This window comes from Phocoena phocoena, chromosome 11 (assembly GCF_963924675.1).
Source record: "Phocoena phocoena chromosome 11, mPhoPho1.1, whole genome shotgun sequence".
Lineage (NCBI taxonomy): Eukaryota > Metazoa > Chordata > Mammalia > Artiodactyla > Phocoenidae > Phocoena > Phocoena phocoena.
Genome location: NC_089229.1, coordinates 90,265,343 through 90,553,700, shown reverse-complemented (window position 1 = coordinate 90,553,700; position 288,358 = coordinate 90,265,343). Strand labels below are relative to the sequence as shown.

Genomic DNA, 288,358 nt, shown 5'->3' with positions numbered 1-288,358 from the left:
CAGCAGAACAGCAGAGTGAATTAAGAAACACAAAATTTAGAAGCTTTTTTTGACAAGAAGCTAAATACGTCAGTGGTTTGATATGATTCACAAAAAAAAATGTGACTCATACTATGTAAGTAAAAGCATTCATGGTTCAAAACCTTAGTTTGACACAATAAAAAATAATTCAGGTGGACTTAAGGCTCTTTGCAAACAAATGCCATCAGTGTTCATTTAAAGTTTCTTTAAACAGAGGTTGAAGGATTTGCACTGACATAATGTTCATTTTACCAGTTTTACTAAAACTCCAAGAGTTCCTTTTATGACAGAATTTGTAACCTCATAGATACTTGGTGGCATCAGAATTTTATGCACATGAAAAATTTAACATATACACAGACAAAAATCAGTAATACAAGTTGCAGCAAAAATGAGATTATAGTGGAGAACTATCCATTCAACTTATGTCTCACTTGTTAAATCTACATTTTCATAATTCTGGCAAATACCACAACTGACCATTGTACAACATAGAAGGAAAAATATGATCTACATAAAAATCACAAGAGGATCTGGGAATATGACATATAAGACATTTTTGAGGCTTCACTCTGGAGCATCAAGAGTGCAACTTGACACACGTGCCAGGAGATAAGATAAACCTCTAAGCGTATGTAAAAAAGAGAGGTCATTAGTACCTTTGTGAATATTCATTATCACAGAATTGGTACATTCCCCAGTATGTTTACCAAAACAGCAAAACTGTTTTCCTAGCTTCTCACTCTACAAATAAATTACTATAGTAAAAACTCTCAAAGGAGTGTCAAGTGGGTTTTCTGGAAGTATTTACCATAATTGATTTCTGTGGGCTCCTAAATGCTTTAGTCCAAAACCTCATTTATCAATGTTCTGTCTATTTCATTGTAATTGCAGGGTTTTCTATTAATATATCATGGCAGCTCAAAGCAGTGCTGTGACAAGGAGCCCCTGTGTTAGGAGAGAGGCACATTCCACACACCAGCCCATCAATCTAAGTTCCTGACTGTAATTAAACTTACAGGGGAGTTATCCTTGTTTGACAGGGAAGGAGGTGGGATGATTTGCAGGACTTATTAAGTCTTAGCAGCGATGCCAGGTACCTGCCCCCAAACCTTCTTTGAATTTTTGCAGCATCCATACACATTTGGCTGAATAAGAAAAGAAAGACTGGATAATTTTGTTCTGCAATAGAGCAGTGCATATTGATATAGCTGAGCCATACACTTGAACCCTAGAATCACTGGCCCCATTAATTGAACAATATGAACATGCCCTTTGAAGAAATTGATAAACCAAATTTTGCTATTTTAATACCAATTCATTGCAGTTAGAGTTTCTGGCCTGGAATCCAGAAACAATGCCATTTTTAATGGGTTGATTGCTAAATCTCTTTTTTTTTTTTTTTTTTTTTTTTTTGCGGTACACGGGCCTCTCACTGTTGTGGCCTCTCCCACTGCGGAGCACAGGCTCCGGACACACGGGCTCAGCGGCCATGGCTCACGGGCCCAGCCACTCCGCGGCATGTGGGATCTTCCCGGACCAGGGCACGAACCCGTGTCCCCTGCATCGGCAGGCGGACTCTCAACCACTGCGCCACCAGGGAAGCCCTGCTAAATCTCTTAATACTGCATTCTGACCTGTTCTGTTCTTCTTCTGGACTTGACTCATTTTCCTTTTTACAATTAAGCTTTGTCCTCACTCTGCCTCACTTCTCCAGCTTTGACCATCGACTTCTGTCTTTGCCAAGAAACCAGAATCTCATTTTGACTCTACTGCTTTTTCTACACTGAACACGACCATTCAATGGTGGTCTTGAGGAACCTTAGATTCTGGAAGCCTTGGTCTCTTCTCCTTCTTCCATCCAAGATCCCCTTCTCCGAAATGTGGCCAATCCACATGACTATTCAGTTTATGTTCGTGAGTTTCAAACAAAGGTGTAGCAAGCTTAGTTTTCAAAAAGTAAAAATAATTCCGACTTTTGTATGTTCCTGTTTGAAATGTGCTCAGGTCCTCTGGGTTTCAAAAATTTGCTCATTGCCACATGGTTTTCCTTTTGCTTAAAGGGAAGAGGGAATGGTTTTAAAATAACTGAAAAGCTATTTTAATATATATCTTCTAAAATAGCAAGATTTTATCTTAGGTAAATGGGAGCAGATAAGTTGTTTTACCTAAATAATACATTTACAGTAAAGGGAAAGAACCTTTAAGAGAAAAACATTAAGCTAAACTAGATACAACCCAGAATAGCTTGGAGTAGCTGAGCAAATCCCTAGCTAGACAGTCAGGGTCACTTCAAGCTCATCCTCACGAGCCCAAGGGCCACCAGATAAGAGGCAACCACACAAGCTCCGTTTGCTAACTAGTACTTCCCACTCGCTCAAGCTTGCATGGCTGCTACAGAAAGTAAAAAGCCTTCCCTATGGAAAATAGCAAGCACTGATCCTGCCGCCAAATCCTGCTTTTGGCTATTGGGTGTGTCATTGCTCATTTTTATCCTCTGGGGAAAGGAAATGGAAAGCTTTCAACAGAGTCAAAGTTTGAGACAAAGTTGGGAGAAGTGTTAACGAAAAGAAACAGGGTTCCCAGAGTGAGATTTAAAAGGAATGAGACTCGTGCTGTCTTTCCTATGTCTGTGTTGCATCCTTGTGCTGCTTACAGCAATCTGACTCTCTGTCCCTTCTAACATCTTCTGTACTATTTCTTGTGTCTTATTTACTGCAATTCAAAAAGCATGTTTTAAATTCCTAAATTAGATCTTTATTATTATCCTCATTTTAGGGAAGCAAGGTCACACAGTGACCCACAAGCTAATTAGGAGATGGTATAAACTAACAAATGTCCACGTTAGATCAGGTATTAAAGTACATACTTGTTTCAGATAGTGCCATTTGAATATTTTATTTATGTATGTATCTAACATTTATTTCAAGCTAACAAAAGATTTTACAATTAAAAAATTAAGGAGATCAAGGAAAAAATGAAAAGTTATTCATTAGCGACAAAATTGAGTGAAGGAGATAATAAATTAACTCCACCCTAGAATACATACAAGGTAAACACCATCACTGAAAGCAGGAGAAGGAAGTTGTGATGATTCATTTCTTCGTCCCAGCTAAATTAAGTCAGTACATATTTTCTGAGCGTCCACTATAGGAAAGCAATTTTCTACGCTCCTCAAGAATGCAGATATGCACAGCCTTTGGTATCATACCTCCAACAATAAAACTTATAAAGAAACATTTGGGAAGCAGGAATCAAATCACAGTGCAAGACAATAACAAGCACTGCCGCAACGCACTAAATAAATGGTACAAACCACCTGTCCATAGAAGGGCAGAGTTGGTAGAAGTCTGATGGATAGAAAGAAGAGGGAAGAATTTCCAGAATAATGTGAGCAAAATTTTGTTTTATTTTATTTATTCATTGAGGTATAATTGACATATACCATTTATATTAGTTTCAGGTGTACAGCAAAACAGTTCGATATTTGAATGTACCGAGAAAAGATCACCACCGTTAAGTCTAGTTACCATCTGTCACCATACATAGTTATGAACAAAATTTTGGATGCAGCAAAACAGTCTCAAAAATAGTAAATAAAGCAATTGGACTATTAGACCCACATTGGGGGTAATATCTTTTTTCTTTTGAAGCCCTATGGGGAATTTCCCAAGCTATTGGGGGAAGGAAGTTCAACAGTTGTTTTAAATGGCTTTCCATAAACCATTCCACTGCATTATAATTGAGCACAATTAGTTCTGTTGGCAATCCATAATGAGCAAACCTAGTTAAGAGTGAATAGGTCTTGTGGTTAACAATACCAGTCTGCAGAATGCTAAGGTAATAACTCAGGTCTGGGTCTCCCTAGGAACACCAGATTCACATGTATACTTGGATGTCTAATAGGCATCTCAGATTTAATATGCCCCAGACCGGGCTTCTCATACTCTCCCACCAGCCCTGTTCGTTGGTAGTATTCCCCATCTCAATCGGTGACAATTCCATCCTCCCAGTAGCTCAGGTCAAACATGCTGAATTATGCTTGATACATTGCATCCTCTCACACCCTACAATGCCCAATCTCATCTTGAATGAGATGAAGTGGACAGAGTGTTCCTTGGATCCGGTGGGCTGTTGTGGATATAGCTACCATGCTCCAACCCCACCCTGCTCTGAGCCCTGCCTTCAGTGGAGAAAGCTGTAACTCTACTCTCCCTGGGCAATAGTGCCTGCCCTTCCTCCCTTTCTGGGTCTAAGGGTAATGGAGGAGATAATAAAGACTGCTTGCTTGACCCATTTAATCAATCAATCAATGGATCAATCATCTGAACATTTCTCAGTAAAATACTTCAGTAGTTTCAGTTCTCATTCAGAAGCCAAGTGCTTACAATGAGCTACCAGTCCCTTCATGACCCTTTTTCAGCACCCCTCTTACCTTTCTGACCCCGTGTGCTTCTACTCTACACTTGGTGCACTCTGTTCCAGCCGCAGCTTTTTGCTGTTCCCCCAAAGTGCCAAAGTGTATGCTTCCACACAGAGTTTTGCCCTGGCGCTTCTATCTGCAATGTACCCTTTGCACCTCCTCTCTGCCCAGTATTGCTCCCTTACCATATTTGGCTGTTTATTCAAATGTACCTTCTCAGTACATCTGTACTGGCCACTTTATATAACGGTTTAATTTAACCATCTCCTCATCATCTGCAAGCGCCCTTCCTTGCTTTACTTTCCTCCTTAGCACTTCTGCCGCCGAAACACTTTGTAACCTATTTATTGGTCATGTTAATTGATTGTCTTCATTTCTACAAGGTAGAAAGGGGTTTGCCTGCTTTAGAAACCACTGCATCCTCAGCCCCTAGAATAATATGTAGCCCAGAGAGAATTCAAAAAATATTGTTGAATGAATGCGTTGTGGGAAATGAATGAATAAATATCAAGAAGTGTAGATAAATATGACATTTATTGATGAGCCTGGATTTATCTTCTAGGTAAATTTCTCCAGAATGTTGACCTTCTGCTTCTCTTATCTGTTTCTCTTTAAAAGTGTCTCCCAAACTGTCCTACTAGATTAAGCACTGAGAATAAGTCATATAATTCTTGTTTATTGCTGCATCTTTAATTCTTGGAAGTAGTTAAGTGGGCCTGGTATATTGAATATTTCTGAGATGAGAAAGAAGGTTGTCCCTTGGTTGATAATATAGTGTCCCTTGGTTGATAATATAGTATGTCTACTATGGCAGGGGTGGGTGGGGAGTGAGGAAGGACAGAGATAACAACCTTACATTCGTCTTCATGGGAAACTCTCATGCGGGCTGTGAAATCCTGCAGTGGAGAACCACTGAGATGGCGGATTCTGTCTCACTAAGGAAGACGGTCACATGGAAGGAGTTTAGTCTGCCAATGTGCTGCTTCATTAATTCTCTAACCACCCAAGGGGGGTGAAGGGGACGCCATAGATTTTGAAAGAAGTTTTAATTGGCCTTTCAGTCAATATAGTTTCCTAAAACTAAAATTAAAAGAAGAAATCCCTCATTGGAAGGGTTCAGTGAACACATAATCTACAATAGGAAAGAGAGGTTTCTTTGAGTTAATGTTATTAAGGCAACACATCCTATAATTAAAAACAGCTCTCAGTTGAAAATGTATAAAATGTGAAGAAAGTAGTCATTTTTTCTCTCCTTGACCTTGAAGTCTTCAACCTCAACTTTCTCATTTACCTGCTCTTACAGATATACCAACAATCAAAGGTGCAGAGCTTAGTATAAACCTACCGAGAAAGATATGAAATCTTCTCAGTAATATTCCTATGATTTATTTAAAGAATCCATCCAATTTTACCTCCTCTGCAAGCCCTCCCAAATTTTAAATACATGGTGGTTAATTAACTAAAATATTCCATTAGAATTGCTAGATTATAAATTTGATATCTAACATAGACTTTAAGCTCTGCATTATATTAGATCATGTCTCTTTCCTCATTAGCTTACTGGTTGCGACAGAGCTACTAATGAAATTAAAAGTGATTTCCAGCCTCTAAAGTTTCCTTCAATATGTATTCATAATATAACCTAGAATAACTACACAGAGTCTGGAAAACCCTGACAACTGAAAATTCTGACAATTGAGGAAAATCAATCAAAAATTTTAAATTTGTTTATTTCCTCCTCAAAGATTAATATAAGTATATATGTTATTTCAATTGTGTGACATACTTTAACAGAGGTTAAAATTTGAGTAAACTTCTTATAGACAAAGCCTTTGTATAAATTTAAGATCTTCACAAAAACTAGTATAAGCATTTACGATATTTTAAAGAAAATCTGGAAAGTTTTCCTGCCTGTTGCTCTGCATTTCTAAAATCTCAGCCCCTTTATGTTAAAATCCATCAATGAGTTAAATAAATTAATTAATTAAAAGATCGTAAACAACTCTCTGAATAGCAGCTTCAAGTCTGTCATAACCAGTTCGATGAAAAAAAATCTTTAATACCACAATAAATTCCAAAATGATTAAAGAATTGAATTCAAATTAAAACTGTAAAATAATTTTCAAAAATATGTGAATAGTAATTTAGGTACACCATGTGGAAGACTTCTCAAAGCATAATTCTACAGGCATACAAATTTAAACCTCTGTATGTCAAATTTCATTATAAATAAATTTAAAAGCTGAGAAAAATTAAGGGAAAAGGACAATTGCTATGTATGCATGACAGGTGTCCTAATTTTTTATATTTCTGATACTCTTAATATAGTAAGCATTTTTGCACATCAGTACAAAAGATGAATATTTCAATAGAAAAATAGGCAAAGGAATTAATGAGTGACTCCAAAACAGAAAGTAAAAATGGCCAAGAGCCATGAAAAATATTAGTGAATACTATAAAAATTTACAAAGATATTCCTTCTTTGCCTTTTTTTCACAAAAATTATCATAATTCTCTTTGTTGGCAGTGATAAAGGAAAACTTCTATAAATGTCTCAAGAGCAAGTGACATTAAAAATCCAAAGCCTTGGGCTTCCCTGTTGGCGCAGTTGTTGGGAATCTGCCTGCTAAAGCAGGGGACACGGGTTCAAACCCTGGTCGGGGAGGATCCCACATGCCGCAGAGCAAATAGGCCCGTGAGCCACAACTACTGAGCCTGCGCGTCTGGAGCCTGTGCTCCGCAACAAGAGAGGCCACGACAGTGAGAGGCCCGTGCACCGCAATGAAGAGTGGCCCCCGCTTGCCACAACTAGAGAAAGCCCACGCACAGAAACGAAGACCCAACACAGCAAAAATAAATAAATTAATTAATAAACTCCTACCCCCAACATCTTCTTAAAAACAATCCAAAGCCTTGTAAATATGAATACTTTAAACCCAGTAATCCTACTTACAAGTCTATCCTAAGGGGTTAGTGAAAGATGATACAAAGCCTTTGTCAAAGATGACTGCAATGATACATACAAAGAATGTTCATTGCAACAGTACTTAGATTACTAACAAAATTAAGCAACCTAAATTTCCAACAAGCAGAGATTATAAATTAAGGCATATTTATACATAGCAAACAAGAACATTAATGTTACATAAGATACCAGCAACATGGAAAATGTTCAGGAAGTATTTGCTAAATGAAAAAATAAATGAACTGCAATTACCATAAAGCAGATAATAATATGGAAGGATCTTCACCAAACTATTTATATTAGCTTCTTCAAGTAGGTGAGATCATGATTTTCCAAATTTTCTGCAATGAGCAAGTATTATAGTTAGAAGAAAGCTTCTAACTCGCGACAGTTGAAATACTTTACAACCAGCAAGGTCAGTTAATGTTAAAATAAGTAGCAAAATCTCAAGCTCACATTTTGACTTTAACCACTGATTACATGAAAATGAAAATCCTTAGGCATTTACTAAATCAGCCATATATTGTATGTATGTGTGTGTTTGTAATTTCATTCCATATATGTGTAGGATTTTTATTTTTTGCAAAACAAAATTGTCTTTTAAAGTAGTTTCACTTTGCAAAATTCTTAAATTATGAACTCCCCTAAAAGATATTCTGTTCATTAGATGTTCCTTAAGCATTCTTCTGTATGCCAAGTATTTGTGGTATATTAATGGTGGTATATATTCCTAATGTATCACTCGTTCACATGTGCTGAGAATGTTTTCTGCCTTCTTAGCACATTGGGATGCAATTTAAGAATTGAGATAATTGCTTAATATGGAAGATCTTCACTCTTTACTGTCTGTAGCAAGAGCCATTTGCCCAATAATAGAGTGTTCAAGTTCCATAATGCCTTTTATCGGCATAAAAGCATAATGCCTTCTATTCCGAAGTCTGTTATGGAACCAGTTAGGAGATTCCTACCTATTGTAAAACCCAGTACCTCTGGTTGACCACAGCTGCTATGTGGCAGTAGAAGTTCAATTTGATAGTTTCTCGTTTGTCTTAAGAGAGGAAGTAAAGAATAACTTCTGTGATTAAAACCCCTATGATTTCGTGGGATTTTATTTTTCTTTAAGAGAGAGGACAGTGTAATTCCACAGATTGGAATTCAGTCAAAACACTAAAGCTAAATACTTAAAAGTATTTACGCAAGAGCAGTACCAAGCAAGAACTTACCAACATTAATAAGTTGTTGGAGGTGGCGGGATGGGCATGGGAAGGATACACAGGATTCTCCCTACCGACTTGTGAATTGAACGAATCGCTAAAGATAAGCTAGACATTGATTTTGAAGTATAATGAGAATACTCAGTTTTCCTCTATAATTTAGCCTGAGAAATAAATAGGCTGTCTTATCAGTGCCCAGAATTTTCACAGGCAATGCTGCCTAGGATATTATTTTGTGCTGGATTCAGACTAAAACTGGTTCAGGCAGGTGGACCATCTATATTTGTCAGTTGATTAAGTAGAGTTAGTTCTGAATCAGTTAATGACAATACTGTCACAGGGGCAAATTGGAGCGTAAGTTTATAGGACAGGCAGTAATTAATGTCTCCAGATGTTTTACATGGAATCTAGTTAAAATACGAGGAAAAATTAAATACAAGTAACAGCAGTACCTATGGGAAGCTGTTATAATATTCAGATACATATGTAAAGTGGGCACAGGGGTTTGGTAGAAACAAACATAATTATGTAGTTACAAAGTTGAACATAGGCTTTGCTGCCTTGGACCATTAATCTAGCATGGTGGCTAGTGTTGTCACTTGTGAGAGATTTTCCTGTGAGAGACACACAATAGGACAGGAGAAGAAATTAATTTGGGCCCTTAGATTGGCATCGCATTTGAGACCCCTGAGAGCAATCTTCATCAGTTCTTTTATATTGTTTCATACTGAAGAATCTTTTGGAGAGACAGATCTTAGGATTGGTAGAAATTGAGAGATTTCTAAAGTTTTCCAGAGTTTATTTTGAATCTATTCTCGATATCAGCCGAACTTTTTCATCTGTTTTTCCTCCACCCACTCTGCTGTTTCTTGAGTGTAACATATTATCAAACTATTCTAGTTTTTTTATTTAGAACAGTGTTTATCTGTCAAAAGTTGAGGGAACAGAGAGGCTGAAATAATATAGGTAAAGTAGTATTTATGCAAAATATAATTATTAGGTACCTAATATACACAAACCATTTTACATTACATGATGACTGATATTTAATCAGCACTCAATAAATGTTGATTTTATCTTTCTTTTTTACTACAAATGATAAATCTTTTCAGAGACAAAGATGGTAGAAAATATAGGAACAATGATTATAAACAAATGTAGCATAAAATGCTAAGAGAGAAATTCTTAATCTGTATTCCAGAGACATCTTAGGGATTCAGGACCATGAACACATTTTTAAAAGTGTATTTTTTTCACTCACGTGTGTATATTGGGAGTGAGAGTTCATACCATTCATTATATTTTTTCAAAGATTCTACCACTCCCCAAAGCCAAAGAACAACGATTGAAGAAAAGGAGTGAGGATATTGAATACATTAGAAAATATGCTGACTAGTACAGATATTTATTAATGCTATTGCTTTAGAAATATTTAAACACAGTATATTTATTACCTAGTTTGGGAATGGCTCAGAACAATTCCACAGTAAGACTAATATCCATAGGAAAGAACTTCTCCAATATAGAAACTGGGTCATTGAAATACTGGAAAGGGAGTAAGGTAAAAATAAGAGTCAAATAAAGGGAATTGGAGCTTCTGGGTGAGAACTTATCAGAGTGAGAAATTCTGCAAATCTACTCTATAAAAGAATGAAAACAGAGCCTCCTAGACTTGAGAAAAAAGAAAGAAAACAGAAAAAATTATCATTTTTCTCAGAGCTCTAGAAATTAACCAAAGCCTTGCAACAATCTGAGAAGGGTTTATTCAAGAAAAGTTGCTGAACCTCAGTAAGAACAACATTTATGGCTTTTAAACTTGACCTACATTCATCCCCTGCTCCCCAGTTCTCAAGTAGACTTGAAAACCACCAGACTTGGTTTTCAGCCTCCATGGAGGAGGCAGACCAAGTTTGGAACTCCTCAAATAGTCTCATCCTTAAAGCATCATCATTATGGGATTTGTCTCAAAGCTTCCCGGAAAATCTCTGTTCACAAGTCATTGTCATTATCTGACCTGATTCAGAGCTCAAGAGCCCTACCTCCAGGTCATTTGTTGAAAACAATCAGGAGAAATTGTTTAATATCACAGTGGCCTACATTAACCGTTGTGGCAAACAAAAGACTGGACAAAATGTAAAAGGAAGACATGGTAATGAGATGTTCATAGGGGTCTTTGAAAAGCTCTGACGTATTGTTGAGAATTTAGATGGTCATACACATAAGTAGGGCTGTGTGCGTGCTGAGTAAAGACCGAAGAATGCCCCAAACTCTCATCTCTGGATGAGGCCCTGTACAAGCAGGAAGCGATGGCCAAGGCAGTATTATAAATTGCCTGAATAGTACTAGAGTTTTCTAATACACATGAAGTTCCTTGGCAAAGGGTAGAAGGCTTACTGGTTCAGGCCATTTAAGAAAATCTTTGACCACTCATTTACCGACCATTTAGCTCATCAAACAGAGACTTCAGTAGTGCCCACTTTAGGAAAGACAGACTTTGCAGAATTAGTCCCAGGAAATCACTAAACAATAAAACAGCAGCAACAACAACAACAAAAACCAACAACAACAAACTCTGGGGAGGAGATCTGAATTCTAGATTTGCAGTATTACATAATCTGAAATGTCCAGATTCCAACAGGAGACTTGCTCAAACACAGGGAAAAAGTTATCAGTTTAAACTATCCCTATGGGATTCAGATTTTAGACTTACTAAACAAAGACTTTAAATCAGCTATTATGAATGTGTTCAAAGAACTAAAGGAACTCCTGTCTAAAATATTAAAGGAAATTATGACAATGATGCTTCACCAAATGAAGTATATCAATAAAGAGATAGAATTTATTACTTTAAAAAATTAAAAAGAGCTAAATAGAAATTCTAGAGTTGAAACGTACAAAAACTGAAATAAAAAATTAGCTAGAGGGGATCTACAGCAGATTTAAGCTTTTAGAAGAAAGAATTGGCAAACTTGAATCTAGGTCAACTGAGATTACCCAGTCTGAGAAGTGGAGAAAAAAGAGTGGGGGGTGGAATAAACAGGGTCTCAGGGAACTGTGGGACATCAGCAAGCATATCAAAATCTACACAATGGGGCTCCCAGAAGCAAAGAAGAGAGAGAAAAGGGCAGAGAAAATATTTCAAAAATTATAGTCATAAACTTCCCAAATTTAATGAGAAACATCAATCTATAAATCCAAGAAGCTCAAAAAATTCTGAGTAAGGTAAAGTCAAGGAAGGCCACACCTACACAAACTGTCAAAAGACAAAGAAAGAATCTTGAAACTGATAAGAGAAAAATAGCACATCAAGTATAGGAGATCCTCATAAGGTTAATGGCTGGCTTCTCATCAGAAACCAGGGAGGCCAGAAGACAGTGGGATGAAAAATCAAAATGAAAGAGATCGTCAACTGAGAATTCTACATCCAGCATAATTATCTTTCAAACATGAGGGAGAAATTGAAATATTCTCAGGTAAACAAAAACTGAGAGAATTTGTTACCAGCTCTACAAGATTTACTAAAAGGAGTCTTTCAAACTGAAATGAAAGTGCACGAGACAGTAACTAAAATCTGCACAAAGAGATAAAAAGTATCCATAAATGTAACTCTACAGGTAAATATAAAAATCAGCTTAAATTTAATTTTTTGAAAATCTTTTTTACTTCGATATGATTTAAAAGATAACTACATAAAGCAATAGCTATAAAAACTGTGTTGGTGGACTTATATAAAGATATAATTTGCATGAAAATAATAGTACAAAGAGAGTGTAGAGAACAGAGCTATATTGGAACAATTTTTTGATATACTATTAAATTATTGTTAATCTGAACTAGATTGTTTTAAATTAAGATGTTAAAAATAGTCTTGGGGCAACCACTAAGAAAATAACTTAAAAAGTTTTACAGTAAAAGAAATAGCAAAGTAATTAAAATGGTGCACTAGACAGTATAGACAGTATCTACTTAACACAAAAGAAGGTAACAATGGAAGAATACAGGAACAAAGATGTAAAAAAATGTAGGGAAAAATTAGCATTATTGAAGATGTAAATCCTACCTTAAACTCTCTCATAAAAAGGCAGTTATTAACACAATAAATTTCATAAATCGTACAGCTGTATTCCATCTACAAGAAAGACACTTTAGACTCAAAGCCATAAATAGATTGAAAGTTTAAACGATGAAAGAAAAATACCATACAAACAGTAACCAAAAGCAAAGCTGGATGGAATTCCTAAGCAGAAGATCAACAAAGAAATAGAAGACTTGGACAATGCTATAAACCAACTAGACCTAACAAACATCTATAGAATACTTCATCTAACAATAGCAAAATACACATTCTTCTCAAGAGCACATAGAATATTCTATAGGATAAACAATGTGCTAGGTCATTGAACAAACCTCAGTAAATGTAAAAGAATTGAAATCATCAAAGTATGTTCTCCAACCACGGTAGAATTAAATCAGAAATCAATAATAAAGGGAAATTTGAAGAATCACAAAAATGTGAAAATTAAACAACACATGTCTGAATAATCAATGGTTCAAAGAAAAAATGACAAGTAAAAATTTAAATGCTTTAAAATGAATGAAAGTGAAAACACAACTTACTAAAACTTGTGGGATGCAGCTAAAATAGTGTTAACCAGGAAATTTATAGCTGTGAACATCTATATTAAAAAAGAAGAAAAATCTTAAATCAGTAGCCTAATCTTCCTTTTTAAAAACCTGGAAAAAGAAGAGCAATCTAAACCTAAAGCAAGCAAAGGAAGGAAATCACTTAAAAAGTTAGAGCATAAATAAATGAAATAAATAATAGAAAAACAATAGAGAAAATCAATGAAGCCAAAGTTGGTTCTTTGATCAAGAAAATCAACAAAACTTTGCTAAACTGATCAAGAAATAATAATCAAATTACTAAAATCAGGAATAAAAAAAGGAAGACATCACTATTGACTTTACAGTGTTAGGATAAAAAGGATTATAAGGGAATACTATAAATAAGGACATGCCAACAAATTAGATAACTTATATGAAATTGATAAATTTTTAGAAAAACACAAAATACCAAAAGTGATTCAAGAAGAAATAGAAAATCTGAACATACCTATAATAAGAAAAGAGATTGAATTTGTAATTTAAGAACTTCTAGTAATTAAAATATCCTAGGCCCAAGTACTTCTACCAAATAAATAGAAGTTTTGGTGAATTTTACCAAACATTTAAAGAAGAAATAATACCAATTTTACACATACTCTTTACACACACACACACACACACACACACACACACACACACCCAAAAAATAGAAGAAGAGGAACTTTCTAGCTCTTTCTTGAGGCCAGTATTATTGTGCTACCAAAACCAGGCAAAGACCTCACAAGAAAAGACCACAGAAGGAGAGAAAATATTTACAAATCATATGAAAGGACCTGTATCCTGAATATGTAAAGGATGTTTAACAACTCAATAACAAGTAACCCAACTAAAAATGAACAAAGAATTTGAATGGACATTTCTCTAAAGAGGATATAAAAATTATTAATAGGCATATAAAAGGATGCTCAAATTCCATTGTCATTAGAGAAATACAAATCAAAATCATAGAATAAAAAGATATTAATTCATACCCACTAGGATGGTTATGATCAAAAGACAAACAATAATGAGTATTGGCAATAACGTGGAGAATTTGGAACACTCATACATTACTGGTGGGAATGTAAACTAGTATAGCCATTTGGAAAACAATATGACAGTACCTCAACATGTTAAATTACACTGATAGGTATATGCCTAAGAGAAATCAAAATATATGTTCACACAAAAACATATACAGAATGTTCATAGCATAGTATTCAAAATGGTCAAAAAGTGGAACCAATCAAAATTTTCATCAAGATAAATGGAGAAACATAACTTGGTACACGCATACCATGGAATAATGACAATGACAATAAAAAGGAATGAATTATTGATGCGTGCTACAATATGGATAAACCTTGAAAATATTATGCTAACTGAAAGAAATAAGTCACAAAAGAACACATATTATATGATTTCTTTCATGTATAATAGGCAAATCTATGAAGAGCAAAAATAGATTACTGGTTGCCTGGATCTGAGAGGGTGGGAAAATGAAGCATGACTGCTAATGTATATAGGGTTGCTTTTGCGGGGGGGTGATAAAAATATTCTAAAATTAGGTTGTGGTGATGGTTGCAGACCTCTGTTAATATATTAAAACCACTGAATTATACACTTTAAATGGATGAATTTATGTCTGTGAATTATATCTCAAAACAGCTGTTAAAAAGAAGTTAATGAGGACCAGTTTATATGTAGTTTATTGCTTCCATGGGAAAATTTTTCTTTTAGAGTAACATTATAAAATGTGGTGAGTAGCAAACTCCAGCCTCACATCTATTAATTACGTGACTTTGGACAAGTTACTTGAATTTTGGAAATCTGGTCTTTCCATCTGAAAATGGAGGACATAATACCTCACAGGGATTTTGAGAGAATATATTAGATAATGGCACATTTTAGATCCCTAATAAATGCTATTTCCCGTCTTTCCTTCCATCAGGGGCCATAGGCTCAAGAGAAAATTAATAATGCCATGTTCTGTTTTTTAAACTATAAACAGGGAATTCAATAAATAAATGCAAAAAATCAAAGTTTGTACATAAGTTTTATGTTTTTGCCAATAGAGGAGGAAAATAAATAAATATGACAAGGAGATATAATAAGAGATAGATTGAGAAATCTACACAAAAGTAGAGACAGAAAAGTGAGATGAACAAACACAAGGAGACAAAGAATCAGTACTTCATGCATATTTTTGAAAGGCACATTTGGCAAAATTAAATGCGATCTTGGATATGTCAATTAAAATTAAAATTATGTTGCCTTTTACTGGTTTAGAGAAATTCATCTAAAGGTGGAATTTGACCAGAGGGCCAGAGAATTCTTTATCTCAGTTTGGCCTGGAATTTGATGAGGTGATTAAGTAGAGAAATGGTAGAAAAATAAAATTTACCAATAGAACTATATAAACAAGTAACCTCTAATACACAGTCTAATTTTTTCTTGTTTTAAACCTCATGGTTTTTGACCTTTCAGTTGTATTCTAAAGAAGTTTGGGCCGGAGTAGTTATGCTCACATAGGTAACAATTTCATTTAAGTGGGTTTCAATCAACTGGTCCTGGAAAAAAGTCATTCAGTAATATTTGATAGGGTTTCACTCCTCTGAATAGATTTTAAAGGTGCAGACACACTATACTGAATGATATTATAGAAGGCAGGATAATCATTGAAGGACCAGTTTGTAGTTTTGAAGATAAAGCATAATCAAATCCTAATAATATGATAAGCTAAAGATAGGACAGAATAGGCTGAATATTGTGCTCTTATGAGATTTATCTTTGATCGAGAGTAAGTCATCTAGCTTCTACAATTGATCAATGGGGTGTTCTTCCAGTTCACGCAATCGAAATGTTTTTAGAATACGATCTTTCAAGATTTTAGTTATATTTGCTTTACAAACTATAAACTTTAATTTTTGCAATTCCATTTGCGTTATTCTTTAAATATGGGATAGATAGGATATTTAAGATAAATTCTTGCTATTTAGCATTAATGTTAAACTTAACAATGCTTTTCTCTTCATGTCCTACTCAGATCAATTTAAGTAGCATAATCCCTACAAAAAACCTGTCACCATGGCTGTTTTCTATATCCCTAGCACTAGTGCTAAAGCCATTAATGTGATCATGTTGTATGTTTTCAGGCAACAGTGGTCAAGTGATTTTTTCTAAGGCTATGTATCAATTTGTTCTTACCATTAATCCCCTGACAGTTTCAAACATCAATTTTTGCTTTACAAATAACCAAGAGACAAGAAGGCAACAATAACCTCTCATGAACTCTGCTGATACTTCATGATAGAAAATGATCATATTTATTGGCACATGTTTTCCCCTGTGTTTACTGGCACATACTTCCTCTTTCCCTAAATTCCCATAGAAAATTTGATAACAGACACATTTGCCTTTGCTAATGGCAAAAGTAGACTTAAAACTTTTAATTCCCTTCTCCCTTTCCTTTCCCTAAATGGAAAAGATCTCTCAGGCAGTGTTTATGTTTAAGCTTCAGACTCTTAGTTGGAAGAATATTTGTCCACATCTAATGAACGTTTTGTGGCTTTCTAACATTAGGTGATTTTTAAACTATGAGTTTAAAATTCCCTCATCTCTAAAATGGAGTTATTACAGCTAATAATAGCCTTTTGTGGAAGATTAACTGAGCAAAATAAATTAGGAAAATCTAAAAATATTTCTTACTATTTCTACAACCATCTTTCTAAGCCCAGATTCTCAAGCAAACAGAGCCTGGATGAAAACTCGTGTGCTATCCTTTTATTAGACAGGGCAATCTCAAGAAAGGAGGAGGAAGAAAAAGGGGAGACAGCATAGAAGTGAGTATAATATATGTGTGATTATGAAGCCTGCCACTTGGTACCAAGCAAACTGTACATATTTTGACAATCTTTCAAGAGGCTGGATGAATCATTGCATCTCACCATGGCCCACTTGGGGAGAGGAACAGAGGAGAATTTATCTGCTAGCTCCCATCTCCCAAAGCTCCAGGATTTACCCCAAGGGACATTAACTTCCCCACATTATCAAGTAAGGGTGCATGGGCTCTGAGCAGACCCTGATATCACATGACTCACCCCCAACAGGAAAGCCCTGGGATCGGAGGAAAGAATCCAAAAGCACAGGCTGTGTACAAAGAGGCAGTCAGAGCAGACCATCATGAAGTCCATTAGAGCCCATGCAGAGTGGGTGGTGGCAGCAGCAGGGGGTCTCAGAGACAGGTGACCCAAAGAAGGAATGAGACAGGGCATCAAAGGGTCTGATTCATCGTCCAATCAAAGTCTCCAAATAGAAACTAGGCAGTATATTCAAGTTCAAGTGACAGATAGGAAGCCCTTTGAATGAATATGTTATTGTTCTGTTCTTGGGAAAAAGGCAGTATCCAAAGGCTTGATTATAACCACTTCAAAAGGACCATAAAAATCAGAAATTTTTTAGGACATTGCAACTTTTGGCTTTCCTTATAAATCTTTATATGTACTCTAATTCTTGTTGATCAGCTCACTGTATTAGTCACCTTGGGCTGACAAAAGAAAATACCATGAACTGGGTGGCTTAAACAACAGAAATTTATTTTCTCACAGTTCTGGAGGTTGAGAAGTCCCGTTCTGTTTCTGGCGAGCACTGTCTTCCTGAGGTTATCAGTAGTTGCCTTTTCACTACGACCGCACATAGCAGAGAAAGAAAGAGATCTCTTTCTTTCTCTTCTTATAAGGCCACCAATCCTATTGAATTAGAACCCCACCTTTATGACCTCATTTAGTCTCAATTACTGCCTAAAAGTCCTATCTCCAAATACAGTCACATTGGAGGTTAAGGTTTCAACATATGAGATTTGAGGAGACACAGTTTAGTCCATAGCACTCACATATCACAAAGAATAAATCCATTGAAATGTTAAAATAATATAGAATTTGAGTAATCCAAAACATTTGCATGTTTTGTAAATGCTACAATGAATATATCTCTGGGTGCCAACAACTTTGAGCTTTCCCCATATATGACAAAATTTTCTTCCCTTAAAAATGACCTGTGAAAAAAATAGAAAATATTACTGTAACTCTGAAAGCACTGCTTCCTTGTCAATTTTCAGATAAGAATATTTTAGATAGTGCTACTAAATTGATACATATATGATCCAGCAAATGTATCCACACAGATTTATTTGAGCCTAAACATAGTTTCATAACTTTAAACTGAATACATTTGATTAAATTATTTTTACTAGAAATTTCTATGGCTGATTTCCATGCAATCATTCATGTAGTAAATTCAACAATTTATAGGCTGAAAATACGAATTGCAACTTTGAAATCCATTTTATTATGGACATTATGGCTGACTAAGGTTCCCAGAATCCTCCAGACACAAAGTACATTAAAATGTAATTTTGAATAGTTGAGCTGAAGAAAAGAGAGAGAAATCCCTGGACTTGAGGAAGAAGAAAGAGCAGAGGACCAAGGAGAAGGATAATGCTGAAGCTTCCTCACAACTTGAGGGCAACTATGGGTGCAGTGTTCTAGAATGTGATGCCAGCAGTGTGGGGAACCAGATTGGAGACCAAGCCATACACAACCAGATCCAGAAAGGTCTACACTTTGTTCTGGAGAGAAAGGAGGGTCAAGGGTCATGCAGGGGGAAGGGGGTGACCTATAAGAGAACTTGACCAGCAGTGACAACAAAGACTATATACATATATAATATATATACACATATATAATATATATACACATATATAATATATATATAATATATATACAAATATATATACATTTTTTTTGTCTTTGAGTTTAAAAAAAAATCCTTCCTTGAGATCTTGTAAATACAAGCTAACTCATTTAGTTTGCAACCACATATCATACTAACTGTAGGACCCCAAAACTGCAAGGAGTATTTTGTTTATGGTGAATCTACCTCTGTGGTTCTCTCAAGAACTGGAGAAACATCAATATATCCTCTACTCAAGCCTATCAGAACTCAGAAATATGAGCACACACTCAAGTTGCAAAAACACCTAAGGAACTTAGCTGGTGTAAGCTGAAGACTACAGAAACAACTGACAAAATAAGCAAATGTTTCAGATACTTGCCTAATAAGATTCAGAATTTACAGTAAAAATAGATGGTACATTTAAATAAATTAATGTAGGAATAAAATACAATCGGGAGTATTAAAATCAGCCACTCATATTTGAAAAAGAATGAAAATAACATATAGATGGTCAATTTTAATGAATAATATTAAAATTAACTGGAGAAGTTAGCAGAATACATTCAACTGACAGAAAGATTATAAAATAGATCTGAACAAGCTACAAAGAATGTAGCATAAGGAACACAGATACGGGAAACCTAAAAGAAAGTATAGAGTGAGAAGGGAAAGGTCCAATATATACCTCATTAAACTTACATAAGGAGTCAATTTTGAAGTAGAGTATTTTTCATCATATAAACATACCTTCCTTCCACTATTCTTAAAATAGAATAATCATTTTATTAGGAGTTACAAATACCTAATAATTATTATTCTGGTTTTATTATTCTAAAACACATTTGATTCTTTAAAAAAATATTGTCACAATAAATAGTCAAGCCAATTTTTAGTGCTTCTTATCTGTTTCTGTCTCTCTGTCTGTGTATATATACAAAGATTAAGATAGATAATCTGATTATATAAGCTGATAAGCATGTATAATTGATATAGATCACCTTATGTGTGTGTGCGTATGTATTGTTTTGAACCACATGAAACTGTCTATTTGCATGTCAAAAACAACTGCATTCAGGCAATTTCATATGGTTAAGCCTATATATATATATATATATATATATATATATATATATATGTATATATATATATATATATATATATATATATACACACCTTAGATTGAAGATGCACTATATATTATGGGTTTTCCATATAAAGGCAAAAAAAACCCTCTTTTCCTCTAAATTCAGAGTCCTGTCTCATAGTCAGTAGTCTACATAATAGTAACATTTTTTCAGGATTGTAGAACCCACACACAAGATTGTGTTGCTTAGTTAGCTCCACTCATGATAAGGATGCTCAGTATTTAACAGGCTTTGTCAGAGACTCACCTATATGTCCACATCTTCCTCCCTAACAGACAAGTAGCTAGACCTAAGGTTCTTAGTTCCCCTGGAAACTGCTTGTATAAATAGCTATGCCACCCTTGCCATTTATTTTCGGCTGCCAGGTGTTAGTAACACCTGATATTAGATTCATCTCAGATGAAGATTGGAGATTCGCTCGAAGTACCAGTTAGAAAGCTTTTCTATTTTCAGATTACATGACCCATGAAAATTCTCGTGAGCCATATCTGTCTCAAAACTAAAATAACATGAGCAACCTAAATAAAAAATGTTGCTTTCCTTGTAGAGTATGACGTTATTGCCCCCAGGAAAAAAATCCTAACTTCTTTACATGCTGGTAATAAAAAGTGGGGGGAAGGGGCTGTCGTTTCCCACACATGTTCACTTCCTCCAGAGCCTCCCGCCTTTCCTCATGTTTTCCTGTGCCCATAAATTGTTCTTACCCACCTGGTGATACCTACTCCTCTTCTTCAAGTGTTATCTCCTCAGTGAAGCCCTTCCTGATGTCCTCAGCAGAGCTGGTGCTTTTTCCTTTACGCTCCCCTAGTATTTTATTCCTATCTCTGCCTGCCTCCCTCACTTGACCATACATTCACTTTTGGCAGGGGTCATGCCATCTGTGTATATGTGTGTCTAGAATATACCTGGTACTGTACTTCTCCACTGAATGAATGAATGAACTAGCAAATGTATTAAAGGCCAATAATGCAAGTTATTTAAATAAAAGAAATAATGCTGAAACACTAATATTTTACTTCATAACAAACCAGAAAAATCTTAAACAGTGGTTTTCAAACTCAGAAGCATATCTTTCTGATGATACTAGTCTGAGAATGGTTTCTCTGTTATTATTGTTATGCCAGAATTCAAAGGGTTTTTCTGGTTCTTCCAGAGACTATAGCTGTACATCTATAGGACTGGTTATTCCCCTGATTCCACAATTTGGTTTATGTGAATTGCAGTACTCTACAAGGGAAGCAAAAAGAGATCCACTTAGCTGTAAACCGTGCTCATTATAGACCTACCTTTAGCCAAGCCATTACAGAAGGCCTCAGGGAATACTAAGAGAGAGAGTGGATTTTTTCCTTGCAAGCACAAATTATTCTTTAACAGTAAAATGCAATGTGCAGGTTTGTCCCCTAATTTCCATCGGGTGAAAAAATAATATATAAATTACCCTGGAAAGTTTTAATTTTTAAAACAAATTCAAGGAAAAATTATGTAAATTCAAGAGCAAATATTATATATAAAATTTCTATATCTCTTTTAGATACTATAGAAGAGCTATCCACCCACCCACATGCCAGTTTTATTATAAAATTCTGTTTTTTAATTAAAAAGACATTGAGGCTTTTTTTCTTCCCATACTTTAAACTGCTTAGAAATTATAAGATTTGAAAGATCTTTGGTAATAGCCAGAGAGTCCTGCCATTAACAAATGCCAAAAGAATAATAAAACACCTAAAATGATAAGGTACTAGCGTCTGAACTGAATAGCCCTTTAATTGGAAAAAGTTCATGTGTTAATATTAAACATTGAGCAGTGATTAATAGATGCACCATGTGCTTTTTTTAGTAGTGTAGATAACAACTTGTCTAATTTTAATGTAAATTGAGTGGAAATTTTAATGTGCTCCTCTAAAATGCTCTGATTAGTTTCAGAGGAATTAAAAAGAAAAGTCTTTATCAGTGAGCACACCCATAAGGTTTTAACAATAAAGTTCCTTAAAAAATTTTACTCTCTGAAATTGTTGCCATAACTTGCAAGATTTTCATGTTTAATAAGTACATATTTTATCCCTTTTTTAAAAAAGGAAATCCAAAGAAGGTGTTCATTCTTGTCTTCATCCTAGAAAAACTGTGTGAATTCTTTCCTTGCTCTCACTGGCAGATAAAAAAAGGCCTATTATTTTTTTCTGTCTTCTTCAAGAAAGATCTATTTTGACAGTATTTTTTCCTCCAGGGAGTAACAAGAATTCACAGAGCAAATGGTACAGTGAATGTGAAAGTAAAGAATGACATTCAGGACAACTTTTACTCAGTTTCATGTTCAGGGAGCTCATTTTATTAATGAAGATATTTGGTCTAACCATGTTCCCCAAATATTGCTGTCACATTCAGCAATTTGCTGTTATTTAATCTGATAAGCTCATCCTTTCTCACAGCTTTATCTATCATTCAATTCCTTCCTTTCACCTTAAATCAAGTCTTATAATGCCAAAAGATTTCTGGGTGAAGTCCCTATTCAGTTACACCATCTGAAAGTAAACTGTGAATCTCCCCAATCCAACAAGTAGCTCCCCTCTCAACACTGCTTGTTTTCAATTGACACAACTAGTTGCATATCCAGGTTTGAGAAATTGGCAGACAGGATCTAGCTGCCCTTTCACTTCATACTTCTAGAGAGTCTCCAAAAAAAAAGTTTCCTTCAAAAACTTTTTCAAGTCCTGTGTTAACCTCAGTTTCCCTCCAAAGCAAGCCAGGGATCACTGCTTATACAAAGATAGTTTATTTTATTTGTGAGTATAATCTTAGAGATCAACCTTGACGGGCAATGGTTTTGAACAGGGAAAGAAGAAAAACCAATTTGAAGATGTGTTATGGGTAAGATGCCACAAGAGCAACCATTGTTCAGTCACACAGAATCTTCTAGGAGTCCTTATGTTTCAGAATTGATGGCTTGGGGGCAATAGGAGGAAGCATTTATCCATTTATCCACATCTCTGTTACTTAAGGTTGGAACTTAAGTGATGCCCTACTGGTTGTACATACGTTAGGGCCAAACATGGTCCCATGGGTATCCCACACCATCGTGCCAAGCAGTCTCATGGCAGGAAATAAGAGTTCCTGGTCTAGGTGTGAAATGAGGTACTATATGGCTGAACCAGGGTGAGGATTGTTGAGGCATTTAATGGAACTAGTCATCACAGCAGTGGTTGGGGTAAGAGACGGGCTGAGAGGATATGAAATGGTCAATCTAGCCCATCTCTTGCACCACTCAGATCCACCATGCCCTGCATTAAGTGCAGTCTGTCAGAGTCCCCTTCTAGGTAGTAATCAACATTAGTCTGTGAGAAGACTTACTTCCAGGATTTATTGGAACAAACTCCAGTCCCCACTTTTGCAGCCAGTACCAAGTTCATTATTGATATTCATCATCTCCCTTCTTTATTATTCATTCTATTCATTTCCTATACCCTCAGCCAACACTTTGACTGGCTTAGGTTTCTTGTTGCTGAGATGACCTTGATTTTCATACTTGAGAGATGCGAGCCCTTAGTTGCTTTTCATTTGAGGGTATATTTGCTGTAATTGCCCATTCACATTATCCCCTGGCATAGAAACACAAATATTTACCCCTCATGAATGCTTTAGTTCCACGCATACTCCTTCCTGTTCCCGTTACGTATCACCAATCCTAGCACCGCATAGAAAGTAGAGTCAATTACCGCCACCAGCCTACTAATCCCCACCTTGACTGCTGCAATGGGCAACCCAAGTGACCGAGCGGTAGCTATAGTTTCAAGTTAAAGTGGAAAATAGGAATATAGTTCCACTCTGTCCTCTGGTAAAAGCAATCCCTTTCCAGAAACCAAGGCCACTAATCCTGCAGAATTTATGTTTGTGGCAATGGGGAGCACCCATTCCACAAGTGAGTCCCTGTAAAGGATGGTCAGATGAACCAATCCTACTCTTACTCCTTGGTTCTGGGACCCATATGTTCTAGCTGCTGGAGACAGTGCCATATATTAGAGCCACTGATTTAGTGCATATACCACATCCTAGAGGACAGCACCTCTGCCTAAAGAGTTTATAACTAAGTTTGTGCCCTCACTGGGACTCTAACTGACCATTCCATTATTCTGCTCCTAGGTGATGACATATATGGTGAGACGAGTGAGTTGTATATTTCTGTGCCCATTCTTCAATCTCCTGCATCATAAAAATGAGAAAACTTAGTGTGTGAAACCATGAAAATATATATCAGACATCATATAAGCCCCAGGAACATGAAACATTGGTGCTAGTCCTAGCCCTAGAGGCAGAGAAGGCAACTCCATACGCAGAGAAGGTGTCAATTCATAAAAGGATGAATTTCTGCTTCTTTTGGGGGATTGAGTTTGATAAAATCCATCTACTACCAAGTGGCTGACTAGTTTCCTTGAGGAATGATGCCATAATGAGGACTCAGTTTTGCTCTCTGTTCCTGACTGGTTGGCAGTAGGTAGATACAGGGAGACCTCTTGTTGAGCCTGCAGAGCTATATCCCTGCCACTAAATCCCTGTGGTCATTCTGTTCATGGTCATATTCTACTAGCACTGGGGTTGCCAAAGAAAGAGGCTAACTGACATCCACAGACATCTACTTGAAGTTTATTGAGTGCCTCTTCTGAGGTTAATGCTCCCTGGTGGCCTTTAACATAAGATAAAGACAAATGCACACCTTGTGCCCACTCCCAGAGATCCAATCACATGCATCTTCCTAAGATTTCATTGTGTCTTATCTTCTAATTGTCTTTCTCCTGAGTCCTGACTGAATAGCCAAACCATTCACTCTGCCCAGGAGCCCAAAGCCCAGTCCACTTTTCCTTCCATGCAAAGGGAACTTCCAAATGTTATTTTTGAAGGGTTACTCCCTTCACCATGTCCTTTAGAGCTATCCTTAAATGAACCTAACCTGTAACAATTGTCCAGTAAAGCTAACATGAACAAATCACGCCAATTTATCTGTGAATGAGGCCCCGATTGTTGTCCCCTCTGTCATTTAATCATAGGGAGCCCCATGATCCCACAGCTATGCGTGGTGGGAGAGGGATTGGTACCATACAAATGACTTGGGTGTTTCACCACGTGTTTATGTAATTTACTTGTGTCTTTTAGAACTTCTCAGGCTTAATCTTGAACGGTACTTTCATAGTATATCACTGCTCTTTCTGCCCAAACTTGTGGATTAGATAATATATAGCTCTAGTCCCATAGGCAACTGGTGTTCCAAGGTTGGGCATTCAGCCTCTACTAGTATCCACTATCATGCCAGGAATTGTTTTTCAAATGTTGCAAAATTCTCTGCTACTGAAAGAATAGCCTTGCTCTAATACCCTAGGGTTTTTGCTATGAGCTTTTTTCTGCTGAGGTTTGCCCTCTGGTACATAGGCAACTTTTTTTTTTTTTAACATCTTTATTGGGGTATAATTGCTTTACAGTGGTGTGTCAGTTTCTGCTTTATAACAAAGTGAATCAGTTATACATATACATATGTTCCCATATCTCCTCCCTCTTGCGTCTCCCTCCCTCCCACCCTCCCTATCCCACCCCTCCAGGTGGTCACAAAGCAGCGAGCTGATCTCCCTGTGCTATGCGGCTGCTTCCCACTAGCTATCTACCTTACGTTTGGTAGTGTGTATCTGTCCATGCCTCTCTCTCGCTTTGTCACAGCTCACCCTTCCCCCTCCCCATATCCTCACGTCCGTTCTCTAGTAGGCCTGTGTCTTTATTCCTAAAATACTGGCCAATTACTGCTAGTCATGTCCAATTGCTATTTATGTCAGCAATATAGTAAACCAACATGGGGTGTTGCAGCACATATAATGATCAAGGTCGGTGCAGACTATATAGTGACAGAGAGCAGGAGATTTAGTGTAGCCCTGAGGCAAGAAAATAAAGGTATTGATATATTGTCCTTCCCATGTAAAAGTGACCTGGTTTCGACTTCTATTACCAAAGAGGGTTGAGGAGAACACATCCACCGGATCACTAGTAGCCACAAGCTTCCAAGCATGAACATAAGAGGCTGAGTCAATCTGTTCTCCCCAAAGTACCATCTCCAGCATGTGGTAATTAGGATTACCACTAATTAATTAATTTTTTTTTTTTTTTTTGCGGTATGTGGGCCTCTCACTGTTGTGGCCTCTCCCGTTGCGGAGCACAGGCTCCGGATGCGCAGGCTCAGCGGCCATGGCTCGCGGGCCCAGCCGCTCCGCGGCATGTGGGATCTTCCCGGACCGGGGCACGAACCCGTGTCCCCTGCATCGGCAGGCGGACTCTCAACCACTGCGCCACCAGGGAAGCCCACTAATTAAGTTTTGATAGTTCACTGTCATATGCCCTGATACATCTGGTTTATTGAAAGACCAGACAAATTAATTCCATGATATTATAAGAGGAATCTCTACTTTTGCAATTCTTAGGATGTTAATGGTGGTATTAATGTCTGAAACTCTTTTTGGCATGAAGTACAATTTCTGACTGCTGTCTTTGCTGGAGGTGGTGAGGAGGTATGAAATTTCAAGGACTTTTCTTGGCCTTTCCTACCACAGAGGCTGGCGCTCCCTAATCAGGTAGGGTTCTCCCACCTACAGGGTATAGCTATCCAAATTATACATTCAGGAGTCTGGGGAAATAACTGCAGGGTGTGTCCATGTTCCAATTAGATGTATTTGAGATGGACTTGAACGCAGATTCTACCTATCACCCGGAGAGGACACCACAGAAGTGGAAGAAATCACACAGAATAGAATAGGTGAGATGTCTGGTAATACGAGTATTTAAGAGGGAGGCAGAGGGAAAACTCCCAATAAAAAACAGAGAAAGAGGAATCAGAAAGGAGAATAAAGTGAGAGCAATAATCAACAAATGTAGGGAGGAAAATATTTTAAGAGAGAAGTGATAATCAATGTGAAATAAAACTATCACAACTGAATTTAGGATGAAATGAGGCCAATGGGTATAGAAAATAGGAAGACATTTTTCCTTTGTTTGAACAATTAAAGCACACTTGCAGAGCCAAGTGTCAGATTGCAAGGGGCTGAGAATTGTGGAGAAACCGAGGAAATTCAGGCAATGAGTTTAAACTATTTTAATAAGTTGGCCCTTAAAAAAATAATAGTGGGCTTCCCTGGTGGCGCAGTGGTTGAGAGTCCGCCTGCCGATGCAGGGGACGCGGGTTCGTGCCCCGGTCCGGGAAGATCCCACATGCCGCGAAGCGGCTAGGCCCGTGAGCCATGGCCGCTGAGCCTGCGCGTCCGGAGCCTGTGCTCCGCAACGGGAGAGGCCACAGCAGTGAGAGGCCCGCGTACCTCAAAAAAAAAGAGGCCCGCGTACCGCAAAAAAAAAAAAAAAAAAAAAAAAAAAAAAAAAAATAATAGTGACAGGATGATGCTTTGAAGGGGAGGAAGAACCAGAGCAAAGTAGTGGCTGTTGCTGTTTTTATTTAGTATTGAAACAGTATGAATGAGTTTTAGTCAGATGATGGAGAAAACTCAAAGATTTAAGAAGGTGAAAAAAGATTCCTCTCTCCCCTAAATGCCTTTATTCTTCCAATACTAATGTGAATAATAAGAAATCTTCCCATAGCCCCCTCTTGGAATCAAATCTTTAGTCTCTTATATTGGCTAATTTTATGACCAGCATCTTTTTTAATTTTTGAATTTTATTTAATTTATTTTTTTATACAGCAGGTTCTTATTAGTTACCCATTTTATACATATTAGTGTATATGACCAACATCTTAATTTTATTTTCTTATTGCTTGTAGCTTAGTGCAGGGAGATTTGCAAAATTATGAAATGTTAGACTGCAGCATGAGAAAAGGGAGGCATAATTCCACAATTACCTTGCCCAAATTGAAGCTGTCCAAATTTGAATTAAGTGCTTTTTAAGAGATAATAACCTATTTCATTTTATTGTCTCTTAATATATGACAGCACTGTAGAATTAAAGATCACATATACTAATGTTGAAAGCCCTTGTATTGGAAAATGGGATATTCTGGTGTGTCTGAAAAGATTGATTAAGCAATGAACCAAGACAAGCACATGATTGTTTCAAAGTAATCAGGCCTTTGGGACTACATAAGGCTATAAACAGAAGCAGGTGTCTAATTCTTCATGAGTCCTTTTTACCATTGAGAACACAGATCACCAATGCGTGTGTGTGTGTGTGTGTGTGTGTGTGTGTTTGTGTGTGTAGCATATTATTTCTGGAAGGTACTGTATGCTATAGAAGTTCGTTTCCTTTATTTATTTTTACAAGTGGGGTCCTTCTTTGGATGTGTTCTCATGGAAATGTATCTGAATATATGTGATGTGGGATGTACAAATGTAGGTGTGAATTTGCACATAAATACACAGGTTCATATATATAAAGGTATATATTTTGGTGTATGTATTTGTATGTCTGCATGTGCAAATTAAAGTTTAATCATTGTTACCAGACTCATTTCAATCACACTTGTGCCTTCAGTTACAATTTTAAAATTTCCTTTAAACCGTGGGAAAATAATTCAGTTAGGTGTGTATGCTTAGTTTTGAGAAAAACTAAGATATTAGTTTTATATAATTAGATATATAATTATATCTAAATAATATAATTATATCTATTAAAATATAATTAGATTTGTAAGTAATACTGTAGCCTTAAATGTTACTAAATTACTATGTTTTATTGAGAAATAATTGACACACATCACTGTATAAGTTTAAGGTACACAGCATGAAGGTTTGATTTACATATATTGTGAAACTATTATTGCAGTAGGCTCAGTAAGCATCCATCATCTCACAAAGATACAATAAAAAGAAAATAAAATTATCATGTTGTACATCACATCCCTAGTACTTATTTATCTTATAGCCGGAAATTTGTACCTTTGACCACCTTCCTCTAATTCTCTGTCCCCCGACCCTCTGCCACTGGTAACCACATATCTGATCTCTCTTTCTGTAAATTTGGTTGGTTGGTCTGTTCATTTAGATTCCACATATAAGTGAGATCACACAGTATTTGCCTTTTCCTGTCTGACTTATTTCACTTAGTATAATACCTTTAAGTTTCATCCCATGTTGTCACAAATGGTAAACTTTCCTCAATTTTTTATGGCTGAATAACTTTCCCTTGTGTATATATATATGTATATACATATATATGTATATGTGTATATATATGTATACACATATATATATTCTTTTTCAGATTTTTTTCCATTATAGTTTATTACAAGATATTGAGTGTAGTTCACTGTACTATACAGTAGGACCTTGTTGTTTATCTATTTTATATATCGTAGTTTGATGATACCTTTTATATTCTTGCCTGATTGCTCTATGTAAGTCTTTCAGTACCATGATGAATAGGAATGGTGAGAGTGGGCACCCTTGTCTTGTTCCTGATCTTAGAGGAAAAGCTTTCAACCTTTTACCATTGAGTATGATATTAACATGGATTTGTCACATATGGTCTTTATTATGATGAGAAATGTTTCTTCTATGCCTACTTTGTTAAGAGTTTTTAATCATGAATGGATGCTGAATTTTGTCAAGAACTTTTTCTGTGTCAGTTGAGATGATTGTGATCATATGATTATTTTCTTTCATTCTATTAATGTGATGTATCACATTGATTGATTTGCAAATGTTGAACCACCCCAGGGATAAATCCTACTTGATCGTGGTGAATGATTCTTTAATATGCTGCTGAATTTAGCTTGCTAGTATTTCATTGTGAACTTTTGCATTTATATACATCACTCGTAGTTTTCTTTTCTACCAGTGTCCTTTTCTGGCTTTGGTATCAGGATAATGTTAGCCTTGTAAAATGAGTTTGGGAGTGTTCCCACCTCTTCAATTTTTGGAGAAAGTTTGAGAAGGATTGGTGTTAATACTTCTTTAAATGTTTGGTAAAATTCACCAGTGAAGCCATCTGGCCCTGAGCTTTTCTTCACTGGAAATTTTTTATTACTGTCTCAACCTTCTCACCAGTAATTGGCCTATTCAAATGTTCTATTTCTTCCTGATTCAATCCCGGTAAGTTGTATGTTTCTAAGAGTGTTCCCATTTCTTCTAGCTTGTCTAGGTTGTTATTGTATAGTTGTTCATAATAGCATCTTATGATCCTTTGTATTTCTGTGATACCTGTTGTAATGTCTCCTTTTTCACTTACAATTTTATTGATTTGGGTCCTCTCTTTTTTCCTTGCTTAGTCTAGCTAAGGGTTTTTCACTTTTGTTTATCTTTTCAAAGAACCAACTCTTAGTTTGGTTAATCTTTTCTATCGTTTTTCTGTGTTCTAGCTTACTTATTTCTGATCTAATCTTTATTATTTCCTTTCTTCTTTCAAGTTTTGGCTCAATTTGTTCTTTTTTTTCTAGTTCCATAAGGCTTAGAGTTAGGTTGCTTATTTGGAATTTGGAATCTTTCTTGCTTCTTCTTTATTATAATTATTGGAGTAAAATTGCTTTACAATGTTGTGTTAGCTTCTGCTGTACAATGAAGTGAATCAGCTATATGTATACTTATATCCCCTCCCTCTTGGACCTCCCTCTCACCCCCCCATCCCACCTATCTAGGTCATCACAGAGCACCGGGCTCAGCTCCCTGTGCTACATAGCAGGTTCCCACTAGCTATCTATTTTACATATGGTAGTATATTTATGTCAAACCTAATCTCCCAATTCATCCCACCCTCTCCTTCCCCCCCGTGTCCACATGTCCATTCTCTATGTCTACATCTCTATTCTTGCCCTACAAATAGGTTCATCTGTACCATTTTTCTAGATTCCACATATATGCGTTAATATATGATATTTGTTTTTCTCTTTCTGGCGTACCTCACTCTGTATGACAGACTCTAGGTCCATCCACATCTCTACAAATGACCCAATTTTATTCCTTTTTATGGCTGAGTAATATTCCATTGTATATATGTACCATATCTTCTTTATCCATTTACTGGCCCCAAAACAGAAATATAGATCAATGGTACAGGATAGAAAGCCCAGAGATAAACCCATGCACATATGGTCACCTAATTTATAACAAAGGAGGCAAGAACATACCATGGAGAAAAGACAGCCTCTTCAATAAGTGGTGCTGGGAAAACTTGACAACTACATGTAAAAGAATGAAATTAAAACATTACCTAACTCCATACACAAAAATAAACTACAAATGGATTAAAGACCTAAATGTAAGACCAGACACTATAAAACTCTTAGAGGAAAACATAGGAAAAACACTCTTTGACATAAACCACGGCAAAATCTGTTTTGACCCACCTCCTAGAGTAATGAAAATAAAAACAAAAATTTTAAAATGGGACCGAATTAAACTTAAAATCTTTTTCACAGCAAAGGAAACCATAAACAAGACGAAAAGACAACCCTCAGAATGGGAGAGAATATTTGCAAATGAAGCAATGGACAAAGGATTAATCTCCAAAATATTTGAGTTTGGTTCAACCCTAGAAAAGCTTTCTAACCATTAGAGCTACTGCACAATGGAATGGATTGGATTGGATTTTTCAGGAGTAGGCTCCAAATTTCTGAAACGCTAACAAAGAGGCTGAATGGGCGTCCATCAGGAAAGTGGTAGAGATTTCTAAATTAGTTGGAAATTGTCCGAGATGATTCCCAAGGTCTCTTCTCTCTCAATGATCTCATAACTCTAAATAGCATATAGTGCTTCATTTAGAAGCAAGTAAGAAAAAAGAAGCTTTGATTTCCCATTGTGTCTTTCACAGGGACACTTGAAGCGTTATTCCACCTCAAATTCTCTTTATAGGTAATAATACTAGCGAGCAATAATATAAGCCTGCCAGGCACTATTCTGAGTTCTTTATGTGCGTTCACTCATTTAATCTTTACAACAATCCTAGGACGTAGGTACTACTAGCATTCCTGTTTTACACATGAGGAAAGTAGGTATAAAAAAGTCAAATACCTTGCCCAAGGTCAAGTCAGTAAGTGATGGAGCTGGGACTCAAACCCAGGTGGTCAAACTCTAAATCCTACAGTATGCAGTACAGGAGCATCATACGATACAATCCTGTTTCTCACAGACCCATAGTTTGTCCCACTAAACTAGAAGTTCATGAAGACACACACCATATCTGTTTATACTCACCGTTGAACCTATGGCACCTGACACATTATAGGTAACCAATGAATGACTTTCTTAACATATTAAGATTAATCAGGCTCCTATTGTTCATGTCTTTTAAAAGGTATATCGTAGAAAAATGTATTGTTTAGCTCTTATACCAAGATTATTATTTACCTGATTAGAGGCAAGAAGTGGTTCAGAAACGCTTGTTTTTACATACTCAGTACCAAAAGACCTTTAAGATGACTTAGGATGAATATAGAAAACACGGTAGGATGACCTAAATTAGAAGTAGGTAAGAACAAAAAGCAACACCAAAGGCAGAATCATACCAAGGAGACAGTTTAGTATATATACACGTGCTGTCCCATACGGTTCCTTCAAGTGGGACACACATTTGTCCTGAGCTTTTCAAAACACAGCCACAGGAAAAGGGAATTTGATCAGTTTCAAATTTTAGCTGTCCTCAAAATATAAAAAGAATATTTCTTAAGTGAAGCAAATCTATTCTTAGTGTCAAACTAGAAAGAAATCTCTTCCAAAGATCTACAAAAGAGACTTCAAAAGGAAACGAACAATGTCTTCCAGAACATTCTGTGAGCACTCTCCCTGCACTGCCTTTTCATATGAGACTAAGGTCTTATACCAAATCTTGTTATCAGGGAGGGCACTGTGCAGACAGCAGGTTCCTCCTCTGTAACAGGTTAGTGCTTAGTTTCAGTCAGAAGGTTGAGGTAAATTGCTACGCTCCCAATCACTGTTTAATTCTGAGTTAGAGGTAGCAATAAATTGAACTGATACCCTGCGTAAACTCCTGTTTTTAAAAAATCTTTCCAGTCTATTTTCCTCACAGCAACCTGAATATAACAATCCCTTCAAATGCTGTCTCCCATTTTCTTAGCCAAAACTTACAATCCTTAACAAGAGCCACAAGGTTCCCCAGAAGCTGCACCCACCACACCTTGTACCACTGTGCCTCTTGTTCCCTGTCCTTAAGCTAAATCACCAATCACCATCATTTCTCCTTCATGCCAGTGTCATTCCATGTTAGCGGCTCTGCACGCACCATTCTATTTGCCTAGAACACGCTCTCCCTTCCCAGTCTGCTGCCCCTCACCTATTTCATTCCTGCTTCTCAAAAGCCACTCTGATGAAGATGTTGCCTCTACTTCCCTTAGGTGGACTGGGCACCTTGTATCATTACGGAATGTCTTCACACTCTGAACTTTTCCACAGTGAAAAGTATCAATATTTTATGAGCTCATTCACTTTATCCTTCATTTGTTCAACAGTTACTCACAGATGAGCATCTACTTGGCAGCACTAGGTACTTTTCTAGCCCTAAGATACAGCTGTGAACAAAATATACAGAAATCTCTATGTTCATGTAGCTTCCATTCTAGCGCGTGGAACTGTATCTTCACTAAAATACAAGCGTTGTGTGGTCAGTCGCTGTTTCTGTCTTGTTCACTGACGCATCCTCAGCACCAAGTACAATGTGTTGCATATAGTTTATATCAGAATAGCCTGGGTAATGATGTGAAAACAAACGACCCTAAAATTGTAGTGGCTTAAAGCAATACAGGTTTGTTTTCTGATCATTTTATATGACTGGAATCTCTTTCCATCTTCCCATCACAGTCATTCAGGGACATAGCTCAGTAGAATAGCCATCACCTCAAATACTGCTGGTCATTACACCAGGGGACACTCTCCAGAATTTTAACCAGGAGTAAATGACTCTACAAGATTTTAACCAAGAGTGAAATACTTCACCACCCCAGAAGTGCTGCACAAAACATTTTCCACTTACAACTCACTGGTTAAAATTAGTCACCTGGCCATATCCAACTACAAGGGGCCAAAGGGAAGAATCGTAAGTTTTTGGCAGATGTCACTATTGAGTATAATAGAGAGAAGTTAATAAATCTTTGAGGAAAAGATGACTGAATCACAATGAGAAGTAGTCGTGACAAAGGCAAGAGCTCTGTCTCTTTCTCTGTGTGAATTTTTCTGTGAAATATGTGTGCTCATGCATATGTAGTATCTATAGATTAGGCTAATGATAAAATGAGGATGCATTGCCTCAGCTCACATCATCTACTCATAGTTTGATTAAACGGAACCAGGGATGACAAAATTGCTATCCACAAAATATAAAGTAGATATCCTTCGGGCAGATAACTAAAAATTCACTACATATTAAAGCGATTATTCAAATGAACTATAAAATATTTCATAGGTCGGATTTCATTAGACTGGTTCACGTATTTTTTTTTTGCACCGCCTTGCAAATCAGACTTAGACACATTCTGCAGGGTTGATTGCAAAGCAAGCTCTATTACACATTTTATTCTCCTTACCAACTCTAATTTTGTATTTTGCCTGAACATTCGATTTTCTATATTTAATTAAAAATTAATTAAAATTCATTAGAGTATAAATTGTATCTCATCATTTCATTGAATCCTAACTATGGGTCACGCTTCTTAAACACAGAAATGGCCTAGCATTTTATTTCAATATAAGTGGAAGAATTGTCAGGATTATTTTGGTGCCCAGATGGGGATTTGGTATTTGTGTGACTGAATTCTGTCTTTAATTTAGGACATGAAAGGAGCTTTGGGGACTTAAGTTAGAAGGTTTAGCCAGAGCAATAAGAAAACCCAGTAGGAAATTCTCCTTGAGACTTGGGGTATTTTGTGAAATTTTTTTTTGCCTCTGCTTAGTTGGATTTTTAACTACAGAATTCTGACAATTATGAGCCCCTGTCTGAAGGAATATTCCACAGTACTATGCCTCAGAGCTGTGCTTCCCACCTGAGGTCTTTGGACATACTCTTGGGGATCTGAAAGCTTCCTAAGTGCTCCGTTTCTGATAACGATTCAAATGCATACAAGTAAATATATATACATGTAAATATTCTAGATAATCAAGATGATAAATGCTGACATTCCTTGTATGTCTGATTTTAGTTTGTCTGCATTATATTTATTTTATTAAGAACATAACATGAGATTTATCCTCTTACAATAGCCTATTGTTGACTCTAGGTATAAGTTGTACAGCAGACCTCTAGAGCTTATTCATCTCACTTAACTTTATGCCTAACTGATTAATAATGTGCCGTTTCACCCTCCCCCCAGCCTATGGTAGCCATCATTTCAGTTTTCTCATATAAGTGGAATCAAGCAGCACTTGTCTTTCTGTGGCTTATTTCACCCAGCATAATGTCCTCAAGGTCCATACATGTTGTTCCATATCGCAGAATTTCCTTCTTTTTCAAGGTTGGAATATATCACATTTTCTTTATCCATTCATTTGTCGTTGGACATTTAGATTATTTTCATGTCTTATCTATTGTGAATAGCTCTGCAATGAACAGGGGAATCGTATTATCTCTTTGAGATCCTATGTCTGTTAGTCTGTTTTACTAACACCAAGCAGTACTACTTTAGCTATTCTAACTATTGAATATATAGAATGCAATAGGAAAATAGAGGATTTAAGCAAAGTGAAAAATCAATGATAAGGTAAGTAAAGAGTAGTTGCAAAATAACTAAAATAAGATTGGTGTTAATATAAGTACATGTAACTAAGAAGAACATATACAGTCACAGTTGGTACTAAATCCAGGCATCAAATGCAATGCAGGGTCGGCAAAGATCATCTGCCACATTATGTCAATGTTGACAATTTAAATTTTATCAGTTGCATAGCTTTATTTCTATTTGATTGGTAAATTTTTATTTTATATTCTATGTGCATAGTAAACGTTTGATTTCTTATTCATTTGAGAGTTTGTATCTGTTTGACATTACACTAAGAGTAAAATTCAAACCCCTTACCATGATCTGTAAGGCCCTGATCAACATGGTCTTTTCCTACCTGGTCCCTTCCCATCTTGCTACACTGCCTTGGGCCACTATGCTCCAAATCCATTGGCTTTTCTGACAATTCTTAAAGCACACCCAGCCCTCTCATAATTCAACACCTTTGCACTTGGTGTTTCCTCTGCCTGGAAACATTTTCAGGTTCTTAACAGAGCTAGTTACTTCTCATCTCTCCAATTTTAGCTTAATATACCCTTTAAATAGAGGCTTTCCCTGACCTCCATGTCCCCTCTACCATTATTTTCTATCAGAGTCCCCTCTTCATTTCCTTCCTGGTACTTAGCTCAATTTATAAACTTTGTTTATTTTATTTACCAGATTATTGTTTGACTCCCCTAAACACCAAACACACACACACACACACACACACACACACACACACACACAGTCCAGAATATAAAGTCCATGAGTACTATGATCCCATTGTCTTATTCTTCCTTTTATCCTCATTTCTTAAAAGAGTGCTTGGTCCGTACAATAAATAATATTGGCTGAATAACAACATGCATCCCTCGCTAGTCTCCAGCACTATCTTTCTAAAAGTCTTTGCTAATTTCAACAGTGAAGACTGGCATGTTATTGTTTCATGTATTATTTATTATTTGTCTCTGATTACTCATGGCACTGAATATTTTCATATGCTTATTGGGCACATATATTTTTGCTGGTTAATTTCATGTTCTTTGCCTACTTTTCATTCAGGGGAACCATTGCATTTATTTGTAAGCATTATTTATATAGTCAAGACATTGATCTCTTAACCATTTTGTCCATTACAAACATGTGGCTTGCAATATTTTATATTTTTTATACCCAATACTTTCTCTTTTTGATATGAAAGTTGTCAGTGTTTTTCAGGTAGATGTTATTAATCATATTTTACAGGTAAATAAACTGAGACTAAGAGAGAAAAGACAACGAACTTATGGCTACCAGTGGGGAAGGGCGGTGGGGCGGGATAGTCAAGGAGTTTGGGGTTGACATATACACACTGCTATATATAAAATGGATAACCAACAAGGATCTACTGTATAGCACAGGAAACTCTGCTTAACATTATGTAACAACCTAATTACGAAAAGAATTTGAAAAAGAATAGATATATGTATTAAAAAAAAGAAAAAAATTTACAAATGACTCAGGTTTAATAAGAACTCTCTAACTCAAAATTCACATTCTTTCCATTCTCCGTGTCAGCTGACTTCTGTACACTTAGAGACACAATATGTCTCAGTTAGCTAAATCTACATTTCTGTGCATATCTTTAAGGGAAGAGGTAAGTCTGATTGCCTTATTGTCACATTCACATGAATATATCACGATGCCATCTATTAAAAGATCTAGGGCTCTGGGGGGAATAAATTAGGAATTTAGAATTAACATTTGCACACTACTATACATAAAATAGATAAACAACAAGGACCTGCTGTATAGCTCAGGGAACTATATTCAATATCTTGTAATAATCTATACTGAAAAGAATCTGAAAAAGGTGTACAGCAAAGTGATTCAGTTATACAGATATATATATATATATATATATAATCTGAAACTAACACAACATTGTATTTACTTATTAAAGTAAATAAGTAAATCAATAAATGAATAAATAAATGAATCCAGGGAATCTCAATTTGAGAAAGGCTGTTCAGGTGTTTCTAATGGAAATTGTTTGTTTGCCTGCCTGAAGACCCTGTGGGCCAACTGAAACTTTATATTTCCAAACTTTGAGCTAGCTTATTTTTTTAATCACCTTAGCATGGTATCAGTGGTATCTTATCCTAATCAGACCCTCTAATTGATAGTCCTATATATCTTTGGCTAACACAAGTTACAAAAGGTAATTATTTCCTAATTACCTATAAGGTAGACAAAAATGTTTAATAATATAGAATCCATGTGGGGAGAAGAAGATCAATGGTATTCTTCTTGGGGTAAAATACAGAAACCATTTTCCAAGATTATCTTTATTTTCACTTGACTCTACAGAGCATTGCCCTTTAAGAAAAAGAATTTTTCTAAAGTGACTGTTACTCATTTTTTTAAATTATTTTTATTTATTTATTTTTGGCTGCATTGGGTCTTCGTTGCTGCATGTGGGCTTTCTCTAGTTGCAGCGAGCAGGGGCTACTCTTCGTTGCAGTGCACGGGCTTCTCACTGCAGTACCTTCTCTTGTTGCAGAGCATGGGCTCTAGGCACGCAGGCTTCAGTAGTTGTGGCGTGTGGGCTCAGTAGTTGTGGCTCGCGGGCTTAGTTGCTCCACGGCATGTGGGATCTTCCCGGACCAGGGCTCAAACCTGTGTCCCCTGCATTGGCAGGCAGATTCCTAGCCACTGCGCCACCAGGGAAGCCCAAAATATTGTCATTTTTGAAAGTGATTTAGGTACCGATTTTTAATCTTCATTTTTTGGTATTACATACAGGCTTTTGTTTGCTCGTTTTCTGATTAAGCTGCTTTATATGCATTTTTCCTCCAGTAAACGTCATTGGTTAAACAAAGGTGATAATGACATGGTCTTAGATTAAGTTTAGTTATGACTGTCTCCTCAAGGGTTTGAAATCAGGTCACAGTAAAAAAAATAAATGCTGTGTCCTGATATAATTGCACTAATAGAGAGTGCACACAAAGGCACATAAATGTTGAGGCTCAGGAAGAATTATTGTAATATTTTGTTAACTTTCTCTCAGTTTACACTTGACATAAGGATAAGGACTAAAAAATCATACAAAGAGAATAATTTTGCACCAACATAAAGTGACATAGCACAATATTTTGCTTTTCTTGATTTTTGTTTTTACTAGTCACTAAAGTGCTATGGACTTGGAGACTAAATGGTATTATCCCGATTAAAAAATAAACTAAAACAAAGATGTGGAAATAGTCAGTGATTTGGGTACATAAAGGATTTTACAGCCGTTTGTTATTTGCACTGTTTAATTCGGTCACAATCTGAGTGATTTTCCCGAGCTTTAGATCACAGGAATAAGAAGGCTCTATTCTCCTCATCATTTACCTTAAGATAAGCTTCATCTCTGAGTTATGGATAACATTATATTCTGACCAATCTAGTGCTTTTATGGACTCAGCATTATTTAGAAAAATGTAAGAACGAATGTCGGTCTAGACCCTCTATTCATAATCCAATTTATTTAAAGGTTCATGGAAACTCATTATGTACATAAACACAGAGTTACCAGCTTCTTTTCTCAATTCAATTGATCACCAAATCAACCTGAAAGTATTGATTGAATCCCTGGAATTTAGTACAGTGTCTAATCCAAAAGGCACTCAAGGGCTTCCCTGGTGGCGCAGTGGTTGAGAGTCCGCCTGCCGATGCAGGGAACACAGGTTCGTGCACCGGTCCGTGAAGATCCCACGTGCCGCGGAGCGGCTGGGCCCGTGAGCCATGGCCACTGAGCCTGCGCGTCCGGAGCCTGTGCTCCGCAACGGGAGAGGCCACAACAGTGAGAGGCCCGCGTACCGCAAAAAAAAAACAAACAGAAACAAAAGGCACTCAAAAATATCAGTCTTTGGGCAATTCTGGATTCTGTGAGGGAAACAGAAAAAGTAGAAGATTCATTTCTCCTCTTCAGGTAGCTTACTATCTACTTGGAGTGCCAATGCGGAACAACGGAAGAACAAAACTATATGCATACCGTACTTATTATAAGCTTCTGTACTACAACCCATGACCAACTTCCAATCCTGCAATTACAACTGTGATGTTTAACTTTCTCTTACCATAACTCCAAACATCTTTACTTTCTCTTCCTCTTTATTATGTTCATCAAATATGAAAATTAGACCTCATAGGATTTCAGAGAAGGAGAAAATGAAAACTAAAAAGGAAAAGCATATCGATTCCTTCAAATTTTTCTGTGATCTTTGTGTAGAAGACTTGAAACCACCTATTTATTTATCAGGCTCATTCAGTTTGCCTTTCTAGCAATTTCAAAGTTGACTGCTTCTTCAAGGTAAGGAAATTAAATGATGAGAGAGTAGGCGTGGATGGGATGGGATGCAGGATTTCATCTAAAGGGTTGATTTGATTTCTTTAAAATCCCAGACTGTAGCTTAAGATTATTTCCTTAAGTATTATCCCTTATCATTATTTAATTTTGGTCTCTAGGACTGAGATACTGTTGTTCCAAGAAAGAATACATATTTTATATTAACCATTTGAATATTTACTGCCTTTGGATATATGCCTGAATGTCCCTCTATGTTGGGGGGGGGGTATTTTTAATGATGTTAGTCATTATTGATCTCTGCTAGAATCAGCAAGTGTCTGTATTATCAAGTATCTCTCCCAAAATAAGATCAGTGACATCCTACGTTTGATAAAAATGGCCATAGCTGTGCAGAGTAGGTCAGTCCTGTGAGGTTCCATTCTCTCTTTAGATTATTTGAAAAAGTTTTTCAAGTTTGATGAAAGTCAAATTTCCTACATAGATTATTTTCACAAATGTTATCTCTGAGGTGTGAAAATAAAAGAAAATGCACCTTATTTTCCACTTTAAAGGTGACAGAGCATACTGTGATTTCCCTTAGCCTCCGTTTTTTTTTTTCCCTGTAAAATGGCAATACTAATATCAATATTTTTGAGTTGTCAAGAGCATTAGATATTTATAAAGAACTAAATCTGACACATAATCATCCAATAAATGGTACTTGCTATTATTTATAACATATTAAGTCTACTTTTTCTTCAAGGTTGAATTTAAGTCCTAGTTCCCTTTAGAAAATCTTCCCTGAAAATGTAACCCTTTGTGATCATTACCTATTCTAAACACGTCTCTGTATTTGTCATATGTCTTTTGGCATATGCTACTTTGTACTTATGTTTGCCTTTTTCATGTGTTTGTCCAATCTCCCCAGATAGATTGTAAACCTTAAGAAATAACAGATAATAAATAATGCCACTTTGTATCTCTAGGACCCACCTAACAGAGTGCCCTGTGACTAGTTGACTCTCAATAAAAGTTGAGGATAATTCAATTATATTTCCACTTCCTTACTTTCATGAATAAATGGGATTTCTATATTAACCTCTTAGAGTTACTATTTTTAAATAGGATTTTATAATAATAACTCACTTTGGTGATCTAAGTCAAACAGTCCTCGGAATCCACTGAAGATAAAAAGGATCTGGTGGAAGTCAGCCAGTAAATATCACACCTGTGTCAAAACATTGCAGCTGATTTCAAAGCCTGGCCTTGTCTCTCACGGCGCCAAATTACTTTCCCCAAGGTGTTCCAACTATAAGGGGCCGGACAACAAAGGGCTCAGAGGTATGGCCAATTTACATAGACCCATGGCGTGTCGGTTGCCTCTGCTGAGAAACATGCAGGACTTTTTCTCTCACACTTAGAGTTGGGAAACTGCACGAGCCAAAGAGTATTTGCTTTCATCTGTCAACGCAACATCAATACTTCTTATAAGCGGTAGACAAGAGTGTAAAAGTAATGATTATTGTAGTAACAATCCATGGGAAGTATCCTTCCATCAGCTTATAAGGTTCTGTTCCTCTCCCTCTTACTCTCAGTGTAGGGACCACCAGACTCAACAAGCTGAGGGAAATGTAGTAGAATAGAGAGCCTCATGGTAATGAGGCCTGCCTGAATAAGGTATACCAAAGAGTTACTGAGTAAAGGATCATGGGAAAAAAAGAGACAGACAGACAGATAGAAAAAAGAATGGGAAAAAAGATTTACAGATGTAAGATAAAGAAATAAAAGACTGCATGAAACTGACACTGGAAGTATCAAATCAGTGAAACATTCATAACGAAAATAGTTCCCTACATGCAACAGGATCTTTGGTCTTTGTTTGATGTGAGAGCAAATGTTAATCAGAATTGGCACAAAATAGTTAACATCCAGGACCAATTTGTTTTTCTTCACAGGTGCATAATTATATCAATAGGATTATTGTTGCATACATTACCACTGAAAATCAGTGTGGCAGAGGGAAAGAACAAAGTATGCAAAGACTGATGGTCTTGAATTTGAATCAAGTTTGTGTCATTCATTTTCTTAATGTGTAGCCATGGCAAATGAGTCTCAGAATCTGAGTCTCAGAATCCTAACCTAATAATGGAGGGTTTTTTTCTTGCCTATGATTCAGAGTACTTTAAAACGAATATGCATTCAATATGGTGGCTCCTGTTGTGTTCTATTTGTATAGAAGTTTTGGACTTAGAGAATGATAATCAAATTTAGCATTGTGAGTATTTAGCATTTGATTATTATTTGAGGGATGGCAAATATAGCTGATGGGGTTGTGAGCTGGGCTAGTGCTTTGAGGGAAAACCAGAGAGCTGGAAGAGCTATGAAGGGGACCGACTTTGGGAGGGAGTAAGAAGGATGAATCTTGAAAAGGGAAGAAAGGAAGAAGGCCAGGTATTGGGTACAATGAGTGTGAAGGGCTTGCTGATGGGATATCCCAGGGGCAAGGCAAGAGGTTGCTGGGGCAGAGGTGGATGGTGCAGTGTTGCCAGGGTCAGGGAGTGGGAGGGGAAGGGTAATGCTGATGCTTTTGAAATAGTTAACAAGGGAAGTTCATAAATAACATTGCATTATTAGAGATTCTTTAAGGTAATCATGCTTGCTGACTTTCATTGCCAATGTAAACACCAGGTATCAGTGTCTATCTATTAATTAAACTAAAATTATCAAAATAATAATAATATGTACTAGTTACTATTTATATCATATGGGTTTATGGATTTTCTGTAAGTAGTCAATGTGTTTTCATGACCCAAACATACAAAAATGATTCTGTGTAAATCACTGCTTTATAGCTTGTAAGGACAGGTATTTTTAGATTCTTTTTACCAAAAGAAAAAGAATTGAAAATGAAAGAAGCAAGAAAACACGCTAGAAAACCAAGTAGAAGTTAAATATAATCCTACATATTCTATATTAAGTTACATATACTTCTGGTGAAAATGGATTTCATTGATAATTTCCAGGAATAATTGCAAAGACAAATTTAAGTTATTCTATGCAAATAGTTTAATCTATAAATTAGATTCCAATCTGCTTGTCATCATCAGCTAATAGAAAGTCCTGCCAACTGTAAAAATATGATTGCATCCTAATAGAAATGTAAGCATTGTGATAGAGAATACTGTAGTCAGGAGAGTGAAATTTAGAATCGTTCCTAATCAGGAAACCACAGGTTCCTTATTGAAGGAGTGATTTATTATTGATTTCCACATCTAATATAGCTCCCATATCTGACAGTAAAATTGGAAGGATAGTGGTTTAAATCTTGGCAAGAAGAAATTATGTGGCCCTGACAGCTAATTTTCCAAGCTGAGATCAGGATGCCATGCAATTAACTTCCTAAAGGAATTACATGGACAATTACGCAATATTTTTGATAATGAGGAAATGTTAGCTCACTAAATTAAAGTCTGAGGAAGTGAACTGCTATGAGAAATGTGAAGCTGATGATTACAAAAAATGATATTCAAACTGTATCTTAAAGATAATGAATGCCCTTTAGGTCCTTCAGTAATTTGAAAAATTACTTAATTAAAAAAAAGTAAGAGGGCTTCCCTGGTGGAGCAGTGGTTGAGAGTCTGCCTGCCGATGCAGGGGACACGGGTTCGTGCCCCGGTCTGGGAAGATCCCACATCCCACATGCCGCGGAGCGGCTGAGCCTGCGCATCCGGAGCCTGTGCTCCGCAACAGTGAGAGGCCCGTGTACGGCAAAAAAAAAAAAAAAGTAAGAAAAAAAACTTAGACTGTATCTTTTCTTCCAGAGTCAATTAAAGCAATTATTCAAATCTTTGATGCCATCACCTCCTAATTGGTATATTCAGAGAACTATATATGGTCCAAGTTAGTTATTTGCTTAAATTTTTCTGAATATTTGCTTCCACTGCCTACATGTAAAATGTAAACTATTGTTTCATGTAAAAATAAAACAGAGACTTATGTGCAGGGCTTTTTCCTGGTGATAGAGCTGGTTTGCTTCAGAGGAAGCAGTCCTATTTTTAACTTCTTTAAATAATCTACTTTTCTTGCTTCTCCTGGGCTTATGGCTTACCCTCGGAAAGGGAACAGAAAAGGTGAGAATTATCTGTGGAGAAGCTGAGAGCAAAGTAGTGGGGTTCTAGGATCTCAGCGTAATCACCAGTGACTGTGTATTGATACAGAATGTTCTACTATGTGCAACTCACTACCATTCTAAAGTCTGAACATGACACTTGACCACATTCAACCCTGATCTAAGAGTTCGGTGGATGCTTTTTTTTAAATTTAATTTTGATTTTATATTGGGGTATAATGGACACTTTTGATATTTAAGATAGAAAGTTTAAAGGACCACACTAAATACTACCATGATGTCTAAATTAGACAATCAGAATACAATCTACTTGGAAACTGATTTCATGTTACTCAATTTTTTTAAAGAGCTTAATCCTCACATAACCTAAGATTTACCATAAAGACTTAACATGATTTGGGGTCATGTTACTCTATTTAACCTAGCCCTATCACAATTCGTGGGAAAAACAGTTATATTGGCCAAGCTGCATGCTTCAAGTGGTCTAAAAATAATCTAAATAATTATCACTGAATAAGAAAAGAGAGAACCATCAAGCCTCCATGAGAGGGGCACGTGGTATATTCTGCCAAGATCAGTTACTACCCTGTTTATTGTCTTCACTCACCGGGCTCAGACCTCCTACATGTCAGCAAAATTGCAGAATGTCTTTGGGGTCACTCACATATGGCTGAAACTATGAAACTTTAATCTGGAAATGCCAGATTTTCTGGTGAGGATAACATGTGAAAGACGCCTTACACTATTTTAAGACACATGGTGTTATTATTTCCTGCCCTAAGGGATACTGTTCCTTTTAAAAACCAATTTTTAGGAATTAGATTTTTTTCAATATTTTGTATGTCCTTAAACCAAGGTACAATGTCAGCTATAACATCTTATATACATTTCAAGAGAAGTTAGGCTTTCTCTATTAACATTTCTAAAATCTGGCTGTTAAAATGCTGCAAAATAAAATGTGTTACTGTAAGAAAGGCTATCATGGGGTCATTGGGTAAATCACCAAAAATGTTAGGTTTTTTTTTTCTGCTGTTAAGATATAAGTTTAGCCGCTGCTGCTTTGGGGATGAAGAAAACCCTTAATTAACATTCCTGTAAATTCTATTTTTTTTGTCATCTTATTTATCACTAGTTGAGTCATTATAGGAAAGCAGCTTAATAAACAAACCTAAGTAATTGTTTTGAATAGTGTTTATTTTATATCTTCTTATAAATGTATGTTTGACCATCTTTATATTCTCCTGAAAGATTTACCTTCAAGTGCTCACCATTCATTACTGGAAACAGTATTACCTTTTATAATACATCTTAAGTGGAACCTCCAGTTTGGTGAACACGTGGAAATTTGGGGAGAAAGTCACACTCGGACACAGCACGAACACTCCATATGCCTTCTCCATACCTTTTCCTCTGCATCTCTTCCATCTGGCTGTTCTGAGTTACATCCTTTTATAATAAGCTGGTGATCTAGTGTCCTTATAAGGAGACAGAGAGATTTGACTGCAGAACAAAGGAAGAAGGCAATGTGACAGCCGATGCAACATGGCTTTGAAGATGGAGGAAAGGGCCTCCAGCCAGGGATGCATGGAATGAAGCTCTAGAAGCTGGAATAGGCAAAGAAACAGGTGTTCCCTAGAGCCTCCAGAAGAAGTATGGCCCCACGAACACCTTGATGCTGGCCCAGTGAAACTGACTTAATCTCTGACTTTCAGAACTCTAGGACAGTAAATGTGTTGCTTTAAGCCAAAACAAAATAAAATCTCCCTTTCTGTACTTACAGAAAAATACAGGCCAGTGAATAGATGTTCTCATTACAGTTAATTAGGTATGATTTTTATAGCGGATGACTCTATGCTTTGACTAAAAATATACTGATCGATTTTTAACTCATCACCTTTTTCTTAAATATTTTAAATAATTAAAGGATTTTTTAAGTGGGAAAAATATTTCATTTGAGCAAAGTGTTCCACATCTAAAGAGAAACTTTAAAAGGACTGACTTGGCATCAAGTAACACGTTGAAAATTAAAGTTTGTGTCAATATGCCTAATAAGTATTCCCATTTATCTAATAAGTACAAAACAAATTGCACAGTAATTAGAAGAGAAACAATTGATCTTTACCCCATCGGGTTTTGTACAGTTATTTATCTAGATCAATGTTTACCAGACTTGTTTAATCATAAGAATCTCCTGGGTCCCTTGTTAAAATACCGATTCCCAGAAGTAACGGAACACATCCTGACATACGTTTAGGAAACGTTGGTCTCCTGTTTGCATTAGAGGTGGGTGCCTCCCTTTACATATGAATGATATTTGTAAGATTTAGGAATCTTATTAAAATGCAGATTTAGATACATTTATCACAAGCTCCCAAAAGATACAAACAGTGCTGTTCTGTAGGCCAGCGGTCCCCAAACCTTTTTGGCACCAGGGACGGGTTTCGTGGAAGACAATTTTTCCACGGACCGGGGTCCGGGCGTGGGGTGGCACGGTTCAGGCGGTAATGCGAGCGACGGGGAGCGAGCTGCAGACGAAGCTTCGCTCACTCGCCTGCCACTCAACCTCCTGCTGCGCGCCAGGCTCCTAACAGGCTGCCGACCGGCGCTTGTCCACAGCCTGGGGATTGGGGACCCCTGCTGTAGGCCACACGTTGAGTTAGCAAAGCATTCTAAAAGCAGGCAAACCCCCAGCACAGTGTCTCCTGTCTAGCAGGTTCTCAGCAAAGATTGACATGTACACACTGCTATATTTAAAATAGATAACCAACAAGGACCTACTGTATAGCACAGGGAACTCTGCTCGGTAGTCTGTAATAACCTAAATGGGCAAAGAATCTGAAAAAGAACAGAAACTTGTATATGTATAACTGAATCACTTTGCTATAAACCTGAAACAACATTGTTAATGATACTCCAATATAAAATAAAAAATTAAAAAAAAAGAATCTAGCTAGATACATTGGTATAAAACATCTCCTTTTCTTTTCTTCTCTATTCTCTCTTTTCTTAAGTCAATCCTCTGCAAGAAACTGTTTTATCCTGGTAAACTGAGCACTTATGCTTATTCTGCTGGAGCTGTGCCCTTTCTGTGAAGTAGCCTTCTAAAGATCTGATTCACACTTTTGACAGCATTTATTTCAAATTCTAATTTATTTAGCTGCTTCAATCATAATCATAAATTACCTTTTAGGAGGGATTCTTTTCCTCACCATTACCTTGATCAGAAATTCAATTATCTGAACACCTGTAAGAGAAGGAGAGTGTCAGCTAACGTCTTATTTTTAAAAGCACAAAAGAAAAGGAGGAAATGGATGTGATTATTTTTTCTTGAAAAAGGAAATTTAGTCATCTAATATAGCCATTTAGAAAAGTACCATTCTTGAATCTGTACTTGATTTTCTATGTTAAATTAGTCTAAATCTATCCAATTATTTTTTAAGCCTATAATGTTACCATGGAGAGTGTGAGGCCATTATTGCCCATTAATTTCTTCAAAAACAAGCTCAAACGCTAACTCCAGGGCTCCCCTGGTGGCGCAGTTGTTGAGAGTCCGCCTGCCCATGCAGGGGACACGGGTCCGTGCCCCGGTCCGGGAAGATCCCACGGGCCGCGGAGCGGCTGGGTCCGTGAGCCATGGCCGCTGAGCCCGTGCGTCCGGAGCCTGTGCTCCGCAACGGGAGAGGCCACAACAGTGAGAGGCCCATATACCGCAAAAAAAAAAGATAACTCCACCAAGATGGTGTGGAATCTCATTTCATTCATGAGAAATACTAATAAGAAAACTAGTGACATAGCTCAGATGGAGAGGCTACGAAAGAGCAGGCAGGATGCAGAAACAGCTGCCATGCCCACTTCACAGGAAAATACTCAGATTTTGGAAAATCCATAAATAATCTAAATTGTTTTCCTTGCTGCCCCAACCAGCTGCCCAAAGGCAAAATGCCCTAAATGGCCTCTTTGCAGCCTCCCAGATAATCATCAGCTTGCTCAGGAAAAGGTAGGAGAAATTTGCTGTTCAAATTGTCCCCAGCGTTTCCTTTTTCTTTCTCTCCACTTTCTCTTCTATAAGCCAGGGTTTTTGTTAGATGTAACGAATGTATGATACATTCTATTGATTATATAAGCAAAATAATGTGCTAAGAATTAACTATATGTCTTTCTATTATTCTTTGGAAAAGGAAATAAGTGTTAGTTTGAAGAAGCATCGAAATATAATTATGATAGCCACCTCAATTATTAAAAGGCTGTCATGAAGAAGACAGCGGAAGTTTCCTCTTTGCTATAGAAAAAGAAAATTATATCAACAAGTGTCAATCATATGATATAAAGAGCTTTATTATAATCAGAATCAGAACAAAAGTTCAAGGATTATATAACTCAGACATGGGACAAATAACATTTTATCATATATTTTAATTTCTAATTTGTTTTTCCATCAGTCCCGTAAGCAGTGGACCACTTGAGGCCAAGGACTATTTCCTAATCATCTTTGTATTTCTTTCCTGCATTGTACAGTATCTAGCTCACATTCCCTGAACACATTTTACCGAACAGTACTAAAAGGCACAAATTCAAGACTTTGGAAGCTTTGCCAATACCATGTCCCTGTCACAATGAATGAATGGATGAGCCATGAGTCTCAAGTGTCCTTAATGTTTCCCACTTGCCATCATTCATGGTGAAACGAAATCTCAGCTCTTCTCAGTTAATCCAATTTCCCAGGCTCTTTATTGCCAACCCTCTGTTAGGAAGTGAGCAGTTTCTGTATATCCTGGTAGTGGTTTTACCACTTTCTTTTTTCTTGGCAACTTGACATGCTAGTCTCTGTGACTAAGTGGAGTTGGTATTTTCTCTAAGTTGTAAACAGCAACACTTGCATTCTCTGGCTTTCTCTTCATTACCTTTACGAATGTGCCCTTGTGTCAGTGGTTGGCCAAAGACAAATAGTGATAGAAAAATCAATATACCATATGAGGAGAAGTGGGAAAGTGACTGGGATATAAATTTTATGTTAAGTTTCTGTCTATACATACTTATACTATACATACTTATATATAGTTGCAAGATTCTCTATTTCTCATTTACTGTATCCCTATCCGTACCTGCTGAGAGCCGTGGGGCTCTAGACTTAGGTGCTTTATGGAAATTTCTGAAGAAATTTATGGGAATGGTCAGGTCCTTTATTCCTACACAGTCCAACCATATGCAAAGGAACCCAGCACAAGGTTAAAAAATTAATTAATAATACCTGTGCAAGTACAGATATCAAGAGAAAAATGAGTGAATTCTACGCATATTACTTAATGAGTTTTTAATAACCCTGAATATAATAGACAGAGGATCTTTCATTCATGTCTTCATTAAAACAGAAAAAGAATATATTGAGAATGACTGACCCAGTTTACTGTAATAACATATGCAGTGAACTGTAAATACCACAAACACCAAGCTTCATGGACTCAACGTGACCCAGTATCCGGCAGCATATTCGAATTGTCTGGAAACTTGTTAAAACTGTAGAAACTAGGGCCTGTCCAGACTGACTAAACGAAAATCGAATTCTTAACAAGGTCCCCAGGAGATTTGCACGCACATTATGTTTGAGAAGCTACTCTAACGAGGGCGTAGTAAGTATTGATCACACTCCAATTCCTTCTCACAAAGGAGCTGATAGTAGGGTCTTAACCAGAGTGATGAAAGGAATGTAACTGAAGGACAGGAACATGGGTCTGTTCGAAATTCTCTTTTGTGTCTGTGCTGCCTCCAAAGTCTACTCTGAACTAGGATTCTTTGGGGCCTTTAACACTAGGATTTAATCTTTCCTTAAGCATGCTCTCAGATCACAGCTTCTGTGGACTGAGTTCACAGTGGGTAACTCTCAGCAAGGTGGGAATGCAGTCTAGAGCAATGCCTGCCAAACTGAGGTCAGAAGACTGTTGCCCACCTGCAGATTGTTTCTTACTAGTCTGCAGCCAGATAAGGCCCTTGGTAGAATGTGCAGGATGACATCGGGAGCTTGTGCCAGAATATGAATTACCTGCATCCCTAGGCACACTCTTAATTTCAGCTACTATTTTTTCTGTGCAAGACTTTTCAATGAAGACGGCAGTGTGTTGATTTCCATCCAAGTACGAGCCCGTGGTCCTCGTCATGGACAAGAACTCTGAGTGGCACAGGCAGAGATTACACACAGAAGGTTTCTGTATTCACTGCAATGTGAACATGCTTAATCATTCCAGACTCTTCATACTATAACACAAATTAATTGCTCATGTACAATAATTTCTCCATAAACTGTATCATTTTCAATGCGTATTCACAGCTGGATTCCTGGGACCTAGTACAGAGACGGACTTCAAAGAATGTCTGTTGAACAGATAAACCACCTAACTCAATTCCTGCTGTTGTTGTTTTCCTCTTTTCTGGCTTGGATTATGAGCTTCTTGAGGTGTAGATATAGTTGGTCTTCCTTAAAGGGCCTTCAGCAGAAGTGATTGTAGGCACCAATCACACTGTACATGCACGCAGACACAATATTGTAACAGAAGTAGACAACTGTAATAGTTCTGAAAGCTTTAGGAGTAAGATCTTGTATGGCAGATGACACATTTTCTACAATGTAAAATTTAGAGCATCATTAATGCATATTTAACCAGTTAGACTTTCAAGTTAAAGTACACCAAAGATCAAAATAGATACAATTTTGAAAGAACAAAGATGAGTTTGAAACACAGACCAAATAGGCAGAGCTGAGCTATGATTTTGGGCAGACATTCATGTTCTCATTGAGCAAAGCTTCCTTTCCCTTCGTTTGTGCCCATTAGTTCATTTATCATTTTAAGATGTTCCCGCAATGATAAGAGGGGGGCTAATTGACTGATCTAATTTTTCACACTCAGTTTTGGAGAAAGGTCAAGGTAGCCATAAAGCTCCCCGTTAAAAATAACATCTATAAAAGTGTTGGAAAAGAGTACATGCCAGAGGATGAAGCAATTCAGAGTGCTTCTCTCCTTTTTCAAGATCCCTGGAAATAAGTATTTTCATTACACATGAAAAGTGTTTCCAAATACTTCACTGAAGCTAAAGCAAAAGCATTTTTTCTATCAGGTCAGGAGAATTTCAAGCCAACCAAACTACAGGATAAAGAGTAGTGATCTCAGAATTTGATTTATGGCAATTTTTTTCTAATTAATAAACAAACTACAGGGGGACTTCCCTAGTGGTGCAGTGGATAAGACTCCACACTCCCAATGCAGGGGGACCAGGTTCGATCCCTTGTCAGGGAACTAGATCCCACATGCATGCCGCAACTAAGAGTTTGCCTGCCACAACTAAGGAGCCCACCTGCTGCAACTAAGGAGCCTTGGAGCCGCGACTAAGGAGCACATGTGCCTCAGCTAAGGAGCCCACGAGTCGCAACTAAGGAGCCCACCTGCTGCAACTAAGACCCAGGGAAACCAAATAAATAAATAAATATCAAAAAAATAAAAACAGACTATGGTAAGAAAATTACTTGGTGCACCACATTTATTTAATGCCCTTTGAGAGCATATCATTTAAGTAGGCACCATGTGCATGAGGGCACAAGCAAAAGTGAAATCTAACGTGGTTTGTTTTGTTTTTGTTTCTGTTTTCGTGTTCAGAGAAAAAAGAAGTAATCCAACATTGCACAGAATTTATCAAGATTAATAAATGTGCATTCAAAGCATCCATTCAACAAGCCAATTGAGTCAGTTACATATTGGACATTGGCCCCTCCATTAAAATATACAATATACTACAATTAGTGCCTGATTGGCAGTAAGGACCAAACACTATGGTCCTAGAGAGATGACTCAGAAACCTATGAATAGCAAGGTTTAATTTGTGGGCAGGTTGTTGTTTCATTGCCTGGGCCAGGTGGGAAAGAAGCAAAGAAATAAAACTGTGTGATTCTCTATCATCATGGTGTCAGAGTGTTTATCTTGGAGTCTGTATCTCTACCCCATTCCCAATAATGTATGATATTATTTATCATTACTAAATGACTCCTATTTTTAAGACTGTGTGACAAGTAGTGTGACACAAAAGAATGTACAAAGCTCAAACATCAGATTGCCTAGGATCCGGTTCTAGCTTGACCTTTACTAGCTCTGTGACCTTGGGCAAATCACCCTGTACTACAGCTCTTCATTTTCAAAGTGGGACAGTATTAGCACCTACCTCATTACACTGTTGAGAATACGTGACATGATTAAAAATAAATTTTTAATTTTGTCTATTAATGTTAAAATCTACTTATAAGAGAGCAATGAAATAAATGTCTTGCCTAAACCACACAGCTGCAAAGTGACAGCCTGGGGATGTGGGTCCAGGTTTGGGGGCTCATCTCATTAGTGGCTAATTGCTACATTCTTCACATATTTCCTGGTCATGTAAATAACACAAGACGTAATCAATGTTTGCTATAGTAAATGAGAGACTGGGCAATAAGACATAAAATATTTAAAAGAAGGTAATTGTGTAGTGATTAATCAAAGACAGCACAAAGCATGCTGCTGCTTTAGCAGAAAATATGGATTAAAGATGGTAGTCGAGGGCTTCCCTGGTGTTGCAGTGCTTAAGAATCCCTTGTCAGTAAATGGAAAGTGCCCCTCCCCTCCCCTTCCCCAGTAGGGAAGAAAGCTTAGCTCCTGACCTACTCCGAACTAACTGCTGTGAACTTTGGGAAAATCCCTTACCTTCCCGGGGCCTCCAATTCCTCTTGTATAAAGTAAGGTGGCTGAACCATGTTCTTCTCCAGATATATGCCCATAAGTGGGATTGAGGGATCATATGGTAGCTCTATTTTTAGTTTCTTAAGGAAGCTCTATACTGTTCTCCATAATGGCTGTACCAATTTACATTCCCACCAACAGTGTAGGAGGGTTCCCTTTTCTCCACAACCTCTCCAGCATTTATTGTTTGTAGATTTTTTGATGATGGCCGCTCTGATTTGAGTGAGGTGATAGCTCATTGTAATTTTGATTTGCATTTATCTAATAGCAGTGTTGAGCATCTTTTCATATGCCTCTTGGCCACCTGTATGTCTTCTTTGGAGAAATGTCTGTTTAAGTCTTCTGACCATTTTCTGATTGGGTTATTTGTTTTATTGATTATTGAGCTGTATGAGCTGTTTATAAATTTTGAAGACTAATCCCTTGTCAGTCGCATCATTTGCAAATATTTTCTCTCATTCTGTGGGCTGTCTTTTCATTTTGTTTATGGTTTCCTTTGCTGTGCAAAAGCTTTTGAGTTTAATTAGGTCCCATTTGTTTACCAGGACCTATTGTGTAGCACAGGGAATGCTGCTCAATATTCTGTAATAACCTAAATGGGAAAAGAATTGGAAAAAGAATAGATACACATGTATATGTATAACTGAATCACTTTGCTGTACACCTGAAACTAACACAACATTGTTCATCAGCTATGCTCCAATATCAAACTTAAAAAATTTAAAAAGTAAAGTAAGGTAGCTGAACTAGATGCTCTCTGAGGTTTCTTAGAGTTTTTATAATTTATTGATCTTGTAAAATTAGACCATTAATTATCTTTGAAATGTATGCTTTGCAAAATACTAAGATGTAAGAAATAAACTGGTAAAACGTGAATTAGCTTGTAATTGGAAATATTCTCTGTATTTAATTATAGCTTCTTTCTTTTTTCTTTTTTTTTTTTTTCCCTTGTTCATTTTTTTATTGGCCCCAGGTCAACTCTGGGAAGTTTTTTCCTTGCACCTTGGCCGCATCTTCCTATTATCCTCCTTGGAGACTGTATAGCCTTTGTGATCCACTTCCAGACAAAGCCAGGTTATTTTACTTTTAAACATTCAATTAAATCAAGGTTCATGGTTTCTTTGGCAATGAAATTCTCTAAAATACTTGGTAGAGGTTTTAATCTATTTTCTTCCAATCCTACATGCCAATAACCACATTCAAAGTTCTTTTTTGTACATAGCTTTAAAATCTCTGTTATATCCTCACTTTTTTACCCCCTGACTTAGTCTCTCAATAGTAAGTGCCTTTAGGTCATCTGAAACAATGACCTGGGTTGGGAAAAACATATCCTTAATCAGCTTTTTGTCTGGTTTGCAAGCAGAAATGAAAGAGCATAGAGAGGTACCAAGTATTTGGGTCCTTGGTTTTGAGCAAATATCTACTAAGACTTATCATTGTATAGTTTATTTCTTGTAGAAATGTAAACTGAGATGTGTTATAATTAAACCAATATTGGACCAAAGTGTGAAATAAATAGCTCAGTGCACTTAAATATTTTTGAATAATTGGGAATCATTGACTATTTTGTCCATAAACTCAACTTTACTAACTGCTTAAGCCTTAAGGTAAATGCAACCATTTTGATTCATTCAGATCTATCACATAATTTGGGGGATGTAGAAGTTGTTTTGTTTTTACATTTCTTCAATGACAGCTCAGGTTTATTTGGTTTTAAGAGTTGCTTCTTGGCTTTTAATATCATGCTGATATGGCAAGAAATAGGATAATCATAGGTTCACTGACATCCATTGCTTCTGCCTATCAGTATCCCAATTACTTCTCTATGTCATTTAGGTGACTCAGACTCAATGCCAGGAATACTGATATGAGAGATGCTGCTAGGGATAACTTACTGTAGTTCCATCCTGTACCTGCTTTTACCCTTCCTCCAGCTGAGACTTTAAGCCCACAAGTGTGAGAAGAGTCTGGTCATCAAAAGGGAATTCATTAGCCTTTTAAAATATGACAGGCTGATAGGACAGGCAACCTACACGGAGAAGCACCTCTGACTTGCTGGACAGCATTTCTAATTATCAGCATTTTTCTGGCATTTTAAGTTGTAACTGAATAGTCTTAAATAAATACTGTAAGAAAATGAAAAGTAGCATATGCATTACCTTTTCAGTGAAATATATTCTTATTTATTTACAGAGAACACATGCTATTTTATATTTTATTTATATTTTTAACATCTTTATTGGAGTATAATTGCTTTACAATATTCTATTAGTTTCTGCTGTATAACAAAGTGAATCAGCTATACGTATACATATATCCACATAACCCCTCCCTCTTGAGTCTGCCTCCCACCCTCCCTATCCCACCCCTCCAGGTAGTCACAAAGCACCAAACTGATCTCCCTGTGATATGCAGCTGCTTCCCACTAGCTATCTATTTTACATTTGGTAGTGGATATATGTCCATGCCATGCTCTCATTTCTTCCCAGCTTACCCTTCCCCCTCCCACATCCTCGAGTCCATTCTCTACGTCTGCATCTTTATTCCTGTCCTGCCCCTAGGTTCTTCAGAACAAATTTTTTCTTTCTAGATTCCATATATATGTGTTAGCAGACGGTATTTGTTTTTCTCTTTCTGACTTACTTCACTCTGTATGACGGACTCTAGGTCCATCCACCTCACTACAAATAACTCAATTTCGTTTCTTTTTATGGCTGAGTAATATTCCATTGTATATATGTGCCACATCTTCTTTATCCATTCATCTGTCGATGGACACTTAGGTGGCTTCCATGTCCTGGCTATTGTAAATTGTCCTGCAATGAACATTGTGGTACATGACTCTTTTTGAATTATGGTTTTCTAAGGGTATATGCCCAGTGTGGGATTGCTGGGTCGTATGGTAGTTCTATTTTTAGTTTTTTAAGGAGCCTCCATACTGTTCTCCATAGTGGCTGTATCAATTTACATTCCCACAAACAGTGCAAGAGGATTCCCTTTTTTCCACACCCTCTCTAGCATTTATTGTTTGTACAATTTTTGATGATGGCCATTCTGACTGGTGTGAGGTGATACCTCATTGTAATTTTGATTTGAATTTTTCTAATGATTAGTGATGTTGAGCATCCTTTTATGAGTTTGTTGGCAATCTGTATATCTTCTTTGGAGAAATGTCTATTTAGCTCTTCTGCCCATTTTTGGATTGGGTTGTTTATTTTTTTGATATTGGGATGCATGAGCTGCTTGTATATTTTGGAGATTAATCCTTTGTCAGTTGCTTAGTTTACAAATCTTTTCTCCCATTCTGAGGGTTGCCTTTTTGTCTTGTTTATGATTTCCTTTGCTATGCAAAAGTTTTAAGTTTCATTAGGTCCCATTTGTTTATTTTTGTTTTTATTTCCAATTCTCTAGGAGGTGGGCCAAAAAAGACCTTGCTGTGATTTATGTCATAGAGTATTCTGCCTAGGTTTTCCTCTAAGAGGTTTATAGTGTCTGGTCTTACATTTAGGTCTCTAATCCATTTTGAGTTTTTTTGTGTGTATGGTGTTACAGAGTATTCTAATTTCATTTTTTTACATGTAGCTGTCCAGTTTTCCCAACACCACTTATTAAAGAAGCTGTCTTTTCTCCATTGTATATTCTTGCCTCCTTTACCAAAGATAAGGTGACCATATGTACATGGGATTATCTCTGGCTTTCTATCTTGTTCCATTGATCTATATTTCTGTTTTTGTGCCAGTACCATACTGTCCTGATTACTGTAGCTTTGTAGTATAGTCTGAAGTCTGGGCGCCTGATTCTGCCAGCTCAGTTTTTCTTTCTAAAGATTGCTTTGGTTATTCGGGGTCTTTTGTGTTTCCATACAAATTGTGAAATTTTTTGTTCTAGTTCTGTGGAAAATGCCATTGGTAGTTTGATAGGGATTGCACTGAATCTGTAGATTGCTTTGGGTAGTATAGTCATTTTCCCAATGTTGATTCTTCCAATCTAAGAACATGGTATATCTCTCCATCTCTTTGTATCATCTTTAATTTCTTTCATCAGTGTCTTATAATTTTCTGCATACAGGTCTTTTGTCTTCTTTGGTAGGTTTATTCCTAGGCATTTTATTCTTTTTGTTGCAATAGTAAATGGGAGTGTTTCCATAATTTCTCTTTCAGATTTTTCATCATTATTGTATAGGAATGCAAGAGATTTCTGTGCATCACTTTTGTATCATGCTGCTTTACCAAATTCATTGATTAGTTCTAGTAGTTTTCTGGTAGCATCTATAGGATTCTCTATGTATAGTATCATGTCATCTGCAAACAGTGACAGTTTTACTTCTTCTTTTCCAATTTGGATTCCTTTTATTTCTTCTTCTTCTCTGATTTCTGTGACTAAAGCTTCCAAAACTATGTTGAATAATAGTGGTGAGAGTGGGCAACCTTGGCTTGGTCCTGATCTTACTGGAACTGGTTTCAGTTTTTCACCATTGAGAACAATGTTGGCTGTGGGTTTGTCATATATGGCCTTTACTATGCTGTAAGTTCACTCTATGCCTACTTTCTGGAGGGTTTTTATCATAAATGCGTGTTGAAGTTTGTCGAAAGCTTTTTCTGTATCTATTGAGATGATCATATGGTTTTTATCCTTCAATTTGTTAATATGGTGTACCACATTGATTGATTTGCGTATATTGAAGGATCCTTGCATCTGGGATAAATCCCACTTGATCACGGTGTATGATCCTTTTAATGTGCTGTTGGATTCTGTTTACTAGTATTTTGTTGAGGATTTTTGCATCTATGTTCATCAGTGATATTGGCCTGTAGTTTTCTTTTCCTGTGACATCTTTGTCTGGTTTTGGTATCAGGGTGATGGTGGCCTCGTAGAATGAGTTTGGGAGTGTTCCTCCCTCTGCTATATTTTGGAAGAGTTTGAGAAGGATAGGTGTTAGCTTCTTCAGAGAAGAAGTTTGATGCCAATATAAGAGTCATTCCATTGTGGTCACATGTTATGGTTCTCCACTCCTTTCCTTGTTCATTTATAGAATTGTCTTCATCCTTGGAGTTCAAAGATTTCTTCTCAATTTCATCTAAATGTACATAGATTTGGAGTTAGGGTGGCTAGACAAAATACCAGATACCCTTAAATTTAATTTCAGATATACAATGAATAAAAATTATGTCTCAATTGTATGTATTGTTATTTGTTAAATCTGACAATCCTTACAGGCTATTTACAGTTGTTGTTATTATTATAATTACTTTATTAATTTAACACTTAGTGGGCCTTTTTAAACTATAGTCTTTTTTTCAGCTCAGAGAAATATTTTTTTATTATTCCTTTGACACTTTGTACTAGGTCAGAACTGATTCTTGAAATCATTGTGTATATTGAATATTGTGCCACCTTTATCCCCTAGGCAAGCTGTTCTTAATTTGGTTATCTGCCTTTGGCTCTTAGATGCTCACATCACAGAACATGAATAAAAATTGTGGGTTTTATTTTCTCCTTTATTCTCTCCATTGTTGTTTTCTGGAAAGACTGATACTGGAAATCCTGATCTATCCTCTATTTCTCATAACTTACTTATTAAGTTTTTATATTTTTGTCTTTTAGGACATGTTTGGGAAGACTCCAGCCAAATTAATTTTATTATTTATACCTTTTGTTAAATTTTTAAATTTTAACAACCATGGTTTTAAGTTGTAGGAATTTTTCTTGATCTCTATCTCAATTTGTCATTGCTCTATGACTTTTTAAGTTCTTTTCTTTTTTTTTAATGAAGAATTATTTATTTATTTATTTATTTATTTATTTTTAACATCTTTATTGGAGTATAATTGCTTTACAATGGTGTGTTAGTTTCTGCTTTACAACAAAATGAATCAGTTATATATATACATATGTTCCCATATCTCTTCCCTCTTGCATCTCCCTCCCTCCCACCCTCCCTATCTCACCCCTCCAGGCGATCACAAGACATCGAGCTGATCTCCCTGTGCTATGTGGCTGCTTCCCACTAGCTATCTACCTTACGTTTGGTAGTGTATATATGTCCATGCCTCTCTCTCGCTTTGTCACAGCTTACCCTTCCCCCTCCCCATATCCTCAAGTCCATTCTCTAGTGTGTCTGTGCCTTTATTCCTGTCTTACCCCTAGGTTCTTCATGACATTTTTTTTCTTAAATTCCATATTTAAGTTCTTTTCTGTTGTTGCATTATCTTGGGTTCCTCTACAGTTAGTTCTGTTTGATCAGCATTCTCCTTTGACATGAAAGTGTTGATTTTCTCAAAAGCAAGGTGTGATGACCTTTGGTTGCCCATTCTTATTTACATACTTTCATGTGTATAAATGAAGGATTGGGCTTATCAATAGTAACAACAGTGGTCTTCTCAATAGTTGTAAAAGTCTGTTTTTGCGATAGTCCTCTCCCTGAAGAGTAGAGGAAACTTGAGGTCTCCGGAATAAGGTCTGGGCATCCTGACCTTCCTTTGTTATGCAAGCAGGTGGAGGCAGAAAGCTGGACATCTTCACAATTGTCAAAGCAGAAGATGTGGTATATATATACACAATGGAATACTACTCAGTCATAAAAAAGAATGAAATTTTGCCATTTGCAGCAACATAGATGGACTTGGAGGGTATTATGCTAAGTGAACTAAGTCAGACAGAGAAAGACTTTCTGTATGGTATCACTTTTATGTGGAATCTAAAATATACAACAAACTAGTGAACATAACAAAAAAGAAACAGACTCAATGATACAGAGAACAAACTATTGGTTACTAGTGGGGGGGACAATGTAAGGTTGGGTAAATGGGAGATACAGACTATTGGGTGTAAGATAGGCTCAAGGATGTGTTGTACAACACGGGAAACATAGCCAATACTTTGTAATAACTCTAAATGGAAAACAACCTTTAAAAAAATTTTAATTAAAAATAACAGCAACAAAAACATATAGGAGGGCTTGAGGCAGAGAGCAACATGACCAGTTTTATATATTGAAAAGTCTGTCAGAATGCAATGTAGAGAAAAACTGAAAGGGTATAAGAAGAAAATACAGAAATTTCAGTACTCCAGACATCCAGGCAAACTAAGAGAGAGGGAAATGCAGGTGGAATTGAGAGCTAAAAAGAATAGGACTTGAGAATTTTGATATGACAAGAGAGAGTGAGGGTGAGAGAGGAGTTGGAGGTGACTCCCATGTTACATTTCCAGACTGTGCAAAGGATGGTTGGAGGACCATCTTCTGAAACAGGGGAATACCAAATAAAGGTTAGGTTTAGGAGCAAGGTTTAGTTTGTTTTAAAAACCTTGAGTTTGAAGTGTCTTTCAGACATTCAAGTAGGTATTTCAAGAAGGCAGTTAAATACACAGGTCTGGAGCTCAGAGGAAATACCAAGGCTAGAGAAACAGATTTGAGAGTTTTCAGCACAGATGGTTGGTAACTAAACCACAACCCTGGATGAGATCACCAGCAAAGACAGTAGAGAAGAGAAAAAATAAGAATCTAGGACATGGGGGAATTTTTGGTGGTCCATTGGTTAGAAGTCTGTTCTTTCACTGCCGAGGGCTTGGGTTCAATCCCTGGTCGGGGAACTAAAATCCCACAGGCCAAAGATGCAGCCAAAAAAAAAGAATCTAGGACATGAATATAAAAAACTGGCAGAAGGAGGATGGCAGAGGGAGGCAAAGGAAACTGAGGAGGGGCTGGGCAGGTAGAGGCTACGTGAGGAGTTTGTGGTGAGATAGAAGCCCATCAGGGAGCCCTCAAGAGCACTAAACAGAGTCGGGTTCTATAGCAGAGTCAAAGAAGATAAGGACAGGAAGTGAAATTTCAGGCTATAAAAGGGATCTGAAATGTTACTGCGAGGATAAGCTGTAACAAATACCTCTTCAAGTCAGTGATATGTGTGTTGTGCATTAATATCTGGGCCACTCTGAAGCCAAACAAATGATCCTAGTAAAGATTAAGCTTTGTTGAGACCAGCATTTCCATAGAATATATGCAAATGGAAGAGTCATTAGTTTCTTTAAACTGTACCCAATACTTTGATGTTGACCTCAATTAAAAAATGTTTATTCAATTTGTGAACTTCCAGTCACTCAAGGGACAAAATGGTTACTTACCGTTTCCAGTCCTAGGGTCAGTTGCCCCGGATACTTGGTCCAGGAGTCCGTAGTTGGTCCTTGATTAAAAAAAAAAAAAAAGTGGGTATTGCCCTCAGGGGCACTGCAGGATATCACAATATTAGACTCTAAAAACCAGAATTGTGGCCAAATGAGGCTTTCTTTAGTTTCCAAAAGAATGGAGTTGGGTTTGAGAGAGGAGTACATTGACTGGCATCCCTCATCCTCTCAGATGGGATTCATTCATTACTTTACTCACATTGGAAGAATGTGCCTTCAAAAATTGTACCTTTTGGAAAGCCACCCACTTAATCATTTCTCTCCACCCAAAATATCATGAAGTATTTCATTTTTCTCTCATTTCAGTTCTTCAAAGCTCTTACAATAAGGTGCTGGGTGAAATTATCTCTTTTTGTAATTAAAATATTTTACTGGGTGAGCAACCTAACTGCCAAACTACAAGGGACCTATGGTTATTTTAAGAGGCAATTATCAATTTAATGGTTCTAATCATTATTGTAGTTCAATGAAATAGGTTTTTTTTTTTTTCTTTGTGGTATGCGGGCCTCTCACTGTTGTGGCCTCTCCCGCTGCGGAGCACAGGCTCCGGACGCGCAGGCTCACTGGCCATGGCTCACGGGCCCACTCGCTCTGCGGCATGTGTGATCTTCCCCGACCAGGGCACGAACCCGTGTACCCTGCATCGGCAGGCGGACTCTCAACCACTGTGCCACCAGGGAAGCCCTGAAATAGGTTTTATATGCATGCAACTATAAAAGCAAATTAAAAATTTTCAGATACTTTTCAAAGGGATTATTTACTCTTGTATTTAGCTTTTTAGTTTAGAAAAAATATTAATATTAGAAAAACTTTGTGCCAGGTTTTGGAATTATAACAAAAAGGATCATATATTATTTCAAAAACTAGTTACTAATGTTTAATAATTTGTTTTACTGTATAGCACAGGGAATTATATTCAATATCTTATAATCACCTATAATTGAATATAATCTGAAAAGAAAACTGAATCACTTTGCTGTACACCTGAAACTAACACAATATTTTAAATCAACTATATTTCAATTTTTTTAAATTTCTTTTAGGGCTTCCCTGGTGGCGCAGTGTTTGAGAGTCCACCTGCCGATGCAGGGGACACGGGTTCGTGCCCCGGTCTGGGAAGATCCCACATGCCGCGGAGCGGCTGGGCCCGTGAGCCATGGTCGCTGAGCCTGCGCGACCGGAGCCTGTGCTCCGCAACGGGAGAGGCCACAACAGTGAGAGGCCTGCGTACTGCAAAAAAAATAATAATAATTTCTTTTAAACCTGCATTCGCATCCTAGAGGAACATGCCTCATCTCTCTCCATACATATGCTGCATTTTACCACATGGCAATCTTAGTTAATATTCCCTGACCACTGAAGCATCTTTAGTTTGTTTAAATTAATGTTCATTGTGATCTTCAGCTCAGTAGCTTAGTTTTTCTTTTTTCAGGACAAAATGTTATCCTGTATCTTATCTAAAGCTCTCTGCCCATTTGCTGAATATATACTTGGTCTCTGGGTCACAGGGCAGCCATTGAATTTCCTTTGTGTGCCTGATCACAGGTCCTTTTTACCCAGTATGCACAAAAATTGCATATTTGAAAATGAGTAGTCCAGTAAAATGTCCCTCACAGAATTATTTCCATTATTTCTATTACAAATCTTATTAAATTTGCACAACTACAAGAGACTTCAAACCATTTTCAAATTATTGCTTTATCAAATGAAAGCAGATATAGACTCAGATGAAATATCTTACATTCAAACACATCCATTTCTCATTTGACATCAAATTTCAAAATACATGTGGGTCTCCATTTAACCTTTTGGTTTTTATCCACAAGCAAAAAAGTCATTTAATTTGGGTGGCATGTCTCTCATATAAGTAAAGATAAAGAAACTGAGGGCAGGTGCTTTACTTTCTCTCAAGGTGAATAGTAAAGTAGCAAAGATCAGTATTTCCTGGAAAAGGGGAAAATCTAATGCTTGTGCCAGGGGCCTGCAAATCCGTTTGAATATCAAGCACTGTTCTCAGAAAACAGGAAAAGTAGGACAGGAAAAGTAGAACTCACACGTGATGCATGGGAACTTTTTCCAATTTTTATAGGTGTTATTATGATTAATAAAACACGCAATTTATAGTAACCTTTTGACAAACTGACCAAACTGAGTTGATTTCTCTCAACAACCACTAAAATTTCAATCAGGTGAGTGTCTGAGGAATTCTTTGACATTTAAAAGAGCTTTTGAATGTGTGCAAAGATTTAGCTATAGGGATGTTCAGTGTATCACTAATTATAGCAAAAAATGTGAAACAACTTAAATACATGAAAGTAGGAGTTTGATTAAATAAATTATTACATCTATAATTTTGTCCCTTTAGGTTGTCAGAACCACAGACACGGCCAATTTCAAAATAATAGGAGTTACTGCAAAGAAGCTTTAGCAGCTGTGCTATAGGACACAGCTCCTGCTCTCATACTTCTCCTCTCAAGTGGCTCTGTTGGCATAGCTCCTGAAGATACCGATGTCCCTAATTTCTCTCTAACTTAACTTGTATAAGCATAGAAGATCTGATCAGATTATTCAGTCACTATCATATATGGAACATCTCCCATAATCATAATAAGTGGGCAGGAAGCTGAGATGGGATAATAGAACTTCCCACCTATCAGAGGATAAAAGTAACTGTAACTATCAAGATTGTGACATACTTTCCAAAAGTATGTGAAATTAGCCATTCAAATAATGATTTATAAGGCATGGTTCTGTTTGATTTAGGATATTTTTACAAAACACAGTTTTCACCTATCTTGAAAACTAAAGCAAAGAAACTCCATAAAAATTTTTGTGTAACTGACATAACATATGAGTCATGCAGTCTCCGCTTGCTTAGTAATTTGTCATTCTTTCAAAAATAATTTATTTCCTACTGTCAATCCTGATGCAGCTTTGCAACACATGGGATATAAATACGTCGATCTTTTAGCATTTTGGCTAAGATTGACAGTAGCTTTTCAGTAAATGAATTCATAAAACATCTCCTTTCTCCTTGGCAATCTTCTAAAATGCCTCTTTACCTCTATCAGTTTTTCTCTTTCTCTATATTTCCCACTCTATATCACCACTTTTTCTTCTTTCTCCTGATGCTAAATATCTGAGAAAAGTTGGTACAGAGTAATCAGCTATCCAAAGTTAGAAGAAATAACCAGGCTCTAGTGATAAATGAATGGTTCAGTACCATGGAGAGCAGAGCACGTGCTTTCCAAAATACTAACCTATTCTCCCCCAAATTTTAGTGGCTATATTATTAAAAACATTCTTATTAGCCAGCCATTGGCTCAGACTGTGATTCCACGCTGAGAAGTTCTAGTGCATCTAGCAAAATTGGTTTCACCTTTGAACTATCTATGTTAAAGGAACAAGTTCCCTTCCCCCAATCTACATGGACCAATACGTCCATCAAAAACAAATGTATGAAAAGTTAAATTAAGTTAAAGCAGATATATAAAATACAAGCTCCAATTTGTTTTTTATTATTGTTACATTCTGTAACAAATTGTGATAAATGATTTCTATGCTTACCCTTAACTGATGTGCCTACTTTGTCCCAGATGATTAATAAATAGTTATTACACTGGCATTGTCCCACAGACTAACCTTTGATTAGTAATTACCGAGGAGCATAGGACTTCTTGTCTCCTTATGGGCTGTGCAGTTGGCAAACCCTATAAAGTTTCAAGCGCCCCAAAGTGGACTACTATACAGCCACTTAAATAAAAGCAGAGAATGCTTATTGATGTACAGAGACTTTCTCTCATGCTAACTTGTAAAAGCATGTTATAAAGAAGCATAATCCCATTTTTATTAAAGAATAGTAACATGGTGAAAGAGTCAGGAAATATGACAGTGGTTACCTCTGGGTGATGGATTTATGAGGGATTTTTTCCCCTTTGTTGTTAACATTTTCTTTCCTGTATATCCTTAATTTTTATACCATGATTATATATTTCCTTTATGAAAATAATGGGACTCATGGAAATTAATTGTTATTTTTAAGTTGATCGTTCACTCAATATTTTTGTATTTCAATTCACGGTCTATCACTGTGTCTCTATGTGCTTTGATAAGTGGCTGGTTTAGAGCCCACATAAATAAAGTATACAGCCTTAGAATGTGAAAAAAAATGTAGGTATCCAGGAAGCACTTATTGTATGGAAGTGGAAGGGCTGACGTTATTTGGTTTTTATTTTCAAAGCATCCAGTTTCAAAGACGTATTTTGTTAAATATCATAAATTTCATATGGCTTAACCTAACATTAAATCAAGTTATAGCTAAGTAAGATTTCCTCCCCCCTTTTCTAACGAACAATTAATTATGTGCCCATAACAAATGGATAATCTTTACTCTTATCTATTTTACAAAATATATCTTGGTATCTCCATTCAGAAAAAAAAAAAATGCTCCACTAAAATGCTCCAATCTGAACTGACATGAACAAGTTCTGCAAATTTCTGCCTGGTTTCTGCACTGTAAGTTATCTTCAATTAATTAATCCTTATCTCCCTAGGGTAGGCCTTTGACAGGTCTGGAACAAAACGCAGCCAAATGTCAAAATAGGAGGGACAGAAACAGCTCAACGGAAACACATCTGCCAAATCCAACTTAGATAAATTTATTGCTTCTGGGACAGACAGCATTTATGAACTTGATATTTGCAAAGTAGAATTTGTAGCATATTAATAAAAAGTGCTAAATGCATAGGTTTTTAAAATAGTGAATCACTTAGGACTCTAATGCGTCATTAATATGGCATTAATCTATTTAGAACAATGCATAATAGAGCCTACTTCCTCAGTAGATTATTCTAGTGTTCAATTTGTAAAGGAATAAATAATCCCAAACTTTTTTCTTAAACTTTTGGGTTTTGTATTTGAAACCATATAAATTTTATGTTACTTGAGGTTTAAATTTTACTAATATGCCCACACCTCTGTAATTAAAGTCTCCGGGTCAGGGTAAAGGGAATTGTTAGAAGAAGCATAGCGAGAAAAACATGCTTTTTAAAACCTTCTAGTTCCCTCCAAAGAGATGGGGGCTAGAGGCCCCACAGAGCAGTAGCTGCTGAAACAGCTAAAATAATGGGAGAATCAGACAGCCTTCTCTTATTTACCTGGAGCTCAAAGGCAAAGTAGGAATAGATCCCTTTAGGTGCCACCAAGATCCATCTCCTTCCTCCAGCAAGGAGAGTTTAAGAAAGACTCTCCTGTGTAAGCAAACTTGGAAAGAGCAGGCCAAGTTTTCCTTCCCTCTTTTCTTGTTATCGCCAGAAGACAGAAAAAAAAAAAAAAAAAAAGCAACACCTGCAAGGATCCTACATTACTCATGCTTGGGATAATTACCATGCATCATTTGTGCCACCCCCCTTCCTGGCATGTTGGCTCACAGCGAGTGGCCCAACCTCCAGTGACTCCTTTGGTATTTGCTTCTTGCAGCCTACATACAGCATATGAATCATCAAGCCCCCCAGCAGAGGGCTGCCTGGAAAATATAAGGTTTCAGTTAGAGAACCAGCCATATGGATGCATGGTTGACTCTTACCACGCAACTCTTACAGCAAGTGAAACAGGATAACAACCAATGGCCATGCTTTTCTCTTTGCCAATGGATGTCTGGGGGGAAAGGCAGGAGAAAGTGTGAATGTCAATGTCAAAGAGTGAATATTCAGTTCCAAAATTGTGCATAAGTAAATCTGAAAAAAAAAGAATCACAGCAGCGTCTTATTGCTCAATTCCAGCCCATGTACAGAGAATTAAAAAGGCAACGCAAAAAAAAAAAAAAAAAAAAGGCAAAGCAACGTGAGTGAAAAGCAAGATATCAGACTCAGCAGGACTCTGCCACCTTGGCTTTGAATGCTGCCACATTTATGAGTTTAACTGTTTTACCACCAGCCTTCTCTGATCTCACTTGATCAAGAAAGATGGCAAAGGTTTGGATGACCAAGGCAGCGCTGACACAAAATTAGCTCTAGGAATAAGATAACGCGCTCCGTGAGGAAGGAATTACTAAACTTAAAGCCAGCTAATGAATTCCTGGTAGAATTCCTGATGGATGCATCCAAAAGCTGATTCTTGAATAAGCCACAAACCTATGGCTCGTAACTGTTATTTGCCACACACAGAAAAAGGATCCAGGACGCAGTTTTTGAGAGCTAAACTGCCGGCAACATAAGTGGGTTGCATCTTATTCTCTTCAAACAAAAGAGAACAATATAGGTATGTTGGATTGCTGGTTCTTTTGAAACTAAGGATTCAGTGTCTTATGCCATGTTCATTTCAAAAGGACTGTCACTGATAAAAGAGAAATTGTGGATTTCATATGTCTTCTCAGAAAATATTTATTTCATTTTGAAGTATAATTCCAGTTGAGTAAACATTACTTCTGTTATTGAGATCATGATTTCAGTTTTCAAAAACTCTAAATTGTGTTTACTTGTGGTGACCATAACAATAGAGTCACAAATCTGCAGCAATTTTATAGCAATGTGGAACTAATCTGAAACATATGATGTATAGCTCATTTCTTTAGCCTATAAGATAATGAAATGCCAACCATTACCTACATATGCACTTCCTCTGCCTAGCACATCCCAATGTAAATTGGTTACAGTTCATGTTTAAAATAGGATGTTTTTTCTAATACTAGGAATTTTCCTTACGGAATCTTATCTTTTTAAATTGAAGTATAGTTGATATACAACGTTGTGTTAATTTCTGCTGTACAACAAAGTGATTCAGTTATATATACATATATATTCTTTTTCATGTTCTTTTCCATTATGGTTTATTACAGAGTATTAAATATAGTTCCCTGTGCTATACAGTAGGACCTTGTTGTTTATCCATCCTATATATAATAGTTTGCATCTGCTAATCCCAAACTTCCAATCCAACCCTCTGCCGTCCCCCACCCCCTGCTTCCTTCCCCTTGGCAACCACAAGTCTGTTCTCTATGTCTGTGAGTCTGTTTCCGTTTCGTAATGTCATTTGTGTCATATTGTAGATTCCATATGTAAGCGATATCATATGGTATTTGTCTTTCTCTTTCTGACTTACTTAGTATGATAATCTCTAGGTCCATCCATGTAGCTGCAAATGGCATCATTTCATTTATTTTTATAGCTGAGTAATATGGAATCTTATTTAAAAGAATCCATCCAGGGTTATAGTTTTGCCTATTCTATTTTCCCCTGTCTAGCAAAATGCACTGATTATAAAGAAAGGGTGGCAAAGAATAGGGAATTGACATAACCTGTCTGGGCTTATAGGAAGGCCTTATACAGTAGGTTCTATAAAACACTTGTTGAATGGTTTCCTGATCACAGTATTCAAATTCTTAGCCTGGCATTCAAGACTTTTCTTCATTTGCTTTAATCTAGCCTTTTTCCTTGTCTCTCATTGCTTCTTCTCATGTGCCACGTGCTACCACTGAGTAAAACTTTTGAACTTAATTGGGTTCTGTACTCAATACTGTCTACCTCTAACAAATTTTCCGCACCATTTTCACTAGCCCAAGGGATCAGACTCATTATTTCCAAGATCCCTTTAAATTTTGAATTTAATGACTTATGATTCAAGGAAATACCACTTCCTATGTGAAACATTCTTTGATTGCCCCACCTGAATATTATCTCTCCTTTTGTTCCCCGCTCTTATTGATCATGTCTTCTTCCCAATGTTGTATATCTGTGTCCATGTCTTATGTCCCCTGCTGTTTTTGCAAATTCTCTGAGCAATGCTGCATGGCAGTATTCTGCATTCAGGAAATTTCCTCTAATTACATATTGAATTACAGTGAATTACTAAGCAGCAGCCCTGACAATGCAGGAGTTTTATACTGTAGTTTATTTATTAGTTTTGTCTCTCCTGGGTGTTGGAAACCCTCAGCTAGACGTAGCTGAGCTTTTTCCCCAAGGTAATTAAGATTCTCTCCTGCCTTTGCCATCTCAGTTTCATCCTGTGATTATTTGGCCATAATGATGTGACTGCTTTACAGAAAACTTGATGTTATATCAAGTGCACAAATTTTGTCTTTTTGTCTATAATTGTTCAATTTCATTCTTAAAGTCCAAGCTTTCTGCCTTTGCTACATGGAGTTCATCACCTCTGCCTGCTGCTCTTTCTAGATTTAAACCTGATGTGACACAACCCGTACAAACCCAGAAATATACAGATGCAACACTCTTTTCTAACTCTTTCACAGACCATTTCCATGCGAAAAGAATCACATTGAACTGCCTGATATGAAAGTTGCTTCATGAATTTTGCAGACCTGGGGTGAGAAAAAGAATATTTAGATCCAAGGCTTGAACGATTCACCCACACAATTTTCAAAGGCACATTCCTTCAATTCTTTTGAACACCTACTGTGTAACATACAATTTCCGGGCGTATTACGTCATTATCATCTCTGAGTTATTCTAAACATAAAGTTGACAAAAACCGAAGCTTAAAAATAAAATTGAGTGAAACCAAGGCCCGTAATCTTTAGTAGGTTAACCTAGATCATAAAGCTAAGTAACAGGATTTCAACTCAGGTACCTAATGCAGAGTTCAGTGCTCCCAGGGGGACACCCAGGGTGTCAAGCAGACGTGTCAACTGGGGTAGCGTATGGCTAGCGCTTCTCCTGGTTCATTTAAAGCCTCTGAGCCTCATCTTTGTGTTACCCCAGTGGTAAAAGCCACCTCTTCTGAAGACGGCTTCACAATGGTTTATCAGCAAATTATCTTATCCACTGGGTCACCTGTTTTCACACTGCAAACGCCTCCTGGTTATCCTACATGGCTCGGGACCTTGCTGATTAACCCATTCATGCCTGCAACCTGCGAGTAAAAACTTTGAAAAGTAAGGCTTTGCTACTCAAAGTGTGTTCTATGAACCAAGAGCATTACTACCACCTGGGAGCTTCTTAGAAATGCAGACGCTTGGGGTCCATTCCAGACCATCTGAATTCATACGCCTTTTAATTTTGAGAAGCCCTACCAAAGCACTATATTCATTGAAGCTATTTCTCTCACGATATAATAATTTTTGGTATGTTTGTGACTAAATGCAGTGAAAAAATTCTCAATTTTTTGTTTTTAATTTGTTCATTCGTTAGCAAAAAATGATAAGCTCTGCAGGCAGTCTCCATTTCCCCTTGGAAAGTAATCACTTGTATACAACAATTGTCTCCACTCTGCCCACTCATCTATGAGCCAACTTTGCCTTGTATCTCTACAGAAAGTCCACTTAAGGAAGCTTTATTTCTTATGGCAGAAATGGGAAAAAAATTAATTGATTTGGTAGGTTTGGGAGGACAAAATATCATCATGGAAATATCACTGGAGTGGGTTCAAGAAGATCTGCATTTAATAGAAGTCTTCCTCCAACCAGGCAGTTACCCCTGGGCAGGCCCCTTCCCACTTCCTGGCCTTGGGTTTCCTCATCTGTATTAAGGAGTTTGGACAACATAATCTCCAAGGCTCCTTCGTACTCCGACAGCTTGTTGGGACTTTACTGATACTTCCTTAACAGATTTCTCACTGCCACCCTAGTCTCTTTCTCCACTGCCAAGTCCGGATAGTCTTGCTTATTGCCACAGCCTTCTAATTGGTCTCTTGCTTCATTTTGCCCTCTCCCCATCCGAGCTCCATACCACTGCTAGTTCTTTTGTTCTCTAATCATGGCCCTCTGATGCTTAGAACACTTCAATGGTCCCAAACACCTGGACATGACCTGCAAGTCCCTTCCTGTTCCTTGAAGATGCTGTGCTGTCCTCTGTCCCTAAACACACTGCTGCTCCCAGCCCCTCTCGCCTGAAACGTCCCCTACACTCCAGCCTGTTGACCACTGACTCCTGATAATCTTTCAAGCATCAACTTCATCATCGCTAGGTAAGGTGTTCTTGCTATCAGAGTACATTGTGCATCTCATCATAATATTTGATGCTTCTTACTGTATCGCTCATTTAGAATTAATCTTTGTGAGGGCTGAACAAGTCTCCCTTGCTCATAATCGTGCTCTCGTAACCAACACCAAGTAAGCATTACAAATTATTATTTGAATTCCATCCTCTGCTTCCTAGTTATTGATAAACTAATAATAGTAAACTCTAAATATTGCTTTAAGGATTAGGCATAATTAATCTAAAATGCCTAGAACAAACCCTGGCATATATTAGGTATTTAATATATGCTAGCTATTACTACTGTTACTATTCTTTTCTCTCTTTAATTATAGCTGTTAGTACAGGTTTAATTGTAATTACCTGGTAAGTAAAAATCTCTTTGTCACTTTGAATGCTAAAGGGAATACACAAAGAAGTAGGTACATTCACCTAAACAAATGCATCGTTAGTGGTTTTCCTTATTCCAATGAAACAGAAAATCATACTGTTATGTACTAAATATATATAATTAATCATATTCATTGTAAATTACGCAGCAATGTATTTGGAAAATACAGTATTGAATTATCACAAAGTATTATTAAATTCTTCCAGTAAATGTTCCATGATTTGTTCCCTTGAAGCTTAAGCTAATGGAAAAGGCTTGAGAGAGATTATCATTTTGAAGAAAACAGATCCTGGATACTTATGACCTAAAAGGAAATCTGGCATGCATCTCTTAATATTCTTAGAAATTACTCATAGGTTCAGCTTTCATTAATTCATAACTCTTTGAAGTTATGAATTGAAAGGGGTCTTGAAGTCCAATCTCCCATCCAATATTTGAATCACTGTGGCACCATCTTAGCCAAGTGGACGGGCAGCCTCTGCATGGGCAGTTAGATGATTAAATCTCTATTAGTTTCCATAGCAACATATGATTTATTAATGACGCATCCATGAGTCTTTAAAAATATATTATCTGTAAGTCAGAAACAAATTATAACACAGTCATAGGAGAAAAAAAACAAAGTGGAAGGTAGATAAGGAAACAATTGAGATATTAACCAAACTTTAGTTTGATTTTTTTTCTCTATCAGATATTAAATAATAACACAGATAGTCATGACCAGCAAACATACAAAATGTCAGTCTTATTCTGCCACTGTGTTATTGTTCATTATTACTTATTCCCAGTTTACACCTTTTCTTCATTATCTCTCACCCATTCTTTCTTTATATTCCTTTAGTCTTACCTCTGTGTCTAATTCCTGCTTTCTCACCACTTACTTCCTTGCCTCTCTCCTTAATATCTTTCTTAGTTTGGCCAAGTATTCTTTTAATTCTAAAATACGGTAACGTGACTTTGCCATAATAATACAGAAACTGAGCTGTAATAAGAAATAATCTGACACATAAGAATAGGTTGAAGAGACAGTAAGAATATGTTGTTAAAGGCTCAGTAAAAATAAGATAGGTGGATGAATGGATAAATGGATGGATTTCAGCTTATAAATATTTATTAAGTTCCAAATAGCAAAGTACTCTGTTAGATTCTGTGATAGATAATAAGTGTGGTCCGATTCTCTGTCTTTAGGAGCTTAAAATCTACAGGAAATTTATACACAGAACTAACCAAACACAGCACAAGACAGACCATGAGCAGTAATATGAAGGGAGAAAAAAAAGGGGGGAAAGAAGAGAGAGAGAAGAAGGGAGAAGTGGAATATCATTCAAGGAAGAGGAAATAGAAATAGAGTAGTTAGCAGATGGAAAATTAATATCGATTATAAGTATTATATTTCAGGGTATTCAAGAAAGGAAAGGTGTGTTTCAGAACTTAAAGCACATGATACTAATTTTTAAAAAATCATATGGATCTCACATTCAGCCATGGCCTGGTAGAAGTATTGCATGCTACGACTTCATTAAGACTTTATTATGAATCAGATAAAAGCTTTGTAACTAAAGATCTTTTGTTTCACATAAATTGTGTAGATTTATGCAGATTGGCGTGAGGTACTTGTATCGGGCCACCGATAATAGCTGCTGCCTTTAAGAACAGAAACTAAAATAGTAAGAAAAGATACAGAAAGAGGTTTAAACATTTCTGTACAGAATCCTATTAAAAAAAATTCACAGATTCTGTACCATCAAAATGTTCTAATGGTAAAAACCACCTTTTAAAATTATTTCAAGCATTTCTGTTTTTCACCTTTTAAATTACATCTTGTACAGGGCAACAAGAAACTCTTTAATGACGAAATGCCAATTAACAACAAGTTCAGTATGTCAAGTAAAAGTAATGATATTTCCTCACCGAATACCACAGCATGATTTATAGAAATGCCATCCTTTCCCAAAGAATGGAATGCTTTCATTTGGTGCAGTAAACTACATACTGTCTTTTTACAGCTGTTCCCAAAGACAAAGATATTTTTGAGCTTCATTTATAAAACATAAATATCAGATTGTTGTTCCAGCCTTCTTGCAATTCAACATAGCATCAGTGCTGGCTGAACATTATTCACGCAGTGGAAAGTAAGAAATGGTGACAATTTCAAGTTAACACTGTGAAATGAAGATGAATATGTAAAATGTTAACCTCAAATGGTTTAAGTAGATGTTATGAATACTTAAAATGAGGAGAGCAGGATCTTGATAAAAGAGCCTTTTTAAATTATTTCCACTTCCTACTGTAAGGGCAATCTGCCTGTTTCTAGACTCGTATGATCCCACGTACAGAGTGATGTGTTCTGGGAGAGATTTAGATAGAGGGCTGTGGATTACAGGAAGAGACTGATTCTGTCTGAGGTGGTCACAAAGATGTCTCAAAGAAGGTGGTATTTGATAGAGATACAGTGTCAGAATTGGATATTCGAAGTGAGGGAAGGGATATTTCAGGCAGAAGGAATACATCAATAGGACAAAAGAGGCAAGAAAGCCCCTAGGCAAATGGAATGGGGAGTTTGACTAGTCTGTGAGGTTCATGGAGTTCTCTACAGAGAAACAGTGACAGATCAGATGAGATGGTAAATTAGGGACAGATTATGAAAGGCTTTAAGGGTCACGCTAAAGAATCTGGATTTTATTGGCTAGTGAATAATAAGCTCAGTGGTATTTTTCCCCAAGGTTTTAAACCCAGAACATTCACACCAGAACTCTGCTGTTTATTGGGCATTCACAATGCACTCAGCTGTGCCAGGTAATTTATAAACGTTATCCAATATGGTCATCACAAAAATATAGTTAAAGGAAGTAGTAACCCCACTTTACAGATGAGAAAACTGCCTCAGAGAGGCTATATAACTTGCCTTTGTTCAACAATCTAATAAGACAAATTTTTACCCTAAATTATATGCTCCTTACTTTTCATAATCCTATTGTTTTTTCAAGACTGTAATTTTGTAATTCTCTTACTCTTAATAATTCAGTATTTTGAAGAAAGGAGAAATAAGAGAGAGTTAGGCTTGTTTAGAAGCTATTTTACTATGACAAGAAAAAATAATATTTCTAATTGAATTATATCTATAACTAGTTCAAGTAACAGCAAATCTGAGCTACCACTGTTCCTGAAAAATACACGTTGAAAAATTGCATGATTATCATTTTAGAGTTTTATTATGAGGTTGAGGGTTCTTACACAAGTGAAAACTTAAATTTCTTTTATTATCTATTCAGTTTCTAATGATATTCAGAAAGCTTTGCAATGCAGCTAACAAGAGCTTCCTTAGCCAGATTCATTAAGTGTAATTGCCATTTTTTAAACCATCAAAATTAAGCGCTTAGGGCTTCCCTGGTGGCGCAGTGGTTGAGAGTGCGCCTGCCGATGCAGGGGACGCGGGTTCTTGCCCCGGTCCGGGAAGATCCCACGTACCGCAGAACGGCTGGGCCCGTGAGCCATGGCCGCTGAGCCTGTGCTCCGCAACGGAAGAGGCCACAGCAGTGAGAAGCCCGCGTACCGCAAAAAAAGAAAAAAAAAAATTAAGCGCTTAGTATGTGCAAGACATAAAATATGGCAAGTATCTTAATTCCATTTTTTTCATTTTAATCACAACAACATTGTAAGATAGGCATTCTTTTCCCATTTTCTAGACAAGGATACTAAGGTTCCCTGAGGTCTCTACAGGGTAGTCCATACGTAATGGAACTGGTATTCATGTTGAGCTCTTTTTAAGTCACTATTCTTTCCACTACACCTGAATGTCCTGTAACCGCCCACTCCATGTAATAAAGATGAGTGATCTTGAAGTGATGTTCATGCCACATGGTTGCAGAGGAATGAAGTAAAAGACAGTCTGTGGCACAGACTTGAAGTGGAGTGTCATGGTTATTGGACAGACATTGAAATCAGAGAAACATGGATTTAACTCTCATGCCCACCACGTAAAAGCATGTGACCTTAGGCATGTTACTGAAGCTTTCTGAGGCTCAATTACAAACTGGGAAAATGCAAATAATAATATCTATCTTAGAGGGTTGTTAAAAGGATTAAGCAAAGTAATGCCTAAAAAGTTCTTAACACAAAGTAGATTCTTAATAAAAGTAAGCACTGTTAATAGTAGTAGATACGCTGCCGTATCTCCTCGATTCCCAGGGCTTCAGCTACCATCTCTTCTGCGATCTCTTCCAAGTATTAGATCCAGACCTCTCTTCTGAATTCTGGATACATATAGCTTATCAGCCACTTGGCATTTGCACTTGGATATCCCACATGCATCTTATACTCGTTGTGTATCAAACTGAACTGAACTAATTATACACATCACCTTCTTCCCACCCTGCTAATCTCTGCTTGCCTGCAGTCGTTTTCATATATGATAATGGTAATGTGTGAGTTTGTGTGTAAAATCAACCCCACAAGCAACCTACAACCAATCAAATTTCAAGTCACTAAGTTCTGCATTTCTATTTTTGCTCTACTTTTGTAGAACAAAAGTTCTACATTTCTCCTGACATCATGCTGTTCCTAGCTGCCATCATTTCTCTCCTAGAATACTACCATCACACCCTACATCTGCCTGTCCTTACCAACCAGCTCTCTGTACTGTAACCAGAAGGACCCTCCTACCCACCCTGAGACCTAATTGAAATTGGCTTTAAATCCTTTCCCATTTCCAGTGTTCAAATCCCCTTGGGATTTTTGTCAATTTGGAGGAGGTTTTCATTCTCACAATTTCCTCTTCCCTCAGGCATCCACCAACTTCTATGATGACCATTTCTGTGTCCTAACACATGGATGTGAAACTCAGCCCCTTCATCAAGTCACACTAATGAGCCACTCACACAAAACACGTGTGAATGTCACAAACATTAGTAAAGATTGGGGTTTGGGAAGATGGAGAAATGTTTAGCATTCAAAATGCTAACTTCAAATGAAATATTAGGCTTTCCCAGTTTTAAAATGCTCTTTGACCCCCTCATCATCTGGATATTTCTGTTAGCTCATTGCCCCTCCTATATCCCAATATCACACCATCATGCTGGCTCTTCTCTCCATGTTTTCTTTTTTTTGCAGTACGCAGGCCTCTCACTGTTGTGGCCTCTCCCGTTGCAGAGCACAGGCTCTGGACGCGCAGGCTCAGCGGCCATGGCTCACGGGCCCAGCCGCTCCGCGGCATGTGGGATCTTCCCGGACCGGGGCACGAACCCGCGTCCCCTGCATCGGCAGGCGGACTCTCAACCACTGCACCACCAGGGAAGCCCTCTCCATGTTTTTTTTTTCCAGCTCCTCCTCTCTTATCTCTCTCCCTTACTTTCTGGAATAAGGCCATTCTTTTCTTTGTAACTTGAATACTAGTTTGACTGTCTTTTTTTGTTTGTTTTTGTTCATTTGCCTAGATTCCTCTGCTCATACCTTCATGTCCTTCTATCCCAAGTGGTTCGTTATCAAGTATTTTTTCATTAAAAGTTCCCCTAATAGGAATTTGGGAGCCAGCAGTTAACATAATAAATGTTTTGCTTCTATTGCAGAATGCAAATCTGTTCCACTCCCCTGCTTAATAAGCTGTAAGTGGCTTCCCATTGCCTTGAGCAATAAACCTCAACTTTTTTAGAAGGACTTAGAAAGTATCCTATGATCTAGTTTCCACTATTGACCATTCTGATGTTGTTCTGGATTCTCAAATACATTGTGCTTTCTCCAGCCCCCAAATCTTCATATACACTGTTCTTCACACATCATATTTTTTCTCTAAATCTTCAGCAGGCCAACTCTTACTGTAGCCTGTACTTACCTATACAGACTCTCACTCTACGTTAGATCCTGTTGCTAGGTCCTCTTTTATCATCATTCACTTCTTTACAATGCCTCTTTCACTTGTAATTATTTAAAATGGTATATTTCTTCTCTTCTGTTGTAGACTCCACACACCACTGGAACCAGGACCAAATTTCTTTTCTTCACCATCATATCTTCAGCACCAAGCATACAGCAGGCACTCAATTTTTTTTTAATTTTTTAAAAATTTATTTATTTAATTTATTTTTGGCTGCGTTGGGTCTTTGTTGCTGAGCGCGGGCTTTCTCTAGTTGCGGCGAGCGGGGGCTACTCTTCCTTGTGGTGCGCGGGATTCTCATTGCGGTGGCTTCTCTTGTTGCAGAGCATGGGCTCTAGGCACACGGGCTTCAGTAGTTGTGGCACGTGGGCTTCAGTAGTTGTGGCGCACGGGCTTATTTGCTCTGTGGCATGTGGGATCTTCCCGGACCAGGGCTCGAACCCGTGCCCCTGCATTGCCAGGTGGATTCTTAACCACTGTGCCACCAATTTTTTTAAAACTACATGAAAGTACACATTGAGCAAAGCATGTGTGTAAAGTACAGCACTTCATCTCCCTTGACTTCTGGGCTTTAATTTATCCGGCATGGAGGGATCAGTCCTCCAGGAAAATCATAAAATCCCAGTGATGGTGGAGGATCCAGGAAACAGGAAACAATTTGCTTTAAAGATCTGAAAGTTCTGTTGTTGACAATGCTAACTCAACGAGGAAGGGAGTTAAAGGGCAGTGCTTACAAAAGGTCACAAGAAGGTCACAAGGATGCACCTAAATAGGCTGTGAACTATGTGTTTCGTAAGCAGAAGGCACTCTTTGTTAACTATCCTCAGGATTTAATTAACTGGTATCACAGTTGGAGAGACACTTCATGCCTGTGGGGAAATTCAACTGAACTCATCAATTCTAAAATAACTGATTAGCGCCATTATCTTTCACATTATCTTTCTATAAGTGGGACAGCTACATTTTTACAAGCATCTTTCTGAGGTAAAACCACTTAAAAACTATCAATACTGTTAGGGATAAAGAAGCAGGGTAGAGAATTTAAAAATTCAGGCAAAATAATGTTTGTCAGTGTTGCATGTTGAAGTAACACTTGTATTGAAAATAACACTTGTTTCACAGAATTGACCTGTCAGAGACCCCTATTTTTCATAACATATTAAGCCAGAAGAATGTCACACATTTTCAGAACTTGCCTGATCATTGGACTGTCAAGAACAGATGTATGTGATGGCTTTCTGGATGGTGGACCCACCTCCTCCCGAGTCTATCATCAACCAGGCAGCTTCACAGGTCTCTAAACTCGTCACCATAGTAGGTCCCAGAAACTGTTCCCATGGTAACCTTCAGTCAAGCAGGTTAGCTCAGGCTGTCTCACACAGGTGTAATAATAGAAAAAGAAACTCTTTCATGATGCCACAAAAAAGGGTAATATTGATTATTGAATAAGTAGACTGAAAGTCAGAGTGGTTATGGAACCATTTATGAACCATGGTGTTAGTGCCCTAAAATGATACATCTTCTAAAATTTACATGTCCCAAAGAGAATCAAGGAGAAAAATAGGTCATAAATACTGTAGAAATAATTAGCTATTGTTTTTGGAGGCTCTACTAAATATCATGTACTCAACTGGGTAATGTACACATATAATCTCACTTCCCTCCCCCCAAAACCTGGTCATAATAGGTTTTAGCTTTTCCATAATTTACCTGAAGCAAAGGAGGCTCAAAGAATTAAAATGAGAGACTATCACTCAAGTGAGATTTGAACCCACGTTGGCCTACCTCCAAAATTTCTTTTTATCTCCAAAACTGCTTTTTTTCATGATATCACACTTTTTGAGCATCTCTCGAGCATAATGTAGAGGAATAAATCATAGTTTGTGCTGAGAGAGTTCACCACCAATCAAGGACAGGTATGAAAGGTAGCATTTGGGCTACCTTTGTGCCTCAGTGTTTTCATCTGTGAAGTGAGATAATAACTTAATGGGAGGTTCTGAGGATGAAATGAAAAAATGTATTTTAAAACATTTTATAAAATGTGATATGTGGCTATTGTTATTATCCTACCTATCACATAAAATCTTGGCATATCTCCTCAGCCTAAGTTTCTTTCCACTTTAAAAATGCCAGGTTGGATTCTTTCCTCAAGCTTGTTTTCTTTGATCTCCAAAATTAAGAGCTCCATAGAGCTTCTACCCCAGGTCCATGTTGACAGTTGGGAAATAATTACTGCATTCATATATACAATAAAATGCTATTTTACACACACTTATGCACACACACGGCAACTTGCTAAGGAAATATTATTAGTATTTATTTTAAATTAATGCTTAATGGGTAAAAATTGACATCATTCTGCACTCTGGTTGGGCAGAGCAGAGTAAGATTGAAAGCTGAAGGTGCAAAGATAATCTATTTAATCAAGGAGATGGCAAATGCAACAAATTCAAGGGCTGTGACCCAGTAACCTACGGGCTGAGACTGGCCTGCAAATGTGTTTTCTTTTTTTTTTTTTTTTTGGTATGGCATGTTTTATTTATCTGTAACTAAACTATTTACAATATAATCAATGCCCATGAATCTATTATGACCCCAAAACAAAGCTAATATGAACATTCTTCGACATGTTTTTTGGAGCACATACACATTCATTTCTGCTGAGCCTATATCTAGAACTAGAATTGCTAGGTCACGTGTTATGTAAATATTCAGCTTTAGTAGATATTGCCAGTTTTCCAAAATGCTTAAGCTAATTTACACTACCACCAGCAGTGAATGAAAATGCCACTTGTTCTACATTGTTGTCAATACTTTGTCTTTGTTGTCTTTTTCATTTTAACCACCCTATGGGTATGTAGCTTGTTTTACTCTTTAACTCCTTAAAAGTTGCCTTGTGGGCTTCCCTGGTGGCGCAGTGGTTGAGAGTCCGCCTGCCGATGCGGGGGACGCGGGTTCGTGCCCCGGTCCGGGAAGATCCCTCATGCCGCGGAGCGGCTGGGCCCGTGAGCCATGGCCGCTGAGCCTGTGCGTCCGGAGCCTGTGCTCCGCAACGGGAGAGGCCACAGCAGTGAGAGGCCCGCGTACCGCAAAAAAAAAAAAAAAAAAAAAAAAAAAAAAAAGTTGCCTTGTGCTCTCATCACTTTATACTAGTAAAGGACGTGCTCTTAAAGGTGTTACTATTAACTTCCTGATGACCAAGTCTAATGACTTTTCTTCAATCCTTGCCCTTTACTTCTTAGCAACAGGTGACGCCACTGACCCCCACTTTCTTCTTGAAACCATATTCCATTGACTTCCATGATATTACCTTATCCTAGAAGGTACATCTTTATCCATAGTCCCAAAATCCAGGATACCCTTTATTTTATGTTTGCCTAGAGACAAACAAATGTGTTTTCTTTGGCCAGATTTTAATGATGCTTGTAGACGATGCCTGTACCCTCCCATTTGCTAACTAATCCATCATTCAATCCTCTTAAACTTGACTGTTTCACACATTTATATTACCTGCCAGACATTTCCCTTTACCAAGTAAGAGGCAAAAGAGATGAGGGCTCTGTCTCATGAAATCATAAAGACAGAAATGGATGTATCTGAGCATGTAAAACATGAAAGGCAGTGTTGGCGTGAATGTGGACTCAGGCACCAAGAGAGAACTGACGTACTCCACCTGAAAAGGTACATTTAAGACCCACATAAAGAAGTCTGGCAGTACACAGCAGCTGGTAAGCACATTCACTCGGCAAGCAGCTTTCAAGAACCTGCTGTATGAGCTTCAGAGATGTTTCTGGCACCACACAATAAGCATGATGTAAGTTGATGTTCTTTTACATAATATTGTCATCATTGAAATCATTATCATTGCTGTGATTATGGGTCAGACACAATTCTAGGAAGGACAGAGTCACACAAGGCCTGTCTTTCTCTTTACTCCCAAATAGAATATATCCCCAATGTCCTGCACCATTCCTGATACACGCTGGTTGCTCAAAATTTTCTGAAGAATGATAGAATAAATAATGGGAGATTAGGGGGAGGCCATCCTTAGTCTTCGAAATCCACATCCAAATTCTGCTCTGACAGTTTCTGAAAGAAAGAAAGTATCAGGGCTGCTCTGGGACTTTAATCTTCCTGAAGGAACTGAAAGGACAGACTGTCTTGCTGGAAAAGGTTTCCCAGGAGCTGGACAGGAGGCTAAGTGGATGAATTACATAACGTCTGCAGAGAATTATGGCCATTAAGTGCTATATAAGCACCAGACACCATTAATACTACTATCTAAAAGAATTGAGCATCCCATCACTTCTTATGTGGTAACCTTAGCACAGCAGAATTTTCTAAGTGTTCCCTCTAACATGCCCTCTCTAATAATACTAATCATTGATTGGTTTGCCAGCTGAAGCACTGATAATGTTCTAGAAGCATGTCACACCGGCAGGTCACACGGGCAGATCTGGTGCAGCCAGCCCTTGTTTGAACTCTGGTCCGGTCTTATGTGAACTGTTACAACATCCTTACTGTCTGCTGACCTTAGATGGGCTCAGTCAGCCAATTCCTAACTACACTAGGCCCATCCTTCTAACTATATTGGCCTTTCTAAACTGTGATCTGTCTAATCGTGCCACTTTCCTGCATTCAAACAGTGCATGATTTCTTTTGGCCTAAAAATACCCAGATTCCTTAATAAGGCATAACTTGCACTGGGCTATTTGCTCTCTCCTCTGAGCATCCTAGCACTGTCTACCCACTCCAGAGCAACCTGGAGTCTCTTCCTACTTCTCCAGATGACTTTCCTCACTTTTGTTTCCCTGGGAAACTCCTGAGTATCTTTCAAGCATCCCTTCTACCCTGAAACCTTCCCTCATATCCATCTGCAGAAGCAGAATGAATTGCTATCTTCTCTACATGTCTATAACACTGAACTATTTTCTTGTATCAACCAGGACCTTTGGCTGCAAATTTTGGAAGTCCGACTTAAACAATTTAAGCTATAAATTGGGATTTATTCAGTATGTATCTGTGGCTAGTTCTCTTCCTTGACCCACATCGCAGGGACTCATCCTGCATTTTTCTCCTCTTTAATGCTGTCCACTCTGTCTCCAATAGCTTTTCTGTCCCAGGACTGGCTTTAGAACAGGTGACAGGCTCCTGGGCTCCCGCTTCCTTGCTGAAGCCAAACGCCTAGGCCCCTTCTTCTGTCTCAAGCAACTTACCTCTAGTTCAGGAAAGAGAAATACCAAGGGGCATCAGAACGTGTGGATCCTAGACCTTATTCTGACATCAATTAGCTGTGTGACATTTGTACCATTGTTCTCTCAAGTGTGAAATGAGGGTGTTGGACCAGAGAAATTTCTATATTAAACTTCGTTATGCAAAGGACATTTCAGTGAAAATATTTTTACTGCAGAGTTGAGCAATACCTTTACCAGTCTCAGAAAAAGAAAAAGTTTTAAATAGTTTTCTATCCACCAAATAAATCAGCATTGGCCTTACCTCAGTTTACCAGATCCATTTTGATTACTTTTAATACTTCCTTTTTGCTCTGCTTCTCAGCAGGGATGACATGCCTGCAACATACATTCAGAATTTTCTCCCAAATGTAGATTCTAGGAAAAGCTGAAGTGAAGGGGACAGAGAAGAAAAAAATAACACAGATGACATTTCTTTTAGGCTCACTGCCTAGATTGCACTTAGCCTGCTGCCTTATTCTCATTAGTGCCACTGACTGAATCTGATTAGCCCACCCTGATTTATTTTTGGCAACCTGGGAACACACGGGCCAATGCTTATTTTAATGGCTGATAACAATCATCCCCAAAGCTGTTGTTAGCATTTGGAAGATTAGTTCCTTTTCCTGGAGGCTTTAACTGTCTACAAGGCATCATGACACATGAGACATAGATTTCTTAAACACTTTACGAAATTGAGTTTATTTTTTCCTCTTTTCATTATCATAAACACTTCCAGTTTATTGGCTGTTAAAACGTAGAGCAAAAAATTCTTAGTAATTGTGTATCTGATGCCTGTAAACTTAGTATTTTCTGAGTTAGTGAATCAACTTCTATAATCAATAATGAATAAAAACCAGATTTCAGTGCTATTGGATACTCAACACTTGGTTTAGCCTCACGTTCCGCCTGATCGCTGGCAATGGAGAAAGGGTCACATTTTATGTTTGGTCCCCAAAGTACAGAACTCTGTTTTAGAAATCTGCCCATGTGTCTGAGGATGAGAGACAAATGTGGATAAAGGACATTTAAAGAGTCAATCTGTACTGACAATCCCGGGTTACATAAATCTTCCCAGGCCTGCCCAGATCACAAACCACCTGGCATATGCCAGGCATTGGTCCTGGAGCTGGAGACACAGCTAGAAATAAGATGCAATCTCTGCCCTAGAGGACTTACAGTCTAGTGTAATAGGAAGAGCGTGAACACAATTAAGTCTATTAAATGTTAACATAGAATTAAACTTCTCTTAATGCCCAGATAGTCTTTATAGGTACTAGGACCTTTAAAAACCAGACTTCTTAAAAAATGAAATAAGAAGGAAAAAAAGTCAGTATGTTTTTAGGTCTATACAGTATCTTTTAAAGGATTGATGCATTGCACACGTGATTTGGTTGCTGACAATATGTGAGGTACCAAAATCAATAAGTAGATTAATCCTAAGAGGAGAATGCTCACATATAATTAATGCAATCGGCAATCCTTTCATTCATTTAACAAATATTTATCAGCTATATCCTGTCTGTCAGACTCGATGTTAGGAAAATAAGTCAAGAGGACAAGGCAAAGACATGTAGAACAACAGTGGAGCTCAGTCTTGGTACTTGTGTATGGTGGTTAAAAGTCCAAACTACATGTGTGACCTGGAGCAAGTGACTTAATCTTTCTGGCTCTCAGTTTGCACAGTGACAAACTGAGATGGAAATAATAATATCTACCTCGTGAGATAACTCTGAATATTAAATGAGATGATCGTGTTTACAGCCTGCCTAGCTTGGTACCTGGATCCTTGTAAGTCCTTGACAAGTTTCAGCAATTTTCCTGTCCCACTTTTGTAGAAAAGAAACCTGAGGCTCAGAACAATGAAATAACTTGTCCTGGACACTACATACCCAGAAGGTAAATTAAAAACAGAACGGCAAATGTTAGAAAGTCTGAGTCTTGTCAAGACCAGAGAACAGAAGAGGACGGATTCTGCCTGTGGAGTGTGGGAAAAAATCAGGAAGGAATATTTAAACCAACTACACAAATGACTTTTCAAATACTGTTCAAGAGCATTTATCTGGAGACTCGGAGCAAAGTTTTCAGTCCACTAACTGCTGATTTTTCCATCAACGCCCGCGGTTCCTGAGTCTGGTCCTTTCCTCAAAGAGCATCTTAGTTTCTCATATTAAGGACTGGCTAACCTTTAATGAGGATTATCACAGGTTTCTCAGCCCAGACTATTTTAGTTTCCAGAACTGACAGGAGAGACATCAGAGAGGAAATCACTCCCTTGAAACATTCTTCTAGAATTTTCCTAGGACTATGGCAGGACTACTCCCTCCAAAGTAAAATAGTGCTTCTTCAAACCATACAGCTTCTTCAACATAGGTGAAACAAAGTCCTTCCATAGGACTTCTCTGGAAGTCGAGTGCCAAGATGATTTTCATTCATTTATAATTACGCATTTCCATGGTGTTTATTTTGTGTTTATTACATGGCACAATCCATGAACCGGAAGCAGCTTTTCAATCAAGAAGAATGCTAAAAGTAAAAAATCCTGAGAAGATCAATTGCCGCAATAGGGTTAATCTCCCTCTTTCTGCTTTTCCTCGTACGCTAAAATACCTCTGTAACTCTATTTCACAAAGCAATGCTTATCACAACACTAGTTTTGGGGAAATTATGTCAGTATAATTTTATTGCAAAATAATCTGAAATTTGACCTCCATTTCCTTTTTCTCTCTTTCCTTAAACAGAATGCTACAACATTCCATGTAACTGTCCAAGATGATAATAGCATCGCTGTCTCTTTAGAAGCTTCAGATGTCATGAGTCCATCATCCGTGTATGTGGTGAAGATAACTGGTGAATCAAAAAATTACTTCTTCGAATTTGAGGAATTCAACAGTACTTTGCCTCCTCCCATTATCTTTAAGGCCAGTTATCACGGCCTGTATTATGTAATCACTCTGGTAGTGGTAAATGGAAATGTGGTTACCAAGCCATCCAGATCAATCACTGTGTTAACAAGTAAGCATCGTGTGCAATATTGTTCTCTGTGTCTCTTTGTTGGGCATATTCCCCTGGGGGTTCTCATGAAAACAGAGCCCAGAATGGCAAGATCAATTGCCTTGAAATCGAGTGACAAGATTCAAAGTTCTGCTTTACCTTAAGAATACATCCCTTGCTGAAGCTGGATCACGTTTTACTGTAACCTTTTGTTAATCAAAATGTGTTTAAACCAAAAAAAGTCAACCTATTTTGAGATTGAATGACAATTTTAGATTCATGATTGGATGATGTAATTTGCTGCTATATAATTTAATAGTATGATTATAACTAAGTTTTTTTTCTAGAACACATATTCTCACATTAAGCAAATTGCTTTTTGAGGCAATGAATTTATGCTAATATTTAGCTGGCTCAAAATCAAAATTACGGGCTTCCCTGCTGGCGCAGTGGTTGAGAGTCCGCCTGCCGATGCAGGGGACACGGGTTCGTGCGTGGCCCAGTCCGGGAAGATCCCACATGCCGCGGAGCGGCTGGGCCCGTGAGCCATGGCCGCTGAGCCTGCGCGTCGGTCCGGAGCCCGTGCTCCGCAACGGGAGAGGCCACAACAGTGAGAGGCCCGCGTACCGCAAAACAAAAACAAAAAAAATCAAAATTACATATTTTTAGTTGAGAGAGAGTAAAATGTATCGTTATTTATCAGTTGCTATTCCTCACCTCACCCTCAAACTAGCCTAGGCTTGCCCAAGAAAAATGCCAAGAAAAAAAAGTCATTAACATTTTAACCTTTAGTAGCACATGTCTTAAGAGGTCATGCTGATATGAGAAATTTTTTAGAGTGGTTTTAACTACATATGATTTTCACTTTTCTCTCTGCCTTTAATACATAATCTCAAAGTAAAATTCGGCTCTACTGTATATGTTGATGTATGGAAGAAAAACTGTTATCTATAAGATGGTAGAGTTTATCACTAGAGCAATGAAATGTCTCAGCAAAGTTCTTTTTGCTCTTTGTTCCAGTGGTTGCAATCTTTTTTTTTTTTTTTTTTTTTGCGATACACGGGCCTCTCACTGTTGTGGCCTCTCCCGTTGATGAGCACAGGCTCCGGACACGCAGGCTCAGCGGCCATGGCTCATGGGCCCAGCCGCTCCGCGGCACGTGGGATCTTACCAGGGCCGGGGCACGAAGCCATGTCCCCTGCATTGGCAGGCAGACTCTCAACCACTGCGCCACCAGGGAAGCCCCGGTTGCAATCTTTTAATTGCCATCTATACGTGATCTTTCTGGCCACAATTAAGGAAAAGGACATAGTGCTATTTTCTGTTGGGATAAAAGGAAAGAGAAACACCAAGAAGCAAGAACTCAGAATCAAGCTAGAGGACATATTTTTAACATGTCTGTCAAAAATTAATTAAAGTTTCCCTTGGCAGAGTTCCAGGATCCGTACTGAGTTCTAAAAACTAGGCATGGCACAGACCCAAGACCTTCAAGGTTTATACATATAATGAACAAATCTAGGACCGAGCTGAATTAAAGGAAGGGACTTGCCTGGTAAAATCCTGTCTTAAACAAGCTCCAGGAATGGCGAATTAGGAGCTAATAGAACCAGGCAGCAGATCTAGGCATATAATGCCTATAATGTAACACTTGGAATCAGAAGCTCTGCCTTACTCATCTTCATAATTTCATAAGCATGACCTAGCATGACCCTTATGCTTAAATGGTGATCAGTAAATATTAGTTCAATTTAGCTGAGCAAGTAACAAGAAAAGGAACCAGGAAAAAAAGGCTAAGACACAGAGCAAAATAAAACTAGTGACTGTTGCTGACCCAACACTCATTAGCAGGCACTCAGCCACTCTGGATCAAAGCTGGAGGAGTCGGCCCTTTAGTTAATGGTTCACAAAGAAATGTGTTAAGTAAGTAGATGGTGAAAGATTTCTGGAATATCTTGTTGATATTTTAGCATGTGCAGTAAGTTCTACTCAACATGTTTTCAATTTTCTTTTGTGATTTCTTCTTTGATATGTGGGCTAGGAATTGTGTTGTTGAATGTCCAAAGCTTTGACGATTTTGCAGAGATCTTCTTATTGATTTCTAGGTAACTGTCGTTGTGATCAGAGAACATGCTCTGCAATTTCAATGCCCAGAAAGTTGTTGAGATTTGTCTTATGGTCTCTCTTGTGCTTTCTGTGAGCACTTGGTGGGTGAAGTTTCAATAAATGCCAATTAGGTCAGGTTGGCTGTTCAAGTCTTCTCTACCCTAACGATTTGCTGTCAGTTTGTTCTAACAATGACTGACAGAGGGAATGGATTTGTCTATTTCTCCTTTCACTTCTTTTAGCTTATGCTTTAGTTCGAAGTTCTGTTGTTACCTTGTTAGGTGCAAATACAATACTTTTAGGTTTACCATGTCTTTTTGATGAGCTGACCTTTTTATCTATACAATGTCACCCTTTATACCAAATAATATGCCTTGTGTTGAGGTTTATCTTGGCTGATATTAATATAGACATTTTAGTTTTCTTTTGTTAAGTATTTTCATGGTATACCTGTTTCATCTTTTTAATTTTAACCTACTTATATCTTTATATGTAAATGGGTTTCTTGTAAACAGCATAGAGTTGGATCTTGCTTTTTTCCCCAATCTGAAAATCTCTGCCTTTTAATTGGAGTGTTTAGACTAGAACTAGCCAATAAAAATAGAATGTTAACCACATATGTAATATTAAATTTTCTGCTAGACACATTAAGAAACTTTCTGAAAAGGTGAAATTAATTTTAATAACATAGTTTACTTAACCCATTACATTCAAAATATTATTGTTTCAGTATGTCGACTAAAAAAAAATATGCACAACCTAAAAGTTGAGTGTTATGTTTTCTTCGGTGGACTTACTGAGGACTTCAAGCCCGGGAGGCAGCGTCTCAAGTAACCCTGAGAAAACTGCTCCAAGGAGGTGAGGGGGGAGCTAGGATATATAGGAGTTTTGCAACAAAAGGCAGGTAGTAGGAACAAAAGATTATTATTAATAAAAGAAAACTAGTTAAGGAATTTAACGTTTTTCTATGTGTGGGAAGATGCAAGGGTCTGGGCTCACTGAAATCATTCCTTTGATACGCACTTCAGCTATCTGGGGCCTGTATCCTCTGTTTTCACATCCTGAGTTTCCTCAGGGCTCACCAGCTCACCTTTGGCGGTGGCTGCAATCGCTGATGACTGTGACATCCTTTGTTTACTGATAAGGCAGGCAATATTTTATTTCTCAAGTATATAATCAGGATATAAAAATTTACACATTTTTTACTCTTAAATATAATTAAAATAAATAAAATTAAAAATTCAGTGTCTCGGTGACACTAGCCTTATTTTAAGCGCTCAATAGCCATATGTGGCTAGTGGCTACCAATTTAAACAGTACAAGCTTAGATCATTTATTTTTAGATCATGAATTTAACTTAAATCTTCCATATTGCTAGGCTGTTCGTGTGAGGAGTTGGGTCACTCTAGTCAATAGTTGAGCTCAGTTTAAAGTACTATTAACCTACAGTTCAACACAGACTTCAAATTCTTCTGGTCAATGGTAGGTTGCCAGCAGTGACAGAAGGTGTTTCTCAGTGTTCCAGTTCTACCCTCAATGTTCAGCAAGTCCTGAACACATGCACCACAGAAGGGATCCATGATTTTGCCTCTCCCTTACCAATGGACTTTCTACTAGTGCTAACTTTTGGGGGGATGGGGGAGGATCTTGGTTCTCCTCGTTCAGCCTCAGGCTTAGGCAGATGTTGTGATGCTAAGTGGGGCATTCTCAGCATTCCTACCCCTTGCTATACACTCACAGACAAAGTCTACCTTAAACCTGTAGATGGTCTTGGGTTGGAGAGTCTCCTGCCTCTTCCCCATAGTAGCAGAACTCTACCTTCTATCAGTGCGTGAAGATCATGGGTCCAAGACTGTTTCTGCCCTTGACTCAGGAATATACATCCTTTACTTCTACCTGTCCCCCAGAAGGAGGAAGATCTTTGCCAGAGAACTGAGAGGGAAAGAACTTCTACCTCTCGCTTAAGCGTTTTGCTTTGTATTTTTAAAAAGTCCAGGGAATTAAGTTTTCTCCTTGATGTCTTAATGGTGCTAATTATCACTTGCATCCCTGTGCCCTGGAGGGTAGGAGGGTAGCTCTCCTGCCATCAGTATTTCTCCTGAGCACCTGACGGAGGCCCATGTAAAGGGCTAGAGAGAAGTGGGCTCCACTTGTGCCTGGGAGCCCCACTCATTTTAAACCAGCTCTGTCCTATACTTTTGGACAGAACTTTTGGATGATGGAAATGTTCTATATCTGCATTGTCCAGTACAGTAGCCCCTCATTTTTAATTTTATTTTGATTCATTCTAAGTTGAATTTAAATAGCCACAGGTGGCTGGTAACTACCTTCTTGGACAGAGCAGTCTCAACTCTTACTTAGAACACACTCCACCTTTCTGGATCAGGGAAATTTTAGTTGCTTTCTTCTTTCCTGCTTTAATGGTGCCCCTTCTTTCTGCCATGCCCTACTAAAGGTAAAACAGTTAATGTGTCCCTTTTCTCCTCAGAGGGGCTTGTCTTTAGAATTTAGTTCATTTGGTTGCCTTGCAATCTTATTTCTCTGATAGACACAAGATAAATTGTGTCTCATGGATTATTCGGCTTTTTCTTCTCACTGTTGGATGTTGGGGTGCTGCAGGAAGGGGGACCCTTTCCAGGGCCTGAGAGTGGGCTCTTGTCTAACACTAGGAAGTGAATTGTCCGAGGAAACACATGTGCTGACAAAGCAAGAGATGTGATTGGGAAGGGGCACCTGGGTGGAGAGTAGAAGGGTAAGGGAACCCAGGAGAACTGCTCTGCCACGTAGCTCGCAGTCTCGGGTTTTATGGTGATGATTCACGGTCCTTCCTGGCATCACTCAGCCAAGATGGATTCCAGCGAGGAGGATTCTGGGAGGTTGGTAGGACATATGGACTGGCATCCCCTCCCTCCTTTTGACCTTCCCTGAATTCTTCCGTTTGTGGTAGCTTGTTAGTTCCACATTCCTTACTGGGACTTCCTGTTTAAGATAACTCATGCAAGTGGCTACTATGGTGCCTGGCCAGGGCGGGCGGTTTTAGTCAGTGTTTCCCCTAACAGGAGGATAACATTGGCTTGCAGTTTTCTACATCTTAAGCAGAAGAGGAAATTTGCATTGATATCTAAAGAGTAAAAATTGATTAATGATGGTTTATTGTCTCTCACCCTCTACTCTATTTTTAAATACTCAATTACACCATCCCAGATTCTTAAAGCCACAATAGGTTGGGAATATAAAAACTGGGGGTTAATGCACAAATATTTCTGTGACATTAGGCATGAGGTGATGGGTTTCAGCTTCCTTCTTTAAAAAAAGAGAGTATTAAAATACATGATGACTAAGATTACTTTTGAGCTGTAAAATTAGCATTATTTATCAGTTAATGATGTATTTTTGCCATCTTTATTTTTCTAAGGGGAAGCTTTTCTTGGAAGTTTAGGAAACATTTGTAGGATCTGCTCCCAGAGTTGACACATTGAGGCTAAAAGGGTACATTTGCTACAGTCATTTATTCTGTGTTAGATCTTTGTCTTCAAGAAATAAGCAATGACAAAGCAATTGGCCCTGGGGCAGTCCTTTGATATTTCTCTACAGTTGTTCTGAGTCTGGCGCTCTCAGAGAAAGCTGAGGAACATGGCAAAGAATAAATGCAGCACAAACAAGTCATTTGGCCAGTTCAAAAGGGTTTCATAACGCTTAGGCTCTGACTTCTGATTAATATTTAATTGATTGAGAACCTTCAGTATATAAAGTGCACATTAGAGAGAAGGAGTAGTTTCTCAATAGATAAAATAATACATGAAAACAATTGCTTAGAAATTTGGGAAATGCTATTTACACACTACTGTCTCCTGTGTTTGCAAAGTCCTAGATATAGTGGCTGTAAACATGGCAGAACACACATGGGGACACTCTACAAATATAATATTCCATACAAATTCATTCATGATAATAAAAATAATGCATGAGTTTTTATTTTATGTATTACCTACATTCTTTACACCATGTCCTAGGTGGCAGAGAAATAAAAATAAAATACCCACACTCAGAGATTGTATATAGTAGTGGAAAAGACAAACAAAACATTACAAATATATAAGTGCTGTAAAAGAATTATGTAAGAGACTGCCCAGCCTTCTTAGGGAGCACTGGGAAGAAGAAACAATTATTTAAAAATTATTGAAAACTTGCCAAATGAATAAAGAGTGGAAGATGTCACAATCAGAGTTAAAGGGAATCATGGGTAAAAAGAATGGGGGCATATGTGCATAGCATGGCACACCTGTGAACTTCAAGAGTGAAGGTGGCAAGAACCTGTAATTACAGAAAATAAAGGGAAAGGTGGCTAGAAAATGTGGGAGGAGCCTTGAATACTTTACAAAAGAGTTTAGACCTTAACCTCTAAGAGCCGAGGAATGAGGACACATCTTAATGCAAAGAAATGACATAATACGATTTGATTGGGGAAATCTCCTTCTTGTAACAGAACTGCAAGCCACAGGATCCTGAATCCTGCATTGGAATGGACAAATTATCACACAGATATTTTGAATAGTGGATCAAAGCATGAACTTTAGAGCCAAAGAAAACTGGAAACCATAATGTATACATTGGCAGATTATTACATTCTCTTAGTTTTCTAATTTATAATCTATTCCAGAGGTTAGCAAAGTTTTTCTGTAAAGGCCTAGGTATGCTTTATGCTTTGTGGACCATATAATCTATGTTGCAATCATTCAACTCCACTATTTCCGCAGAAAGGCAGCCATAGATAATATGTAAACAAATAAGCATGGCTGTGTTCTTAGGAAACTTTAAAGACACCAGAATTTGAATTTCATATAATTTTCATATGTCATGAAATAGTATTCTTCTGTCGATATTTATCAACCATTTTAAACTGTAAATACCATTCTGAGCTCATAAATCATACAAAAACAAGTGGCAGACCAGATTTGGTTTGCGGGCTATAGATTACTGATTTGGTAGAGGGTGTTATTAAATAATGTAAATTTTTTTGTAATAAAACATTTTAAAATAAACTCCTTAACAAAGTGTGTAGCACCTGGTATAAGATCAATAAATATAATTAATACCGATGGCATTAAATAGAAAAGTACTCAACGGGTTGGGAGCAAAAGAGAACCAAAAGAGATCAGGAGGGGAAAAGTCAGTGAGGTGAAGGTGACAGGTGTAAGTCAGAGACTCTGACAAAAGTGAGAGTATCAAGTAGCCTGCAGGCTTAAAAGTTTTGAACAGAAGTAAATAAGAAAAATTAAGATGAGATTGGAGGCAGGAAGAATAATTCAGAAAGCTATTTAAATATTCCAGGAAAGTATCATAGAGGAAGAATTTTCCTCTACCCTTCTAGGTTCTTCTGGCTGGCCTAAGAATTAAATTGATGTGAGACAGATTAGTAAGAGAAAATCAAAACTAAAATGTAATAACATGTATACATGGGAGAGGCCCAGGAAAACTGATAACTCATCAAAATGGCCAAAACCTTCACCTTAAAGACCATCTTCAGCTAAAGACAAAAGAGGATGTCAGGGTAGTGGTTTGGGACTACAAAGGGGAGGAAGGCAATTGACCTGGAGATGGAAAAGTAAACATTTGGTGAACAAATGTTTGCTGAGCCATGCAGAGACAATGGGACACAGAGTGGATTCTGATCTCCAGGCCCTGCTGAGTTTCCCCTGCCACTTCCAGCCCATTTTCTGTGCAAATACCTCTGGTGATAGCTCTATTCCAGGAACAGGCCCTCTACCTAAATTCTTTTAGGCAGTTATGGGGAAGATTAAGGGTTCTTCCTGAGTCATCTTTTTCTTAAAAATACTCAGCCTAAGTTACTCTTCATGCCAAAGAGATACATTTTGGGGTGGCAAATTTTGCTCTCCTGCTAAAGAAATGATGGAGACTCAAACTAAGTTAGTGGGTGTAATGGTGACCATCCTCCTGGACCATGGGTGGCTGCTGCAGCCAGCTCACCTCAGTGGCCTGCTTGGATATAGCTGAACCATCAGGTCAGGTCTCAAATTATCATCAATACATATTACAAGAGCTCTGGCCTGGGACCTGGACTGGTCCCTTTTCCCTACTCCTGCCATCAGAAGTGAGGGACTAATCCCATGTTCATCTCCCTCAAGAGGGCTATGTCAGAAGACACATGTTCTTAGGTTGGTCACATTGAGAGCAAAGGATACTGATCACTGACTCAACAGCTTTTTTAGTTTTAGTTCCTCAAAACAGAACAATCGCAGAAAGAAGCACCTCTTAGCACTTAGCAGATCCTAGTAAGTACAAGGCTACCTCTGCTTTCTTGAAACAGTATTTGCTCCACATTTGCTTTTGTTTTTTCATCTTCTAAGATAGCCACATCCAGAACTTTAAAAATCTTCCTATTTATGATCTGTATGAATGATTCAAAGGTAATGAAGGAACAGAAAATATTCTTCCATTTGAACATCAGTTTTTATTATATGGAATGCCTAATGAGGAAATAATAATGATATTAAATGTCATTTTTAAATTTTTTATTAAAAGAAAACATGGGAACTTCATGGTAGGATTTTTAGTAAAAATAATGCAGTAAAGTCCTGCTTTGTCATACACTCTGTGCTCCCACCAAAAAGTGAAAAGAAAAACAGAAGTATATTTCCAGGCTCAAAAATAAGATAGGCGTCTCCATTAATCAGAAACTCCAAGTAGGGAAGTAGGCTGAAGTCATGGGGCCCCTGGGCTCTGGGTCTGAAAGGAGACAGTACTGAATCTGGGCCCCTGTAGAGGAGGAAGGCTTGAGTTGCTCTACTTTAGATATGGCCCAGAGCCAGACTCTTTGCTTGGAGTAAAGATTCTTCCTGCTGGTGAAGAAAAAGCACATATGGAGGCCTAAGGATACAGGCAAGGGACACACATTCTTACTATCAAGGACCAAGCTTAGTTACCCTCTGACTCAGAGAATGAATCTGTGAAAACCACTGTACCATCCACAACATGAAGAAGCCCAAAATAATGTTATATGCCCTGGTTCTAGACTACAGATTCTGGTGAGCTGAAAGGATGCTAAACTACCTCTCAAAGCAGTGAGGAAAAAACAAGAAATAGAGCAATGAGAAAACAAAATTTGGCCTAGGGCTTATATTTTAGAACACACAAAGAAATCTACGCTAAAAAAGATAGGCATCAAAATTATTATAATATTTTATATTATATTTTATGTAGCAATGTAACAAAAATTTACAGTATGCTATGATATACAAAGTGATAAATGAAAGAATTATACATATTAAAAAAGAATTGGGCTTCCCTGGTGGCACAGTGGTTGAGAATCCTCCTGCCAATGCAGGGGGCACGGGTTCAAGCCCTGGTCTGGGAAGATCCCACGTGTCGCTGAGCAGCTAGCCCCGTGAGCCACAATTACTGAGCCTGCGCGTCTGGAGCCTGTGCTCCGCAACAAGAGAGGCCGCGATAGTGAGAGACATGCGCACCGCAATGAGGAGTGGCCCCCATAAGCCACAACAAGAGAAAGCCCTGGCACAGAAACGAAGACTCAACACAGCCATAAATTAATTAATTAATTAATTAAATTTAAAAAAAAAAGAATTAAGGAATAATGAAACAAAAATTGGCAATAAAACAGAAACATATAGAATAAGTATAAATTTTAAAAATAAAAAATACAATCATTTAATTTAATTGGTTAAACTAGGTAAAATTAATTTAATTAATCAAATTTAATGTTAATTAATTGAAAAACTTCAATAGATGAGATAAATTCTGTACTAATAAAAATTAAATAAAGTCAGTAAATTGAAAGATGATACTGTGTCATTGTCCCATGATTTAGCACAGTGAGACAATACTACCACAGGTATGGAGGTGGAGAGATTCTAACTAATGAGATTAAGAGATTAAGAAACATATGGAAGGGATGATTGGCATTATATTTGAAGAAATCATTATGGGAATTTCCAAGACTTGAAGAATGACATGAATCCACAGATTGACAAAGCATTCCAAGTACCTAGACGATAATTCAAAACTAAGACCAGGGCTTCCCTGGTGGCGCAGTGGTTGAGTCTGCCTGCTGATGCAGGGCACACGGGTTCGTGTCCCGGTCCGGGAAGATCCCACATGCCACGGAGCAGCTAGGCCCGTGAGCCATGGCCGCTGAGCCTGCGCGTCCGGAGCCTGTGCTCCGCAACGGGAGAGGCCACAAGAGTGAGAGGCCCGCGTAACGCAAAAAAAGAAACAAAAACAAAAAAAAAAACTAAGACCATACCTAGATATGTGATGGTGAAACTGCAGATGATCAAGGATAAATAAAAATAAATTAGAAGTTTAGAAGATACTAATGGACAAAAAGCATGGTATCCACAAAGGAATAACTATTAGACTGCCGGAAGCTTTCTCTTCTGCAATAATTGGTGCAAGAAGACAATGGAGCAATATCCTCAAAGTGCTGAGGGGAAATCAGACTACCCAGAATTCTATACCCAGCTAAACTACATCAAGAATAAAGAAATTTTTTTGTATACAGAGCCTAGGAGAATTTAACACCCATGCTCTAACTTAAATAACTATTAAATTATGTTTCAGCAAGAAGAAAAATGTATCCGGATGAAAGGCACAGGACACAATAAAAAATGACAATGGGGAAGTGATATATGACAAAGGTTGCATTAGAAATTAGCAGGAAAATATGGAAAAAGAATCCATGAAACAGGCAAGGGTATCAAACAAATGATTTTAAGAAAAGGGAACCTGAATGACAGATAAACATATGAAAAGATATTCAATCTTTTTCTTGAACAGGAAATTAAGAGACAAAATTTCACAGGCTTCAGAGTGACAAAAATTAAAAAGACTGGACTTCCCTGGTGGCACAGTGGTTAAGAATCCACCTGCCAATGCAGGGGACACAGGTTCGAGCCTTGGTCTGGGAAGATTCCACATGCTGCAGAGCAACTAAGCCCATGCGCCACAACTACTGAGCCTGCGCTCTAGAGCCCATGAGCCACAACTACTGAGCCTGAGCTCTAGAGCCCATGAGCCACAACTACTGAGCCCACGTGCCACAACTACTGAAGCCCACAGGCCTAGAGCCTGCACTCTGCAACAAAAGAAGTTACCACAATGAGAAGCCCACACACCGCAGTGAAGAGTAGCCCCGACTCACCGCACCTAGAGAAAGCCCATGTGCAGCAATGAAGACCCAACACAGCCAAAAACATAAATTAAATAAAATAAATTAATTAAAAATAAATAAAAAGACTGATACAAGCAAGTGTTGGAAAAAGAATATGGAGAAACAAGAACTATCACACACAACTGATAGATAATTGACATCAAGTTAGAAAACATTTTCACAATATCACAAACAGTTGAAGATGTGCATACTCTACTATCCAGGATTTCCAACCTAAGGAAACATGTCCCAAAACATTTATTGCAGCATTATTTGCAAAAGTGAGTGATTGAAAACAACCTATATAACAACAACAACAAAAAAAACAAATTATATTGTTTGTATAGTTGTAAAATGGATACTAAATTTTCTAGAGATACATCAAGATGGACAAATTTCAAAAACGATGTTAGGTAACAAAAAGTAAGCTGCAAGGGCCTCCCCGGTGGCGCAGTGGTTGAGAATCCGCCTGCCGATGCAGGGGACACGGGTTCGTGCCCCGGTCCGGGAGGATCCTACATGCCGCAGAGCGGCTAGGCCTGTGAGCCATGGCCACTGAGCCTGCGCGTCCGGAGCCTGCGCTCCACAACAGGAGAGGCCACAACAGTGAGAGGCCCGCGTACCGCAAAAAAAAAAAAAAAGTAAGCTGAAGAATCATACGTACAATATGATACCATCAACGTAACATTTTAAAGTATGTGAAGTAATAGTCCATATGAATATCGGACACTTACAAATATAAAAGTGAAAAACATGCATGGAAAGAGAAACACCATATTCAGAGTAATAATTTACCTCTGGCCAAATTATGGGAGGCAAATGGGATCAGGGTAAGTTATACGGGGGAGTTTCAACTATATTTTGTAATGATTAATTTTTTTAATTAAAAAGGAAAAACTAAAGACAAAAAAGTAATAAATGAAGATAATAAATGATTTCTATTTTTAAACAACTACATTTCTCTGTCCAGTCTCACCTGATTCCTAAAACAAGAAAGGGAAGTATAACAGGATAGTTGGCAGAGAAAGGAGTAATGAATTAGATCAAGATTTTACCTTGTCATCACTGAAAAGCACATGAGTAATTACAGCTCTGGTTTATGCCACATCCTTTAATTTTTCAAAAAGAAAAACAATGAGGGAAGTAACTGGAGAGATGGTAAAATATTTCTAGAGAATGCATTTGAGTTCTAGAAAACAGTAATTCTTGTATTGAATATACCTCAAAAATGCCTGTGCATGGACTTTAGAATTTACAGCTGACCTGGGTTATATATGTTGAAGCTGAGGGAAATACAGGAAGCAAACATGTAAGTAGGCATTTAAAAAATTCTCTTAGTTTAAAATTTAAGTTGTTGGCACAGCTAACAGAAAAATCATAAAATAAAATATCTATGCTCTAATCCTCCTGTATCTCTTGAATTTCAAAGTTTGACTATGGCTTTGATATGCAGACTTCCTAACTCAGGGCATGAAAGATTGAGTGGAGCTCTAACTTCTCTTTCCAGTAGACAGACCCCTGGTGAGGATGTGAAACTGGGCTGCAGCAGTGGAAGAGTTATGGCTCTGTGGCTGCTGTTTGCTGTTAGCTTTCATTTTGTGTCTCATATCCAGAGTCAATAAGTGGATTGTGTAGACTCCCTGGGTTAGTAATTAGACTGAGTTGGAAGAAAGATCTTCAAATGGTTCAAGGCTTCTTTGGGATTAATCAAAGAGAAATATTCAGTGTCTTCAGGGCTTGATTTGCTGGTTTCTTTACATGACACTTAAGTGAGTTCACTCTGTTCTCCCTTTAAGTAGGAAAACCAAGGATGAGACAAAGATAAAATAGAAATATTCTAACCAGAGAACATTGTACATAGTCTACAGGGACATGATCCCAATATATGTTGCAATCTGAAGGCCTTCCAACTTTTTTATAGATGTTGGCTTGGTTTTTGATTTTATAGATAGGCTTGGTTTATGAGAAAATTCCAGGAAAACATTAAGAATTTTAACATGTATTTTCAGTCTTCCCTGGATCTCATCAGTCAAAAGCAAAAATAGGTTGAGATACTGAAGAACAAAATGAAAGATATTTAGCTACAGATTGAGACAAAGTAGGTAATTATTTGTTGAATGAACTAAGTCAGTTTTGGTTTCTTATGTTATTGGAACTGAAATTTTCAAAGTATAAAATTTAAACTAAGGATATTTCATTTAGGCTATAGATGTCCAAGAATCCTCTCAATTCTAAAATTTTGAATTAAAATCAATTTTTCTATAATAGAAGAGTTGACTCCAAGCCAAATTATTTAAAATATTTTCTTGAACGAAATGAATGCAAGTAAAACTTATCCAGTAGTTCCTACTGAAGGGTGAGGGGCCTCTGGCACTTTGCAAGACTTTGGCTGAAGGGTGGGATGTGGAGGAGATGCAGACATACGTCAATCACAGTTATTAAAAAAATGAGTATTTACAAAGTTTTGTGATGAATTAACAACTCATGCAAAATAGAAATAAACATTTTTAAATTTCTGTAGAAAGAATAGTTTGATAAACATCATAAACTATAATCCTCACAACATAGGATGGTTGGCAATGTTATACTTGACATAAAAAAAGTGCTAAGTTCACACAAAGAAATAACTGATTATTGAAACATTTATCTTTGGTTAGAGCCAAAATGTATTTTCCGCTACTGGTCTATTATTAATGTCAAATTTTCTTGGCTTGGGGAAAAGAAAAATGAACTAGGAATCTGGAGATACAGACTCTGCCATGTCCTTGTTAAATTACCTTTGACAAGTAATTTAAAGTCTGAGTTATCATTATTTTTATATGTTGAATGATGATATTAATATTTGCTCTTCCTAGATCTCAGGGTTGTTGCAAAAGGCAAATGGAAAAATGAATATGAGAGTTCTTTGAAAGGCAGAAATCACTATTTAAAATATGCATCATTAATTACTCTAAGGAGAACACTCAACTCAGGAGTACCGAGGAGTTTAGTGTCTTACACATAATAAAAATATGTGTAAAATTCTAATAGGCGTAATCCTTGGCCCTTCCAAGTATTGATAATGGCCTTTTGCTCTTTTCTTAATTCCCCTTTCTCCATCAACTTTCCTTCTGCAGAACCTCTTCCCGTAACCAGTGTTTCAATATATGACTATAAACCTTCTCCTGAAACAGGAGTCCTGTTTGAAATTCATTATCCAGAAAAATATAACGTTTTCACAAGAGTAAACATAAGCTACTGGGAAGGTAAAGACTTCCGGACAATGCTATATAAAGGTAAGAGGCAAAAGGAAGATGAAAAATGATGACTATTACTTTTACATGACTTTTGCCAAATGGTCTTGCTCTTGCTCTGAAGAGGTCTTATAATTCACTATTTGGTCATAAATGAACCAATAAAAATAGTTACTGATGCATGAAAATATTGTTATGAGGAGTCTTAGAATGTCTGGTTCTTTAGAGTCATGTGTCATGCGTAAGCATAAGAAAAACTCAAATTATTGTGACTCACGTGTTATTCTTGCCAAATATTATTCCTGCATGTCTGGTGCAGGAAACAAATTCAAACTTAAATTTAGAAGCACCTCACTTAACCATTTCTTTCTGAGTGTGTTAGGGCACTTCTAGAACTGGGAAGCTAGGGAGGTGCCTTTCACAAAGTTTCACTTGGAGATGGTCCAAGATTATTCTCAAATGCAAAAGACAATGCTTTTTAGGTCCTTTGTATATATTTATCTGTATGACTAGCTGAATGATTGCATTAATATACAAAAATTGGTTTCACTATTTTTACTGGCTTGATGGGATCTTGAGAGAGAGGAGAGCCTAGGGGAATTAATAATTTCGAAAGAACTCAACTTTTCAGGGGCAGAGGCAGGTCAAGAGGGAGAGGGATAGGGAGAGAAGGAGGGAGGGCCTTTGGGGACTGAACTGGAGAAACATAAATATTTTCAGGACCCAGCACCATGATATTTATCTGCAGAGTGTAGATGATGGTCTCAAATTTGACTAGTTGTAACTGGAAACTAAGTAGAGGACAGGTACTCAACCACATAGGGCATGATATCCAGAAATATCTCACTTTGACGTGCTGCTTTTACAAACTCCTGAATCTTCCATGGATTTTTTTTAATGAGACATTGTTTAAAATATATGCAGTGAATTTACAGGGGTTTTAAACTTAAAAAAAAATCAAATAAACATAAATAGACTCCATAAATTACTGCATTCTTTATTTTCAATGAAAACAGATTATCTGCAAATTAATAATTGAGACCTTATTTGCTTTTTGATCACATGCAAATATAAGTTCAGAAATAATTGAAAAGCAGTCTCTGAAACTTTTATTGAGCTAAATGCCATGAGTTTAAAAATAAGTTAATTAATATGCTCTCTGTTTAAATTTAATTAATTTAAAATTATTTTTGGTTTTTCATTCAATAAATGGTACTTTTTGTTTCTCTCATTTCTAACTTGGATTGGATTTTTTAATTTATTATTATTTTCCCAAAAAAATGTTTTCCAAATAAAATTCAAATTTTTTATTTTATTCTTTATTTAAGCAGGTCCTATCCGCCAAATGACAGACAAACTGTTTTATTTTTTAAATAGGCTATATTCTACAAGTGAGACTAGTGAAAACATTTCTTGTAAAATTATTTTTTCCTAAGTCGTAAATTGGCAAAATACCTTGGGTTTTTATCTTAAAGTAAATGGCTAGCAGAAACTTAATCTCTACAATTTCTATATGTTATCTTCTCCACTTAACACACCAAATGTTCTTATAATAAAATTTTAATTCCAATTGTATCCAATTCTTGCAGTAAAAAGCCTTTCAGTTTGTGTCCAAAACAATCCAAATTTTCATCTCTAGCCTTATATCAATTTTTTATTACTGACCATGCCAGAAGTTGCAGGAAATATTATTTTATGGATAGTTAGTCATAATTGTTCAGAACTTTCTAGAAGTGTGTGGCATTTAGGAAACTGAAATTTTAATATAATTGTTTTTTTCTTCTCAGATTTCTTTAAGGGAAAAACAGTATTTAATCACTGGCTGCCAGGAATATGTTATAGTAATATCACCTTTCAGCTGGTATCTGAGGCAACTTTTAATAAAAGCACTCTTGTGGAGTACAGCGGTGTCAGTCATGAACCCAAACAGCACAGAACTGGTAAGTCTTCCAAAGAATCAAATTTAGTGAAAAAATAATTAAATGATATGTTGTTATATATATACTTTCTATCATTCTAAGGAAAATTCTGTTCCAGAGCTGAGAAAAAAAATAAATACGTATTTTAGTAACCTAAAACAAATTTTCTATCAATGTAAAAGGAATTGAACAAAATATTCCATTCGAAAAATTTTAAATATGTCAATGAAATCATAGATTTATAATCTTTGAATTAAAAAAATTGTGTGATACTACCAAAAGTTATAATTAAGTAATTTAACTGGATCAGGTGCACATCATTTATTCTATAACCTGACAAAATACTCATATGACAGAAGAACAGATGTGGGAGGTTCTACTACAGATTATCAGATTATTAATTTTAGTAGCATGACTAATATGGAGCACAATCATAGGATGGATGGATGGATGGATGGATAGATGGTAAGTAGATGGAAGAATGGATGGGTAATATAAATATACACATACTAAATACCCATTGCCAATACCAATATGACTGATATTTTTTCATGCCTAATGTCCTTAAGTATTCAGTAGGAATGCAGGAGACACAATTCATACAAACACTGGGAATGTGTTATAATAGATCACCTCTGAGACCCTGCCATTCTGAAATTCTAAGATGTGTTGAAAAATCTGAATTCTCATGAATTAGGCCAAAGCAAAGAAAATATTTCAGCTAAATTTTATTCACCTCACATCAACATCTAAGATTCTACTTGTAGTTTTCATTATTCAAGTAAAGAAACTAATTGAGCATCTTTCACCTGGGAGTTGTTTAAAGTACTGGGAGAGATGAAGACAAAGTCTGGTGAGATGGTTCCCTGTTCTCAAAAATGGTAGAGGTACTACTGGCACTCATAGAAGGCAGAATGCAATAATAAATATTATTAAAGAGGTACAAATTTATGTAACAGCACAAAGGAGGGAGCGATTAATTTTTATTAGAAGTTCATAGAAGAGGTGAGAGTTGAGCTGCTATCTGCAGGATGCATACAATCTTTTGCAGGTAGAGACCATGCAGTGTGCCTTCATAATTTTCTACCACTACAAAAGTATGATTCCATAGTTCATAAACTCATTTTGTGTGCACAGTTTTTATTTTAGAGAGATGAGGAGTGAAGCCATATTTCCAACATGCATGTTATTGTTTCTGAAGGCAATTCAGACATTTAACTCTCCTAAGTGCAACTGTGTCATAGGGAGTATTTTTATCTTGATAGCTATAAAAACACTATAGTTGCTTTTTTTGTAAGAAAGATCTAGTGACAGAGACTCAGTTTTTAAAAAAGGAGATTGTGATACGCTGAAAAATATGTATGTAACTCTACTTTGGAAGCGGTTAAATCACCACTTGGACAAGCATAGTATCACGAATTAATGTATCAATATTTGAAGTGTGACTGGTGATAAGCTAATGTGTGCACGCTGTGTACAAAATCTTAGATGTATGTGTACTTGAAACCATACTTGTTCTTGATGTAAATTATCTATACAGTAAAAGTAAAACTAAACTCTACTTTCTAAATCTGCTTGTATGTTTGACTCATTAATAGATTAAGGATTCATTATAATAGTTAAAAATACTTGAAAATGATAATTCTCTCTCTTACAGTCCCCTATCCTCCTCAAAATATCTCAGTTCGTATAGTAAACTTGAACAAAAACAACTGGGAAGAACAGAGTGGCAGTTTCCCAGAGGAATCGTTCATGAGATCACAAGATACAATGGGAAAAGACAAACTCTTCCATTTTACTGATGACACTCCTGAAATTCCCTCTGGCAACATTTCTTCTGGTTGGCCTGATTTTAACATCAGTGACTATGAAACCACATCCCAACCATATTGGTGGGACAATGCATCTGCGACTCCTGAAAGCGAAGATGAATTTGTCAGTGTTCTTCCCATGGAATACGAAAATAACAATACACTCAGTGAGACTGAGAAATCGACGACCAGCTCTTTCTCTTTTTTCCCTGTCCAAATGATACTGAGTTGGTTACCACCAAAACCACCCACTGCATTTGATGGGTTCCATATCCACATGGAAAGAGAAGGTAAAGTAATAGGAAATCAGAGGAAATAAGTAATGGTGCAAAGGAAAGGAAATTGAAGCTTTTAAAGATTACATTTAGAAAGAAAGACTGATGGTAGACAGTTAATATCTAAAGACAGATGGTAAAGAAAAGGAAGAATTTAATTGAGTATCCAATGCAGACGGAAACCAGAAAACAAAAATGAACAGATTGGGTCAGAATCTGGTTTGGGTAGCTCATACACTGCAAGTACAGGCAACTGTATACATTTCATTACCTGACATTTCACCTACCCCAGGCAACTGAGGAAACTTTATATTTGGAAAGATTTTGAATTAAGGTTCTAACCATAACAAATTACAAAATATCCTGGAGAAATATTCTGTTTTCCAGTACCCATATCTGTGAAGCATGCAGCAAAACAATCTTGCTGACAACCTGGCTACTTTCCCAAGAGTATCAGACCTGTGTCCTGCTTATCAAGCTACTCTTATTCCCCTTAGCGGGTGCCCGCTGAAACCAGCACCACTCACATTTTCCCAGAGAGAAGCTGGTAGTAGAATAGAAAATACATAGCAACTGGTATTTCTACTCTAGCTATTATATTATATATTGTATTCACTTAGCAACTGAGAGTTATTCTTTATATTTAACCCACTAATTTATGAAAAGCAGGGCCACAGCATTCAGTAAATTTGGGTCATGAATCATATGTGAATTGTTGTTTGGTAGGTTTTCATAGTTATTTGTTGTTTGTTTTGTTTTATGCTTTCCAGTCTAGTAGTCTGGGTAGCAAAAGTTGTCAAGTTGCCAAAATGTGAGGTTAAATTGACAGCCTTATTTATAGGATAAGGTATTCAAATCATGTAGTCTTATATATGACGTATTGTTTGCCCCCATTTTATTCAATAGAATGAAATACAAGACCTGTGAGTTCCTCTCTACTAGAGTAGAGAGCAATCAACCATACCCAAATACTATGTAACATTGAAATCCTTCATCATTTCCAATTATTTGAGTCAAAATTCTTAACATTTGCCTGAAATTACTTGTATTAAAAAAAGTTCCCTTAATCTATCTTTTATTTTTCTATTCCTCAATCTATTCTATGGAAAATGGGGTCTTATAATTCGTAATTTTTTGTAATGCCTATTTCCATGAAGGTTCAATCATGCTTTTATCTGACTGTGGTGTGTTGTGCTATAGTCACCAAATGATAAAACTTCAAATGAATAAGCAGCAGGAGGTGGACTTTGAAGGAATGCAAAAATCATTTCTACTTTTAAAATTTCTGAAAGCAAACCAATGAAGCAAAAATATTACAAGTGTCAGAAAAATGTATCCAGAGGATTATTTCTAAATAGAGATAATTCAATATATTTTAAGACACTTATGGATATTTAATGCTACCACAAAGAACTTACACAACATTTGTTACTGTTTTTTAACCCTTTATATCCAAATGAGAACGTTGATTATTGCTATTTTGTCCTAACATCATACTTCTATTTTGTGTATATAACTTCATTGGTTGACAGTATGTAAGAATGCAGTATATATCCATCCCTAGTTTTATTGATTAGTGCACCATATTTTAATTTGGTTATTTAAAACTATTGCAAAAAATAACTTGAACTCTTAGTCACCTTTTTTTGGGGGGCGGGGGGGGTGTGGTACGCGGGCCTCTCATTGTTGTAGCCTCTCCCGTTGCGGAGCACAGGCTCCGGACGTGCAGGCTCAGCAGTCATGGCTCACGGGATCTCCCCGGACCGGGGCACGAACCCGTGTCCCCTGCGTCGGCAGGCGCACTCTCAACCACTGAGCCACCAGGGAAGCTCTAGTCACCTTTTTAAATAGTAATTTTAGAGGTATAATTCAACTTGACAAAAGGAAGGAGGAAAAATTTTTTTAAATACTTTTTTTTAATTAATTGACTTCTATAGCCAAGGCTGCTCCAGATATCAGTTCATATCTATTCTCTTTTTTATCCATGATTTAGAAAACTTTACTGAATATTTGACAGTGGATGAAGAGGCACACGAATTTGTTGCAGAACTGAAGGAGCCTGGGAAATATAAGTTATCTGTTACAACCTTCAGTTCCTCAGGATCTTGTGAAATTCGAAACAGCGAGTCAGCAAAATCACTCAGTTTTTATATCAGTAAGTACCAAAAGGATTATTTTGCACTTACAGAGGAGCTAGAAAAATGGAACTGGTGAGATTAATGATGGTCAGGCATCGATTATGCATCAAATCTTAGAGACCCTGAGAATTCTTCAAGATCATGAGAGGCCCCGATCCATGAGAGTTTGACAGCAGGAAAATATATGTATGTTTCATAGTAGCAAACCTATCCAGGGATTTAACTTGAGGATATTTTAAAATTATTGTGATAATTGAACATTTATTAAACTGACCTTCCACACTAGTGATAACAAAGTCTCCAAGGACGTGGACACATAGTTTGGGAAAGAGGACTTTTGTTCGAGGCCATAATGAAAATTGATATTGTTTTTCCGTGTGAAAAGTCTCATTAGAGTATTGAGCTTATGGAGCTTGAAAGAAAGAGAGATTGAGGTGTAGTGAGACCTAGGTGGTCTCCAAAAGTTAGCACAAGACTAAGCTAGAGCAACATGAATACTCCAATAACAAGTCTTAGGGCATCTTCTACCAATTCCATCAGGGATAATAGCAGAGCAATAACTAGCCTCTAAAAGCTACACAAACAGTGTATGTCTGTAACGTTTTTTGCTAATGTGACTATGCTTACCAGAAGTTGAGAGGCCAAAAACCAGTTTCCTAGCTTATCAGGAGCTAAATGTGCCTCTGACCGGCAGAAAGAAGAACCAGAAGGGAATGGATAAAAACTGAGTTCCGAGAAGGAGGGTCACCATACTCTATCTCCTCCTTCAAAAGCAAATTACCACCTTTCATCAGATGATCCTCAAAAAGATGGACAGGGGAAGGAGGAGGGGGGCAGAGAGAAGAGATCAGTATTTTTGTTTGTTTGCTTTTTAAGGAATTTTGCCTTTTTTTAAAAAAATTTATTTATGGCTGTGTTGGGCCTTTGTTTCTGTGCGAGGGCTTTCTCTAGTTGCAGTGAGTGGGGGCCACTCTTCATCGCGGTGCGTGGGCTTCTCACTATCGCGGCCTCTTTTGTTGTGGAGCACAGGCTCCAGACGCACAGGCTCAGTAGCTGTGGCTCATGGGCCTAGTTGCTCCGCGGCATGTGGGATCCTCCCAGACCAGGGCTCGAACCCGCGTTCCCTGCACTAGCAGGCAGACTCTCAACCACTGCGCCACCAGGGAAGCCTGAGATCACTTTACTTAGCAGCTTAAAAATGTTGAAAATATCCCATATAACAATTTTACTTAAGAAACCAAAAATGTCACCACTGGTGAAATGTCTTTCAGTTATGGGCAATATTTGACGTGACATCACTTGAGAATGAGAGCAAAGTTTAGTATCCAGTTCTTCCCATGAGATTTCCTTGTCTGCCAGCAGAGATCCACTGCAAGTTACGGGAAAACTCCCACAACTCTTCTGGCCATTAGCTCTTCCCTTCTCTGAATTTCTACTGTGTATCATAGTGTACAAGACAAAGTACAGAGCTTCTCTGAGTGTGGTATTTTTCTAGACGTATTTTATTTGTGTACATCCTGCTTCTCATACCAAATTACAAAACCCTCAGCTGGGGTTAAACTCTTTGCTTATTGGTTAATTCTGTTGCACATTCGACAAATATTTATTGAACCATTTTCCAGTGTCAAGCACTCTGCCCTGTTCCTAGAGTATCCAGTTGACCAGAGCTGCTGAGAATGTGTCAGAATTGCTCAAACATATGATTATTTCAAAAAGATGCAGATTACTGTTCATCTAGGAAAATGTAGGGCACTAGAAATTTTGCTATTTCTCTGCCAATAAAAATCTTTTTAGAGCTTCAGATATGATGTTCTGTGGTAATGAGTTATTCAGGTGTACTCTGTATATGCCTTTGATTTTAAAAGGCTACTGGAGGCTTCCCTGGTGGCGCAGTGGTTGAGAGTCCGCCTGCCGATGCAGGGGACACGGGTTCACGCCCCAGTCCAGGAAGATCCCACGTGCCGCGAAGCGGCTGGGCCCGTGAGCCATGGCCGCTGAGCCTGCGCGTCCGGAGCCTGTGCTCCACAACGGGAGAGGCCACAGCGGGGAGAGGCCCGCTTACCGCAAAAAAATAAACAAATAAATAAAAGGATACTGAATTTGTGTAGTTTTGAAGGTTTTACTCAGAGATAAAAATTAAGGCAGAAATTTACATTAGTCTCCCAATAGCCTCATGAAGGGAATATTTCTCTTATCCCCATTTGTCACTTGAAAAAAAATACTGAGTCACAGAAAGTTTAGCAAATTGGTGTCAGAAGAAGAATTAGATTCTAGAAATATTTAATAGCAAAGTCCATCTCCATGGAGCCTGCAGTGACCTATTATCTTGGGTTGATTATCGGGTCAGTCCCAATGTAAAGACATTAAATGAGTGAATTCGTTTTGCCTCCCCCCACCTTCTCTCTCCATGCCCCCACTACCCCAGTAATCATCATAACAGTAAAAACACTTCACATTTAGATAGTTCTCTAACACATTATAATCTCATTTGATCCCATCCACGGTCCTGTGAAGTAACTAATCAGAGGGTATCATGATAAGTTATCACAAAGCCCCAACCCAGGAGACAGGAGTTCTAGGTTGGTTCCCAAACATTACTAGCTCTGTGACATTGGGAAGTTCATTCACATCTCTGGGCTCCAGCTTCCTCATCAGTAAAACAAAGCACTGAAAATCTAAAGTCCTTTTCAATCCTAACGTTCTATGATTTGTTCATTTGACAGATGCAATGACTGAGATTCAGAGTAGTTAAGTCATTTGCCCAAGCTTGCATTGCTAATAATGAGCAAAACTGAGTTTGGGGCCAACTTTCTTATCTCCAGACCCATGCTTTTCACTCTTTCATAGTGATCCAGGAAGTTTTATGCAGGGGTTAAGAGCATGGATTTTGGAACCAGACTTCCTATGCATGAATCCCAGCTCTACTTGTGCTATCTCTGCCTCGATTTCCTCATCTGAAAGTGAAATCAATCCTAGTACTTATCTCGTAGGTTAGTTAAGAAAATTAAGGGATTAAAATATGTAAACACATATAAACTTAAAACAGAGCCTGGCACGCAGCGAGTCCTACCACTCTTTGCCATCATCATTATTATTACTATTTTTATTGTTGTTTTTTCCCTTACCCAATTAACCATGAGCCTGGGACTGCCCTCCCCAACAGAGCTGCTTTCTCCTTCCCCTCTCCCGGGCTCAGGAATACAGCTTCCTATGAGGGAACTGAGAAATGTATACTAAGCAAATAAAAGAAGTTGCACATTTGCATTTTAACAGTGCCTTTCAGGAGATAATAATCACCTTAACATTTCTTGGGTCCTCACGATGTGTCAGGCACTGTGCTAATAACCACTTTGGAAATTTAAGAGAACAAAGCGAATGGCGGGCACTTCCAGGGAGATATTTTATAATGAGGAGCCCACCGTGTCCTCAAATTATCAGCCAGGTTTCCGCCAGCTTCTATAATTGAGCCCGTCTGTTGCCTGTTTCTTCTCTAAGGTAGTCACACCCTGCCTCTTTGATCCTGCTGTCACCAAATTAAAAATTTTCACACGATTGTAGTAGAGACTAATTTGAATCTCAACATAATTATTTCTAGAGACTGAAGATCCTAACAGCAAAGGAATTATAAATACTCATGAAATGCCACACTGCCACACATACTGTTTGTTAAAAGAGAAGTAAATTCTCTCTGGTGAGGAATTTACCGAATAATCTCAGAGGCACGTAACAACTGAAGTGGAGCTTCTGTCTCTCAGTAGAACTGGTTTGGTGGCTGCTGCCAGGATGTTGCTTAGGTCAATGGGGAGGTCACCCAGGGGAGACTGTAGCTAAGCAGCGAATGTAAAGACCTGCCAGCCTGGCTGCCAGTCTTACTTGGAGTATCTCTGTAAGGGCAAAAGGCAAACCACACGATTTTTAAAACTAGAATCTTGTACCTCAACCAGCTCAGCGTCTGATTTGATATCCAGGTCCTTCAGGAGAGTGGATCGAAGAACTCACTGAGAAGCCCCAGCATGTGAGTGTCCACGTTCTAAGCTCAACCACTGCCTTGATGTCCTGGACGTCTTCCCAAGAAAACTACAACAGCACCATCGTGTCTGTGGTGTCACTCACCTGCCAGAAACAAAAGGAGAGCCAGAGGCTAGAAAAGCAGTACTGTAGTCAGGTAAAGGAATTGGAAGGGCAGACTGGCTCACTCACCTCCTGCAGCCCAGCCTCGCGGGGGATGCAAGGGGGCCGCCAATGGCCAGAAGCTGTGCTGAGGTCTCCCAGGTGCGTCCCAGGCAGTGTTACCAAGAGTGGGGGAGGAGCTAGGAAATCAATGCACGAGTCTCTTCAATCACAGTCGCCTTCCTTTGCCCGCTTAGAACTACCATCTTCCTTTTACTTAATTCCTCGTTCAAGAGAATATACTGACATCTACGATGTGCCAGGTACTGGGATAGATGGTGGGGATCTAGACAATTCTTACACGTCTTGCTTTGGCTGAGTTTATAATCTAGTGAGAACAATGGTAAGTGAACATATAATTACTGTAGAGTATAAAATAAGGCCTAGGTTAAAAGTAAATGATCGAGAGGCCATATGAGCTCACAGAAAGAAGGGCATGAATAAATATGGACTGGGGCAAGAGGATTTGGAAGCTGCTCAGAACTTCCCGCAGGGGAGGAGATAACGAAGCAGAAGGTTTGGGGGAGGTTTTGTTTGCTTGTTTTATTTTTTTCTCATTGTTTCTTGTTATTTTAACTGTAAAATAAGGCATGCTCACTGAAAAGATAATTCAAAAATTTAAAGTACATAAAGTGAAACACTACCCCCTCACTAATCATAACTGAAGAGTTTTGAAGGGTAAATAGGCGTTAGCTGAGCACAAGGGCGGGGGTGGGGGAGGTGTGGGAGGGGCAAGTGGAAACACGTGGGAATCAGTAGTTCTGGGCGTGGCTATGGAATGAACACCACGCCCAATCATCAGTCCTGAATGAAACCACCAGCCTGAGCCCCAGAGCGGACTTTGCTCTCAGATGCCCTAAATACCCACAGGAATCCTGGAGCCCAGTCCTGTTTTCCTAAAACCTGGATTTATTTTCTTCATAAGATCAAAGGTACTGATTCTTGGTGTCTTACAAACAGTATTTTCTTGCCTAAATGAAAAAAATTAAATTTTCAATTTGTGTGGAGTACACTAGTAATATAATACGCAGTCAAAAAAGATGTTTGCTGTGTGAAAGCTATTTAGAGTGTTTCCATTTATCCCATGAAAATTAGGCATTTAGCGTAATTCAAAGGGTGAAAAAATTTTAATTAATAAGATGAATTCAGGAATCACGGCCTTTGGAGCTCTTGAAAGCCTTAGAGGGCTGAGATAAGCCCAACTTGAAGATGAGGCTATCTCTGGGCTTGAATTAATGAGTAAATATGCTAAACAGTTCAGCTAGTAATCACAGCTCACTGAGAAGCTTATTAGCTTCCTTCCCTGAGGGTATGCAGCATGGCTGACTCTGCATTAATAGAAAATGTGTCCTGCCTGCAGGACATGACCTAGAACTTGACTGCTCTCAGGTGTGGTTTTTCTTGTCCCACCTAATGTGTAAGTTACGTATGTTAACATAGAAGCCAAAGGCTAAAAGTATAAATAGATATTGTAAATTATAAATGAACCAGAAAAAAAGCTAGCCTAAGTACACTTTTTTTTTTTCCGCGGCACGCGGGCCTCTCACTGTTGTGGCCTCTACCGTCGCGGAGCACAGGCTCCGGACGCGCAGGCTCAGTGGCCATGGCTCACGGGCCCAGCAGCTCTGCGGCATGTGGGACTTTCCTTTGGACCGGGGCGCGAACCCGTGTCCCGTGCATCGGCAGGTGGACTCTCAACCACTGCGCCACCAGGGAAGCCCTTAAGTGCACTTTGACAATGGCTTCTTGAAATGTAGACATGAAGCTGTTAAGGATTATAGGCAAGGAGGCCAGTATTTGAAGTGGAGGGTGGGAACTAGACCACTGTGCTAGGTGTTACCTCAATTACTGCAAGAAGAGTGTGGTATTATTACATCATCATCATTACACACACACACACACACACACGCGCGCGCGCGCACGCACAAACACACATTTTCAAAGAAGGAAACATCAGTGCAAAAATCTCAAAAACTGGCCTAGAGGGGCTTCCCTGGTGGCGCAGTGGTTGAGAGTCTGCCTGCCAATGCAGGGCACACGGGTTCGTGCCCCGATCCGGGAGGATCCCACATGCTGCGGAGCGGCTGGGCCCGTGGGCCATGGCCGCTGGGCCTGCGCGTCCGGAGCCTGTGCTCCGCGACGGGAGAGGCCACAGCAGTGAGAGGCCCGCTTACCGCAAAAAAAAAAAAAAATTGGCCTAGACCCATGTACCCATTAATCAAAGGAATCCAGAAGACATTCTCGCCGGGACTGGTCTGACTTAGGTTATTTCTTGAAGCAAGCATTATCCAGAAAGAAAAAAATAATAACATTTCTTTAGTTCTATAGTCAGTGGTACGGTGCTATGTTAAACAGAAAATTCAAAACGCAGCTCAAAAAGAAGAGTGATTCCAAAGCCAAACACAGATGAATAATTAATCACAATGTTTCACTCCCTTATACTTTCATTCTCCTTACTTTTCCTCTACCATCATCTCATCACCTGTACCACAGGATCATTGCTGTACCGATTACCTAGATCGTTCATGAGATTTGCCACTATTGCCCCTGCTCCTTCCCACAGCTTGATTGATTTCTGTGTTCTATAGCGGGTCCTGTGTGAGATGCTAGAAATAAGAACAAATTTGATTTGAACCTTGACTTCATGAAGCTTAGAGTCTGGCCTTCCATGTAGGTACATTGGTACCCCTTAATTTGAATTTGTCCTCATTATATATATGTTCTTCCTGTCTGGTTTCTGTTTTGTGTGTGAGTTTATAAGCAAATGTTCGTGGAGAAGGGATTTTTGTGATGTAACCCTTCTAACAACCATTGTAGTGCTATTCATTAATAAACCTATGTTGATATGTTAAACATAAAGCCAGTGCTCAATGTTTTATATGAAGGACCCAGTCAATTATTTGAAGTAAGTGTGCTTCTGGCATTTTCTCCAAAATCTCACACACAGTCGTGAATTTCAGAATTAAGAAGCATCATGTAATATATGGATGTACGTTTATTTTTATATGTGATCTGCTTGGTCCATAAAAGTTTGGTGACAATTTATAGGAATGTATAATAACTAAGTGACTAAATCAGAAAGAAAGACCAATAAATCTATTAGCTTTACGAAAGAGGAAATGATAGAGCTAAGAGGCCGATTATTTAAAAGACCTGCCCAAAGTCACACAACTGATTAGTATCAGAGCTGAGACCCCAGCTCAAGTGATCTGACTTCCAGGCGAGTGTTGTTTCTGGCGGATTGCAGGTGATATACTAGGGGAAGGTCACCCTCACCGCTCATCTTGATAGAGTCAAGAGTACTGACTAAAAACATAGACTCTAGAATTAAACAGACTTGGGTTTCAGACCTGATTTTAACAGCTTCCAGCTCTGAGTCCCTTTCTTTATAAATCTTAGCGTCTTAATCTGTAATGTAAGGAGAAGCATATCCTCCCTCATAGAGTTGTAGCAAAGATAAAAGGACTTGATGCTTAATGCAATGTCTGGAACATAGTAATGCGCACCAGATCGTTAACTTTTATTATTATGCAAACCTAACTGAATACTTTTTGTATCAAGGCAAGAAGATATAGAGGTTCTCTGTAGAAAGCAGAGTAACTGTAATAAATGTACAGAAAGGGCTAATGGAAAGAGGATCACCTAATATAGAAATAAGACCATTTCAGACTGAAAGGAACTCTCACCATCATCTAGTTTAACCTCGTTATTTAACAGTCTATCAAGTATTTCCTATGTTCTGTGGTACATCTTTCCTTCTATTTCTTCAGCTGAGGAGGGATAGGACTGGTGCCTAGCTGGAGGTATATTAGGCTGAACCAAATTCTCTGGAATGGAGACTAAGCCAGTCAGAAATGAGAGAGAGAAAATATTGGATTGCAAAGATGGGGTGAAAATTAGGGGAGGAGTGTGGAGTAATCTTCTAGAGAATAAAGCACATGTTATTTAGTCAGTAGCATACAGGAGCATTTTCCCTTCCCACCTCCAGTCCACCTCTAAATAAGTCCAGGATAAATAAAAAGGTATGAGGAATAGAAGTGATATAGGTAGCTCAGCAAATATTCAAAACTTAGGGGGAAATTAGTTCATAATTTGTCACCAAGGTCGTGTGCAATATCATTTGCCTTCTCATGTTTTTAGTAGTGTAATATATATACACATTGTTCATTCTTATTTTTTTAAAGGCAGTGTAATTTTCCTAAGATGAACTTATTATGAGAGTATATTTAAGTGGTTATGATTCCAGGAAGTCATTTGAATAATTAAAATCAACAACTGCCTAAAATATTATCAAACCAAAGAAACTTTAACCTCACCCTGAAACAATCTACACTCTGTGTTATTCTAAATATTCTAAATGAGTGATTAATGAGCAAGGTTCGATTTGCAGGTATGTTCACATGTCTACAATGTTTGTGAAGTTTAAAAGAAAAGTTTGGAGTAATGTCGATAATATAATACCTATATGGTTCAATATCATATTATTTGTGTATATATGTATCAAGGAGGGCCTAGAAGATTGCCTGCCAAAAAGTGGGAAATGGTGAGAGGAGGACAGAAAGACTTCCAATTGACTTCATTTGCTCTTCTATGGTGTGAGCAATTTTTACAATGATGATTATTAGTTTTATTACTTAAAAATACATTCTAAAGAGATAAAACAGTACTGCTGGCTCTGCAAAACATGTGTTCTTATGCGTAGTTTGTCTCTTCAGGAAGCGCTCTATTAGATGAGATGTCAAACTCTGTTTAGATGGCTTCCAGGAGAATCAAAATTCTAAAACATGGGCAAGAAATACTGACATGAGTGTAAATAGGAAAGAAAAGGTGGAAATGCTCATTTATTAACTCAGTTTAATCTTATTTTGATCAAGTTATTGGAAAAGAAACTTTGGTGTGCTGTTTCCTTACTTACATGTAGAACAAGTTGTACCAGTTCAAATTATACAATTTCTACTGTGTAGAATCATTGTTTAGTATTGAAAAAGTTTAACATTTATATCATATAACCATAACTATGTTTATTCTTAAACTCATGATGAGACACAAAAAACTTACAGCATAGGTAAGTTGTCAACAATATTCTTCTTCATTGATTCATGCTCCTTTCTGTAGCAATTTTACAATTTTAGGTACTCTAGATGCCAAAAAGTTAATGAGTAGTAAGAGTTAACTTTATTGATACTCTAGTTTAAGGATCCTAACACTCTACTAGGTATGTTACCTATAGTTTATCAATGAGGAAGTCAAGGTAAGAATTATAAAGAGATTAAAAATTACAAATAAATTCCCATGCTTACAAGGTGTGGAGTCAGGATTTGATCTCAGGCAGTCTAATAGAGAGCCTGTGTTTGTTCCACTAAGCAAAACTGTCTAAAATATCAGAGGCACTAACGGGCAAAGCAGCACATTTCTTAACCTATTAGTTAAACATCAATTCTTATGCATGCCAACATTCAATATTAATAAATACATTTTGCTCATCTGTCTGTTCACACTACTTTTCTCTATATGGTATTTTTTCCATAGCTAGAAGATTTTTTTAAAAGGAACAGTAGAAGAGCTCATCTAAATGAGAGATGTTCTCTACAACATTATTTTATTGGGTCACAGTAGACTTGCAAAGTGCTAACTGCTATTACCTTTTTTTATTGAAGTATAATAAATTCACAATATTATATTACTTTCAGCTATATAGCATAGTGATTCAATATTTTTTAACATTTTTATTGGGGTATAATTGCTTTACAATGATGTGTTAGTTTCTGCTTTATAACAAAGTGAATCAGCTATACATATATATATATATGCCCATATCTCCTCCCTCTTGTGTCTCCCTCCCACCCTCCCTATCCCACCCCTCTAGGTGGTCACAAAGCACGAAGCTGATCTCCCTGTGCTATGCAGCTGCTTCCCACTAGCTATCTGTTTTATATTCAGTAGTATATATAAGTCCATGCCACTCTCTCACTTTTCCCAGTTTACACTTCCCACTCCCCATGTCCTCAAGTCCATTCTCTATGTCTGTGTCTTTATTCCTGTCCTGCCCCTAGGTTCTTCAGAACAATTTTTTTTTAAGATTCCATATATATGTGTTAGCGTAGGGTATTTGTTTTTCTCTTTCTGACTTACTTCACTCTGTATGACAGACTCTAGGTCCACCCACCTCACTACAAATAACTCGATTTCGTTTCTTTTTATGGCTGAGTAATATTCCATTGTATATATGTGCCACATCTTCTTTATCCATTCATCTATTGATGGACACTTAGGTTGCTCCCATGTCCTGGCTATTTTAAATAGAGCTGCAATGAACATTGTGATACATGACTCTTTTTGAATTATGGTTTTCTCAGGATATATGCCCAGTAGTGGGATTGTGGGGTCATATGGTAGTTCTATTTTTAGTTTTTTGAGGAACCTCCATACTGTTCCCCATAGAGGCTGTACCAATTTACATTCCCACCAACAGTGCAAGAGGGTTCCCTTTTCTCCATGCCCTCTCCAGCATTTATTGTTTGTAGATTTTTTGATGATGGTCATTATGACCAGTGTGAGGTGATACCTCATTGTAGTTTTGATATGCATTTCTCTAATGATTAGTGATGTTGAGCATCCGTTCATGTGTTTGGCAATCTGTATGTCTTCTTTGGAGAAATGTCTATTTAGATCTCCTGCCCATTTTTTGATTGGGTTGTTTGTTTTTGTGATATTGAGCTGCATGAGCTGCTTGTAAATTTTGGAGATTAATCCTTTGTCAGTTGCTTTGTTTGCAAATATTTTCTCCCAATCTGAGGGTTATCTTTTCGTCTTTTTTATGGTTTCCTTTGCTGTGGAAAAGCTTTTAAGTTTCATTAGATCCCATTTGTTTATTTCCATTTGTCTAGGAGGTGGGTCAAAAAGGATCATGCTGTGATTTATGTCATAGAGTGTTCTGCCTATGTTTTCCTCTAAAAGTTTTACAGTGTCTGGCCTTACATTTAGGCCTTTAATCCATTTGGAGTTTATTTTTGTGTATGGTGTTAGGGAGTGTTTAATTTCCTTCTTTTATTCCAGTTTTCCCAGTACCACTTATTGAAGAGGCCGTCTTTTCTCCATTGTATACTCTTGCCTCCTTTATCAAAGACAAGGTGACCATATGTGTGTGGGTTTATCTCTGGGCTTTCTATCCTGTTCCATTGATCTATATTTCTGTTTTTGTGCCAGTACCATACTGGCATGATTATTGTAGCTTTGTAGTATAGTCTGAAGTCAGGGAGCCTAATTCCTCCAGCTCCATTTTTCTTTCTCAAGATTGTTTTGGCTATTCGGGGTCTTTTGTGTTTCCATACAAATTGTGCAATTTTTTGTTCCAGTTCTGTGAAAAATGCCATTGGTCGTTTGATAGGGATTGCATTGAATCTGTAGATTGCTTTAGGTAGTACAGTTATTTTTACAATGTTGATTCTTCCAATCCAAGAACATAGTATATCTCTCCATTTGTTTGTATCATCTTTAATTTCTTTCATCAGTGTCTTATAGTTTTCTGCATACAGGTCTTTTGTCTCCTTAGGTAGGTTTATTCCTAAGTATTTTATTCTTTTGGTTGCAATGGTAAATGGGAATGCTTCCTTAATTTCTCTGTCAGATTTTTCATCATTAATGTATAGGAATGCAAGAGATTTCTGTGCATTAATTTTGTATCCTGCTACTCTGCCAAATTCATTGATTAGATCTAGTAGTTTTCTGGTAGCATCTTTAGGATTCTCTATGTATAGTATAATGTCATCTGCAAACAGTGACAGTTTTATTTCTACTTTTCCAATTTGGATTCCTTTATTTCTTTTTCTTCTTTGATTGCTGTGGCTAAAACTTCCAAAACTATGTTGAATAATAGTGGTGAGAGTGGGCAACCTTGTCTTGTTCCTGATCTTAGTGGAAATGGTTTCAGTTTTTCACCACTGAGGACGATGTTGGCTATGGGTTTGTCATATATGGTCTTTATTATGTTGAGGTAGGTTCCACCTATGCCTACTTTCTGGAGAGTTTTTTTCATAAATGGGTGTTGAAATTTGACAAAAGCTTCTTCTACATCTATTGAGATTATCATATGGTTTTATCCTTCAATTTGTTAATATGGTGTATCACATTGATTGATTTGCATATAATGAAGAATCCTTGCATTCCTGGGATAAACTCCACTTGAACATGGTGTATGATCTGTTTAATGGGCTGTTGGATTCTGTTTACTAGTATTTTGTTCAGGACTTTTGCATCTATGTTCATCAGAGATATTGTCCTGTAGTTTTCTTTTTTTGTGACATCTTTGTCTGGTTTTGGTATCAGGGTGATGGTGGCCTCGTAGCATGAGTTTGGGAGTGTTTCTCCCTCTGCTATATTTTGGAAGAGTTTGAGAAGGAGAGGTGTTAGCTCTTCTCTAAATGTTTGATAGAATCCCCTGTGAAGCCATCTGGTCCTGGGATTTTGTTTGTTGGAAGATTTTTAATCACAGTTTCAATTTCATTGCTTGTGATTTGTCTGTTTATATTTTCTATTTCTTCCTGGTTCAGTCTCGGAAGGTTGTGCTTTTCTAAGAATTTGTCCATTTCTTCCAGGTTGTCCATTTTATTGGCATATAGTAGCTTGTAGTAATCTCTCATGATCCTTTGTATTTCTGCAGTGTCAGTTGTTACTTCTCCTTTTTCATTTCTAATTCTGTTCATTTGAGTCTTCTTCCTTTTTTCTGGATGAGTCTGGCTAATGGTTTATCAATTTTGCTTATCCTCTCAAAGAACCAGCTTTTAGTTTTATTGATCTTTGCTATTGTTTCTTTCATTTCCTTTACATTTATTTCTGATCTGATCTTTATGATTTCTTTCCTTCTGCTAACTTTGGAGGGTTTTTTTTGTTGTTCTTCTTTCTCTAATTGCTTTATGTCTAAGTTTAGGTTGTTTATTTGAGTTGTTTCTTGAGGTATGATTGTACTGCTATATACTTCCCTCTTAGAACTGCTTTTGCTGCTTCCCATAGGTTTTGGGTCATTGTCATCTGTTTCTAGGTATTTTTTTATTTCTTCAGTGATCTGTTGGTTAGTTAGTAGTGTATTGTTTAGCCTCCATGTTTGTATTTTTTACAGTTTGTTTCCTGTAACACAACCATAGTGTTGTGGTCAGAAAAGATACTTGATACGATTTCAATTTTCTTAAATTTACCAAGGCTTGATTTGTGACCCAAGATATGGCCTATCTTGGAGAATGTTCCATGAGCACTTGACAAGAAAGTGTATTCTGTTGTTTTTGGATGGAATGTCCTATAAATATCAATTAAGTCCACCTTGTTTAATGTGTCATTTACAGGTTGTGTTTCCTTATTCACTTTCATTTTGGATGATCTGTCCATTGGTGAAAGTGGGGTGTTAAAATCCCCTACTATGATTGTCTTACTGTCGATTGCCAATATTATGGCTGTTAGCATTTGCCTTATGTATTGGGGTGTTCCTGTGTTGGGTGCATAAATATTTACAATTGTTATATCTTCTTCTTGGATTTACCCCACGATCATTATGTGGTGTCCTTCTTTGTCTCTTGTAATAGCCTTTATTTTAAAGTCTATTTTGTCTGATATGAGAATTGCCATTCCAGCTTTCTTTTGATTTCCATTTGCATGGAATATCTTTTTCCATCCCCTTACTTTCAGTCTGTATATGTCCCTAGGTCTGAAGAGGGTCTCTTGTAGACAGCGTATGTACAGGTCTTGCTTTTGTATCCATTCATCCAGTCTATGTCTTTTGATTGGAGCTTTTAATCCATTTACATTTAAGGTAATTATCGATATGTATGTTCCTATTACTATTTTCTTAATTGTTTTGTTTGTTATTGTAGGTCTTTTTCTTCTCTTGTGTTTCCTGCCTAGAGAAGTTCCTTTAGCATTTGTTGTAAAGCTGGTTTGGTGATGCTATATTCTCTTAACTTTTGTATGTTTGTAAAGATTTTTAATTTCTCTGTCGAATCTGAATGAGATCCTTGCTGGGTAGAGTAATCTTGGTTGTAGGTTTTTCTCTTTCATCACTTTAAATATGTCCTGCGACTCCCTTCTGGCTTGCAGAGTTTCTGCTGAAAAATCAGTTGTTAACCTTATGGGGATTCCCTTGTATGTTATTTGTTGCTTTTCCCTTGCTTCTTTCAATATTTTTTCTTTGTTTTTAATTTTTCATAGTTTGATTCATATGTGTCTCAGTGTTTCTCTTTGGGTTTATCCTGTATGGTACTCTCTGTGCTTCCTGGACTTGATTGACTATTTCCTTTCCCATATTAGGGAAGTTTTCCACTATAATCTATTCAAATATTTTCTCAGAGCCTTTCTTTTTCTCTTCTTCTGGGACCCCTATAATTTGAATGTTGTTGCATTTAAGGTTGTCCAGAGGTCTCTCTGACTGTCCTCAATTCTTTTCATTCTTTTTTCTTTATTCTGCTCCCTGGCAGTTATTTCCACCATTTTTTCTGCCAGCTCACTTATCCGTTCTTCTGCCTCAGTTATTCTGTTATTGATTCCTTCTAGAGTATTTTTAATATCAGTAATTTTGTCATTCATCACTGTTTATTTGCTCTTTAGTTCTTCTAGATCTTTTTTAAATGTTTCTTGTATTTTCTCCATTCTGTTTCTGAGATTTTGGATCATCTTTACTATCATTACTCTGAATTCTTTTTCAGGTAGCTTACCTATTTCATCTTCTTTTTTGGTTTGTTTTTTTTTTTTTTTTTTTTGGTCTTGTAGGTTTTTACCTTGATCCTTTGTCTGTAACAAATTTTTTTGTTGTTTCTTTTCTTTTTTTCTTCTTTTTTTTTTTTTTTTTTTGCTGTGTGGTGCTGTATTCCTGTCTTACTGGTTATTTGGCCTGAGACGTCCAGCACTGGAGTTTGCAGGCAGCTGGATAGAGCTGGGTCTTGGTGCTGAGATGAGGACCTCTGGTAGGTCTCACTCCAATTGATATTCCCTAGGCTCTGAGGTTCTCCTTTTGGTCCAGCAGTTTGGACTCAGAGCTCCCACCAGAGGAACTTGGGTCCAACCTCCGGCCTGGGAACCAAGATCCTGCAAGCCGGTTGCTGGGCGTTCCTCCTGTCCCCTTAGGTGTCCATGGTCCCCCACTGATGCCTGGTAAGTGCCCTAGTTGTGAGGATACGTGAATTCCACATCCTCCTAGTATGCCATCTTGACTCCCGGAATTAGCTTTTCTTTATAATGTTTGGTGGAATTCCCCTGTGAAACCATCCAGTCCTGGGCTTTTGTTTGCTAGGAGTTTTGTTTTTTTTTTTTAATTACAAATTCAATTTCACTACTAGTATTCAGTCTGTTCAGATTATCTGTTTCTTCCTGATTCATTCTTGGCAGGTTGTCACAGTAGCCTTGCAAAATGCTTACTGCTGTATCTTGCTACTTGGCCTGTATCATGGAGTAGAGGACACAATGCTAGGCTTCCAGTCCCAACACTGATCTAGATATGTGATCTTGGCTATTCTCTAGCTTCACTTTCTTGATCTGTTAAATGAGAGATTTGGACTAGATAATCTCTGAGGTAATTTCCATCACTATAATTAAATATTATATGCTTCTAAGTGATGAGAGACTAAAGACATTCCTGCACTGATCTTTGCATGTAATCAGCTGACACTACAATTTAGGATGTCAGACTATCCTTATGTTATTCCTGATTTGATTATGGTTAGAGGCTGATGTGTTTCTAGTGTACGTAGTTACAATTGACATTGATGGGTATAAAGCAGTTCATGGGGCTTATTAAATCTAGCCTTAGAATTTGAATGTTCTGGGTTTCCTCCAGTGCTCATATAAACTATATATCATCCTAATTTTGAAATTTGACCTTCCTCAGCATAAGTAAAGGCTTCTGGATTTCAGAGGCATTTGTGATTTCACAAAGTGTCCCTGAAAACGATGTTAGCCTCTGTGTCACATTCTGAAAGCCCAGCTCTAAATAAATCTTATTGGGTGTTTGGTTTGAAGGTGAACTCAAGCAAATCTATTATTGAAAATCTGGTTCCTGGTGCCCAGTACCAGGTTGTGATGTACCTAAGAAAAGGCCCTTTGATTGGACCACCTTCAGACCCTGTGACATTTGCTATTGGTAAGTTGCCAGCCACAAGAATAATACGTTTATCAGAGTACTATTTGGAGGGGTGCAATTTCTAAGCTCAAGTCATTATCATCATTTATGGGAGGTCCATACTTGTTCACCCAATAGTCAACCTTCAGAGTAATTAATGATTACAATTGTATACCTGGAAGCCATCCTTAGCATCCATTACTTGGGAAAAAGAAAATCTCAGGCAAATATTTTTAGTTTTTAATGATTGTATCAGAAGAGTGAAAAACCTAGTTATTAGGTAGCAGTGTGAAGCTATTGCTAAGATATTAAACATTCCTTCTTGACTTTCTTTTTTCACTCCCCTCCCTTCTTAGTTCCAACTGGAATAAAGGATTTAATGCTCTATCCCTTGGGTCCTACAGCAGTGGTTTTGAGCTGGACCAGACCTTATTTAGGAGTGTTCAGAAAATATGTGGTTGAAATGTTTTATTTCAACCCTACAACAATGACATCAGAATGGACAACTTACTATGAAATAGCAGCGACTGTCTCCTTGACTGCATCCGTGGTAATCTTTCCTTAACCAGCTGTCACATTTTCCTGTGTCAACAGACATGCTTTCATGTACCAAATGTGTCTGAAAAAATTATTATGTGTTATGTAAATTAGACCATTTTGTAAATACACACAGGTAGCTTGCTACTTTCAAGGTTTGGGGTTGTTTTTGCTTTTAATTTTTTTGTTGTTTTTTGAGAAAGAGAGAGAGAATTGTGTGAAACTAGCTTTCACTCTTAATTGAGTGTATTTGCTAATTCACATTTTAGTAGACCTACCAAGTGCTTATTGTTTCTCTCTGCTCCTAAGGAAGAAAACACAGGAGATTTCCTCTAGTCGTTCAATAATTAGTTGACACTGCTTAACTCTAATGATGGCTCTTCTTGACATTGAAAAATCAGTTAAATACCAATAATGTCAGACCCTTAGAGGATGTTCTTCAAGAGAGCAGGAAAAGATTGCTCTTTCTGAGACTAGAATAATTTTTAAAGTGCAGGTTAGCTACAGGTCACATACAAATTACACAATTGTCCTCTACCCAGTTGACAACTCTGGTGATTGCCACCCAATATGGATGCATCTTTATGGTCCATACTGGGAGAATATAAAGTTGTGAAAGGTTATTTGCCTTAGAAATCGGAGGACATGTACATACAGTGACGTACAAATAAATACTAATTCTCTTGTGTAATATAACTTAGGAAACTGCAAAAGGAAACCAATACTGAACGTATTTGACTCTATATCTTTTGATCACTTTTTTAAATATATTATATTGTGGTGCATCATTTTATTTACACGTCGTCTCATTCCAAAAAGAATATTTTTAATGGGAAATGGGAAATACAAAAAGGCAAAAGGAAATTACTTTTTTCATAGCCTGAGAGAAGTAAATAACTGTATTCCGAAAATATGATTTTCCCTCTTAGTCTTTTGTCTTCTTGCTTTTTTCAGAGGATAGCTCATCTGTTGCCAGCATGGTACTACAACTTTCGAGTTACCATGGTAACATGGGGAGACCCGGAACTGAGCTGCTGTGACAGTTCCACCATAAGCTTCATAACAGGTGAGTGTGTGGGAAATGGTCCCATGAGGAGAGATCACTATTTTGAGGAAGTTCTGAGGGGACCCATCTCCAGAAATTGCTAGTCATTCACCCAGGACCGACTGAGTATCAATTTCACAGAAGGTGATATACTTGCTTCTGAAAATTTATTATTTGTTTAAATAATAGCCTTTAAAAATTAAAATATAATTTGTATCCTGAGTTACTGTCCTTAATTTCTTTTTATCCTGAGTCACTGCCCTGGATTTATGCACCCCTGTTCAGAATTGATTAGAATCGAGATGTAGCAGGCAGAGCTTTCAGCTTTACACCACACTCAAATGATTTTATCCATTTTGATAACTGTATTTGGTAGAGTGCCTCCATTTCCTTATTAATTAAGCCATTTTCAAAGTCACAGGCTGACTGCAGTACTGTCCACCGCAGGAATTAAAACAGACCTGGAGACACATAAACTTGGGTGTGTGAGTCACACGTTTGCCACCTTCCACCTGTAAACTCCAGCAAGTTAATTATTCTAAACCTCAGTTTCTTTCAGGTGAAAAATAGGGATGATAATAGTATCTATAATCTGCTATTATTATCTATTGTTACTTCCCAATTAAAAAAGCTACTTAGCAAAATACAGGGCACAAAGTTTAAATACTCAAAAAACTGTTAGTGTTGGATCCTCAGAACCTAAAATTATGTAGATAACTATCATATGGCAGAGATGGCAGAGGTGGGCAGAGGTAGCAACAAGAAGAGGAAATTCATCTGAGAAACAGTAACCCTTATGGTCTGAACTAAGATTTTTTCAAGAACTTTTGATGGGACTGCAAAGCCATAATTAAAGTTATACTGAGAAAAGAAAAGAGAAAGATACTGTTTAGGTGAAGAATAATTTTGTCAAAATAATTTACTCACTGGACTTCTAGCTTTACCCTGTTGAGATTTATCCATTAAAAAAACAATGGGGCTTCCCTGGTGGCGCAGTGGTTGAGAGTCCGCCTGCCGATGCAGGGGACGCGGGTTCGTGCCCCGGTCTGGGAGGATCCCACATGCCGCGGAGCGGCTGGGCCCGTGAGCCATGGCCGCTGAGCCTGCGCGTCCGGAGCCTGTCCTCCGCAACGGGAGAGGCCACAACAGTGAGAGGCCCGCGTAACGCATAAAAAAAAAAAAAAAAAACAATGGAAAGAAATTAATCATGTGAATTCTTACACAATCAACTTACATAGTTCATGACTGTTGTTTACTGGCCAATGTCAAGAGCTTCCTTTGTTCCAGATGTTAATGTAATATTAAAGTAGAGAAGTGAAAGACTACCATAAAAAGAGAAAATACCAATTATTTGACAAGCCCTGTGTTAGCCTTTTTGACTATATTCATAATCACGTACTTAATTATAATTAAACTTCATTGTATCAGTAATTCATACACTTATCTTTATTGAGATTAACACTCTGAGAATGCTCTTTCCTTAGACAGAGCAGCTGTCTGGAAAAAGCCCAGACGTCACATCTGATCACTTGATTGAGCAGCCTTGACCCTGCTAATTTCCAGCTGTAGAACTTTGAGCAAATTATCTTAATGATCCTGGACTTGTATTTTCTCACTGGTAAAACTCAAAATATTGCCTAACAACTGGCTAATGAAACAAAGCTAAGCGTAGGGAACTTGCTGTAGTGAGCCAGGACACTTTCTGGACAGAGTGTTCGTGGTGTCTCCCAAGGGGGACATCAGAAATGAAATATTAATAGGATTTGGAGTTCTGGACTCAAATGGTTTAGGTGTGCCTTTCTAAGTTGGGAACTACCTGGGAATGGGCAAAGGTCATGAGGTAAGAGTTAGGTGGACAAAGCAAGTCTGGATATGTAAACTATGGTTAAGAAGCAAGCTACTTGCCTAGGTGAGCAGTCTATTGTCTCCAATAAATTGATCTTTGGGAATTTCTTATTTTTTCCTGGGACCAACCACTAAATCATGCTGACACTGGGGATCCACAGTGTTATCTAAGCATATTGACACAGATGGTCTCAATTCTCACATCTATAAAATGGGCATAATAATACCTCATAGGGTAGTGTGAGAATTAAATTATATAATCTATATCATTATTTATTTTTTTTTTTTTTTGTGGTATGCGGGCCTCTCACTGTTGTGGCCTCTCCCGTTGCGGAGCACAGGCTCCGGACGCGCAGGCTCAGCTGCTATGGCTCACGGGCCTAGCCGCTCCGCGGCATGTGGGATCTTCCCGGACCAGGGCACGAACCCGTGTCCCCTGCATCGGCAGGCGGACTCTCAACCACTGCGCCACCAGGGAAGCCCTATATCATTATTAAAATACATATGGTAGCTGAGTTTTATTTTTATACCTGTATCTAAAACTAGTTGAAATTTTAGCTTTTGGTCAGGGGGGACTTTCTCCCCTCATTTCAATTTTAAAGCAAATAAAGACCTCATACTTTACTTTCGTATGTTTTCCAATTGTAATCCGAATTGCCAAATTGTGTGGGAATAGGAATAAAATGCTTGAATAAGGTGCGATTTATTAGAACCTCAAGTCTATTATCTTTGTTAGGCAGTTTGTCTGTAAGTCAAGTTCCTAATTATGCTGGTGTACCAAATAATGTTTAATAAACAAATAGTGACATCTGGTGGCCTTTCAGCAATATGCTGGATTTGAAATCAACAACATGGAGTATAAAAATGTGAAGACTTCATACCTGTGAGCGAGAGATATATACTTCTGGCTTTGCAATTTTAAATATGTTCGTTCAAATTAGAACTTGAGAAAATATCCTTTGAAGAAATATACATATAGGTTCTTGTATATAGTGAATTATGTAAAAATATGTTATGAGGCTATAAAGAAACCAGGGTTATTTTCCTTTATTTGAATTTTCTGCAATATGATATGGGTTTGTGCTACTTATAGACATTGTTGATATTTCAAGATTTTATTGTCAAACATATAGAAATGCTACTCATACTTAGCATGAAACAGAAATATGGTTTTTACTATTACACATCTCTTTAGTGAATAATTGTATCTGAAAGCATAGATAGTTATGAATGTTTGTGATACGTATTAGTGCATGTTAAAGAAAATAAGTCTTTTTGATTTGTTGAAATTCTCCTCCAAACATTGGTTGGTTTGGGACTGTGTCTTGGAATAGGACACTTGACTATCTTCAAACCAACATCACATGGAATTTAAATTCAACTGTGTATTTGTTAAAACCTTCAGAATTATCAGTTACTTTAAAAAATAATTAAAGTGTGCTTTCAAAGCTTATGTATTATAAAGCTTGTGATGAACTCTCCTCCCCTATCAGAATTTTTTTAAATTTAAACGTGTAAAGTTATAAAATAAATTCATAAATTCAGTGTCAGGGAGAATTTAGCTTTTTAAAGTTAAAAATCTTTTCCTTCCCTCCCTTAATACTTGCTTCAGCAACTTTTATATAGAGCCTACCTTCCGCGAAGCACTGCGCTAGACACTGTCAATGCCATTGTCTTGTTATCTTATGGACATTATTTTTCTGTTCCTCTACTCATTGATCCTACTGTTCTTTATTCCCGTAAACTTCTTTGCTGCCACAATAAGAAAGATTTATGTTTACAGGACCCGAGTTTCTAGTACCACTTGGAAAATAAGTTCACCAGTGCCTAATAATATTAATTTATTGATCCAACAATAAATTAACCCCAAATTTCACCCAAACGTGTGAACATTTTTGGAATCTTGTAAATGAAATTTATATAAAAAAACTTGCTCTCCTCAGGTATAGGTCTGGCTGTCTTGGGTCTGAGCCATACAAGGTAGTGTCTCACAAAACAAGTGCCCACCTCATACCACCAAACTTCACTATATTATCGACAGGTCCAAGAGTCCTTAGGGCCATCATGAGGTGTGAATTTTAATTCTCTAAATTAACTCTGTATGGGATTTCATGCTCTGTTGATAAGTACTTTAATTATTCATAGTCTCTTATACTAAAGTGTAGTTCTTTCCTCCCTCATAGCCCCAGTTGCTCCAGAAATCACTTCTGTGGAATATTTCAACAGTCTGTTATATATCAGTTGGACATACGGGGATGACACTACTGATCTCTCGCATTCTAGAATGCTCCACTGGATGGTTGTTGCAGAAGGAAAGAAGAAAATTAAAAAGAGTGTATGTGTCTTTGATTCCCAGTATTGGGCATCTGTTGAAAACCATGAAGCAAACATTTATTGAGACATCAAAAAAATATTTGTATGCCAAGTGGCACTGTTTTTGGTTCTGGAGACAGGCTAGTGAACAAAAATTAAATTCCTTCTTTCACAGAGCTTAGCTTTTAATCTTTAGTAGTGAGTAGTAATCATTGTATCTATTGATTATTGATTTCACCTGTGTTTAAAGTTATGCCTGAGCTTTTTCTTCAGGATACTAAACATTTTCGAGAAAACCATAGTTATTTCATTATTTTCTCCATATATCCCCAGCACCTAAATATACGGATGTGTTGGAAATACAAATTTCTTTTCTCCTGGTTTATTAAGCTTTTTGTTATAGTAGTTAGGGTACCAACTAAATGACTGTAATAATATTTTTTTTAAGGTTGTGGATTAAAGAATATCAACACCTATGTCTCTCTCATGGTACCCAGCACTAACAGGGCACCTCTGCTGTGAGGGATCATCCAGGGGTCCAGATTCTTTCTATTTTGCTGCTGCATCTGCCACTATGTGTGGTCCTCATCTGCAGAGGCAAAACTTCCTCATCTTTACAGCCATATTCCAGCCCACAGGAAGGGGAAAAGAGAGGACACAAAGGCCCAGCACATACAGGGTGTGAACAAATCTATAAGTTGCCCGTGGTACCTCCTCTTACCCATGGTTGGAATGGGGTCACATGGTCCCCACTAGCTGTAGAAGAAACTGGGAAATATAGTCTTAAGTTAAGAAAGCAGGTGTCCATAGACATGGTTAGGTTTCTTTTGAGCTTCTCAGCTAAGGCTGAACAATGTTCCTGTTAGTAAAACCAAGCAATTGCTTTTTCTAAAATTTGCTGTGAATATGAGGGGAAAAAATCAGAGTAATACCCATTCCAAACAAAGGAATTAATCACAAAAATGTCCCTTTATGTATTGTGCCTATTTAAGTCTACCTTGCATTTGGCTCAGCTGAGAAATTTATATCATGTTTAGAGGAAATAATATATTCATAAGGCTTAATCAACTGTAGATTGCAGCACAGAACAGAGAGGGAACATCTGTGATAGCCCTGTAGTTGTTTGGAATGGTATTCTAGTTCAAGGCCATTAGAAGCTTAAAGCCTCCATTCTGATGATCTTGCAGGTAACACGCAATGTCATGACCACAATTCTCAGCCTGCCTCCGGGAGATATCTACAATATCTCTGTAACTGCTTGCACTGAAAGAGGAAGTAATACCTCCATGCTCCACCTCGTCAAGCTAGGTAAGAAAAGTACACAGGTGTGTGTGTGAAAATAATCATGCTGGGAGAACTAGTGTGTGTATCTCTTGGTTTAACATGGTCTTCACAACTCAATGAAATAGAAAAAAAAATGGTTTGCTGTCTTTTATAAGTACAAAAGAGACATAATACTATCAAAAGAGTACATTCAACTTATAAATTTCTGTGAGTGCAGTGTTTACTGTGCTGGAGACAAGAGTGTTCATCATTCACAGTAAGGCTAGAGGAACCAACGAGTCTTAGAATTTTAGAGATGGATGGACCTTAGAGATTACCTAGTGCCGTGTTCTCAACCCTATCAGACACCATTCCCCTTTTATATAAATATTATGCAATGCCCTCATTAATATCTTAAATTGAAATTCATAGATAAAATAATCCACATGTTGATTTTTTTTAATTTGATATAAATCCTAACTCTAATCCAAAATCAAAATAAAAGAAAAATAATTTATAAAAAATAATATGGATTCCCTATGTATATGTTCAGGTACAGCTTTTAGCTATTCTAAAAGTCATAATGGGACTACCTGATGACTACATACAATGAAAACGAATAAATGTGAGTTTGCAAGAAGTAACAGGATCAGTAGTTCTTCCATACAGGAAGTATAAAAATAAAGAAATGAATAAATCTATATTAATTAATTTATTATTATTAATTAGAAATAAATTATTTAAATAATTAAAAATAAAGCATATAAAAGTACAGGTGGACCCTAGAATAAAACCTAGAGTTAGGATAAGTAATAAGAGACTAGACAAATTTGCCTGTGATGAAAGAAAGAGGGAAATAACCTTAGTTAAAGTAGAGATAACATGCTGAGAAAAATAGTAAGCCGTGGATGAGGGAAAATGAAGAAACTATGATATTATTGCAAATGAGCTGGAACTTATTGTGTAGTGTCGAAATAATTATTTATAGTATGAAAAACAGCTTGGAAGTGACACTATATGACACAAAACACATCTTCTACGTTCAACAATCTACCATGTATTAAAGTAAATATTTAGTTTCTGGTACTTAAAGGGACCTCAGAAGTAATATCCTATAATCAGCCATAGGCAAAAGAGGACAGATGGACAAAAAGTTGGGTGGTAGACCTCATGGGGCAGTATCAGTTTGAGAATGATAACCCCAAAATAAATGCAGTTCAATATGTAATTTTCACAGCAGAGATCTCATCATTTTTATAGTTGAAAATTTTAAATATATACATAACTAGACATCATGAAATCATTTCCTGATCCGTACAAATATTGAATCATTATGTTGTACACCTGAAACTAATACAATGTTGTGTGTCTATTATAATTCAATAAAAAATAGATGTTATGGCAATAAAAATAAATTCAAAACATTTAGTTCAACTTACTGACATCACCGTTTCAGATATCTGCTAATTTATATTCTGTGTCTGTCTGTAAAAGTTTCAAATCGTTTCTGTTATTACACATGTTCATATGTGCAGCTATAAGTAAAGAACAATCCAGGGTGTTTTATTAGCAGCTTAAATACCAGGAGCAGCAGTGCTGACAGTGATGTACCTTTAGAAAACTCTTGGAAAATCCAGAACCAAACAAAACAATCTTTTCTTAGTTTATCCACTAGTTGCATTTCTCTATAATTCAGTGCATAAGACACAAAGTCTTAAATCTTTTTTGTCTCTTATTTGGCACAGTAAAAACTAAACTCTTGCACTGAAATCCTTTAGAATTAATTTGGTAATTGAAAATGCATGATGTACTAAATAGACGCTCTGGGCAGAAAAAGTGAATTATTGAGTAGGTTTTTTTAATAACATTTTTAAAAAAATTTTATTGGAGTATAGTTTATTTACAATGTCGTTTTAGTTTCAGGTGTACAGCAAAGTGATTCGGTTATACGTATACATATATTCATTCCTTTTCAGATTCTTTTCCCATATAGGTTATTACAGAATATTTAGTAGTGTTCCCTGTGCTATACAGTAGGTCCTTGTTGGTTATCTATTTTATATATAGTAGCGTGTGTATGTTAATTCCAAGCTCCTAATTTATCCCTCCCCTCTCCACGTTTCCCTCTGGTAACCATAAGTTTGTTTTCAAAATCTGTGAGTCTGTTTCTGTTTTGTAAATAAGTTCATTTATATCATTTTTTAAAATTAGATTCCACATATAAGTGATATCATATGATATTTGTCTTTCTCTGTCTGACTTATTTCTCTTACTATGATAATCTCTAGATCCATCCATGTTATTGCAAAGACATTATTTTGTTTGACATTACAGCTGAGTAATATTCCATTGTATATATGTACCACACCTTCTTTATCCATTCCTCTGTCAATGGACATTTAGGTTGCTTCCATGTCTTGGCCATTGTAAACAGTGCTGCAATGAACATTGGGGTGCATGTATCTTTTTGAATTATGGTTTTCCCTGATATATACCCAGGAGTGGAATTGCTGGATCACATGGTAGCTCTATTTTAGTTTTTTAAGGAACCTCCATACTATTCTCCATATTGGCTACACCAATTTACATTCCCACCAACAGTGTAGGAGGGTTTCTTTTTCTCCACACCCTCTCCAGTATTTATCGTTTGTAGAATTTTTGATGATGGCCATTCTGACCGGTGTGAGGTGATACCTCATTGTAGTTTTGATTTGCGTTTTTCTGATAATTAGTGATGTTGAGCATCTTTTCATGTGCTTTTTGGCAATCTGTATGTCTTCTTTAGAGAAGTGTCTGTTTAGATCTTCTGCCCATTTTTGGATTGGGTTGTTTGTTTTTTTGATATTGAGCTGCATGAGCTGTTTGTATATTTTGGAGATTAATCCCTGGGTCACTTCATTTGCAAATATTTTCCCTCATTCTGTGGGTTGTCTTTCCATTTTGTTTATGGTTTCCTTTACTGTGCAAAAGCTTTTAAGTTTCATTAGATCCCATTTGTTTATTTTTGTTTTGTTTTTTTAAATTACTCTAGGAGGTGGACTAAAAAAAGATATTGCTGTGATTTATGTGAAAGAGTGTTCTGCCTATGTTTTCCTCTAAGAGTTTTATAGTGTCCAGCCTTACATTTAGGTCTTTGATCCATTTTGAGTTTATTTTTGTGTATGGTGTTGAATAGTTTTTAAATAACATCTTAATTCCATTTGTGTCCTTCTTCATGGCAACTTTCTTCAAAATTATCTTACTTAACCTTAAATTTTTTCCAATATTAATTGCATGATAAAGTACTTGTACTTATATTTAGAGTGGATTTATTCTGATGCAACGTTATAAATTCATGCGGAACGTGGGACATGGGACAATTTTTCTCTTTGGAACTTTCTTGCTTATTGCAGGACATCTAGTATTTCTGAGCCCTGCCCACAGAAGTATGGTTAACATCCTCCATTGTGACTACTAAAAACATTTCTGCAAATCTCCAAGCACCCTCAAGGGGGCGGTACTACTCCTATTGAGAATCATGTGTAGAGTTCTTTCATGCACTGCACACAATCTGCTTTTCCCTAGCAGTCTATACCTGAATTCCGGGAATGTGGAGATCACCGGCTTCCAACATTGCACGATCTATTTATTAAGACAAAAAAATCACCTGATTCCAACCATTAACTCTGATTTTGTTCTCTGTATGAATGTTAGTTCAAAACTTGTTTCCAGGTAACTGGAATTACTTGAAGATCATGCCTGTGTTCCCCAAGACTTTCTTTTCCCAAGCTTTATTAGCAGAAGCAACCATAAGTGTTTCTCGGGTTTCTAGATGCTTTCTCCAACTTATTTGGTTTGTTGGTCTCCCTTAAAGTACAAGTTCAGAAGTGGTCTTACCAAAGTAGCATTCAGTGGCCTATTGTGTGTTTTGCTGTCATTTTTATGTGACATTATGGATGATCCGTGAAGCCTCAGGAATATGGGTTAAAGTCATGAACTGGGACAATTACACTCAAACAAATAGGAATGTGAGTAAAAAACTGTCATAATTTCCCAAACTTATCATGAGGTTTTTGAGTCCCCATGTCTCCCCATTAACAGACAGGACTGCCTAAACCAGTTTAGGAAGTTCCTTTGAGAGCTTCCCTGGTGGTGCAGTGGTTAAGAATCTGCCTACCAATGCAGGGGACACAGGTTCGGGCCCTGGTCCGGGAAGATCCCACATGCCGCAGAGCAACGAAGCCCATGCACCACAACTACTGAGCCTACACTCTAGAGCCCGAGAGCTACAACTGCTGAGCCCACAGGTTGCATGCCTAGAGCCTGTGCTCTGCAACAAGAGAAGCCACCCAATGAGAAGCCTGTGCACTGCAACGAAGAGTAGCCCTGCTCGCCATAACTAGAGAAAGCCTGCACGCAGCAACAGAGACCCAGCGCAGCCAATAAAAGAAATAAAATAAAAATACATACTTTTTTAAAAGTTCCTTTGAACTTTTCAAATAGGGAAGACACGTTCCCGCAGCAATTATTTCTAGTGAATCATTACCCTTAGAATTGATAAGCTTTTCCATGTTGGTATCTTAATATCAGACAGAATATTACCTCTATCCTGTTCCTCTCTGAAAGCAAGACAATCTTTATATAATGTGCCTGTCCTTAGCCCTTTTTTCTCCCCTGAAAATGAAATAACCCTACTTTTTATCCATTTGTCTAAAGGTCTATTTTCCATTCTACTAATGGCATTATTGTGTTTTATAAGCTCTTTCAATTTTCTGTAACACACACTACCTTGTCTGCTGTAGACGCTTCACAGATATTTGTTGAATGGAATTGAAACTATAGACCTCGAAGCTGAAATCAGTATTACAGTTAATATTTAACCGAAACAAGTTTCAGCTTTCAGAGAAGTGAAACATATTGCTTTAGTAATAACTGAACTGCAATTTTTTTCACAAAACATTCATTCTTGCCATTTTTATGTTTCTATACAGCATTCAGTTAGTATACATAAAAGTCAAGTTAATTCTACTTTACAGAAAAATACAGCTCTGGCACCCAGATTTTCAGTGCTTGTTTAAATCAGAATGCCATCGTTAACCTAGGAGCAACACTGTTGAATCAACCCTGAGTTTAATTTCTCTGTATAGAGATCTCTTTGGAATGGCTCTACTTGCTGTCATGGAGGACAGGATCTACATCTGGAGAAAGAAACCAGAAATCCAGAACAACATAAATTAATCCAAGATGGCATGTACAAGGGTAGAAAGCTCTCAAAAGCGTTGCCAAAATTTTTCAATTATTATGTCATCAACAGGCACCCAGAGAGATATGTGCCATTAGTGGTGCCGTTTGCAAGGCTTGGAGCCAGTCATCCCATTAAGAATCTTAGTTTCATGGTACTATGGTGGTGCGTGATGACAGCTCACTTTGGCAGTTAGCACAAATGTCAATCAAATCTGCACTAAGACTTGTCATTTTACAAGAGCTCGTTGGTCTGCATACAACTGCGGCTTCAACGAGCAACCAGTTGTAACTTCTAGTCTTGGTGAATCTACCTGGAACTCTGGAGAAACTTTAGGAGGATTTGATAAGCTTGCATCGTACAATCAGTTTTCCAACCTAAAAAGAAAGAAAAAAGGCTGGGGTGGGGGAGGAAGGAGTGAGGAAAAGAAACAAGAATGAGAAAGAAATAAGAATGAGATTCATAAAATAGATCTATGGTAATAGAATATCCATTCATTAATTTATTTAACAAATATATGCTGAGAAACTTCTAAGCACTGCTCAGATGCCAGACTTCTTATCGTAATAAACCCAAAAAGTTACGTTCATTTTCTGTTCACAAGGAGCTTACGATCTAGTGAAGGGAGAGGTGGTCATAAGTGCTTTACAGAGCATTAAAATAGGGTAGTATGATGCAGTTGGCTTTGGAGTAAAAGCTTTCTCTGAGGAAGCAACGAGAAGAGATCTGAATAACGAGGATCATCCATGAAAAGGTTGAGGAAGAGCACGTAGGCAGAAAGAACAGGAGAAGTCAGATTATATGGGACTTGCGAGGCATGGAGTTGAGATTTTGTTTTGAAATTGCACATTTGAAGCCATTTAGAGAATTTAACATAAATAATCTGACTTATATTTAAAATAAGCCTTCCAGTTGCTCAAGGGAGAAAGGATTTGGGGGTCAACAATAAAGGTAGGGAGACCAATTAAGGGATTATTTGTCATTAGCCTTAAAAACAGCATTCTAATGAAAATAAGTGCTGTGGGAAATGATGGTAACTTTGACTGAAATGGTAATAATGGAGATGGAGAAAACTGGGCAGAATTCAGGAGCTGTTTTGGAGGTTGTGTCCCCAGAATTTTCTGATGGGGTGAAACAGCAAATGAGAGAAAGAGAAATTAAGAATGTCTCCTAGGCTTTGCTCTCCAGCAACTAGGGTGGTGGGTGGTACAATTTACTGAGATTGAAAGGACTAGAAAAACTAGAAGAGGAAGAAACTGGAGGAAAGCCGAGAGTCAAGGATTCTTCCTCAGACATAAAAAATCAAAAGGACATCCAAGTGCAGTTTTCAAGTAAAGAGACTGTTGATATATGTGTCTGGAGATCAGGGGAGAATTCTAGGGTGGAAACATAAATTTGGGGGTGTCTGGATAAGATCATCAAGTACTAAGTAGAAACAGAGTAGAGGAGCCCTGGGTCTAGCCAAGAAGAACCACTCTCTAGCATTTAGAGACTGAGCAGAGGGAGAGCAGTTAGCAAGAGAGACATGGAAGGAACAGCCAATAAAGTCAGAGAAAGGCGAAAAACAGAATGTGTACACCACTATTGTCAAAGGTCTGCTTTATCCTGACCACCAACCTGCTCAGGCAGGCTCAAGATAAGGACTCAGATAACTTTAGTTCTGGGAGAGATTTGGAGATAATTTAGTGCAATGTCCTCATTTGGGCAAGTTGAAACCTAGAGAGATCTGTTGAGCCTGGATCTAGAAACAGTACTTTTTAATCCATCTGCTGGCTTATGTCTTCCTGGATTTGGGGTGTATTTTTTTTTCTAAAAACTTCATTTTTCTATGAACGCATTTAACAGAGCAGGAAGGAGCCTCACACCCATTCCTGTGGCTTTCTGTTCCTGTTTGGGAATTTGAGCATTGTGAAATTGGCTTGATTTCCTTAATCTCCGCCATGAAAGTTTTTATATAGATGAGAAATCTTTAAAACATAATTTGACGATAGATACAGATGTTAGGAATTGGGGGGATATTAGAATCTGCTCTCTTCTCTCACTCTCTCTCTCTCTCTCTCTCTCATGCACACTCACACATCAAATTTTAGTAGCTTACAAATAATTATATCCATTTTGATGAAATGTAATTTCTGACTATATAAAAGCCCAGCCATTACAAGGTACCGCCCGCCCTTCCTGGTCTCTCTTGTCAGTTGAGAAAATTTGCTTAATTCTTATGTTGAAGTCATTGAGTGTACAATTTTGGGAAATAGTTACTTGGATATATGCACTTCTCATTTTTGGAACGAATTGAGTTAAGTGTTGTGAGTCATGGCAAACTGAAGTCTAAAAGTTCCTCTCCCTAGCCACCCATCCCTTTCCTTGAATCCTCTCCCGGTAAGTGACTAACTTGTTATTCCCCTTACCCACCACCAAAACAAACAAACAAAAATGAGTTCAATAAGAAGGTGAATAAATTTGTGTCAATGTAGCACAGAGAGAGGAAAGGAAGATGAACGAATGAATGGATTGAAGAGAGGGAGGAAATGATAAAGGAAAGAAAGTGTGTATATCCTTTATTTATATATATTTATATTTAACATAATTTATATATATATAAACACACTTTATGCAGATATTCTATTAATTTGGGTAATAATATGACTGTGATGGCTGGCAAAAATTTACCAAGTACAACATATATATACCACCAGTCAATTAGAAAGAAGATAATAAAATAACCAAGGTACTATAGTTTTTAAAAATTAACTTATCCTATCAGTCAACAAGTCTTTATTTAACATTTATTATGTGCTTCCCACTAATCTAGGTGCTGAGGATACAGAAATGAACAAAGCTGACAGAAATTTCTATCCTCCTTCTAGTGGAGAAAAAGAGACAAGCATAAATATAAGGATGCCAAATGGTGATAAGTGTTATGGAGAAAAATGAAGCAGGAAGAGTTCTGTGGTACAGGTGGGGATGCAGTTTTTGTAGGGATGGGGATAGAGGAAGCTGCACTGTGAAGGTGCTATTTCAGCCAAATCCTGAGGGAGCTGCAGATGCCGAGCAGGCAGCTGGGAGGAGAGACTGTAGGCAGAAGGAACCACAGATGCAAAGTTCAAGAAGCAGCGCTGCGCTTGGAAAGTTCAAGGAAAAGTTGAGAAGGCAGTGTCACTGACGTGGAATAGAGACAAAGAAGAGTAACTTAGAAGGCAGAAAGGTAGCAAGGGAACAAATCGTGCAGAATTTAACCAGAGGCAGATGACGTTCCCCTGCATGGTTCAAGCAGAGGAGTAACATGACCTGACCAGTTCCAGGGATCACATGGGTGAGGGTAAAAGCAGGAGACCAGTTAGATAAGATGACCTTTCATCCCAGTTGCTTCAGATACCAGTTTATATCTGTTATGGATCAGGTAAAAGCTAGTCATCTTCTTTAGCAATCCCTTTCCTCCCAAAAGGATTCCAACTGGACACTTTTGATAACTTACATGATCACCCTCCTCCTTAGGGTTAGGAGGCTGTAGCGTCTATCCAGATACAAGCTTATACTTGCTTCCACCAGCATGATGAAAAGTGATCAGATTCAAAATTTATTTGAAGGTGGGGCTGAGAGACTCTACTGATAGATTTAGGTGTTGTCTGTGAATGAATGAAAGAGGTCTAGGGAAATGACAAGTTCTGGGGTCTGAGAAACTGGAAGGACAAACATGCAGTTTATTGAGTTGAGGAAGATTATGGGAGAGGCAGGTTTGGGGGGAAAGGTCAGAAGTTCGGTTTGGGATGTGTCAACGTTTGAAGGTGCCTATTAATAAAGAACAGTTACTGAGTAGGCAGTTGGAGAAAGGAGCTTGGGTTCTGGGGATTTCAGCACTGGAAATATAAATATGAGGGTAGACAGAAAACAGACTTGATGAGGTTATCAGGGAACAAGTAATGAAAAAAGAATGCTACCCAAGAACTAAGCCCTAGGCACCCCAACTTTTAAAAGTGGAAGTGGTGAGGGAAAACCAGCAAAGGAGCCTGAGAAAAAGTGGTCAGTAAAGTAAGAAGAAGCACATACAATGTGATGTCCTAGGGCTTCCCTGGTGGCGCAGTGGTTGAGAGTCCGCCTGCCGATGCAGGGGACGCGGGTTCGTGCCCCGGTCCGGGAAGATCCCACATGCCGCGGAGCGGCTGGGCCCGTGAGCCAATGGCGGCTGGGCCTGTCCGTCCGGAGCCTGTGCTCCGCAACGGGAGAGGCCACAACAGTGAGAGGCCCGCGTACCACAAAAAAAAAAAAAAAAAAAAAAAAAATCTGATGTCCTAAGAGCCAAGCCAAGAAAGTACTTGAGTGAATAGACAGTGATCAACATGTCAAGTTTGTTGATAAGTTAGATGACAAATCACAATTGATCACTGATCTTAGCAATCCAGAAGTCATTGGTGATTCGCAGAGAAGGCATTTGGGTAGAATGGTGAATGAGGAAAAAAAGATAACAAAAGCAGAAAAACTGAAGACAGCTGGAATTAAACTTTTGCGGAGGTAAGACTGTAAAAAGGTGAGAAAATGGGCAGTAGCTGAGGATAAAAGGATCCAAGTTTGTATTTTGTTTTGTTTTTCCTTGCCTTTAAGTGGGTGGAAACAGTTTGCCATTGAGCTAATCAGAATGATTCAACAGAGCAGGGGAAATTGATGATGCAGGATAGTTAGAGGTGAGATTTGTTGGGGTGAGGTTTGTTGGGGTGAGAAGTGAGATTTGTTGGTCCTTAAATGGGCCAAAGGAGATGGGACCAAGGGTGCCATTGGAGGGGGTGGCATTAGGGTGGGTGGATCTGTAGTAAGACAATAAATGACAGAGTCTATGGGCATTAAGGGGGTGTATGAGTAGGAGGGATTGATGATGGAAGCTTGTGAAAGTTCTCATCTATTGACCTCTTATAAACACATGCAATTTCCTTAGGTCTGCAGAGGATCGTAACTGCTGTGCTACTATTCTTATACATTCCTGATGGCCAGCAGCCCCGTGCAAGCATATTTGTCTGGGTTAGGCTGCCAGGCATGTCACTGTTCCATGGCTCCATTCCTGGGCCCAAGACTAACCGATACCTGTCCTCAATATACGTCTCCCCCATTTCTCATTGCAGTGGTTTTCTGAGTGTCACTGCAATTTGCCAACTGCCCATGGCCATGCCACACAATTTCAGTACTTCCCTAAAATCGTTTCTCCCGCCCACCGTAAAGTGACTTGCATGTTTTGCTTGTTGCCCTTGGATATATTTAGAGAATCTAGATGTTGGACTACTATGGCAATGATCATGATGTCTGCCTCTGATTTAAATACTCAAGCAAGTGCCCACTCTGGAAAAGCTGGTCTTCTGGGCAAAGGAACTTTCCAGAAGACCTCATGGTCCCCAGTTATATAGAAAATGCTCATATGTTTAGGGAGGAAGCTGGGTGCAGGAAGGGGACCCTTACCTAGAGGTACTTGCCTTCACAGTCAAATTACATCACCTTAGAAAGATGACCCAGGCCCTCTGAATTTCAGCTGCCTCTTCTACAAAATGAGGGTCTGGACTAAATGATCTTTAATGTTTCTTCCAGTTTTAGGATTTAGTTCATAACTGAGTTCAGAGTAAAGGCAACAAGGCTGATGATACAGTAAGAGTAGCTACCTTTTTCTAAGAATTGTGCAATATCTAAGTCCTAACTAATAAAAACGCCAAACAAAACCACATATTCCTGGAACCAACAAAGGAGGAAGTCAGATATTTTAGGGTTTTTTGGGTTTTTTTTGTTTTTGGCGGTACGCAGGCCTCTCACCGTTGTGGCCTCTCCTGTTGCGGAGCACAGGCTCAGCGGCCATGGCTCACGGGCCCAGCTGCTCTGCAGCATATGGGATCTTCCTGGACCGGGGCACGAACCCGTGTCCCCTAGCATTGGCAGGCGGACTCTCAACCACTGCGCCACCAGGGAAGCCCCCAGATATTTTGTTTTAAACTAAGTTAAAAGAGAGATTTCTCTGAAAAATTCTACTAATCTTCAGAAATTACTTGAGCTGGTAATACCATAACTTACCCAATGATTTGCAGAAATGGATATTACACTTGCAATCATTAAGCTATAAAGAATTTCTTTAAAATGTAATGAAAATGACAGGTATTTCTAATTCCTAAGAAATTTCTATGTTCTGTATATGAAAAGGGCCTAATTGTAATTTATTGCTAAGTATTTGCCTGAATATTTTTATATTCCCCAATGTTATTTTAAATGTTCTAATTGCTTATTAAGTGTACAGAGGAAAAGAATCTCCCAAAGTCGGTAAGAGAATAGGCCTAATAAACTTCAGACCTAACGAAGGTGACGGTTGTTTAATATACATTTTCCTCTTCTTCATTTCATGGCATATCAATCTTAACTCACCCTTAGGGTTTTGGCGTTTTTTTTTCTTTTCAAAGAGTGCTTTTCTGCAGATGCTGTTTTTGACCAAGTTGAAGGTAACTTATGCAGCTTACATTGCTTAAGTCACAGATGTTTTCTTTGGCCAAGTTGAATATACGTTCTGTGGCTTGAGATGAGGAAAATAAAAATCGATTTAAAAGACTTACTCTAATACAGATGCTAAAGACCAGCTTTTGTGTATGAAAAGGATACTAACAAATTGCTTCAGTCAGGCTGAGGATTAAAAATAGATTTTGCCATGTCAATCATTTTTTACAATGTCTTTCTATTGAATTCTCCTTATCATCAATGTCACACATTTGTAAAACGACTCACCAAGTTTAAAGGTATGAAATACAAATGGAATAAAACCAGTAAGCTTTTATGGATTTAACCTTAGCCTCATTAACATAATCCTATCACCAGCTAAACTAATGGGTCACATTAAAATAAGAAACAATGGAATAACTGTCAGAGAAAGACGGATTTTAGGCATTAAATACATTCCGTTCTGCCCCAAGGCTGAATATTACACCTGACTCCCTTTGGAATTCCCAGGGAAAGGAAGAGCTTTGCTGCCAGAGCAGAGAATGTGAATCAAATACTCGCTCACACTTCACCCAATGTCACCTTCACTTCCCGGAGATCCCGGGCAGCACCGTGAGCCTCTCATAATCCATCCTAAATTAAATGGTAGAGATAGCGTTACCACTTTCCATTCAGTCCACGTTCTATGCATAGTACTTGATTTTCTTATAAAATTAGGTTGGATCCCCAACACAAGTAGGAGGGGCACTGAGGGGGAGGGGAGAGAAGAGGAGGAAAGAGAGGACCAAATAGTTGAGTATAACACTTGCAATGATTAGCATATTTAAAGGCAAACAACCCTGTATCTATATCCCATTTTGTCAAAAGAGTATGTCTATCTCCTTTCTTCACATCCATAGGTTCTCATATCAAATATCATGGATTCTGAAATTATTATAAACAAAAGGACATCTGACATTATGGAGCAGGGGGAATTTTGAAGAAATGTAAAATGTCATTTAGGGAGATAGAAAATGATAATCAGAAGCTGTTCTGTAACTAATACGTACATGACTCTTTATATTATATAAAGTGTTTTGTATACATTAAATTAAGGCTCATTTAACAAAATTTAAAAAGGCTTCATGTCTCTCTCCTTTATGAACTACATGGAATTTGATATTTTGAGCAGTAAGAGACCATATTAGTTTGCTAGGGCTGCCAAAACAAAATACCCCACAGCCGTGGGGCTTAAACAACCGAAGTGTATTTTCTCACATTTCTGGAGGCTAGAAGTCCAAGATCAAGGTGTTAGCAGGTTTGGTTTCTTCTGAGGCCTCTCTCCTTGGCTTGCAGATGGCGACCTTCTAGCTGTGTCCTCACATAGTCCTTTGTCTGAACCCATTCATTCCTGGTGCCTCTTTGTATGCTTAAACGTCCTCTTCTGACAAGGACACCAGCCAGATTGGATTACGGCCCACCCTGATAGCTTCATTTTAACATAATCACCTCTTGAAAGGCTCTATCTCCAATCACAGTCACATTCTGAGGTGCTGGGGTTTAGGGCTTCCACACATGAATTTTAGGGAACACAATTCAGGCCATAACAGAGACACAGACCACTCAAGAGGCTCTTGTGTGTCAATGTATTCCCCACCATATGAAACTGTCTAAACAATATTTAGCCATTCACCACTTTTAGCCTTGTTTCTAAGGATGCGGAACATGAACCTCTAAGCCATCCTAAGCTATGAGGCTGAGCTGACCTTGCCTCCTCATGAGAAGAGATAGACAGCAGAAGGGGAACCCCTCTGATCAGTTTCTGCCAAGAATTTCCAGACTTCTCTACCAAACAGGAAGAAATGTTCTAACCCGGTACTATACGATTCAAATATGGTGAGAGCCACAAATGTAATTTTAAATTTTCTAGTAGTTGCATTACAGAATAGTAGAAAGAAATAGGTGACGTTGAGTTTAATATACTTTATTTAACCCAGTAAATCCAAAGTAGTACCATTGCAACGTGTAATCAATGTAAAGAAATATTAATGAGATATTTTTATTCTTCCTTCATACTAAAGTCTTTGAAATCTAATCTGTCCTCTACGCATGCAGCATCTCTCAATTCAGACTAGCCATTTCAAGACTAGCCAAATGTGGCTAGTAGCTACCGTGTTGCACAATGTAATTCCAATATTTTAATACATTCCCCGGGGCAGACGTTGTCTTGAGTAGTGAAATTTAATTATAAGCCCCTCCCAATCTAATTACACCTCCACTTATGAAATATTGTGATAACTTTATTTTCTTTGGAATAGTAGTGTGGAAATTCTCCCTAATATATCTAGGAAAATATACCTATCCAAAGATCATAAGTCTTCAAGCAGGTGATTTGTGAATGTTACTCATTACTCAACTTAATGAGTTGTGAGTCTGTATTCACGATGCAGAACTGAAACGCATTAGATCTTTCAGAAAAGAATGCAGAGATAATGGGTATAGTGATCTTGGAATAATCTATTGCCTCATATACCACCTGAGGGAAAAAAAAAATGTTACATGGCTGTTTGAGGTCCCAGATCCTTTGGAGATTTTCCTGAGGATCTACTTCTCACCTAGGTCCACATTCTCAGCCAGACTCAAAGAAATCCCTACTCCATTATCTAAATCATATTTCTTGGGCCACTGAGAAAACTTCTAATTCACAACAGTCCTTGACCCTGCCACTGAGAGCTGATGACTTTTTACAAATATAATCACTATAAAAAGGCAGAGAATATCAAAACTCAATGCCTGTCTGGTCTTACCTGATGCTTGAATCCTAACGCCTCTGTTTAATGAATCTTGACTTATGTTTTAAGTCTGTCAATAGATGACATTCATTGAGTCCCTACACTTGGCTGGTTCAAAATAAAGATGAAATAATTTATAACACATGGCTGCCATTCTTAAAGAATCTAATAGGACCCAGTGGAATCAGGACTTCACTCACATAGGTCACACAGAAAACATTTAAGGGCAATAGAAGGTCAGAGAAGGGATAGAGCATCAAGAGACAGTCATCAGATAAGGCTTCAAGGAGAAGGTAAGACTTTTTCTTTAAGATGATCAGAAGAGAAGAAAGAGTACACTGAGGGGAAATACGTGAGTTGAGATAAAGTAATACCTGTGTGATTGTCAGTGGGAAGACTGGCTTTACGGGGCAGCATGTCTGTGTGGGAGAGATGGTGGCGATGAGTAGCAAGTGGCCAGTGTACATAGAATCTTTAACACTTGCCATATTTGGATTTGACACCATAGGCATTGATCACAATAGATCATTGCACAGATAGGATCTAACAGGAGCAAAGTGGTGTCATAAGACCTTTTAAACCATCGCTGGCAAAACGAAGAAAGAATCAAGTAAGAGGCAGGGAAAGGGAATAAGGGGCTGTTGTAATGAATGCTAAGTGCGATGGCAAAAGCCTGGATGTGTAATAAAATAAAAGAAATAAATAAAAGGAAGAGATGAAAAGAAGTATTAAAAGATAATGCGATCTGAGACTGAGAAGCAAGAGGAGAGCTTCAAAATTGTCATCTTAGACCATTGAAATAATGATGCTGCTTAGGACAGAATTAGGGGCAGGTGGAAAGCAGAACCGATTTGAGGAAAGGCAAGGACTCCACATTCCATTTTAACCTTATGGAGTTGAGGTTAATAGTGAGATACTTGAGTAAGAACAGATGATAGGTGATGGGAAATCAATACGTAAAAAGTTGGATCCAGAAATTAGGATCTGGGCAATGTTCATATCAGATAACGAAACTGATTTTATCTACCCATCAGGAACAAATATATGGATGTCCTAGGGATTCTAATCATAGTCCGAGAAACTCACTCCGAGGAGCAATTCCACAGTGTGTACCTTTTAAAGAGACATAGCCCAGGCTCAGCCTAACAGATCATCTATCTCTGCCTCAGACAACCTCACACTTGCTTCCAAAGATCCAAGTTCTGCAGGAGTCAGAATCACTGGAGGACTTAGTCTCTGACTCATAATGTTATTAGCAGTGACAATTATGAAGGATGTAAGAAGTGGAAGTAGACTTCTGTGTCTCATCAACAGTCTTCATCACAGGGCAAGCGAGACGATACAATGTCTAGTGGAATGAACAATTCATTGCAAATGAGAAAGGGGTCCTGACATCTATTGTGAGTTATACTTGCCCAAGACCAACTCGTTTATTTCCTCCTTCAACTCTTGTGCCCAACTTTGTCAGGTTGCCTCTGGAAAGGAAACTGCTTCTTTTTCAGTTGGACACAAGTTTAGGTTACTGCAATAGATCACGTCAAGAATGATTCTGACAAACTTCTTGGTTCTGGACATGATGATGATATTCCAGAAAGAAGGTCCAGGCCTTCCCCCCACAAAGACATATCACTTGTCGAAAGAGTGAAATGGCTTCTAGGGCTTTTTTGCTAAACACCAGGAGCTGTAGAACAGACTTGGAAGGGTGAGGCAGATAATGAAAAGAAATCCAAGTAACAAGCAAACAGTGTGGAGAGCTGTCTGTCAGGGACATGCTGATGGGCAGAGTATGCTATTATGTGAACCTGACAGCAAGATGTTTGTCCAAACAAGCAAAGTCAAGGAGATCTGACAGCAGGTAAGACGGACCCTGGCTTAAGAACTTGGATTCAAGCATAGCACTTTGTGTACTGGAGGAACTTGAGAGAAGGGCAATGCCCAAAGGACACGGGGGCAAGGAGGGGACCAGGAGAGATTCAGCAACTGGGAACAAGACAGCAGACCACCTCCTAGAACTGGGGAACAGACAGGCTTTGGTATCAAGCCTACAAGTCCAGTGACTCAGTTATTGGAAAGGCATACGAAAGGGCACAGATAGAATGGTTTACTTAACTAATGGATTAATTTATTGATCAAAATTAAATGTCTAAAAGAATAAGATAAAGAAATCAGTCCTCTAACGTTTTATCAACCATCCAGTCTTCTTCCATCAATCCTCTTCCTTAAAAATCATATTATCTCTTTAGCTTTACCCCTCTTAATTTTGACTAAATTTTCAAGAAGCCATTCCTCTGGCTAAATTATTCCAAATAGTCTCCTGAGAAAGGAAGGCAGGTTTTTGGCTCGGCACCAGACTGAATCTCCCCATAAGAAGGGAGCACACCACTTTCATTTTTCTCAGTCTTTTCAGTACAGATTTTTGTTTCTCACCCAGAAAATTCGGTATCATATGGGCAGTGCTAACTCCAGTGTAGATGACACAAAAACTATTAATAGATTATGTCTATAATAAAGCTGAAGTAGAAAACAGAAGTGTTACAAAAAGAGAAGTATAAAATAAAAGATGCAAAATATTCTGCCTTGCAAGTTAGACGACCGTCTTTGTAAAAGGAGATATTTTGAAAGCAATATACACTCTTTATGGTGCTCTTAACTACCCATACTTGGAATTTTTTGCCTGTTTTTTTCTTTTGATTAATGAAGGAAGGAAGAATATTTTATATTAAATTAATTTTTTTTAACTTATCTTTGCTCAGAACCAGCTCCTCCAAAATCACTCTTTGCGGTGAATAAAACCCAGACCTCGGTGACTTTGCTGTGGGTGGAAGAGGGAGTAGCTGATTTCTTCGAAGTCTTCTGTCAACAAGTTGGCTCCAGCCAGGATATAAAACTCCAGGTACTGTATGCTCGGATTTTCCTTTTCTGAGTTAATTTTGATTAAGGCTCATTATCCAAGCAAAGTGAAAATCTCCTCTTTCTTTGAATGATATAAAATGAAAATTTTCATGTACACTTTTGGTTTTCAGTGATAGAAATTTAAAATTATTCTTAGAGCAAGCCCAAAATCTGTCATAACCAACTTGCCAAATCACAAAGTTTATTTCCATCTTTGTATTTATCTTGTTTTTTAACATCTTTATTGGAGTATAATTGCTTTACAATGATGTGTTAGTTTCTGCTGTATAACAAAATGAATCAGCTATACATATACATATGTCCCCATATCTCCTCTCTCTTGCGTTTGTCCCCAGTTCTTAGCCACTCCAGGTCATATTGAGGTTAAATTGAGGCATTTTCTTATTGGCCATTAAACTGATGGAAGGGATAAAGACACTGTCATATAAAATATAATTTAACAAATATGAACTGATTGCCGCTTATGAGAAAGGCATTGTATGGGACACAAATCATAGAATCAATACTTGCCTTCAAAAAATGTCTTTCATTTAATTGTGGATATTTCACTTGAGTAGAAATAAATAAAATAAAATATAAGTGCCAGAAGAGAGATCCATACTACCAAGAGAATTTAAAAGAAGTTAGTAAGGAGGACGATTTTGTTTGGGAAGGTGAACGCTGAGAGAGGTGATCGTTAAAGCTTTAGAATCACAAATAGCAGATATGATGAATACTGAGTTTTTCACGGGGTTAAATTGAATGGAAGGAGAGAAGTGGACCTGGGTGCGGGGGGAGTAACGAAAAAACTATGTTACAGCCAGACGTGGAAGGAAAAAGGCAAATTTGTGAGGGATGTCACAAAATACAGTGCAAAGACTAATACTATGAACATGAATAATTGATGTTTTTTAAATAATGCAGTTCATGAGATTGAAAAGAAAAAAGGATTTCTGGGAGTACGAATCTTTTCATACGAGTGTTAAGATAATTTGCTTTGATTTCTTTCCCCTTTTGATAGTCTGTTCTGCAAATGTATCTCTTTTTGATCTGTGCTGAACAGCTGAATCTTTTTTCTATCCTACGAATCCTTTTGGAAAATAGCTACTCTGCCAGTAGTGAATTTTCTTCTCTGCAGCTACAGTAATGCCTCCCTTTAAGAAAACAATGGTTACTACAACTGAGTCCTGTTAGCAAAAATCTTTCCTTAGAATCATTCTTTTATGGGATCATGAAAGAGATGGGAGTGGGAAATCCGTGCTCATGGCTCTCACCTCTTTAGGCAGAGTTGTTTTCAGATCCTTGTTTTGAAAAACAATATTATGCTACCTCATCTTTTTATACTGTGCAGTTGTACTTATCAGTGTCTGGCCATTGGCGCACCAAATTAACAGCTTCTTCTACTCAAGAATAAGTTAATATTAAATGTTTTGGAGAACACAAAGTCTTTATGCCTTTGGTGGATGCTATTTAAAAGCCAAGGATGCAGACAAAGGGGATAGTGTTCTTAATATACAAAGATCTACTACAAATGAAAAAGATAAAGACGAACCAACCAAAACAAATATTTCATAGAAAATAAACACAAAATGTTCTTAAACATAGAAAAAGATGATCGAGCTCACTCATGGTGAAAGAAATGCAAAATAAAACTATAATGAGGTACAACTTCCACTAATAAGATTAGAAAAGCTCAAAAAGTTTGCAGATTTGTTGTGTAGGGACAGATGTAAGGAAACAGGCATTGTCACACACTGATGGTAGGTGGGTCCCTTGGAAAATGTCTATGGAAGATAATTTGTCAATAGCTTACAAAATTAAAAATATATAACTTTTTGAGCCAGCAATTCAACTTCTAGGAATATGAGTGGTTGTATATGTATGTATATTCACACATACATACACACACATATGTACACAGGTTTTGTGTATATGAATGCATATGTGTATATATACATACATATATTAAATGAGTATGTGTACATATACATATGTTCCCATAATTGCGAAGTTATATTCATTGTTGCATTGTTAATAATAGCAACAAATCAGAGACTGCTTCAACATTTATTAATAGGGGACTGGTTAAATAAAGTATGTTCTTTCACTGGATTTCTATGCAACCCCTAAAATGAAATAGCTTTATCTGTGCTAATATGGAAAGAGTGCCAAAATATACTGAAAACAAGATAAAAAATAAGCAGAATGATGTGGAAACGATGTTAGCACTTACATTTTTGACTATATTCTTTTATGTTTATACATCCACAAAATACAGATGGGAAGAAAACTAACCTACCTGACAACAATGGCTGCTTCCATGGAAGAGAATTGGGTAGATGGGAAGTACAGAAAGAAGGAAATCGTTTTCACTGCTTCCTTTTTTGTTTTTTAAATTTTTTACTCTGTGCACACACGTTACCTACTCAACTATGAAAAATACTGATAATTTTAAAACCAAAATAGATGAAGATAACATAACATTTATCTTGTTTTCTGCATCTCCAGGAACCGATTTCTGTTTCTTCTCATGTCGTGACCATCTCCAGCCTCCTTCCTGCCACTGCCTACAACTGTAGTGTCACCAGCTTTAGTCATGACAGCCCCAGTGTCCCTACATTCATAGCCGTCTCAACAATGGGTAATTACAGGCATTAGTGGACTCTGGTGTCTTTGGAAATTATATCTTTCCAGATTTTCCTTACGTTTTCTTTTTAAATATATATAATCCATCTTTTTTAAAAAATAATACTCAGCTTTCATTGAAAAATTGCAAGCTTTGACTTCAGGGAGACTTTAATTCCAATCCCTAACTGCACTTATTAGTTATGTGATTTAGGAAAAGATATTTACTATCTCTGAATCTTTGTTTCTTCATCTGTAAAACTGGAATAATAATATGCACCTTGTTGAGTTGTTTTCAGGCTTAGAAATAAAGTACATAAAGCTCTAGCACATGCTGTCTAAATGCTAGTTGTTATCATCAGTTTCATCATTCCCCATAATCCTCTTCAGTGGTACCCACAGTACCCTAATCAGGTCAGGTGCATCTATTCTAGCCTTGACATTTAGCTGTCACTGATCAAATAATGGTGAACCTAAAGTACTGGGTCAAAGCAGAAAAATTTCCAATCAAGCAGAAAGTATAATTGGGGAAATTAGATATTAATGAAAAGTCCAGAATAATGCTATTTCCTTATTCTTTTTCTAAGTTACATTATTTGTTTTACTTCCCTGCTTGAGTCTAATTCTGTAATCTGAGACCCTCTCTGAAGCTGCCTGTAATAAAACCACTCTTACCATCACATTATCCCTTTACTGGTTCGTTTTCATTTACATAGCATTAATATGTTTTGCCACTACATCCAGTGACCACTAGAATAGACTTTTTTATTTTCTGTTTTTAGTTTTTGCTTTTTCAGAAGTGAGGGCAAAAATGGACCTGAAAAGTATATTAATGGTCTCTCATTTTGACATCCTTTTACATTTTCTAAAAATACTTTAATGTTCATGATTCCTTGTCATCTGTACAGCAGTCCAGTGAAACAGGTGATATTATTAAACGTACTTGCAAGTGAGGAAAATGAGGCCAGAAGAGACTGGTAAAATAGCTTCCCCAAATGGCAGGTAATAGTCAAGCGAACTTGAACAGTCTCTTCTGACCATGAGTCTAATGTTCTTTCTGTTCAAGTACTTCCACCCATAAACTGGAGCCAAGCTGGCCCAAATGGAATGTGGAAAATACCAAAAGCCTTAGAGATTGCGCAGGCCAGACAGTTCTGTGACTTTGTGACCAATGCAGAGGATGGTATCTCCTCTTTTCCTCTGGTCCACTTTTAAGAGTTTTATAAAAATATTTGTATACATTCCCACCTTTAACATCTTGGTCTTCCAGATACTGTGTGAAGTAGGCAATGTGTAAGTGCCATTGAAGATGGATCATAGAAGACCTAGTATATGAGAGCAACCCCTGTTCTTAAAGACCCTGCAACTTATTAATAAGTTTAATCTCTTGAGTTGTGCAGATGGAAAAACCTCGAAACATATGGTTACAGATCATCCGAATGCCTAGTGCTAGCGATGTGTTAAGTGCTGCAGCAGATGGCAGCTTGCTAATGCCTTTTTCATATACATTTATTAGTTGTGAGGGAAATATACAGCTGTGCTTTCTGACTTTAAAGTCATGGGCATAAAATAGAGCCTCCCCCCTCTAAGCTTTTGAAAATGTTAAACAGTGATAATACATGATAATGACTTCTAGATATTTTTTTCAAGTGAACCCAAACCATGGCAGAGGCATTCTTTACATTTCACAGTTTCCTTTGATAAGAACATCCTGAATATGGGCCTTTGAAATGGACTCAGTTCTTCCAGCCACCCAAACACTATTTGTCAATCTACTTTACTACGTTAAGAGTTGACCGGGAAGAGGCCATTGCTGGCTTGGAGAAACATCCCTGTTGCTGTTGATGTTATCATCATAAGTTTGTTAGTCTTAAGGTTAGATGAGAAACAATGAATGGTCCTGTTAGTTTCCATGTCGTGGAAGCTACAATGAACACGCATGGCTTTTCTCTTTAGTTACAGAAATGAATCCCAACGTGGTAGTCATCTCCGTGCTGGCCATCCTTAGCACACTGTTAATTGGATTACTGCTCATTACCCTTATCATTCTTAGGAAAAAGCACCTGCAGATGGCGAGGTAAGTTGTGTTTTGCTCATCTTTCACCCACAGCCTTTAAAATATTTTTGTTTCTCATACACGTGTGGCTTTTGCAGACCTAAATTGTACAGCCATGAGTTTGCTTTCAGTTTCTATTTTGCGTTTTCTAAATAGACTTTTCAATATTATTTTAGAGAACATTACCTTTGAAATAGTAAAGCAAAAGATTGTTGGTTTACACAAAGTCAGACCTCTTACTATCAGTCTTGTCATTTTAAGTAGCCCATACATTGGGATTCATTCATTATATTTGGATACTTCCAAATATATTTTGGAGTAAAAGAAAGATCTATGCCTACTCAGTACAATTAATGAAAGGAGTTAATATATATGGAGACCACAAGAAAGAAAAATAATCCCTTCCCTCATTAGTTCTGTTGAAGCTGTTTAGGAAGAAAATATTTTTAGAGCTTATGATTAGGTCCCTTCAAGTCCCCGTATTAGTTCTATTCCTACCCAGGGCTGTAGGCAGTTTCATTTTGCTTGCAGTTAGGAAAGTCTTTTGATTTATGATTTTGTTGATTCCCTATTTTCTTTGACCACTGATGCACTTCTTATCAGAGCACATTTGCAAGTACTTTCTGTGATCCTCTATATTATCAAAACAACCCATCAATTCTCTTAAAAAAAAAACAAAACTATTGCCTGGTTGAGTGTTACTGGGTTTGGGAAATTTGTATAAAATTTATATTTGCCCGATGCTAGCCTGCTGAATTGTCAATTAACATCCTTGTCCTTTCTCAGAGTTCTAGCATTTAGTTATTCATAAATAAACTTATCCATCTGACAATGAGTCAATCACTGCCTTAGATAGCACAATCAAAGAAAAATCAGAAATCCAAGCTGTCCACTAGGAAGTTAGCACCTAGCTGGAAATACATGAATAAATATACTTAAAGGTATAAACTGACCTATAGCAGAAAGGAGATAAAAATGGGATACCATGAAAGTCGAGAAAAGGGATTAGTTCTGAATATAAAAATCAAGCTTCTTGAGTGCTAGTGTTTGAACAAATCTTAGAAGGATAGGGAGGGCGGTGGTACAGCGCTGAGGCTAGCATATAAAGCTCTGAAATTACACTCCTTGGGGTCAAATCCTAATTGACAACCTACACAACCATGTGCAGTTTGCTGAAACTTCATTCATTAATTTAACAAATATTAATGGACACCTGCTGTGTGTCAGACTCCCCTGGACGCTTGGGATATGGGCTGCATCAAAAACAGACAAAAATCTCTGCCTTCGTAGAGCTTGTATGCTCATTGAGGAGGTAGACAAGAAATAATAAAGATGAAAGTAAGACGATTCTGTGGTGTATTAGCAGGTGATAAGAAAAAAACAATAGAGTAAAGGAGATTAGCATTCAGGCATGAAGGGGATGAGAGGAGCCCTGGAAGGCAGGTAGGCCTCACTGAAATGGTGACATTTAAGAAAATACTTGGGGCTTCCCTGGTGGCACAGTGGCTGAGAGTCCGCCTGCCAATGCAGGGGACACGGGTTCGTGCCCTGGTCCGGGAAGATCCCACATGCCGTGGAGCGGCTGGGCCCGTGAGCCATGACCGCTGAGCCTGCGCGTCCAGAGCCTGTGCTCCGCAACGGGAGAGGCCACAGCAGTGAGAGGCCCGCGTACCGCAAAAAAAAAAAAATGATAACAACCCCACATTAGTGGACGGTTAGGAGCAATACTGCAGTAACAGAATAGTGTCATAGGAAGCATGCAATAAATGTTAGCTCATAATAGTAATAGTGGAGGGAGTGGTAACAGAAGTAGAAATGAAAGTAGTGGTATTTATAATGGCATCACTGCAGGAACATCCTTGTGATGCATACAGCAAAATATTTACTTCTACTTCAGCCAGCTGGTCATTAGAGCAGAGATTCTTAACATTTTTTGAGCATGATTCTCTCTGGCAGTCTAATGAAGCCGTAGATTTCTTCCAAGAATAATGCTTTCTTTCTCAGTGCATAACATAAAACACATAGGATTAAAAAAGAAATTAATTATATGAAAATATGGTAATCAAAGTATTCAGAAAACAAATGTGTTATATGCTTCTTAGCACGTGAGATAACAATATTTAGTAGAGGATCTAAGCAATCTCCTAATTTCATCAGAGCGTTGACGATGAACAATATTTCAACATCTGCAGCAGGTCTATTGCAGAAAAATATCTTCAGTTTCTATTAGCAAATCTCACAAGTGCTGATGATGTTATTGGGGCTTGTTGCCTACTTTAATAATTGAAATAATTGTTAAATTTCAGTTACAAGTTGTGAAAATAAAGATGTACTTTTTTTCCCACATATGTTCGTAGAGCCCTAAATTCTATCCTCGGACCCCAGATTACGAACCCTGGAGGTAGAGTAAAATAAATGCCATATACAGGAAACTGACATAGGAAAATTAATTGATGATATCTAACTTATAATACATGCAGCACAAAATAATGAAATGTTAGTGTATTTTTGTCTTTTAATAAATTAATTAATTTATTTATACTTGGCTGCTTTGGGTCTTCGTTGCTGCGCGCGGGCTTTCTCTAGTTGCGGCGAGCAGGGGCTACTCTTTGTTGCGGTGTGCGGGCTTCTCATTGTGGTGGCTTCTCTTGTTGCGGAGCACAGGCTCTAGGCGCGCGGGCTTCAGTAGTCGTGGCTCGCAAGCTCTAGAGCGCAGGCTCAGTAGTTGTGGTGCACGGGCTTAGTTGCTCCGCGGCATGTGGGATCTTCCCGGACCGGGGATCTAACCCGTGTCCCCTGCATTGGCAGGCGGATTCTTAACTACTGCGCCACCAGGGAAGTCCCTGTTAGTGTATTTTTCAAGGAAGAAAGTTATCCTTAGAACACTCAAGTTAGAACAGGCAGATAACTGAAGTAATTAGCACACTACGCCAATGTCAAAATCTCTGCTTCAATTCTGAATAAGTCCATCAATTTCATATAGAGGGAAAAAATGAGATGTATGCACCCCAGTGAGCTATGTTATTTATGCATGATATTAAACAAAAGGTGGAGAAAGCATGAGAATTGTATTGACCTTTTTCCTCCACTTCTGGGGAAAAAAACTAACAGTATTTTCTACTGACTCTGCGAGAGCCAATCTATTTCAGTCCGTATCACTCTTTTCCTCTCAAGTGATGAATAGTATGGGCATCACAACATGAGGGGAAAATTTTGAAGGAAGAAAACAATCCAGTTTAATCCACTATCATTACAGAGAGGAAATCAAAATGCTATAAAAACAAAAAATATTTGCTAAAAATGGAAAACCCTTAGTCTATCTAGGAGAGTTTCTACACCTTACTATTGAAGGCTTTGTAAAAAATATTCTATCCCACATAGTTCAACGATTTATGTTAGCGTCATGAGCGCCCTTTGGTAAGTGTTGTGAACTGAATCCTTCTGGCTTCGAATAACTTGATTTGGGTGTGTGCGCCCTTGTGAAAAATTGTTTTATTTTTCTATATTGCATTGTATCGGAAAGAGGAATACATGCAACTTATATTAGCTTTTTAAAAATTTAATGCTGTGATGATTAGCCATTAAAGGCTCTCATGTCAAGGTAAAGAGTGCTCTGTGAAGCACCAACCTTGATCTTGTGGTTCCTTTCCAACAGGGAGTGTGGAGCAGGAACTTTCGTCAATTTTGCATCCTTAGAGCGGGATGGAAAGCTTCCATACAACTGGTGAGTATTGTTTCAGAACAAGTCTCTAGATGGCTTACCTATGCTATGTGCGCTCTCAACTGATTGTACTATCTTTGGGCGATAGATGGTTTTGCCTGATTATCCTTTCATAATTTCGGTGATAGTAGACTTCAAGGTGACATCTACTTCACAGAGCATATTAGTATATATAAGTTTAATTCAGGTAAGAAGGAGAGAAAATGAGGTAGTCTGCTGGGTATTCACTATATTACACAAAGGACTGATGCAGTTGTACAAGTTGCCCACAACTGGGCTGAAGAAGGGTTAATAATACAGGAGCCTCATGGAACAAGTGTGGCTGAAGGCAGGAGAGGAGACTCCAGGGAAGCAGTGGGAGACAGAGCAGCGTCTCTATTTAAAACTCACATTTCAGTGCCTGGAGATATGAGCTACCCATTCTGTTCAAAAATCAAGCAGAAGTATACAGCCCAGGGCTCTCAGCTCTTACACTTACAGGCAGATAAATATCAAAGCTAAGAAAGTTCCCTGAGAAACATAGCCTCATGTTTCTTTATGCTTGAGTATTAAGGAGGAAGGATGTATTCTGAGAATTAAGAAAGCATTGTCAAGAGATTGAATTTGTTGATGTTATACCTAACAGCGATCCATGGGAATTAACATATATATTAATATATTAATTAATATACAGAGCAATTAATACCCAACAAAATTGCTGATTAACTAACCACTTAATATGAAGCCAGCACTGCTTACGTGATCTAGTTTGTTTCTTTCACAAGCAACCATGCAAAGCACATTTAAATATATACATTTCATGTTACTCCTCAGTAAGTGATTTTCTTTTTCTGTTTTCCTAACTCCCCCAAAATGGTTACTCTGACAGAAATAAATATGTAGAGACAGGAAATTTTAGCCGCGGAATTAATGAGGGAGGGATGGCCTTATTTAAACTGTAAATTCTACTTCCCTAAGTGGGACACTAGTTGAGATCCACCCTAGGTGAAAAATCTAGGTGAAATAGGATTCTCTTTAACCAGAAAATATGTTGTACTAGTCTAAAAGTTCTACCAGAATGGAATTTTGCTATTCAAATCTGATTAATTCAACTGTCAAGAGAAACCCATAAACTCTTGCTGGTAAAAAGTTAGAAAACATTTCTAGGTTTGTTCAAATGTAATTAACACCTTTTCCAAGATTAAGAGACTGACTCACTGCTGTTTGTTTCTTGCCTGGCCTACCCTTAAAAAAGGCCCAGTCATAGAGCAGTGATGAGGGGCCCATCTAGGAATTGATCCCATTATACCTGTGACTCAGGAGAGCTACGTATTGACTAACTACACAACTGGTCACAATTTACGGAATTTATGAGAGAACAGTTATGGGAGAACTGAGGCAAAAGAGAATTCATTTCAGGACATTTCTATAAAATTAAGAAAATTCTCTTGCAGCTCTGGGCAAAGACAGTTTTGCCAACACTGGCATTTTCTCGTTAACTGAGAAGACATATCTCAGGGGATATTTGTAATAACTAAAGTGACAAGGTGACATCATTTTTCCCCTAATTCTCAGAATAACTATAGATACAACCATAGCCTATTTTAAAATCTGCATTAATAGATGTTCTATTTTAAAAGTGGTCTAAATATCTGAAATTTGATTCAAACCAGGCATTTTAAATTAACAGTCTGCCTTAGTGTTAATGTGAAGCTAAGTAATTTTGCTCCCACTCAACTGAGTATAAGATTAGAAACTAGGGGCTTCCCTGGTGGCGCAGTGGTTGAGAGTTCGCCTGCCGATGCAGGGGACACGGGTTCGTGCCCCAGTCCGGGAAGATCCCACATGCCGCGGAGCGGCTGGGCCCGTGAGCCATGGCCGCTGAGCCTGCTCGTCCGGAGCCTGAGCTCCGCAACGGGAGAGGCCACAACAGTGAGAGGCTGGCGTACCGCAAAAAAAAAAAAGAAAATTAGAAACTAGACAGCTGATGAGCTGCTTGTTTTAAATGAATGATACATGGTTGTCATACCGTACCTCTGTTTTAAGGATTATTTTTTGGAAGTGATATATTAATTTATACTTAAAATAATATAGAAGGTCACACCTAACAGTGCAGTTTTATAAGAATGTGTCCTGAAAGCTTGTTTACCAAAATCAGTATACACAAACTAACCATTTGTACTCCATACACAAGCTGCTGTTAGCTATCAAAGTTAGGTTTCTTAAAATAGGCTTAAGCATCGCAAGGGTAATACCCAAGAATAAGACTCGAGATAACGGATGAGGCATTTCAGAGCCGAATTTAACTGAATGCGAAACGTCATCACCTAATAGCAGACTAATTGACACAAACCAAGTTGAAAGAAATATGTCTGATTACAATAAGATGTGAATAAAACTGATTTTGGCAATATTATAGCACTTAGGTCCTCACGTTTAAATGTCAGAGAATGGAGTATTTAATTGTAATTAATGTGCTTGTCATTTTAATTGATCCCAGTAGGTAATTTACTGTTCACAGTTTGTATTACTAACTCTTGCCACTTTTTCATCTTTACATCTGTTATCTATTAATGCTCACAGGCGTAGGAGTATATTTGCTTTCTTAACCCTGCTACCCTCATGTCTTTGGACTGATTATCTTTTGGCATTTTATATTAATCCTTGGTAAGTGATTTTTTTTTTTTTTTTTTACTGTTTACAAAGTCTTTAAAAGTTAGCTTTCAGGAAGTAAACCAAAGGGAAAATCCTTTTTAATGATTTTATGTGTTTGAAGCATGTAAAATTATTAATTATGTATTGAAATGATTTAAAGCAGCTAATGGTACCAAGATGCTAACTATAATGTTTTCCCAACTGAATGTTTTTCTTGTGATGTTCTTGGCAAGCTTTTCTTCCATTTATTGCTAAGTTATTTGTTTCTTTATTGAGTCAGTCCATGGCCTCTCATCTGTATAAATGATGCCTTTCATTTTTCTCACCATTTCCATTGATTAAGCTCCCTATTTCCAAGAAGAAAAAACGCAATCAGGTAGAGAAACCCAGAATACTATGTATTTGGGGCCTTCGTGTTTTTATAATAATGCTCACTCAGCGAATATTAAACAACTGACTGTGTGCAAGCCTCTTAGTATAATCTTCTCATTTAAGAAGATGATCTCTGCAGAGATTATTATCAGCACCATTTTACAGATGTGGAAGTAGAGGTATAAGGAGACTATCTTAACATCATATGACTATATAGAAAATTCAGGTTCTAAACCCAAGTGTCTCTGAAATCTATTCTTTCCTCTCTAAAAAGCAGCCTCCTATAAATTTTCTTGACTTTTATATCATTTTAATAATCAAATCTCAAAGATTATCCTTTACAGTTTTTATAATATACAATAATAATAATTTTCAATTCTGAGACTAAAGTATCTAGAAGGGCTGTTTCTTTTTCTGAGCCATAAGTAAAAAGGTAGCAGTTTCCCAGAGGAAAAAAAAAATCATTATCCTTAATGTTAGTCCGTGATGTTTAGGTACTAAATTATGTACAGACAGATCCAGAAACCTGGACAACTTAAGAAGGACTCAGATAAAAGCAATAAAAGTAGTTCATGGACTGGGGAAAAAAAAGTTCATGGAGGGTTGGGGGCGGAGTTCAAGATTTAAAGCAATCCAGAGAGTTAGCTATTCAAAAAGACAATTGATCAAACATTCTTTGGCTTCTCCGAGACAGAATAAATACAGTGGGCAAAGTTAGAGTTTGAGTTGCAGTGGGAAAAGAATAAAAAAAGAACTTTCTCACAGCGGAGATTGTTAATACCGCAATCTGTATTTTCTTTAAAAGAGAGCTAGGTGAAAAACTTCTGAAATATGGTAGACACTGATGGATAAGCAGTAACTTCAGAAGAATGTACTGGATGATGAGGACCCCTTCACCATTATTCTGAGTTGATTCTTAATAACAAGTCTCCAGTATAGGACTTCCCCATGGTCAACCAATATTTTAAGTACTTACCATCACACGGTACACATAAATTCCATCTTGACTTTCAAAATGTACATTTACTTTGAACTTAACATCTACTGATCATCCTCAAGTATTCCACCTATCATTAGAATACTTGTAGCCAATACTGTTAGCGTACCCTCTACAGATTTCAATTAAAACAAAAGAAAGACGCGTGTAATGTTATATTCCTTTCCCTACTTAATTCTCTGACTTTCTCATTTTCCATAGTTTGTTTTAAGCTTATGTCAGGCAGGCCTAGGCTTGTTTGTATGCCTTTCTTAATAGGTCCCCCTGATGAACACATATTTTGGAATTCTAGCAACTCCTTCAAGGTCTGCTATTTATAGTACTGATCAAATAACATGAGACCTAAGTTAGGGGGGAAAAAAAACCCTACAGTAGTTTTTAGAAGAATGGTCCTGAGGCTGAAAATGGTTTTCTCCAGGTGAGAAGAGAAGGCGAAACATAGAGCCCCAGGCTTTCTACACTTTTCGTAAACTACACACATATTAACCAATGAAAGGATACCGAACATAAACTGTTTTCAGCCCTAGACTTGCGCTCTGCCAGAAATAAAAGAGGTAAAATTCATGGTCCCTGATCCTTCAAGTCCAGCTCAGTACTCTCACAAATTCACCCGAATTCCCTACTCTTTGCTACTTTTCTCTACATCTAATAAGTCGTGGGTATTCTCCCCTGTTTTCATTTCTATACAGTCTTTTAAAATCCTCCTCTAGATGTGTTTGTCTTCATATTTCACCCACCCGTTAACAACCACCCCAAGAAACAGGGCCACACTCTTTTCTTAACACTGCCCGGCTCTGTCTCTAAACTGTCAACTTCTTGGAAAGATATGTTCCTGTTGATTGTCTAAAATCCACCTGATGCCTCTGATGGATGTGTGGAAATCCAGAGACTCTCTACCTCATAGGTTGCTCAAACCTTTTCCCAGGTGGTGGCAGAACCGGTGTAGAGCCTACGTGCCCCATTGGCTTAGTCCCAAGATTGTATTCTGCCAGGATTTCTGACTTTATTGATCTCAGATTGTATTTCCTGTTCAAAGAAAACCATCTCAATTGGACCAGCTCTATCTGGATTCAGTGTTGTTACTCTCTTTTTTTGCTATCATGGTCACCTCATGCCCTATTCACATTCATCTGCCTGTTTAAATCCTCAGCAGTTGGCATTTTAAGCATGACGCAATATTTAGTTTAAACTGCTCAGCTTTACGCTTGTTGTTGTATGTTAATTCAGAGAACGACATAACTCTAAAGACCTTTTTTAAGATGTGGGGATGATTTTTGTTTAGCTCATGAAAGAGTAAGTAATGCTTAGGAATTTGTGGTCATTTAAAGTTTTTGACTTTACGGTTTTTGGTTTTAGTTTCTGTTTGTTTTTAACCACCGTGAACCCCACGTCTCTGCCATTGCCTCGTATTCCTCTTTGGAATGAATTTCATTCTGGCGGGCTTTCCAAGATGGTCATAACCATGAAGAACTTATAAAGAATGAATCTTAACTTCTTGACGTCATTAGGGTTTTGAACCTAATCTAGTATAAGGGAAAGAGGAAAGGTAAAAGAAGCACATCATCCTGTATGCATATATACTGTATGTTGGATGCGTGTTATTTATCAGTTATTCAGAAAATCTTTCACAATGATAAGATGCTGTCTTCAACATCGCCCAAAATGGTCACTGTGGCATGCACACACACGAGCTCTTTCCATAAAGTGCTAAAGTGAAAATTGCTAGCAACACCTGAACTTACATGTTTAAAAGTGAATTATCCCTTGATTTGAGTCTTAGGATCAGCACGGCAATTGAAAATGCAGGAAAATTCTATCAGTGTTGCTGTGGAGTCTCATAATTCAGTCCTGTCTTGTACCACAGCCTTAAGATACAAGAACCCTTTGGAATCTTCAGGAATTCAGCAAAATCTAATCAGAACAATGAAAGTTGTACACAAATCATGAAGACATACACTTTAAACAAGAGGTCATACAAAACATGTGGTAGAATTTCATATTATATTTAAGGTTCATTCAATCAGTGAATGAGACTGAAAGAAAAAAATACTGCCTCTCTTCCATGAATCAGGTTTCCACACAGCTGTGGAATAGTAGTGACTTAATATTTCAGCACTGAATTTATTCAGTGTCACCCTACCACATATATTTGTTTCTTCCCAGTTTCCCTTAGAGTCTGTTTGGATTTGGAAAGGTTTTGTGTTTTTCTTTTTTTAATTTCACTCTGAATCACAAAATATGTTGGCAGCCTCCTGACATTATCAGAACTGTTCCTTATTATGCTAACATTATGTTTTCATCAAGCACTAAAGTAATGGGCTCCTATTATGTGAAGTAAATATAGGATTCCTAACGTTAACTAAATTAGCATCACAAGAGCAGAGTAAAAGAATTATTCAAGAGGTATACCATGACAGTGGTCTTTAATGGGGGATGAGGGAGAGGTGAAGTAAAACTAGAATGTCTATTACCTCTAAATTCCAGCTATGGAAAACCAAGAGAGGATGAGGGAGAAAAAATAGGACAAGAACTATTAAAATGTACTGTCTTCACTCAGAATTGAGAAGAAATAAAAACTATCTGAAACTAGAAAAGGAAAACCAGAAACACCACTTGCCTTTATGGATATTTCCTTTGCTGCATTACTTCCTCTCCACCCACCAGTGCCATTTCCCCAGTGGGATCCCTCAGGAGCCCAAGTCTAATATCAAATCCTTAATTGCATCATTAGAAAAAATTGTGAGAATGACATAACAAAGATGTGTTGTTTCAATTCAATTAAATAAGCATTTGTTGGCCACCTGCTAGTGTTCCATTAACTGTGCTCAGCTCTGGGGGACAAAGGACAGTCTAGCAAGGAGCACATATACAGCTGATGGTCAGACCACGTAAGAAGTACTCATGAACCAAGTGCTATGAAAGCCCAAAGGAAGTAGTGCTTCGTTCCGCTGAAGGCTTTCCAGAAATGCAGGTACCCAAGCATTCCTAATTTTCAATATAAATAAATATTTTGGCACATAAAAGTACTCAGATCACACGTGGCTATTTACTATCAATTGTTTATGTTCTGAAAGTCTGGGTGCTTCCATCAATATTTCAAGACCTTTGAAAATTACTTATAAAAATTGTCACACTCAATCATGTATCAATATCATTTATATAAGACAATCTAAACACAATAATGAAGCCCTTCAGCAGATACTATCTTAGCATTAGCTAACTTAGGTCAGTTATCTTATGTGTTGGTAGAAAATAGTTCCCCTTTTAATAAAAACCCTAAAAATGTAATAAACTGAAACATACGTTAGTATTACATGTGTCTGAGCTTGCAGACTAGCAATGAATTCCGAGCAAGCAGGTAATAGGTATAGTTCCTCAGATAGCTGAAAAACTAGTTCAAAACTGAATAAGAACAACGCCGTAATAGAATACATGACACGTGACAACACTGATAGCACAAATTCACATTCCCGATGAAAATGTCCGAAAAGGTTATTTTGTTCCTTAATTTAAAAACCATTATGTCCATCCTCCCTCCACCAGTTCTCATCTTTATTCCCCGATTCTTTCCTTTTGCCTGTAGAATCTGGAGTATTTAGACAGGAAATACTTCTATATATTTACAAAGCACTTCAGCAACTTAATCACCAGGAGCAAGAAATTATATTTCTAGGATTCAGTTTTTTGGCAAATCTAGAACATAAAGTGTAGGTATGGCCCAGAAATCTAACAGAGTTTTAAAACATGAATCTGGATTTTTATCATTATCTTCTCATTTAAGGGGAAGTAATTAAACAAACATGAGGTATGTTTAATAAAAATTAAATAAAATGGCAGTGCCTGATGTAATTATTTAAAGTTCTTCAAGTTTAATCATTTTGTTAATCAGTTCTTTTGCCCAGATAAATTTGCCTCTCTTTTCTTAATTCACAGGAGTAAAAATGGTTTAAAAAAGAGGAAACTGACTAAGTAAGTTTTTCTTACTATTTCATTTAAAAATATTCTTTATAATGATCTTCACTTTCCAAACTGAAAAGTTTGCTGTCTTTAAATAGAAGGGATGCTTAAGAAAGAGGCAAATGCATATTAAAATAGCTAAGCTATTATGCGTAGGTGTGTTTACACATATGGATGGCAGTGACCACCAAGAAAGTGTACCAACGGAAACCATGTCAGGAATAAGGAAAATTCTCACCACGTGAAATCTGAAAAGGAATGGGTTGTTAGGAATTATAAGTCTTACAGAAGGAAGTCTACTATTCTAAATCTATAAGGAATCTAATATTTAGCTACATCAAAGTAGTACAAAAACCTTTGACATTTTGTATCTTCAAATTTCGTGCCTATTGCAGGGAAAGGCTGTTACTCTGTTGGATGTTGTAACAAATACTTGGATAAATGCTGTCTCAGGAAATCTTTATAATAAACAGAAAAGGATAATTACTTTAGCTAACCTGTGGTTTCACTTATCTACTGAACTGTTAAGTCATAAGAGTTATAATTCTGATGGGTGAAAATGAACAGTCAGTTGATTTCAAAAGCCTAATTAGAGTATCGCCTCCAGGCCTTCAGTTAAAAACTCTTCATATAAAGAGTGGACCATTCCTATAAATAGAGTTCATTCTTGATACTTGCCTGGGATAGAATATTGGCGAATTCATTAAGGAGGCAGTTAGGGGTCCCAGCCAAATCTATGGTATCTGTGCTAATGGAATACATAACACAAGAGAAAAATTGATGCAAAATATTTCTCTTCAGCTTTGAGTGACATATAATATTTTGGCACATATAGATGACAGAATAATTTTTTCCTAAATCTATTTCAAATCAGTACGGATTCTATTGGCATATATCAAGTGATGCAGGAGAGACGAGACCAGCCAAAACAGAGGAGCGGTGCTGTCAGCCCAAAGGAATGATTTGACAGAAATGGAAAGACTTTCTTGCCCAAAATTATTAGTTGGGTTGCTAAGTGAAGTACAGAGGCATAGACTAGAGCAGTTAGAGGACAGGGTCTTGGGACCAAAAGGGGGCCCAAGACCCAAGCAGAGAGGAGAAGCAGGATGTGGACCAAAGTTTGAATGGAGCGTAGACATGGTGGAACCTGCCCACAAGCCGAAACCTCGAGTCAAACCAGCTTCCGCCTTCCCTCTTCTGATTTTCCTTCTCATCCTCCCTCCTTCTCTACAGACCTCTTTTTTTTTTTTTCCAGTTTCTAGCGTATTGTTATTGATAAAAGTAGAGAATGCTAAACTTTGTCTGTAAAGTAGACCCACGATGGAGAAATGGCAGTGGATCTGGGTATCAAGCAGTGGATAAGCTTCTACAAGCCATTTTTGAGGGACTCCTCCCATCTTTCCATTTACTTTCTCTTTACCTTTTCTCTTTCACTCCAAATGCCCCCCCACTGCCACCACCGTGCTTCTTGGCTCTCCTTGCCCCTCCCCCCTTACCCTCCCCCCTTACCACAGTAAGCCCTTACCTCGCCCCTCCTTTCCTCACCTCCTCTCCCTCTAAACCTTTGTCCCACTGATAGATCTCTGCTCCTTCCCAGTTTTCTTTCTCTTCTCCTTACCATTCTCCTCCTCTCCCTGATGTTCATTCTTCTACTTCCTGGGTCCTTCCTCTGACTCTCTTTCCCCTCTCCATCCTGCTTTTGCTTTTTCTAACCCCATTTTCCTCTTAATGAGATGAGAACCAGCATCATCAAGTCCAACTTTAAGGTCAACGCACTGCCAAGACAGCAGGGAAGGATCACCCCACCCCGCCCCCGTTTAGCTGTTTCTTTTGGAAGGGTGGCAAAGTTGAATGAAAAAGCTTTAAACCAGGAGTCCTTCTCCCTGCTTCTACCCAGGGTTCTCCAGCTTAGTAGCCCTGAGATCTTGAACTACTCATTTGACTCTCTCAGCCTGGGCTCTCTGTGGAGTTCCATCTGGAGTGTGGGGCTAGTGTCGTCCGTGTCTACCTTAACCATCAACTCAGCAAGATGACGCATAAGAATATTTAGGGTGTCTTAAGGGTACAAGGCATTCATGTTATCATTATGAAGTAAAACCATTAAAATTTGAATGTATTATCTGGGAGGTATAATACCCTTAAAAATCAACTAAAATCTTAACATAAATTAATCTATCAGATTAGCTAATCGACAACTTTGAACAAATATCTATCATATACTTTGTATTTGCTAATAGGGCATAAGACCACAGATAGATGATATAAGCTGAGTAATTTGCAGAAAGACAAAGGGAAAGGTCAACTCTGTGCACCCTGTCAAGGTGGAAAGGCTTGGGTTAGGTGACAGTGTGGCATCCTGAAGAAGCTCAGGGAACAGGTTGGCAGCTAGAGAAAACCACAGGAAATAAAACCCAATTCTTATTCCAAAAAAAAACCCAAAAAACAAGGAAGAAGGTGAGCACTTCTGCTACTGATGCAGAAACATAAACTCAGATGTGTTACTTGATTGTCCTGAACCATTTTGCTATGCAAGGCTCTGAACACAACTCTGAGAGAGAGAGAGAGAGAGAGAGAGAGAGAGAGAGCGAGAGCGCTCTGAGAGCTCCCTGGAGAAATGTTTCCTGCCAGGACACTGCCTTTGCTCTGGGAAGACAATGCAGCACAATTCCTTACACTTGTAAAGCTGTTTAAACTTCCACGTTTCTGTAACCTGTAACATACTGTGTGTCAACTTTGTGATGTAGGTATCACTCTGATTTTTCATAGATGAGCATGTTAAATCTCAGAAGAGTTAGGTAAATAAAGTAAAACTGTAATTCGAACAGGTCTTCAGACTAATCCTTTGTTTCTTCCCATAAACTGGGGTTTTCTAGAAACAACACATATACCTGTGAGTGTATGAGTGTGTGTATATGTAATGTTTTACTGCTAAAGTAAAAGCCAATTAAAAATCTAGAGGTTTCTCCTATCCTCAAGGAAGTTTAATATATAGGGCTCTCTTTTTAATTATAAAATATTAGTGACTGGTAACTTTAACCAAAAAAAAAAAAAGAGTGCTAACCTCTGAGAAGTAAGAAGAAAATTGCAAGAAAATTGTTCATGTTTGAGAAGTATGGTGTTAAACGCTATATGACACCTATCAACAGGATTTTTAAAACATACCTTTCTTTGTATTTGACAAAGCCCGGTGCAACTGGATGACTTTGACGCCTACATCAAGGATATGGCCAAAGACTCTGATTATAAATTTTCTCTTCAATTTGAGGTGAGTGAATACAGTTTTTCCTACCCTCTGTGGGCACGGGAGTTGGCAGCTTTGTACCAGTGTCATCCCCCTGCTCACTAGGCAGTGCTGGTGGTGTGGTTCATAATGGACAGGATGGTAACTGGGCTTGGGGGTACCTAATGTGCTGGTTCAGAGCCAGGATGTCAACCCTTAGTTAGGAGGTCAGGGTTTGGGTGGCACGAATGAAAGAAAGAAGAGAAGAGATGCAGGTACTGCGGGTGCTGGGGTGAACAAACATGGTAACAGAAGTTTTCAATGGTAACATTGAAAACCATGGGGATGGAAAGTGCAGGGAGAAAGCAAGCTGAGGATTGAGATCCGGAACAATTTCTCTTTCAGGGGATTTTTAGTGTGTTTCTCATGCCACTTAGGACACAGTAAGGGTGGGTGGTGGATGAATTGGACCCCTTTGTCTCCTGAGCATATAAGAGCCTGATGTCTCTTTTGCTGTAGGACTCTTGGCATTCTACTGCGCATGTCTTTGTGAGGTTTTGTTTTCTTTTCTTGGAGAAATTGGAGAAAGAGAGTTACACATGCTTTGTGTAAAAGAAGAACAAAATTGGCAACATCTTTTTCTGAAGCACACATATTTCTTTGATTCCAAGAACGTGTCAGAGTAGATGGAAAAGGGTCTAGGATCTCAGTCGTGTGAGGGATACAACTGGTCCTCAGGTTTTCTTCCCACACATTTCACAGCTCAGAACATAGTCTGGATAGCCTCCCATTCTTCAGCCTTCCAGCGAGGCTCAGGGAGACCAGGGAGAAGGGAAAGATAAAGTGACTTTTCTAAATTATGTCATTTTTTTTTAAAGCCCCTTAGCTGCTTTTCCTGTGAGACACCAGGTGGTAGAATGTAGCTGCTCTCTCATTATCCATATTCATTTCTTCTTTCCTCACATCAGCCAAAGACAGCTTTGTTCTGCAAGAATCAGCAGGAATCCTGGTATGGATATTCATTCTAACAGGGAATTTAAGGATGAGAAGAATCTTATACATTAGCAAATACAAAGCCCCCAAACTGTCACCTGTGTCATGAGAAATGCCACATAAAGCCTGGCTCAGTCATCCATTGTACGCAGGTGCATGAGAAATTATAAATGCTACACCAAATGCTATACCTCGAAGAACAGAAACTCAATTTGAAATGGAGATCTATGGTGAGGATGGCATTTCAGAAGAGTATACCAACGAAAGGAGGATGCTTTTTATAAGAAAACATAAGCCCAAACTCAGAAGAGAATAAATATCTAGATAATTCTGATAAAAATTATATTGTAGTTACACTTTCTATTTTTTACCTTTTTTTTTTTTTTTTTTGCGGTACGCGGGCCTCTCACTGCTGTGGCCTCTCCCGTTGCGGAGCACAGTCTCCGGACACGCAGGCTCACGGGCCCAGCCGCTCCACGGCACCTGGGATCTTCCCGAACCGGGGCACGAACCTGTGTCCCCTGCATCGGCAGGCGGACTCTCAAACACTGCGCTACCAGGGAAGCCCAGCCACAGTCTCTTAATTCCTACCAGATGATATGACCTTGGTGGAACAGCCAGGGTCACTGCCTTTCCTGGAAGGATTAGGAGTACCCCCAATTCATGTCATCAAACCCCAGTGTAACTATTACTGTGCTTCTGAATTGCATCATTATAAAAGGAAGTTCAGTGAATCATTTTCTGGTAAAAAGAAAATATTTTTTTCAGTTGTGAATGACAGAAATACAATTCAAACTAGTTTAGACCAAAGAAGAAGGGAATTTGTTCAAAGGATAACTAAGGTATCTCATATAATCAAAGGAAAGGTTGAATAGCTAAACCAGTAGGAGAGCAGGGAAGCAGCTCAGTCTCAGGAATGGCTGGAATCAGGGGCCACACACCTGAAAAGACTCCCTCTTTTTATTTCTCATTTCTACTTCTCTCTTTGTCTTGGCCTCACTTTCTTTGGCTGCAAACCAACCTCTTTCTCATAGTGGAAAATGCGACCGCAATCAGCCTCGGAGTATCACACCTATGGTTGCCAAAGGGAATCATTGACTGTCTTTCTTGTTCGTAGTTTAAAAAATAACAGGGGAGGATTCTGATTGGCTGGCATGGCTAATGATGTCTACTCACACTGTCTGCAGCCTGGGAGGGCAGAATTACGGAAGAAAAGGACAGTTCTTATTGGTACCATGTGGATAAACCAGAAACCAAGAGCATTATACCCAAAGAGAGGACCACGCAATAAGTGATTAGATCTGAGCTTCAGCTGCTTCAAAAATGTGAAAAGTTGAATGGTCAATTTTATGACTAAATATTCAGTTTACAATATGCTGAGGGCTTCTATATATTCAAGGTATAAATGAACACATTCAAGCTTATTTCATAGGATTTATAACGCAGATAGGAATGTACCAAACTGAGAGTCCAAAATCCTGGATCCTCACTACTGCTTTCCCACTAATTAATATAGGAAAAAATCAGTTTCTCGTCACCTCAGTTTCTTCATCTCTAGAATGGGTAAGTTGAACACAGAGTGGTTCTCAGCTGGACCTGTACCAGGCAGTGCCCTAGGGGGAGTTTGGGGGTGTGTGGTCATCCTAATGGCTTGGGAGTAGTATTTAATGGGGAAAGGGACAGCAATGTTAAGTGTTCTGCAACGAGTGGGACAGTCTCACACAATAAAGAATTGTCCCAAGCCAGTGGTATTCCATGGAGAGACACTGGACTAAACTGGGGACAAGGTTACATCGAAGCTTTATAATTCTTACATATTAGTCAGGGTTCTCTAGAGAAACAGAACCGATAGGAGACATATACATATATATTTATATTTATACATATATATACACATATATAATATATGTTAATTATATTATTATATAATTATATTATATGATTATTATATAATTATATTTTATAATATGAAGATCGTATATATGATAATACAATAGAAGATAGAAGCTGATAGATAGATAGATAGGTGGAGAGATTTATTTGAAGGAATTGGCTCACACAGCTGTGGCAGCTGGCAAGTATGAAATCTATAGGGTACCCAGGGACGAGCTGATGTTGCCACTCAAGTCCAAAGGCAATCTGGAGGTAGAATTCCTTCCTCCTCAGGAGACCTCAATCTTTTAAGGCCTTCAACTGAGTGATGAGGTCCACTCACATTATGGAAGGTAATCTGCTTTCTCGAGTCTACTGGTTTAAATGTTAATTACAGCTAAAAAAATACCTTCATCCAACATCTAGACTGATGTTTGACCAAGCAACTTGGTGCTATGAGTAGCCAAGTTGACTCATAAAATCAGCCATCACGCCATGACCTGAAGACATGTTTAGTAATTTTTGTTTATTTTAAGGATATTTTTTCATATCCCTTTGTTCTTAGAACATCATTGGTCAAATATGTAATTTATTTGGTGGCAAGTCCTGATGTTGTATCTCTGCTCTGGTGAGAAAATAGAAATTACTCTCCAGAAGTCTGTTTTAAATCACAGGCTCAGACTGTAGGTTTTGGACTAACATTTGCTTAAGCAGTGACCTAGTGGTCTGACTCACTTCCTTTTTCATTTGACAGCCTCCTAGGAATTGCCAACCTCCAACTCCACCCAACCGCACATCCTCAGGTTCAGTGTCAGAGTAACCCCATCTATTTTCAAAGACCCATTGTGCTTTCATACCTGACTTCAGGGTGAATGTCCAACCTTTCACGTGGCAGCCCTCAAATTTTCCTGAACTTGATAATTAATGGAGGCTTAAGAAAAAAAAATGTTTCTTGCTCTAATGGGACCCCAAGAGGGTATAGAGATGGCTGAATCAATTGGGCTAGCTAAATTCAGTATCGGACAGTTATTTGCTCTGTTTCTATTAATGCTTAATACCTGTATTCATGTTGACACTGACATGGAAAGATCACACTCATATTGAGACGTTATATCATTTATAAACATCATGCAAATTGAAACTGTCTGGATTTACATGTATTACCAGTACCAGTCATACATGAAGCTACACGAGTTGCTAATTTGCATTCACTGAATAAATTCCTTTTTCGCTCTGTATCTGATTTCAGATCTGTTGGAAAGATTGATTATCCTTCTGATGAAAATATACATCTTTTCTTAAGGAGGTTTGGGACCCGGGGATTAGATTCAATTTCTCATTTCTATTGTCTCATGTTGAGAACGTTTCAAAGAGCCAGAATTTAGAGCTTGGAATCTGAGATCCCATAAGACGTAGCATGTATTGTTCATTTTGCCATTAATTTCTGTACTTTGTGTTTGATCAGGATGCTAGGAAAGCCCTCACTACCTTTGTTTGGAGATGTGGCTGCATAGGTTAGAACAAAACTATATCGCTTGCCACATAGTTCATAGGAGATGATCTTTGATTTCTGGTAGTAGCTCCCATTTGTAGCTGTTCTTTTTTTTTTTTTTAAACCTTAACTATTTATTTATTATTTTTTTGGCTGAGTTAGGTCTTCATTGCTGTGCACGGGCTTTCCCTAGTTGCGGGGAGTGGGGGCTACTCTTCGCTGCAGTGCGTGGGCTCCTCATTGCAGTGCCTTCTCTTGTAGTGGAACATGGGTTCTAGGCATGAGGGCTTCAGTAGCTGTGGCACGTGGGCTCAGGAGTTGTGGCTCACGGGCTTAGCTGCTCCACGGCATGTGGGATCTTCTCAGACCAGGGATCGAACCTGTGTCCCCTGCATTGGCAGGCAGATTCTTAACACTGCACCACTAGGGAAGTCACTGTAGCTGTTTTTATTTGTGTTTCAGTACAGTTCCCTGGAGACCTACGTGCAGCATTGCTGAAATAAGTCATCTCACACCCTCTCCAACAGTTCTTACAGAAGGGGTCTTACTTTTTTCCCAGACCTGAGTTTCCTCTGCTCTCATTCCTCATTGCCTAGGTTTTGGTCTCTGTTTCCAAGTGCCTGTACTAGTAATTTGTCTAGTGATTGGAACGTTACCTCTAAATCCCATCCTAGAGCCCAGGGCCCTACTAGCTATTGCTAGACTGTCCTGAGGTTGACATCCTTCTTACCCAGTATTACATCAGGTGTCCAAGTCTCCCATTCTTCCTTCAGAGTACCTGTTATAGGTGTTGGAGCCCTAATTGCGTAGTTCTCCAGAATGTGAACTTATTTGGAAATAGAGGCATTGCAGATGTAATTAAGATGAGGTCATCCTGGAGTAGGGTGGGCTCTTAATCCAATGTGTCTAGGGTCTTATGAAAAGATAGCCATGTGAAGACACAGAGACAAAGAGAGAGAATCCCATATGATGACAAAGGCAGAGATTGGAGTCATGCACCTGCAAGTGAAGGAAAACCAAGGATTGCCAACAAACCATCAGAAGCTAGGAAGAGGTGTGCCCCTGCAGGTTACAGAGGGCATATGTCCCTGCTGACACCTTGATTTCGGATTTCAAGCCTTCATTATTATAAGACGATAAATTCCTGTTAAGCCAGCAGTCCCCAACCTTTTTGGCACCAGGGACCGGTTTCGTGGAAGGCAATTTTTCCATGGCTTGGGGGTGGGGGTGGGGGTGGGGATGGTTCAGGCAGTAATGCGAGCGACAGGGAGTGGCAGATGAAGCTTTGCTCACTCGCTGGCCCGCCGCTCACTTCCTGCTGTGTGGCCCGGTTCCTAGCAGGCCATGGTCTGGTACCGGTCCGTGGCCCAGGGGTTGGGGACCCCTGTGTTAAGCCACCCAGTTTGTGGCACTTTGTCATGACAGCCCTAGGGAACTAATACAGAACATCACTAAATACCTTGCTCTAAATCCTTTCTTCTCCCTTTGCGTTTACCTGAAAAGTAACCAGTCATTGCCCAATCCCATTGGACCTTTCACTGGCCATAGATGGAACCTCTTATGTCAACAACACAGGTCACATTGTTTCTCCTGACTTGTCCTGTAGTCTAGTCATCTATCTCATTTGATTCTAATGTCCAACCTCATCTGAAAGAAAACAACAAACGCTTATCACCTGTTGACATTGTTACAGACTCTAAAGCCAGAATACAGCTTGTGCTCTTCCAAGAAGATGTGGTACATCTTATGGAACGAAGGTATCCCCCACCTTCCCAAATTCATATGTTGAAGTCCAAGCCCCAGTGTGATGGTATATTTGGAGATGGGGTCTTTGGGAAGTGGTTAGGGTTAGATGAGGTCATGAGGATAGGGCCCTCATGATGAAATTAGTGCCCTCATAAGAAGAGACACTAGAGACGTTGCTTTCTCTTCTCCCCCCACCATGTACACACAAAGAAGAGATCAACTGAGCACACAGTAAGACAGTGGCCATCTACAAACCAAGAGAAACCTCATAGTGAAACCTACCTTGCCAGCACCTGATTCTTGGATGTCCTAGCTTCCAGAACTATGAGGAATAAATTTGTTTCACCCACCCAGCCTAAGGTATTTTGTTATGGCAACCCAGGCATACAATGCATGTGTTTGTGCCCCGCTTTTCAAGACCGTATGCTTCAAACACAGCCAAAACAGCACACACTGCCATTGGCTTCAGTGACTGTATCGGTTTCCTAGGGGGCTGCCACAACAAATTACCATAATCTTGGTGACTTAAAACAACAGAATTGTACTCTCTCACAATTCTAGAGGCCAGATGTCTAAAATTAAAGCGTTAGCAAGGCCATGCTCCCCCTTTGAAGGCTCTAGGGGAGAATCCTTCTTTGTCTCTTCCAGTGACCCTGGGCATCTTTGGCTTATAGCTGTATAGCTCTAATCAATGCTTTCATCGTCATATGGCTTCTCCTCTTCTCTCTTTTATAAGGACACTTATCATTAGATTTAGAGGCCACCCAGATAATACAGGATGATCTTATCTTATGATTCTTAATTACACCTGCAAAGACTCTTTTTTCCTAATAAGATCACATTCACAGGTTCTGGGGGTTCCGACATGGACATATCTTTGGAGGGATTATCATTCAACACTATGGATGACTATGTAACCTAGAAAAAACCCCCACAATGATAAATTATATTAGAAACAAAACCGGTGAAAGAAAATTCAAAAATGACTTATGTTGGTTTCAGGCCATCACCTCATACTTTGCCTTCATGAAGATTGAAGCCTCTGGAGTTTCCATGTGGTTGGAAAAAAAATAACTGCAAAGCTACTGGGCTGGAAACTTAGTATTTGATTTTCCACTTGGTGACAGGCTGAATTACAAAAGATTGCAAGGCATTTTGGGTATACATGCCATTCCTGCTTTGCTGCAATGTAACTTTGGCAATTTACATTTACAGTATTCAGCCAATTAAATCACTCTTATCAACTTAGGGCATTTACAGCAGGGAGGCAACACACAATTAAAGTTCTATCAGTTAGTCAGCTTCCATATGTGCTCCAGCTCTCAGCCTCAATCTGTTTCCACAGTTTCTTTTGGTACCGGAGGACTTTTCCTGTGGCTTATCAGTCTGTCCTCAAAGTGGGGCTTTATTGGGGGAGAGTTGTTCAGTTAGCACAAATGGCAAAGGAGGGAGAAATTATGGAGCCAGAATCAAAGAATCATAATGGAAGCATTTCACAATCATGATCAATAGTGCTGCATTAATATTTATTGAGTTTAATCACTCCATTTGATAGTCACTATATACCAGTGAGGTATGGAAAAATTATGAGCCTTATCTTACAGATAATTAAACTGATGTTAACGAGAGTTGGAATACTTTTTCAAGACCCTGCAGTTTATAAGCGGTCCACCAAAATAAGCCAGATATTTTGACAAACTATCTATAAAGACACTCCCCAAAGGAGGTAGATTTCCAAAATATTTTAAGCAATGGAAACATCATTTAAGTACGCTTATAGCTGCCAAGAGGAGCTAACCTAAAAATAACACTGATTTGGTTGAAGTTTGCTAAAAATAAATTTTGTTTCTTATAAGAATAATATAATCAGTCTTTGACAACCCTTTAAAATGGAAAAAACAGTTATAAAGGAAAAATGACAAGCTTCTGTTTAAGGGCATTTGGCAAGCAAGGGTTTTGCCCGAGATGAAAAAAAACTTCTAAATTTGTAAACTGAAGACCAAAGTCAGGATAGTTGGTCTTAAGATTGACTTCGACTTGGGCCAAGAGCTCGCAATTTTGCGAGCTTGGAAAGCCAACAGTGATAGAGAGAAATCTGGACAATTAGATCAGTTCATCCATGTTGACTGCAGCTTGCATTCCAATGCCATTAAACACGCACACTAAGCTACCAAAGAACTTCTCTGTGGACGTAGCAGACATCCCAAGAACTGGGTATCTATAACATTTGCTTCGCATGGGTACTTGAATCAAGACACTGAACGCACACACACCAAAAAAATTCCCTGCTCAATCTCTCAAAACATCATCAAATGTTTCCAACTCCCTTCAAAACTCTTTCAAAGACTCTCCAAAATTCTTCCCCCGGAGAAGTATTCCTCCAGCTTACGATTCTTTAAGGTAATAATTGGGAGGAATCATGAAGAATAGCATCCCGTACATGTAAATTAAATTTCCAGCAAGTGGTGTCTCTACTTGTTCACTTAATAGTCTCATAGAAAAATGCATACTATGTATGTAACCCCATTCCTAGATGGTTAGACAGACTGTTTACTAATGTCGCCCTCGGATTTGTATGGGATTTGCTGCATTGGTCATGCTGCACAAGTCCAGGGAGCACCATTTATGTAGACCACAGAATAACTGATACCCCCGGAGAAAGGTGGCTTGACTCCAACCCCTGTTTCCTATCAGACACATGTCATGGAAGCTTAGAAACCCCCTTTTCCAGTAACATAGATTTTCTGAAGTATGTTTGCTGTCTGTTTATATAAAAATTGCTTTATCAGTGCACCTTCTGATAATAGAATTTATAAGAGTAATGATACACACAAACAGATACTTGGATGTTCCTATTTTCATGGAAGGGTTTGCCTACCCACTACTGCGTCATCCTTATTTTGGGGTTTTATTACCAGATTTTAGTGACTGTCAATCCTGTATCTTGTAACGTGGAGAATATGCCCTACTTCTTGTTCCTCACTCTCTCCTTCTCTACCTTCTCAAAAGCTCATCACCTTCAGGAGAAATACCTACAATTCCTCATAGAATAGGAAATATTTATGCAAACTGCGTAAGTTTCAGTTACCCTGTACCTCCAAAAATCGGAAACCTACTTCTGTTTTCAAATTTTCCATACCCCTGAGTGTAATGCATATAATTCTTACCTTCTCCAAGTGATCACTTAGCTATCCAAGGTCTTTATGTATTACATCAGTCAGCTATTACTGCAATAATGCTATATAAGAAACGACCTCAAAACCTCAGTGACCTACAACACTTATTTTTCTCATTTGTGGCTCTGTGGGACAGAGGAGATCATTCTACTTCAGGCTGTGGGTCAGAGTCTGTTCCATGTGTCTTCTCATCCTGGGACCACTAGCTTTCCTGGGCATGTTCTTTGCAAGCAGATGGCAGAAGCACAAGAGAACAAACCAAGCTGAGCAAACACATTTAAAGCTTCTGATTGGATGCGAGTTCTACCCAACTTCACTGGCCAAAAGCAAGGTGGCAACAGTAGGATGGAGAAGTACACTCTGCCCAAAAAGGGAGCCACAGTGACATCGTAAAGCAAAGGGGGTGTGATGATTGTGATCATTCTATTAGAGGCAGGAAGTGAAGAATAATCCAGTATGAGCAATAAACCGATGTGAACAGTAATGCAATCCATACCATGTATGGGAATCTCGAATCATTCTCTGTCTTTCACAGGAGTTGAAGCTGATTGGACTGGATATTCCACACTTTGCTGCAGACCTTCCACTGAACCGATGTAAAAATCGCTACACAAACATCCTACCATGTAAGATTGTCAATAATGCTGATCCTACTCATGTCTTCCCAGGGCTGAAGGGCTGTTACTGAAGAGTAATCAGTTTCAGGGACCTCTGGCCAGACCCAGTAACGGTCTGTATCTTCAGAGCCATCTCTGTGATTGCATTGATCACACTGGTGTTTGATGTCATTAGATCCTGTCATATGTAGGAAAATTTAATAATTATGCTTTTAAATCAATTGTATCTGAACAGAAAAGACTGACCATTTGGCTTTTCGGAGATCAAAAAGTATTCGCCAAATTAGGGACAAGATAATCTGTGCTCATAATCTATTTTCAGTCAGTTCATTGACAATGGAAGGAAGCAAATGGAAAGGGAGGCAAGGTGTGAAAACACCTCTCTTCTTACTTCTGGCAAATTCTGCCATTCCTTAGCATTTTGTAATAAAAGTAACATTCAAAGAACAAAATAATGCCATTTGCAGCAACATGAATGGACCTAGAGCCTGTCATACTGAGTGAAGTAAGTCAGACACAGAAAGACAAATATCATATGATATCGCTTACATGTGGAATCTAAAAGGGTACAAATGAACTTATTTACAAAACAGAAATAGAGTCACAGATGTAGAAAACAAACTTGTGGTTACCAAGGGATAAGGGGGGGAGGGATAAATTGGGAGATTGAGACTGACATATACACGCTACTATATATAAAATAAATAACTAATAGGGACCTATGGTATAGCACAGGGAACTCTACTCAGTACTCTGTAATGGCCTCTATGGGAAAAGAATCTAAAAGAAAAAGAGTGAATATATGTATATGTATAACTGGTTCACTTTGCTGTACAGCAGAAACTAACACAACACTGTAAATCAACTAGAGTCCAATAAATTTTTTTTAAAAAGCAACAAAGAAAAAGTAGTATAAAGTACTTACAGGACAATTAAAATACCTTCCAATATAGATTTAACTTTCCTCTCTGCTACACTCTAGGGGGAGCTGGGAAAGAAGGGAAAAGTGCAAAGCTCTAGAAAAAGAACTCCCTCCTTTAAAAAGGTTCTTGACAAAATTAAGTAGTATTATCATTACAACACCTTACTTCTGTACACATTTCAGTATTTACTTTTTTCATGTGAAGTCCGTTTACAAAAAGACCATCAACTCCATCTTCTCTTCTCGAGGCTTCCCAAAAGTAGTGAATTCTCTGGATGTCCCTGAGTGAAATGGAAATCCTGTGTTTAGGCTACATTCTATGGCCTTCCACGCAACCTACCAAATATTTTAGTTCCTGTACATATTCTCCACAATCCCCAAAAAACCTGGAGACCACTCTTTCAAGGACAGGAGGGCTGAGGGGAGGAAATATTGGTGGGGAGATATTTATATATTTGTTTAAACCAGAAGCTAAGATTGAGATAGGCTAAAATATTAAGCTAAAATAAATTTTATCTACCTAGCATATCACTGACCGATTTGACTTGGTACTGAGTACAGATATTGGGTACAGAATTGTCTTGACAAGTCTTCCTTCCACTCTGATTTTTTTTTTTCTGGTTCATTTGTTTTGTTTTATATCTGTTAATCCCGAACTCCTAATTTTTCCCTCCCCACCCATTTCCCCTTTGGTAACCATAAGTTTGTTTTCTTTTTGTGAGTCTGTTTCTGTTTTGTAAACAAGTTCATTTGTATCTTTTTTTTTTTTAGATTCTACCTATAAGTGATATCACATGATATTTGTCTTTGTCTGACTTACTTCACTTAGTAAAATAATCTCTGGGTCCATCCATGTTACTACAAATAGCATTATTTCATTCTTTTTTATGGCTGAGTGATATTCCACTGTGTACATATACCACACCTTCTTTATCCATTCATATGTTGATGGACACTTAGGTTGCTTCCATGTCTTGGCTATTGTAAATAGTGCTGCCATGAACATGGGGTGCATGTATCTTTTTGAATTAGAGTTTTCATTTTTCTGGATATATGCCCAGGAGTGGGATGGCAGGACCATATGGTAACTCTATTTTTAGTCGTTAAGGAACCTCCATACTGTTCTTCATAGTGGCTGCACCCTTCCACTCTGACTTTTAATATTTTTCTCCTTATACTTTGCAGATGACTTTAGCCGAGTGAGATTAATCTCCATGAATGAAGAGGAAGGTGCAGACTACATCAATGCCAACTACATTCCTGTAAGTAATCAAAATTAAAAATTTAAAAAATCAGGCATCCAAATTCTAACCCAGCCAGAGGAAGACTATTAGGGCTTCAGGGATGTGTCAAACAGTTCAATAGAGAGCCGTTCTCCACTAAGCACTCAAACTCTAAAGAACAGTTTCCATTATTCCATTTTAGAATACAGAATAGGGAAAAAGTGCTTCCCTGGTGGCACAGTGGTTGAGAGTCCGCCTGCCGATGCAGGGGACACGGGTTCGCGCCCCGGTCCGGGAAGATCCCACATGCCGCGGAGCGGCTGGGCCCGTGAGCCATGGCCGCTGAGCCTGCACGTCCGCAGCCTGTGCTCCGCAACGGGAGAGACCACAACAGTGAGAGGCCCGCGTACCGCAAAAAAAAAAAGAATAGGGAAAAAAAGAAGCCCAGAGACTAGTAATATACAAATTTCTCTGAAAAAGATGAGTGAAATTGAAAGTAGACCATTATACTAAAGATCATCTTTCTTGTGCTTAAATGTCAGTGCCAGCAACCGAACTCAAAGGGCTCCACCTCAGCACCTGTGCTTTTAAAATGTATCTGTAAAGACAGTGGTTGTTATTGTAAAAACGTGTGGGTGTGATTTCTAGGCTTCCCCCCCAGAATGTATCAAATCATATGGATTTATACAGTCAGCTACTATGACTGCCTCCTTGATGAAAAAAGGAGAAAACATTTCATACGTGCATGATCCCTTGCCATTTTAGCCCCAGTAAATTTTCAGTTTTTTCTCATTTGTGTGAAACAGCATCTGGTGTTGACTGTAGCTCCTTAGGTGACAACTTTGTCCCTTACCTTCCAGGGATACAACTCACCCCAGGAGTATGTTGCCACACAGGGGCCTCTGCCTGAAACCAGAAATGACTTTTGGAAGATGGTCCTACAACAGAAGTCTCAGATTATTGTCATGCTCACTCAGTGTAACGAGAAAAGGCGGGTAAGTGCCTAGTGGGGTCAGCCCCGCTTAGCAGCGAAGCCTGTTCCAGCCACTGCCAGGGATTAAATGCTTACTGTCTACTGGAAACCATTCCACTTCCTTCATTTTTCATCCTCACAATAATCCTATACAATTCTTCAGAGGCAAGTCATTCGCTTTCCCTAAATGAGTACAGACTATTTCCTCCCTAGCCTGTTTGTTTGAAAAGGTTGTGCTATTGTCCCCTCAGGTGAAATGTGACCATTACTGGCCATTCACGGAAGAACCCATAGCTTATGGAGACATCACAGTGGAGATGATCTCAGAGGAAGGGCAGGATGCCTGGGCCTGTAGACACTTCCGGATCAACTATGTAAGTCACAGAGTGTGGGTTCAGGAGCTGTTCCCATGCTGAGGGAAGCCCCAGGGTCAGGAGACCAATCCCCCTTCATGGGAGACCATGGGCACCTCAGACTTGGCAACATGGCTTCCTCCAAGAGGAAAATCCCGAGTGTGATGTGCTTGTTTCCCAACTCCTCGAGAATCGTGTGGATTAAATACTTATCCTGGAGAGCCCGAGGAGATGGAATCAGAAGGCTACACTGTTCCATCTCAGATTTCAGCCAGGGTCATAGAAGACACGGTGACCCACTGCTCACCAGGCATGACTGAGGAGAGAAGTGTTGTCATACTTATATTAACCATGTATGGGTATATTTAGAATATACAAGCACCTGCATTATAAATTAAAATTTAGTTTTAGATGTAGTGGTTTGGGTTTTATTTCACTTTGTTTGGCTTTGTCCCTTACTTTGTTGTAGTTTGGTTTTTATTATTTCTAAGGTACTTCTGGACCTTAGTAATCATGGTTTCCTAGCTCTTTTGAAATGCTATTGAATTCTGATTGTTAGAATGTCAGAAAAGTCTATTTTTTCCTGTAAGGACTGCTACATCTCTGCTGACAGGCAGGCTAAGTATTACTAGTATTCTCCACCTAAACATGGTCTCTGTTGAGGACAAACTTTACTAAAGTCCTCAATAAAATGTGCTTCTCTGCTTAGAAACAACATTTTCTCACAGTGTAGATCAGAGGATGAACGAAAGACCCTGCTTCGTGAAGTCCATGAGCTAAGAATGAATTTTACCTTTGTAAAAGTTGGAAAAAATTGAAAGAAGAATAATATTTCACATGAAATATTATATGGACATTATAAAATTCCAATTTCAATGCCCATAAATAACATTTTATTGAAACATAGCCACAGATTTGTTTACTGATTTCCTATGACTCTTTCTGTGCTACATCAAGCTTGAATAGCTGCCACAGAGACTGTATGATCCCCAAAATCTAAAATATTTATTATCTGCCCTTTACAGAAAATGCTTGATGACCGTAACATAGGCAATGGAAACAAGGCTTGTTCATTATCAGTGCAACCCAAGCACTCATTAACTCGCCATTTATTGATATTTACAAGAAGCAAATCACTTCTTAACCACTACTAGTCAACAATGGCGTTTGCTACGTTGAGAATTTAGGCAAATCCCAGTGTAACTGTTAACAAACTGCTCCAGGCTGTTCCACCTCTTTGAAATGCCCGTCTCCTCCTTTTCCTTAAGCACACTCCTACTCAGAATTTCAGCTCAAACGTTAGCTCCTTTATCAAGCCTTCCCTAGTCTCAAAAGACCTTTCTCCCTTTCCTCTCCTGCTCTAGTTTCACGTATATCACAGTGCACCATACATGGTTATAATTCTCTCATTTCGTGTCTGCTTTCCCATCTCCCCCGCCCCCCATGTACTGTCATGGACTCAAGTATCCTGTTTTAATAATCCTTGTAATCCTAACCCTTAGCCACTTAATAAGTCTTCATGGAATTAATAAATCAGTGAATGAATGAATGTTTTCAAAAATAATAAATCACTTAGAAAACATCAACAGACTTAGCCGTCAGAGAAAATGTTTGACAATCTCAATTCCATTTGAACTCTCCTTTCTTTCTTGGATATTTTACCCAGAAAGCCGGTATAAACTGCTATACAAATACAGAGTAAATCTTTCCCTACGTTTTGCATCTGGGAGAAAAAAGTTTCAAAGCAAAAATAAGGTCTGTTCCCTTGACTGGGAGAAGTGACATCGATCACTGTGTGATCAATACTATGTCCTTGTCCTTGGTCTTAAATAATAACTTTTCAGTGACAACCATGTGAAGGGCTTGAAACATAGGAATAAAACGCTGAATAGTAGACGTTTCTGGTTTTTATACAGTAGTTGCAAGCATCTGATCCCAGAGCGCCCCCTTTTGGCCATAAACAAGTAGAATCTAAATTTTAAGTTCCTGCAATGAAGTTTAAATTACCAAAGAACATTGGGCTGTGCCGATGAATACCTTTTTCTATTTTTTTCATTTTTTACTTATATATTTCTTTATTCCCTCCATGTTGATATGTGGAAATTTTCAGAGTACAACCAGATAAAATTACACAAGTGAGGAAATCAGAGTATGAGAAATGTTGAAATGGTTAAGTAAGATGTAACCAGCAGGATTTTCTCATTTAATAGGAAAGGAGGAAAATGACCATAACGCAAAATTTGTCACTTTCCAGTACTTGAAACTTGGCATGAACTGAGTAAGAACTGGAGACTAAAAACCACCAAAAACCTGTTTGTTCCCATTACTTGTGCCTTGCTATTCAGCTGACAGGAATCACCCATCTGATACAAGACCTCTGCCCTGCAGCTACGGAGAGACTAATCACAATTTAAAGCCTTCTTATTTTTGAACCACCTTGCATATTTTAGCTCGATACATTTTCAGATACATTTTAGAATATATATATTCTAATATAGTTATATATATAGGTATATATATGTATGTATGCGTATATATGTATATATCCTGTCAATGAAAATAACCAGTAAACAATCTACAATAGGAATATTTATTTGAACCAAACTGAGGACTATAGCCTTGAAGACAGCCTCTCAGATAACTGTCAAGAACTGCTCTGGAGAAGCATGATTTTCAGCACAGTTTTCTATCTTGTCAGAACAAAGAATATTAAACAAGTTAGGGATACATTCCTTCAAGATTTCAAAGAAAACCCAGATCAGCACACACACAGAAAGCCAGTATGGCTTTGGCACCTGGGAAGGGATTCTGATCACGGAAGGAGGACCAGCATTGGCATCCCAGGAAGAGGGGCATTTATCTTTATTCTCAACACGGACACTCTTTACTTCCGGCCAATGCGCCCTTTTCTTTAATAATTAAAGCAAGTGTATAATGTATGTTTGATAGACCACAAACAGGCCGTTCTGGTTAGCATAAAATTCAAGTTAACTCATGTATAACCCAGAATGGCTTCCCGTACTTCAATATGTAAACATTTCTTTTATGAAAGCACACATATCCTACAATGTATGAGTCTTGTGCTCAGCCTGTGATCCGAATTTGGAAAGAGCGAGCATTTTCGTGAATTTTTCTGGGCAACCAAAGTTATCTGGGGATAGAGTATCCTTAAATCCTCCGGGTGTTGAGTAATTCATTCATTCTGCACAACTTATTATGCTTGAGTTACTTTCTTGCCATACTTCCTGAGGACAGCAGTGAGGTTGGCCAGCATCTTTGTAGATTTCATGCTCCACGTGTCGAAGACAAAGGCCTTGAACTCGCTCGTAGAGAGAGACATTGCGTAGGGCTGGGGACGTGTGGCCTTAGGCCAAGGAGACAGTGGGTCTAGTTGAAGTGCTGACATTTATATTTATACAAATATTATTATATTTGTATTTATACATTTATTTATATTTCTAATTTTTACCTCACCCAAGACCAGTGACACTTTGAAATTCATTTCTCTCTAATACCTGAAAACCTAAACTTTAACTCCAAACTCATAGCCAGACCGAATTCTTCCAAAGTATGATATAGTATGCTATCTCCTGAGTGGATTCTAGGGTCTTAGCAAATTTGAGGGGTGAGGGATGCATTAGATCCTTGCGAGGCTTGGATTTGGAATATTTCTGACAGTTGATAGCAAAACTTTATGCTTACCAATTAGTAGGGACTTAAAGAAGTAAATCTTGGAGGACGCACATCCTAGCTGATATTTACGCAAGTCAGAGGGAACAACAGTATATTAGGTCTACGGGTTCATATGAATGGGAAAATATACAAAACATACCCATTTACTGGTATTCCCAGAACCACCCATTGAAATGCACTGAGCTGGATGACAGCAAGTGGTAGTAATTATGCTGTAGTAGTGATGAGGATATCTAACAGATACCACCCTTCACAAACACAATCACACTTAGTCTCCACAACAACCCTTGCTAAAGATATCATGAGACCATTTTCAAATGAGAGAACACTGGTATTCAGCGAGTTTGTCTTGTCAGTTCCCCTAGCATCCGATCCCAAGACAAGGATTGTTATATAGGGGATGTTTTGAAAGTGTAATGTTGGGTAAAATCTGTCCAGGAACAAAGGAAGCAGGATAGGACAGTAGAGTAGTCCCATCTTGACTTTTTGTGCCCCAGTATCAATCACTTATTAGCTGCAGGCTGCCCTCAGCCTGAGAACGCTACCTCTTAGGCACTTCCCAGCAAGGTAGCTCCCTTCAGTGGGAGACGCCTGTGAGGAGTGGGGTGCAGCTAGATGCTATTAGCAGCATCAGGGAAAGGGGGTGCAACAGCCTGGCCCAGTGGACCCAAGCGGGTCACCAACAGAATCTTTCAGTATTTAATTCATCGCCCAGAGCTGATGTAACTTCTAAATGGCAGAGCCGGGATGCAAACCCTGATCTGCTTAAGCTCTTATCACTACAGAGGCATGGATTAGCCTATTTATCCTACTATCTGAAGCTTTATACAATTAGTATTTTTTTTTCAGGGCCTGCTTTGTGCCAGACACAATGCTGAGAGCTGGAAAGGGAGATATACTGACCAGGAGTGAAATGTGGCTTTACCATCGCTTGTGAGCTGCTTCCGAGGCCTGGGCCATCCTGACGGGGGACTGAGAGATTAACGCTTGTTTTTCTCCTAAAGGCTGACGAGACGCAGGATGTGATGCATTTTAACTACACTGCGTGGCCTGATCACGGGGTGCCCACGGCCAACGCTGCAGAAAGCATCCTGCAGTTTGTACACACGGTCCGACGGCAAGCGACAAAGAGCAAAGGCCCCATGATCGTGCACTGCAGGTAACCTCATCAAATGCATTGTCGGTTAGAAATCGTGGAGGAAAGTGCCCACCATTAAACCACTGATCAGACTGAATGAACAGTTAAATGAATTATGATTTTTTAAAATGTACGATTAACTGAAGTCTTACTAGATACATGATTTACTTATAATACAGCTATTTATATCCTGTAATATATGAGATTAATATTATTGCCATTATCAGATTAAAAAAAAAAAAAAAAACCTAAGGAGTAGAAAGATTAAGGGAGTCACAAAAGTTCATGCATCCAGAAAATGAAGGAGTTAGTATTCAAATCTAGGCACACCGGTCTCCAAAGGCCAGGCTTTTAAGCACCATGTGATGGTACCCTATCCTATCAAGGATTCTATGGGGTTTATAACAGAGCCAAATACAAAGTCAAATTAAAACTAGCCAATCACAACCCAGAGTAATATAAACAGACATAAAACACAAGTTGAAGGAAAGGTGAAATAAAAACATTCAGCTCGTGAAGATAAACATATTTGCTAGGTTTCCCTTCCAGATTATCTCTAAATTTCCAGATGTTGCAGACAAAAGGGGCTATATGATCTACTGCATTATCAAAAATCAAGGACCACACTAATCCCTTACAGAAAGAGTTATCTTTGAATTTAAGCTTTCTTTCCTACCACGTGAACAAAGCTCCATCAAAATCCAGCAGTGTGACATAATGTTGTTGTGAAATGTTTATGCAGCCTCAGAAGAGCCGGGGATATAAATGCACTCCTGTTTTGTATCAGCAGTAGAAGCGGAATAAAGCTGTCAGACGAGGCATTGGCAGCCAATAATCCTGGATCTAGTACCTTGGTCTGTGAACTAGAATGGCTAAGGGTGTGTGTGTGTGTGTGTGTGTGTGTGTGTGTGTGTGTGTGTGTGAGAGAGAGAGAGAGAGAGAGAGAGAGAGATAGAATGTGTCTCCCTGGAAAGAAAAATGTTTCATAAGCTACCAAGGTTCTGATTAGGGAGACTACCCTTGCTGTCAGTCATTCCCAGGTCAAAAGTTTTGCTTCACCAGATGAAATTATCTCATCTCAAAATGGTTCTTTCCAAGAGCAGAAAATAAAGCTGCTCGACCCTGGGGTCAAACACATGGACTCCTTTCACGCACGTAGCTGGGTAGCAGGTATAGTTCTGGATGTGACTTCGCAAGTGTTCACCCAGACACAGAACGTTTTATCTGAGAAGGTAAGTCCTAAGAGGGAAGAATTGTCTGGTAGAAGAAGCAAACCACGGCTCTGAACTCATGGTTTTTCCTGTTGGATTTCTCTCCCAGCAAATCCCACATGTAAATTGGTTTTGATTTCTATTTCCTCATATTCCCTCATAATCCAGAGTTCACTTCAGTCTGTGAGTGATTGGAGGAAAAGGACGGTTGACTTTAGCTGTAACCCTGGGGACTGTGGTGGAGAATAGGTCAGCCCATATCACTCCACTTCCCTCTATGCTCTGAGCCCTGGGATTTGGGGACTGGGAGAGACTGGGTCCAAATATTAAATCTGATTTTGAGGCAACTATCTGGGAGAATGAAGCAGACTAGCACCCACTAGCAGGGCGGATGCATTTTAAGGAAGGTCTGAGACGATGAACTTGACCTAGGGCTGAAGACGCACAAATTACCAAGGCCCCAGCCCTAGAACTAGGGTGTGGACATCTCAACTAAACTTTCTAGCTGGGTGTGAGGGCTTAACTCTGAGGCTACTCGGAAGACTGGAATTGTTTACGTTTATCAGCTCCCTGGGGGGCCAGAACTGACTGTCCAGGAGGCTCCATATGGAATCCTTACTTTCCTAAGGAACAGAAACCCTGGGGGGCGGGATGGGCAGGTGTGGCCAAGGCAGACCCACACCTCTCTAAGAGAGGTAGCAGTGATAGAACTGCGACGTTAGGAGACACATCGACCACAGCTGCATACTTAAACAACAGTTAAGCGGGAAATATTGTCAGTTTAGTCTTTTTGTTCAACGATGCTACATGTAGTTTTGGTGTGTTTTTGGGTTTTGGTTTTGGTCTTTTTTCATCGCCAATTTGTTTCCAACAGTGTAGAAGCGCTAAGTGATGTGCTGTCGGAACCTCTTTTCCAGTGCTGGCGTCGGTCGGACAGGAACATTCATTGCCCTGGACAGGCTCTTGCAGCACATTCGGGATCATGAGTTTGTGGACATCCTAGGGCTGGTGTCAGAAATGCGGTCATACCGGATGTCTATGGTACAGACCGAGGTAGGAACATAATCACATGTATTTTTAAATTTGCCCTTGACTGAAAAACTTCCCGTTATTCAATCGCATATGTCAAAACCATTGTCTCGATTTTTTTATTTTTGCATCTGCCATTCCCAGTTTCATATTGTGCACATTCAAACGGCTCCAAGGTATAAAAGAAACAGATATTAGTCTCTAGAAATCCATTTGGTGCCCGCACTTTCATTGGTGTTACAGGCCCTTCAGTAACCCAGAGCACATGGGTGTATCTATAATGGAATAAAAGCTCTTTGAACAGACTGAGAGTTCAGTGAAGGTGACAGCCATCTGGGGAAATGCCACCAAGTGGAGACTTTAAAACTGATGTGATTTAATTTCTATATAAAATGCTAGATTTGACTCAATAAGTTTGTCATTCGTTTGCCCTTCATGTGGCTCAATTCACTTTTGATGATAATATGGGTTGACTTTGTGCTTTGTGATGAAATAAAATCCTTACAATTTTAAGGATTTCCAGCCTCTCATCTACCAGCACTGCCAGTCCCTTGAGCTAAATGAATGGAATCGTCATTGTAACAACATGGAGGCGTCCCCAGAAATACACATCAGCGTTACGTGCTCTCCTTTCTCCTCTTCTCCCAGGTCCTCCCCACCTAAGAGCCTTAAAATGCACTCAGGCTGAGGTGGCAGCCCCAGACAGACAGACTCACGCTGCCTCAGAGCAGCAGCGGGTGTGCACCTGTGTGGGTTCACAAAGCTAAGCACAATAGCTTCTTCGTAATCCTAGTCACCCAGCCGTACTCGCAACTTCTTAGCTTCGGGCGAACACTAATCCTTTTTGCTCGAGGAGTGTTGTGTGGGAGGAACACTTATAGACTGGAACCCAGCCTGGCCTGACCTCTGACTCAGTTCCCAAGGGATTAAAACCTGCCTTAATCTTCCTCATGTTTTTCCCAGAAATCACCACTAGATGTCAGTATAACTCAAAAGTCCACAGTCCGGGCTGCCGTCTCAATGCTTCCGGCTTCCCCTTTCCCACCCTTTTCTCTCCTGCCTCCCCAACCTGTCCGACGGAGGCTTGGCACAGACGTTCCAATCTGTTTATTTCTGAGCTCTAGCAAGATCATAGCACTTTGGAAACAGTAACTCATTCACATTCAGATGGCTCAGGGATGATTAGGAAGCAAGACATCTATTCGTGTGCTCACTTCCTTGAGATCACTCACATTCCAGTCCTGCTACCTTCTAATTTACCACTGTGGAGACATAGACATTATCCTATTATCGTAAGTTTAAAATGTCCTGGTTTCCCAGACAAGCCCAACTACCTAGTGTGTTATGGGGATTCCCTGGTGGTGCAGTGGTTGAGAGTCCGCCTGCCAATGCAGGGGACACAGGTTCGTGCCCCGGTCCGGGAAGATCCCACATGCCGCGGAACGGCTAGGCTCGTGAGCCATGGCTGTTGGGCCTGCGCGTCCGGAGCCTGTGCTCCGCAACGGGAGAGGCCACAACAGTGAGAGGCCCGCGTACCGTAAAAAAACGAACAAAAAAAACCTGTGTTATGAATCTGTCCATATTTTTGGCTTTCACTTCCATAAATCTATATCCTCCTATGTGATTAAAACTCTCTATTATGTATATTGATCTCCAAGCTTCAAAGGGCCACTCCTTATTTTAAGTATTTTGGATTTGATGAACTGTCTGCCCCCACTGACTTAATGCATACCTTTAATAATTTTATAGACTGTGATTACAGCCTGTTGGCTTTCGACTTTCCAACAACAGAATCCTAATCGCTTTTTCAAATGTCTACCTTCACATGGTAGACCCTCTAACCAATTTTCAGTGCCATTATCTTTCTTCATGTGTGGTAATCCCAGGACACCAGGGTGACCACCATGTGCCTTTCTGTAAAGCTGAGAAAAAGTTGGGTTTTCTCTGTAACTTCCTTTCCTCAAATTTTGATTGCTTCTTTGTTTATGGTAGTATTTTAGGTTGACATCTCCAGGGAAACAGTCTTTTTTAAGTACAATATCCCTTCCCTGAACTCTCGTGGGGAAATTCAAAGTCAGCAGAAGAGGCAGAGGTCACCACGGGTCACTTATTTTTCCCAACTGTTCCAGTTCACTCTTGAGTTCCCTCAGGATTTTGCAGTGATCCTCTCTAGTTCAAGTTATTTATTTATGTCGGTTTTGTCAGTTGTGTCTGGAACCTCTCGTCCAATGATTTACCTCTGTTTTTCCTCATTCCTGTGCTCTTCGTGGTTCAACCTGTAACTTGAATGTTAGGATTTCCTTAACATCCTCCTTGAGCTCATTCACCCCCCAGTCCTGCTGCCTCCTAGTTTACTGATGCTAATAATAAAGAGCAGAGTAAAAAATTATTTTTCTTCATCATCCCAGAGCACTCCTTTGACACTAATGGTTTTCAAGAGGCCAGAATGATTCTCCAGCGGAGTCAATGTATATACAGAAACCACAGTGTGTTGTGTACAGGTTACCTCCCATGCTGGTTTTTCAATTTCCTACGCCCTCTTGACGGCCCATTGCCTTCATTCTAGTACCCCACCCCCTCTACAAACAGCAGAAGTCACTGATTAATTTGACCATATCCTCAGATGCGTGTTTCAAGTCCCTGCAACATGCCGCACGGGCCGTATTTTGATGAGCCCTTTTCCCCTTTCTTAGCTGACCAGGCACGCCGTGTGGACCCCTGCACAAGTGCAGCGAGGGGTAGTCAGAGAGTAGGGTAGTCAGGCCAGACCCTGAAAGAGGCTCGGGACCAACCCTGACCACTGTACAACTCACTTCACCTCTCGAATCTCCCATTCCGATGAACAGATACACCCTACTATATATAAAATAAATAACAAACAAAGACCTACTGAATAGCACAGGGAACTAAACTCAGTATTTTGTAATAACCTATAAGGAAAAGGATCTAAAAAAAGAAATAGACATAGATGTATGTATAACTGAATCACTTTGTTGTACACCTGAAACTAACACAACGTTGTAAATCAACTATACTCCAATTTTTAAAAAATTAAATAATAGGGCTTCCCTGGTGGTGCAGTGGTTGAGAGTCCACCTGCCGATGCAGGGGACGCGGGTTCGTGCCCCAGTCCGGGAAGATCCCACATGCCGCAGAGCGGCTGGGCCCGTGAGCCATGGCCGCTGAGCCTGCGTGTCCGGAGCCTGTGCTCCGCAACGGGAGAGGCCACAACAGAGAGAGGCCCGCTTACCGCAAAAAAAAAAAAAAAAAAAAAATTAAACAATAAAAATATATATTTTTAAAAAGCTCCCATCCCTCATCTGTAAAAAGTGAAGGACAACGTTCATTAGTTGTTTGTTGTAAAGTATACATCAGGTGAACCGATATCATCAAGATAAGTGCTTTGAAATTGTAAAGTGCCACATGTGGATGGCCTTCGCCTCTCCTGGGCTCTCTTCTATTTTTATCAAAGGTTTTCTTTAATTTTCCTCTAATAGGTTTTCCCAGGAGGTCAGGCCTTGCTTTGAGCAGCCGCTTCTCCTCATTGGCAGCCTCCTGATTTCTCAGGAACTCTCAGAGATGAGTCTGTAAATAGTCTTTTATTTACTTTTCCTGTGGCCTAGCTACTTTATTTACGTATTTATTTAGACACAAAGTTTGGCCACTGCGTAGGTATGGGTTGAGAAACCAGGCAGTCTCTGTCCTTATCGATGCCCTGTGCTTGACTCAACACCAGAAACCATGGAGGGATGTGTCATAACAAGAAAGGGAAGCTCAGTTACTGATGTGATGTTGTCACAATATAAGAGAATATATTTTCCCCAAATTTTGTTGAAAAATACATGTGAGTCCAGGGAAGTTTGAAGTATTTAATTTTATCCTTTGTATGAAGTTGTCATACAAAAGGTCCTTGAAATCCTGTGGTTATCTTAACTGGTTCTTAGTTAAAGGCTATTTTTAATGGTATTACTTAGAGAGAAACTCCGGAAAATAAGGAAAAAGGAGAAATGACCTTGACTTCATGACATAAGGACAGCTACTCTCAATATTTTGGCGTACCTCATCTCGGCCTTCATTCAAGTATAATGTTCACACAATTGTGCTCATATGCCCTATACACATATGCTAATTTTACATTCTGATTTTTCACTTAATATTTTGCTACCTGTATCATCCCAAATTGCCTAAAACTCTAAACTCTCATTTTAAAGACTGAATACTGTTTCATTTTGTTTATTTATTTATTTATTTTTTAAAATTATTTTATTTATTTATTTTTCTTTTATTTATTTTTAAAAATTATTTTATTTATTTATTTTTAGCTGTGTTGGGTCTTCATTGTGGTGCACGGGCTTCTCACCGCAGCGGCCTCCCCTGCTGCAGAGCACAGGCTCCAGGCGCGTGGGCCTCAGTAGCCGCGGCACGCAGGCCCAGCAGCTGTGGCTCGTGGGCTCCAGAGCACAGGCTCAGTAGTTGTGGCACACGGGCCCAGTTGCTCCGCGGCATGCGGGATCCTCCCGGACCAGGGCTCGAACCCGTGTCCCCTGCACCGGCAGGCGGACTCCCAACCCCTGGGCCACCAGGGAAGTCCCATACTGTTTCACTTAAGATATGCTGTTGCTTACTTAAAACATTCTCCTTTTTATAGGACATTAAATTGGATTCTTTCCTTTCTTACTTTTATCTGTCCACAATGCCATTTATTAGCATTTTATTAATTGTACCTCCACCAACTGTAGGTAAAAATGATTGCTTCAACAAACTCAAATCATCACTGAATATTATTTTTTTCCTTCAGGTTTGCTTACTTTATAGATAAATAGTTTTAATTTACAATTTTTTATGACTTGGCCATTTTTTGCATATGGTTTAATATTTCCTCAGTTTACTTAAACATTTAATAAGCACAAACTAAGTGCTGGGTATTAGGAATAAAAAGACACAGTCCCTGCTTTCCAGGAGGATTTGGTCTAGTGGTCAGTGTATTTTATTTATTTGTCACTTTAAGTGTGCATGTTACTGATGTGGATGAATTTTAAACAAAGATGAAGGTATCAACATTTGTCATAATTCTAGAAAATATTCCCTCTCAGTTTCTGGTTTGCCCTTTATTTTATTCCTTTTACTGCTTTTTATATACAGTAATTTGACATTTTTATTTGTAACTTATTTCATTGTTTAAAGTTTAAACAGTCCTTCCTTAATCAGAGAAAAATTAACCTATATTTTCCTTTATATTTTTATGGCTTAATTCATGAAACTTCCTGGAATTTATTTCAGTGTATTATGAGGTGATGTGCTACTTTTTTTTTCAAATAGCCCCATGATTTATTGATTGAATATTCATTGCCTTTAGCATTAAGTAGTGATAGTCTAAGCCCTATTATTAATCAAACTATTTCTACAGTTGATTCTCTTGGATTTTCTAGTTATAAAATTGTGTCATATATATGGAATCTTAAAAAAAAAAGAAAAAAAAAAACTGGTTCTATGAACCTAGGGACAGGACAGGAATAAAGACTCAGATGTAGAGAATGGACTTGAGGACATGGGGAGGGGGAAGGGTAAGCTGGGATGAAGTGAGAGAGAGGCATGGACATATATACACTACCAAACGTAAAATAGATAGCTAGTGGGAAGCAGCCACATAGCACAGGGCGATCAGCTCGGTGCTTTGTGACAACCTAGAGAGGTGGGATAGAGCGGGGGGGAGGGAGACGCAAGAGGGAGGGGATATGGGGATATATGTATGTGTATAGCTGATTCACTTTGTGATAAAGCAGAAACTAACACACCATTGTAAAGCAATTATACTCCAATAAAGATGTTTAAAAAATTGTCTCATAAATAATGAAGAATGTTTCCCTTGACATCACATCATAGCATTTAATACTGCCATAGTATTAAAATATTATATTTTTGCACAGAGATATCTTGCTCTAAAACCTGTCTTTGTCTTTTGCTCCAGGAGCAGTACATTTTTATCCATCAGTGTGTGCAACTGATGTGGATGAAGAAGAAGCAGCAGTTCTGCATCAGTGACGTCATCTATGAGAATGTCAGCAAGTCTTAGTTCAGAATCCAGACCAGTAAGTGGAGAAGAACCCATCATGGGCACCCTGTCTTAGCACAACAGGAGAGGGCATGATATGGGATATGACAAAGGCAGCAGTGGCTATCTGTGCTGACTCTGACCCCACAGAGGTGGTCACAGGGAGGTGGTCATAGGGAGAGACAAATACCGTAGCAGATCTTTGAGCTTCAGTGGGCCTAGGTTGGTGGGTGTGGCATGCAAGAGCTTCAGCAACTCATGAAGATTTGCCCTCCATTCCCTCCACCCTGAACCTTAAATTACTCTGATATTGGATCTGTGCCTGCAATATCGGGATATTACCATCCAATGCTATTTATCTAGATACTTTATGCAAACAGTTTACTGACTACAAGGGCCACACAAGGGGCTACAAAGAAGACATGAGCTAAAGTAGACACCCCAAAGAAGAAAAACAATATTGACAATAGTCTTAGGTTAGCGGAGTTTTCAAACGCCTTGATCTCATCTATTATGTGAGTACTTACTTGAGAACATCGTGAAAAAAAATCGTTACACAGTCAATGCCTTGTGCTCACGTTTTAACTAGGACATCAGATTTCGGAGGTGTAAGTAATCTTGGCTAAAGTAACAAGTAATCTTCTAACTCAACTCAGTAAACAGAGCATAGAATGTGTATGAATATATTAAGGTTGGAGGGATCATTGACAGGGAGAGAGAGGACAAGGGTGCCTTGAGGAAGAAGTATGAAAGGATATGGACTAGTGAGTACCAGGATAGGATTAGCATCAGACCATTGCATTCATCAACAAACACAGACAGAAAGCACAAGGAGGCAGGAAGGAAAAAGAATAAGGAAAGACAGACAGAGACAAATTTGCAGGTAGAGGGAAAGACAGAGCCACAGAAAGGAGGACTTGCACAGAGAAGGATGCACAGATAAACCCACGTCCACATGGGCTGTGGGGTTGAGTGTAATGAGAGCTAGTGATGGAATCAGGAGGCGGTCGCTCTACTTCCAGCCACAGAGCTGTTGATGAGGGGCTTTGCTCTCCCAGGCTGCTTATTGTCTTCCTCTGTCTCTCATTTACAGGACAGGACATGATGTGAACCCCTCCTCCCTTGCTTCCAAGAGTTTTTTTGGGGGGGGCTCTACTAGCCATTTGCTAAAAAGAGCCCTACTTTACAGTACGTGGCCAAGGAGATAATTTATCTCATAGAAGCACCGGGAAGACTTAGCCTTAAAGAGCCTACAGTGTCTTTCGGACTCTCACTTCTGGACATTCAATAATGGACCAAATTCAACCGGACACCAGAAAGGTCCAGACGCTCTGCAAAGGGCAGGAAGCACAACACTTCCGAAGAGTTTTGCTGGCCCTTTGCTGGCTGGGCTGAGTTTTTTGCTGTTGTTTTTAAGTGCAATAATTTTTGTACGTGTGTGATTTTATCAGAACGTTTTCTGCCCGCACTATTGAGCAAGCTCGTAACCCAAGAAGGATCAGGCATAGTTGGTGTCAAATTATACCTCATTGTTAAAAAGAGGCATGCCCACACATGAAAAAATGGCAACTCTGCTTCAAGGAAATTGAACCAGTGCTATCTATAATCCAACATAAGCTTACTGGATCAGCAATGGGGAGGGTGGATCGGGGGAGAGAGAAAGGTTCTTCCCACAGATCAACTGCGTATCTTTTCCAAATATGAAGAGCTGTAATTCAGCTTCAAAGTAGAGCAAGAAAAAATATTTAAGTCTTAATTGTTCTAGTTCTTGCTGTTTTTTTCTTATTAACAGTTCAGTGTTTCCTCCTTGGCCCTCTTGGACTAATGTCACTGTCCAGGTTCCTTTTCAACAAACTAGATCTGGTTCAGAAGACTTTGAAGTCTCACTCTTTAGACTCCACTGCTGTCTGAGCAATCTTGGTGCCTACAGTTTGCGTTCCTCTTTCTGTTGGCCTGCATACACGTAAAAGCTATTTCTTTGCAAACTATAGGCTGTGAACACGCACTTTCCTTCCCCCCAAAGAGCTGGGAATTTATGAAGTTGTGGCAATGAACTGCAGCGTGCTAGGACAATGATTTGCCTACATTTTGGGGGAGGGGGGTAATATTGTCAAGCATCTCTATGGATTCTGACAGAGATAACTTTCTGTTTTGTTTTCTTTGGGGTTGTCAGTTTCATTTTAACCTGTGTAACTAGCAGCAATCTGTTCTTTGCATTTTGTATAATTGCAGTACATAATTGTGTCTTGTGACATGAACACTGTCAGAATGGACACAGATGGCATCCTGAAGCCTGTTACTTTGTGTCGCTTCCTGAGAATGAAGAGGTGATGGATATACAACGGAAAACATTTTGAGTTGAAAGTAAACCCAAGCTTGCTGCTTCACTGGAGCAGTTGGCTGTCCTGAGCCTTCCTGTGTGTGTTTCGGGAGGCTGTGTCCCCCTCTCTGTGCATCCGCCCCTCGCCCTGGATCCCCGCTCTCCAGCGCATCTCCATGAAGCCATGCACGCATCGTCAGTTTCACATTTTATCAGTGACCTTTGTAAAGGTAAAGGATGCCAAGTGAACAGCTCTGCACCCCACTGTCTCTTGTCACCAAGGCCTGGCCACAGCGGAGCCTGGCACAGTTCTTTGCAAGACCTGGCCAGGCAGGGAGTCTCAGGTTCTCCTCGTGGGGAGAGGGGAGGAACGGCAGAAGCTGTCCAGACCCCACAGGTTAACAGCTTGGGCTCCCTGGGTGTTGTCAGCTTTGACTCGCCCCCACCTCTTCCTCCCCTTCTCACCTCCCTGCTGCCACCTTCTCTTCTCACTCCCACCCCTTTAAATCCCTCCTTGGACGTGTTAATAATGTACCACTCCATTCCCAGGAGTACATGTGGCTAAAGAAAAGTAGCAAGTGTATGTGTGACTTCCTTAGGTTTTCGCACACGGACAGGTCAGGAGTGAAGTAAGCAACGTTGGGTGAGCTGATAAGACACCTGCTGGTGCAGGTGCATTTCCCATGTTCACAGACTGGAACTTTACTTCCCTGAAACTTAAAGCACTTTGTAAATATTTTATGATTTTCTTGAGCACCCCTTCCAGGTAGGAATCAAATAGTCCCAGATCAGTTTTCCCAAAAGAGAAGATGAAGTGTCCAGAGTTAGACGGAAGCCTCAGAGTTTAGATGACAGAAAAGTCACACCAGGCACTTAACCAGATCATTCCTTCAGGGGTCTCCACAGCCGTCACTCTGTACATCCCTGGTACACCGGTGCTCCTGAAGTGTACAGTTTAGGATGGGCAAAGCATCCATCTGTCTGAAGACTTGGGTTTCAATCCCAATAGATGACTTTAAATGTATCTGTCCTAAGTCTCAGTTGATAAACTGTAGAATTACCTACTAAAAGCACCATATTTCACAGGTGTAAAGGGTATCAGATCTGCTAATTCACACAAAGGTGTTTTGTATTTTATTCCTTCATGTACCCTAGGGGCCCCTCAAACCAGCTTAATTTTCACTCCAGGATTCAACTCTAAGAATTCAGACAGGAGGCAGCTAGGGCCTCTGTGTTTTAATTAGTGTTATTTGTAATCATCTGTGAAGTGCTACAGTGTACTGAACATAGAGGCATTCACACAGGCATTCATAGTAGCCTACGTGGTGCATAGAAAGAGCTGAAGAGTTTGGAATAACAGAATATTTAACTTTGAGTGCTACTGAGATCAAATTCCTTGGCTGCAAAAGCCAATTTTTTAAGTTAATTGAGAAACTACCACTAGACTCTAATTTATACATTTAATATCTAACACTAATACATCCATACCTATACATTCATTATATGGCTTTATTTAACTTGAAAAGGAAGGAAAGTGATGAATGGCAACCTTTTCGGGGGGACAGTGTTCTAATTCGGGGTTGACAATTTTCTACTACAAAGTCAACACTGCCCCCCAAATTTAAAATTAGAAAAATTAGTAAGGATTTCTTTTTTCAATTCTTATAAAATCTTTAATCAGATTCGATCATCGCTCCCCTTTTCTAAAAGCTGTCCCTGACCCCAGAAAGGGGATACATCTCTCCAAGAAGGCTGTGGTGTCAACGTGTAAAGCAGGGGCTGGAGACTTTGGAACTGAGTCTTTTGCAGACCTTATGAGAGCTACTTGCTAGGGGATTGGCCGTCAGCCAAGGGAGTAAAGTTACTGAATCCAATCTCTAGGAGCCAAAATCCTCCCTGCTTTCTAGCAAGGAGGCCTTCCCTTCCACCTCAGGAAATGTCTGATGTGATGTGCTTCAAATTAGCTGGCGCATTTCCTAGCTCACTGATCACTAGCCTGGGGCCTGGCCCAGGCTCAGAGCTCAGAGGCCATGCCCAGGACTGAACAGAACAACCACTTTGGCCAAAGGAGTTAGAAAGCGACAAAACCTGACACACACAAACTTCTACCTTTGGTTTTTAAAGCCTCTTTGGGGTGCATTTGAAGGAAACTCGAGCCACGATCTCTCTGACTCTTGGCCTTCCACAGCAGCACGCGTTTTCAGTTTCAGTTGACGCTTATCGCAAGGCCTGATCCTGGTGGGTCACTCAGTTAACGATGGAGGATCATGTTTAGCTCTGGAAGTTGTATTACGAGGGACACGAACAAACTGTTCGGGGCAGGGTCACCTGAACCCTTACGACCTTGTGGAAAACAAAGGCCATAATCACAAGACCTGGGGCAAGTGGGGCTCTAAGCTTGGGGTCAAGGACGAGTCCCTGGTTCATCCAGTCATTCATTCAACAAATATACGTTCATCTAATCCGCTGAGTGAATAAAGCACTCAATCAAGGAAAGATTTTTTGACCACTTGCAGTACACCAGGCACCAGAGACACAAATGGTGCCATAGGCTAACCTGTAAAACTGTGGTGTGGAATCAGAGTCTGGTTGCCATTGGAAGGACTAAGAAAGCATTAGACAAGCCTTTTTCAACATTTTTCACTTGTAGAGCTCAAATGTGGTCAACCTTCTGCAGTCACACCAGTAATAGTGGTACACACCTTTTCCCCCAATGGCTTAAGGACAGAAACACCAAGTTCTCATAGTTTTTGTTACTCATCAGGCACCACAGACCCTGACACGGTCCTCCCTTCTCGATGACAATCAGCAAGCTAACCCTCTCTCCTACTCGAAAAGACTCTCCATCCCTGGCAAATGGTTAACTCTTTTCTACGGAACACTTCCAGTGAGCTTCTGGAGTTGCCACCTCCAGGGCAGCCCATCACTTCATTCCTCAGAAAGCACTTTCTTCTCTTGGTTACACATCTAAGGAACTTACTGACATTAAGGATGGGGATGGGATTGAAAGTTCTAACCTCCAACCAGCCCCCATTGCTTTCCAAAAGTTTTCTCATTTACATAAGCTCAGATGTGGTTGAAAGGGTTTTGTTCTAAATACCCAGACACCTTTACTGCTCTTATCACTTGGGAAATTCCAAGGGTTTTAGGAGTTCTAAATATATATTTAGGAGCTCTAGGGACAAATCAAAATATCACAGGTGTTCAAAGCCAAAGTGAGAAGTAAAATCCAGTTCTTCTGATTTCCACCCAGGTCCCAAGCTGTCTGCTATATGCGTGATTCTCAATGATTAGAAGTTTCTAACTTTAGTCAAATGTTCATTCATTCACCAAATGCTTACTGAGCAAAAATGCTATGGACCAGGAACTGGCCTGGGCCCTAGGAACACAAGGGTAAGTCCCAGTGTCTCCAGGCAGACAGCAGGTGGAGGTGAGGCTGATAGGATTAAGGCAGGTAAATGAGATGAGACACCCTGGAGCCCCTGGGCCCTCCCTCCACTCCTACCCATGGTTGAAACCAGCAAAGGGGTGATCTTCAGAGCCTGGGAAAGCCCCTCACATTCTTGGACCGACGTATGGCTCTATACCTCTCTTGGATAGAGGCTTGAAGTCCAAATCGACTTTCCCATTTTGGTAAAAGGGCAGGCACTGTGGCACTGACCAGGGCTGCCTTGACAGAGGCTGGCTTTTAAAACTTTCCATTTGAGAAATAGTAAATTTCTAGCCCTCAAAGAAAGTCATTTGTGGACTCAACATCCCATGTCAGGCACCGTGGAAGCGGCTGGGGCTATGAAGATAGATGAGACAAGGTCTCTGCTTAGAGGGGTTTACATTCTAATAAGGGAGATTAGAATGGAAACTAAGGGTAATAGAGTGGTACAGATGATGTGATAGAAATACATAAAGCAGCCAATGCAGTACCAAGAGGACAGGTGATTTCTTTCTGGAAGGGTCAAGGAAGACTATACAGCCACGTTAAAGTATTAAAGACTCCGGAGCCACATTAAAGAATACTAATGCCATACACTCACCCCTGGCAGCGAGCATTCATAAAACACCCATGGCGTCAGTGACCGGGACCCATGGGGGTAACCAAACCTCTGAACCTACCTTCTGAAGCTTTTCTTCTTGTTGACTCCCAAATCAAAGTTTCTTTCCAGGCCTCCACAGACAGCTCCTGTGCATGTGTTTTTCGGCAGAATCAGGTAGGTCTACTGTCACTGCAAGTGTAACCATGCACATTGGGGCTACACTGCCCAGGCACACGCAGTCAGTTCTGTTCACTGGGAGGGAGAAGGGGTAGACTGTACTCCCTGGCCCCTAGGCCCTGAAAATCTGCCAGGAGCAACCTTCCCTACCTCTCCTTCCCTCCCCCCTCCTCTACCTACCTATCATCTCCAGATAGAGACGGTGGTGCCAGGAAGACAGAAGGGGGCTGGGCCCCTGAGTTGCCACCTGGAGGAGAAACCCCACCTGCAATGGCCCATGATGTGATCCAGTAACACATTTCTATCGCGTCGTCATGAGATGCTAGCATCGTCGGCTAAGGCAGTCAACGTACCCTTAACTAATACGGCAGCCCGAGGATGACCTTTACGACCATGTTCCATCTCAGTAACGGTGGGAGTTTTTCAGGGCAGTGGTGTGTGACTACCCAATAAAATTCCCAGGAGACAGGTTAAAGGTGAGACAGAACAGAGAGAGGGTAACCCACAAGGCACATACGGGCTCAGGAAAAGGCCGCAGAATCACGATGGATTCTTTTAATAAATAACTTTTCTATGGAAATACATGTACTCTTCTCCAGAAGTGGTTTTCCTCCAAGTTAGATCTCTCCTTCTCTCTCTCTCTCTCTTTTTTTTTTCCAAACCCCGTAACAAGACCATTACTCAGGAAACCCACTCACATTTTTGAACCACATGTGAGGCTACTGAGAGTCCTGGGTTTCAGTGAAAAATAGGCCCCGGAGTAGTTCCACATCACTGAAAGCTCAAACGTGCAGGAGGCCAGGAGGCTTGGTGTGTGGGGAGATTCTGAGCCTGCGTGTCATGGTGAGTCCAGGGCAGTGGAAAGGACTTCAAAGCCAGCTGATATAACATAATTTTGTTCGGTTCTGAGAACGCCAAAACATCCACAGGGCTGTTTCAACAGGAAAAGTTAACTGCAACCACTGCTGCCTTTACAAACACAAATAACAAAATCGTCTTGGAAGGGTTCTTTCATGTTCAAAATCACCCAGATCACATCCTCCCTTATCCAATGAACTTGGGAAGCAGGACAGCACAGGGCCCAGCCGTACAGCAGATGGAATGGTTTAGAAAAAGGGACTGTGTGGGTGGAGAGAAATTCAACTGAGACTCTGCCCCTGAGTGTGACTCAGTGGCTTCATCTGTGAAATGGACATAGTGATGGTAGCTTTCTCACAGGGCTTCAAAAAATAAAGAAGATAATGTGTGAGGGGCTGAAAACAATTCCTCGAATAACTTAGTATATTACATGGCTCTTCAGGACAAGCACGCCTCTCACCATCTCCAAGGGCCATCTTGGGATTCTTGAATACATTTGATAAGAGCATCTGAAGCCGGTGCCTGTGCTGGGCTGGCTCAGTTTCCCCAGGGTGACACCTGAACCACCCCCTCCCATTCCACCCCCAACAGTCACGGACCTTGGGATATAAAAGAGGTACAGCCTGTGACCCAAGGAGGACCCTCGTGCCATAGGCATATGGTGCCAAACAGGAGCTGATCCTCTAGATCAGAGCCCTGCACTGCCCACACCTGGCTTTCGACTTTGGTTTTGTGCATCACAAAACCCACACTAGCGGGTTTCCCAGCAGAGCAATGCCAGGGCCTGGTTCACATCCAGTGAAAACATCTGCAATAGTGCAAGCAATCTGTGCAAATCTGTTGCACTAACACTGTCTGAAAAGCTGGCTACTTGTTCTGAAACCAACAAGTCAATTTGTACAAACTGCAATATGTAAGTACACCTGGGCAGGCACCACTTGTGAACACCACTGAATGCCTCCGTGAACCAGCTGCTTTGTTCGCCACCGGGCATAAGAAGAGCTTCCTCCGCAGGGCTGCGCTGACAGCTCCTTGCTGTTGGTGCCTGGTGGTTTGGGGAAGCAGAGTGACGTGATCGCAACAGTATAGACTTGCGAGTCACGGTGCTCTGCCACCTAGCAGCCCTGTGCCCTTGAGAAGTCACCCTACTATCTCTGAGCCTAAGCGTCCCCACGAAAGGCAAACCTGGTCTAATTGTTGCCATCGAATGATCAGCTCCCATTCCACCTTCCCGTTCACCAGCGAGGGTCTTCATGGAGGAGGGACTCTGTGGGCTCTGGATCAGTGATTTCCAAATGAGGCTCCAGGCCTCCTCTCTGCAGCTTCAACGAGAGAAACTGCTTTTACCTCTTTCATATGGTGGGATACTATATAAAATTTCATAGTTTAAAAAATGCTATTTCTGCTTAAGAAAAATTTTATACACTGACCTAGGATATCTGAGAGAAAAGATGATTTGCAGGATATACAGAAGTTGCAGAGTTAGTCCAAATTTCAGTTGTTCCACTTACTGTGTGACAAGCTACTTAACTTATATCTGAGTTTCAATTTCCTCATCTATAAAGTGGGGAATATAGGTGAAAGTTTTCAGCACATAAGAGTTCAGTTCCTGTTTTCCTTTCTTTAAGAATAGATGGGAAGGAAGAAGCCCTTAGCATATGATAGCAGCTCAGAGTAAGAAACCATAAAATAGGACAAGCTCTGGAAGATCTGTAGGTATTATTCACCATTTGTGTGTGTGTGTGTGTTATTCCCAGATTTTCCATTATCTGAAAGACATCATGTGTTCATCAACATGTTCAAGCTGGAGACATTATCTCCTACTCCATGGCCACGTTTGAGGGATAAGACTGACCTCTTCAGGGTAGGGCAGGTGGGGCAGCCCAGAAAAGCAGTGGGAATTGGGCCAAGTGCCTGGAATCACAGTCAGAAAGGAAAGAGCCCAAGCAATCAGCCTGGACCAGGACCATCTGGGCCTGGCAGGAGCCCTGGTTCATTGCCCAATTGGTCCCAGCACCAAACTAAATGTAATATGCCTAAAGCCCTTCAGGAAGCATCTCAGCTGTTAAAATATCCCCATTGACACAGAAATCTAGATTCTGGATCTCACTTCCCTTATCCCAATTTAGTTTAGAATCTAAGAGTATGGTTCTTAGTAATTCCTTTTATCTTATCAGAATTTTACTAGCTTTTAATTTGATAGCCTTTCTTTCACAAATGTGATGTAATACACCTGAACATTTGGGTACTAGAAGATATGTTTTTCCTGGTACCTGGGTATCTCTCCATCAAAAAAACGGAGGATATCTTATAAAACTGAGTTCAGAGCACTGGCTTCTCCCGCTTCTTTTCTGTCCTAAACATGCAAACAGAAAGGAACAAAGAGGCCAGGAAAGGAGGCTGTGACGTGGTGTGAGCCTGTGACGCAGTGTGGGAGTCGGTCCTGGAGAGGCCTGCAGAAAAGAAGGAACTGACAAACCAAGATGGTGGAAAGAGAATGGGTTGGGTTGGGGGGGAAGATGGGAGTACATACTAAAATTCCTGTTGGGGTCCCGGAACTGCTGGAAGCAGAACCCTTATCTGGGTATTGCCTAGAGCAACCACAGCTTTTTTGAGCATGTTAAGTTTTGTTTAAAATAAGGAAAAGAAGCTCCAAGAGAAGGGTGGTAAAATGGTAACTGCCTTCCCCTCCTAATTCATTCCCAGAAGCCCTTGACACAACCCTTACAAAGATCTCTGAGCAGACTAACTTAAAAGCGTGGCTTTGGGAAAAACTAAATGTCACAAGTATAAAATCACAGCCTCTGGGAAGTCAGCACTGATTTTAGGTGGTTTTAGGGTATAATTTTGCCCCAGGAGACCAATAAGACTAGCACCAGGGATAAATACAGCAAGAAGCAAACAGTTCTTTAGATTGTATGTTCTCTGATGGCAGAGGCTACATCTAGGATGCTCTTTGAACATGCAGTTCTTAAAGCAGACACTTACAAAATGTTTACTGAACGAATTTGTCTTTTCCTACCCAGAAACAACCAGTCTTTACAAAAATCCCTTTATTGAGTCTGTTCAACTTTCTGATATAGTTCCATGTAAGCACTGAGAAGAAAGAGAGCGGAACAAGCCTAGTGAGATATCCACCCAGCAGCAACTCAGCCTCTATAAATTTAATTTTAGAAAACAAATGACTCTCAAACTTTCCTATAATTTTTTTAAGAGAAAAGTAGGAAAGGAATAGTTTTAAGTGATTAGAGTATCTCTCACATTAGCTTCCCATGACCCAGTGCCTCTTAAGGGCAGGGGAGGGAAAGAGATACAATTTACTGGTTATCTTTTACAAGCAGTACAAGCCTACAATCCCTGGGATAAGGAAACTTACTAGCTCTCGATTTGAGGACAATTCCCCAAAGGCAGTGCAGCCACTAAGCTCCAAAAGGAATAAGTTAGCCCTGATGAGCTGAGGAGGCATAGATCAGAGTTCAGGGCACTGGAAGCAGCTGGAAATTCTGAAAAGGGAAACCAGAGTGGAAGCATTTGTGCAGAGAATGGCTGCAGAAATCTGTAAGTGAACCCACCCAGTTCACACAAGGCAACATCACCCAATGCTTACCACAGTGGCCACTGCAAGGTTGAGAAAGGTCGCTGCGCTGGGAGACATCAGAGGTTCAGCCCAGGAAAAGTGAAGAGAGCTGTTTAACTCCTTGGGTATCCAGCTGAGATGTAAAATATCCTGTGAATTCATCCCCCATAAAAGGGCATGCCTTAGAAGTAAGGACTCCACTGTGAAAACTATTTTCTTTTTTTTTTTTGCGGTACACGGGCCTCTCACTGTTGTGGCCTCTCCCGCTGCATGGGCCTAGCCACTCCACGGCATGTGGGATCTTCCTGGACCGGGGCACGACCCCGTGTCCCCTGCATTGGCAGGTGGACTCTCAACCACTGCGCCACCAGGGAAGCCCTGAAAACTACTCTTGATAGCTACAGACAAAGCTTGAAATCAAGTCCTGACAAGATTTTCAGAGAAGAGATAGTTTGTAGATAGAGTCCCATCAAATTAGAAGATCTTGTAAAACACACTGAACTTGCCATAATTCATCCTAGCAAAGCATAAAACCAAAGCTATACAAGCTCAAAGTGATCAGCCAATATACAGCTGATTGCTGGAATAAGAATAAACATTCTTCCGAGGAAGATAACATATTCTAAAATATCTAAAACATGTCATTTACAATGTCAAGTATATATAATAAAAAACTACTACACATGCAGAGAAATAGGAAAATAGGACCCATATTGCGGGAGAAAAAAGCCATCAACAGAAACTGAGCCTGAGAGGGCCCAAATGTTGGGTTTAGCAGGTAGATTATAAAGCAGCCTTTCTTTGTTATGGGAAAAAAGGAAAGTTGCTCAAAGGATTAAAGGGAAATATTCTTTTAGTGAGTGAGCAGACAGAAAGTCTCAGCAGAGAAATGGAAGCTATATAAAAGAACTAAGTGTAAATTCTAGAACTGATAAAATACAATAACTGAAAAGAAAATTCACTGGATTGACTCAACACATTCTGGAAGACAGATCACAGGGGGGAAAAGAAGAGTTGGTGAAGCTGAATACATATTGACATAAATTTCCAATCTGAAGAATAGGGAAGAGATGGATTTTTAAAATATTAACAGAGAATCAGTGATCTTTGGGGTATAGTAAGATACCTGACCTAACATACATGTAATAGAAGTCTGAAGAGAAGAAAAGAAAAAAAAAGCAGAAAAAAATATTGTAAGGAAAAAGCGCTTCTAATAATAGGAAAACACTGACTTAAAAATCCAGAAACTCACTGACCCCCACATAGAATAAACACCAAGAAAACCACCTTCATCAGTTTTATAATCAACCTGCTGAAGATGAAAGATACAGAAAAGAATCTTAAAAGCAGCCAGAGGAAAAAATAAGAATGATGACTGACTTATCATCAGGAACAATATAAGCCCAAAATCAATGGAATGACATTTTTAAAGCTCTAGAATAAAAAGTAGTAACCTAGATTTCTATATACAGTAAAAAAAAATATATATATATATACTTTGAAAAGCAAGGTGACTCCAAGTTTGAGCCAAGATGGGAGTCAGAGGGACTGGATTTACCCTCCAGCCTGAAATAATATGTGCTTCACACACATATGTATTCACATACATATGTGAACATTTTTCAAGATATTGAACACTGGGCAATGAAAGATGAAAAAAATGCAGAAAACCCTACAACTGTTCCAGCTTTCTGCCTAGGGATTGCTTTCAAGCTTCAGTGCGGGGAGGGAGAACCCATGTGGAATTCAGCAGACTCCTTGAGTTGAGGAGACAAAGTTTAAAGTGTGGCAAGGGCAAGGGAGCTAAAATTACAGCACAGAGTAATAGAGAGGAGAAAGCTGCACGAGGAGAGAGCTCTGGAGATATGCATAGGGTCCCCATAGAGTCCTAAGCTGAGGATGGATCATTGCATGCCTATGAGAAAACTGCTCAAGCCTGAGGAAAGAACCACCTGAAAGCATTAGAGGAACAGTTCTCAGAGCTCACGCAGAACCAGGAATAGTCCTTATTACCACCTGCTACAGTGGAAAACATAATTCATGGAACAATAGGTTGAGGAACCAGAAGGGTTTTGCTACAACAGTGAGATAAAGTTAGTTATAATGTAAATATTGCTCTGGTTTCACCAAACAAAGCTTAAAGGCATGATCAAACTCTTACCAAGTAATTTAATAGCATCCCCAAACAAAGCACAATAATATTTAAAGGTATACAAAAGTATCCAGCACCTAACACAATAAAGGTAAAATTCACAATATCTGGCAACCAATTAAAAATTACATTAAAAATGAAAGACACAGAAAAGAATCTTGAAAGCAGCCAGAGCTTTTAAAATTATCAAGCATACAAAGAAGCAAGAAAATAAAACCCATAATAAAGAAAAAAATCAATCATAACTAACCTAGAATTTATGAAGATGATAGAATAAACAAGAATATTAAGACAGATATTTTTACTGCTTCCATACGATTGATAAAATTGAAGAAATATTGAGCAAGTTGAGACATGGAAGAAATTTTTTCAAAAAGTAAAACTTCTAAATATGAAAACTCTAAGATGAAAAACACAAATGGAAGAGATTAAAAGCAGAATAGAAATTGCAGAAGAAAAGATTAGTGAACTTGAAGACAGAAATAGAAATTACCCAAAATGAAACACAGAGGAAAAAAAACTGGGTAAAAAATTAACAGAGGAAAAAAAACTAGGTGAAAAATTAACAGAGTACCAGTGACCTTGGGAAAACTTCAAATGGCCTAGCACACATGAAACTGGAGTCTCCCAAGGGGAGAAGGCAGGAAGGACAGAAAAAAAAAAAAAAGTGATGACTGAAACTTTACCAAATTTAGTAAAAACTATAATCCCACAGTTTCCAAAAGCTCAATGAACATCAAGAAACAGGCAGTAAACTACACAAAGGCCATAAGCAAATGGCTTAATGCCAGTGATGAGAGCTCCACTCTGGCAGCAGCAGTAGGTAACTGATTCCAGTAGCAGTAGGTAACTCTAATTTCTAGATTTTTCCCCTAAGTTTTCAGAACCCCATCACTGCACTCCCTCAGAGGTAAACTGTCCAGAACCTTCTCTCTCTTCAAGTCTCTGTCCCAGCTCTACAGGGGATCTCTCCTCTGTGGTCTTGAGGCATCAGCACCAACACCAGACAGTGCCTCTTCTTCAGTGGTCTGTGCCCAAGCTCCCAGGGCCCTTCCTTCTTCAGGCTTCTAATTGCTGATAAACCCAACCCCTTCCCTGTGCAGCCCTAGCCCAAGGGATGGGGGTTGCTTTCCCATTATTACTAGCTCCGTGGTATCACAGTGTTTCCTTTTTGCCTGTTTAACCAATTCCTTATGTTAAATACTGTTTAAACAACAGAGAAGGATGATTGCATCTTTTTTGGGCAAAAGTATAAACATTAAAAAAATCATTTTATAGAATTTCAAAGATGTGCAGAGGAGTGCACATATAAGCTAAGTAGCCAGAGTTGAAACACGTTGGTTCTTGAGCTGTTCTCTCAGTTTCCAATCTACCCCTTTATTCCCATCTTTGTGATCTGGGGCTTTGCCAGGTGGGTGACCAATAGATTCTGTCCAAAAAGTGTGCTACAGGGACACAGGAAGCTAGAGGGGAAACAAGGGACTTGCTTTTTTTCTGTTTTATTTCCTGTTTCTATCAACATCACCCTAATAATAGTTCTTCACTCTATAAGTAGTGATTGATTGCCTGTAGGTTCCAGTGACCCCGCAATCCCAGTAGCAGCCTCCTTGTTCCCTCTCAGAAATTCCAGTACCAGCTGCCTGGGCTGCTCTCCTCTGAGGTCTGAGTCCCAGCTCCATGGATTTGCTGAACTATTTCTTCCGCTGAATTCTTTTCTGAATTCCTGAGGCAACAGCACCAGTTGGGCTGTGCCCCCTTCTCCGAGGTTTACCAGTTGTGGCGTCTTTCCTCCAAACTTCTCATCCCAGTGGCCTAACTCCTCAGATGTTGGGATACAAACTCTCCCTCAAGCTTTTAAATTCCATTAATCCCAAGTCTTCTCTTGGTCTCCACATCCCAGAGGGAGGTAACTACTTCCTGCAATTACTACCTTGGTGATATTTTCCTTTGGAATTTTATAGCATAAAGACATACTTATAAATGATACCAATTCTTTTCATGTCAGATATGCTATATTACACACAGGTTATTTGAACTTTTCCATGCCAATTTCTTTTGTCTTATACCTACATTTTCAGAGATTTTCAATAAGGGCTAAGTTATAAATGTGCATCAGTGCTTATGAAATGGGAAGGATCTACAATAATTATTATTCTCATGTTTGCCTCACTTTGTCCAAGGGACGACGTTACGGAGAGACTGAGAAATGGAAGACAAGAGATTCTCATATCCCTCATGATTTGGGGAAAGTTAGCCTGTAGGAAGCTAAGCCTCCTCATCTATAAAATACAACTCACAGATTACTGTAGATCTCTAACAAAGCGTTTATGTGGAAGCACTTTGTAATCACAAATGGTGTGTAAGTTTGTTTTTACTAGATGGTAAAAGAAAAGATGATGAAATAAGAGAGGTGAAAAGAAGAGAAACAACTGAAGAAAGTATTCTAGAGAAGTTTCTACCCACTCAGAACTCCACTGGGAATCAGTTAAAAAAAAAAAAAAAAAGGAAGAGCGTGGGCCTCTGTTTTTCCCATTCCACGCAACCCTGATCCCCACTCTGCACGCCAAAGGTCCCTTTTGCCAACGAGACAGAAGCCATTTATTAATGTACGGCAAATACTGTTTATTGCAGACTTTCCAGCTGACTCATGTGAAAAAGGCACTATGAAAATTAATGAATCTAGATAATCTCTCTAAATGGATTTATGTTAAAATATACAACATTCTTACATAACATCTGTTTTATATATGTGAAATAATATAACATTTAATGACAAAAATCATGTTTTCAAAAATAACATTTGTTGAAGGTTAAGTCTCTTTCCTTTCTCTACCTAGAATCTTTCACAGGATTAAAATATGTGTATATTATTTCTTATTACCGGAAAAAAACTTGACACAGATAAACTCATAAAATGGCCCCAATTTGCTCTTAACTACTTATATCAATATTCAGAACTGAGGCCTTCATTAAGCAGAATACTGTAACACACACCAATGCAGGCTGTTTCCGGTGACCGAGTTTGAATGTATATGACCTCTTTTACACTTGTGCTTTCTCGTATATAAGAACACAGTATAGATAATAAGAAGAATATAAACCGAATCAAAATACAAGCTATACAAGGAATTGGGATCAACAGAGCCACGACAGATAAAATGTCTCGGGAATGCTCCAAAGGTTTCTATTTGTATGTCCACGGCCTTGTTGTATTTTACAGTTCATTCAGTGTTTTAATCTTTTTTAAAAACTGTTGGCATTAAGAACTTTAAATAAATCTAAACATTCGATTACGGAGTATATTGAAGAAGAGACCTAAGTAAGCAGAGGCTAGCCTTTATAAAGGAAGCTACACCCTGGATGATACATACCATAGTCACAGGCAAAACTGAAACTGTTTAGATTTTGAATCATGGGCAATATCTCTGTTTTGTTGCAATAAATAAATTCACCACTGTCAAAAAAAAAAAAAGTCTGCTTAGGCATTGAGATGGGGATGAAATAATTAATCCAATAAAGGAAACCTCACCTTGGTAAAGTAGGCAAAATATTCCCAAGGTGAGAAATTCTGTTTAAAATGTTTTCATTTTAATAAAAATAACGGGCCCAGGAGCAAGTCGTCTGCTTACTTATGTTTGCGTTGTTTCTATATGGCGATAAATTCTGTACACCAAGAAATGAGAATCTGACATTCCCTTCATGTCTTCTTAAAACAAAGCACGTTGGAATAATGCCAAGAATAATGGAGTTTAAAAACTAATTAGTGACTGCTTCCCTCATCAAAAGATTCCACTCCTGAATCGCTAGCAGCAGCACTGATTTTTTCCTGTCGTCTTCGCATGATTTCTTGCAACTCAGAGCTGCCGTTGTTATCCTGAAAAACAAACATGGTTCGGACGAGACGGTTACTGGTTTGTGAGGCTGCAAATCATGTCATGAAATGGCTTAGGCTAAAAGTTCTTTGTGTTTTTCTTCTCATGTCTCTAAGGGGAAAACTGAAGGCCGCCCTTCATATAAGTGATGATGCTGGACTTCACTAACATCACATTTTCACTTATACTGTCTTAAGGCAATTCATTCACCATGCCTTTCACTTGAACCTGTTAAAGATAAATCAGCAATGCATGTGGAATGCTCTAGATTCCCTGGGGGAAAGAAGAGATTGTACAAGAAGCACAAAAAGATGGTAAATTATCAAAGAATGCTCTTTAGGTCAAGTAAGATACTCATCTATCTACCTTAGGGGATTCTAAATCAGGCCCAAAGCCCCTTCTTCAGAAGACACCAAGTTTGCTCATACCAAAGGGTTCTGACCTTCTGACATCTTGTTGGCTTTTGTCCTTTCCAAAGCTGGCCTACAGTCCCTATGCACCCTCCTTATTCCTCTCTCATCTACAGAAATCTCTGGCAACACAGGTGAGTAATATGAACATGAACTAGATACAAGAGAAGGGCATGATGGGAAGGTGCCTGGGGAAGACGGAGAACCTCAGGTAAGAAGTCTCTGCCTTAATTCACATCCAGAGGAACAGGAGCTAGAGGCCAGGAGCACATGGGAAGTCAGGGGAAATAACAGTGATAGGGAGTCTGGACTGAAGGAATTCAGAAAGGTTAGGAATATGGAACTTTCTATCATAACCCTTAAGGAGGAATTTATACATTCTCAACAAAATTAGAAGGTATAATGGCAACAAAACTGCCTCAGAAAAGATATAATCCCGACTCACATTCAATATACAGAAAGTCTAATACAGAATCAACCAAGATGAATGTCGCAGGAAAAATTTCCAAGGGAAATATAATTTCTCCTGAGTGAGAATGGTTACAGGGTTGTATGCACGAAGCTATTTTACTGAGTTATTTAACTGTTGAATTTATACAATAAACCTGCTAGAGATAATTACGTATTGATTTCACGCCAAAGCCTATACCCTTTCATTGGAGTCTAATTTTCATGAAAGCTATTGAGAGCGGTGAGATGTAACAGTTAGAAACTACTACCCTTACACAGCCCACGTTAAGTAGAGTAGGATATTGAAACCTTAAGTATAGCCAATCTAGAAAACATTTACTCTTTTTCTTTCATAGAAACAGCTATAACTAAAGAATTACTCTTCATGGCCCGCTGTTTTCAATGATCCCTATCTAATATTTTCTCTCTGATTATTTATATGCATAAGCAGGCCTAAGGCACACAGCCACAGTTTTAAGACTTTATAACCTCTAACCTGCTAGAATCTCCAAACTAAATATTAAGGACAGGTAAAAGAGTTCTGGCCTCTTAAGTCATTTACTCACCCGAAGTAAATGAGTAAATAAAATTCCTACAGAGGTAGTGCACGTAAAATGAGAACATTAGGCTTTTCATTAGATATCCAAAAGTATATGAAGCTCAAGCTTCATGTTATAGGAGCACTTATAACAAATTACTCTCCCTGAAAATGCTCGCTAAGGGTGTCCAGTGACAGATTACTAAAGCTGAATCAAGTTGAATTCAGCTCTGCATGAAAGGCAAAGAAAGCGACCTCTATGGACATAAATATTGTTTCCAGAGCTTTCGAATTGCAGTCCATACTCTTGGCTAATGTAGAAAAACACCACCTTAGGTTGAGAAGTCGTACCTCTAATGCAGCTTTCTGTACAGTGATTTGGCTAAAGACTCTGGCCCCTTCAGGGCAGACGGTTCTCAGTTCATCTTTATTGAGAGAGAAAAGTTGTGCACCATTTAATACTCCAAGACTATTGACAGTTCTGAAAAAACAAAAGGAGGAAAAGAGGGAAATAGAGCATTAAAAATACTGTCTGGATTTGTGGTTGCCAAGGAGGAGGGATGGACTGGGAGTTTGGGGTTAGCAGATGCAAACTATTATATAGAGGACGGATAAACAAGGCCTACTATATAACACAGGGAACTACAGACAACATCCTGGGCTGAACCATAATGGAAAAGAATATAAAAAAGAATGCACACAGGTGTATAAGTGAGCTACTTTGCTGTACAGCAGAAATTAGCACAACATTGTAAATCAACTATACTTCAATAAAAACTAATTAAAAATAGGGCTTCCCTGGTGGCACAGTGGTTGAGAGTCCACCTGCCGATGCAGGGGACGCGGGTTCGTGCCCCGGTCCGGGAAGATCCCACATGCCGCGGAGCGGCTGGGCCCGTGAGCCATGGCCGCTGAGCCTGCGTGTCCGGAGCCTGTGCTCCGCAACGGGAGAGGCCACAACAGTGAGGGGCCCGCGTACCGCAAAAAAAAAAAAATTAAAACAAACAAATAAATAAATAAAATACTGTCTGGATAAAACAAAAGAAAGATTTCTGGTCCTGCTACAACCTCTCTTTTCTAGGTGTTCCATACACTGGAACTCATAAATGGTGCTAGGGTGCTTAGGGCAATGACAGGGGACGGTCATGATAACGACCCTGAGGCTATATAAGATCATTGATCATGAAGCGTCAAAAAAGAGTCAACTGGGTTTATTATCTTTACTGTGTATTACCAATTTCTTGAAATTTGGTGTTTCGTAGAAGGAATGGATAACTTTCTAGTAGCCGGGCAACTGACTAACCAGTGTACCTCATGTTTTCAGTCACACTGGGTGAGTCTATAATGTGCCAAGTGCTCTTGAATATGTATTAGTCAAATAGTTCAAATACGTATATTCAAGTATGTTTACCAAATACACAAGAAAATGTTTACAAGTTTTTAATTATAGACAAATAGAAACTTCACTGTGGCTTTCCTAAAGGAAAGCTCTATTAGATTATAACCTACAATAAGTAATGTCACCTATTTTTCATTTGCCTGGGATCTCCATGCTGCAGCGGGAGAAAAGGTTCTTCTGCTTTATGTCCTCTGCGGTCTGTGGAGTCTAGGTAAGACTACAGACCTATCCTGTGTGACCCTCTGAGGCAGAAAGACAGCCACCAGCCTCAAAGCTGCCAAGAGACTGCTTGAGGGACCAATGATGAACAGACACCACCATCTAGAAAATGGGGTGCCATCAAATGATAGTTATTTCTCCTTCCTCCAATTTTTTTTTTTTTTTTAGCTAAAAATGGCTAGAGTCATTTCCTGAGCATGGAAACAGATGCAGTTCGGGTTCTCACATTTTCTAAGAGTCACTTGTGACATCTTAGTGATCAAATTGAAAACACTGCATGTTATACACACAGAACTGTGAAGTATCCCCAGAGAGACTTACACAGGGTTGAACCCCTTCGACTGCAACCATGTCTTCACGTCCTCTGGGGTGGAGTCATAAGTGATATTGACAACTGGCACATTCTGCCGTGGCACGTGGAACTTCTTCTGGGCGGCGCTCCGACCAATGGTCAGTCTGTGGATGAGTTCATCCTGCACTTCCTCCATCTGAGATTTCCTTCCTAGATACCAACACAGAGGAGGTTAGTTTTGAAAGCCCTAACAGCTGTTGCTCTTCTAGAACCCCAGTGCCAAGAATCCTTTGACCCCAACAGGACTTACGATCTAGTATTCCTACCATCTTTCCTTTCATGCTCACCAAGTATAAACTCTGTGATCAATTATTAAAGTCACTCCCTGTCTCTTCTTTCTTCATTGTGTTCATCTGGCAAGCCCCCCACCCTTGTTAAATCTCACTTTCTGTTTATTCTGTACTGCACCTGCATGCCAAATCGAACACAACAATGCTGAGTGAGCTCATGTTACATTCATGATCATGAGCCTCCACTGGGCTGTTAATGGTCTGTGACATTCATACTACATTTCCTGAGGCCAGTGGCTTTCAACTGGGGGAAATTTTAACCACAGGGTACATCTGGCAATGGCTAGAGATACTTTGGGATGTCACAAACAGGGGGCAAGGGGCAAGGAAGCTACAGTCATGCAGTGGGTAGAGGCCCGGGATGCACAAAACATTCTGCAATGCACACAGGTCACGTTGCTACGTCAGAGAATTATCTAGCCCCAAACGTCCACAGGGGCTCAGGTTGAGAAATCCTGCCCGGGACCGTATAACTGTCCATGGTCAGACAAGTATTTCCTATCTTCTTCCTTCTGCAAACCTCCAGTTCCCAGTCCTCAGTCCTCTCCCTGAGCTGATGATTTCACATGCATAATTTCTGAGTAAATAAAGAAGTTAAAAGAAAACCTCCTGAAGTTCCCCCAGCAGCTCTCCTTACCACTAGCACTTTCCCCGTACACTCTGCCAGCCTTCCTTCTATTACATTATAGATGAACTGTTTCCACTCTCCTCGGGCCAGCCCCTCTACATGTGCACTAGACTCCGTGTCCTCTGTCTGTTTGAATACTTTGACAGTAATTTCCCCCCTGCTTCTCCCATGTTATCAATTTTCCTCTTTTACTGAATCATTTCATCCGCTTACAAGCATGCTATTATTTTATTTCTCTCATGTTTAAATGAGCCCTTTCTTAACCCCACGTCCCCTGCCAGCTACTGCCCATTTCTCTGCTCCCCTTTTAGCAAAACTCCATGAGAAGCTGTCTATACCAGCTGACTCCAATTCCCATTCTCCAATTTCCTCTTGAATTCACTGCAATCAGGCTTTTGGCCCCATCCCTCCATGCCATTTGCTAAAATCCAATGGTTGATTCCCAGTCGTTTCCTCATTTAATCTATCAGCAACATTTGAAGAAGGCGCTCCCTCCTTGAAACACTTTCTTCTTATGGCCTTCAGGACACCACCCTCTCTGATTTTCCTCCTGTCTTACTGGCCTCTCCTCAGCATCCTTTTCTCAGATGCTCATCTCATCTCCCCAACTCTCCAGGACACAGTCCTTGGACCTCTTCTGTGTCTGCACTCACTCCATCAATGACTGTTGTGCCTGGTCTCCTGGTTTTAAATGCCATTTAAAAGCTGATGACTACCCAAATTACTTCTCTAGTCCAGACTGGTCCTCAGAACTCTAGACCAATATACATCAACTGCCTATTTGATATATTCATTGGATGTCTATTAGCTATCTCAAACATAACATGTTCAAATCTGAATTACTCATCTTCTTCCTGAAGCTTACTTTTATGCTAGACTTCCCAACTTGGTAATTCCATTTTTCCAGTTCCCCCAACAAAATACCATGTAGGTATGCCTGACTCCCCTTTGCCCTCGATTATATCCAATCCATCGGCAAATCCTGTTGGTCCTACCATTAGAATACATCACACAGCCCAATCACTTCACTCCATTTTTTTCTATTAGCAGCCTGGTCTGAGCCACCAGCCTATTTACAGGTCTCTCTGCTTCTACTCTCCATGACCCCACTCTTCACTCTTCATCCTTTTCTCAATATAACAAAGTGATGCATTTAAAATGTGAGTCAGACACACACACACACACACACACACACACACACACACACACACACAGATACATTATTTGTATATCACCTTCAAGAATTAAGTGCAAAGAACTGATATAGTAATCCAATTAACTAACTTGGCAAGTGACAGTGACCTGGTCACTAAGGAAGCTTTTGTGACCATTGTTCTGATTGTTTTTTTCAGGGAAAGTATTTTTAGAAAGTGTTTGGTGCCCCTGGGAAATAAATGAAAGTGTGAAATAGTCAAATAGTGTTATTTCAGCCTAATTTTTTTTAATGCCTCAAGTACTCAGGAAACCTTTTGAAACAGAAAGAAGTCAAAAGAAAGAGAAATAAGAGAAGGGAAGGGAGGAAAGGAGGGAGGATGAGGGGGCTAAAGAGAGTAAGAGGGAATATTATTGATTGTTACATTTAAGTAATACAGGACATGCATTTCATTACTTAACTCTTTTAAATCAGTACAATGTAGTCACACTGCCATACAACATAGGAGTACATCTCAAAGAAATACAAGAGAAAAAGTATAACCACACTAAAATAGTTATCTCCTTATCTGTTGACTTAGCCACTTGGGATCATTTCCAGTCCACAGCATAACCTCTTTCCAGGGAATATAAAAACCTCTTCTAATGTGTTCCTGGTTTGGGTTTCCATTTGCAATGTTCTAGCACATAACAACACACCAGACTAACTTTACACCTCTTTCTAAAACAACACTTCTGATTACAAAAGATTAAACTCATATAAAAGGACTAACATTTCAAAGGAAATGGAAGACATGCAAAACAACTGAAGCATTGATATCTTTAAAAGTGATGAAGAGAACCTTTTTGAATCTTACGACAAGTCAAACTGAATAGCTTATATGACACAGGGCTCCAAGCAGCTAGTTTGAATAAACGCAGTAAACACTTCAGAAAAGGAGCCGGGTTCTCGCTACTTGTGACATTTTAAAAATAGGCCTGTTACTTTTCTCCCTTGTTCATAGCTATTTGGTAACATTTTTATGGGTGAGTATTCAATTTACAGCTCCTTCCATTTTACTCTTATCAGAAGTCTAGGCCATAAGCAGAGAACGCAAGTACCACAAAAGGTATATTTTGAAAGAGACCTGGTTACCAGTAAAGAAGCATGTCTATTTGGTTCTAAAAAGACCGTTGAGAAGCCCCAATACTCGTTCAGTAGAAATGTTCTTCAAAAAAGTGCTCAAGAAAGAAAGCTATCAAGAAAATATTTGTTTTATAAAAAGGACTATAGTTAATGTCAAACTATACTTCTGAGCTATCTTTAAAAGGAACATTACATAAGTAAACGCAAAATTTTATTAGTTTAAGGAAACAAGTACATGTGTAAATTTGGGGACATATGTTTATGTTTTACATACCAGTGTCACCCTTTGACTTAAGAAAAACAGACTTGAAAATGATGAGTCACAATTATCAGGCGGGTTCTCTATCTTTAAAGTATCCTCACCATGCCTCTTTCCCATTAGGTTATTCTTAGTTTCTTAGACTAGGACAAAGAACAAACTGTCCCAGCCCACAGACTGTTCCAAAACTGGGCCTGGATGCCTATGAACCCTGATCCCAGGCCTGGAAAAAGAGTGCCACTGTGTCAAAGATTACCGCGCTGACGTAACAAAGAAGGGAGATGTTATAAACTTGTGGGAAGAATGAAGAAAGTTTCTGAGAGGAAAATTTTCCTTAGGGAAATCAATAAAAACATTTACAGAACTTTCTCATCTCAAAACTATGTCTTTCGTGTCTGAAAAAAAATAAAAGCATCTTTTCAAAAAATACACAAAAATATTTTAAAATTTAGTTGCCAGTTATATTTATGTACACACACTCTCATACACACACATGCACAGGCATAGTTGTCTTTGCCACACAGAAAGAGCTAATCATTTTTCCAAAACTTCAGTTTTCCATTAGTTCTTTGGTAAGGTCACGATATGGATGAGAAGGTAATTTAAACTGGCTATACTTCAGCTGAGAAAGTAATGTATAAAAGTAGGTTTGTGCTTATTGCATTTAACCAGAATTTCTAGAACAATTAAATAGTAATAGTTTCAGTGTCTTCTTTTTAATTTTTTTTAAATCAAGAGTGACCACAACTGAAGAGACAGGGCTATGATTTACTGAGATGAGAACTTCAATCTGAAGTTCCAGTCTCAGCTATAAAGTTAACAGTTCAAAACTTGTATCTGGACTCGGGCACAGGGAGCCTGCTGAGCTCCCAAGCTAATCCCCTGCCCTTTCCAGGTCACGTGGGTCCTTGGGGGCATAGGACGGAGGCCGGGGAGATCAGGAGAGGCAGGCGGGAGGGGCCCTCCCAGAACCCAGACCGGAGGAGCAGCAGAGGAGAGGAGGGCATTTGCCCCACCCACTCGAGCCCAGGAAGCCTGCTAGGCTCCCAGGTGAGGTCCCCCGCCCTCTGAGACTGGGGTGGGGTGCACGCCTAGGCCCCTTCTGTTCCTTGAGCCTAAGCCCCACCCCCCACAGCCCCCAGGGCCTTTTCCAGCCCTGTGGGTCCTGAGCATTGGCCCCACCCACCACCCAAACCTCACCCTTGCTTAGGCCCTGCCCTCCAGAGCCAAGGTCTTTCCATCTCCCAGCTTTGTTTTCCTTTCCCTCCTCCTCCTTTTTACTACTGTGGTACTGATGTACCTTCTGGTTGTTGATTCATCTATAGTTTTATTTTTACATTCTTTCTAACATATCTGTTAGTTTCCCAGTCTGATTTTATTTTTTACTTTGTTGTTTCTCTCTCTTTTTTTTTTTGCCACCCCACGTGGCTTGCAAGATCTTGATTTGCGATCCTGGGGTTGAGGGGAGCTCCTGCAGTGGGAGCTCCAAGTCTGAACCACTGGACTAACAGAGAACCTCAGACCCCAGGGAATATTCATCAGAGTGAGGTCTCACAGAGTTCCTAATCTCAGCACCAAGACTCAGCTCAACCCAATAACCTACAAACACCAGTGTTGGAAGCCTCAGGCCAAACGACCAGTAAAACAGGAACACAATCGCACACATTAAAAAAAAAATGAGATGGCAAAAAAAAAATGTCACAGATGATGGAGCAAGGTAAAACCCTACAAGACCAAATAAATGAAGAGGAAATAGGCAATCTACCTGAAAAAGAATTCAGAGTAATGATAGTTAAGATAACCCAGAATCTTGGAAACAGAATGGAAGCATGGATTGAGCAAATACAAGAAATGTTTAACAAAGATCTAGAAGAACTAAAGAACAAACAGAGATGAAACAGTAACTGAAATGAAAAATACACTAGAATGAATCAATAACAGAATAATGGTGGCAGAAGAATGAATAAGTGAGCTGCAAGACAAAATGGTCGAAATAACTGCCAAGGAGCAGAATAAAGAAAAAAGAATGAAAAGAATTGAAGACAATCTCAGAGACCTCTGGGACAACACTAAACATACCAACATTCAAATTATAGGCGTCCCAGAGGAAGAAGAGAAAAAGAAAGGGTCTGAGAAAATATTTGAAGAGATTATAGTCGAAAACTTCCCTAACATGGGAGAGGAAATAGTGACCCAAGTCCAGGAAGCATGGAGAGTCCCATACAGGATAAACCCTAGGAAAAACACACCAAGACACATATCAATCAAACTAACAAAAATTAAATTCAAAGAAAAAATATTAAAAGCAGCAAGGGAAAAACAAAAAATAACATACAAAGGAATCCCCAGAAGGTTGTCAGCTGACTTTTCAGTGGAAATTCTGCAGGCCAGAGGGAGTGGCAGGATATACTTAAAGTGATGAAAGAGAAAAACCTATAACCAAGATTACCCTACCCAGCAAGGATCTCATTCAGATTCAATGGAGAAGTCAAAAGCTTTTCAGACAAACAAAAGGTAAGAGAATTCAGCACCACCAAACCAGCTTTACAACAAATGCTAAAGAAATTCCTCTAAGCGGGGAAACACAGAGGAGAAAAAGGCCCACAAAAACAAACCCAAAACAATTAAGAAAATGGTAATAGGAACATACATATGGATAACAACCCTGAATGTAAATGCCCCAACCAAAAGACACAGACTGGCTGAATGGACACAAAAATATGACCCATATGTATGCTGTCTACAAGAGACCCACTTCAGACCTAGGGACGCATACAGACTGAAAGTGAAGGGATGGAAAAAGATATTTCATGCAAATGGAAATCAAAAGAAAGCTGGAGTAGTAATACTTGTATCAGATAAAATAGACTTTAAAATAAAGACTGTTACAAGAGATAATGAGGGACACTACATAACGATCAAAGGATCAATCCAAGAAGATATAACAATTATAAATGTTTATGCACCCAACATAGGAGCACTACAATACATAAGGCAAATGCTAACAACCATGAAAGGAGAAATCGACAGTAACACAATAAGAGTAGGGGACTTTAATATCCCACTTACACCAATGGACAGATCATCCAAACAGAAAATAAATAAGGAAACACAAGCTTTAAATGACACAACTGGCCAGATAGATCTAATTGATATTTATAGAACATTCCACCCAGAGTGGCAGAATACACTTTCTTCTCAAGTGCACACGGAACATTCTCCAGGATAGATCACATCTTGGGTTACAAATCAAGCCTCAGTAAATTTAAGAAAATTGAAATCATATCAAGCATCTTTTCTGACCACAATGCTATGAGATTGGAAATCAATTACAGGAAAAAACTGTAAAAAATGCAAACACATGGATGCTAAACAGTGTGCTACTAAATAACCAAGAGATCACTGAAGAAATCAAAAAAATACATAGAAGCAAATGATAACGAAACATGACAACCCAAACCCTATGGGATGCAGCAAAAGCAGTTCTAAGAGGAAAGGTTATAGCAATTCAGTCTCACCTCAAGAAACAAGAAAAACCTCAAATAAACAATCTAACCCTACACTTAAAACAACTAGAGAAAGAAGAACAAAGAAAACCCAAATTCCATAGAAGGAAAGAAATCATAAAGATCAGAGCAGAAATAAATGAAATAGAAACGAAGAAAACAATAGCAAAGATCAATAAAACTAAAAGCTGGTTCTTTGCGAAGATAAACAAAACTGATAAACCCTTAGCCAGATTCATCAAGAAAAAAAGGGAGAGGACGTAAATCAATAAAATTAGAAATGAAAATGGAGAATCACAACTGACACTGCAGAAATACAAAGGACTATAAGAGACTATTACAAACAACTATATGCCAATAAAATGGACAACCACGAAGAAGTGGACAAATTCCTGGAAAGGTACAATTCTCCAAGACTGAACCAGGAAGAATTAGAAATATAAACAGACCTATCACAAGTAATGAAATTGAAACCATAATTAAAAACCTTCCAACAAACAAAAGTCCAGGTCCAGATGGCTTCACAGGTGAATTCTACCAAACATTTAGAGAAGAGCTAACACCTATCCTTCTCAAACTCTTCCAAAAAATTGCAGAGGAAGGAACACTCCCAAACTCATTCTACGAAGCCATCATCACCCTGATACCCAAACCAGAAAAAAGATATCACAAAAAAGAAAATCATAGACCAATATCACTGATGAAAACATATGCAAAAATCCTCAACAAAATACTAGCAAACAAAATCCAACAGCACGTTAAAAGGATCATACAAAAAAAAAAAAAAAAAAAAAAAGGATCATACACCATGATCAAGTGGGATTTATCCCAGGGATGCAAGGATTCTTCAAAATAGGCAAATCATTCAATGTGATACACTACATTAACAAATTAGGGAATAAAAACCATATGATCACCTCAATAGATGCAGAAAAAGCTTTTGACAAAATTCAACACCCATTTATGATAAAAACTCTCCAGAAAATGGGCACAGAGGGAACCTACCTCAACATAATAAAGGCCATATATGACAAACCCACAATGAGCATCATACTCAATGGTGAAAAACTGAAAGCATTTCTACTAGGATCAGGAACAAGACAAGGATGTCCACTCTCGCCACTCTTATTCAACATAGTTTTGGAAGTCCTAGCCAGAGCAATCATAGAAGAAAAAGAAATAAAAGGAAGACAAATTGGAAATGAAGAAGTAAAACTGTCACTGTTTGCAGATGACATGATACTATATATAGAAAATCCTAAAGATGTCACTAGAAAACTAGTAGAACTAATCAGTGAGTTTGGTAAGGTTGCAGGATACAAAATTAATGCATAGAAATCCATGGCATTCCTACATACCAACAATGAAAAATCAGAAAGAGAAATTAAGGAAACACTCCCATTTACTGTTGCAACAAAAAGAATAAAATACCTAGGAATAAACCTGCCTAAGGAGGTGAAAGACTTGTACTCAGAAAACTATAGAACACTGATGAAAGAAATCAAAGATGACATAAACAGATGGAGAAATATACCATGTTCTTGGATTGGAAGAATCAATATTGTGAAAATGACTATACTACCCAAAGCAATCTACAGATTCAATGCAACCCCTATCAAACTACCAATGGCATTCTTCACAGAATTAGAACAAAAAATTTTACAATTCGTATGGAAACACAAAAGACCCCGAATAGCCAAAGCAATCTTGAGAAAGAAAAACGGAGTTGGAGGAATCAGCCTCCCCAACTTCAAACTATACCACAAAGCTACAGTAATCAAGACAGAATGGTACTGGCACAAAAACAGGAATACAGATCAATGATACAGGATAGAATGCCCAGAGATAAGCCCACGCACATATGGGCACCTAATTTATGAGAAAGGAGGCAAGAACATACAATGGAGAAAAGACAGCCTCTTCAGTAAGTGGTGTTGGGAAAACTGGACAGCTACATGTAAAAGAATGAAATCAGAACACTACCTAACACCATACACAAAAATAAACTCCAAATGGATTAAAGACTTAAATGTAAGACCAGACACTATAAAACTTCTAGAGGAAAACATACGAAAAACACTCTGACATAAACCACAGCAAGATCTTTTTTGACCCATCTCCTAGAGTAATGGAAATAAAAACAAAAATAAACAAATGCGACTTAATTAAACTTCAAAGCTTTTGCACAGCAAAGGAAACCATAAACAAGACCAAAAGACAACCCTCGGAATAAGAGAAAATATTTGCAAATGAAACAACAGACAAAGGATTAATCTCCAAAATATACAAACAGCTCATGGAGCTCAATATCAAAAAAACAATCCAGTTAAAATATGGGCAGAAGACCTAAATAGACGTTTCACCAAGGGAGACCTACAGATGGCCAAGAGGCACATGAAAAGATGCTCAACATCACTAATTATTAGAGAAATGCAAATCAAAGCTACAATGAGGTATCACCTCACGCCGGTCAGAATGGCCATTATCAAAAAACGTAGAAACAATAAATGCTGGAAAGGGTGTGGTGAAAAGGGAACCCTCCTACCCTGTTGGTGGGAATGTAAATTGATACAACCACTATGGAGAACAGTATGGAAGTTCCTTAAAAAACTAAAAATAGAACTACCATACGACCCAGCAATCCCACTACTGGGCATATAGTCTGAGAAAAGCATAATTCAAAAAGAGACATACCACAATGTTCACTGCAGCACTATTTACATTAGCCAGGACATGGAACCAACCTAGATGTCCATCGACAGATGAATGGATGAAGATGTGGCACATATATACAATGGAATATTACTGAGCCATAAAAAAGAGGTGAAATTGAGTTATTTGTAGTGAGGTGGATGGACTTAGACTCTGTCATACAGAGTGAAGTAAGTCAGAAAGAGAAAAACAAATACCATATGCCAACGCACATATATGGAATCTAAAAAACAAAACAAAACATGGTACTGATGAACCTAGTTGCAGGGCAGGAATAAAGAGGTAGATATAGAGAATGGACTTGATGACATGGGGTGGGAGGGTGAAGCTGGGGCGAAGAGAGAGTAGCATGGACATATATACACTACCGAATGTAAAATGGTTGGTGGGAAGCGGCAGCACAGCACAGGGAGATCGGCTCTGTGCTTTGCGATGACCTAGAGGGGTGGGATAGGGAGGATGGGAGGGAGGCTCAAGAGGGAGGGGATATGGGGACATGTGTATGCATGTGGCTGATTTTCTTTGTTGTGCAACAGAAACTAACATAGTATTGTGAAGCAATTAAACTCCAATAAAGATGTATTAAAAAAAAAAACTTGTATCTGGATGCCAGAGATGAGATTTGATATGAAGACAAATTTTCAAGTCACTCCTTTTCCAACAGTATAAACAATATTGAAAGAAATGAAAATAGAGTGATCATCTACAGTAAAAGTATGTTTATATGAGCAAAGAACCCAGAACTGAGCCCTAGGAGAAGCCATTTGAGAGAATGAAAAATATCCTTTACACACACATACACTTTATATACTTTTATCATATTAAGGAAACATCTTCCTGGCTCTAGTCTTCCACGAATTTTTATGTATCAAGTATCGATAAAGCAAAGTAATTTTATAATACTTTAAAAAACATAATTTGAAGATTAAACAGACAAGATAAAATATGCTACAAGATAAAACAAAATAAAAATTATCTTAGAATTATCTTCAGTTTTCAAATTATCCACCCTGCTTTTCCCAAGTACTAACAAGGATAATCCAAAGATGGCCATAGGGTCTTTTGTTTTAACTTATTTAAATCTGGTTTTCAGATTTAACCACTCACATGAAAAATAAAACTTCAATTTATGAAAGTATGAAGTTGAAGTCTAAAATTCTGAATTTGGAGGGCAAATTTGAAAGTGCTATTGGCAGGTTGATTATATTAAGCTAGTGTGACTGTGTGTGTATATAGACACACACACACACACTATATATATATATATATATATATATATATATATATATATATATATATGGCAAATATTAGGAAGAGAAGCAGGAAGACTATGATGGTGATACTGATGACGATAAGAGTAAATATTTACTAACTGCTTATAATGTGTCATATTGGTTAAAATCAATCAGGCTTTTTCAGCCTCAGTACCATCGATATTTTGGGCCAGATGATTCTGTTGTGTGTGTGTGAGCGGGGGAGAGGGAAGCTGTCCCGTTCACCTTAGGATGTTAACTACACCCCTAACTTCTACTTATTATAATAGATGCCAGTAGCATCCACCCAATTGTGATCAAAATATGTCTCCAGACAAATACCACATGTCCCCAGGGGAAGGGGGTAAAATCACCCCTGGCTGAGAACGACTGGTCTAAATGCTTTATATGCATCATTTCATGAAATCCTCACAATTATCCCATGAAGTAGATATCACTATCCCCCCCTTTTCAGATATTAAAGCATACAGAGGATCATTAAATTCTTGACAGTCTCATGGCCAGCAAGTGATATTTCACTGTACAAACTCAAGCATGTCTGGCTCCAGAGTCTGTATTCCATCACCACAATATATTGGAATATGTAGAAATACACCCATTAGAGAGTAGACAGAACTTCCTGTTTCTCAGAATTACTTGGAGGATGAGAAAAGAAGTGAAAATCTTTGCAATCTATGAAGTACCATGCAAGGACCATTCTGTATATTTAATAATATTTATTACCAGCAGAACCAATAATAAACAATTTTTACTTAGAGTGCTTTTAATTCCCAGGAGAAATTGTATATTTTTTGCCTTCCTAGGAAACTTACGGTCAACAGGAACTTGTTTTTGTCGTTGGCTATCTCGCACAATACTGCCACCACTCTCACTGGAGCTGCTGTTCTGACGGGTTACATTTGCTGGGACCTTTGACACAGGAACAGGTGCTGAAGCAGAAGGTGGGAGGGGAACAGGAACAGGAGCTGGTGTTGGAGGAGGTGATGGAGCAGAGGGAATGTCAGTTGCTCTTGGACCATACTCCATCCTTTGCTTCTATAAAAAGACAAATCATTAATTCGGAATTGTGAAAATATAAACCTAGGCTAGGAAAACAGATTATACTTTGACAGGACCCTGTTGGCTATTTATTTGTAAACTTCCTTGCAAATCCATAGCAAATTTGTGTGTGTTAATATATATACATACATATATATGTATGTATAGACAGACATGCACAACCCTCCAATCCTACCTGATGTAATAATTATTAAAAATTATTTTTTAAATATTCTACACATTTGTTCACAATCAAAAAGGATACACAAATAGCAAACATTAGTACTAATAATAGTAATAAATGTCAAGAAAACTAAATTTGAACCTGGAATCACACAAGATCAGGGTAGGTCAAAAGATTTCTGATTATTTTATAGTTTCCGTTAATAAGAACTTCTAACTGCACTAGAAGCCTAAATATCAATAACAGAAAGCATTACTTCCTCCTTATTTTAAATGTATATTATATACCAAAGTGTTTAATTCTGCTGTTTCCAAGTAATTTGTTAAGAAGAGGGGTAATATTTCAGTAGATAAAAGGAGTTATGCTTTAAAATAAACAAGTAATTTAAAAGTATTGTTAATTTTTTCAAGCCATATCCCTTTCTGCCATCATCTTAATGCTAATTTATTAAATTTAGAAAGTTTCCTTGTTAAAATAGGAATGTGGTGAGGGTAATGGTATGGTCTTTAATTAAATGTTTATGACTATGAAATTGTTCTATGACAATTTCAAAGAACTGGAAAAAGAATAGATACATGTATAACTGAATCACTGCTGTACACCTGAAACTAACACAACATTGTTAATCAACTATACTCCAATATAAAATAAAAAGTTAATATAAATAAATAAAAACAAAAACAATGAATTGTGACCAAGTTATCTAGGTTTGACCTAGAGATAAAAAGTGATTAAAAATTAGGAAATTTGTCTACATAATACAACATGTAAATAAAGTTAAAGAGAAAAATTCTTAGAAAAAGTTAAGAGGATCCTGGACTTTTCATTATGTGAAACTACCTGGTATGTGCCTCCCTCTGGATTTTTTATTACGGGAATAAAGCAACCCCCTAATTACTTAAAAAATGTTTATGACTACACGTCAAAAGCATATTATTAGGAAAAAAGTCCACAGGGGGATTTGTATTAAAAAAAAGGTAGACGTGACAGAATATATAATAACTTTCAGTAATTTTTAAACCATGATTTAGGATATTATAAAATATTATTTGTGCATCTTCCCTATTAAACTACACACAATAGTTAAAACTTTAAACAAAATAATCTTAATAACTGAAATAAAATAAGTTCCAAATTCTCAAAAGGCAAATTTTTTGTATAGAATCAAAGATACAGAGCAGTGACTTATAATTTAGGTAAAGTTTAGATACTGCACTGGCACAAGTTTAATTATTCTAAAATTCAGGATTAGCAGATGAAATACAAAAAGCAGGCCTTTTGGTAATCTGGTCCTTTGGCTAGAAGAGTATTTACATTTAATTTCTAAATTGGCCCAAATATAAGGTCATATTGATTGTAAAAGAGGCCTTCCCAATTTCCACAGAGATCAAAAACGTCAAAATACACACCACACACACACATCACTTTGTAATTCTTGTTTAAAAAAAAACACACCACCCTCAAAGGCACCTTCACAGCAAATGAGTAACACCTGTGGAAACCAGAGGGGGGAGCAGCCCTGGTTCTCTACTGCCTCTTTAAAAGCCACCGCTCACCTGCCAGTGGATGGGGAAGGTGGGAGGGTATGAAACAAGGATGGGAGAAGGACTGAAAGAAGGGTTTATGTGCTGCTATTCCTTGGAGGGGGATGGGAGGGAGAAGGAGAGAGGCAAAGAGGAAGGGAATGAGTAGGGGTTAAATTCACAGAGCAAGCCATGGAGTTTGATGGGAGAGAAACAGATATTGCTGGCCCCTCTGCAATTCAAGGCCTGGAAACATTTCTAATATATTCAATAATCGAGTGTATTATATTATTATTATTATCATCCACAAAACGATGTTCCTATATTTGGGCCAATAAGATAGTTTGAGCAATCAAAATACAGCAAACATCACCAAAATGTAATACTTAGCACACACCAAAGTCATCAATGTATATGCAATGTACCCTTAACAAGAATGTCCTCGGCACATAATTTCATGAAGAGTTAGTGAATTCTCACATTAGGATTTCAAAAGTGTCAGAGTTTAAATTACTGCTTTTAAAGCTTAAACAAAACAAAAAATGCTTTCAGCTCTGCATTCCATGATATGACTCACATTTTTTGCTTTCAGAAAAACAAGAACAGCTAGCGTTTGGCTAGCCATCAAATAATACTGTGAAAAACTGAAAACCTGTGTTATTGTCACAATCAGGCCTGCAGACAGGCTCACCAAATCTTCTGTGCCTTGTTTCACCCATCTGTCATTGCTACATAATGCAACTTTATCAGTATAACCTATCAGAACTACAGACTTAAATATTCATATAATATACAGAGAAACCATAGGAAAAATTTTCATGAATTAGGTCATAATTTTATTTACTTGCATATTTTCCCCTTTTTCTTGGCCCTCCTTCCTGCCTCATCCTTCCAACCCCTGGAACGAAAAAGTGGGGGAAGGGCCTTCCTCAAATCATGATAACCTGTTCTGAAACAGAAACCGAGGTGGCTTTTCCATGGAAACTGATGTCATCCTCCACGAGGAGGAAAGGGAATCAGGAGTGACTCGTGAAATCACTTGGCTCTGTCCCCCGCTACCTTCTCCACTCCCTTTTACTTACCACCCAGTTACTGCTCTTCTCCCTTTGCTATTACTGTCTCTTGGTTATATGAGGCTGAAGGTAGAGAACTGATGGCCCCTCAATGGATGGCAAGTCTTGGAGAGCAGAAGTCCATCCTAAACTTTCTTCTGCTGAACGAAGGGTGCTGAATCTCCAAATCCAAAAAGAAATCTTGACCGACTGTTCCCATTTTGCCTGGGACTCTCTGAGTGTCAGAACCAAGAGTCCCACATACATCCCTCCAAAACCCTCAGCTGTGAGCAAACTGGGATGATGGGTCATCTTGGTGTGGCTGTACTTTTGTACGATCACCGTCACTTCCTAACTCTTGTCTTTTATCTCTCGCAAATAGAAAGTTCTGCTTAAAACAAAAATCTCTTTGTTTTTTTTCTTTCTCTGAAAGAAGTCAGAATTACTACACCCTGTGGAAAACGTACTTTTCTGTTGACAATTAAGTCCAAATGAGTCACTTTTCTTTAGCCACTAAAGCTGAGTAGAAATTCTCAAGGATTAAAGAAAGAGATGCGTAGATAAGCTCCTGATTCATGCAAGATACTGCTTCAGAAGGGAATTTATGCAAGCAAGCCCAACAAAGCCAGTCAAATTGAACTGTTCTTAAAAATGGAATCTACACATTTTTTCCTCTAAATTTAGTCTCTTTGGCACTCTGCAGTGAAAACTAGGCACAGCTGGAACGTTTGGAGGGTGTTAAGTCCAGAGATTGAATCCAAAATATTACATTAAAAAGAAGTGCCTTGAGGGAACAAATACGAGTTACCTCTGACAGCTCGCCAAGTAATTGCTATTAGGAAAATGGAGCAAATCACATCAAATGAGAAGATTTAACACAGGAGATGGAACTAGATAATATCAATTATACTTTACATCAAATATCAGAAACCGTGAGCAAATTAGTTTTTGACAGTAAGATTACCTCCCAACAAATCAACCAGGGAAGGAGACTGTAAATATATAATTTCCACCACTATCTAGCCATGGAAAACTAATTATATAGGCTCACACTACAGCATAAACCATGTAGAGTATTTCAGTAGATATTTGTGTATGAGTATTGTGTTTTAAAAATATTAAGATAAAGGTTCATCTTATTCTCATAGCTTATAAAGAATTCAATTAGAGTACATTTAATGTAAGACTAACTCTTAAGCTGATTTACAAAAGGAAATATATATCATGGTGTGTTTTAGTGAACTTTAGTTGAACTTGTAAGCAGTTAAACAAACAGAAAATTTTATGATTCTGTAATATGCCTTTTGGGCAGTAATTTATATATATATGGAAAGAGAGAGATAGTAGGTATTATTCAAATTATTGCAAGAAGTATTTGGAAAAATGTCAACATGTGAAGCAGAATAAAAAGTAACCATCCCTGTCTAAAGATCATGCCTCTAATTGATAGATGAATAGAGTGTTCTAAGATTAACTTAAAAATTTTTTAAAGAATGGAATATTATCAGGAAGTTGGTCTGCTGGAATGAAAATAAAGACATCTTTAGTAAAACCGTCTTCTCTGTCCAGCAGTGTCTGAATATCTGGATTGAGCCTGAAAAACAGAGCATTCATAACAGGAGCTGAAATTAGTAGTGCTAGTGGTCTACTATTCACCTGAAGAAAACATTTCCACTTTTAACTTAGGGCTACTTTAACATGTATATAGAAAAATAATAAAATTTTATATCTAGACTGGATTGTGGAGATCATGAAACTTGGCCCCTTCCATTTCACAGCTCAGCAAATTGGAGCAGAGAAAAATGAAAACGCTTTCTTTAAGGTCATACAGCTGGTCAGTGGCAGAGCCAGGACTAGAATCCTCATGCACAGGACCTAGACTGGAGCTGCTTCCACAATATCATAATATCTCTTGCTCGGAAACAGAGCAGATGGGGAAACTTTCTGATGAATTTACAGGACCATAATGACCAGACATTCAAAATTATTTGCATCTTGTAGAGTAAGCATATCTATAATAATAATAAGCACGTGGACTTCATAATTAATAATAAATAAAAGAGTTCTTTAGTCAAGCCTCTGAAGATATTGGAAATAATGTAAGGGCAGGGATTGGTTTCTGCTCTTGGTGTACGACATGGAAATCTACGTTGGCAAAAGGGTGATTCTGGTAGATGAACAGTCAAAGTGCTAGAGGTCAGGGAATCAAGTCAAAAGACGTATCAGGAAACTTGATGTGGCAGGTAGTTTCCAGGTGGGCAGGAAGTACCCTGGATGTCCATGTGTTGCCCAGCAAAAGTACTCTAAAGTCCTGGAATGTTCTATGACAGAATCTTCATCAAAAGATATGTCATTTATCTTCATTTCTCCGTAATCTCTCATAAACATTTACTTCCTTGTCCCTGTGGTTTCAACCAATCTATTTTTTTTATGTTCCACATCTTTCGAAAATTCTTTATTACCTCCCACCCCTTCATTTTTAAAACTTTGCTGAAACCCTGGTGAAAAACACTTTCGGTGGGAACGGTAGTCTTTACTGAGCTGTAAAAAATCACTCCAAATGTGAGGGTATTAAATAGCCTGGACTCGCAGGGACAGCGGGTGGCAACTCAACACCTATTGGCGACTGGTGCCAGGTATGATCATCCCTGCCAACAGAGAGAATCTCTAACCAACAGTGTGTGAACTGCAGGCAAGGGCTGCTCTTGTGCCCTTCCCCCAGCAACTGCCATTACTTCTACATATTTATTTACAGGAGATGTAAGTGTATGAAACTAACAGTCCTAAGTCTGGGGCTTTTTAAAATTTGGTGACTTGTAGATGCTACGTGGAAATCGTTCACATCTAATTCCCTTATGCCCACCCTTCCAAAAAAGCCTACTTTCTAAGTGAATTACATAGTTTGGATTATTTTCTTAAATGATTAAAAAATGAAAGAATTAATGAAACCCAAGTGATGGAGGCATAAAGCAAAAACCCAATTCCAAGGGTGATGAGTGATCAGATCAACTTTGATCACAATGCAGTGCAAGGTAAACCTATTCTGAGAAAGTGTCACTTTAAGCATTCATACGGTGAAAAACTATATGTCTGTACAAAATGGGATAGCAGTCTTTTTTTTTTTTTTTTTTTCAGAGTTATGTTTTATTCAGCAGGAATTTTTTAGGACTTCAAGCCTGGGAGGCAGCATCTCAAGTAACCCTAAGAGAACTGCTCGTAGGAGGCAAGTGGGGAAGCCAGGTTATATAGAAGTTTTGTAACAAAGGGCAGGCAGCTGGGAACATCAAAAGATTATTGTAAATTAAAGAAAACCAGATATTCCAAGTTAAGGAATTTAGCGCCTCTTTTCTAAGCATCATTCCTCATGACAGTCGAGCATATCAGAGCATAGGTTCTGATTCCAGAGTCCTGGGACCCCACTCTAGCTTCATGCGGCCATGTGACTGTGGGCAAGGTACTTCTCTGTACCTAATTTTCGTCATATATAAAACGTAAAAAAAAAACCAAAAAAAAAACGTGCCTACTTCACAAGGTTGTTGTAGGAATTAAATATACTGGTATTTGTGAAGTCCTTAATGGACATGGCATACAGTCTGAGCATCTTTCTGTAGTACAGTACAGGGATCCAAAATGTTTTTGTGAGAAGTTTCTTTAAACTTCTGTAAAATTTTGATGTCATTGGATGGACGAGACAGGGCGAAAAGTGTCAGCCACTTCTTTTTTTTTTTTTTTGTCAGCCACTTCTGAGCGGAGAGAGGGTCACTGCTCCTGATACACAAACACAAAGGGAGGGGCAAAGCCAGGGCAGACGGCCTGCATGTTTGATTCTGGGAGGCAGGCAAAAGGGTGATTTTAATGGAGGAACTGCTCAGTCCTAGGATTTCTGTCTTTCTTTTCATCAAGTGCGAGATGCTGGCACTCAGTAAATATTTGTGGGGTGAATGAATGAAAAGGTAAATAAGACATAGAATCGCTTTTGATATGTTTGTAATCCAGTGGAGTTCTATGAGATTAGGGTTTTAGGACTACCTGAATCTATAGAAATATGGTGGTACCTTTACTGTCATTCTGAAATAAGCCGCAGGATTTTTCTTTAGATATTTTAGATAAAAGTGTCTGGTAACGCTGTTGTAGAGATATAAAATAATTGGCATATATTTCTGAGAGTGATTTTTTTTTCATCTTATTCTATCTAGTCATTTTTTTCTGGGTGTGTTATAAATGCTTTGAGAATAGGAATCCTTTTAGAGTCATATTTATGCCAGATAACAGAGAGCAGATTCTCAAGCTTGCTTATTAAAATTTTACAAGATTTCGGAGGTTTTGTTGGGCTGAGACCAAATATTTCAGGAGATGTTAAAAAGTAGATTGTTTTTAATACCTTTTAAAAGTAGAGCTTTCAACCTAAACACACACACACACACACACACACACACACAGCTTCTATACACATTTCTACGTACATCACTGCATTTAGAGCTGCATCCAGAAAATTTCAGCAGTCAGATAGTGTTGAAACGTTTAAAAGGAAACAGCCCGAACAAGCAATCCCTACAAGCTTCTATTTACATAAAGTAGCCAAACAAACTCCTGAAACTTGTGAGCACTTAAAAAATTTCTTGGTTTTGCCAAAGTTGACAAAAATATAAGCTGAGGCTCTGTTCAAGAAAGGAGAAATAATTTTATGTTCTCAAAAAGTACTCTACCTATGATACGTATTAATAGTTTTGGTTCAGCTTTACACAGAAGCAAACTTTAAACAGAGTAGTCAACTTATGGCCCAAGCCGGGAATCTAAACTGAAGAAAAAAACAAGACTGAACAGTAAACAGGAAAGGTAAGAGAGGTTAAATTCCCTAGGAAACCTCAGGTGGGGAGAATACTTAGAATTCACATTAGTATTTGCAAGTTTTAGGGTATCTTATTTTACGGGAGTTTGCCATTCCTAGCAACCATGCACACAAATAAAAACAAATTTGGCTAAGTGTTTCTAACATTTTATATATAAAATCTGGGCTTCTGCTCACATACAACAACTAGGGATATCCTTTGTAAATAGTGCTTCTTACTGTTTATCATGAGTTAAATATTAAAAACAGTTCAGGGGCTTCCCTGGTGGCGCAGTGGTTAAGAATCTGCCTGCCAATGCAGGGGACGGGGATTCGTGCCCCGGTCCGGGAAGATCCCACATGCCGCGGAGCGGCTGGGCCCGTGAGCCATGGCTGCGGGCCTGTGCGTCCAGAGCCTGTGCTCTGCAACGGGAGAGGCCACAACAGTGAGAGGCCCGCGACCGCAAAAAAAAAACAACAAAAAAACAGTTCATATAGCTCAAAGGGTATGCACTCCATCACTGGTTTAGGAATACACTCTTCAACACTGCTTAAGGCATTCAGTGAAAACCTCTATAGGAAAGAACACAAAGAATTGGTATTTACAAACCAGACAGAAGCCTATATTATGTCAGGTAACCACATCACAAAAATCAGAAAAGAAAGAACTTAGGAAAGAAAAAGGTATTAAGTCTAAGTTAGAAAATTCACTTCAAAAATCCATGGGAAATGGAGTAGATCATACCTTGAATAACTCAAACTCCTTCTTTGGCATCAATAGCTAATGACAAATGATGAACATAACATAAGTACATAATATATATGCACATCAGGCCAGCCCAAACATAAGCACAGCAAACAGAATTCCCATTGCCACCGCTTTAAGTTATCAAGATCTATAAATTATACATCAATCCTTTATTTTAAATGTTTCCTTGATTCTCGAATTCTAATAAGGCCAGAAGTCTCTCTGGATAAGTGCAGGGCCTGCGCTGGGCTTGAATGCCGTGAGGAGGCAGAAATCCTTACAGAATGGTCATAGCAGCACGTGACCACAGTTCTAGGTTTGGACAGCCTGCATTTTACTAAGCCTAGGCATGAAACTTCACTATTTCACTGCATATCCTATGCATTTTCAGCTTCTGCGCAAATTTATGACATCATTATGGGGTCAGATGTGATCTTTTGCTCAAGATTCTGAAAATGAAAAGAATTTTCCTGGGGGCATGAGAAAGTAGCTACCACAGGTTCAGAGGCTAAGCATGGGACAGTCCATCCATTCTGTCTCTGCCGGCAGGTGTGATTTCTAGAGATCCTGTCACAGATTTAAAAGCACACGGCGGCGGCCCTGGTCTCTTGTGATTACCACATCTGAAGAAAGATAATGGCGCTGAAACTTGGGTGGAGGGTCTACCATGTGAAGGCAGTTTTTAAAAAAGGATTAGGATTCGGTAGTTGGAAAGTTGAAGGCAAAGAGGCTATAATCAAAGTCTATATAGAGGATAAGAGCAAAGGCTGTTGAAGATGAACTGGTAGACACTCCAGCCACTGTCTCAGGGCCATCCTCTGTCAGGCCCCTTGGGTAGGAGGGCTCTGGGTAAGAGTAAAGAGCCAGAAATACTATTTCTCCAAAGGTCAAAAATATTATAGGGTAGAAAAAAAATAGCATTCAGAGGAACAGTCACTGAGATAAACATTTTGAGCAATTTCCTGAAGAAGTAAATCAGAAAAACATATGTGTAATTCTTCCTTATGTCCCTAGCCACTGTCCCCCCGTTGCCTTAGGAAAAAGGTATAAATTATACAGTCAATTAAATCTCAAAATGACTAATACATAAAAAGTGTTTAAGTCCTGTTTAGGAAAGATGAACTTGAAAATTCGAAAAACTTGAATTTTGCTCAAAAATTGTAATTACCTGTATGGTATGCGTGTAAGGTGGATCCGCACGCCCCAATCCAGACTCTGGAGGTCTCACGATATCCAAAATGTTGTTTGGCACAAATCCAGAATCTCCACTTGCATTTAGAACTTTCCACCATTGCTTCCTATCATCAAGGATCTGTCATCATGCAAGAAAATAAAGGCGGCATCTGTGTACCAAAACCGAACTATGAAGGAAGTTCGATTTTTATTCTTAGACCAAGAAAATGTTTTCACTTTTAATACGCTGACTCCGCATCAACATACCGTGGGTTAAATGATTGTCAGGAATTACACTAAGAATTACAATTACTAGTATAGAACAGCTTTGCTACCACTCTACCCAAGGTCCATATTACCTCCCAAGAATGCTTAGCCATTTGCAGTATTTGAAGTACTTAAGATGAGTTACTTGGAAAAAGTCTATTGTCTCCATCCTTAGAATAGAGAGGAAAGGTATAAAAACATTTTTTTTTTACTATTGTAACTATGCCATATTATATATTAAAGAAGATGGAGTCTCAGTTATAACTGAAGAAAGAAATTTGAGAGTCATGGGAGATTATTCCCAAAACCATTAGCACGCTCACTGCTGGTTACATTTGTGCAAGGGTACTAAAATAGGAAGGAGGAAATATTATGGTGCATCTACAGCTGAAGTGATGATCAGCCTTGATTCCAGAATGAATAAAGGCCAGAAGAAGGAAGAGAGCAAAGTAAGCCAAGAAATCCAACCCCCGCCCCCCAAAGAAACAAAAAACAGATAAAGCAGCTACCCCACCTAAACAGATATAGGTATCTATAATATGCTGTGTATCCTTGGTAAAACAAAGTAACACTGAAGAATAATTTCTTGACCCCAGCATTTCTTTGAGGAAGGTTTAGCTATATACCAGAAAAGGAATACAATAAATCCACTTTATTAAGAGTATAAAAAAGGTAAAATTCTATTACCTCTAAGATATCATCCTTTTGAACTGAGAGCTCACTGTTGTTCCTTGCCACAAAGTCATACCTGGATTTGGCATATTTCTTGGGTTGTAGATCATAATTTCTACAAAAAGAAAGAAAAAAGATAATCACTCTGCTAGCTTTTCCTAAAGGCTGAAAGCAGAAGTGAAACACTAAGGCAAGCCAATGCCTACCAGAAACCATTTGGACAAGTTATTTAGATAGTAGTTAATTTTATTATATTTTATAGAGTAAGAGAATACGAGTACTTAATTTGATTATATTTTGGAGATTTTACCATTAAAATGAACAAACTATGGCTAGGGTAAAAATAAATAATGCAAAATTACAAAGCTAGTTAGTGCTAAGCCAAATCTAGAATGCAAATCTATGAATTCTTTGTCTATTAAATCTAATATCCGAAATATTGGATATTGCTTTGTTAACCAGCATTTCTACCATGAAAGAACCAGGATAATGGTCGATGCTACCATTCTTCATAAAATTAAAGGAGACTAAACATAATGTCCAAAGTGGTAATTTAAATTATATGTTGATTTCACTAATTCAAGCAATGTCTTCAATTCATTAACCAAATATATATGAAAAAATTATGACTAAGTGTCAATATTCAGGAAAGCTCTGTCCAGTTATCCAAATTGCAAAGGAAGGTATGAGTTAAGTACAAGAGCAATAACACTTCGTAGTTAATTTGTTAATTAATTAATTCACTATAAACTTATTTTAAGAGTAAGAACAGGTGTATTTTTTTTAAAAAGAAAACTTTAAAAATAAACTACTTTTTTTTTTTTCTTTGCGGCACGCGGGCCTCTCACTGCTGTGGCCTCTCCCGTTGCGGAGCACAAGCTCCGGACGCGCAGGCTCAGCGGCCATGGCTCACGGGCCCAGCGGCTCCGCGGCACGTGTGATCTTCCCGAACCGGGGCACGAACCCGTGTCCCCTGCATCAGCAGGTGGACTCTCAACCACCGCGCCACCAGGGAAGCCCCAAAATACTTCTTTTAATCATTAAATGGCCATTAATAGATTTAACAACATAATTTTAAAATACTTTTATATAATATAATAAAACCTAGTATATCAACAACGTAATAATATTCTCTTCGTTTCAATAATGAAATAATAACTTTAATTATTTTTTAACTAATTTTACTCCCTAATCTTCTCCTCCATTTACATCCCCACATTTCCTTTGTAAGAGAAAAAGCAGGAAGGCACTAATGATGTTTGGTCATCCTTCCTCTGTCAAGTGGCCATTCTGCTTGCTGCCCACCAAGATCGTCTGGAATACTGAGTCACAGCGGGGCCTGCAGGACAGCTGTGGGCCCAGTATATCTCGTCATCATAGGTAATCTGCTACCTCTTGCATAGTAACTCCAGGAGAAGAGAAACAGGAACAAAGGAAAATCATAGCCTGTAAACCATACTGGCAATTTTTGGTATATTAAAAAACTAAGAAAATGTGGAAAAAGTGAAATTATGGCCAAATAATTATTATATATTATTATTAATAATAAATTTTAAACTGTGTTCCATGGATTTCCTACCCCTATCTCTAGTTTTATATGATCACGTTCCATTAAAATTTCATTTGAGGGGGAAACGTGTTTCAATCACTCCAAAGGTTAGCAAAACAGTAGTAACTTCAGTTTTTTATCTTCCTCTCCTCCCTCTTGTTCTTCTCTCCAAATCACTGCTGATAACAGAGAGTTGAATGTACTGTTTAGCAAAGGGAAGAATAACCCTGCCACTGTGTATATGAATCAGTGGGTTGTGGTTAAAAGAAAAGTTGACTGTAGTTCTCGTTGAAGTCTTTGCTATCTTGCATGTCTCAGAAGTGACTGCCCAGCATGCACTTGCAAAGTGCTTTAGAATTTACAAATATTTATGGTTTCCAGTTTCTTGCCCTCTATAGATTAAATGTGGGTATGACACTGACCATAGTTATCAATCTGAAAATCACACTTTGTAATTTTTCAGATGTACCAGAGTTTCTTAAGAGATCTAGAATGTATCAAAATGCATGGTCTCCATTTCTGATTTGGAGTTATTGATACCCACCTGATACAGAGTGGACACAGAGATGGCAATAATCTGAGACTTCTCTAAAACATGAATTGCTTTTGAAGAGCAGTAAACTATAATCCATCAAAGGTGAGGGTGCTAAATTCAATAGGTGGCTTCCCTAAATGACATTGTAATTTCACTGAAGAGTGAATATACTTCATATGGTATTTACTGCATTCCTGACATGTAATAGAGTTTAAGATGAATAATAATTACTGTAAAAATGAATTCCAAACCTCTGTATTACGTATCAGACCAGAACTTTCAGACAGTTTTTTCAATAATTATGACAAATTTTCTTAGCAACATCAATGATCCAGGTGTCTATTAAGCTATCCAGCTCCTATTATAATAGCCCAGGGTAGAAATTTGACACATAAAGGCAACTGAGATATACAATTTACTCCTTTTTAAAAAAAATATTTCTCTGGCTAAATATTGACAGTCTTAAGATCTATATACTTGAATATCCCTTCATGGCATTTCCTTCACTAATCTGAAATAATTTCTAGAATACTGACAGCTAAGACAGAAAAAAAAAAAAAAGGAAAAAGAAAGTACTAGGATGAAGAACAAGTTTCTCAAGAAGAATTGCCATGAAATAATTTTTAAACTTCAAAACCGATTTTCACCTGTATCTCCTAAAAATTGAATCTACAATTCAAACTTCTTTGATATGTTGGCATTTTCAAAATGTATTATTCATTGATGACTTTTCTTTGTACTGAATTTAATACGTTACTGGTGCCCTTAGAATAATAACTGTATAATTTCCACATCATTTTACTTAAGTATTACCTCTGTTATCATTCCTGACAAAAAAACCAAAATTTTACATCCCACCTTCTTTAGATTCTATTAAGAAAAGAATATACTGAAGACAAATTAAGGGCATGTAACACTCATAGTAAGACAGGCTTTGAGGTAGGAAAGTACCTCAAAGTGGAGTAGGACAAGCTCTCTACCCCACTTCATCTTAATGATCATTCTCCCATATCCTTGTTATCAATATTTCACCTTTTTTCTTTCTCTTATGTGTATGGGTTGGCCTCTATGTAAACCTCACATGCAGTTTACACTGCAAACAAGATTGAAAAAGTGACCCTATTTCAATTCAATTTATTTCTTCCCCATCTCAATTCTCCATTTTTGCCTATAATGAATTTTTGGAGAGAGAAAAATATGGGAAAATAAATGAAATGTAAAACTGGAAAGTGAATATAAAAAATGAAATGGTAAAAATGGCAAATAAGGCATTGATTCTGTTTAAATATTCAGTTTATACTTAGTTTAAATACTTCTATCTAAAGGAAGGTTTGTTTGTTTTTATTGGGGGAGATAAAGATGGAAATTATTTCCTTTAAAAGTTACAGAGCTGGAAAGATCCTTAGAGACCATCTGGTACAAACTAGAGAGTTTCAAAACAATTCTTCTTCTTAATTCACAGATTCTGTCAGAGGCATCTTTTAAAAAATGGAAAGTTATCCAATGGCATTTGCACTAAGTTAGAATTATAGACTGGAGACTTTGCTCATCAAAGCCAGCCTTATAAAGGAACAACTGAAATTTTAACAAACAATTAATAGATGGAAAGCTCAAAGAAGTAGTGAACAGTGCAGACACTAGCACCTCTATTTGCACTAAACCAGAGATAATCATCCACAGCTCTCCAAATGATGCCCATGAAATGTTACCTATCTACATGGCGTTGAGGAGTTGGCTTAAAAGCAACAGCAGCTTCCCCTTGGTCCAGATGGGGCCCTCTTCCATAAATGTTATTGAATACTGTGTACCCATCAGCTGGAGGATACTCTGATACACTGGAGTGCTGAAAGACAGAGGAGGAAAGATTAAAGAATCACCAATACTATTTGAATGAGCACTGACGTCAGTTAACAAGAACCCTCCACTACATTGTGGTCAGTTTCATTTTCAAGTGATTGACTATTATATGTTAATAAATTATGAAATGAGGGTTTTTGTCCAAGACCTAATTATAATAAGAAAAGTAATTAGTGCAAAGACTAAATCTTAATTCAGGAAATATCCAATGCTTTTATTGTATAAAAGCAATAAATTCTTTCCTCTGGAATTTCAGTAATAGGTGATTTTGGTATTAGGCAGACTTTAACAGCTTGTATAAAATAAAACTCGTTTAAAAACAGCAACAATGAAACCCTTAACTTTTGCTTTCTATGTTTAAGAAACAGACCTTTACCACCCTAGCAAAGTAAATACTATCACATGAAAATCATCTGAATTCTATGTGTTGAAATTATACCACCCTCTCTCATTATTCTCATTTTTTAAATGTACATGGACACTATTTTTTTAAAATGGCAGCACTATTATCAGATTTACTGTTAAGGAAAACACAGAAACGCAAAAACACATTGATCCTGAGAGTCAATAGTCCAGGATAAGACAAAGCTGGAGCCACTTCTTTTTTGTTTTGTTTTGTTTTTGCGGTACGTGGAGCACAGGCTCCGGACGCGCAGGCTCAGCGGCGATGGCTCACGGGCCCAGCCGCTCCGCGGCATGTGGGATCTTCCCGGACTGGGGTGCGAACCCGTGTCCCCTGCATCGGCAGGCGGACTCTCAACCACTGCGCCACCAGGGAAGCCCTTTTCTCTCTTTTTTTTTTTTTTTTTTTTTTGTTTGGAGCCACTTCTTTTTGCAGTTAACACAACGCAGACATGAGCCTAATGGGCTACCAGGAGGGAGAACCGAAATCTATGGGTCCCATTAAGCAGCATGGCTTTAAAGCTATGGGGCAAAAACAAAGAAACAAACCAAAAAAGTTCATCTATGAATTTTGTATTGTTTCCTTATGTAAAATGAAGTATGGTGGATGCACAACAGACCCTAAAGCGTTGGAATTTCAATTGTTTATGGACTCACTGGGACAAAATATTTGAAACTGGGAATGTTTTAGAAAAGTTCTGAATGCACATTTACTGTAGTTAATTCAAATGACAAAGTTGGCAGGAGTAGGGCTGAGTTCATCCACAGACAGTGTAGGTGAGGTGTCTCCAATGGACTGCTATTGATGTCAAAGTACCCACATTATATTACTCCTGTGGAATATGTATCAGGATACTGCACTTAACGTACAAATACAGATAAACAACTTTTACCATTTCAATACCTTAGCTTAAACCAGCAACAAAGTGAAAAGGCAATCTATAGCCTGGGAGAGATCATATACCTGGTCATATATCTGATAAGAGGTTAATATCCAAAATAGATAAAGAACACATACAACTCAATAGCAAAAAGCAAATAATCCAGTTAAGAAATGGGCAGAGGAACTAAAAAGACATTTTTCCAAAGACATACAAATGGTCAACAGGTATATGTAGGGGTGCTTAGCATCACTAATCATCAGGGAAATGCAAATCAAAACCACACTGAGATATCACCTCATGCCTGATAATAGCTATTGTCAAAAAGACAAGAGAGAACAAACATTGACAAGGATGTGGAGAAAAGGGAACCCCTGTGCCCTGTTGGTGGGAATGTAAATTGGGGAAGCCATATGAAAACAGTACGGAAGTTTCTCAAAAAGTTAAAAATAGAACTACCGTATGATTCAGCAGTCCCACTACTGGGTATAATACTGAAGAAAATGAAACTAGGATCTCAAAGAGAATTCTGAACCCCAAGGTTCACTACAGCATTATTCACAATAGCCAAGATATGGAAACAACTTAAGTGTCTATCACAGATGAGTGGATAAGTAAGATGTGGTATGTATGTATATACAATGGAATATTATTCAGCCATGAGAGGGAAGAAAATCCTGCAATTTATGACAATATGGATAAACCTTGAGGACATTATACTAAGTGAAATAAGAAAGACAAACACCACATGATATCACTTATACGTGGAATGTAAAGAAAAGAGTCAAGCTCATAGAAACAGAGTAGAAAAGTGGTTGCCAGAGCTGGGGGTGGGGGACAGAGGGAGAGGTTGGTAAAAGGGTACAAACTTTCAGCTGTAAATGAATAAGGTCTAAGGATCTAATAAAAATGTGGTGACTATAGTTGATGACACTGTATTATATAATTAAAATTTTCGAAGAGAGTGGAACTTAAATGTTCTCAACAACAACAGATAAATATGTGAGGAGATGGATGTGTTACTTAGCTAGATGGGGGCGTGTCCTCTCACAGTGTATACATATATCAAATCATTACGATGCACACTTTAAATATCTTATATTTTTATTTGTCAATTACACCTCCATAAAGCTGGAATTAAAAAATAAAATAAAGAACAAATGGCTTAATTAATTCAGTTTATCACTTCCCTAGGAGAGACCAGAGGCACTACATGATCAGGCCATTTTTTTTGTTGCTGTTAAATGCTGTTATAAAAGGGAGGAGTTGAGGAAACAGAATCACCCACACCTTCTGCCTGGCTCTGAACATAACAGTGAGGTTGGACAGCATGAAGTCACTGGGTCCTGAGAGTGACTGGGAATATGAGAAGGGAGGAGAGACATGATGGCAAGTGACTAACTGTGATGACTACACAACACAGCTCAGTGTGGCTGCTGCTTCAGAGGAAGGAAAGAAGCTGAGTACTGCCACCCACATTTGTCATGCCTTGTCACCTATGCCACCAGATCCTGAATCACCCAACTCTTGTTCTGAATGCATTTATTATAGGTGCAATAAAGTATAATAAAATCTCTCTTCTGGGGATGATTGCATGTTACACATTTTTAAGTCACCATTACTTTGGTCTCTTTTCCAACAAAATCTTAAGATATAAAATCTCATAGAACTGCTAGCAGGTGCTTTTCAATTCATTATTTTCAAACCTCTGAATAAGTGCTTAAGCCATAAAATGGACAATAGTTTACAACAGGAAAATGATAACTCATTACGAGGAAGAATTCTCAATAATTCTTCCTTGAAAGTTACTTATTCTCTGAGAGTAGACAAACTTTTATGCTGGAAGCCAGAACACATTACTCTCTCTTTAAATAAACAAATTGAAAAAGAACTCACAAAAGTGAATTTCTGAGGCATGCATTATAAAGTGGATATATTTTCTTATTTAAGATATGAGGACTGTAAACTAGAAATTTCTATGATTTGAAAATACTCAGCTGTAACTATGGCAACAGCAAGTGTATCATAATTTCATGTTTGATTACATTTTTTTACTCTAGAAAAGTTTCCCTTTATGAGGAAGGAAAATTCATTGTGATGAGGTCTGAACTATAAAATACAGCTAGGGACATATGTCTGCTAACATGCACCCAGAACTGTGAGGTCACCTTCTTAATCACTCAGTTAGAGGGAAGGGCAGTTACAGAATCCACTGGTACCATTACATGCAGCCAGAGGAAAAAATAATTACAGTAGAAAAATATTACTTTCAGAGAAGTATATTTGCTTTATTTTTAAAGTTTCAGAATTTAAGCAATCTTCTATAATACTGTGGCTATTGTCGAAAGAAACGATTTTAAGAAATTTAATTTATATAAATGTTTCTCCCTAAACGTCAGGATATACTCTAGTTTCCTAATTCATTCCTTGATATCATATTTGCCACATTGTAAATACCCACAGGGACTGGAGAAGATTAATCTAAGGGATTAAATAAAGGAAATGAACAGGACTTCAAGGAGGACCTAGTCATTAATTTTCTGTTGCTTCTTCAAACTAGACCTCATTCATCTAACTCCTTGGGTTGTGATCATCCGCTCAGTTTGGTTCAACTTTAGGTAGTGTTTAATTTTCTTTTCTGTCAGAACAAGAATTGTCATAGAAAAATCATTTTTAAGGAATGTGAAGAGATAATCATACCCAATTTCAATCCCTCAATTTGCTCCCCCAATAAATCATCATCTAAAGCTTACTAAAGGTCATAAAAGATACACTATATTTTATGATCTCCTCAGGATGTAATAGTGTTATAAGTCATCATTTGGACCTGGGACTGGAGTTCAGGAGGAGCTTTGGCCTTCTAGCCAGGCTGATAGGACTTCGGGAGGTTTAGAATGAGGCCAAAAAATAAAAGAAAGAAAGAAAGAAATGGGACATTCAGGAAAGAGCTGCTTGGGAGGGGCTTAAAGGTCCTGGGTCAAGGAACTGTCTTGAGGGTCTGATGACAGGAGAGGAAAATAGAAAGAACAGACCAAGCAGCAGTGGGGCAATCCCCTGAAAAGCAGGGAAAGTACACCATCCAAAGGACGGGATCACCAGGGCTCAAGGAGGAGAGCTGGCAGGCTGTGAGGTGTGATACGCGCTGGGTTTGGGCTTCACAGGGAAACAGAGCAACTGTCACCATGACAAAGAGGTGAGAGGTACCTAAGAGCAGCAGGACATCTAGTCATTGATTTGAGAGCAATCTTCAGATCAGTAAAGTGAGAACTCACGATCGGAATTACAAGAGAGCATACAGGTTACTGCACTTCCCACAAAAGATGATATTGAAAGACTACCTCTGTGGATAATCTTTTTGTTTCTTGCTTGCGATGCTGTTCTGCTGCGTTTGCCATGGACTCAGTCAGTTGATAGAGATCCGGCTCCACCGATGTTCCCATGAAGTTCAGCATCGGGGGCTCCCAACCACTGCGGAACCGTGGGACATAGGGTGGGATAAACTGTTCTTTTGGCCACTCTGCTCTGCAGAAGGACATTAAGACATACGAACAGCAAAATTAAGAAACACCTCCATGCTCAAAAGGATCTTCAGTAAGGCTAGCCACAAAAAAAAAAAAACAAAACAAATAACAACAAAAACAATTCACACGTAGTCTGCCCTCTTTCTATCCAAACAGAGAAAGTAAACATGTTTATGCTAGTATTTGATGCTGATACAATGAAAGGAAGTCTGAATTCTACTTTATGATCTGCTTTCACTACATTGCCTCAATTCTCCATTAATTCAACCTTTGAACATAAATATACATCTTTGACAATCTGAGAAAGGAATGTGAAGCTAGAAGTCTGGTGAGAACTTAGTACATAAGCTTCTCTAAGCATCAAATCGTTTCTGATCCTCATCTTTCCCTTCACTCCCCTCCCATCATCATGAAGCCTCCTGATACGAGATGTATTTTTCAAAAGACAAACAGCAGACAATATTCTTAAGGCTCATGATCTTGTAAGTTATGAAGTCTCCTAAAATGAAGCACATTACTGATTTTATAAATTGAATGGATCAGCTAGGTTTTCATCAGTAAAATCAAGTTAGTACTAATCTGTAATATAATCATGACCCATTCATTACTTAGTAACTCTGAGACTTATTCCTATAAGCTCCTAATCACTAATGAACCACAAAAATAACTGGGAGAGACATTATTAAATTCTGCTAAAATATGTTGTTTTATCTTTCACACATGATTTAATTCTTCAGGTTATACTTCTACTGTGATGAAATGATTCTGGTTATTATGTTCCTTTAGGATTCTTTTTTATCTTTATGAGTTTTTAAGTCAGTATATTCACTTCCTAATACTCTAAATAATCAGGATCTGAAATGACCATTTTCTCATGTCAAGGGCTAACAATATGAGTTCCTTTTGATGTAGGTTTCCTAATAGTCATTAATTTTCTCATTTTGAGGTAGGACCCAAGACAAAGAAATTAAAAACCCTGAACTATTTTAGTACTTCATAGTTCTGATCTGATAAATTTAATAGGGTTTATGGGAAAAAAATGAAAAGATCCCTACCTAGGCTTACCACAAAATCATAACCTACATAAATCTAATAGATTTAAGAAATCTATTTAACCAGTTTTTACATAGTATGATATATAAATGATACAATATGCTACATTAATATATAAATAATATGCAGAAATAAATTTAGATAACATTTTCATTCAAAAAAGCAACAACTGCAGTGCCCTTAAAGAATCTTCTGTTTGGTAAACCACTCCACGTGTAAACCATATTCCCACACAAGCAGTTGCCAAGGTCCAAAATATAAGTGGGAATGGTTTATATATATTTCAATAGAAGAACAGCAGAAAAAAAAATAGGAATTGGTCCATTACTTTCAGGCTAGCCTAAAAGCATTACGAAGACAAACTTCCAAGTGACCATACTGAATGATCTACTCTAAGTAGTGAGAGAAATAAAAAGATTCAAATAAATGAGGAAAGCAGAAATCATTTAATCACATATAATGAAATGAGAAATATTTTTATAACTTGCTTGGCTCAGCAAACTTGAATCCTGCAGTTGTTAGTGATTTCTTTTCCACAGTCACCTTACTGATGAGATACAATTCTTAAACTTATCCCCTCCTCTTTTCCATTCCCACCACCATGGTTCTAGTCCCAGGGCATGCTGATTAATAAGGAACCTCTACTATTGCATTATCGTCCCAAGGGGCCTCACGCCTCTAGTAACTTTTGTCCACGTCCTTATTAGACTCAATGACCAGACTGATCTCTCGAAGGTCTGGTTGCGTCGCACTCCTATTCACAAAGCTATTGGCTCTCCGCAGCCTACAGAACCGTACTCCAGCTCCTTAGCGCGGCACTGGGAGCCTGAACCCAGCCCTGCTCATTTTTGTACACCTCATTCATCACTATTCCTCTGTTCCCCATTCTCCACAATCCCCCACTACCCAAAGTCTATACTCGGGCTAAACACACATTCACGCTCCATTCTCTTGACTTTTTGCTTCATGGCTTCAGTCACGCTGCTCTCTCTACTGAGCAGGCCCTTTCCCTGCTACGTATTTGTGGAAATCCTCCTCATCCTGCTGAAAGGCAGCTGAGCAAAATAATTACAAACATCTATTTCAGGGCCAGGTTGCCTGGATTCAAATCCCAGGTCTGTCGCTTACGAGCTGTGTGGCCTTGGGCAAATTACTTAACCTGTCTTTGCCTCAGTTGCCTCACCCGTAAAATAGCATAAAAATGGAACCTATGTCAAGTGCATGGAAGAGTGCCTAGCAAACACTGTATGTACACCCTTGTTTATACACATAGACCTCCTAGTGTTATTATCTGTTGATTTTAAATGCCAGCTCTTCTTTGAAAGCTAAGCACCCTCCTCTCTAAACCCTCTTCCTGACGGCTCCATCTTGCCAAGTGACAGCAGTTCATTTATGAGTCACCCCGGTACTCATCGTATCTTACACTACACACTTCCACGTTCTCCACTAGACCTCCAGCTTTCTAAGGGTTTAGCCTTTTTCATCTACAACACCTACTCCTTCATACACAGAAGGTTAAATAAATCTCTCACTAGATTCATGTACTAGACAAAGAACAATACTTAAAGTATTATAGGCATTCGATGCTAGACTCATATATATGTTTACCTGGATTTCATCCACGAGTCTCCCAATGACACCCACAGCTGCCTCTCATCGACGTTGACAGTGTAACTCAAGAAATCGATTGCGTCCTTAGTCAGTAGGGGGCTGAGTACTGAACTGGCTAGTTCAGGACCTCCTGTTGCCTGCACAACCTAAAATGGCAACAAATCACTTTTCAGCAAGAAGATGGTGATTATCTGTACATTTTCAAAACGTGTAGATAAAAAAAACCTATGATAAAAACAAGCAGCTTTCATATACTCAAATTAAATCTTCATCCAGAGCAGTCTTTCCAGCCCAATGGTGCCTAATCATCTAAAATGAAAAGTTAACAGTTTAACAACTTTCACAGGCTCTATCTATTGGCTTTGTAGGACTGTACTTTGCCTGGAAAGTACTAATGGCTATCCAGAGAATTCTAAGTCAGCTGGCCTAAAGATCGCTGCCTTAAAAAAATATATATCTATTTCTACTGGAAAATCTGTTATGTCAGACTTGAACAATATGGTTCCAGAAATGAGTACTTTAGGGAGAAACAAGGCTCGAGTTAAGTCTATGGCTGTGCCTATAAAGACATAAAAAATAAAGGATCCAGAGAGAAAGGCGAGAGAAAAGATGAGAAGCGGTCCTCCGAATCTATGGTATTTCTTCCCAGAATTTAATTCTAGGAAGTTGCCCTGATTTAAAAGAGATAACTTAATGATTAGCAAAAACAAATAAACAGGTGCAACTCTCTGATAAGCAAAATGATGATAAGTAGACATCTGAAAGCTGCTCCAATTTTATTACTCAGGGGCTATTTCCTGGTTAAGGGATGGTAATCTCCTAGAGCAGGAACCAGAGCCCTTTTATAAAAATCTCACCTTCCCAGAGATACGGCACAAGAATAAAGGGATTTTTTTTTTTTGAATGGCTCCTGACCAAGAGTCAATTTCTCTCCAGTCATCCAGGTGTCCTGAGCCTGCTATGCTGTTTTATTCCTCTGTGTCTTTGCACATGCTGTGTCCCAGCCCCCAGAAGGCCCTTCCCCATCATTTTAAATAGAACTCTCCTCGGGTATCACCTCTTCTGAGAAGCGCTTCTTAACCCCACAGTGTAACTCTGAGGCACCCTGCGGTCCTCAAGCATGCATATCAGCTACACATGCCATTGTAACTTGGGCCTTATTTTTCAGTTCTCCTCCCTTGAGAGCTTGGACCAAAACTTATCTGACTTTGAACTGCAGAAGACACAGGGTTAGGAGAATGAATGAGAATAAGTGAAAGAAAAGATGAGGGATAAAGGAGGTGGGTAGACCCTTATTTGAGAACAAAACCTACCCTGAAAGCCTGGCATAGTGATTTTTTTTTTTAATGTCCAAGCTCTATAAGCTCTAATAAATAGGCAGGAATAACTGAGAGGGATAGTAAAGAAGTAAAGAAATATTAAAGATCTTTGGTTTAACAGTGGGAATAGGGAATGGAACAAAGGAAAGTAAATAAAAGGCTATGGGCCATAGTTCCCTCTGAAGAATGTAAGTAGGCACACATGTGTGCTGTGGGTACGCTCGCGTGGAGATGCTGAGGATACAGGGAGGGACTCACAAGGTTTAAAGCCACTAAATTTTGTCTGACTGGTAGCAGGCCCTGAATTAATGTTCCTTTCCATCTCTCTTGTCCAAGTGAAATGTCTGGGACTCCGCAGACAGAACATTAAAAGAAGCAATAGAAGTACTATGTTTGGGAGACCATTAATAAGGAGTCATTTTTGAGAAAAGAAAATATAAAATAAAGCAATGTTTTCAGATACATAGCCTGATCACAAAGACTAATTTTTGTGTGTTAGGGAAAACAGTCCCACTATTTTATAGTTCTACTCTGTGTAATGTCTAGATATCTACTTATGATCTGTGAAAGACTTGTGAAAGGAATGAGAAGAGGTGGCAAAAACTGCTTCATAAACAATACTTCCTGACACTCAAACTAAGATAGTATCAAATGTGTTGAAGAATAAAGAATAAAAATGTTGTTAATGAGCTAGCATCACTTTATTTGCATATGGATGGCCTTGATCTAATTTTTAAAAGAGCCTGAAAAGCAACAATTATTCAAGTAGAAATCGGATACTCTATTTATAGCAACAACGTGCGGAAGCATTCATAAATTATTGATGTAGGCTCGGACTTTCACCTTCCAATTGCTTATCACCCAGTTCTGACGTTCATGCTGATAAGGTTACGTACTTTCCTATGTTTGTAAGCAATATTCATTTCATATTCTACTTCAGGTCTTGTCTAGTTACCCTCGGGGAAAGAAGGATGAGATTTATCCCTTTTTGATACTTGGATTCTTTGTCTCGTTTTTCTCTGACAATCAAGCAAAACCTAGGAGAAATGCTTGAATTTGCTCCATTTTTTATAAAGATTAAAGAACTCAATGACCATGGTTTTCATATGCTCTAAATCAAATTAGTGAAATTTATCTGCTTCACAGTCACAATTCTTACCCTTTAAAAAAAATCATGGAAATAATCACACTAACAATTATCATTTACTGCTATTAGTATTCTACAAAGCAATTATTTGCTCTTTTGACAGGACGAACCATTCAAAACCACTCCACATGGGCTTCCCTGGTGGCGCGGTGGTTGAGAGTCCGCCGATGCAGGGGACGCAGGTTCGTGCCCCGGTCCGGGAAGATCCCACATGCGGCGGAGCGGCTGGGCCCGTGAGCCATGGCCGCTGAGCCTGCGCGTCCGGAGCCTGTGCTCCGCAACGGGAGAGGCCACAACGGTGAGGTGCCCGCGTACCGCAAAAAAAAACCCAAAAAAAAACAAAACAAAAAAACCCAAAGCACTCCACACATCCCTGTCTTGGCCCATCAAATAAGAAACTCTGTCCTCCGAGAAGTATTTAAAAGAAAGAGATTCTGCCTTCTTTCCATTCCTCTCTCACGTGCCCTCTCCACAAAAGGAGGAATGACCTATCAAATTTCTGGTCTTGTGGAATTGTAGAAAAGGGTGACTTGTAGCCCAGTCTCTTTTGGAATCTGTCAGTGTGTAAGGCCAACAGCTGTTCCATCTGCTTTCTGTTGCCATGCTTTTCCCAAATCCCAGCACTTTTCTTTTTGCACTCAAATGTTATTTCAGCTAATTCTCCCAGCTGTCCTGTGGAGAAGATGGTGGTATATGTTAGCTTGGAAAAACCACTATTAGACCGTTTGCAAATATAAGAAATAGAAAATGGGAAGGGAAGTATATTACTGCACCTATTTCATTAAACGTATAAGAAAAGAGCATACCTGGGTACCGCAAAATCTAGAAAATGAAAATGTGTATCTTGGATGCCGGCCTATGAGACAAGTGGTATAACCTTTTGCTGGACAAACTCATGGAAACATCCAGCTCCTTCACAAAAGGAATTGTTCCCAATGCACCATTTTGTTATCTTCAAAAATTATACCTTATGTAAAAAAACACATGTGCAAGAAGGGAGTTTTCCAGGGGAATATCTGTATTATGTACATATCACTAGACCTGGCACATATGGGCCTCCCAAAGACTGATAATTGTCCCCCTAGTATCCATTCTCTTCTTCTCCCTTCTAGAAAGAGAAGCCCCTACATTTTAGATGGACACATAGCCATTCTGGTGGAGACTACATGCCTTTGGTGTTAGGGATGGCCATATGAGGGAGTTCCCGCCAACTGGATAATAGCAGAAATTGTCTAAGTTTGGAGTCACCTCCTTAAAGACAATTCTTTGCCTTTGTACTACTGTTACAAGGACAGGGAGGTAAGTCAGCTTCCACCATAGAAATGCCTGACAGAGTATCTCAATTCCTCCTCTTGGAAACAGTTTCTTCGTTTGGCTCACAGAATAACTACCATGATATTCCTGTTTTGCTTCTCCTGACTTCCTGCTTCTTCTCACTCTTCTTTGCTGGTTCTTCTCACTCTCCAATCACTGAAATTACCTAAGGCTCCATCAGCCCTTGTTCTTCTTTATTTATCATCACTCCCTTGGTGACATCATCCAATTTCTTGGCTTTGCATGCAGAGGATTTATAACTCTAGGCCTGATTTCTCCACCGAACTCCAAATTCATACATTCAACTACCAATGCAAATTTCTCCATCTGGATATAAGTCACTTTGGACACTGTCTGAAGGGAATTCCTTACCTTCTGGTCCAAACCTGCCTTACCCACAGTCTTCCCCATCTCAGTTAATAATTAGTCTATCCTTCCAGTCTTAAGCCAAAACTTTGGAGATATCCTGGACTCTCACACAACACTTCCAACCTACCAGCAAATCGTGTTGCTTCTGTTTAATAACCAGAATGAGGGACTTCCCTGGTGGCACAGTGGTTAAGAATCCACCTGCCAATGCAGGGGACACGGGTTCAATCCCTTGTCCGGGAAGAACCCACATGCCGTGGAGCAACTAAGCCTGTGCGCCACAACTACTGAGCCTGCTCTCTAGAGACCGTGAGCCACAACTACTGAGCCCATGTGCCATAACTACTGAAGCCCACATGCTCTAGGGCCCGTGCTCTGCAACAAGAGAAGCCACTGCAATGAGAAGCCCATGCACCGCAATAAAGAGTAGCCCCCGCTTGCCGCAGCTAGAGAAAGTGCACACACAGCAATGAAGACCCAACGCAGCCACAAAAAAAGAGAAAAAAATTAAGAAAGTAAATAAATAAAATTAAAAATTAAAAAAAAAACAACAGAATGAAATCTCACCACCTCCAGTGTTACGTGGTCCAAACAACATAATCTCCCATCTGGATTATTTCCATAGCCAGCTCAGTCCCTTCTTCCCTCAAATTTCTAAACATTGCAGCCAGAGCAATCCTTTTCAGCAGAAACCCCTCCCAAAGTGTCAAAGGTTTCACAATCACCTATAAAGACCAATAAGATATGGCCTCCTGTTTGCTGACCTCATCTCCCTCTAGTTGAGATCTCCCCCCTCATTCTATTCAAGTCACGGTAACTATTTCTTCCAAGAACATGACTTGTATGTTACCATCTCAGTGCATCTGTATTAGCTGTTCTCTGTCTGGAATTCTCTTCCTTCAGAAACGCACATGACTCATTCCTCACTTCATTTACTCAAATGATACCTTCTCAGTAAGTCGTTCCCTTAACCAACCCTATTCAAAAAGTGTAATACTCCACAACACACACACACACACACACACAAACACACAGCACTCCCTGTTCTCCTTCTCTGCTGTATTTTTCCACATAGCATTTATTTTGGGTGAATTATTTATATATTATTTAGGTTATTGACTGCCCCTCCACACTACAACATAAGTCCCGATAAGAATTTATGTGTTTTGTCCCTATGCCAAGCACATAGCAGGCTCTCAGGTAATATTTGTTGAAAAAATGAATGAATGAATAAGTGATTGAATCAGAGATAGCTCAGGAGATGGAGGAACACCTCACTGAAAGAAATCTGGACCTCTGAGTGACTTCACGGAGCAAAGACATCCATCCAGCATTGGACTCCTCACACCTAGCTTATTTTGTGAGAAAGAGAAATTTTTCTATATTGTTCAAGCCATTTATATTACATACTAGTATATACTGAAACACTAGTATCCAATAAATCTTTATTTCTTTTCATTTCCCTAGCTCTATCAGAGACATCAGTTTCCTCAGCTATAAAATCAGGTGTTTGGACTAGATGATTTCTAAGGTTCTTTTCAACTCTCAAATTTCACATACTCAGTGTTCACAGTAGATGGCAAAAGAAATAGTACCCATGCAAGGCAATGAAGAAAAACTGTCTAGATAATCTAGACAGACACGTGGGGTTGAAAACATGCTAAGAATAATTACTTTCTTAAATTAATAAAATCTTACCATATTTAATGGAGTAAATAAAAAGTGAACCAAATCTGCAGCACTAGGATTCTGGATGTGAGACTTCAATTTGGCCTGTAACATTAAAAAATCAGGCAAGCCTATTACTATGATGTAATCGAGACAAAGGCAGACATTCAAAAAGGTTCAACATAGACTCAAAGAAGAGGTTTTTACTACTAGTTTCACTTTTTTGTATCTTAATTAGCAAGCGTGAGTTAGATTAGGAGAATTTCATTTTAAAAGACTGGAGTCATTCTTTTCTGATTAAATCTCTTAGATATACAGATTTTTGCAATCTGCTCTTCTAATGAAAGGCAAATCAAAACACACATACAAAAAAAAGTCTATAACAACAATTTAATCTCTTAATTTGATCAGGTACATCCTGGCTAGACTTTGATCTCTTCCGTTTGTTTCTCTTAATTGTATATAAATAAATTTCACTTACCAGAAGGTTAAATCCATGTTTAAACTTTTGGAAACAGTCAATAAATAAGTCAGGAGGTGGAGGTTTTGCCCTCAGTGTTAAAACACCCTCTAAAGAAATAAATGGGAGGAGGGGTAGATGAGAGCAGAGTTCCAAGAAAACTTATTCAAGGAAAAAAATTTAAAAACACATTTATGTTTGTAAAATTTAATGATCACATCAGATATCATGCTACCTAGTTACCCCCCCACATCTCATAGTCTGACGGTAACAAATTAAGGTGATCCAACATTTGAAATGGATTCCTCTACCCTTAGACACTATCAGATTACTCATCAATTCCATAAATTTATATTGTAGCCCTTCTATGTACCAATCATTGTGCTTATCACAGTGAAGGCTATACAGATGTATAAGTTACTCTTAAAGGCCTTAAAATCTATAGAAGACATGAATCAGATAAGTAACAGAGATATGTCAACTGAGAGCTTAAAAAGAGACTACAGATGGGGAAATGTATTCCTAAAGATGTTTCATGGGGAAAGCAGCTTTTAAGATGGGATTTGAAAAGTTTGTTCCAGGGCAATTTGGTAAGAAAAACATCATGGTTGGATAAAAACAGCATTAGCAAAAACATGGAAAAAGGAAATTGCATGTACATGAAACAACAAACATAAAAGCAAAGAAACATGAGAATGGAAAAGCAGATCAAGGTTAGATTGTGAATGACCTTGACTGCCAGACCTCAACCGCCAGAGTGTGACTTATATCAATAGAACATGGGATTAACATGCTTTCCAGCAGAATGAAGTGATCAACTTCGAGCTTTAAGAAGACTGTCCTCATAGAATGGAAGACTAAAGCTTGAGGGTTGCTTAGAAAGCTGGGTAAAAAATGAGGCAGCTTGAAGCAGTGATAATTATGAAAATGAAAAGGGAAAAAACTGGGTACAAGGGACCGAAAAAATAAAATCAATGTTGGTTATAAGCTAGAGAATGAACTCATAAAAAAATCTATGGCTTTGAATCTGGATGGCCAAGAAGATAGTATACTCTTCGTAAACAGTACAAGAGGAGTAAGTGGTATGAGACATCTGAAAGCAGTAATACTTGATTTCAGAATGTATGGAGGTGAGGTATATCCACATCCATCCATCTAGAAAACAAGTCTACAGGTCATATGCTTATGATATAGACAGAGCTAGAGAAAGATTTGGAAGTCATGTGAAATAAAAGGAATATTTATTTACTATTCCCTTATATATTTCAATCTATACCATTTTGTTCCATAATTATAATTTTATACATTTTGAGGTCATTTTAAATAGCTGAACCACCGCCTACTTAAAAACTGCTTGTAGGTGACCCGAATGTACTGTTTGGTGTTTTGTGATAAGAAATTAAAATTCACTAACATTTTAAACTATTTTAATGAGAAAAGTCAATCCTTTTATTTAACAAAATAATGAAGTTCTATATTTACAATTAAATAAATTCAAATATGGGAAGAATGGTGCTATGACTTTCTTTAACAGACATTACTTTTATAATGACTAATGAAAACTATAGACAGATGGTCACTACTGAATCTCAGAGTCTCTGTAATTTAGGTAAAATGTCCTAGAATATTTCTTTACTGTAGCCAACTTGGGACCAAATGGACTCTTCCCCAGGCTCATCTTAATCTCTGCCTACATCACTGGTGCTATCTCAAAACCAGAAAAGGGACCTTGGTCCCTGGTCAATGGAGTCTTATTGAACAACTCAGAAGGGCAGGAACTCTGCCTAGCACTGGCATTCTGAATGGTCTTTAGAAGGTTAAGAAAATCCAACTTACCTCCTGGTCCTTTCTTTTTACCCTTCTTAGTTTTCTTCCTTTTAGAAAGCTCAGAAAATGCTTCAGCTGCTTTTTGGAGTTTTGTGATAAAAAATTCAATGTCATCCAAAATGTGGTTTAAGATTTGCTGGAATTAGAAATTACAGAATAAAATATAAAACAAAAGAAAACTATTTTTGCCTTAGCTGTACACTGTGAAGGAAAATCAGAAAGTTAAAAAAAAGAAAGAAAGAAAAGAAAAAGGAACACCTCCCACATGCAAATTTCAGGTTTATCACTAATTCTAAGAAAAAGTTTTGAACTAAATATACCTGTGGCTAAAGTCTAACATTTACATTTTTCTTTAGCTTAATTTTGTTCTATTTTCAATACCATAAAGAAAGCATTCACAATATCTATTCAGATTATTAATTATTTTCAATTACTCTGATTTTTTCATTGTGTTCGCCCACATAAAGTTAGGGGAAAAATTTCCAAGAAACAGTTTGTTAGAACAGCACTGAGCATTTCTGTTTTTCTAATAAATTTTCCAGTAAAGCACTGACAATGTTATTCATGGAATTAAAGGGCTCTAGAGTGTTAGGATAAATAAACACATAGATAATCTGCAATAATAGGCATTAATAAGCATTTCTTCTGGGTAAAACAGAATTAATGATGCACTATGCTTTCAGAGATCATAAGATCAACTTTGATTATACTATATTGTATATTATATTATACGTATTATATTATACATACGATAGTCTTACTTGACTTTCTCTTTTATGTGTGAAACTTGACATTCTTTTAACTAAAGAGTAAAAACTGAGGCTAAATAAGCTTTTAAGTATTAAATAAAGTTTTAAGTATTAACAAGTAATACTGTGATGTAAAAATTAAATTCCAAACTTCAAATTCCTCTAAATATTTGTTTCCAAATAAGCTGAGAACATAAGTAGAGTATAAAAAGTAATTATGCTGATGTCATATTTTATGATCATGTCACAGGACATTGTCATTCTGCTAGGAAATGGCTATGGAGAAATAAAAACAAACGCAGCCTTATCCTTTATAAAGCATTAAAATGTACTTATCTACCCTTAAGAAATGCCACATAACTTTTATCTTTTGGGCATTATAAAATATTTTAGAGTAAATGCCAGGAAGACAAATTTAGAAGATATTTCAATCATGGGTTACAAACTATGAGAAAAGAAAAACCCCTCAAATCTTGATGATTCAGCTTAAATTCCTCTGCAAACCAGTTGATAGGCTAGTTCTATCACAGCCTTAGTCTACTAATTAAATATTGGCATAAAGGCAAAAATAGTTTAAAAAAGTAATTCAAAGGGCCTAACCACCACTGGAAAGAGAAAATATGGTTTCCACAAAATACCTTTATTTAAATCAACTTAATTTTCCCTGTTAATAATTTTTCCTTTAAAAAAAAAAAAGCCAAAGATATAAAGATGACTATTTCACTTACCACATCTCTGTCAATGCGAGCTGCCATCATCTCCGGTGTTTCTTCCTGCTGATAATAATTCCTTTGTTTCTCAACTAAAGAAAAGAGAATCATGTATCTTTCAACCTGTTGCTTAAGTGATACCAATAGAGATAATCAAACATGCAAATTGGCTAGGAAAGAGCATCATTTGCAAAAGGAAACACCTCCACTGGGTACAAAAATCAAAGCTGTGCCCATCATCTCTGACGTGCATCCTTGCTACCACCCTTGGCAGAGCTGCAGTACTGGCTTTCCATTTGTATGGGATTGATTTACACTGTAATCTCCCCTCTATTCTCTCTCTTTCCAAAGTCAGCTGCCAGTGGAACCAACCCTAACTTAGTACCCTTTAATTCCTACACAAGAAAAAAATATAAACCCACGAGGTCCTGGCCGTGTTTCCCACCACTGGCACTCCAAGGTCCCGGGGGACCAGGCCCAAGCCGTCTTTTCTCTCCTTCCCACCCCGCCTTGCCGACCAGGTGGCTTCTCACAGAACAGGCCCCAAATGGGTTGTTTTCCCACTTTGGGTTTATGCGGCCCTGCCGGTGACAAGGGGCAACACCTGGGTTAGGCGATCAGGAGGATCAGCTGCTTAAGTGCGGCCCGGAGCTTCCGAGGCCTCCAAAAGGACAGAGCAGCCGACTGTCTACATTTCCCGGGCTTGCTGTAAGGACAGATGGAAAAGCACATCCAAGGGTCTGTCCCAGGAGCACCCCCATGGGAGGACTATCTCATTTCCTCTCCAAGCCCCGGCTCGTCACGTCCGAGCACTGGCTCCGACTCGGCTGGCGTTTATCTGCCTGTGAAAAGCCAGGAATTATGAGGAGGCGGCGAGGGCTGTGCCTCAGCCACTTAAGCTGCTTCTACCACCGGACACAGCTGTCCCGGCCATGCGTGCGGCTAAGCACCTACTTCTTAAAATGGGCCGACTAAGTTCTAAGTTCTAAAGCTCCTAATTTTCATACCATCTAACATCATGACGACAGTAAAGCTTTGGGGGTTCTGACAGTAAGGTGCTTCTAAAATTGTAGTCTAATTAAGCTTAAAACCCACAATGTTGGGTTCATTATCATTTTAAGCCATAAACTGTATAAGTAGAAATACCTACAAGAATTTGCAAATTAAAGAACCAAAGTCTTGGGCTTCCCTGGTGGTGCAGTGGTTGAGAGTCCGCCTGCCGATGCAGGGGATGGGTTCGTGCCCTGGTCCGGGAAGATCCCACATGCCGCGGAGCGGCTGGGCCCGCCTGCGCCTCCGGAGCCTGTGCTCCGCAACGGGAGAGGCCACAACAGTGAGAGGCCCGCGTACCGCAAAAAAAAAAAAAAAATAGAACCAAAGTCTTGCATTAGCTCAGTTGGCTAGACCATGATGTTCATCACGATCATTATCATGAACTCCATCCTGGTACAGGTCAGTTAACACTTCCACTAAACACAGATACTCATTCAAAGATTTCTCAGTAGATGAAAGAAAAATGGATGGATGAAACAGAAAAACTATCATCACTAATGGAAATACAACTCATGACGGATTGTCATGACTCTTGATGTTCAATACAGAGAACTACAAAAAATACTGAAAACTGCTATGCCTCTTCTATGCCTAACTTTACCCTTAAATGGAATACTTGCCCAAAAAAAGGGAAGAAATCGCTCAGTCTTATGAAACTTAATCGGTGAAATTTCAACATATGAAATCTTGCCAGTTAGCTGCTGCTTTACACACGGTTAGCTGCTGTCTTGGTTTCAGTGCACTCCAGAGGGCAGTAAGTTGAAGCTGAACTACAGCTATCAGGAACTCCAATAGGTCCCCAAATATCATTCAGACGGCACAGTGAGAGAGATGCGGTATTTCTCGGATTTTTCATAATCTGCGGCGCTACTAGCATCCCACTGCCACTGTTCTACAGAGCTCTATTCTGGAGTCAGGGGTAGAGCTACGTTAAGGGTCCAAAGAAGGAGTTGTCCAGCCTGAGTCAGCTGGAGCCTTCAGAGGGACCAGAGGGATACTCCTCTTGGAGGGTTGTTCCAACTGGCCTGGAGCCTGCACGCTGGACAGAACCTCACGTGGTAAGTGGTGTGTTCTGTTTGACCTGGTAGTAAACCAGAAGTTCTGAAAACCTTATCTAACTGTAATTTAAACAGATGAGAGTGCACAGAGTATTTCAGACAAAATCTAATGAGGGCTCAGAGACTCCCGGGAATAAATTTTTGTTGTTGTACATATTAGGTTTTACAGATGTTTTTACAGGTTTATTCAGAATGTCTGAAAACTTAAGATGTCTTATCCTTCCTCAACTTCAAGAAAAACCATTTTGACTTCTCTCAAAATAAAACCTACATCCCCTCTACAAAGTAGTAACAATAGCAAAAATATTGTAAGTACACAAGAAGTAGAAAACACTGTAAACTCCCGTTTAGATTTTAAACATAAAATTGTAAATACAAAGTGGATTGATAGAAATGTATATAATTCCTAAAGACAGAAACTGCTGTAACGTTACAGCAAATAATAATTCTGTTACTTTATTTTTGAAAAGTGGATGCTTCAAAGATTTCTTTCTTTCATCTGTTCGGTAGCTTTATATGTAAAGTGAAAATAACTTTAAGAACATGGGAATCTAAATAAAATGGAAAGCAATTGATAAAATAAAATGAACTCAATTTGGCAAAAATGAATGTCTACTATACTGTTCCGGGTACTATTATAGACATTATTTGCTTTCAGACTCACAGCAACATAGGAATAATTATCCCCATTCTGTAAGTAAGGCATAACTTCACAAGGTCACATAGGTAGGTCCCTGTCTTGCTCCAGAGCCCAGATTTTGGCTCTCCAGACTCAAAGTACAGTCCAGTATCACTCATTTTGGTAATCAAGTTCCATAGGTTAACTACACTGTTAGATTCTCATGAATAATGCTTTATTAGATAAAGGATAAGAGATTTAAGAAATCACATTGAACTAGGAGGCAAAAGAATGAGGCTATGGTCTCCATCAAATTCAGACTCACTGGATCACTATTTATTCACCCTTAAAATGAAGAGATTGGACCAAACATATTTTAAGGCATTTTCCAGGTATAAAAACTTCAGACTTAGTAAAACATTCTGTCAGATAAAAGGTTACACTATGTTCTTTGCTATGATTATTTGTTTTTAAAGAAGAATGCCATGGTAAAATGATGGTACAGACATAGGGTCCATTGGGCAAGTTTACCCGATGGTGAATGCATTTTAGCCCTTTTCCGTCACCCTACCCCTGCCCTGACATCCTGTCCTTGTAACCACAGTTTGTCCAAAAGAGGACAGTGGTAAGATAATAATAATGGAAAGAACTTGAAGTATTATCTTAAAAAAATATTGATCGTCTCCTGTTTGGTATATATAATATTACCATTCTTTTAATTGTTAGTTGAGTCAAACTTCCTCTCTTTGACTGCTTTAGAAAGAAAAGAGTCTGCTCCTAACACCGTATTTATTAAGACTGGTCTGAACTCTCAGAGACAATAATCTTACAGTGCCCAAGGCTTAACTGTCCTTTACGAAAGATTTATTTTTACAAGACTAACCTCAAGTTTCAGCTCAGAAATCAGCATCAGATTTTGAAAACAAGAACTAGGTCACAACTCAAAGTAAATGATAAATAAGCACCAATCCCTGGAAATACTCACAGTCCCCTTGGTCAGCTGCCAATGCGGACCAGGCTGCCACCCGACTTCTAACATCCACCTGGGTCACAGTCCCAGGTGGCACAGGGGCGGGAGCTCTGGGTGGAGGCGGTATACCAGGGTCTGCTTTGGAAATCATCCTAAAAACAGATGAAAGCAAACTGAATTTTTACCATCTCTATTTCTACAATACATCAATTCTCTCAATTTTATGGTATTAGTTCTTCAACCTCAAGAAGAACTATGTCAAGGGGTAGAAAAACAAGGATTTCCTAACCATGCCATGTTATGTATATTTATAAATGTATATGAAATATAAAAATATAGAACATTTTCAAATCAGCTGAAAACCAGGTTTAACATTTTTTCTGGGTCTCCTATGATTTGCAAAGGCTGTTAACCAACTAGAGACCTAACATCTGTTTATAGTCCCTTTGGCTACCTTGCCTTAAAATGCCACACATTGGTTCACGGGTCTCTGTGACAACACAAGTAGAAGGAGCCGTATCAGAGAAAGACCAGAATCATGGAGAGAAAAGGCACACACACCTACACCAACAAACTTGTGAGAGCAAATGAGTTGAGATTACAGGTTGTAATCTCAAAATATAATAATATACCTTCACTGAAAATATATTTTTTTTCATTTTTAGAGGAAAAAAAAGACTTAAAAACACACCAATTCTAGCCCTTAATTTCTTTTAATGTTTTTACCTCAGGACATCAGGCCGCCTCTTCTGTTTCCCTCCTTTACTGTCGCTGATTGCGCTTTCAATATCTTCACTAATTAGGTTTGCCTGCAATGAAAGACAAGTTACCTGGGGGCTTATGGATTTTTTTTTGTCTTGATATGTAGGTTAAAACAGAAAAAGGGAATATGTTCCCTGTCCAAAACAAAAATGTCTTGATGCAAAGAAGCCATTTTATTTTTTTTAAATCTGCTTTCGAAACATAACTCTTCCGGTTTTTTTAAGTGAACTTTGTAATGACAGGATTGAAAAACTGAAGGAATTTTTAAAGATTATTTAATCCAGATTCCTTTAGTTTATTTTTTTTTTTTTTTAAAGCTATACTTGCATAAAGGCAAAGAGAAAAAGGATTTGCATATGCTGAAAGTATAAACACATGCTGAAAATGTAATGGGTTAATAGCTATGCCTGGGAAGAAGTGAAGGAATCAGAAGTACCAGCATGTGAAGCAGCATCCCTCCTCTCTCCCGTCCTCCCCATCCACTGGGCCCCCATTAACTGGTGGAAACCACTCAGTTGCAGCAGCGCTACTCCCAGTTTAAGACAAACCCACATTGTCACGGGGTGGACCCCAACACTAGGTTGTAACCTTTGTGATAACCTCTTTATTTTGTCATTGCATGTTAATAAAAATTAACTTTCTCTAAATGGTCTGACATTTCCGATCCTTTTCCAACAATAATCCTTGAACGTTTGATTTGGTTTTCTTGGGAACCAATAAGAGATTAGCAGCTAAGAAATTTATTTTGTTTGGTTCTGAAGTTTATTTAGCCAGTGATTAGTACTGTACATTACGTTCTTGCTGGCATGTATTTATCTTCTATTTTGTGCCTGCTTGTTCTCTGTAATTACGTATGTTTTTCTCAAATACATATATGCATACATACATACATACATACATATTATACTCTTTTACCATAAGTCCAGGTAATCGTAAAATTTTAGAACTGAAAGGATACTTAAAGATCATATAATCCGTTCTTCTTGTTTTATAATTAATAAAACTGAGGAATACTTATATGATGACTTGTCCTAGGTCACACGGCTATTAAACGAGAGCGCTAATGCATCCTAGTCCGGCTTCACTTCCATAAGAACATCCTAGTTTTAGGAAGACATTACAAACGTCATTTCAAAGGCTTTCTATTATGTGGGAAAATAAAACTGAAGATGCCCAGGAATCCTGAATTTCCTATGGGCAGGGTGTGGGGCTGGCCATCATATTTCTAAGAAAAAATTTACTACAGAGGTGAGCAGGAGTTTTGGGTAAAGTCCCCTGATAAAGAAACTTTAAAACACAAAACTGATGTTGCAAGATGGCCCATATAAAAGAAACCACATATTTCATTGGATTTATATTTTTAATGGGGCAAGAAAAAAAATCCATCTCATATGTGCACCAATGGGTAAATGCATATAGCTGTGTAGTGGTCCTTGACTTTTAATGAGGACAGAACAGCATTCAGTAAATCTGTTTTGGACCCATCAATATCATCATGCCCTATCAAATAAAGCAAACCTTTTATCCTCAAAACTGAAATCCAGAAACTTCACTCAGCCCAATAACTCTTAGTTTCCAGGGAGGGATTTTAGAGCGCTGAAGCAAACACCAGATTTAAAATGTCTTTTAGCATAGTTCTCTGTTTTTAAAATGTTTGAATTAAATTTCACTATATTTTCAGAGCAAAATATTCATCTTAATCCTTACTGATTTAATAAATCTAACCTTGCAAAATTCTTAATACACTTTATGACTTTCAAAAGGCACTATATAAAAGTTTGATGAACATTACGTACACAAATTATCTACTGCCACATTCTTTTCAAGTAAGATTTTTAGAAAATCATTTATGACATAAATTGAAATTAAAAGAAAATTATAATACACAATTCATAGTCAATCTTAATTTACCTAACATATTTTAAGGTCAAAGAATTACAGAAAAGATCAAGTGACACTTCATGCTAATCTCCCGGCATTTCTTTATAAGATAAAAACTGCCTGTATATGTTATAATATGCAGTCACAGTGATAAAACACTGCTTTGGCGAAGCACCAGTCAACTCAACCAAAAATGATTTCCCTTTTAGAGAAATCAACTCATGAAATAAAGATGCAAGTTTGAAGATAAATTCTAATGTCCAATAAAGCATCACAAGTTATAATCATTTGAAAATTACAGTGTACTTTGAAATACAAATCTTCAGCGTATGGCATATTATTACTGGTAACTATGCTCAACTATTTTCACATTATTACTAGGGGATTACATATCTTGAGGAATTATTGCAGTCACATAATTAAACAGTGAACCTTAAATCGATATCATGGAAAATGTCCAAGTGTTTCATTGCAATAATCCATGCTATGTGATTAGTGCAGAATAAAATAGGATGACATGATTGTTTATTGTCCATGAAGAATGATTTTTGAAGAATCAATCTTTAATTATAAGTCCAAGTCCCTCAGTGAAGAATTTAATGTATTATCCACACCTTTGTTTTAATAAACAGAATGCATCTGATTTCTTTCTTTTAATACTATTCTATCTCCTCTTTATTTACTTAGCCTGGAAACCCTAGGGAAGATACCGAGGTTATTTGTTTTCCTTACAAAATCCTAAGAAACTAAAAATCTAGTACCTACTAGCCATGTGATTGAAGTAGATAATCAAAAGCTGTTGGAACATGTGCTTAAAGGGAAAGAAAATTCACCATTCTTTTACCTTAATCTCATCACACTGGAAAAGATGAAGATCGGGCTTGTTCTGAGTTGACTCTTTGCACACGAGGGCAAGAACTGAATCATAGTTACAGGAGTGCATCACAGCTTGGCAGTGCTGGATTGTGTTCAAAGGAAAATTCTCCAGTTCATTCTACAAAGTAAAAATATAACTTGCCTTATTTTTCATTAGCTATATAAAATCTATCCCACAAAGAGCTCTAGGCATCATACCAATAATTTTTAAAGTATGCAAATCACACTGACAATGGATGTTAGTAAACACAGTAAATTTGGAGGATGATTAGGTACAAGTAGGCAGCAAAGATAACAAGCCTGGTGGATGGGAGAAAGAGCAACAAAAATGGAAATATATAACAAAGGAATGTAGTTGTGTTCTTAGCAAACAGAAGAAATACTGAAATTAGCATTACTGATTTCCTAAGATTATGGGCTAGAGATGATGCCTTTAAGAGCAAAATAGGTAAACTGAGGCCTCCTTCCAAAATTATTCACCATATTACCTAGCATTCTTTTCCCTGTGGCTATGTAGTTTTGGGTTTTTTTGTTTGTTTGTTTGTTTTACTTGAACACTGTACAGTCATACTCTTAGTTTCTACCTTCAGTGATCACAAATGTTAGGCTGAGAATAACACATCATTTGTACACTTTTTATTTCACTGAATCTCTCAGATGAAAAAATTCACTATGTAAGTTTTTCCAGCCAAAAATGTCAAACAGCATGGTCAGAACAATCTTACTAAAAAATACATTCTTCAAAATGATTAAGATATTTGGTCTTGTGAAAGTGAATATTATTTCATGAGATATATTTAAGGTGCTTATCCTAACACTAATGGCCTTACACAAGTAGCGAGTGGTGTCATGATGGAATTGACGGGAGAAATTGTGGGGGTTTTTTAAGTAAACAAAATACAATATCCCTGATAACTAGAACATAAAAAATAACAATAACTTTTATTACAGACAGCACATAGACATCACACCATAAATTTATTCTAAGTCCTGACTCCCTGGGACCCAGAAAAGGTGAAACAAAAAAGGCAGGTTCCATTAAATTAGAATGAAATTTATGAGCCATACTAGAGAGATAATAACTTTTCTTTCTTTGCAAAAGTAAATTAAATAATATCTCTCCTCTACAATTACTTGAAACTATGAGGATTAGAGAAGCTCTTAGTTGCTATTCTCTCACAGAATTCAATGAATGAGATGAAAGAAAGGGCAAATTTTACCCCAACTCCTATCAGACAACAAAGAGTTGTTGTCTTTATCTTAGCAACTCAAATGCCTATTAGATGATGGAGCTCAGAAAAGGCCTTTTTCAAGAGCTCCAGCATCTTACCTGAGTAGCTGTGTAAAGGAAAGGTGCCCAGTGTTGGCCTGGTGGAAGTTAATGCACATACACACAAACCTTTTTATCCCCGTTCACTCACTGGGGTTCAAACCGTATCACTGGGATATGGTTTGACATAGCATGTAATTAATATGTGTCATAAAGAATAGTGCCCTACAGGGCTTCCCTGGTGGCGCAGTGGTTGAGAGTCCGCCTGCCGATGCAGGGGACATGGGTTCGTGCCCCGGTCCGGGAGGGTCCCACATGCTGTGGAGCGGCTGGGCCCGTGAGCCATGGCCGCTGAGCCTGTGTGTCCAGAGCCTGTGCTCCGCAACGGGAGAGGCCACAACAGTGAGAGGCCCGTGTACCGCAAAAAAAAAAAAAAAAAAAAAAAAAAATAGTGCCCTACAGGAGACTTATTTTATTTTTTTGGTATCAGTGCAATTGTTTCTCTTTTTAAAATTTATTTATTTTTATTTATTTACTTTTGGCTGCATTGGGTCCTCAATGCTGCGCATGGGCTTTCTCTAGTTGCAGCGAGTGGGGGCTACTCTTTGTTGCGGTGTGTGGGCTTACTGCGGTGGCCTCTATTGTTGCGGAGCATGGGCTCTAGACGCACGGGCTTCAGTAGTTGTGGCACGCAGGCTCAGTAGTTGCAGCACGTGGGCTCTAGATCACAGGCTCTGTAGTTGTGGCACACGGGGCTTAGGTGCTCTGCAGCCTGCGGGATCTTCCCGGGCCAGGGATTGAACCCGTGTCCCCTGCATTGGCAGGTGGATTCTTAACCACTGCGCCACCAGGGAAGTCCCCAGGGGCCTTATTTTAGCACGATGCATTTTTTCCCTCACTTCTTCCATCTCTTCATACATGGTTAAAAAAACATTGTATCCCTCTATCTCCAGTTTAAAAACATGATTTCACATGCATAAAGTACATAAAGTATGACATTTTTTCTTCAAAATGACTGACAAGAATATTTTACGTTGCTAAATTTTTACCCATTTTCAAACAACCTGATCTAATTGTAAACATAAATATTTGTGGACTTCCTTGAAAATAAAATAGTATAAATATTTCCAACTTGCCTTTGATTCTAAATCAATCAGGCTCACAGCTCTCTCGTCCACTTGAAGAATCATATCTTGAGTCCAAACTTTGCCCTTGGCATCAAGCAATTTCAGCTTCCTTATTCCATCGTCAACAGTTATCATAGCATCTTTCCGATCCAGAACAAAGGTAGTCAAGTGCTTATGATTGGCAAAAAGAAAAAACGTAATACACACAGTCTCTTAGTAAACATTTTCCCAAAAAATAGCGAAGTTAAACTAACTGAAGTCAGCTAGTAGAGAGGGGAGAGACAAATACAAAGTACTGTAGAACTTCATGGTTACCCTACTGGGATAATAAGGTCAAACAGGTTTTTGTTGAATAGAGGAAATGATGCCTTGAATCATAAAATATCTAAATCTGTTTAATACTGAGCCTTGTGGAACTACATAAACTTGACAGAAACAAACTCTAAACAGATTAAATAACATTCTCTTTATTTAATCCATTTTATTCCATTTTGGTTATTTAAATGCTGAACAATAGAAGGCAATCTATAAGGCAGCTTGAAAACTACAGACGTTGGTAATTGACAGCAGACACAGCAATTCTAGTCTGTAACAACTGTCCAACTTTTCACTCTACTGAAACAAAACTGTTTAAATGTAATTAAGCATGCTTGAGGAGGTAGAAACTTGAAAATAAGAGCAATTTAAAAATTACTTCCTACTTAAATATTTTCCATTATAATAAGCAAATGTCCACCCAAGTAGATTCCAATTAAGAGCAAATATCTTAAAAGACAGCAATAGAGGAAAAACTAAAAAAAAAGAAACCATTGCTTAAACAGAACTAGTAATGACTTTAGACAAAACTAAAAGTAAAACTAAACCATCCACTGAAACTGTCAAGGCTCATTTCAAGAAGATTCCATAATACAAAATAGAAGCCTTGGTCCTGTTTTTAACCAAAATAAGGCTGACAATGATAAATGACTAGTTATCATCTTAATTTATTCTCTATGAAAACAGATTAACAAGATACTTTTATATTTAACACCTGCTTTATAAAAATCTGAAAGAAAAAATGTCAACACAATTTACAACATCATAGAAATGAAATAAAACATAACTCTGATTTTACTACCAATTTTTATGTCCCTCAAGCTTCATTCTAAAGTTAGCAAACATCAAAGCATCTTACTTCAACATGGTATTGGGATATATCTGACACGCTGCTGACACTATCCCGTGCATAATTCTTCCTCTGTTCTGGAAAAGAAGTTGAAAAAGCCATTATTTACCCATGAGTGGGCTGATGTTCATATATCAGTGTCTCGTGGCCATCTCTAAAACTAGTCTATCTCATATATAAGTACAGTAGTACAGTAGTATAAGTCACCACTGTGTGGTGTATCTGAAAATACTCATCGTTCACATTAAATGAAAAAGTCATGACAAAGCTTACATTATATGCAAGAACAATTTGACCCAACATAAGTGTTCTGAATCCCAAAGGTTAACAAGATTATTAATGTTGTAAGAAAAAGTTATTTTGTGTAAAGATTTTATTAATCAGGGACCTCTTCTTTGGCAAAAAGATAAAAACTGGCTTGTAAATTTCATCTTTTAATGCACTGAGAACAAAATGGAACTGCAAATACTGTCACAGATGCTGTATTATATGAGTTAGACTACATTATTAAAATAATAAACACTGCAAGGAACATGTTTCACCACATCCACACCATGGAGAGTGTTAAAGGAGAGTCAGTCATACTCACTGCCATTAAACTTTAACAATTTTCACACATCTACAGAACACACAAATGTGATACTCAGAATTGTAGATATAAGCTGTTAGAAAAAATAAGAAAGTTAGGTAGAAAGTTTCTGCACCAACTATTGAAAAAGCAAAAGGCAACCTTTGTTTTTCTTTTGTAAAATGCTGCAAAACCAAAATAAAATATGTGAAGGCACTATTTTGTATTTGCTGCTTTCTAACCAAGCAACTTGATTATTTGTAAATTTGCAGTTGCCCTATTTTTTCTAAAGCAGCATGCTATGGTGAAAAAGAGCTCTAAGTGGGAACCAGAAGAGTTTTGATTCTCACTTGGGCTCTGTCATTAAGTAGGAGATTGAACTTGGCAAAACTCTGGATCTCAGCACCCTTATTGTAAAACACAAGGGTTAAAGAAACAAGATCAAACTTCAAGACTCCTACAGTATTAAAATTCTGTCTCTCTGTCTCTATCTCTTTCTCTCTCTGTCTCACACACACACCTTAGCTTTCCTAATAACCATTTGTTTTTCCCCAAATATAAACCTGTTTCTTTCAGGTAGTATAGAAACTTTTAGATTTTCCTAAAACAACAGAAGTTGAAAAGTTCTGCTGAACATAAAAGCAGAGCAAGTACAAAACTATAAAGCACATATACAGACTAAGAATGTTAACACATAGAATTTTTTTAAACTTTGATACAAGTAATGACTTTTCATTTATCTTAATGCTTACATGAAAATATAAATATGCCTTCTATTATATCACTATGATATTATTCCAATATATTCTATTTTTGCTTTTGCAGCATTAAAGTTACTTAATAAAAACAGACACACTACAAAATTCAGTATCTGCTACCTTTCTTTTTCTGTTTGGAGGATGATCTGAAGAAGTATGATCCATCTGGTCCTACCAAAACAATGTGACCAAAAAGAAACATCTGGTTTCACCTAAAATTTTCTATTCTGTTATGACAAAACATAAACCTTAATTTACATATTTTAAAAAGTGAACCATAATTTTTCTGATTATTAGCTGAGGACTAATCAATGTGAGATATTAACAAATGGATAATTTTTCTTGGGAAAACCATTAGAACTTTTAAAATACAATGTATAACTCAGGGACACATCTGAGAAAAGCACTTTTAGAAATAATCAATGTTTCAGAATCACTGGTTCATCGTATTCTAACACAATTCTCCACAGCCAGCTCAGAACATGAGAGTAGTTCTGTTTCCTCTGGTCTGATCTGAGGACAGTAAAAGAAATGGCAGTGCTTGCCATGGTCTCCAATTTTGATATGGCGACACCAGGATGTTCAAATGCTTTTCTGAGTCTTTCAGATAAGTGATTGGCAAACACAGTTGAAGGTCAAAAATATTATGTTTTGTAATTAAATATTCTCATTATGAAATAGTAAGACTTTTTTCCCCCAAATTTCCTAACACGTAGTTTCTCAATCCCACAGAAACGTACTTTACAAAAATAGAAAAACACTATTTGATAGTATTCATAAAACAGCATGATGTTAACTGATTATTCTGCTTGCCTAAAAGATATGGTACCATTTCTAATTTTCCAAATCAAGGATCCATTTTAGGAATTCCTAAGCTCTTTCTCTCTCATGTTACACAATAAATAAGATGTATGTGTTACAAGAAATTACCTTTAAAAATCCTAAAAATGTATAAATGCCATAAAATGGATTTATAAATAAACTAGTGGTTTCAGTGATTTAAGTCAATGAATAAATAAAAGTGACTATTAACATTTTAATAGGAGATTTTGAAAGAAGGCTCCTAAAAGGCAATTATAGTACATTTATTTTTTATGAAAATCACATGTATTCTCAAGTACAGCTGTAAATAGGAATTATGCTCCTAAACCTGAAAAATCTCACCCAAAGCCTTAAAACCGTGTGAAAAGCCTAAAGAAAGTCTCCATGATACGCAAGATAAAGTCTCTCCTGACGTTCACTACTTTCTCTAACAATGGTCCTCAACCTTGGCTGCACGTTAGAATGAACTTTAAAAAAAATCCTGCGGTCCCCACGCCCCCCAGGATTCTAATGTAATTGGCCCAGGATGCAATCTGGGCCCTGGGATTTGGAAAAGCTCTCCAGGCAATTCTAACATGCAGCCGAGGTTGGAAGCTACTGTCCCAAAATCTGTGCAAGTGGCAACTCATCTACCACATCTTATCTCCTTAAGTTGAAATTTTTTTCTTTCCAGGTTAAGAGCGTAAATCACGGTCAAACAGTCTCTCTCTCTGAATCAATTAGAGCCAGGAACAAATTTACTTGGTTACAGTACCACTGATTGTGTTTCACTGTCTTTCCTAACAGCTTTTATTCCATGGACCACAATATACAAACCCAAAAGGACGGAAGAATTCAGTCACCAAAGACGAAAATCCTGTAACGCATCATTTTAGCATCCTTGAGTTGATACGCTGCTGCGAAAACTGATATTCTACTTCCGGATCAGGAACTTAAACAGGTTTCAATGAACTTTGGATGATTATGATATATCACAATAGGTTCATCAGTTGTACCAGATGTACCTCTCTGGGGGGCTGGTGACAGCAGAGGAGGCTAGGCTGTGTAGGCATATGGGAAATCTCTGTACCTTCTCCTCAGTTTTGCTGTGAACTTAAAACTGATCCCAACAAAGTCTTAATTTTAAAAAATTAGGTTTCATCTGACGCTTCAATGAGTACAATGGCAGCTATAACAATATGCAGGTCTCAGCATTTAAACTGAATTCTCGTTTGCCTATGTTGCTGTTTATGCATGAGAGCAAGATTTGAAACAGCTAACATTCAGAAAATTGTTATTTTCTCTTTCTCTGAAAACAAAGTGCTGCTTCCAAAATAAGGACTTGATTATTAAAAAGAAAAAAATGTAACATAAATGCAGCTGCCGAGTAGTCCTCTCCCTAAATAAAACAATGGGCTACAGTTCATATTACTTTACACTTATAAAACTTTCAACCACAGTAAAGGAGAATTCCTTTCTCACTAGTTTAGTGCATAATTTCCATAGAAGAGAGGTGGCTTAGTGGGAATCAGTAAGAAGCACTGAGTAAAAATTATAAGCTCTCACTATCTAGGCAACTATAATCACGGATTGACAAATCAGTATCTGAACAAGATAACTTTTTAAAATCAAGGTCATTTTTACAAAACTACATTATTTAAGAATTAATTGTATTGGCCAGTCCAACAGGTCGTTAAAATAGCTTATCCCCGAGGAGAAAAGAAGCTTTAAAACTTTCAGCTGAGGTGGAAAAATTGCCAAAGTGTCTTTCTGAGTCACATGCACTGACATACTCTATGAAGCAGAATTTTGACTCTACCATCGCCCAGCCTCCTGACAGGATATAATCAAGGGCCTCTACTTCTTAAGAATTTCAAAAAGTTTTTTCTTAGAATATTAATTTTTTCCAAGTAAATCACACCTTGTAAATAATGAGTATGGAGATAAGAGAAGTGGGTTTTAACCCTTCAGTGCCACCTGAATGTATAAGAGCTGGCCTGAGCTTCAGTTAGGACAAATAAACAGAGAGCCTAGGTCCAAACCAAGATCATGAGACACAGAGAAACAGAAAGAAAAAGAAAGATAAGTACAAAAAGAACAATACGTGGGGTAGATATCTATTAAGAAAAGTGGTATATTCAGGAATACTGCTCTGAGAAAGTTGAGTCAAGCACCATGTAAAAATACAGGAAAGTTTACAGTCAAGTCAATTATACAGAATGAACTGTATAGTTTATAGATTACTTATGCTCACTTCTTACCAGTACCTCCCTGAGAAGAACAAAGAAAATCAGGAAAAAAACAAATACATTTTCCTACTTGCTAATATCACAAAAACGTTCAAACTTAAGGTAAAATGAAACTCGAGAGAGTGCCTGTCTGTCATGTTTACCTTTCACTACCTGGTCTCCCAACAATACTATAAATGTTGGTCATGACGATAAAGTATTACTAAATGATAATTCTGTGAAACTTATATTGTTCTGGAGACAGGATGACTTTAGACAGCTGATTATTTAAGGTAAATGGTCATATTCCAAATCCAGCAATATCTAATTTAAAGGAAAGTTATTTTTCTAGGAAGTTCAGCTGTTCAGCACACAGCAGAGAATCCACACTTAAATAAAATAAGCCCTCTGAGTGGCAGACAGAGACGTCACAATGTTTAATATTAAAATTTGCACATTTTAATGCATAAGGGGGAGGTCTCTCAATTCCCCACTCAGAACCCACGTACACTACTCACAAGATTTCCTATTAGTTTCTCAGCCCACACGTATCAGAAGCAATGCTAGAAGCAGGCATGTTACCAACAGGGAAAAGTTCATATGGGGTTATTAAAGCTGCTTGGGACCCAGACACATGGGAAAAACAGCCTCAAATACTCCAAAGGGAAAAGATTCTGAATGATCTGGTGTAAAGGTAAGGAATGCAGCCTCTGAGCACATGGCAGTACACAAGCTCGTGTGCACACCACTGACCCTCTGAGCCATGGACAAGAGGTTACAGGAGCCATGCCCCAACAGAAGGGAATGTTTTAATACTTTTTACAAGCATGTTCCTTAAAAGCAATTTTTTTTTTTTTTTTTTTTTTTTTTGCAGTACACGGGCCTCTCATTGTTGTGGCCTCTCCCGCTGCAGAGCACAGGCTCCGGAAGCACAGGCTCAGCGGCCATGGCTCACGGGCCCAGTCGCTTCGCGGCATGTGGGATCTTCCCCGACCGGGGCACGAACCCGTGTCCCCTGCATCGGCAGGCGGACTCTCAACCACTGCGCCACCAGGGAAGCCCCTTAAAAGCAATTTTAAAGCTTAAAGACATTGACAAGCAGGTTAGCCAGAAAAAAATGTATAACATTTTCAATTCCCTGATTAACAGCAGACAAATGAAATGTTACTGTCATGAGATAAGAAAAGAAAGAAACAGTAGAAGAGAGAAATTAATACGTATTTCCTATTTATGTCATCAGGGACTTTAGTGACGCAGAGCCTCTGACATGCTGGCTTTGACATTTCTTGTACAATAATAAAGAAAGGACAGTATAAGGTTATTAAAACTGCAGCACATTTTAACCATTTTCCTTGAATAAATGAACACATATCTAAAAGAAGCTAACTTATTGTCATAATTGTGTAGTTTGCATTTACAGGATTTATAAAAAAAATTTCTAGTGATATCTGGAATGTAAGCTTAAAAACATATGATGAAGATTACCCCTTGATCCTGTCAAAGTATCACTGTGATTAGATGTATAACATCATTTGGAGGTAACAGTAAAATATTAAATTTGAGGGTCTTGATGAATCTGAGGGCCCAGGACAAAAAGTGACTCTTCTATGCCCTTCCTCACTGCCATGAGAGGCTCATTACTTCTATTTTTTCATATAAACTTACCACAATATTATTATCGTTTCTATTTTGTAGTTGAGGAAACTGGGACCAATAGGTTAAACCATTTGCTCAAAATGGCAGCCCTTTGGTAGAAAGTGCCATGATTCAGCCACAGATCGTTTGGCCTCCCAAACCCATGCCTCTCTGAGAGTCATCCTGAAGCAATCTGGATGGCACATTATGGTGTCAGACTGAAAAGTGTCCTCATAAAAAAGACCAAGTTGCATGAAACTCCTGATACAGTAACTAGCCTGTGGTCGGTGTATAAAAAACAGTGGTCATTACCGTGAAACTCATGTTTCAGTGCACTATACCTTCATATCCCAGAGAAGTCCATGTACCAGCCATGAAAACAAATGAATTCTTGAAGGATTTATTCAACTGGTTTAATCATTGTGAAAGGAGAAATCTTCAAGAAAATGCATACACTGTGACACAGGAAATGACATTACAAATCTCTCCTTTACCAAGTTTCTAGTTACAAAAAACTATGCAGATTGGGAGGCTAAACACTCCCAATGTTAACTAAATATAGTTAAAACTTCAAATAGAATTTGTTCATTGCAAAGGGTTGTTCAAAACCTGGACGTGTTTCTCCACTGTCATGCATGCATCTGACCATTCCATAGGCATTTATTGTGAGCCTGTTGGAGAGAAGGCATACTGTGTGTGTGTGTTTGTGGACAGCAAGCTGGGAGGGAGAGGTGAGTATTAGCTACAAGGAGGAATGAAACATTACCTGCAACTTCAAGGGACTTAAAACCCTCTGACTTGTAAGCCTAATACACTGCTGAGTGTTCTTTCGTCCGTATAAATGTCTCTTGCATTTGCCCCTTTCCATTCCTCTATTTATGTCCTCTGTTTTACCAATATGCTGTTCATTGGCTTCACACTACACGAGATTGACTGTTATATTTTCTTACCATCAAGATTTTTAAAGTTTTGTGACTTTGACAAATTACCTCACCTTAAAAAGGAGCCTCAGCTTGCTTTATACGTAAAAGGGGAGAAATAAAAATGTACTGCTTAAAAGCTAAAGATTCAATCATTGGAGCTATGATTTTATGAAATTGCTCCCAACACAAAATAAACATTAACATTTGCAGGTGAGTACTACTTTTTATTCCTTATTCCTTTCTTAGCTTTCTGAAAATAGACTTTGGGATCTATGGTATTTATGAGATGATTAATACTCTTTCTCCTTAACAAAAATCTTCGGGCTTATTTAGATATCTGACTTACCTACATTATTTAGGTCTCTGATTCACCTACTTCCATCCATGCTCATCAAATCCATGCTCAACTGCTACCAGAGTGATCCAAGACGGTTATGACCTATGATTCCCCCAGCTAAAACACTTCAGTGGCCATTCCTTGTAAACAATGTCCAAATGCCTTAGTGTGATTTTTCCCAATGTCGTCCGTGTTTATTTTTCCCATCTTATTTCCCGGTGCACCACCTTGAGCCCTCCAGTTAACACTTAACTGTTTGCAACTCATTGATGCATTACATTCATTCTACAGGTATTTACTGAGCATAAGTTATACATTAGCCACTGGGCTAAGGTTAGGGAATCCTGAAGTAACCAAGGCAAATGTGACCCACCTTCAGACAGCTGACTGTCTAGTTTAAAAGGGTTCATACAGCTGTTTACAGCACCCTCCGGCCCCACAAATGCCTGGAGAATTTCAGAGCTGAATCTCTCTATGAAATCCCTCCTGCCTACCTGCCCTGCCCACATAGAAGAGCTGACCCTGCCCACATCCTCCATCTGCACTCATACACATTGCCATCCAAGCTTATCCAGCACTTTATTATAACAATACAGGCACGAGTCTACCTCACCAAGACAGTGCACAAGCAATGACCATCTCCTATTCATCTTTAAAATGAATCAAAGGACATGGAAACAGACACTGTGAAGATCATGGCCAAGCACACAGAAACACGTAATAACCTTCTGTCTAGAAATGAAAGACTGAAGGAATTGATTATCTTTGCAAAAACCAAAAAAAGTTTTTCCCTTTTCAGTTTCTTCAAGTCATTCTGTAGAGTGCAAGTCCCTTAGGGTCAAGGACCATATGTTACCGGCCCTGTGCTGGGCACATACTAATCACAAAATAAGTATTTGTTGAATATATACTCTAGATATACAGTTCATAATGACTAGGCCATGGTAAGAATGTCACAATATCGTACTCAAGAGAACTGAAACCAACGCTAATCAGATTGACAAGGCCACAAGAAAATGTACCTGTGTACGGTATAAAATCCATTTTATGATCGTATAATTTGAGTCCTCAAGTCTAGTCACTGGACATATAGGCAGAGAAAGAATCATAAAACCTTAGAATGAGTCATTCTTACCACAGCCAAGATACTGTGGCTCTAGGTGACGTAAAAAGAAACGAATTTCAAATTTAGAAAATGCTATTGGTTCCTATAGTAGATAATAACAATAATAGCAAATATATACAGTGTTTTTTGCTTGCCAGGCACTGTTCAAAGCATTTTACATGTACTAACTCATTAAATTCTCCTGTCAACCCTACAAGATATCTCCACTATACACACAAGCAAAATGAGGGACAGACGGGTAAAGTAATTTGCTCAGCTAATAACTGGATTTGCACCCAGGACGTCTGGCTCCAGTGTCTTTGCTCTTAACCACAATGCTAGTCTCATTCTTTATGGTTGCATAATAATAAAAGGCCATGCAGACCCTGTGAAAGCAAACGCCTTCCTAAACATATGTGGTATATTTCAGGAGTCCTTAACTTCTTTGTAGTATTGACTTCTATTTTATATTTGAAGTTTACCAAAAAAACCCAGTATTTATAAGTGAGACAATAGAGGGAGGACAATGAAAGTTAGAGAAGGATCTGAAAGAAGTTATATAAGGGCTGTTGGTCATACTGTAATACTACCTAAACAAACATATCATACATAATTAGATGGGAAAATCCACCTAAGGTACTGGTACCATGCAAAAAGACTCCTTAGAAAGTACTGAATACATTTCATCTGTAGTTCTAAATTGTATGACAGCCAGCAGAGATTAACGGCGTTGGTAGCTTCTGTAAAAATTATTTTTAAAATAATCCTTATCTATCAATCGCTACTTCATTCCCAATAATATAAACAAGGCATGGGTTCAAGCTACGGCTTTGAACAAGTCATTCATAAAAAGTAAGTAGTTAGAAATAGAATTATACCCCATTAAATACACAAACATACCATAGAGAGCCTTTGCACTTGTTCTTGAACTGTGTTCTCTGTCCATGGAAAAGGTGGGTGGTGATCCGTAGCCACTGCAAAAAAAAAAAAAAAGGTCATCGTGCTGAGTTAAAGTCCAAAGTAAGCAATAAAATGTCAAAACTACAAATAAAAATTCCAGTGGACCACAATCACCATGTGTTTTTAAAGAACATATAGAGTTTATACAACCGGCTCTGTAAAATAGAGCCAGATACTGATCCAGTCAAGAAATAGGCTATTGGATCCTGACCCACCGTGGATGGAGGCTGGTACAAATGGCAACCTCTCAGGCATCAAGTCAGAACCGCAGCCAAGGGGATTCAACAAGGTTGAAGCTGCCTTAGAAGAATTTAAGTTTGCCATACTAAATTGAGCTGCGAGCAGTGATCCAATCATAAAAAGTTCTCAATCACTTAGACTGTAACGAAATAGACACTACTTTCACAAATACTTAAAATGCAGTTAATGAACATAACACGGTATCGTTAAATTTGACCAGCTTTACCAGGTACTTCTACCTTACTGTTGCTGTTACGTAAATATTATTTGAATTTTTAAAATGTATTCAGTAAACATTTATTAAGCCCTAAAATCTAGAAGAATGAGGGGTAAGGCGGGGCAGGGGGAGGGTACTGTTAATAAAACAAGTAAAAAAAAAGTTAAAAAAAGATAAATAAATAAATAAAAATAAAATAAAACAAGTAAAATGGTTACAACAGAATGTGACATCTGGGTTAAACTAATAGATATAACATCAAATAAGGACTAAATTTTTATAAGGATGCCCAAGAAGGCTTCACTGGCATTTAAGCAGAATCTAAAAGAATGGGAAGCAGCTCTAGAGGCAGGTGGAGAATTAAGTGAGGAAAAAGCATGTAGATCTGGCTCAAGAACTAGCATGACGCCCAAGGGGAAAAGCGTCTAGTGGGATTGGAAGAGATGAATGACTCGAGAAGTAGGGAAGGCAAATAGAGGGCTTAAGGATTAAATTTCTATTCTCTAGATGGAGTAAATATCTTTATACTGGGAAGTAACATGATCCAAACAACTTTTTAAGAAAGATAATCCAGGAATTAATGGCAAGGTAACCAGATGGAAAGGTGCTGCAAAAATTCAGGTAGGAGATAAAGGCCACAAATAAAGTTAGAAAAGAAAGAATAGTATGGGATAGAATCAAGAGTTCCTTAATAGAAGAAATTATAATAAATTCATGATTAAATGTTACAAGAAAAAGAAAAAATTGAGGGTGTAGCAAAACTTTCTGGCTTGAATAAATTGATGGACAAGATGAAGATAGTACTTGACATACTCCCCTGGTGTCTCTTACCAACCAACACCAAAGGGATTTGCAATCATCTTTGTAAAGAGGAAGGTGAAGCAATGTGAACACCCTGGTTCTGAAAAATGTGAATAACGTGGTTGTGAAAAATAATGAACTCTATACCATGATGGCCAATATAAAATAACAACAATATTAACCACAATATATAAGGCAATGGCCACTTAAGTCAGGGCGGTGATTTCAAATTATATCTAAAGCCATAGGGACTTGTCTCTTTTTGTTTTACACAATGGTAAATATCTCGAGAGACTGGACTAGATGACATTTAACTTTCCTCAAATGCAAATATTTTATGAATACCAAAAAAGAATGCTCCAGGGGGCTTCCCTGGTGGCGCAGTGGCTGAGAATCTGCCTGCCAATGCAGGGGACACGGGTTCGAGCCCTGGTCTGGGAAGATCCCACACGCCACGGAGCAACTGGGCCCGGTGAGCCACAGTTACTGAGACTGCGCGTCTGAAGCCTGTGCTCCGCAACAAGAGAGGCTGCAACAGTGAGAGGCCTGCGCACCGCGATGAAGAGTGGCCCCCCGCTCGAGGCAACTAGAGAAAGCGCTCACACAGAAACGAAGACCCAACACTGCCATAAATAAATTAATTAAAAAAAAAAAAAAGAATGCTCCAGAGAAAGTGAAAGCTATGAAGTAGAGTATGTATGCAACTATGGAAAGCAATAATACATAAAATACCAGAACAAAATGTCTCTACTAGATCACTATCATTGGGGTTGATATTACTTAACCATCTTTTTCTTAAGAGACACAGTAAACTTTTAACAATAACATATCTTAGTGTTAGAAAGAAATTATATATTGAGGAATGAACTACATAAAGAAATGAAAGAGATCTTTTCATTGAAAATACAAAACAATTAAAACCACCAAATCAAATTTAAAAAACCAAGAAATTAAATACAAAATTTCCAACTTACTTCATTTGAGATGGATACATTCCAAAACCACTGGGATGATTAGAAATATGACCATTCATTATGACTTTAATGTTCTGAAAAAAGAAAGGTACATGGATTGAAGGCATTAAAAAGGTTGAGACATCTCAGTTTTAAAGTTTTTCATTCAACAAAATATGTGTCACTTCCAGGATGATGCTAGAAATATAAAGATCTCCACCCTCAAAGAGCTCAGGCTCCAGAAGTACAGATGGACATATAAACAAAGATTAAATTGGCATTTAACATTAATATACTAACATTGTAAGCAAATATAAAAAAGAACAATTTTAAATATAATTCTGAACCCTCTAACTACAAAAACATAATTCTATATACCACTCAACCTCATCACTGTCAGTTTTATGAAATGTTACTTTGTTTAATGTTTCATTATGAAAGTAATGTAAGCTCATAAAATTTAAAAACTTGAGAAATAAGGAAAAGCACAAAATACAAAAAAGTACAGAGGGAAAAAATATCACCCAGAGCCCTATCATTTAACGATAACCATCAGATGTTCCTTAAAGAACTAAGAACGGAACTACCATATGACTCAGCAATCCCACTACTGGGCATATACCCTGAGAAAACCATAATTCAAAAAGAGTCATGTACCAAAATGTTCATTGCAGCTCTATTTACAATAGCCAGGACATGCAAGCCACCTAAGTGTCCATCGACAGATGAATGGATAAAGATGTGGCACATATATACGATGGAATATTACTCAGCCATAAAAGAAACGAAATTGAGTTATTTGTAGTGAGGTGGATGGACATAGAGATTGTCATACAGAATGAAGTAAGTCATAAAGAGAAAAATAAATACCGTATGCTAACACATATAATATGGAATCTAAAAAAAAGGTTCTGAAGAACCTAGGGGCAGGACAGGAATAAAGACACAGACTTAAGAGACTGGACTTGAGGACACAGGGAGCGGGAAGGGTAAGCTGGGACGAAGTGAGAGAGTGGCATGGACATATATACACTACCAAATGTAAAACAGATAGCTAGTGGGAAGCAGCCGCACAGCACAGGAAGATCAGCTTGGTGCTTTGTGACCACCTAGAGGGGTGGGATAGGGAGGGTGGGAGGGAGACGCAAGAGGGAGGGGATATGGGGATATATGTATATGTATAGCTGATTTACTATGTTATAAAGCAGAAACTAACAAACCATTGTAAAGCAGTTATACTCCAATAAAGATGTTAAAATAAATAAATAAATAAAAATAACCATTTAACAGTCCTGTCAATTTCCTCCAGTCTTTTTTCCTGTATCTAGTTTTCCTTCCTTCCCTCCTTCCTTCCTTCCTTCCTTCCTCCATCCCTCTCTCCCTTCTTTCCATTTTCTTATTTCCTTCTTTCAAAGCACATTTGACAACATCCTATATATACACTTGGATACATCTTTTTTTTCAAGATGGTATTCATTTACACAACTTTTACTTTTCACAAGAAAACAACTTTTTAAATTAACACCAGAAATTTATCTTCAGAAACCATTTGTAATCTGTTTCACAAATTAAACAAATTTCCTTCAAACAAGATAAATGCAAATAAGTAAAACTTCCTTACTGCCAAATCCAACGGCCTTTTTTTCCTCCTCGACAGTACAGCTACACCTGAATTACTTCTATTCACCCCTGAACATGTGGCCCTTCCTGCTTTCTGTGGCACTAAACTATTTTGGATCTTGTCTCACTTTTCTGACTTTTGTATACGTTACACTACTATGTCTTTTCAATAACTGAGAGGTAGGTAGGACATATCCCAGCTTTATTATAAGACAAAGGCAAAGAGTAGAAATATTAACAACTACTGTGTGAGTTATCTGTCAGGTACTATGATGGATCCTGGCACTACCAAGGTGATCAAAAGAGACATAGTCCTAGCTTTGGGGCAAATAGTCTGGTGGGAAAAACATACATTTAGTGAATAAATATAAAATTTTAAATTGTTGTTACTATCACAAAGGGAAAATTCAGGGTCACTCGGTGGGGTATATAATATGAGAACTTAATTCAGATTGGGAGGCACAGAAAGCCTGCATAAAGAATATTCAAGACCTAGTAACTTCCAGTTAATTCTTTCTCATTGTTCACATTTCAATTCAATCACCATGTCCTCAGGGAAGCATTTACTGACCTCTGTGAATAGATAAAAGCCCACCACTATCAGATACTCTCAGCACAATACACAATTTTTCAAAGTATTTACCACAGTTGTAATTTCTCATTTGTTTAAATTAATTCCTGATTCTTCACTAGACTTTAAGCTCCATAAGGGCAGAGCTGCTTTGATGACTGCTGCTTCTTAAGCAGTAAGAATAGTACAAAATATTTGAATTAAATATTAATTCAAATAAAAAAAGAAGGAAGGAGAGTCCACATCCTACTCTTCAAAGAGTTTATTGTATTCTTAAGGAGACAAAACCAATCCATATGAAACACACAGTAAATAAGTCCCAATGTATGAGGCTCTATTTTAGACCTACTAGAGGTTCTGAGGTAGGAAAAGCAAGGCAACTGCCATAATTTTTTGAAGGGCTGGGACTTGACCTAGTTCTTAAAAAATGGATAGGATTTATAAAGGTCCTCAAAACACTCAAGTTTTTTTTTTAATTTATTAGTATTTTTAAATTTTATTTATTTTTGGCTGTGTTGGGTCTTCGTTGCTGCATGCGGGCGTTCTCTAGTTGTGGCGAGCGGGGGTTACTCTTCGTTGCAGAGCGCGGGCTTCTCACTGCAGTGGCTTCTCTTGTTGCAGAGCACGGGCTCTAGGAGCACTGACTTCAGTAGTTGTGGCATGCAGGCTTCAGTAGTTGTGGCACAGGCTTAGCTGATCTGTGGCATGTGGGATCTTCCCGGACCAGGGCTCGAACCCATGTCCCCTGCATTGGCAGGCAGATTCTTAACCACTGCACCACCAGGGAAACCCAAAACACTCATTTAATTCAACCTTTCCTGAAGTCTTGTCCATATTTATTCACAGCTTAGAAGCAAATTTCCAAATTAAGGAACAAAGAAATATTGACCTCTAACCAAGTATTGCATCCATAAAATTACATTTATACTATATTATCATTTGTTTTTATTATTGTTGTTTATTTTCCTTCAATTTATACTTAGATACAATCAGTGTACAGAGGTAAACCAATTCTCTGGAGAAAAATAAACCCCTGATTTGTAGTACTTCCTGATTTCCTTGGTATAAGTATTCCCACTATGGCCCATTTCAAGCTAGCATTGGTTTAAAAGCAGCTTACAAAATCCTAAATATTTCACAATTGGCTCTCACAAGTCTACAGAATCAAGAGAGAGCACATCACTGTTACATTCTGGAATTTGGGCCAGGACAGAGGCCTGGGATAACATTATGGATCTAGAGCTAAAGGTTAGGACAGAGGCTTTCACAGACGCCTGGAACTTTAACACCATTTCTGGCACTAACTAGCCGAAAGGAAGTCAATTAAGCCTCTGTCTCAATTTTCTCATCAGTAAAATACAGATAATTCTTGGTCTTTCTAGCTCACAGGGCTAGTGAAAGATCAAATGAGATAGATGTACAAGTTTCTTCTAAAGTTAAAAAAAAAAAAAGAAGTACTCTTTTAAAACAAGCTGGTTCATTCAGCACATAAAGTAAACCCCCAGGGTTTGTAGTCGTTTTGATCTAGTTTGCATTTTAAACCCACAGCAGGTGGTTTTAGTGAAAAGAGATAGCCATGACCGGCTCATCTTTTTCATGTTTAATTCTTCATGACAGTCAAATAAATTCGGGGTTTGTTTTGCTTTAAAATAGTGATCTGTCAGAATAAGAGAATAGAATAAAAGGGAATAGAAAATGTTGATTTGCTAAACTGAATTTTAAATATAGAAACTTTTCTCTTTGGCAACCATAGTGTCATTTGTCAGAGATGCTCAGGTAGCAACAGAGGTTTCAGATATTTAAACACAGTAACACAGGGCACACCTTGCAAAAGGAAACAATTACAAATGTTTTCCCCCCGTTAGGCTTTTAAGAGACATATCCAATTTATACCTATATGGACTATATGTATATATAATATAGAAGAACCATCAGTCTTACTGAGAAATTAGCTGCTTTTATTTTTATTAACTCTTAAAACAACTTAAAAACTGAGACAGTTTTTCTTCATTACTTTTTTTTTTTTTTTTTTTTTTTTGTGCGGTACGCGGGCCTCTCACTGTTGTGTCCTCTCCCGTTGCGGAGCACAGGCTCCGGACGCACAGGCTCAGCGGCCATGGCTCACGGGCCCAGCCGCTCTGCGGCATGTGGGATCCTCCCAAACTGGGGCACAAACCCGTGTCCCCTGCATCGGCAGGCGGACTCTCAACCACTGCGCCACCAGGGAAGCCCTCTTCATTACTTTTAAGGACTCACAAATTCAGTTAACTCTACTACATTAACTACTTAATTCTAAAAAAGTGTACACTAAAATCTTCATAATAGCTTCCAACAAATCTGAAATAAGAATATCAGTTTCCTTACGAAAACATTTCTTGTAAGTCATAGTTACTATAATTTTCTCCTTATTTTCTCCAGCAAATAAAGTGGTAAATTTAAGATCTCAGTTCAACATACCTAAAATGTTGAACACTGAAATTTTCAAAGGAAAATAAATAGAATGTATGAAAATCATGGTAAGCAGAAACAAATGAGGCTATATTAAGGCTAAACCAGCAAGTTAAAATTGTATTGGAAAGTTTAAGATCCCAAATATAAATAAATAAATAACAATTTATATTTCCGTTTCTTTTCTTCACTCTTGCTTGCATATGGTATCAATTTTCAAATTGATGAATGAGTTTGTAGTCATCACGCAGTGTTAGAATCCCGTCTACCCAATCTAGCTACCACACAATGACTTGTGCTCTCAGAAAAATGTCACAGACACCTTTTTGTTTATTTAAGTTTTTGTTAGTCTGTTTGGGTGTACCTATCTTGAAGTATCTGTATTTCAATTTCAGTTTAAGTCACATCTCTGGGTCTAAGTTATAACCAAGATAGGGGTGAGGAGATTGATTACCATCATTATTTAGGGTTTTAACTAAAAGACCGTTGAAATGTAATTTCTACCAATACTTTGTGACATTGTCTACTAGTGGTTGCGCTTAATTTACTAAAAGACAAAAAAATGTGCTTTAAACCTGCTAAATCATCACATATTCTGTCTCCTTCTGTGTCTTCTAGGAGTAACTTTTCAATACTTCTTACCAGTACTGTTGTCTGTAGAGATGTCACCTTCTCTATTTCTCTATGTCATTTGGTCTAATATTTAGTAATAAAGAATTTGTGTGTGTGAAAAAATTTAGGAAACTACTAACAGTAAACTGTTATGATAACAGTAATAATAATGATGACGACAATAGTAGCTAACACTTGTGAAGGTGTCACAATAATTTCTAGGCCATATGGAAGCACAATATTTTCTCAAGGCCAATATCGATGTAGAAAGAGTAATTCTGTGCCTTAAAGGCACAATACCTTGTAATCACTTAAAATAATCAACTTGACTCCTCTTTTTTTATAATTCTGAGAAAAATGTTTCACTGTTTATAGGTAAGATCATAATTTGGGGGAAAATATATGTTCAATTCAGAATGTTGTTGGTTTAACAATTAGTTGAAGAAAAATATTTGTTACTAAAATTTAATAAGCAGAAGAACTACAATCCTGCAATCTGTGGAACAAAAACCACATTCACGGAAAGATAGACAAGAAGAAAAGGCAGAGGGCTATGTACCAGATGAAGAAAAAACATAAAACCTCAGAAAAAAAACTAAATGAAGTGGAGATAGGCAACCTTCCAGAAAAGGAATTCAGAATAATGGTAGTGAAGATAATCCAGGACCTCAGAAAAAGAATGGAGGCAAAGATCTAGAAGATGCAAGAAATGTTTAACATAGACCTAGAAGAATTAAAGAACAAACAAACAGAGATGAACAATACAATAACTAAAATGAAAACTACACTAGAAGGAATCAATATCAGAATAACTGAGGCAGAAGAATGGGAAAGTGACCTGGAAGACAGAATGGTGGAATTCACTGCTGTGGAACAAAATAAAGAAAAAAGAATGAAAAGAAATGAGACAGCCTAAGAGACCTCTGGAACAACATTAAACACAACAACATTCACATTATAGGGGTCCCAGAAGGAGAAGAGAGAGAAAGGACCAGAGAAAATATTTGAAGAGATTATAGTCAAAAACTTCCCTAACATGGGAAAGGAAATAGCCACCCAAGTCCAGGAAGCGCAGTGAGTCCCATACAGGATAAACCCAGGGAGCAACACGCCGAGACACATAGTAAGCAAATTGGCAAAAATTAAAGACGAAGAAAAATTATTGAAAGCAGCAAGGGAAAAACGACAAATAACATACAAGGGAACTCCCATAAGGTTAGCAGCTGATTTCTCAGCAGAAACTCTACAAGCCAGAAGGCAGTGGCATGATATACTTAAAGTGATGAAAGGGAAGAACCTACAACCAAGATTACTCTACCCGGCAAGGATCTCATTCAGATACAATGGAGAAATCAAAAGCTTTACACACAAGCAAAAGCTAAGAGAATTCAGCACTACCAAATCAGCTCTACAACAAATGCTAAAGGAACTTCTCTAAGTGGGAAACACAAGAGAAGAAAAGGACCTACAAAAACAAAACCAAAACAATTAAGAAAATGGTCATAGGAACATACATATCAATAATTACCTTAAATGTGAATGGATTAAATGCTCCAACCAAAAGACACAGGCTTGCTGAATGGATACAAAAACAACACCCATATATATGCTGTCTACAAGAGACCCACTTCAGACTTAGGGAAACATACAGACGGAAAGTGAGGGGATGGAAAAAGATATTCCATGCAAATGTAAATCAAAAGAAAGCTGGAGTAGCAATACTCATATCAGATAAAATGGACTTTAACATAAAGAATGTTACAAGAGACAAGGAAGGACACTACATAATGATAAAGGGATCAAGCCAAGAAAATATAACAATTATAAATATATATGCACCCAACATAGGAGCACCTCAATACATAAGGTAAAGCTGCCAGCTATAAAACAGGAAATCGACAGTAACACAATAATAGTGGGGGACTTTAACACCTCACTTACACTAATGGACAGATCATCCAAAATGAAAATAAATAAGGAAACACAAGCTTTAAATGACACAATAGACCAGATAGATTTAATTGATATTCATAGGACATTCCATCCCCAAACAGCAGATTACACTTTCTTCTCAAGTGTGCATGGAACATTCTCCAGGATAGATCACGTCTTGGGTCACAAATCAAGCCTCAGTAAATTTAAGATAACTGAAATCATATCAAGCATCTTTTCTGACCACAACACTATGAGATTAGAAATGAATTACAGGGAAAAAAATGTAAAAAACACAAACACATGGAGATTAAACAATACGTTACTAAACAACCAAGAGATCACTGAAGAAATCAAAGAAGAAATCAAAAAATACCTAGAGACGAATGACGATGAAAACACGATGATCCAAAACCTATGCGATGCAGCAAAAGCAGTTCTAAGATGGAAGTTTATAGCTATACAAGCCTACCACAAGAAACAAGAAAAATCTCAAAAAAACAATCTAACCTTACACCTAAAGGAACTAGAGAAAGAAGAACAAACAAAACCCAAAGCTAGCAGATGGAAAGAAATCATAAAGATCAGAGCAGAAATAAATGAAATAGAAACAAAGAAAACTATAGCAAAGATGAATAAAACTAAAAGCTGGTTCTTTGAGAAGATAAACAAAATTGATAAACCATTAGCCAGACTCATCAAGAAAGAGAGAGGACTCAAATCAATAAAATTAGAAATGAAAAAGAAGTTACAACAGACACCACAGAAATACAAAGCATCCTAAGAGACTACTACAAGCAATTCTATGCCAATAAAATGGACAACCTGGAAGAAATGGACAAATTCTTAGAAAGGTATAACCTTCCAAGACTGAACAAGGAAGAAATAGAAAATATGAACAGACCAATCACAAGTAATGAAATTGAAACTGTGATTAAAAATTTTCCAACCAACAAAAGTTCAGGACCAGATGGCTTCACAGGCGAATTCTAACAAACATTTAGAGAAGAGCTAACACCCATTCTTCTCAAACTCTTCCAAAAAATTGCAGAGGAAGGAACACTCCCAAACTCATTCTGTGAGGCCACCATCACCCTGATACCAAAACCAGACAAAGATACTACAAAAAAAGAAAATTACAGACCAATATCACGGTTGAATATAGATACAAAAATCCTCAACAAAATGCTAGCAAACAGAATCCAACAACACATTAAAAGTATCATACATCATGATCATGTGGGATCTATCCCAGGGATGCAAGGATTCTTCAGTATATGCAAATCAATCAATGTGATACACCATATTAACAAATTGAAGAATAAAAACCATATGATCATATCAATAGATGCAGGAAAAGCTTTTGATAAAATTCAACACCCATTTATGATGAAAACTCTATAGAAAGTGGGCACAGAGGGAACCTACCTCAACATAATAAAGGCCATATACGACAAACCCACAGCAAACATCATTCTCAATGGTGAAAAACTGAAAGCATTTCCTCTAAGATCAGGAACAAGACAAGGATGTCCACTCTCACCACTATTATTCAACATAGTTTTGGAAGTCCTAGCCACGGCAATCAGAGAAGAAAAAGAAATAAAAGGAATACAAATTGGAAAAAAAGAAGTAAAACTGTCACTGTTTGCAGATGACATGATACTATACATAGAGAATCCTAAAAATGCCACCAGAAAACTACTTGACCTAATCAGTGAATTTGGTAAAGTTGCAGGATACAAAATTAATGCACAGAAATCTCTTGCATTCCTATACAATAATGATGAAAAATCTGAAAGAGAAACTAAGGAAACACTCCCATTTACCACTGCAAGAAAAAGAATAAAATACCTAGGAATAAACCTACCTAGTGAGACAAAAGACCTGTATGCAGAAAACTGTAAGACACTGGTGAAAGAAATTAAAGATGACACCAACAGATGGAGAGATATACCATGTTCTTGGATTGGAAGAATCAATATTGTGAAAATGACTATACTACCTAAAGCAATCTACAGATTCAATGCAATCCCTATCAAATTACCAGTGGCATTTTTTACGGAACCAGAACAAAAACATCTTAAAATTTTTATGGAGACACAAAAGACCCTGAATAGCCAAAGCAATCTTGAGGGGAAAAAATGGAGTGGGAGG

General features: G+C 38.2%; 3 protein-coding genes across 5 annotated transcripts; 2 read left to right on the top strand and 1 right to left on the bottom strand.

Moving 5' to 3' along the window:
- Positions 1-78,603: 78,603 nt before the first annotated feature.
- LOC136131446 (receptor-type tyrosine-protein phosphatase O-like) lies at positions 78,604-123,105 on the top strand. The gene is made up of 10 exons (XM_065888206.1): positions 78,604-78,740; positions 82,506-82,704; positions 85,355-85,628; positions 100,014-100,172; positions 101,918-102,070; positions 103,707-104,150; positions 106,129-106,290; positions 110,242-110,438; positions 122,441-122,561; positions 122,897-123,105. The coding sequence occupies exons 1-10, from the start codon at positions 78,604-78,606 to the stop codon at positions 123,103-123,105; spliced, it is 2,055 nt and encodes a 684-aa protein (XP_065744278.1).
- Positions 123,106-146,574: 23,469 nt separating this feature from the next.
- Positions 146,575-194,714, top strand: PTPRO (protein tyrosine phosphatase receptor type O). 2 transcript variants are annotated; one of them, XM_065887933.1, is made up of 15 exons: positions 146,615-146,881; positions 149,389-149,521; positions 151,462-151,582; positions 155,217-155,285; positions 157,845-157,928; positions 163,219-163,254; positions 166,426-166,507; positions 176,277-176,367; positions 178,466-178,542; positions 179,364-179,498; positions 179,728-179,850; positions 184,527-184,681; positions 186,789-186,924; positions 192,869-192,989; positions 194,046-194,714. In XM_065887933.1, the coding sequence occupies exons 2-14, from the start codon at positions 149,518-149,520 to the stop codon at positions 192,971-192,973; spliced, it is 1,218 nt and encodes a 405-aa protein (XP_065744005.1). In that variant the 5' UTR covers positions 146,615-146,881; positions 149,389-149,517; the 3' UTR covers positions 192,974-192,989; positions 194,046-194,714. The 2 variants fall into 2 exon arrangements, with proteins under 2 accessions (XP_065744006.1, XP_065744005.1); XM_065887934.1 differs by lacking the exon at positions 157,845-157,928 and having other exon boundaries at positions 146,575-146,881.
- Positions 194,715-209,827: 15,113 nt separating this feature from the next.
- On the bottom strand, positions 209,828-279,098 carry EPS8 (EGFR pathway substrate 8, signaling adaptor). Of its 2 annotated transcripts, XM_065886759.1 has the most exons (21): positions 279,040-279,098; positions 276,748-276,821; positions 267,502-267,569; positions 266,337-266,498; positions 263,899-264,048; positions 261,138-261,220; positions 260,427-260,563; positions 256,730-256,803; positions 255,262-255,388; positions 253,447-253,535; positions 252,996-253,070; positions 247,146-247,294; positions 244,302-244,485; positions 239,533-239,666; positions 235,755-235,854; positions 234,796-234,939; positions 233,625-233,660; positions 225,067-225,289; positions 213,277-213,457; positions 211,689-211,818; positions 209,828-209,941 (listed from the first exon to the last, which is right to left on the bottom strand). In XM_065886759.1, the coding sequence occupies exons 1-21, from the start codon at positions 279,096-279,098 to the stop codon at positions 209,828-209,830; spliced, it is 2,493 nt and encodes an 830-aa protein (XP_065742831.1). The 2 variants fall into 2 exon arrangements, with proteins under 2 accessions (XP_065742831.1, XP_065742832.1); XM_065886760.1 differs by lacking the exon at positions 233,625-233,660.
- Positions 279,099-288,358: the final 9,260 nt, after the last annotated feature.

Bases quoted from the DNA above. Each gene is read 5' to 3' on its own strand.
- LOC136131446 (XM_065888206.1), top strand. From the start codon at position 78,604: ATGTATGTGATGGCTTTCTGGATGGTGGACCCACCTCCTCCCGAGTCT. The intron at 110,439-122,440 runs GTAAAGGAATTG...TTTGGTTTGAAG, and splicing joins AAAAGCAGTACTGTAGTCAG to GTGAACTCAAGCAAATCTAT. The intron at 122,562-122,896 runs GTAAGTTGCCAG...CTCCCTTCTTAG, and splicing joins CCCTGTGACATTTGCTATTG to TTCCAACTGGAATAAAGGAT.
- EPS8 (XM_065886759.1), bottom strand. From the start codon at position 279,098: ATGAATGGTCATATTTCTAATCATCCCAGTGGTTTTGGAATGTATCCA. The intron at 211,819-213,276 runs GTAAGTCTCTCT...TTGTTTTTTCAG, and splicing joins TCGAAGGGGTTCAACCCTGT to AACTGTCAATAGTCTTGGAG. The intron at 209,942-211,688 runs GTACGACTTCTC...TTTGTTTTTCAG, and splicing joins TACAGAAAGCTGCATTAGAG to GATAACAACGGCAGCTCTGA.
- PTPRO (XM_065887933.1), top strand. The intron at 151,583-155,216 runs GTAAGTTGTGTT...CCTTTCCAACAG, and splicing joins AAGCACCTGCAGATGGCGAG to GGAGTGTGGAGCAGGAACTT. The intron at 155,286-157,844 runs GTGAGTATTGTT...TAATGCTCACAG, and splicing joins GGAAAGCTTCCATACAACTG to GCGTAGGAGTATATTTGCTT.